The sequence below is a fragment of the Rhineura floridana genome, chromosome 6, assembly GCF_030035675.1.
Source record: "Rhineura floridana isolate rRhiFlo1 chromosome 6, rRhiFlo1.hap2, whole genome shotgun sequence".
NCBI lineage: Eukaryota > Metazoa > Chordata > Lepidosauria > Squamata > Rhineuridae > Rhineura > Rhineura floridana.
This window is the reverse complement of record NC_084485.1, coordinates 20850674-21127295: the sequence shown is the minus strand read 5'-3', so window position 1 is coordinate 21127295 and position 276622 is coordinate 20850674. Positions and strand designations below refer to the sequence as shown.

Here is a 276622-nt window from a genome sequence, read left to right as displayed (position 1 = left end):
TCCTGGGCCCAGTGCTCTTCCCCTTCCTCCTCCTCGTTGCTTCTCTCAGCAAGTGTGCAGTGGCAAAAGTGAGAACATGGAGCAGCATCCTCCATTGGCTTCGTTCTCTCCAACTGGGCAGCTGTGTTGATGGTGCTCAGAGAAAGAGGGCAGGAGAATGGATACTGGTGATGGCAGCAGCAAGAGGAGGTGGGTGGGCCCCAGTGGTGACTGGAGCCCACTAGACCTGGTAGGCTGCTATGGGAGGCGTAGTCAGTGAGGTCATGGCAGACAAATATTTTTTAAAGACAGTTTGCCACCAAGAAACTACTTTTGCCCCCACGCTAACAATAAAAAGGTGCAGCCAAGGCCACGAAGAAACCAAATTCTTCCACGATGCCAGCCAAATATTGTTGGTAGGACAATTTGCCAGCAAGTATCTCCTCATCCCCCGGTGCTGACAATAAAAAGGCCCAGTCTGCCCCATGAAGAAACCAGATTCTCCCCTCACCCCCCCCATTATGATGCCAGCCAAACATTTTTAGGGGCCCTTTGCCACCAAGAATCTCCTTTCCCATCTCTCCCTCCTACAATAGATAGGGTGCAGTCCGGCCTATGAAGAAACCAGATTCTTCCCCGATCCCCGTGCTAGCCAAACATGCTTTTAGGATAGTTTACCACTACTCCTCTCATTGAAATGTCTATATGGCATTGATGAACCCAGAAGTTGAACAATGAACTCACAGAGACATATTGCTGATTTCAAAGACTGGTAGGCAGGTTAGTCACCGAAAAGAAAAGAAAAATGTACTTGCTGCTGCTTTTACCTGGTACTTGCAAAAAGAAAGTAACTCAGCCTCAGAGAACAGCAACAAGCAGCTTGCATATGCATGCATCTGATTGGCTCAGATTGAAATGCATGCCGCTGAGCACTGGGGACATTTTCATAGTCCTGCCCTAATGCTCTGGAACTTCCAATGCATATCTGAGGGACTCCTGATTGGCTAAAAATTGCACGTTTATTTGTATAACTGCAAATTTAGAAATAACCACTATGATTTAGAAATACACTACAGTATATATTTTATCATAGTGGGGAAGAGAATGGCCAGGTGACCTGTGTGCCTTCTCAGTCCTTGTGATGTTCCTATATTAATGTATATATGGTAAGTGTTGGTTGTTTAGAAGATACATGGTAAGTGGAGTGAAAGAGGAAGGGGAGTGAATGGGCAGTAGAATGCTAGATGATTGGCTGAGTGTTTAAAATGGCTGAACATATAAAAGGAAGAGTGAGAGTGGAATCTGGGGGGTGGATGAGGTGAAACTGAGTGGGTTGCTTGGTGGGGTTTAGAGAGTTGTTTGCCAGGAGAGAGTGGAGAAGGAGGGGGGTGGAGTTCAGATTAGTATTGAGTAAAACCATATGCTTATGTGCCTTAAGAAGAAATCTTGTTAATCTTGTTAGCTTTGTTATCTTTAATAAATACTTAATTTGGTTTACCAAAGGCCTGATCCTTGGATGGGGTTTCACAGACCAGAAGGGAGGGTAAGGTAATGACCAAGGCTGAAGGGAAACTGTAACAAATGGTGGCAGCGGTGAAGAGAATAACAATACCAGTATTCAGAGTCTCTGGGAATACTAGTATTAGGACGTGACTGGTGGTTGCCTAGCTGGGAGATCTGTTGAGATCTGTGCTAGAGCGGGGAGAGAAACAATAAAAAAGGACAGTCCGGACTGGTGGAGTCCCTGGTGGTGCCTAGAGACAGGCAGTAACCACGAGCAGGTAGGAACCTGACAGGGAGAGCCAGGGAAGGACGCCTCACAGTCCTCTCTTTGGGTGCTAACAGTGGATGACGGGCAACTTCAAGACCCCTCCTATTCTCCTTTCTTAGGGTTCTTTTTCTCTAAACCAGACCTGGACCTAATGGCCTTCAGAGAGAGAACCGTGCTCTCTAAAGTAGGACATGGGGCCACCTTATCAGAAGTAAGTCCTGTTGATTTCAGTGGGGCTTTACACATGGGTAATTGGGTATAGGATTGCAGCCTTAAGACGGGAGATCCAGGCTCAGTACCACCCACAGTTTGTTTATCTGTTTTTAAGTTAATGGCAGGATGTGGGTGGGGGAAATGAGACTCCCCCTGGAAGCTGTTATTTGCTCCAAGAGGAAAAATAGAGATATCATATGAATGATGTCTACTTTTCCTTCTGGGGTTCTTCTGTGAGAAATCCCTAAACCCTACAACAGACCTACACTCTTGGGTTTCTTTAGGGGAGAAGAAAACAATCTAAACCAATTTTATGCATCCTCCCTTTTTATTCAGTTTTCTTAAATGCTGCATACAGAAGCAAAGCATAATCTAAGCAAATTTTAAAATCACCCATGAATTGCTGCTGGAAATGTGCCTTTCCCTCCTAAAAAGCCCCACTCCCATTAGCCAATACATACTTTTCATAGAACAAGTTATGAGATATTGCTACACCAGCTTCTCAATAATTCCAGGGTGCTTTGTGGCTGTTATTATTACATTCTCAGCAGAAAGTCTCCTGCACAGTGGCAGCTGTTCGTGGCTTTTCCTTCACTTCTGGAGATGTTATTCAAAATAAACCACTTTCCTGTTTCTGGCCACAAACATTTTGTTTGCAAATCTTGTTCTGCTCCCTCAAAAACAGCTGACCTCCCAGATAACTGAGAAATGATTCGGAGCCTTTGGAAAGATCCCTCAAAAAACAAAAGTGCTCGCAAAAGACATCCTTCCTGAGAGCTAAACATTACTTAAGAAAAAAAGAATATGTTAACAGTATTTATTGGCTGAAGCAAAGGATTGAGCAGTAAAATTTTGGAAGGCTGCTCAAGCTCCTGAAGTTACATTTTGGTTGAAAAAGTTTTAGTGGTCAGAAAGGATCCTGTACCCCATCATGTAGCTAGTAACATAGCTTCTGTAGTAAGATTGCACGGACTCATTATGCATTGACATGCATCGTATAACCAGCCCATGACGGATCAAGTTAGTGCATATGCCTGTCTACACCCATGAATTTGAACCCATGCAGAAACAAATTAGCTGTGCAAAGAACATCTTTAAAAAAATGTTTTCTGGAAAGCTTTAGGTTTACAGCAGGGCTGGAGAACTTGTGACCCTTCAGATGTTGCTGAACTTCCATCAGTGATCGAGGATGATGAGAGTTGTAGTTCAACAACATCTGGAGGGCCACAGGTCCCCCAACCCTGCTCTGCACTGCAGTAAGCAATAATTGAATATTTACAGCTCCTGTTTATCACATTCATGACGGGTAGAGCCAAAGAGCCAAATCAACATCAATAATAGAATAATTTTGGTTCCAGCATCAATAATAGAATAATTTTGTTACTCAGTTTAATCCTGTCTCTAACAAGGGAGGAGCTACTGATTTTCTATGGGTCTAGCCATGTAAGTTTCAGTTTTGATTTTGCAAAAACAATACAAGCCCAACAATATTTTGCTAAATCAACTTGTGGTTTGCTGGTTGTATGTAAGATCAACAACTTGGGATTGCAATTGCTCAGATCATAAGACTTAACAAATGGGGAGCTGCTTCCTCAAACGAAATGAACAAGACTGCTAACAGACCCATGAGCCCCATATACATATTGGACACAAAGCTCTGGTTTGGGACAACTGCTGGTTAACGCTAAATACAGATACTTGTTAACAACAGAGTAAATTTATTTTTGCAATTTATATGTAAAAGATCAGTGCATTATATGGGCACTGATTTATGTACATTGGCCACTATTTACAAGTTGCCTTTTATTTCCACATTGATACTGCCTTGATTATATTATATATTTTGTATTTCATTGAGTTTGGGCACTGATTTTTTACATATTTTTTGCCCATCTTTTTATTACTATATGAGAATACTTACAAGGATTTTATATAGATTGTTTATATACATATTAAATTTTTGATATTATTTTATAACAATGCATTCTATGTCTGTACCTTAACTTTGTTTTGAGCACTGTTTTTGCGTTAAGGTAGATTTTAACTTCACAGTTCTTGTTATAGGGGTAAGAAAGCCTGTTGCAGTCCTGATCTACATGGGGGAGCCCAGATCTGCAATTTGCAAGGCTCCCAGCTGCAGACCCGACAGCCCTGGTCTGAGTCAGGATCCCCAAGCAGTGTGGGTGGACAGGCAAAGAGCTAAAGCCCCATTACCCCCCCCATGCCAGAGTCCTGATCTGGATCAAGCCCTCACGCTGGCTATTTCTGCAAGAAAGTGTTATGTTTAGTTTGGCCCTCAGTTGGACTTGCTTGTCGAGCAAATATGCTTAGGATTACGTGGCACATAACCTAAACCTCTGGGGAATTTTCTGAATCAGAAATTAATAAAAGTGAGGTTTTCCTGTTGTTACTTTTTTTTCTTTCTTTTGAGTGACTTCCCCTCCCTCTACCTGCCCAGCCAAATTTGGCAATAATTCTCTTTCAAATATATTTCATCACAAACCAGAGCTTCTGACATGACCTTCTGGTGCTGTGTGTGTGTTTTAAAAAAAAGCAACCTTCAGATGCAATTACAAATTTGTCATAAAAAGGACTGGCTAGTGAATTGCAAACAGGCAACATCAGGGTATTAAACCACTCCACACTGTATGAAACCTGGCATTTAATCTATGGAAATTAACCTCCTTATTGGAATCCAACTGAGTACATAAATGTCACCAGCACTTTAAAATGCCACATGGTTGCCAAGGTCACAAGAGTGTAAGTAAATCTAGTGTATACCTTTGGGACAAGCATCAAGACAAACACTGCCATGTAATTGTTTGTTTGTTTGTGGATCATATTTAGAACTTTGAGCAAAGTTGTCGTTTTGTGTTTATATTTATATATGCTCAGTAATGTTCTTATAATTATTTATTTCTTCATTTACATGCATATTTGTATACCACTATTTCATTTCAAGAAACATCAAAGCAGTTTACAACAAACAGAAACCGTATAATAAAAACCATTAAGAATACAATAAAAACAAGGTCAATTGCCACAAAGAGACTTCTTAACTGCCTGCGCAAGCCTGGCGGAACAGAAAGGTTTTCATATTTATTTATAATCAACATATTTATTTACATCATGGCAAGATTTTCTGAATGCTTGGGGTGGGGGACGCAAAGGGACAGAGGAAAAAGTATCCTGTCCAACGCATTTCAAGCCCCTCAGATCCTTCAAGGAATTTGAAACACAAAAGTCCAATCTTTATTTCAATCTGAGTGCAGCACAAAGAAGGAGGAGGTGCTCCCCCCCCCAAAAAAAATCCTGGGGTTCTCTTTTTTTGCTGCACACTCTGAATACTTTGCCATAACAAAAAAAAAAGCAACAGAAGCAATAAAAGGTTAAAAACAAGAACAGGGAATGAAAGGCACTCTGAAATAAAAAGGTTGCCCCCGGCAGTTTGAAACCCATGCCTCCAAGCCACAGCCTATACCCTACCAATACTGTAGCACAGAAATAGCTCAGAACGGAATAGAACCAAATTTAAGATTGGAAAAATGAGAAAGTGAGAGACATTTGGTATCAGTTCCCAGCACCCTTAGGCAACTGCATCTCAGCAGACCCCAGTATTACTGATGTCTGTCCTGGGCCTCCTGCATTGAGCAGCCAGGAATATACTACGTCCAAGACGACAGGCAGCATGTCTCTGAAAATAAGTCACTGGGGAAACTAGTGTGACAAACAGGAATCTGGACTGGATGGGCCTTTGGTTTGGTCCAGCAGGGCTCTTCTTACATCTGTGTTTTTATGAGCTGCCATTTAAAATTTCCCAGAATTCCTTTGAAGTAGCACTGTTCTCAATATTGGTCACATCAGATCCTAAGGATGCAGTGCAGGTGGTTGATCAGGGGCTCCAGGCTGTAATGGGTTGGATGGGGGTGAACTGTTGGCTTACTAGGCCGTACTACCAATGTGTTTTTTCATCAAGTCTGAAATGTTTCAAGATGTATGGGAGAGGAGCTGTGTTATCAGCTATGCCTGGCCTGAGAGAGCAGACATCCAAGACCAGACAGGTTGTCATGGTAACGGGAGATAACAGCTGGGAAAGTTGTAACAGCCTGCTGTTGGTTCCTTCTTCTGCTGTCTGTGTCTTGTCTCTGAACTGAGAGCTTCTCCATGAAGGGGGGGAGAAACTCTACTTGTATCTATTCTCTTATGCCTTTGGCCGTAATGTCTTAGTAAAGACTCTTAAAACTTTATCAAGCCTCTGTGAAGTTTCTTGCTCAACTTAACTCCAAAGTAAAGTGTCATTTCACGCAACAACGCTCACACATCAACAGGGTTATGGGCCCAGATCCACAGCACGTTACACAGGAGTAAGTGGCTGGTCTGAACGGCAGACGGAGATCCAGAGGGCAGCTTGATTGATTGTGCCAGACAGAGGTGAGCAGAGATGGCTGCTGTAAACACGTCTGGAGGCTTGCCGATGGAACGACTTACGGAAAAGAATTATGGCAGTTGGAAGCCAAGGATGCGTGCTTTCCTAATAAAAGAGGATTTATGGGAAGCTATTGAAGGTACACCCCCTGCACCCCTTACAGCGGCCTGGGTACGGAATGATGAGAGGGCGCAGGCTTTTATTACTCTGGCTCTATCAGACTCTCAACTGCTACACATGAGAGATGTTACAAACGCCAAACAGATGTGGGACGTGTTGGAGGCCCTTCATGTGCAACAGACCGTGGGATCTAGATTGTGTTTGGCACAGAAGCTGTACCAGATGCGCTTCACGGGTGAGTGTGAAATGAGTGAGCATCTCACGGAATTCAGGCGCTTGTTTGCTGAGTTACAGGATCGTGGAGTCAAGCACTCTGTCCTTCAGAAGACCTATTTGATCCTGGCTTCACTCGATGGGAGTTGGAATAATTTTGTTATGGGAATTGAAGCCATGCCCGATGGGGGGCTCAATGTTGCGTTTATTGAGGAAAAGCTGAGCCAGGAATGGCAGCGGAGACAAGAGGCGAAGAAAAGTGCCGTGCCGAAGGAGGCTGTCGGAAGCAAGCAGGATTACAAGCAGGAGCAGCAGCGGCTAAAGGCTTGTTACGTCTGCGGAGCTCGTGGGCATCTCCAGAGAGACTGTGCAGTCAAGCGCAACTCCAGAGATGGAGGCTGGAAGCAGGGAAGTGTGAACTTTGTTTGTAAACAGAAGTCTCAAGATTTAGGACCTGTTAACTGGATTCTTGACAGTGGTGCGAGCCATATATTAATTACAGACAGGAGTTTGTTTTACACGTCTACAGATGAGCAGGACTTTGTTCAACTAGCGGATGGATCGCGGAAAAATGTGGAGGCTCGAGGACTGGTGAGATTTGATAAGCTTGGAATACTGTCAGATTGTTTGTTTGTACCAGAACTGTCTCATAACATGCTGTCTGTGAGAAAACTGACCAGTTGTGGGTTTTCAGTGTTGTTTGACAGAGACAAATGTTATGTAATGAGGGGAGATCAGGTGTGCTTGCAGGGAAGCCTGAATGATTCCCAGTTTGTAATAAAGAGCAGTCAAGCAGGGTGTGCTGTGTTAAACTCTGAGGCACAGACACATCAAGGCTGCGTCCATGAATGGCATCAGAGGCTGGGGCATGCAAACTTTGACACAATAAAGAAAACCCCAATGCATAGTGAAAACATGCATTTGAAAGACTGTGGGCAGTTAATGATGGATTGTGATGCTTGCCATAAAGCGAAAATGACAATTGCACCCATAAACCGGGAGGCTGAAAGGACCACATCAGCTCCCTATGAACTCATTCATGTTGATTTATCAGGGCCAATAAACACTTCACGAGGAGGTGCTAAGTTTTTTATGGTAGTGGTAGATGATTTTTCGAGATACACTCATCTTTATTTGCTCAAGCATAAAAGTGAAGCTGAGCAGAAGCTGAAACTGTTCATAAAGAGAATCGAAACTCAACATGGCACCACGGTGGGGGCTATACGCTCAGACCAGGGAGGGGAATTCACGAGCAAAGCATTGAGTGACTTCCTTGAGAGTAAGGGAATAAACCAGAATTTCACAGCTCCGTTTAGCCCGTTTTCCAACGGAACTGCTGAGAGAAAAAACAGGGTGCTTCAGGAAGCAATGAGAGCCATGTTAATGGATTCCAGTTTAGGGAATTCTTTCTGGGGAGAGGCAATCATGTATGCGAATTACATTCACAACAGGGTGTTACACAGTGCACTTGGAATGTCACCATATGAGAAACTCACTGGGAGAAAGCCGAAAGTGCAACACATTCAGAAATTTGGAGCTAGATGCTGGGTCCACATTCCACAGGGAAAAAGAAGGGGCAAACTTGCACCCAGAGCACAACAGGGATATGTTCTGGGGTTTCAGAATGCATATTTCAGAGTGTGGTTACCAGAAACACAGCAATTAATTCTGAGCAGAAGCATTAAAGTCTCAGAAAAGCCTTGGGATCAAAGGCAAACAGTCATTCTTACAGGATCAGCTGACACACAAGCACAAACACAAGCACAAACATTTAAACCAAACCTAGATGTGAAAGTGGAAGGCACACAAATTCCACTTAGGGATGCATTAAATGAACTCATTTGTGGGAAACGAAGATCAAAGAAACGCAAGGCTGAGGAAATGGAATGTCCTGCGCAGGCTGTACCAAGCACCAGCTCAAATGGGGGGGCTGAGAGAGCAGAAGCTCTAGTGCCTTTGAGACGTTCTGAGAGATCTAACATTGGAAAACCGCCAGAAAGATTTACGGTGGGATTAATAACCAGTCCAGGGATGCACGGAGAGGTTGAGATGGATCCTGAGACACTGTATCTGACTTGTGTTTAGCCGAAGTTTGATTGAATAAAGTTCTAGCTAAATGTACAGAGATGTTCTGAAATGTACTGAAATGTAAACTGAATCTGTATGATGCAATGTATTGTAGAAATGTATTATTGTTATTGTTATTGTTGTAATGGATTTACAGACATGATGAAAGGGGGAAATGTTGGCTTACTAGGCCGTACTACCAATGTGTTTTTTCATCAAGTCTGAAATGTTTCAAGATGTATGGGAGAGGAGCTGTGTTATCAGCTATGCCTGGCCTGAGACAGCAGACATCCAAGACCAGACAGGTTGTCATGGTAACGGGAGATAACAGCTGGGAAAGTTGTAACAGCCTGCTGTTGGTTCCTTCTTCTGCTGTCTGTGTCTTGTCTCTGAACTGAGAGCTTCTCCATGAAGGGGGGGAGAAACTCTACTTGTATCTATTCTCTTATGCCTTTGGCCGTAATGTCTTAGTAAAGACCCTTAAAACTTTATCAAGCCTCTGTGAAGTTTCTTGCTCAACTTAACTCCAAAGTAACGTGTTGTTTCACGCAACAACGCTCACACATCAACATGAACAAGCTGAAATTAAATCCGGACAAGACAGAAGTGTTGGTGGTGAGCAGAAATGCTAACCAGGATTGGGGTTGTTGGCCCACTCTGGATGGGGTTGCACTTCCCATGAAGGAGCGGGTCCACAGTCTAGGAGTCCTCCTGGATCCGGCCTTGCAGCTAGAAGATCAGGTAGCAGCGGTGGCCAGGGGGGCTTTCACTCAGCTGTGGCTGTTGCTCCAGCAGTCAGAGCTTGGAAATGTTACTTTTTTGAACTACAACTCCCATCAGCCCAATCCAGTGGTCATGCTGGCTGGGGCTGATGGGAGTTGTAGTTCAAAAACGTAACTTTTCCAAGCTGTGCTCCAGCTGCTGCCCTATATTGGACGGTCAGCTCTGATCATCCTCAACCATGGGTTAGTCACCTCACATTTGGATTACTGTAATTTGCTCTACGTGAGGCTACCTTTGAAAACTACTCAGAAGCTTCAGCTGGTTCAAAATGTTAACTAGAAAGAGCCGCTTTGAGCATATTACGCCTGTGCTAAAAAAGCTACATTGGCTCCCAGTTTGCTTCCAAGTACAATTCAAAGTGCTGGTTTTGACCTTTAAAGCCATAAACAGTTTGGGACAGGTACAGTAGGGCCCCGCTTATATGGCGGGTTCCGTTCCGGACCCCCGCCATAAAGCGGAACCCCATTGACTTTAATGGGCCGCATCACGCGAAAATGGTGCAAAACATTGCAAAAGGGGAAAAACTCTTTAAAATGGAAAACGAAAGCCGCCGTATCAGCGGAACACCTTAAAGCGGAATGCTGTAAAGCGGGGCCCTACTCTACCTGTCTACCCACCTCATTAGTCATGCCCATTGCACGAGAGCCAGTGAAGAGGTACTGTTGCAACTGCCTACTATATCTGAAGCCCGATTGGGGAATACTCGCAACAGAGCCTTCTCTGTTGTGGCTCCTAGGCTATGGAATGCCCTCCCTGTGGGGTAAGATCAGCCCCCTCTCTTCCCATTTTTAGACAGCTGCTAAAGACCCATTTTTTTATGAGAGCATGTGCTGAAATTTCTACCCTGAATGCCATTATAAGTTTTTAAGGATGTTATGGATTTGTTAATGTATGTTTTTGTATTTTATGTATACTGTGTATTGTTAAATCTGTGTAATCCACCTCAGGACCCGCATTCCAGGTGAGAGGCAGACAACAATTTTACTGTTATTGTTGTTGATGTTATTATATGCACAAAGCTATATTTTGTAGGCACAGAAGTTTCTGAATCATCTTCCAAGGCAGCCTCACATAAATAGAACACACTTCAGGAGCCCAGTCTAGAGATTTACAGAAGCATGGATTTTGGAAGCAACTGTCATTGCTGTAGTTTTGTCAACTTTCAGCCTCCGCTGATTACCACAATTGCAATCAGCCCATTCACAACCAACAAGGCTGAAAGGAGATTCATGGTACATGTGACATCCTAGGCTCGCTGGTGTTTGACAGGTATTGACTGTGATAAACACATAAACGTGTGGAGAGAGGAAGTACTCTTTGGGCGCAAAGGCTGGAATTACAGAAAATGATAATTCTGTATAATGGGGTAGGGGATTTCAGACCTGGGGGTATTTGGTAGTGCATCTGCTTTGTATGTAGAAGGTCCCTGGTTCAATCCCCAGCATCTCCAAGTAGGGTTGGGAATGGTCTCTGCCTGAAATACAGGATAGCCACTGCCAGTCTGTGTAGACAATACTGACCAATGGACTGACTCAGTATAAGGTAGCTTCCTATGTCCCTATGATTCAAGACTGCTGACGAGGACCAGCCGGTCAGCGCATATAACACCTGTTTTGGCCCGTTTGCACTGGCTACCTATTTGTTTCCGAGCCAGATTCAAGGTGCTGGTTTTGACCTATAAAGCCTTACACGGCGTGGGACCGCAATATCTTGTGGAACGCCTCTCCCGCTATGAACCTACCCGGTCACTTCGCTCAGCATCTAAGGCCCTCCTCTGGGTACCAACTCATCGAGAAGCCCGGAGGACAGTTACTCGATCTAGGGCCTTTTCTGTAGTGGCCCCCGAACTGTGGAATAGCCTCCCCGAAGAAGTATGCCTGGCGCCTACGCTCCTATCTTTCCGGCGCCAGGTTAAGACCTGGCTATGCTCCCAGGCATTTTAAGCGTTTATGTTATAATTCTAAATTTTTTTCCTTTTCTTTTGTTCCTGCTTGTGTTCATTGTTTGTAGGCTGATTTTATTGTGATTTTGTATTTTAACCTTTTGTACACCGCCCAGAGAGCCATTCGCTATGGGCGGTTTATAAATGAAATGAAACAAATAATAAAGAGGCAGCTGGACAGCCATCTGTCGGGAATGCTTTGATTTGGATTCCTGCAGTGTGCAGGGGGTTGAACTTGATGGTCTTACAGGCCCCTTCCAACTCTACTATTCTATGATTCTATCATTCTTGTACTTCTAGAAATTCATGTCAACATCTATGTAGCCAATGCCATCCTTTCACCTGGGGCGGCATTCAGACACGGAGATTATTGTGTTAGTTTTCCTAGTTGCAATGGTAGCACTTCTGTCCCGATTTCTAACATTCCTTTTACATTGCATAACCTGTTGCATTATGGAACTGTTTTTTTTTATCAATATATTGCCACATTACACTAAATTTCATTCATACCTGTGGACGTGACGTGACACAACAGTGGACATCATCTGTGACTGGCGGTGGTGTGTCCCATGAAAATGGCAGAAAAGAACTCAATGTCAGGATATCACTCCACATTTGGTCACATGAGTGGCAGTGGCATGTTCCATGAAAACTGGGGGGAAATTACAGCTCAAAACTCCTGTGATTTTCCTGATTAACAGGGTTACAAATGGATTTTTTCCAGAAACAAATAACACAGAAATGAGCGCTAAACTTGAGCTAGATTTCCAGAAGTTGAATTTACATCACATGAAACTTCAGATAAAATATGTTTTGGGGTGGGAAGGTAAGAAAATGTTAGGAAAATAAAATAAAGTGCTGTCTCAATACAGCCTAAGGGTAGAGACACACTTGTGGTTCTGCTGGCTTCAGTACATCTCCAGTAGGGCTGCCAGGTCAGAAGCATCCCAAACCCTGAGATTTCAGGTGTGGGCCCAAGTGATGTCACGGGCGGGCCCAAGTGCTGTCATTAAGCATGACACATTAAGCCTCAATCACAGTTGCTTAGAGCATACAATTCAAACAAAAACATTTCTCTGATTGGAAATTAAGAAATCTGAGCTAAAAGATAGAGCCTGGTAGGGAACATTTAATCAAGTTTACTTGCTTCTGGCAAGAAGGGTTTAAGTGCCCTCAGGCCAGCCCAGTCACCTGAAGGCCATTGTAGGAAGAAAGGAGCCTAGTGTCATGGAGATGTTAGATGCGACACTCAGGAGTAAAGATGGATCCCCCTGAAGGCTGCAATTTTAAACACACTTACTAAGGGACTAAGCCCCATAGAACTCAATATGACTTATTTCTGAATAGATATGGTTTGGATTGTGCTGTTGGTAAAACTTGACTAGGGATCCTCTGCAAAGATACCCATATCCAAGCAGGGTTAGCAACCCCCTGCCTGGAATGCCCTGCCCTTACCTTTTAACATGGCTACTCCAAACCGCTTTACAGATTTGACCCTTCACTTCAAAACAGGTTTGAGAAATGAGTAAGAGTAAGAAGATTCTCTACCCTTTCTGTCTACCCTGTGGACTGCTATAAACTCACTTTGACAGCCAACCCAATTCCAGTGAATAATAATTGAGAGAGGGAAAACACATATAGTTTGGTCTACCTTCACAAGCAGCAGCTTGGGAACAACAATTGCAGACACACTTCCCAGTAAGTGAATTCTCTTTTACCACTGTTGGCCAAGAAACAAACCATCACGCAACCAACAAGGTGCATCATCAGTGGGCTTAAGGAGGTTGAGCTGAGGGCATAGAACCACTGTTGTTGCTTCTATGGATGTAAGGGAGTGAGCTTATAGATAAATGAAATGCAAATAGAAAAAGAACAAAAGACAGTGATGATTTCCTAAATTTAATAGCATACCAACCACTACAAAATTCCTATGAGTAAGGCAGAACACTCAGAATCCCTCAACCAGTCAGGATTCCTAACCAAAAACAAAAACTAAAAAAATCCTGGCAGCCAGTCAGCCAAGGTCACAGAAATCCCCATACAGCACAACCTGACCTGGGGGCTGCAGTTAGTGCAGAATGCTGTGGCATGAATGCTGACATGAGTGAGACCCTATCAGCACATAATATCTCTGCTCTGAAATCAGCACTGGTTGCCTATTTGCTACCAGGCCAAGTTCAAGGTGTGCTTTCCATGTTACGGGTGCCACACAGTACTTGTTCTGCTCTTGTAAGAAATCAGTTCTTTAGTGTGGTAGCACCTATACTTTGGAACTACCTGCCTATTGACATTAGGCAGATGCCTTCATTGTACCTTCATTTAGCAGTGCTGAAAAAACATTTTTGTTTAGGCAAGTCTACCCAGGCATGTAGAAGCTATTGTGTTTTTTGTCTGTTTTTAACTCATTGTTGTTTTTATTATTTTGAATGTTTTTAAATACCTGTCTTTAACTGTTTTTGCCAATAATTTCATTGTTTTAATTCCTTCTGTAAACTGTTTTGAGGTTTTTTACAATGAAGTGGTATATAAATATTGTAAATAAAATACATAAATAAATTTTGGAGTCACTGTGGCCCTTGGGTCTCTTTCCACTTTTAGGAACAAAGGAATCTGGCTTATACCGACTCAGGCCATTTGGTACCATCTAGCTCAGTATTGATGACATGGACTAGCATTGGCTGTCCAGGATTCCAGGCAATACTCTTTTCTAGAAATTGAATTTTGGACCTTTGCGTGCAAAGCATATGCCATACCACTGAGCTACGCCCTTCCTCTGTTTTTTAAAAAAGTATCTTTTAAAATCTTTTTTTTCAATTCACTAATGAATGCACATCATACCTAGAGCAGATACACACCATTCATTTAAAGCACATTCAACACTCATTTGAAGCACATGAATCCCACTACAGAATTATGGGAACTGTAGTTTGTTAAAGGTGGTAGGAACTGTAACTGTGAGGTGGAAATTACACTTCCCAGGATTCTTTCGGGGAATCATGTTCTTTAAATGAAGAAATATTTATATAAGCATAATGTTTATTATTTACACAACCTGTAAAGATATTTGTAGTGCAATCCAATGTTTGTTTACTCAGAAGCAAGTCCCAATGTATTCAATGGGGCTTACTCAAACGGAAGTGTGCACAGAACTGCAATCTCAAGTGATAAGAAACTTTACTCACCCATCCGAAAATTCAGAATCATGCCACTTTAAGCTGTTTTGCAACTGTTTATACTTGTTTTATGGTTATTGGATTTTAAAGGGATTTATTTCTTAATGTGAGCTGCCTTGGTTTCCAATCACCAACCCTACATCACAGAGTTGCTGGGAAGACTCCATATATACACACACACGCTGGAGATGTAGAAATACATAGACCCCATATAATAATTTATTGTCAAAACCCATTGGTCATTGCAGAACATTTTTTTTAAAAAAAATACAATCAGTATTAGTTTCCTACATAATAAAAGCAGTGATACCTATGTAAGCCCTGCCTGCTTTAAAAATTAGGATTGGAGGGGGAGAGACAGATTTACAACACAGTTTACAACTGTTGAGCCCCAGCTCTCCCTCAAAGGGCAGGGAGGGGGAAGGCATGAGTTGCAGGTGCCTCAACTGGACCTTGGACCCTGATAACTTTAACAACTATAGGCCGGTAGCAAATGTTCCATTTCTGGGCAAGGTTCTAGAGCGCGTGGTCACTCGCCAACTCCAGGCTCTCTTGGATGAAACTGATTATCTGGATCCATTTCAATCTGGCTTTCGGCCGGGATTTGGTACAGAAACAGCCTTGGTTGCCCTGTATGATGACCTCTGTTGGGAGAAAGACAGAGGGAGTGTAACTCTGTTGGTTCTCCTTGATCTCTCGGCGGCTTTTGATACCATCGACCATGGTATCCTTCTGGGGCGACTCGCGGATTTAGGAGTTGGAGGCACTGCTTGGCGGTGGCTGTGCTCCTATCTTGGGAATCGTCTCCAGAAGGTGATGCTTGGGGAACATTACTCGAGTCCCTGGGTGCTCCAGTATGGGGTCCCGCAGGGCTCAGTTCTGTCCCCCATGCTTTTTAATATCTATATGAAGCCGCTGGGTGAGGTCATCAGGAGTTATGGAGTGCGTTTCCAGCAATATGCTGATGATACGCAGCTCTATTTCTCCTTTTCATCTTCTTCAGGTGAGGCTGTTGCTGTACTGAACCGCTGCCTGGCCGCGATAATGGACTGGATGAGAGCGAACAAACTAAAACTCAATCCTGACAAGACTGAGATGCTGTTAGTTGGAGGGCCCTCTGCTCAGATGGTTGATGTCAGACCTGCCCTAGATGGGGTTACACTCCCCCTAAAGGAACAGGTCCGTAGTTTGGGGATCTTATTAGATCCGCTTCTGTCACTTGAGGCTCAGGTAGCTTCGGTGGCACGAAATGCGTTTTACCAGCTTCGGCTGGTAGCCCAACTACGACCCTATCTGGACAGGGAGAACCTAGCCTCAGTTATTCATGCTCTGGTAACCTCTAGATTGGATTACTGTAATGCTCTCTACGTAGGGTTACCTTTGAAAATGATTCGGAAACTTCAGCTAGTGCAGAATGCTGCGGCCAGAGTTCTTACTGGGACGAAGAAATTCGATCACATAACACCTATTCTGGCCCAACTGCACTGGCTTCCAATATGTTTCCGGGCCAGATTCAAAGTGTTGGTCCTTACCTATAAAGCCCTTAACAGCACTGGACCGCAATATCTGATGGAACGCCTCTCTCGCTATGTTCCTACCCGTTCACTCCGCTCGACGTCTAAGGCCCTTCTCCAGGTCCCAACCCATACAGAGGCCTGGAGAACAGTAACAAGATCTAGGGCCTTTTCGGTGGTGGCCCCCGAATTATGGAATGCCCTCCCAGATGAGATACGCCTGGCGCCTTCCCTGTCATCTTTCCGGCGCCAGGTAAAAACCCACCTCTTCACCCAGGCATTTTAATGTATTTTATGCTTTTAATCTTACTTATTTTATTTCTAGTTTTCTTTTACTTTGTTTATATAATGTTTTATATTGTTTGCGCAATACACACTTGCTGTATTTTAAATATTGTGGTTTTATCATGTTGTACACCGCCCTGGGAGCTGCTAGCTATAGGGCGGTTTAGAAATGCAACTAAATAAAAATAAATAAAATAAAAAACTGCCCGAAGGCGTGGAAGATACAGCTGTTGTTGTGTCTACTCCAGACCTTGAGGCAGAGCGCAATTTAGTCACCCTGCCAATTCCCATGGATGACCCAGCCCCCCTTGGGGATGCTCAGCCTTCAAGCACCCCCATGGAGTCTTTGGGGGAGGATTCCGAGAGAACAGTAACTCCTTCTTCACCAAGCCATGAATTAGCAGTAACTTCCCCTTCGATTCGCAGTAACTTAGGGACGCCTGACGCTTCCCAGCCCTCTACTTCCTTGTCTGTTGATAAGGACCCTGTTTTGTCAGATAAGCCCGTGGAGGCTCACCCCCCTCACCGCGCTCCCGACGGCAGGAAAAGCATACCGGGGAGAGGGCGGGGGTGCGAAGGAGTGAGAGACTGCGCTCCAAGACTTTCCCTATTCAAGTCTGCTGCGTTTGAGGGGGGGCGTTGAGTCAACTTTCCTTTTACGTCGCAGAGCAGGACTAGAGAATAGTTAGGGATTTCTAGTGAATTATTGTAGGGTTTTCTATGAAGCGCACTTCTTTTGATGTTTCTGTTACTTTAATAAAACGAGATTTAATTGCACCCGTGTCTCAGTTTCGTGGTTCCAACTCTGGATGGGACAACAACACAAAGACTTGTCTATGTTCACGCAAAAGTCCCATTAATTTACAGCACAATGCTAACCACATCTACTCAAAAGTAAGTCCTATTGAATTCAATGGGGTTTTCTTCAGGTATGGGGGATTAGCATTGCAGCTTTACTCCCAGAAAAGCGAGTATTGGATTAAAGCTTCATATTGGGAAGGTTTTCAAAACGCTGCTCTGTTCAACAGCCCATGAAAATTTAAACTTGTTTGACTTCTGCACACAAGAGAGAGAAAAACTGAAAACTATATATACTTACTCAATTTATGAAACAACAGTTTTCAGGCCTGGCAATATGGTCTTGGCAGCTAACGTTTTGGTGTATATCTCAAGAACCAGGACCACCTAGAAACTTAATTTTTTAAAAAAATGAAAGCTGAGAATCTGGAGACTAAGGTGACTTATCTGGGGATCTGGAGAGGACCCAAAAAATCTGGAGTCTTCAGGCAAAAACCGGACACCTGGCAACCCTAGTCTCCAGCTGTTTTCTGAAGCTGGAGCCATAAGGCGCTAGTCAAATTCCACCCCTTTTAACTCCAAACCCTGAGGAAATGCAGCTCCAGTGCATTTCTCCATGAAATCAGAACTGTTTGGTAGATCAGTTTGTTGCCACTCCGTAGTGTGTCCAATGAAAACGCTTTGCTGTTGGTTGGGCAGAGACACTGACTGGCCCAGCACTTTGCTGTGGGAGGTCCTAAAAGGTCTGAGATTCCCAGCAAGGCAGATACATTTGAAACAAAGCCAAAGAAAAGCATAGCATAGTTTATTAATTGCAGGGCCATAGGCCAACACAATATACACAAGATATAATATTCGATACAAAAAATACAATGAATATACTTACATATGTATATGTATATATATGTGCAAAAAAAAGGAATAAGCTAAAAATGTTTATAACAGCAGGTCAGTAAATAACAATAATCATGTTCTTATATTATCATTTATTATATTCGTAGCATTTATGGAAGATGATTCTGCGATAAATTTAACTCTCAGTTTCTGAGCTATTAAAGCAAATAGAGCTACCTTACATGTTATTTGAAAATTTTGATCTGACATTAAAAAGACTATTTTTTCCTCATCCATAATCAACCCATCTGCATCCAACAATTCCTGCAAAAGGTGAAGCCTAAGATTGTAATATATTGGGCAATATAGCAAAATGTGCGGGAGATCTTCCTTCACATTTAAGTCGCATACACATTTTCTCAAATTCTTAGGAACGTTTGCTATTGAGCCCAGTCTGTCAGCATTAGGAAGAGTGAAAAATCGAAGTGCAGTGAATGCATGTCTTAAATTAATGTGAAGCGGGTGCAGAAGATATTGGGAACAAATAGGGTCCGTTTTAAATCTCCAATACCATGGGGCTGCATGAGAATTAAGTAAAGTAAGTCTGTCCAAATATTTACGGTTAAAAATCGTTTCTCGAAGCGTCTTATTTGAGCCTATAGTATAAAATTGCTGAGGAGTTAGGTGGTATCTGTGCAATAATTCTTCTATTTTGCTGCCCCAAATTTTGTTTGAGAAGGGGTGGCAAAAACAACATTTTAGTAATTCTTTACCTTGTATCGCGGTAAAGGTTCTCGCAAATCTCAGAAGAGCTAGGTGTATGTGGGCGCTGAGCGGAGGGATACCGATCTCCGCCCGAAGCATAGCTGCAGAAGTTCCAGGAGGGAGAAATAATAGGCGCCTAAGAAAGTTTGTCTGGTCTCTAGGGTTGTAATAGATGCACCTTCCCATCCCCAGACCGGTGCGCCATATATAACATGCGAAATTACTTTGGCCTCGAATATCTTTAAGGCTGGCAGAATCAGGTTGCCCCCGGGGGATCGGTAGAATTTTAAGATTGCCCCCACAGTTTTTATTGCTAGTTGCTTTATGGAGTAAAGGTGGTGTTTCCAGGAGAGGGTGTCTGAGAAGGTCACCCCCAGATACTTAAAGTTTCGGCACTGTTCTAGATTGTGATTTTCCAGACACCAGCGATGAATCACGGGTCTTTTGCCAAAAACCATAATTTTTGTTTTTCCATAATTTATATTCAATCTTTCTGTTTTGCAAAGAGCATGTAGGCTTTTTATCATCTTTCTCATGCCAATAGGGGCCAAAGAGAGCAAAACCATGTCGTCAGCATAGAATAATGTAGCTACCTTCCTTTGCCCGATAGAGGGAGGGAAGTATTGCTGATCTGAAAGATTTAGAATTATTTTATTTACGAACAGATTGAATAATAAGGGAGCTAATGGGCAACCCTGCTTGACACCCCTCTCTGCCACTATCGGGGGGGTCATGTTTCCCTGTTGGTCAATCCTGACCTGAGCATTAGTATCATTATATAAGGCTCTTATAAGAAATAATAGCCGTCGGTCAATTCCCATGTTAAATAGTTTGAACCATAAGGTATTTCTATCCACTGAATCGAATGCTGCAGCCAGGTCTACGAAAGCTGCATAAAGATGTTTTACTGGGCCCATAATATTCTTTTTTGCCAGAAAATATAATGTGAGACAATGGTCTATCGCTGAAGACCCTTTCCTGAATCCAATCTGTTCAGGGGATATGAGCTGGTTTTTTTCCGCCCACTGTTCTAGTTTCTGGAGAAGGAATTTACCGTACATCTTGGCTATCACATTTATTAAACTGATGGGACGATAACTGGACGGGTCAGTAGGATCGTTTTTTTTATAAATTGGAACGATGATGCTAGATCTCCATTCATCAGGGATAACACCAGTGTTGTTAATTCTGGTGAATAACCGTGCTAATAAAGGAGCCCACCAATCTGAGAAATATTTAAAAGTTTCAGGGGGTAAAAAATCTTCCCCTGGCGCTTTCCCAAGTTTCAACGATTGTATTAATGATGTAATATCCGCAGAAACTGGGGGCCAGTGATGAAGATTTCCAATATCCAAATCGAGAGTATTAATCTGGGAAGATGATATAGAGGAGTACAAATTGTGAAAGTGAGAATACCAAGTCATAATTGATATTTGGGGTAGTTTTTTCTGGTTTAACAAACCCATCCCCTGCTTAGCTATATTCCAGAATAGACGCTCTTGGTTTAAAGAGACCGCGTTGGCTAACTTCTGCCAACAAGAAACTGCAAAATCCAGTTTCTTTTGGCTCAACAGATTTTTATAAGCCGCCTTCATTGTTCTAAATATGAAAGTCTGGGTTTTGTCAGTATCCTGTTTAAGAGTTAGCCGAAGCTGAGCTCTAAGATTTCTTTTCGCTGATCTACATTCCAAGTCAAACCATTTGGGAGAAATTTGGGTCCTATTTATTGCCTCCACCTTCTGTGTCAGTATTGGTTTAAGTAAAGAGGCAATATTTTGGAAAGCTAGTATCGGGTCTAGAGCATCTTTTAATATTCACTGACGAATAGATTCAATAGGATGGCTCCAAAGACTATGCGTTAGCTGATCCCTCTTTTTTTCAGACCAGCAAACTCTTTTTAGTGGTCTGAATTTCACCTGGTGGGAAATTGAGGGTGCATTGGGCAGAGGATACAGCAGGATTAATTGCAAAGGAAAATGATCGCTCTCTGACCTACAAAGTACATTGAAATCGATAATATCAGGTAACAATGAATGAGATGTAATTATATAATCGATTACACTTGCCCCGAAAGAGGACCAGTAAGTGAACGAACCGGCAGAGTGGTCAGCTACGGAACCGTTTAAGATTTCCAATGCGTGTGATGCCACTAAGTCTAGCAAAAGAGAACCCTGTTTGTTTATTTTATGATCTTTTAGGTTTCGGTTTTCAAACTCATACTGACTGGAAGGGGCCCAATTGGAAGAATCAATATTATGTTGAGGAAAAGAGCAAAATGGCGTTCGGGTAAGACCTAAGCATTTGTTCGCTCGTTATTTTTTAATCTCTTAGTTCATTTTATCTCATTTTACCCAAAAGAAGGAATAAGTTTTAAGAAGAACTTTTAATAGGGAAGCCAGCTATCTGCTTTCTTTCAAGATTCAGTTTCTTAATGAGGAAAAGGCTGACGAGAGCCGTTAAGAGATATAACGTCAGCTATTTTTAGTGTTGTAACACAAGTGCTCAACAAAACTCCAAACTCCAAACATCAAGATATTATGGTGTTAACAAGGAGCCTAAGGAAAGCACTGGGGGTCTCCCCCCAGCCCCGGCCTTTGAGGACGAAACAGAAAGAAAAGCCTTCAGCCTTAGTCAGGGTCTTGGACCCCCCCTTCTCATATCTGCCCCCCCACAGAACTGTCCCTCATATCCCTTTTCCTGGGAAACTATCCCCAATCTTCCTCAACCTTGCACCCTCCAGGTGTTTTCAACTACAACACCCATCATTCCCAGCCAGTGTGGCCAATGGTCAGGGATGATGTAGTCTAAAACATCTGGAGGACATCAGGGGCACCATACATTTAAAACACTATTATACCACTTTAAGCAGCCCATGGCTTACCCCTAAGAACTCTGGGAACTGTAGTTTGTTAAGGGTGCACTGCTGAGAGTTGTTAAGAGGCCCCCATTCCCCTCACAAACCTACATTTCCCAGGCTTCCCTGGGAAAGGCGATTGATTGTTAAACCACAGAATTAAACTGGTCTAATAGTAATTCCCCTGGAAACTCACACAGAAGTCTGAGCAGCCCTCACTAAATTTCAGTTCCCAGGATTCTTTCGAGGAAGTGATGACAGTTAAACTGCTAAACATTTGTAGTATAGATATGCCCTTCATGGTTAACGGAATCAAATGCAACAAGGGCCCATAGGGGATTTTGTCAGATTTTATGTGTTGTATTTTACCTGTTGGTATTGTTCTATGTTTTCACCATGAACTGTAACCCTCTCCGGGACTGGAATAATAATAATAATAATAACGACAACAACAACAAAAATAAATGGCTGCTGAAAGTTCTCTTGAAAGTTCTCTCAAAACTGAGTAGAATTCCCCCCATTGATATTCAATCATATTGGCAATCAGCAGACCAAATTTTATCTTATTAGTTGAATAGATTATCATAGACTACATTCAGACAGCCACTTGTGGAAATCTAGTGAAATCTAGTTTAACACTTATTTCTCTGTTAATTGCTTCCAGAAAAAATCCATTTGCAACCCCATTAACCCAGAAAATCACAGTTTATTTTTCCCATTTTTTTCTTGGGATCACACCACTGGCCGCTAATGTAACAAATGATGGGGCAGAATTCCAGCATACAGAAGAGTGCATAAGCATAAAGGGGGGGTGACTTGTCTGATGATGTCAGCTAGTGTTGTGTCACACCACACCCACTGGTGTGAAAGAAATCTAGTGTGACATGGTGCTATACTGATTTTTTTTTAAAAAAACACAACACTGTTCCATAACGCAACTGGTACTGCACTATGAAAGAAACACTAGAAATCAGGGCAGAAGTACTAGCATTATAATCAGGAAAAATAGTGCAATAAACCCCACGTCTGAATGCATCCATATCTCTCACTCCCCTGTGATTTTTCAGGCTGTATCTATTTGCAGGTACAAGATTTAAAAAGTTCATAAGGAAACTTTTAGCCTAATCTTATGAACTTTTCCGCAACTACTGGTGCTGTTCCCCCAACTTCCAGGTGGCACAACCTTGCCTACTCTGAAGTCATCCCATAAAATTCAAATGGAGCACTTGGAGAAGTCTGTGTGGTTTAAAATGATGGTGGCAATTATCATTATAAGCCTAACAAATTTGGGGGAGGAAACATTCAATATGCTATCCCATCACTTGGTGAGAATTTTTGTGGTGTTAAAATATGCACAAACATAATTTTAGAATTTACACATGGACTAATTCAATTAGGAGCATATGGGGTTTGGATACATTTATTGTAACGTTGGGGGAACAATGTAGAATATAGATTAAATGAAAATCAAAACAATGGCTGTAGAAACTACACTCCTAGATATCCAATCTGTAAACAATTTATTTATATTATTAGAGCTTTAAAAGCTACTATCATCCAGATCCTCAAATTCTCTGACGTCCTGTTTATTCAGTTGGGTCTTACATCCATATGGTACAGTAAGGATCAGAACTTTGATTATTGAAATATTTCCTGTTTTTCTATATGACACCTAAGTCAGCTAACAAAATCAAAACAACCAAACTTCTGCTCACTTTCTGTTTGCAACATACCCTGAGATACATGTATTTACCCAGGGAAAGGCTGAGGGGAAACAATACAGACAACCAAATTTGTTGTGTATATGTGGCGTGTGAAAGTGAGAGGGACAAGGAAATGCATGTGCATCTGTTGCCTTTGTGTGTATGGTGAGTATATCTGCATGCTCTCTGTGTGTGCAAGAGAAAGTGCGGTTGGCCACTTTGTACATTTGCCCTGGTACCAGGGAATGTTCCCTGTTGTTATTAGACAACAGCATCTCTCTCTCTCTCTCTCGTGTGTGTGTGGGGGGGGTTGGGGGTGTGTGTGTGTGTGTGTGGTTGGAGGAGAAAAATCAATATTGTGTGATTGCTGCAAACCAGACCGGCAGGATATAGCACTGACTTCCAAAGGTAAGTATGGGGGGGGGGAATCAGCAATGGCTCTACTCTAATTTAAACTATGCCATGCCCCCACGGCAGACATTGTGTGCTATGCCACACAGCCCATGGTGGCCATTTTGTGAATGGTGCCCTTGGCACCTGTCTTAATTTTCAATTCTCTATAACTGAAAGTAATAAACATCAACTATAAAACATTACATATTTTGATTATTATTACGTATTTTGGATTTTTGTTATCAACTTTTTATTATTACAAATTCAGTAGAGAAGTGGGAGGGGTAGGCAGAAGAGGGGTGTGGCTATGTAGGGGCATGGCCCTTCTAAATCCTAAAATTGCTTCTGAATTTGCCACTAGACCACTGCAAATACTAGAAAACAACCAACAATCAATGACATCATCAGGATTCTCTGTAAAAAGGTTGTGTATGAAGGATAGCAATTCTAGGCTAAAGAGCTAGTGTATGGAATGCTTACATTTTATTAAGCATTTTTTAAAATTATATTTCATAACTTTCTAGAAGTCCATTATGCTACAAAGAAAAGTTGCAGGGCAACATCCACCAAGACAGTATTTAATGCACAACAGCGTTAACAAAGGCAAGTAAAATAAAGAAAGCATAACGCATAATGAATAAATAAAACTGTCCCCTAGTACCGAGAAGATTTATTTCTGTTGTTCTTATCAGATCTCATGAAGAACAACCACTATAGTGCTAAAAATGTATTAATAAAATACAGAAAGAATAGTAGTGCTCCAGTCTACATTCATTCCCTCTCTGGGGTACTAGAAACATAAGAAATCAAAGGGAGCCATATATTCAGGCTAGCACCAAAGGGCAGCCCGGTCAGACCCTGGCCAACAGCCCCTGTAACACCCCTCCTTAGGGTGGGAGGGTAGTGCTCCCATTCCTATCCTCTGCAGCATCAGCACCCGATCCTGCAGAGGATTGTGGAGAGGTTCTAGCCACCTCGCACAATACAGTCAGTGTGGGCTTCAATAAGCCCACCCACGCATTCCACCTACCTCTCCCGTCCCTGTGAATGCCTTGCACGCTGCGCACACATGCCTACCATCAACCAAGATGGCAGCAGGAGCTTCCCTAAGGGGCTGGCCCTCCTGCCGCTATCTTGGTTGATGGGGCACATATTCACAGGGATGGGAGAGGTAGGTGGTACATGTGGGCAGGCTTATTAGCCCTGTGCCGCCTGTATGGGGGGGTTGGGCTATGGTGCCTCAGGCCTGGGGCAGGCTGGTGCCCAAGGGCCCAGTTATGCTTGGCCCCAGCCTTGCATATACTAATAGCAAAGCTTGGGAAAGTTACTTTTTTAAAACTACAACTCCCATCAGCCCCAGCCAGCATGGCCACTGGATTGGGCTGATGGGAGTTGTAGTTCAAAAAAGTTAACTTTTCCAAGCTAATAGAAATGTCCTTGTGATGATCCCACAGCTGGCTCTACCTGTGATACTCACACCAGGGCCACCACCTGTCAGGATCTCGGTTTTTATTTGTTCTCTCACATGCTCTAGCACAGATCTCACAAGATCCCACTGCTAGGCAGCAGCACCAGCCACTCCCTGTAAACAATACTGCTAGAGACTTTGCCTTAGTCTCCCTATAGCTTATTGTTACTTTGTGTCTGGGTGCCCTTGCCGTCCACAACCCCCTTGTATCTTTGTCTATAAAGCATACAATCCTGGGTTGCTCTGGATACTTGACGATGTTACAATATCTCCCTTCACTGCTGCCACCATTTGTTTGATACTGTTTCCCTCCAGCCTTGGTAATTACCCTGCCCTCCCTTCTGGTCTGTGTATCCCCAGCCAAGGATCAGGCTTTTGGTAAACCAATAAAAGTATTTATTTGATAACACCAGGAAATAACAAGATTAATTTAGGAACGTTTAACAAGCGTATGGTTTCATATAGTGTCACTCTTATGTTTCCAGTTATATATATTCTGTCTAAATACCAGCCAAATATAATCCAAACCTCCCTCAGAACTCTGCCAATCACTCCTCTCAACAACTCTCCTCTCCCCAGAACCCAACTCCACTCCCTCTCCAACAACTCCCCCCGACTCAACTGTCATCCTCTCATTTATACCTTCAGCCATTCAAACACTCAGCCAATCATCATCCAACATTCTCCAGCATTCTAGCCCATGTACTCCCCCTCTCACTCAGTCACTTACCATATATGGCTTAATAAACCCGCACTTACCATATTTACAGTTATCAAACTATAGGGACATCACAGTCCTCCTTTTGACCTGAGCTCTTGCCACTTTTCATTGGTGAAAATGTTTCTTCCTTATCAAAAGATCCCAGGTTTTACAGTTCCAGTTCTCCAGCATAGGCATTTCAGCTTTACAAAATGGCAAAAACATCCTTGGCTGCTAAGAACAGAAACAATGTCCCTTCTTTTGCCTGGCAAAGCTCCACTAGCTTTGCAACTACAGTAGGGCCCCGCTTTACAGTGCTTTGCTTTACAGCATTCCGCTAATGCACCAGTTGTCAATTGCAGAAAGCTCTTACAGCGCTTGTTCCGCTTTTACTGCATTTTTTTGCTGTCGGGTGCCATTTTGGTCAATGTTGGTCAATGGGTTCAGCTTTACAGCAGTTTTTGCTTTACAGCGGGGGTCCGGAATGTAACCCACTGTATGAGTGGGGCCCTACTGTACCTAGATCACTTTTTGGAACTGACATAAGTTGGCCCTTTTCAAAACTTAGACCTTGGGCCCCTCCAGCCTGGAGTTTTATTGCAGGTGTATTCTGTTTTGACACAATAATAGTGGCAGGTATATTCTGCTTTATTGGTTGTTCTGTGTTGCTTCCCCAATGCTACTGCATTATTGCTGTCCAGAGGGGGCTATAGCATGACGAAAGTGGATCACAAATGAACCAGAACATTTGTGATATGAAAAATAATGAGATTTCAGCAGGAAGTTACAGGATATGCACTGATCAGAAATGAAGCAGTGTGACCAGCCCAAATCCTTTACAGGCACAAACAGTAGTGAAAGCAAGATTGTGTGTGATGATACCCCCCCTAAGCATCACAAGCACAAATGTAATAAAAAGGATGCCTGGATGGGGCCCTTCATTTCTCACTTCTCAGTTCAGACATCTTTGCTCATCCATCCCAATGGAAAAGGCCTAACCCAGCCTTTCCCAACCAGTGTGCCTCCAGATGTTGTTGGACCACAACTCCCATCTTCCTGACCATTGGCAATGCTGGCTGAGGCCGATGGGAGTTGTGGTCCAACAATATCTGGAGGCACACTGGTTGGGAAAGGCTGGCCTAACCCCTCTGGAAAGATCCAGATCGTTCTGCTCTCCCCTGAGAAGTCCTGATGTTATAGGATGGAGGTTACGGGACCCATCCAGTGGTTGCCAGAGAAAGACACTGCAGAAAGGTGAGATTAACATGCAAATTGGAGCTTGTGTGCCCTAAGATATTACTGAATTGAGCCAAAAGTGCTAGGACACACTAGAACACCAAACCTTCGAGGCTGATCGGACAAGAAATCCAAATAAATATATGAATGGACAAAATATTAAAATGTAGGTGGACACTGATGTGGAAACAAAGGAAACTTAGCTAATTAGGATTTTTTAATCATCAATGTTAAATTATAAGGATGCTATGTATAAGAAGTTAACTAGGAGCATCTAACAGTCTCAATGGTCCTTCACCCACGACATCAACCCAGTAAGTCACATCCACGCCACACATCTGAAGCACATTGCTCCCCAAAGAATCATTGGAACTGTAGTTTTCCCCCTCAGAGCTACAGATCCCAACACCCGTAAAAAACTACAGCTCCCAGGATTCTTTGGGGAAAGCCATGTACTTTAAATATATGGTGTGGATATGACCCTTGTGTGGCACACATATATACCAGTAAGTAGCATGCTGAATGGGAAAATTGCTTCCCTGATTAAGGTGGTGTGCAAACCTTTAATCATGTTCCACCCTTCCTAAATTAAGTGTGCTGCCATATAGATATATTTGGATATATATTCATCCTCCACCTAACACACATTATAAATGCAAGCTTCAAGAATGGTGAAGAAAGTGTGTTGGTGATATGTCAGGTGCTAGCCAATAGATGCCCATCACGGCCAGCTCTTGTCTAGTTTAAAATGAAACATACAATAAGAAACCTGTAGAATCAGGCTGTATTTTTTTCAGAGCTCTCCAGTGGACAGGAAAATGTGCAAATGTTTGGAAGGCAACAGGAGGGATAACAAACCATCTCTAGCACTCTTGAAAAGTTGCATGTATCTTCTCCCCATATTACTTTCCTCCTTTCCTTTAAACACCTGACAGTCCCTGCCTTTTGTCTTTCGCTGTGGCCTTTCTCCATTAAACTCTGTTGTGCTGTAGATTTGACACTCCATTGTGCTTGGAAACAGCTCTGTAGGTGAATAACAATATCTGCTTCAAACTCTTTTCGTTAGCTCATTCCACCAAGGAACTGAACTGTAAGTGGAGGAGAGATCGCAAAGGGAAGACTATATTATAACTAAGACTAGAAATCTTTCCACGGTGACAAAAGAAACTGCAAGAATTCTGCTGGCAGCTGTAAAATAAAACCCTGTGAAAAGGGAGGGGAAATTATTTGGGTCATACGAAGCAGAGCTAGTTTTGACATTCAGGTTTCAAGCTGATCACAAAGGACTAGAGCCTTCCTCTGTAGCGGACAGAATAGAGCTTTTCGCTTGCATGATTGGGGTATAACTGGTTGACAAATGTGGTACAGGAAGGAATTTCCCCCAGGTCAGAATGTCTGGGGAACCCAGTCACAGCAGGGAGTGTTTGCCTACTACCCCTGCAATTAGCGCGCAGCTCACTGGCTTGAGCAATAAATAATATTAATAATAAAATAATAATAATAAAATTTTATTTAGCAGACGCCCATCTGTCCGACTGAACGGACACTCTGGGCGACGTACAATATAAAATACAATATAAAATACAATCTCCTTATATACATAATCATCACATTATTAATGTCATAACATCTCATCTAAAGACCATCTTACGCTGATACAGTGTAAAACCTAACCCACCCCAGAGATCCCATAGGCCTGCCTGAAGAGCCAGGTCTTCAAGGCTCGGCGAAAAGTCAACAGGGAGGGGGCATGCCGAAGGTCAAAGGGAAGTAAGTTCCAGAGGGTGGGGGCCACGATCGAAAAGGCCCTCTCCCTGGTCCGCACCAACCTAGCTGTCTTAGTCGGTGGGACCGAGAGAAGGTCCTGTGAGGCTGATCTTGTTTGGCGGCATATTTGGTGATACTGGAGGCGCTCTTTCAGATAAACTGGGCCGGAACCGTATAGGGTTTTAAAGGTTAAAACCAACACCTTGAATTGGGCCCGGTATACAACTGGCAACCAGTGTAATTCAATCAACACTGGGGTGATATGATCGCGGCGGCGGGTCTGCTTTATTAAGCGTGCCGCCGCATTTTGTACCAGCTGAAGTTTCCAGACCGTCTTCAAGGGTAACCCCACGTAGAGCGCATTACAGTAGTCTAATCGAGAGGAGATCAGGGCATGTATCACTCGTGGGAGCAGATGTATGGGAAGATAGGGTCGCAGCCGCTGTACTAGATGAAGTTGGTACCAAGCTGCCCGGCTCACTGCAGAAACCTGAGCCTCCATAGACAGCTGGGAGTCCAAGATGACCCTGAGACTGTGGACCTGGTCCTTCAGGGGCAAACTCACCCCATTAAGTATCAGGTCAAAATCACCCAACTTTCCCTTGTCCCCCAGTAGTAATACCTCGGTCTTATCGGGGTTCAGCTTCAGCCTGTTCTCTCCCATCCATCCACTTACGGACTCCAGGCACTTGGACAAGGTATCCACAGCCAACTCTGGTGAAGATTTAAATGAGAGATAGAGCTGCGTGTCATCCGCATATTGGTGACACTGCAGCCCAAAACTCCTGATGATGGCTCCCAGCGGTTTCATATAAATGTTAAATAGCATGGGAGAGAGGATAGAACCCTGTGGCACACCACAGTTGAGGGGCCAAGGGTCTGAAACCTCATCCCCCAACACTACCCGTTGATATCTACCGGAGAGATAGGAACGGAACCACTGTAAAACAGTGCCTCCTATTCCCAATCCCTCCAGGCGACTCAACAGGATACCGTGGTTGACGGTATCGAAAGCCGCTGAGAGGTCCAGGAGGACGAGGAAGGTATGTTCTCCCCTATCCAACGCCCTCCTCATATCATCCACCAGAGCGACCAAGGCTGTTTCAGTTCCGTGTCCAGTCCTGAAGCCCGACTGGAAAGGATCTAAATAATCTGCTTCCTCCAAGTGTGTCTGTAGCTGCTTTGCCACCACACGCTCAATCACCCTGCCCAAGAACGGTAAATTGGAGACTAGGCGAAAGTTGTTTAAATCTTTGGGATCCAAGGAGGGCTTTTTCAGAATAGGTCTTATCTCTGCCTCCTTGAGGGCTAATGGCATTACACCCTCCTCCAAGGATGCATTTACCATTGCCTTGATCCCATTGCCCAGTCTCTCTTTACAGCTCATAACGAGCCATGAAGGGCAAGGATCAAGTAAGCAAGTGGTTGGTTTTACAGTAGAGAGCACCTTGTCCACTTCATCAGAGAGAAGAGGCTGAAACCGATCCCAGCAGACCGAATTGCAACTGGCCGCCTCTGGACCACTACTTGTAACCACGACATACGGAATCTTGTCCTTTAGGTGCTCAATTTTATCGGCAAAGTGTTTAACAAATGTGTCACAGGAGGCTTTTGATTGTTCCATAGGTTCCTGCGCTACTGTACCGACCAGGCTTCAGACCACTTGGAACAACCTCCTGGGACAACACTCTGCCGACGCAATAGAGGCAGCAAAGAATTGCCTCTTTGCTGCCTTTGTTGCCCGCTGGTAGGCCGCTATTGCCGCTCTAACCAGTGTCCGATCACCTTCAGTGCACGATTTCCGCCATCGGCGCTCTAGTCGTCTCACTTCCTGTCTCAGACTGCGTAACCGTGGTGTATACCAGGGTGCAGTCTGAGTTCTATTCAGGAGAAGAGGACGTTTTGGTGCCACCCGGTCTATTGCCCTAGTGATCTCCCTATTCCACTCCACAATCTGGGCTTGTTTGGCTGTGAACTGGAAACCTGCACTGCAAACTCAATCGCTTCCCCAGCCCTCAAGATTTGCATAGCTGTTACTAGGGATTCTAATATGAGAACCAAAACACAGCCATCCTTCAAAATGTGTACTTATCTGAATTTTGCGATGCAGTTCTCTGACCAACCAATTTTATTACAAAAAAATCATATATTGGGGGGAAATGTGTATAAAAATGAACATATTAGTGAAAGCAACATACAACAATGCATTATATTAGAAATCGCTTGCAAAAATGTACACATTAGTCAAAACTGTGTACAAAACTGCTTATTATGAGAAATTCACATTAAAATCAGGTGAATTGTTATGATTTTTGAAGAATCACAGATTGATGCAGAAATGTGGAGAACTGAATTTAAGACTGGAAAAAGGAGAAACTGACAATCCTTCAATCTCTAATCAGGGACCACCAGGATTGCACTAATGAGCAAGCCTCATTACAATTATAACCAACATTATCAGCAGCATGATGAATTTTATCAAAAGAATGGTCTTAAGAGCTGGGAGCTACGTAGTATTATTACTTGTACAGTGTAATCACTAGATGCTGGGGATAAATAAGGAAAGTCTGTGGCCTTCATTGCCATATGGATCCAGCTGGCCCAGACAGGAAAACAAAATGCTGAGCTGAAAGGAAACTTTGATCTGGTCTAGTAGAGCCCTTTTTGGAGACAGGCTGTAGCTCAGTGGTACAGCACATGCTTTGTGGGTAAAAGGTCCCAGGTTCAATCCCTGGCATCTCCGATTAAAAGAAAAAAAGCGGGGAGAGGATCAGGTAGTGGGTGATGCTTGAAGAGAGCTATTTTGAGTCTCCCAAACTGTCACCGTTTTGGGGTGGGGTTATTTATTATAGTTGTTGCTGTTATTTCAATCACATGCTGGCAAATTCAGGTTGTGCAATTAAAGCAGATTGGGAGGTCTTCTGCAACAAACTCGCTTCCCCAAGAGATTGGACTTTTTACTATAAGGAAAGTGATGGGGGGAAAGCACTGGAAAGTGTGGGATAACACTCGCTTCAATCCAGCATTGTCTAATCTCCCAGCAAACAAATGTGACTGATCGTTCATTAAATAGCTGACATCGTCTGACCTCCCTGCAAACAAATCAGCATGAACACTCAATAAACAGGTCATCTGGAAGCACCCAGAGTAAACAATACTGGGCTGTAAACTGTTATAAGGCAGCTTCCTATCTATGCTTTTTGTGACAATTCCTTCTGTAGCCTGCTCCTTTCAGCATGAGTCCTTTGGACAAGGAACAGAGACACTTTAATCTGCTCACTGCAAGATCATTGCCGGAGAGTACCATTTTCATCCAGACTGCCCTCCCCTCCTCCTTCTGGCTCTGCACCCTCTTCCATGCTCCCCTCTCTCCCATCCTGACGCACACTGGCAGTTCCTCCAGGCTACCATCTGACAACCAAATCCTCTCCCCCTGCTGAGAGAAAAAGCTGGGCAGCCTCATGCCTCAGCCTGACCTCAACCCAACAATGTCTTCCGCTTCTTTGTGTCTGCAAACACCCCTCCTCCTCCTCCTCTCCTCACCAATGTGAGAGACGGCTAATGCTTTCAGCTCTTCACCGGGGAACACAATGAACTCCACTGTGCCAGCTGAATCTCCTTCTCTCTCACTGGCGCAAGTCAGACACCACCGATGCATTCTCAGCCTTAAAAGCTAGCTCACAGTTAGATAAATAAATTCACTAATAGGCAAAAAACCTTGCGGTTTAAGAATGTACCTATAGCCCACAGCTACTTCTATCAAACTTTAAAAAGCAGGGAAATTGGGCAGCTATAGTGAATGCACCAGGGGAGCAGGAGACCTGAACTCCTCTCTGAGATATTGTACTGCCCTATAAATTGGTCAAAATGCAAACACCATTTGGGTTGGTCTTTCACAGTCCAATCCACTTCCTGTGTAGCTTGGAAGAATTTGGTAACATGTGCCTCTGAGCATATGGTGAGTGGTGGCAACACCTGCCATTTCCAAAGATAGAGAATTATATTTTTGTATGTTTGTTGCTGTTCTTCTTACTTTGCTTCTTTTCTGTGTTACTACTATTTGTACAAAGAATCTAAACTAGAACATTTTATTTTCCTCATTATTCATCCCAGAAATCTGTGTCAAATTTATTTTTATTAATTTCAAAGCCTTTTTAGTGGTCAGTGTCATATGATGGTGAAGACAGCCTTTTGTGTTTCAAATTGGAGGTTAATTTCTATTTCTATTTTGGGTGCATTAACAGTTGAATCTGAAACTGTAGTTTGATGTAAAATCAGACTAATTCTAATATGTTGCTACTTCAGCAGTGACTCCAGCTGTTGGGGAAAAGAGGATGCATGTTTTCAGCCTGCTATGTTTAAACCACTTCATTTAAGGCAAGGTAGGCACGGTCAATTAAAAACATAGAGCACACCTAGCATTTTGTTAGAATATATTTCACCTCCCACTGTTTTATCTTGTGCAAATTGACACACTCCTGAGGTCCACTGGAGACTATTCTGCAGAAGTCAGTGCCATTATTATGTTTGGAGTTTTTTTAGTTAAATTTTGCAAAGTGTGGCTGTACTTCACATATTTGCAGAAATAGAAACAAAAGAAAATGATTTCCTATAGGAAACTTCACTAAAATTGCAAAGGAAATCAGACATATTCAAAGTGACCATCTGAACTATATCAACTGTCTGAATAATGTTGCTTCCTCCCTGCTAAAACAAGATCAGCATAGCACATGTCTTCTTTCTGTTATTTGAGCTGATTGCAGGTGTTGCCACCACTCACCATATGCTCAGAGGGACGTTACCAAATTCTTCCAAGCTACACAGGAAGTGGATTGGACTGTGAAAGACCAACCCAAATGGTGTTTGCATTTTGACCAATTTATAGGGCAGTACAATATCTCAGAGAGGAGTTCAGGTCTCCTGTTCCCCTGGTGCATTCACTATAGCTGCCCAATTTCCCTGCTTTTTAAAGTTTGATAGAAATAGCTGTGGGCTATAGGTACATTCTTAAACCGCAAGGTTTTTTGCCTATTAGTGAATTTCCCTGCTTTTTAATCCGGGAGGTAAGAGATGGGATCCTGTGCAAATTAGCACCAGCAGTAACAGAAATAGTTCAGCAGTGTATTTTACATGTTATATTACCATCAAGAATGCCTTTACCTTTACAAGAGGGTCATGGCTTAGTGGCAGAGAACATGCTTTGCATGCAAAAGTCCCCACATTCAATACCCAGCATCTCCAATTAGGGCTGGGAGAGATCCTTATGTGAAATCTTGTCAGTCAATACTGAGCTAGGGATGTCTATTGTTATAGGAGAAGGCATTAAAAAGGATCTTATTCTCAACGTAGCAGCAAAAAAAGGAGGGGCATGGCTGTGACTATCATGAAGAGACCCTGCACTTTTTAATTTGCTACTGCACTACTGGTCACAAACAGAAAAACCACTTGGCCACCTCATTAGTGTAATATGGTATTACACTAACTGCAAATATTTGATGCCCCTGCAAATGTTTGATGAAGACCTTCTGTTCTCTGCAAAAGATGAAAATGAAAATGCCTCTTCCCTATGCACCAAAGGCTGTCACAAAAGTGGAAAGCAGTAGCCAACACAACACTAATTTCAGATGGGGGCTTCAACACAGGACTAATTTCAGATAGTGAGTGAGTGAAAGAGATTTAAGATTAAACAACCAAGAGCTAAATTCAAGATTAAAGTGTTAAAAACAAAGAGTCGCATCAAATCTCAAAATAACTACAGCAATGTTATGAGCACAGGTCAAACAGCCACACACACTTCAAACAAAAAGCATTTGAGCATTTGTCATTTATAAACCCATTTAAGGATTTATACCACCAGCATCAACCCAAACACAAGAAGCCTCTACTTTTCTCCCATGAGTGGGAAAGCAATGATCCCTCCACCCATTGCCGCCCTGGGCACCTTCTAGGAGGAATGGTGGGATATAAATTTAATAAATTAAAGAAATAAATCTGTTGCTACAGTCAATTTAAAAGTTCTTTTCAAAAAAGAAAAAGAAAAAACACAAAACCAAGAGACTGAACAACACTGGACTACACTTCAGGGTTGACATACACAACTCCCTCTCAGCCACCACCACCCAATATCTGTACAGCCATACTAGGCTACTTTGCAGGGTTGCTGTAACATGGCTGCTGTAACCTATTTATTTATTTATTTATTAAATTTATTAGTCTCCCATCTGGCTGGCTGTCCAGCCACTCTGGGCGATGTACAAAATAAAAACATACAAATACATTAAAACATTAAAAATCTCAACAATAATAATAAAACCTAACCCAACCTATGCATTATCCAGCACTATATCCACCCCTCCCCACTGCTCCACTATGCGTGTGTGCATGTGTGTGTGTGTGTGTGAGTGAGAGAGAGAGAGAGAGAGAGAGATTTAAGATACAAGAGCTAAATTCAGGATTAAAGTGTTACAAACAGTCTCATACAATCTCAAAATAACTACAACAATGTTATGAGCACAGGTCAAACAGCCACACACACTGCAAACAAAAAGTATTTGAGCTTTTGTCATTTATAAACCCATTTAAGGATAGGGGGTGGGGGTGGCAGGGCGATTGAGCCAGAGGAAAGAGACAGCGGGGGTGGGAACACACACACACATCACTGTCACTCACCTCCATTCTGCTGCTGTCTTCTCCATCATCCTTGCCCTGTGCCTTTCTCCCTCCACCATCCATTTTTCTCTTTCTCTCTCTCCTAACTGTCTGGCTGTCCATTTCCTCCCTCGTGCTTCCTTACACAGAGCACGGGGGAAGAGCAACGCTGACCAGAAGGCCAGTGTGAGTCACATGTAGGGCTGATTATTCCAATTCCACAAATCCGGGCAGGCTGATTTGCATATTATGCAAATTATAAATTAGTTGCATAATTTGCATAGTATGCAAATAATGTCCTGATTAGGCAAATTAATCATATTAAAAGTTGCATTGTCCAGTTTTGTTTTGTGCCTAGCAATTACCACCAAAAACTGGGGGAGGATTTGAAGGTTTAAAAAAATCCTTCATTTTCAAACTTAAATGCCTATTATGGAACATTTATTTATCCACTGTTAAAAACGGAGTTCAGGGCAGCTTACAAACATAAAAACAATAAAAATGCACAATCAATGTAAAAACAATAAAAACATAAACATAAAACAAGTCAACGCAGCACTATAAAAATCATACAACTTTTAACGCAAATAGAAATCAAGATTTCAATATAATCAGCTCTGTCAATCATCTTATCTAAAGGGAGCATGTCTGAGCATGTAAGAAGTGTCTTTAGTACACCGATTCTCACATATCCGATCAGAGAGAGGGGAAATGGAGCCTTCTATGATAAAGGCTAGAACGTGATGGAGACCTGGGTGATGGCACCTTTTTTAAAAAAGAAAATAAAAATGCAGTGAATTCTAGAGACCTGGCAAGCTGTGGTAGCATTAGACAGGGTAGCTGTTCCATTCCTTAAGGGGGGGAAGGTTACACCTCCCACTGCACTGAATATATGCATAGAGAGAGGGAGCACTGTGACGCCCTTCCCTGGCTCTCCCTGTCAGGTTCCCACCTGCTTGTGGCTACTGCCTTTCACTAGGCACCACCAGGGACACCACCAGGGACACCACCAGTCCGGACCGTCCTTTATATGGTTTCTCACTCCGCTCTAGCACAGATCTCACTAGATCCCACTGCTAGGCAACACCACCAGTCACGTCCTGTAACCAATACTCCCAGAGCCTTTGCCTGAGTCTCTCTCTAGCTGGTTACTTTTGCGACTGAGTGCTTATGCTGTTCCCAACCCCCTTGTATCTTTATATAAAAAGCATACAACTCTGGGTTGCTCTGGATACTTGACTTGTTACAATTCCTCCCTTCACCGCTGCCACCATTAGATACTGCTTCTGTTAAGCCTTGGTAATTACCTTGCCCTCCCTTCTGGTCTGTATATTCCCCAGCCAAGGATCAGGCCTTTGGTAAACCAAATAAGTATTTATTTACTAATAACAGGAAATAACAAGATTACTTTAGGAATGTTTCACAAGCGTATGGTTTCATATATATATCCTCTTTAAATATCAGCCAAATCCAATCCAAACTTCCCTCAGAACTCTGCCAACCCACTCAACAACCTCTCTCTCTCAACTCTCTAACTCTCTCTGACTCTCCCCCTCCAACCGACCCTCCTTCATCACTCACAAACCCCCATTTATACCTTCAGCTAGCCAGCCACTCGGCCAATCATCATCCAGCACACTTCAGCTTCTCACTCATGTACTCCCCCTTTCTCTCTCAGTCAATTACCATACATCACCCAATAGACCCGCACTTACCATATTTACAGATGCTAACTTACAGGAACATCACAAGCACCTCTGTGTGTATGTATATATATACACATGCGTGTAGGTATACGTGCACACAAACACACACATATCCATCCCTGGGGAGATGGAAGTAGGGTGATCTTTGGTGGAGAGATGCCTGACAGTCATTTTGAAGAAGGGTATGTATCAAAAAATACTTTTTAGCCTTTTCTGAATTGCTGAACAGAGGCTCTGTCACGCAACAGGGTGAGTGAGGCTGCATTCCAATGCAACTTTACTTAGGAGTAACCACCATTTAACAAGGTGGGTACAGGGCTGAAAAATGCAAACGCTAGTATCACTGCCTTTTCTACAGAGAGGTTTGCTTTTATATCTTGTATCTGTTCACGGGAGGGAGTGTTTAGTGGAATCAAACCCTTTTATTCCACCCTCCATGATGACAGGCAGACCCTCCCATTGCATTCACCACTTAAGACACATATCCTGAGAAACAGGCAACTGAGATGAAAGCTGCTTCTCCTTGCTGACGCAACCAGAAAGTGTATGGGTAAGGGGTGGAGCAGCTGCATGTGTTGATCAAGTGGGCATGTGCAGTTTTCTAACCTGCTAGATTCTGCAGATGCAGCACGCAAGCAGACTAAAATTCTTCATTTTTCCAGGACAACTGTGGTGTCTCTCATTGGCTAAGAACAATGGAAGGCGGGAATTAGGGTTGCCAGGTCAGAAGCATCCCAAACCCTGAAATTTCAGGGGTGGGCCAGAGGAGGTACTCCTGAGTGATGTCAGGGGGTGCGCCTGAGTGATGTCACAGGGATGGGCCCTAGTGCTGCCATTAAGCATGATACATTAAACATCAATCACAGTTGTGTAGAGCATACAATGAAAAAAAATTTTTTTCTGATTGAAAATTAAGACAGAAATCTTAGCTAAAATATGAAGCCCAGGTAGGGAACATTTAATCTAGCCCATTTGCTTTCAGCAAGAAGGGTTTAAGTGCCCCCAGGCCAGCCACCAGAAAGCCATTGTAGGAAGAAAGGAGCCCAGTGTTGTGGAGATGTTAGATGGGAACACTCAGGAGTAAAGATGGATGTCCCCAAAGGCAGCAATTCTAAACACACTTACTAATGGACTAAGCACCACAGAACTCAACAAGACTTACTTCTGAGTAGATATAGTATGGATTGTGATGTTGGTAAACCTTGACTATGGATCCTCTGCAAAGACATCCATATCCAAACAGGGTTGGCAACCCCCTGCCTGCAGTGCCCTGCCCGTATCTTTTAACATGGCTGCTCCAAACTTCTTAACAGATTTGACCCTTCAGGAAGGTCTGAGAAATGAGTAAGAGTAAGAAGGTTCTCTACCCTTTCTGTCTACCCTGTGGACTGCTATAAACTCACTTTGACAGCCAACCCAGTTCCAGTGAGCAATAATGGACAGAGAGAAAACACACATGGTTTGGTCTACTTTCATAAGCAGCAGCTTGGGAACAACAGTTGCAGCCACACTTCCAAACATATGAATTCTCTTTTACCACTATTGGGCAAACTATCATGCAACCAACAAGGTGCATCACCAGTGGCTTTAATGGGGTTGTCTTGAGCACATGGAACCACTGCTGTTGCTTCTATGGCTGTAACAGAGTGAGGTTAAAGATAAGTGAAATGCAAATAGAAAAAACAACAACACAAAAGCCAGTAACACTTTCCTAAATGCAATACCATACCAACCACAACAAGATTCCTATGAATAAGGCAGAAAACTCCACATCCCACAACCAGTCAGGATTCATAACCAAAAACCCAAACTAAAAAAATCCTAGCAGCCAGTCAGCCAAGGTCACAGAAATCCCCATGCAGCACAACCTGACCTGGGGACTTCAGTTAATGCAGAATGCTGCAGCACGATTGCTGACATGAGTGAGATCCTATCAGCACATTACACCTCTGCTCTGCAATCGGCATTGGTTGCTGATTTGCTACCAGGCCAAATTCAAGCTGTGCTTTCCATGTTATGGGTGCCACATAGTACTTGTTCTGCCCTTGTAAGAAATCAGTCCTGTAAAGTGGCAGCACCTATGCTTTGGAACTCCTTGCCTATTGACATTAGGCAGACAGACGCCTCTTTTCAGCACCTGCTAAAATCAGTTTTCTTGAGGCAAGCCTCTCCAGGCATGTAGAAGCTATTGTGTTTTTAAAACTGTTTTTAACTCATTGTTGGTTTTATTATTTTGAACTTTTTAAAATATCTGTCCTTAACAATTTTGCCAATAATTTTATTGTTTTAAGTCTTTCTGTAAACACCTTTGAGATTTTTTACACTAAAGCGGTATATAAATGTTGCAAATAAAAATACATCAATAAATGTTGGAGTCACTGTGGCCCTTGAGTCTCTTCTCACTTTTAGGAACCAAGGAATCTGCCTTATACTGACTCAGGCCATTTTGTACCATCTAACTCAGTAATTATGACATGGACTAGCATTGGTTCTCCAGGATTCCAGGCAATAGTCTTTTCCAGGAATTGAATTTTGGACCTTGTATGCAAAGCATATGCCCTAACAATGAGCTACAACCCTCCCCCTGTAGCCCTGTTTAAAAAAGTATCTTTTAAAAAATTTCTTTGCAATTCACTCTTGAATGCACATCATACGTACAACATTTATTTATAGCACATTCAACACCCATTTGAAGCACATGAATCCCACCACAGAATCATGGGAATTTTCATTTGTTAAGGGTGGTGAGAACTATAACTGTGAGGGGGAAACTACACTTCCCAGGATTCTTTAGGCGAAGTCATGGGCTTTAAATGTGAGTTGGATGTGCTTTAAATGTGTTGATCTACTTAATCAACTTTGCCTGCATGTAAATCGTTTTAATTAATTTTTCAAAATGGAAATGAGCTATAAAGTATACTGGGTGACCATGTGCTACTCACCATCTCTCAGCCTATCCTCCCCTCAAGATGAAAACAACAGAGTACCATAACCACCCCACGGAAGAAGGGCACACTTAAAATGTAGAGAAAAAATCATCTACAACCATAGTGTGAAATCAAATACTTATTGGGATGCAGTATGAAGAAATATTTATATAAACATGACTATCAAATATGTTTATTAATTACACAATCTGTAAAGATATTTATAGTGCAATCCAATGTTTGTTTACTCAGAAGCAAGTCCCAATGTATTCAATGGGGCTTACTAAACTGGGAAGTGTGCAGAGAACTACAGCCTCAAGTGATAAGGAACTTGTTCTTTCAACAAGCCTTTTAAGCTGAGACCTTATCCCAGTCTGAGTCTGTGTTGGAATTGCTTTTTTAAGCCTTTTCTTTTTTTAAAAAAATATTTTTAAAGCTTTTTAAAAATGTTTTCAAAGATGTTTTAATAGATTTTAAAGTCTGTTTTTTATGAAGTTTTAAAGTGCTTTTAGTACTTTTGTTTCCCGTCCTGGGCTCCTACTGGGAGGAAGGGCAGGATATAAATCAAATAATAAATAAACTTCATTCACCCAACCCAAAATTCAGAATCATGCCTCTTTAGGCTGTTTTCCAACTGTTTATTCTTGCTTTTTGGTTATTGGATTTTAAAGGGATTTATTTCTTGTTGTGAGTTGTCTTGGTTTCCAATCACCAACCCAATCACAGAGTTGTTAGAAAGACTACGCGCACACACTGCAGATGTATAAATACATACAGCCCATATAATACTTTATTGTTAAACCACTTGGTCATTGCAAAAAATCAGTATTAATTTTAAACAAATCAGTATTAGTTTCCTACACAATAAAAAACTGTAATACCTAAGTAAGCCCTGCCTAATTGCTTTAAAACAGGACTGGAGAAGAACAGAAAGAAAGTCCTTCCCCCATTTTTAACTCTTTCCCACTCACCTCCCATCTGCTGCTGCTTTCTCCCTTCATTTTCGGCCATTTTCACTCTCTCTCTTGCTTAATCACACAGAGCAAGCTCAGCAGAAGGCCAGTGTGAGTCACATGTCTGTTGCCCACCAATCACAGGAGCGGACTTCCCCTGCTTCCTCCAAGTAACTGGAAGGGGAGGGGGAGGAAGAGTAAAACCAAAGAAGACTTTCTTCTTTCAGTGCATGCGGTACGTTATAACCCACTCTAAGGCATTCAGATGAAGTACAGTGTTTGGGGCAAGCTCGGGCAATTGATTAGGGATACCTTAGAGTCATCTCTGAGTTGTAATCAAGGACAACAGATTATGTCAATTTCAAGGGGAAAAAGTCCAAACGGCTTCTAGTTTTTTTTCCTCCCGTTTTTCACTTTAACCTGTGGATTCTCCGTGGGGGGGTTGTGTATCACCAAGAAAACTTCCAGAGTTGTAGAGCAAGCGATTCTGAATCCAACAGTATAAGCCTTGTAAGTTTTTGTTTTGAATTGGGACTATACAAAGCACCAGAAAGAGGTGTGGGGGGGTATTTTCATTTAACATGGTAGAACGCGAAAAATCCCTACTGACTATAGTATACAGCCACTCTCGTGGCTGTATAATAAGTGAAAGCAAGTAGTGAAAGTGCTGCATTTCTGCCTGGAAAAAATAAAAGCATTCCCTATTGTGCTTTGTGGCATAGTTAAGCCTGTTCTTCTCAACGTAGGCCTCATTCAGGAAAAAGGGACTACACCAGAAGGGTAAACCTTCCTAACATCCCTAAATCCTGTGGCCAGGGACCACCTTCCATTCTCCACATCTCCACAGTCAATTCATAGTGATTATCAAGGTATGTTGGCACTTCCAGACTGTCACTATTTTTTGGTGGGATTCAATCACATCCCCACAAATTCAGGTTGCGCAATCAAACCTGATTTGACGCTCCTGTACAACAAACCTGCTTCCTCAAAAGTTTGGACTTTTTATCAAGAAAGTGATGGGAAAAGGCACTGGAAAGTGTGGGCTAACAATTGACCCAACATCTTCTAACCAATCAGAATGAATGCTCAATAAATTGTATTGCAAAGTGCTCTATGTGGGGCTGCCCTTGAAGACAACATGGGAACTTCAATTGGTCCAAAATGCAGTGGCCATATTACTATCTGGGGTTGTTCATAGAACTCACCTAACCCCTGTTCTAAAACCGTTGCACTGGTTGCCACCACATTCGCTACAGACTCCGGTATTAAGATCAGCAGAGAGGTAACTCTCTTGGTAGTTCTGCCACCCTCAGAAGTTCAGGTAGTGGTGGTCCGGGAGAGGGCACTCTCTCTGGCAGGCCCTAAACTGTGGAATTCCCTCCCCCCAGGGGTGCATCTGGCAAATGCTGAAGATGCACCTCTTTACCCTGGCCTTTAACACCTGAGATGTATGTTTTCAGGACCCACCCTAATCCTGTGACCCTAATTTGTTTGAACTGTTTTCACACCAAATTTTAAACTGCTGTAATCCACCCTGGGACCTGCTGGTGAAGGGTGGGTAATAAATTTAACAACAACAAAAACAATCGCCGCCTCCACCTCCTGGCAAATGAAAGCTCAACAAACGCTTTGTATGGAAGTGATCATGGTAACTTGCGATGTAATCACATGAGGCAGGGGCACTCTCATAAAACCAGATGAGTGCTAGAGATTGAGGCAAATACCTGCAGGGATTTTATTCTTGAATGGAGCGCCACTATTGTTCAGTATAAACTAAGCTCTTGCTTGTAGCTAGCATGGTTTAACCTAATTCACACCTATTCCATTTTTAAGATGATTATGAACTACAGGCTTGGGTTTTTCCTCAAGACAGATGACATTTTTGTTCTTCCCCAGCCCTTTTAAGCTTTGCAGTTTGCTTTGCTCTGCTCAAGTCAACAGCCAGTCTGAAGAAAAAGATTGGAAAACATAATGACTCACTACTTTGTGACATTTCAGTTCAGGGGAGGCTAACTTAAAGTTCAGTTATGCCTTCCCAAAAGCCCCCACCAATTTTGGTGGCAGCAAAAAGAAAAAAATAGACCAAATGCTGGGCAATAAACCCTCCTCTTCAGCTGATTTGCTCGGATCAGCTGAGGAGAGGGAGCTGTATGCTTGACCTACAAAGGGCTGGTGCCGCTACTCTATTATTTATTTATTAGATTTATATCTCGCCCTTCCTCCCAGTAGGAGCCTATAAGGCCTACACTACAGAGGTAATGTTTACATCCATTGTTCCACCCACGTTTGTCTTTGACCAGAAAGGAATGTGGCCCTTGGGCTGAAAAGGGTTCCCCAACCAATACTAGGGTTGCCAGGTCAGAAGCATCCCAAAACCTGAGATGTCACAGGGTGGGCCCTAGTGATGTCATGGTGTGGGCCCTAATGATGTCATAGGGCGGGCCCTAGTGACATCATTAAGCATGATACATTAAGTATCAACCACAGTTGCTTGGAGCATATAATTCAAACAAAAAAATGAATACCTTTCCTGTCCAAAACACTTTCTCTCTACTTCTGTGCAAGAACCCAGTAAATTCTTTGCAAACCTCAAGAGATGGAAACAGGGATATTGGAAGGGAGGTGTGGAGACAGAGAGAGAGAGAGGCAGAAAAGAAAAGCTATTGCAAGAATGAGTTTTGGTTAATTTCGTGAAGTGTGTGTGTATGTGCATTTACTGCAAGACTTCTCCACTCTAGGCTGTTTTTTGCCCTACTTTTGAGCTGCAGCGTTGGCATCTAGAATGCCCATGCCGTGCATCCAAGACCTCATAGCTGGCAGTCTGCTGGTCAAAGATTCTTCCTTCATGGTCAGCCCACCTCTGGGGAGACCATCCTGGAAAGAGATAATCAAAACAGCCTTTTAAGGATCCTACCCGTGCTGGGGTGGGGGGAGAAAGTATGTCTTCTCTCCAAAACAATCCCAAGCCCCAACCAGGGGCTTCCACTGAAAAAGTTTGGGGTTACCCTGAATTGTTCATTTAAAGAAATCCCTCAAAGGGTGGGGGGAGCCCCAGGATTCCTCCAAATGCAAAGAAACCAAGGTCCAGCTTCTATGCCATGAAACCATCTGCTCTGCTGTTTGCCCACAGCAACAGATGCTCAGAAGTACAATGACCCTCCACAGGCAAGTTTATGGAGAGAAGTGGTTGGTGGGGTCTATCGGCCAGGGTTTAGCCCTGAACCTTGTGGCAGTTGCCACCTCTTGGCCCTGGAATACGGAAGGCAATACCAGAATGCATTTGGCCATGTGCAGAGAGTCAGAGTCTCTCTCTCTCTCTCTCTCTCTCTCTCTCTCTCTCTCTCTCTCTCTCTCTCCCTCTCTCTCTCTCCACACACACACACACACACACACACACACACACAATTTCTGAGCAAGTCTTAACTACATCCAGCCCCAACTGAGAGACTCAAAGGGGGGGAAAGAAACAGAAATGGGGCTTCCCAGCCAACACACTTTCTCTTCCAGAGGTTTATCCCTGATGCCCATTTGTCCCCAGCAGAAGAGAAGTAGCCAAGGGCCACAGCCACAGCCTAGCATTCCCCCTCCTCAGGGTCACCCACCGCTCCAAGTCCCACCCATCAAAGAAGATGAAGTCCCCACCATGGATGCACTTGGCACAAGTCAGGTGGCGGCATGTGGTGTTGCAAAGCTGGCAACAATCCACAGCCACGCACAGGCCCTCAGCCCCAGACTCTGCCTTGGGGAGCTCTGCTCCCTCAATGGCAGCAGTGGCCATAATGTGGGGCCATCCTTGCTGCTGCTGGTGGTGGTGCCGCCACTGCACTGGGCCGGACCAACCACTGCCTCTGGAAGATGTCATGTTGCTGTTGGGCTAGCGGCACCCGGCGGTCACGTGGGACTTTGTTTTCAATCTGGGGTATGATGGGAAACGAAAAGGAACAAGGGAGGGCGGGGCTGAAAGAATGGTGATGATGCACTAGCGGGTGTGGCTGAGAGGGATTTAGTCTTACCCACATGTGTCTGGATGTATTCTCTATGGACTTGGGAGCAGGGGTTGCCTCTGGAATGTGCCAGAAAACTGGAGCTCCAGGAACAGAGGGGTGATCTGCCTGGAGATCCGGAGAGCACCCCCAAAAGCCAGAGGCTCTGGCCAAAAGCTGGAGTCTGGTAACCCTAACCAATACTCAGGGAATTGTAGTCTAGCAACATCGAGAAGGCCCCAGGGTCCCTATCTCCAGTCTACACTGAATGAGACTGTTCTAGAACATAAGGAGAGCCTTGCTGGACCAGTCCCATAGCCTATCTAGACCAACATTTTGTTTCCCAGCAACCTGGCCACCAACTAGATGCCTTTGGAAAACCCACAAGAAAGAAAATAGTCCTCTCTTGCTGTGCTTCTTCAGCAACAAACTTTCAGAGGCATGCTGCCTCCAATCTTGGAGGTAACATTTAGCTATTATAACTAACTAGGATTAGCTGCAAGAATTGAGCAAAAAAATTATGTAGTGGGTCCTCCATCATGATTGGCTGAACTGGCTCTTTTAGATTTAGCACCAAGTAGGGATTAAGAAGGCATTAGTTTTTGTTCTGCCTTGCATTTGTCACATGCAGTATGGTCTCCATTTCACTACCATTCATCTTCTGCTGGCCACTGTGGCAAAATTAGGTTAGTTACGTTGCCATTACATTAATCCATCCCGTTCATTTCAATGCAAACAAAACAATGCAAATGGAGAAAAATTACATATTGTTTGCAGACTGAAAGCAGCAACAATCGTGAATACCAGTCGTATTCACTGGATTGATTTCTGTTGTGGACATGGGATGAATAAACAAACACTGGCAATTTTTGACCCTGTTTTTGTTTTCTTTGGAATTCTCCAACGTCTCAAGCACCAAGTGCCTTCCAAGTAAGTAAATAAATAAACAAACCAGAACTTTATAAAGACCCATTTCCTCTTCACTGTAAATGACATCCATACAGTTTGAATCACAGGCCTTCTCCTTCTACCCCATCTATTACACTTGCCATATCTACAGGTCTCTGCAGATATGTTTCTATTTCAGCCATTCCCCCCCCCAAAGATAAGCCAAATAGAAAGTGCTACATCTTAATGACAAACGTTAGATGCCAGTCTATTTGATTAACATATGTTTCTGTAGTTGATTTCCCCCCCTAAATTACTTCCAGATCAGTTGTTTTTCCTCTCGTGTGTGTGTGTGTGTGTTTTGGAGGGTGGAAGGGTTGGGAAGGGGGTGGCCAAAACTTTTTTGACATGAAAACTAATGTGTCTTTTGCTGTGACCTTCCATCTGCAACTTTGAGTTCTCACCTCTCTCTCTCTCTCTCTGCTTTTCAGCAAATACAAATCCTTTCCAAGCACAGTGATTGGTCAAGAAGAGTTCCTGCTGACTCCTCTCCAAGTCTCCGGGGTTTCTGGAGCAAATATTCTTATGACACGTATTTAAATTTAGCACTAAGCATAGTGGAGGGTAGAGGTGGGAGACAGAGGAAAAATATGTAAAATGTCAGCATCTGACAGGCAGAAAATTAGAATTCATCCCCTTGGGAATGAAATGGACTTTTCTGCTTCTAGTCACTAACCATGACAAGGTTAACATTTTTCAGCATAATGACTAAGGACATTAAGTGTGCATGCAAATAAGGAATAAAATTACTATAGGGTACTTGCTTAGGTGTGTAACCACAGAGATGACAACAGAATCAGGGCTATGTCAATTCCAACAAGCAGGGACCATCTCTCATGGAGGAAACATGTTTAGAGTAGGAATTCTGAGCACCCTGATGATGTGCTCATCATGATCACTGAGCGTTGCTAAGTAAGAAACTCATATGTCTGGTCCACACAACTTCAAGAGCCAGCCTACACATTATGCTCACCATGTAAAAAGTATCCCACCTGTGTGTTCAGAATGTGATGGTTCCCTGATCAGGCTCCTCATCAGTCATCAAGGAAACCTGGAGGGATCAACGTTATACCCACAGAGGGAAAGGGGCCACTTCCAGAGGCATCTGGTTGGCCACTGTGAGAACACAAAGTTGGGCTAGATGGAACATTGGCCTAATCCAGCAGGGCCCTTCTTATGTTCTTAAGTTAACTGGCTTAGTCTACCGTTTAGCCTGACATTCTCAGTAAGCAAGATCGCCACGCTGTACATTTAAAGTGCATGGCTTTCCTCAAAGAAACCTGGGAACTATAGTTTACCCTCACAAAGCTACAATATCCAGCACCTTAACAAATGACAGTCCCCGGGATTCTTTGGAGGAAGCCATGTGCTTTAAATGTATGGTGTGGATGTGACCTACTAGCTGTAAGAAAGAGAACCAGTTTAAGTCTAGAGCTGACTACTTCTTTTCCTACCCTGTTATTTTTCTATGTACAGGAAGTTTTTTTGTATGTTTTTGTGGGGGCACTTTTACCTACTCGAGAAGAACAATCATTGCTGGAGTAAGCTAGGCTTGGCTGTTTTCCCCCAAAGCTTGTTACTATGCTACTTCTGCTGAATTTCTATGGAATGGATTCTGTTCCCTGTCACAGATTTCCAAACTGAGCATAAGGGGGCTGTCGTAGGCGTGGTCATTGCAATGTGCAAATTGGATTATTGTCCCACTTGAATGTGAGATACATCTGAGGAACCAGTTGTGTTGACGTCTGATGGATACAACTCAATGGCTGCATGCAGAGCAGGATCTACCATTTTTAGCTGACCTTTTAGCCAAGCCAAAAAAAAAAAAGGTAATTGCCAGATTCCTCTCTGAGGGAGGATGCCTAATGGATAGAGGCGCCTTAAGCCAGTTGTATCATAGGCCCTATAGAGAACTCCTGGCAAAGTGAGCAAAAGGAGGAGGAGGACTGGGATCCTGGGGAAGGCCTTAGTGGTCTGCAGGGGGAGGGGGCTGAAACCAGAGAAGACTTCAGTAGTCTGGTCAGTGACAACCCCACCTCCCAAGCCACCAGAGGCTGTTGAAGAGACAGGGTTAGCTGATGAGCCTCCTCCAACCATGCCTCCCAAGTGTGTCAGCCCTCCTAAGCAGCTCCTGGCTCCACCTCCAGGGAGGGAGGAACAGGTGGTGAGACCAGAAGAGGGAACTGGGGAAGAACTGGCCAATGTGTCTCCTCCCCTGCTATGAAGGACATGCTGGTGGTTGCACAGGTGCGAACAAACTGAGGTTGCTCCTCTGACTATGCAATGGAGCACCTGCTTGCTTGCTGAGTCCCGATCTGAGAGACAGTTCCTGTGCAAGTAGTGAGCCCACCCCAATGCTATTTAAGTGGTCCCAGGGGGCGTGTCAGGTAGCTGCAATAACATCTTTGCTTGCGAAGCCATGCCTAGTAATCACTTGTAATGTCACACAGACCCATCTTACCTGTAAGCTGATTTATGAACTGGAGGTAAATTTTGCATTAAACACAATGGAGAAAAGCACACCAGTGATTTTGAGTCTGATTCCAATGGGGTAGGCCGGAACAGTCTGTCACAGCCACAACCTTCTCCACCTGATGGTGATGACAGATGGAAACAGCCACCATGGCAGGGGGACCTCAATCAGATGCTGCAGAATGTGCTCAGAGAGATCCAGACCCTTTTGTTGCGCTGTGTAGTTTGTGTGCTTAATTTCATTTAAAGCAACACCACAGCAGCAGAGTAACAGCAGATGTTGAAATGCGAGTGTGCCAGCGGGTGTGTGCATTTGCATAAGAAAGAAAGCTTTTACCCTGCATCAGCATCTCTGAGCCTGGAGACTTAGTAAAATAAGAAAAGCTACTTTATTTATAGAAATACACAGTAGATAGAAAAGCATACCTAGTTCTAACTAACTAACTAAGTTGGAGGCGTAACGCCCAGGTGCGGGAGTTAGCCCCATGCTAGGAGAGAGCAGAGACAAAGGGATGTCTCCTCTCTCCTGGACAGTCAGAGAAGGAAGGAATGGAAACGGCAGAAGGAGGAGGGGCAGGTAGGCTTCCCTAAAGATGTAACTCTCTAGCGACAGAAGGAAGTCAATCAGAGCATCACAGGTAAACAAGCCTATCCATCTGGAGGACCCTAGCTCTATCTCCCTTCTGGAGCACAAACAAAAGAACAAAACAGGAGTTGCTCTTGCCCCACTTCCAACACCTTTGACTCGAGAACCAGATCCTGAGGAACCAGGTTGCCCAGCTTAACTGTGAATGCCCTGCAGGCTGGACCCAACTCAGTGCAGCCAGTGCCAGCCCTGCACTCCAAGATTGGGATTTCCGGGTAAATACAACAGGAACTGTGAGCAATTCCCAACATTCATTGCTCAATGTTATCTCTATGTTAAAGTGCAGGTGGCAAACTTCCCAACTAACAATCTGAAAGTAGAGTTTGTGATCAGTCTATTGTAAGGAGAGGTGGCAAGATGGGTGATGCCCCTGCTTTTGAGGAACAATCCTATGTTGGGACAGTATGATAATTTTGTAGCTGCTATGGCCAAGATCTTCCAAAGGTGACAGTTACTTGCAAGCTCAGAGCTACGGGCCAAGTAAAGGACTCAGGACTTATATCAATGCCTTTCACATCCTGATGCAGGACATGGATTAGAATGACTCAGCTTTCATGTACCAGTATCAGAAAAGCTTCAGTGATTAGATCCTAGATGAGTTGGCATGAGTCCTGACCCCCTAACACCTGATTAGAATTTATATAGCTTTGCCTGCAAATCGAGAACAGACCCAAAGACCATGGAATGGAAAGGAAGGCAATTCCCCCTCATGCACTTCCCCTCTAGTATGGAAAACTCAGCTCAGTTGGAGGTGGAGCCTATGCAGATCGGTGCCATGCAGCTGTGGCTGATAGAGGAGGAGAAAGAGAAGCATTGTAAGAGTATGCTATGCTTGTACTGTGGTAAGGCTGGGCACTGCATATAACCCTGCCCCACCAAGTCTAAGAAGCCTCTGGTGCAGGAAAACTCCAAATCCCAGCTCTCCTAGAGGTCCAAGAGCTGGGATCGATCATGACTGAGGGACCTCCTGATACCCCAACCCCACCTACACTGGTGTTTCACCTGCCCATTCATCTGAGCTTGCCTTCGGGGCAGATCATTTGGGTGCAGGTGATGGTAGATTCTGGAGTTTCCAGCAACTTTATGGACTTGGACTTCACCACTCAACATGGCATACCAATACAGCTGCTAGGCACACACTGGCCGTGGACCATGGATGGATGGTCTTTGGCTTCTAGGGCCATGACCAGGCCATGGTGATGGTGACTGTCAACATGCCTGAACACCATGAGTGGATGGCCTTTTATCTCATGGGCCTAGGGATGATCTGACTGGCACAGCATGACCCAATGATTTGGTGAACTTGGTTAAGTTTCAGATCAAGTAGTGCCAACACAATGATAGTGCCATTGACTTGATACCTGGGGCGGAGATTCCCTTGGGCCACACCTATTCCCTATTTGAAGCAGAGCTGGCAGTGCTGTGGGAGTTCATAGACATCAATCTCAAGCAGGGCTTCATCTGACCCTCCATGTCCTAGCAGGGGCACCTCTGTGTTTGTGAGGAAGTCACACAAGTAGTGTCCCTGCAATGATTACTGAGAGATGAACCAGATCACTATCCCAAACCACTGCGTGGACTTGTCAGGGGGTGAGCGATTCTGGCTGAGTCCCAGGCGGGAGAGGGATATGTGCATAGCGGAGAGGGTTCCTGTAGGGAGGGAGGGAAGCCACAATATTAAGAGGCTAGGCGGCAGATGCCGGAAAGGTGTGAGGGGCAGGCCAGGCCAGCTTCGGGGAACGAGGGATAGATGCATAATATCCATCCCCTGTTCCGGGCCTGCTCAACACCAGAAGAAAACTGGGGGATGTACAGCTCCAACCAATCTTCGACTGCTGTTGTGTAATGCCAGGTCTGTGGTACAGAAAACATCCCTCATCCATGACATGATCATGGATGAGAACGCAGACCTGATGTGCATTACGGAGACCTGGCTGGATGAGGCCTCAGCTCCTGTACTTGAGGCCATGTGTCCAGCCGGTTTCCAGTACACGCAGCAGCTGAGGATTGGTAGGCGGGGAGGGGGAGTGGCTGTCATCTATCGGGGGTCCTTGCTCTTTGCCAGACCCCCCCTCCACGAGACCAAGTTTGTTGACTGCATGTACTGGAGGTTGGGCCCAAAGGGCAGTTTAGGGATTCTGCTTGTGTACCGCCCACCCCGCAGCACAGCAGACTCTCTGGCCGAGGTGCTCGAGGTGGTCTCTGGTGTACGAATGCTCTCCCCCAACCTATTAGTTTTGGGGGATTTCAATGTGCACGCCGAGACCGTCCTCACTGGAGCCCCTCGGGATTTCATGGAAACCATGACTTCCTTGGAACTGCACCTTAGTAATTCTGGGCCCACCCATGTAGCCGGTCATGCTCTCGACCTTGTATTTGCCTCAGGAGGGGGAGGAAGTGATCTGAAAATGGGAGCTGTTTCTTCGAACCTCGTGTCATGGTCAGATCACTATCTGGTGAACATGGACCTTTCATTGCCGCACACCCTCTGCAGGGGACAGGGACCTATTAGAATGGTCTGCCCCAGACGCCTGATGGAGCCAAAAGGATTCCTGAATGCGCTGGGAGATTTGGAGCTATCTGAAGGTCGCCCGGTCGAAACCCTGGTGACAGAGTGGAATAGGGGGATCACCGGGGCAATAGACCGGGTGGCTCCGAAACGTCCTCTCCTCCTGAATAGAACTCAGATGGCACCCTGGTATACACCACATTTGTGGGGTCTGAGGCAGGAGGTGAGACGACTAGAACGCCGGTGGCGGAAATCTCACTCCGAAAACGATCGGACACTGGTTAGAGCAGCAATAGCGGCCTACCAAGTGGCAACAAAGGCAGCAAAGAGGGATTTCTTTGCTGCCTCTATTGCATCCGCAGAGGGTTGTCCCAGGAGGTTGTTCCAAGTGGTCCGAAGCCTGGTCGGTCCAGTTGCGCAGGAACCCATGGAACACTCTAAATCCTCCTGTGACGCATTTGCAAAACACTTTGCCGATAAAATTGATCGCCTGAAGAGCATGATTCCGTACGCCGTGGATATAGGAAGCGGGCCAGAGACAGCCAGTTGCATTCCGGTCCGGTGGGATCGGTTTCAGCCTCTTCCCTCTGAGGAAGTGGACAAGGTGCTCTCTACTGTGAGACCGACCACCTGTTTGTTTGATCCTTGCCCCACGTGGCTCATTTTGGGCTGCAAAGAGAGACTGAGCGAAGGGATCAAGGCGGTGGTAAATGCTTCCTTGGAAGAGGGTGCACTGCCATCTGCCCTCAAGGAGGCGGTAATAAAGCCCATCTTGAAAAAGTCCTCCTTGGATCCCCAAGAATTGAACAACTTTTGCCCAGTCTCCAATTTACCGTTTTTGGGCAAGGTGATCGAACGAGTGGTGGCCAAACAGTTACAGACACACTTGGATGAAGCAGATTATTTAGATCCTTTCCAATCGGGCTTCAGGACTGGACATGGAACTGAAACAGCCTTGGTCGCTCTGGTGGATGATTTGAGGAGGGCGCTGGATAGGGGAGAACACTCATTCCTCGTCCTCCTGGATCTCTCAGCGGCTTTCGATACCGTTGACCACGGTATCCTCTTGGATCGCCTGGAGGGAATGGGAATAGGGGGCACTGTTTTACGGTGGTTCCGTTCCTATCTCTCTGACAGGCACCAACGGGTGGCATTGGGAGATGAGGTTTCAGACCCTTGGCCTCTTAATTGTGGTGTGCCACAGGGTTCTATCCTCTCTCCCATGCTGTTTAACATCTATGTAAAGCTGCTGGGGGCCATCATCAGGAGATCTGAGTTGCAGTGCCACCAATATGCGGATGACACTCAGCTCTATCTCTCATTTAAGTCCTCACCGGAGTTGGCTGTGGATACTATTTCCAAGTGCCTGGAGTCCGTAAGTGAATGGATGGGAGGTAACAGGCTGAAACTAAATCCCGACAAGACCGAGGTACTGCTTGTGGGAGACAAGAGAAGGCTAGGAGATATTGACCTGGTGTTGAATGGGGTAAGATTGCCCCTGAAGGACCAGGTTCGCAGCCTCGGGGTCATTTTTGACTCCCAGCTGTCCATGGAGGCTCAGGTTTCGGCAGTGAGCCGGGCAGCTTGGTATCAATTACATCTGATACAGAGGCTGCGACCCTACCTTCCTGTCCATCTGCTCCCACGAGTAGTACATGCCCTGGTCTCCTCTCGCTTAGACTACTGTAATGCGCTCTACATTGGGCTACCCTTGAAGACGGTCAGGAAATTACAGCTGGTACAGAATGCGGCGGCACGGTTGCTTAAGGACAGCCGCCACCGTGATCATATCACCCCAGTGCTAGAAGATCTGCACTGGTTACCAGTTGTTTACCGAGCCCAATTCAAGGTGTTGGTGTTAACCTTTAAAGCCCTACACGGTTTCGGTCCAGTTTATCTAATGGAACGCCTCCAGCATCACCAAATAGGCCGCCTGACGAGATCAGCCTCACAAGACCTTCTCTCGGTCCCACCAGTTAGAACAGCTAGGCTGGTGCGGACCAGAGAGAGGGCATTCTCGATTGTGGCTCCCACCCTCTGGAACTCTCTGCCATATGATCTTCGGCATACCCCCTCCCTGGTAGGTTTCCACCAAAGATTGAAAACTTGGCTGTTTCAGTGGGCATATAGGATTCCTGGGTAATTTTAGTTTTATAGCGTACAGATGTGGGTGGGTTTGATAATTAAAGACTGATGTTATAATTGTATTTATATGTGTATTTAATTTTATGTATGCCACCTAGAGTGGCCGTTCATTCGGCCAGATAGGCGGCCTAAAAATAAAATTTTATTATTATTATTATTATTATTACCCCCTACCCTTCATCAACTACTCTTGGCCAAGATCTTCACCAAACTGGACTGGAGGGGAGGCCTACAACCTCATCTGGTCAGATGGTTATGAGTGGAAAACAGCCTTCAAGTCAAGGTATGGGCATTTTGGACACATTCTCATGGGGTTGGCCAATGCTACAGATGTATTCCAGCATTTTATGAATAAATCAGTTTGTGATTGTGTATTTCAATGACATACTCATATGGTCAGATTCCCCCTAACAACACGAGTTTCACGTCTGGGTAGTCCTACAAATACTGAGAGAGCACCACCTGTATGCCAAGCTGGAGAAGTACAGCTTTGACTTAACCACCCTCAACTTTTGGGGGAACTGTATCTTGCTCCCAGGGGACAAGATGGATCCAGAAAAGGTGATCTATGTGTTCTCCTGCCAACTACTCAAACCCAAGAAGGAATTTCAGCATTTTCTAGTGTTTGCCCATTACTACCCCCAGTTCATTGCCGTCTACTCCAAACTGACTGCCCCCCCCATAGATTTTCTGAAAGGTCCCATTTTCTAGACAGAGGCCACCCAACAGGCCTTCAACCACCTCAAGGTCTTGTTCATCTCCAAGCCCATTCTCCAGCATGCTGATCCTCACCTGCCTTTCATGGTGAAAATGGATGCCTCGAACGTAGCTCTGGGTCCTCCACCACCACACCAGCTGGACTAGAATTAGAGTTGACCGTGCTGCATTTTACCATCCTGAAGATCACAAACAAATCTGATGGGTTTAAAAACTTTTGCTTTTCTTTGTAATTATGTTCTATAACAGAACATGCCTATTTAAGGACCAGTGGTGCCTTAGGAACATAAGGAGCTTCCCTATGCCAGATAGTCTATCTAGCTCCGTATTCTACACTGACTGGCCACAGCTCTCCAGGCTTTTAGACAGAATCTTTCCTAATTTTACCTGGTGACTTAACCTGGGAGGACCTTCTGCATGCAAGGCAGAACAACCCTGTAGCAAAAGTAGTGCCGCTGTGCCTCAATACAGTTCAGGAGCTTATGAGTTAGACATGCTCACCTGCAGTGCAGGCTGAGTGGGCATCTGGTATGCAGCCAACTCAAGGCCAAATGCAAAATGGAGTTGGCAGGGCAAACCACATCCAAAAAGCAGCAGGCATCTGGAATAGTTTTAGAGCAGGAGCTTGTGGCCCTCCAAGATGTTATTGGACACCAACTCCCACCAGCCACAACCAGCATGGCCAACGGTCAGGGACGATGGAAGCTGTAGCACAGCAACATCTGAACAACATCCCTGCCTTAAGGCAAACAAAGCTAAAGGTGACCTAATGGAATCCTCATGGAATTTCTGTCTGTATCCAGAGTTGACGTATTGCGTATTGAGAAGCTACTGCAGTTTAGCCTTGTGTGCTACCAATGAAGATGACATGGATGTGTTTGCCAAGCTGGCTGCGTGTTTTGGTACTTTCCAGATCCTTTGAGGTTGTGGCCAGTCTGCAAAGGAGGTTGGGATAGGAGAGAACTGGCAGAGCGTGGTGAGGATCTGCTTTTCAGCCCATTCTAACCCTCTCCTTCCCAAGGTGAAAGAACCAGGACACCTGCAACAGCTCATGAATCATACACAGATGCAGAGAGTTATAAGCACCCTCTTTATTACTCATCACTTCCCTCAGTCTTCATCCCTACCTGAAAACTAAGGTCAGCCACATAAACATGAGCACCACTGAGAGCCAAGACCAAGGTGGTGGAATAAAGTGCATGGCCAAAGCAGAGAGGGCTGTTTCTTCTGTGAGAAGCTAAGACTCCAGTCAAGTTGTTTATTTATTTCCCCCTCTCACAAAACATCAGGGTGGTGTACAACAACATAAAAACACTGAAAAACAATACAAGGGCATCATGAAAATGACTGGCTACTCAAGAGACATTGTCAACAGCTGTATAGTCTTGTCGGCACAAGAAAATCTTCAAGAGACACTGGAAAATAAAAGATGAGGATGCCTGGCAAATCTCTGCTGAAAGAGTATTCCACATCTTGGCAAAAGCAACACTAAATGCCCAACTTCTAGTTGAGGCCAGTCAGGCCTCTATAACACAGGAGATAAATAACAGCACTCCTCTAGATGATGTCAGTGATCAGGCTGGGATATAAGGGCTCAGGTGGTCCTCAGTATCCTGATGCCCTTGCAAACTGGGGGAGGTGGAGATGTTGGGCCATGTTCTGCTGTATTGTTCTTTCTACCGAGATCTACGACACATCCTTATCACCCCGATACTATAAAGAATATCCCTGGGCTCTGATGCAAGTTATGTTCATTATCTGCTGGCAAATCAGTACCCGCAGGTCACAACTAAGGTGGCCAGTTTCTGTGCCGCCTCTATTGTATGTAGGAGGAGGCTACTGTGTACATTTTAACTTGGTTTTATGTTTTTACATATTGACATTTGTGACATTTGTGTCGTAGTTTTAAATTTGCTATTTGTCGCGCCAGATATAATATTACGCTGTTGCATGTTATTCCTGTATCTGCTGGTCTTTGACCGAAATAAATATTTTGCTTACTTACTTACCCAAGGTATCCTGGACGCAAGTAGTTCAGTGCCTTGAACCTGGCCCAGTAGCATGTGGGCAACCAGTGCCGATGTTTTAGCAGAGGTGTCACATGTTGTTGGTTGTCTGCTCCCATCAGCAGTCTAGCTGCTGCATTCTGCACCAGCTAGAGCTTCTGGACCTAGCCCAAGGGCAGCCCTACATAGAATGCATTGTAGTAATCCAGTCTTGTGGTTACCAATGCATGGACTGCAGTGACCAAGTTATTGCAATGCAGATATGGCTCTAGCCGGTCAAAGTCAAAGCTGATAAAAGGCACTTCCAACCACAGATGTCTCTTGAACCTCTAATGACAAAGATGTATCCAGGAGTATTCCCAAGCTATGTACCTGCTCCTTTATAGAAGTGCAACACCAACCCAGATCTTCTGGACATGGGAATCACCTACCTACAGAACCTCCATCTTCCCAGGATTCAAACTCAGTTGATTGGCCCTCATCCAGTCCACCACTGCATGAAGACACTGGTCCAGGGCTTGCACAGTCTCTCCTGATACAGATGTTATGGAGGAGTAGAGCTGCGTGTCATCAGCATACTGGTGGCACCGTGCTCCAAAACTCCTGACTGTTCATATAGATTCATACATATGTTATATAGCATTGGAGACAAAACAGTGCCCTGCGGAACCCTATAGCACAAGTGCCAGGAAGTCTAAGAGTATTCTCCCAATGCTAATCTCTGGACTCAATCATGCAGGTAAGAACAGAACCTGCTGTAATACAGTGCCTCTAATACCCATCCCACCCAGTTGATCCAGGAGGATACCATGGTCAATGGTATCAAAAGCTGCTGAGAGACTGAGTAATAGTAACGGAGTCACACTCCCCCTGTCCCTCTCCCGATACAGGTCATCCATCAGGAAGACTAAGGCTGATTCAGTCCCAGAACCAGGCCCAAACCCAGATTGAGAGGGATCCAGATAACCAGTGTCATCCAGGAGCCATTTCCAGCTGCTCCACCAACACCCTCTCCATCACCTCCCTCCCCCCAATGGTGTATTAGTAATTGGTTGGTAGTTGTCACCAACTAACAACCAAGAGAGATAGACAGAGAGAGACTGTGAACATTAGGCATCAGGTAGATTGTTATAACATAATTTGGAGTAAGTGGATAAAAGAGTAAGAGTCTACTATGGTATAGAACTGGGCCCTTCCCAGGTAAGAGACATGAGATGAATATTTGATGGTGCAGTGGGTGTGGGGCATGAGCCCATTGGTGCTTCAGATATGGGTAGAGTCTCTTATATGGGGGTGCTTGGCAGCAATTCTTTGCATGAATGAGAGCGCGAATGGCTTGCAGTGAAATGGTTGGTTGATAAAGAGAAAGGATGATTAGTGAACAACAGTAAAGCCTAGTGGAATGGATAGTGAGATCCGGTGAGTGGTTCTATAAATAGAATGTTTCATGTTGAGTTAGGAATCTATATTATGCTCCCTTGTAATGCTCTCCGAGTTTATTTATACTGGTATTGTTTTCATGGAAACTTTTTATGTATGTGGTCTTTTTTATCTAAATCATTTGACACTGAGAGAGAGAGAGAGAGAGAGAGAGAGAGAGAGAGAGAGAGAGAGAGAGATTTTTTGGTGAGGCATGAGGTGCTGGTACTCATATCTTGATAAAAGTGACATTGATGCCAACACAAAATGGCTGCAATGGGCAGCAAAAAAAAAGATTTGCAGTGTCAGTGACTACTGTCACAAAAAACCCCGTATATATATATTAGTGTGGCCAGGTCAGATGCATCCCAAACCCTGAAATTTCAGGGGCAGGCCCTAGTGATGTCATGCTGGAGCGCCCTAGTGATGTCATTAAGCATGATACATTAAAGCATCAACCACAGTAGCTTGGAACATACCGCTCAAACAAACAAAAAATTTTCTGATTGGAAATTAAGATAGAAATCTTAGTTAAATGAGGAGGTTTCCAGGTCCAGCTGAAGTGATGGAATCATTCCCTCTCATCTGTTTAGAAAGCCTGGGTAAGGAACATTTAATCTAGCTTACTTGCTTCTGGCAAGAAGAGTTTTAAGTGCCTTTAGGACAGGCCAGTCACCAGAAGGCCATTGTAGGAAGAAAGGAGCCTGTTGTGGAGATGCTAGATGGGAGCACTCAGGAGTAAAGATGGATGCCCCTGAAGGCTGCAATTCTAAACACACTAAGGGACTAAGCCCCATAGAACTGGACTTACTTCTGAGTAGATATTGTTGATTGTGCTGTTGGTAAATTTCGACTAGGGATTCTCTGCAATGATATCCATATCAAAGGAGGCTTGGCAACCCCCTGCCTGGAATGTCCTGTCTGACGTTTAGTGTGGCTGATCCAAACATCTTTACAGACCTGACCCTTCACTGCAGAGAGAGGCTTGAGAAATGAGTAAGAGTTAAGTAGATTCTCTACCCTTTCCTGCATACTCTGTGGGCTGCTATAAACTCACTGTGACAGCAAACTCAATTCCAGTGAGCAATAACTGACAGAGAGAAAACACACATGGTTTGGTCTACCTTCACAGGCAGCAGCTTGGGAACAACAACTGAAACCACACTTCCCAGTATGTGAATTCTGTTGTACCACTATTGGGCAAGAAACAAACCACCATACAAATAACAAGGGTGGGTTTCAGGGGGTTGAACTGACCACATGGAACCACTGTTGTTGCTTCTATGGATGTAAGGGAGTAAGGTTAGAGGTAAATGAAATGCAAATGGAAAAAGAAGAACAAAAGATAGTGATGTTTTCCTAAATGCAATACCATACCAACCACAAGATCCTATGAGTAAGATAGAAAACTCAGCATCCCACAACCAGTCAGGGTTCTTAACCGAAACTAAAAAATCCTGGCAGCCAGTCAGCCAAGGTCACAGAAATCCTCATACAGCACAACCTGACGCAGGGCTGCAGTTAGTGCAGAATGCTGTGGCACGATTGCTGCCTAGAGTGAGACCCTGTCAGTACATAATACCTCTGCTCTGAAATCTGCGCTGGTTGGTGATTTGCTACCAGGCCAAGTTCAAGGTGTGCTTTCCATGTTATGGTTTCCACATAGTACTTGTTCTGCTCTTGTAAGGAATTGATCCTTTAGTGTGGCAGTATCTACACTTTGGAACTCCCTGCTTATTTATATTAGGCAGAAACTTCATTGTATTCATTTTGGCACCTGCTAGAAACATTTTTGTTTAGGCAAGTCTACCCAGGGGCATGTAAAAGCTATTGTATTTTTTGTCTGTTTTTAACTCATTGTTGGTTTTATTATTTTGAATGTTTTTAAATACCTCTTTAACTGTTTTTGCCAATAATTTCATTAATTCCTTCTATAAACTGCTTTGAGGTTTTTTATAATAAAGTGGTATATAAATGTTGTAAATAAAATACATAAATAAATTTTAGAGTCACTGTGGCCCTTGGGTCTCTTTCCACTTTTAGAAACAAAGGAATCTGCCTTATACTGACTCAGGCCATTTGGTACCATCTAGCTCAGTACTGATGACATGGACTAGCATTGGCTCTCCAGGATTCCAGGCAATAGTCTTTTCCAGAGATTGAATTTTGGACCTTTGTATGCAAAGCATATGCCCTACCACTGAACTACAGCCCTGTCTTAAAAAGTGTTGTTTAAAATTGTTTTTTTCAATTCACTAATCAATGCACAGCATTCTAGGGCACATCCACACATACATTTAAAGCACATTCAACATACATTTGAAGCACATGAATCCCATCACAGAATCACGAGAACTGTAGTTTCTTAAGGGGGGTGGGAACTATAACTGTGAGGTGGAAACTACACTACCCAGAATTCTTTGGGGGAAGTCATGCACTTTAAATGCGAGTTGGATGTGTATTATGTCGATCTGCATTACTTCATAAACTTTGCCTGCATATAAATCATTTTAATTACAATTTAAAATGGAAATAAGCTACAGAGTTGACTGGGTGACAATGGGCTACGCACCATCTCTCAGCCTAATCTGCTCCTCAGGGTGAAAACAACAGAGGGGAACCATGACCAGCCCAAGGAAGAAGGGCACACTTAAAATGTAGAGGAAATAATAATTTGCAACCATAGTGTGAAATCTGATACATATCACGACATAGCATGAAGAAATATTTATATAAATATGAATGTCAAAGATCTTTATTTAGACAACCTGTAAAGATATTTATAGTGCAATCCTATGCATGTTTACTTAGAAGCAAATCCCAATGTATTCAATGGGGCTTACTCCAACAGGGAAGCATGCACATGACTGCAATTCAGTGATAGGGAACTTCACTCACCCAATCCAAAATTCAAAATCATGCCACTTTAAAGTATTTTGCAACTGTTTTATACTTGTTTTATGGTTATTGGATTTTAAAAGGCTTTATTTCTTGCTGTGATCTGCCTTGGTTTCCAACCCTACCTCACAGGGTTGTTGGAAAGATTCCATATACACACACACTGAATATGTAAAAATACATACACTCCATACAATAGTTTATTATCAAAACCAGTTGGCCTTTGGAGAACTTTTTTTTAAAGTATTTGTTTCCTGCCAAATAAAAGCAGTGATACCTAAGTAAGCCCTGCCTAACTGCTTAAAAAAAAGATTGCAGGGGGAGAGAAAGATTTATAACACAATCCTTTTCTATGTTCACTCAAAAGTCCCATTGATTTTCAGCACAATCTTAACCATGTATACTCAAGAGTAAGTCCTACTGAATTCAATGGGGTTAACTCCCAGGCATGTGGAATTAACATTGCAGTTTTACTCCCAGAAAAGCTTTATGTTGAGAAGATTTTGAAAACAGGTTATGAATAAGACAAACAAACTGCCCTCTTCAACAGTCCAGTAAAATTTAAACTTGTTTGACTCCTTGATTAGAAAAGTATAACACTGCAGCATGTACACTTTTTAAAACTTCTGTTCTAAAATTATTTGAAAGATAAAATATATAATATGCCATTTTTGCAAGTAATTAAAAAACCCTGCATGTACACTTTTATATCTACCAAGATCCTGCTGTGATCTTCTGTTGTAGTGCAATCCTATGCATGTTTACTCAGAAGCAAGTCCCAATCCTGTACAGAGAAAGTACTCTTTATGCTGCTAAAAGCTATATATTTACTGAATTCCTGATGTGAGACAAGCAGGAAAAGGAAGCTGTTCTCAGAACCTGAAATGAGGTTTAGCTATTGCTATTGTCAATCAGAACCCTGACTTCACTTATTGGCCAGAAACCTGAAACAGCAGGGATTAGAGCAGCTGGTACTATCAGAAGTTGCGGGGGGTGGGGGTGGCGGCTGACATTTTGGTTTATATCTTTTAAACCAGACCACCTAGAAGCTGAAATTTTTTTTAATGAAAGCTAAGAGTCCAAAGATTAAGGAGAGTCACCCAGAAAGGACCCCCCAAAACTGGAGACTCTGGGGGAAAAACAGATACCTGGCAACCCTAATTACATATATACACACACACACATACACACACACGTATATATATATATATATCTTCAAGATCTCCAGACAGTAAGTGGTCTATAAATGGACATGATGATGATACATCCTTACACATGCAGATTTGTACAATAGCTTACAAATGTTACTTGTGAGTGTTATTCTGTATTTTAAGCTCATTTTGCAAATTCAAACTGCTGTACACCATCTTGAGGCCTTCAAGTAGAAAAGCAATAGGAGTATGAGGAACCTGAGGCTTGAGGGCCAAATGAGGCCCTCCAGCTCACAGGGCTCCACCACCAGCTACCACTCATTAACTACTTCTAGCCCTCCTCAAGTGCCTTTGCCTGGCTAGAACAGGTCCTTTATCTTTGATAATGCCTCTTCCTTGTCTGGATGGAGAGATGCATGTAAGGCTGTGGGGGTAGAAACACCCAAATTTTGCATGGCTGGAATGTGGCCTACTGTACAAAGGTAAGAGTCACATCCATTGCTCTGTTCCCTGGTGCCACTGTCCAGCCCACCAGTGCCATAAAGGCTCTGAAAGGTTCCTCATGAGGGAATGTGGCCTTTGGGTTGAAAAACATTGCGCAGCCCTGCAGTAAATAAATCTCAGGCATTAAAAAAAATAGTGTGTTAGTTCACCTTCATCTCTTGCCTCTGCCTTTCTCAGTAGTCCCCTTTACTGTTAAATTTTGGAATGTAAGATCCTCAGCACAAGGACCTGGTCTTTTTATTTATTGGCATGTTGCTCTGTAGTGCCACATACACTGATGGTGCAATGTGCTCTCATTGTCAGCGGTCTAGTTTATTCTCCTCCGACATGACAGGTAAGCGCGTCCGTGAGGAGGATTCAGCCAGGCACGCAGTGTCTGGAAGGAGCCACAAATCCTTCACCTGCTTCTAGGCGCCCCTACAGTACAGATTAAATAACAGTCTAGACAATTGCAGGAGAAGTTGCTCCTAGAAATGCCTCCTGTGTATTTTCTTCTTGATATGCAAGTATGCAGCAAGCAGCAAACTCTGGCATCTGTTAGGAACACGTTGCAAATGACCACAATTAGACAAGGGCATTTTGGGTTTTTTAAAAAAACAAGGGGGTGCACAAAGCAGAGGCAGCACAAGGAAGAGTTTTCAGCACGCTATACACAAGGAGAGCTCTGCTGGATCAGGGCAAATGCCTATCTAGTCCAGCATCCCTTCACAGTGGCTCACCGGATGCCTATGGGAAGCCTGCAAGCAGGTCATTGAACGGAACAGCACTCTCCTTTTGGGCTCCTCAGCAACTGGTGAATGGGGTATGCCACACTGGTGAATGCCACACACACAGAGATACATCTGATCATTCTGATGTATGAAAAGGAGGGCTGCCTCCATTGTGGAAAAATAGGGGTGACTGCCCCAGGGTGCAAGCTTTAGGGAGACACACACCTGATGCTGGTGACTACATGTAGCAGGCTAGCTGTCAGACCAGCTCTGCCACCTCCTACCCATCCGATGAGGCTCTTTGCCTCCTTCCTCCCTAGAGGAAGGTAAGGAGGGAGGGAGGGAGGTCTCACCAGCACTGCAACTTAACCCAGGGGGCAGAAGCCACTGACTCTAAAACAGGCACAAAACAGCAACAAACAATGAAACTGGGAAGATGAAGGTAATAGGGACCCCACACCTCACTAGGGATATCCCTGGTGAAAAGCATTGTGTTCAAAGAAGGAGGCTTGCACAGGCTGCGTGCACAGCTTGAGACTCCTTGAGCCTTTCCACCCCCTTTGGGCATGACAATCCTGTGTCGCAAGTCAAACACAGAAGTGACCCTGCTTTCATCTGGCTGCGTGGAATTGTCATGTCTGCAGCCAGCCTTCAGTATCACAGGTGGTCTTCGGAGTATTCCTCATCTCAGGAGAAATCTAAAACCAGCTTGCAGTTTACTAGTTGATGTCTGATCCTTGAGCACCCTCTACTGGGTAATGTTAAAATGACATCCCAGTTGCTCAGCCAACAATGGGTATTCAAAATGAAAATTTGTCTTTAATGGTGAAATATTTTAATTGTGGGAGGCCTTTGTATTTATAAAGCAGTGAACCTCTGAGACCATAACTGAACAGTTTGTGGATTGACACAGAGTGTGTTCTGAAGGGCACATGATGCAATGGCCTTGCTGAAGGTAATCAGGTATGGTCATGTGTGGGTGGAAGACCACCTGGAAAACTTTCGCACAACACCTTGGCGCTCCGTGCATGAACCATGGGATATAAAATAAAATTATGGAATCTCCTTCAGTTGCCCAGAGGTTGAGCATGTGCTTTGTATGCAAAAGGTCCCAGGTTCAATCCCTGGCATCACCAAGTAGGGCTGAAGAGAACCCAGCCTGAAATCCTGGCCAGCTGCTGCTAGTCAGTGCAGACAATACTGAACTATATATACTAATGGTCTGACTCAGCATAAGGCAGCTTCCTATGTACCAAAAAAGTTGAAAGCTTCATTCTCTCCCCAAATTACGTTTCAAAAAAATGTCTCCCCCTAGGTGTGTTTAATATATGTATATTTAGCAAACTATTAACAGTTAAATTACCTCTATTCTTGATCAGAAATAAAACCTTGGAATGGGCTGAACTCCTGAGAACATTAAGCTGCTTCAGCCCCACTGAAGTCAATTAGTGCAAACATAGATATGTCTACTCAGTCCACTTAAGTTAAACAGGGTACCCCACTCATTACCTCCACACACACACACACACACAGTTTGAGAAGGAACCCTTTATAAGCATTCTTTGAGTACAATTCTGCAGCCAGCTGTGGATCCACCTGATAGTTGTTAAGCAGAATATCATGGGGCACTTCGTCAAAAGCTTTGCTGAAGTCAAGATATATTATGTCCACAGTATTACCACAGTCTACCAGGGAGGTTAGTTGATCCTCTAGTTCAGCCTTTCCCAACCAGTGTGCCTCCAGATGTTGTTGGACTACAACTCCCATCTTCTTGACCACTGGCAATGTTGAGGCTGATGGGAGTTATGGTCCAACAACATCTGGAGGCACACTGGTTGAGAAAGGCTGCTCTAGTTGCTTCCTCCACTTTCTATAGGAGAAAGTTATCTCCAACACAAGTCAGGAATTTCTTGGAGGGGCTGTTGCTGAACTACAACTCCCATCAGCCCCAGCAAGCATGGCCAATGGCCAAGGATGATGGGAACTGTAGTAAATGTGGCAAGTAGGTAAATAAAGAAAATTCTGCCTGCTCCCTGCCCGTAATAAAATCCAAGACTGAATTACTGCAGGGGACTCTGTATGAGGCTTCTCTTGGGCTTAGTCGAGAAGCTGCAGTGAATGCAGAATGCTGTCAACACCGTATAACATCTCTGCTGCGGAAATTACACTAGTTGCCAATACGCTACCAGGCACAAGTTTAGGTTTTGCTTTTATCCTTTTAAAGCCCAAAACTACTTGGGACCAGGTTACCTAAGGGAGCACCTCACCCCATATATTCCTGCCTAGCAACTGCACTCCTCAGATGAGGCATGCACGTAACCCAGAGGTGTGCATAGCATGTACTAGAAACCAGACTTTTGGTGTTGCAGCTTCAGCCCTCTGGAACCAGTTACCAGCTGAAATTGGACAAGAACCTAGCACCTTGATATTTAGGTGGCTACCAAAGGCAGTTTTGTTTAAGAAGGTTTTCCCCACTGTGTGACCCAGTCATTTTATGGAATATGAATCACACAACTCTAGACGTTGTTTTATTGCTTTTGCTTTACTTCTACAATCCTTTGTACTTTATCTTATGGTACTTCGCTTTTGTAGCTTTTTGTTGTGAACCATTTTATACGTGTAAATCTGCAACTTTTACACACGCACACACACAGGGATTCAAGTCTCGTACAGCAACTGCGTTTGAGGACAGTGTTAATGCATGGAAGCAACCATCGTTTACACAGTTCTTTTTTTTAAAAAAAAAACCCATTTGAAGACTGTAGAGCTCAACTGTGTTTCTGAGAGAAACACTCAGTTATGCTCATGCCAGGGGCTTCTCAGCAAGTGATCTAGCCCCTTCGCTGGATCTTACACTTGGAATCACGTTTCCACTTTCTCATCCAGTTTGGGCTTGGTGGAGAGTTGAGCATGTCTACCTGTTCGCATCTTCCACTGGTGTCGGAAGAGCCGGCGCTCACTTTCCTTTTGCCCCCACTGGCGAGCAAGGTGTATAGCATTACATCCATCATTGTCCTCATCATTAATCCTGGCCCCATAGTTAAGAAGAACATCTATGCAGTCACCCTGGCCCGAGGTGACAGCAACATGGAGGGCTGTTCGACCCAGTGGAGTTTTACGTGTCAGGTCAGCACCTGGAGAGAGAAAAAGAAACACAAGGCACCCTTGGAATCCAATCGGCAGAGTTTAACATTTCAAAAAGCTTATCAATGACAATAAACCCTTTAACCCGCTAATACAATAAACTCTTTAGTGCAGCCAATCTCAGTGGGACTCACTGGCAGTGCCAATCAGTTGATTGGCGCTGACAGCAACCCCCCTTAGCTGCAATAGGGATTCACTGATAGGGAGACCCTTAGTACAGACAATCCCAGTAGGGCTGGCTGTCAGTGCTGATCAGCTAATTAGCACTGTCAGCCAGCACCACTTGCAAAGAAATTATCGGGAGCTCACTTTGACCTCCTGATTCTTCCTTTGTAGTCATGTTCCTATCTGTCCCACATGTGATGTCACACAGAATGTCAGATGGTGCAAGGGGGCACAGTTTGGGGAAAAATGGCCTCATGGGTCACATTGGGACTCATGTCAGGACTCATTAGGCCCACAGGCTGGATGCTCCCCACCCTTGTTTTAATGCTTCAATCATCCTTTCAAGCCAGGATCATCTGCAGATAATTATGTCTCTGTCTATTGATCTACATATTTATTTATCACATTTACATCAGACCTTTCCTCCAAGGAGCTCAAGGTGGTGTACAAACATGGTTCACTCCCTCCCAATGTCATCCTCACAACAACCCCATGAAGTAGGTTAGGCTGAGAGACATCGACTGGCCCAAAGTCACCCACTGAGCTTCAAGGCCAAATGGGGATTTGAACCCTGATCACCCAACTCCCAGCCCCATGCTCTAACCACTACACCACAGTCTTGCCCGCACATGCAACAGAATGAAGAGAAAACCATATGGCAAAGCTCTGAGGTGGATGGAATACATTTACAGCGCAGCACATTCTGTTCACCTCAGGACTTTACCACATCATGACTGTCACTTCAGAGCGTGTGGTGGGGATAACTTTTTGCAAATGCTTATCCTACCTTATATGAAAAATTCACCACAAGTAAAAACCGGCACCACAGGGTATCGGCTGAGCTTGAGCCTTTCCTCCTGATGTGCTTTTTTTTTTTTTTTAACTTCAGGAAGGTTTTTTTTTAAAAAAAATGGGGAGTGTTACCTACCTATAATCCAAAGTGGTGCACAATACATGCTACCGCCTCAAAACTCTATGACCTCATTCTGTTGCACATGTAGGACTTGCTGGGGGAGCTCGTTGTGAGTGCAACTCTTTGAAAGAAACAAACCTAAAGCCTTCTTGGACCCTTGGAACTCACTGTGCAGTTCTTTGGCCCCTAGCCTAAATGTAGTGAAAACGTTGGTCTTCAAAGGAGAACCACATGTGCAGAATACAGAGAGGCACATAAACGTGGTGTTTTCTCATGCTGTATTCTCAATGAAGTGGGTGGGTAGGAGCTTGCATGCACCTTTCATACATTGCAAAGTGTTGCACCATTATGGGTAAGAGTAACTGTTTTAGACTAAGGCCTACTGTTGCCGAGTGGATCTCCTGGACGCAATATGCCTAGACAGCTAAAAGGGCCCCTTCTGGTTTTAGGAACACTACCATTTTGAAGCAGGAATTCCACTGTTTCCACGTGGCCCCTGCGCACTGTAACAAATAAAGCCACAAATGTTCGGTGTGCTAACCAGTCACTCTTCTCTGCTGGTCCCAGGAGCTCTGAATGGGCCGTGCTAAACATGGAAGTCTTTGTAGCTCCTACAACATGCATCTGGCAATGGAAGACATAAAATATTACACAAGTATTGACTCATTATTTAAACAGACTCAGAGGAAGCCTATTACATGGTGAGAGTGAATCCCAAGCTGTTGGAAAAGCAGGAGAAGCTGGCCAACATTTCTCCTGTTTATCTAGTCAGGAGGTTTTGCAGCATCGCATTCCAGTTGGTTTTTGGACTTCACAGCGAGATTTGTCACTGTGTGAGGACTGAGTCAATTTGGGAAGGGCAATGCAGAAAGTAAGCCAATTTAGTTGAAATGTTAATTTCCTTCCCACATGCATGTTGATCAATAGACAAACAGAAGGCTGCTGAACATAAATGTAATCACTGTAGGCTGGATAGTTTTAGGGATATTGTTAGGTGACAGTATTTATTCATTTAGAGTCCAAAGTTCCCATGGAAGGTTATATAAACCTTTCACACTGGTATTTGACAACTCAGTGATCTCATTCTTCGTTGGTGTTCCCTCCCAAGAGTGATGTAGCGGAGCAGAAATGGGCAGGGATGCAGCTCCATCATATATTTCACAGCAGGGATGATGATACCATATCCTGGGCCAGTCCTCAGCATGCCAAACAAACAAGCGTTGTTTGCTCAGAGAGAAACCCACCCAATAAGCTCAGAAGAGGGAGAGGCCAGTGCTAAGGGTTAAACTGTCACTTTTATTTTGAACAATTCCAAAGCACTTTTATTATGACCAATCAAATTGGCACAAAACAGTGAGCAAGCTTTTGAGTCTACCAGAACTCCTCAGCAGCTGGATGTTCAAGAAAAGTGGGAAGGGGGGGAGAAAGCTGCTTTAGTATGGATGCCTTAATGCCTGCACTGGACAAAAATGCTTTTTTGTTGGATAGTCTTAGATGGGGTCAGCAGTGGCTCATGAGGGGGGTGTCTGTGTGCATGTGTGTGCGTGTGTGTGCATGCAAGCGAGTAGCAGCAAGGTTGGGGGAACTCTGGGTTGGCAGCAGTGAAGGGCCTCCAGTGATGATCTCAAAGTACAGGCAGGCACATACTGAGACAAGTGATCCTGAAGGACTTTAAAGGTAAAAACCACTACCCCAAGTTCAGAAATAGCCCAATAATGCCTGATCCCAGTTAACAGTCTAAACTAACTACAGTTTCTGAACTGTGTTCAGAGGCTGCCCCACAAAAACACATTAAAGTACTCCAGGGCAGGGGTAGCCAATGTGGTGCCCTCCAGATGCTGCTGGACTGCACTGTGTATTGCCTTCAAGTCGATTCCGACTTATGGCGACCCTATGAATAGGGTTTTCATGAGGCTGAGAGGCAATGACTGGCCCAAGGTCACCCAGTGAGCTTCATGGCTATGTGGGGATTCGAATCCTGGTCTCCCAGGTCGTAGTCCAACACCTTAACCACTACACCACACTGGCTGGACTACAATCCCATAATCTCTGACCATTGGCTTTGCTGGCTGGGGGCTGATGGGAATTGTAGCTTCACAATATCTGGAGGGCACCATGCTGGCTACCCCTGCAGTACCCTAACCTCTAACTCTTCATCCAGACATGGACCCATCTGGCAAACCAGCCTAAGCTGGCAAAAAGCATTCCCTGTGCCCCTGAGGAAACCTGGGCTCCAAGTGACAGAGGCGACTCAGTAACTACCCAATTTCGCAAGACTGGGAGACCTAAACTGCTTTATCTCAAGAATGCCTTTTCCCATATGAACTTGCTGGCCATTCATGATCTTCTTCAGAGGCACCCATTTTCAGAGGTTAGATGAGTGGTTACTGGAAAAATAGCCTGCCCTCATTCCCTATACATGTTCACCCACCACTTTTGTTATCCATCCTGCTTTCTCATGGCTTTTAAAATCCACTGGCTTTATCAGATTTTATTTGGGATATGGTTGTCATTTCTACTTTGTATATATATGTGATAGTCCTGCTCAGAGTAGACTCGTTGAAGTTAATAGGCACAACCAAGTTGAATGTTTTTAATTATTTTTAGAATGCTTTCTGTTGTTGTTTTAAAATGTTTTGTAGTAAATGTGCTTGCGACTCTGGACTCCTTTGGGAAGAAGGGCGGGATATAAATTGAATTAACAATTAATACATAACAACTTAGGTTTATTAATTCCAATGGGTCTACTCTGAGTAGGACTTACTTGAATACAACCCATTGCCTGCTGCTATTATAATGGTCCTTTAAAAAAGTTATATATTTTGTCATGTTATGATTGTGGTAACTCAATTTATAGATAATTTTGTGAAAGGTAATTTGTAAAATTTTCAAATAAAAAGAAACACATAGCTGGTAAGCTGCATTCAGCTTGATGACCTGCAAGCTACACAGACCTGGTTCATATAAGTTAAAGCAAACCATGTAATGCCAGTTTTGACTTCACGCAGTAAGCAAAACAGTGACCCGATCAATATGATGGGGCATGAATAAAGATTTTCTTCTTTGTACATCAGATAAAATCAAGAGTGAGGGTAGGAAGTTAAAGAAATCTCACTACTCATAAGAAGCCAGACTGCTGCCTCATGCAAATAAGTCCAGCACTAAAGTAATATGTTTAGATCATTATCCTCCCAACACCCACAGGTTTGTTGGTTGCCCTGTCAGCCAGCTCTCAAACCTCCGGATGCTGCTGCTAAATGCCAGATCGGTGCATAATAAGATCTCCCTCATTCATGATTTAATTGTGGATGGGGCAGCAGATCTGACATGTATAACCGAGACCTGGGTGGGTGAGCAGGGGGGAGTCAGTCTCTCCCAGCTATGCCCACCAGGGTACCTGGTTCAGCATCAGGGTAGACCTGAGGGTCGGGGAGGGGGGTTGCTGTGGTCTATAGGAGCTCCATCTTCCTCTGCAAGCACCCTGTCCATGTGACTACTGGTCTGGAGTGTTTGCACCTTGTGTTGGGTCAGCGGGACAGACTGGGGATTCTGTTGGTGTACCGCCCACCCTGCTGCCCAACAGACTCCCTAGCTGAGCTGACAGAGGTGGTCTCGGGTGTACTGTTGAGATCCTCCAGACTGTTGGTTCTGGGGGATGTCAACATCCATGCCGAGGCCACCTTATCCAGGGCGGCTCAGGATTGCATGGTTTCCATAACAACCATGGGACTGTCCCAACATGCCATTGGCCCAACACGTGTGGCAGAGCATACACTAGACTTGGTTTTTGCAACTGGACATGGAGATGGTGATCTGAATGTGGGGGGCCTTACATCAGTCCCTCTGTCATGGACAGATCACCGCTTGCTGAAGTTTAGACTTACAATGGCTTTTCCCCTCTGCAAGGGTGGGGGACCTATTAAGCTGGTCCGTCCCCAGAGACTAATGGATCCGAATGGTTTCCAAAGGGTTCTGGGGAGTTTTCCAGCTGATAGGGCTGGCGCTTCTGTCGAAACCCTGGTTGAACTGTGGAATACAGAAATGACCTGGGCGGTTGACATGATTGCTCCTGAGTGCCCTCTCCTACCCCAGAGCTGAGAGCGATGAAACAATATAGGAGATGGCTTGAGTACAGATGGAGGCGAACTCCTGGTGGATGCAAGTATACACTGGTAAGTGCCTATGGTAAGCTGTATTTAGGGGCAGCGAGGGCAGCAAAAAACCAGTATTTTGGTGCCACTATCAAATCATCACTCTGCCACCCAGCAGAGTTCTTCAGAATTGTCCGGGGGCTATTACACGCTGGCCCCAGGGACATGGTAGAACCATCTGAGGCCCACTGTAATGAATTTGCTAGGCACTTCCAGGATAAAATCTTTAGCATCTGCCAGGATTTAGACTCCAGTGTTATAGCAGGTGAATCAAGCGAGGTATCCAGAGCACAGCCTTGTCCTGATTTCTTGGATGAGTTTCACTTGGTGCAGCTTGAGGACGTTGACAAGGTGCTTGGACAGGTTCGTGCAACCACTTCTGTGCTGGATCCTTGCCCTTCTTGGCTAATAAAAGCTAGCAGGAATGGAACAGCCGGCTGGGCCAGGGAAGTGATTAATGCCTCTCTGCGAGAGGGGGTGGTCCCTGGCTGCCTGAAAGAGGTGGTAGTGAGGCCACTCCTGAAGAGGCCCTCCGTGGACCCAGAAAATCTTAATAACTCTAGGCCGATAGCAAATGTTCCATTCCTGGGCAAGGTCCTGGAACGAGTGATTGCAGGCCAGCTCCAGACACTCTTGGATGAGACCGATTATCTGGATCCATTTCAGTCGGGTTTCAGGCCTGGTTTTGGCACAGAAACAGCCTTGGTTGCCCTGTATGATGACCTCTGTCGGAAGAGAGACAGGGGGAGTGTGACTCTGTTGATTCTCCTTGAACTCTCAGCGGCTTTCGATACCATCGACCATGGTATCCTTCTGGGATGACTGGCTGAGTTGGGAGTGGGAGGGACTGCATGGTGATGGTTCCGCTCCTACTTGGCAGGTCGGCTCCAGAACGTGGTGCTTGGGGAACATTGCTCAGCACCCTGGACTCTCCAGTATGGGGTTCCGCAGGGGTCAGTTCTATCCCCCATGCTGTTCAACATCTACGTGAAACCGTCAGATGCTGTCATCCGGAGCTTTGGAGTGTGTTGCCATCAATATGCTGATGACATACAGCTCTATTTCTCCTTTTCATCTTCTTCAGGTGAGGCTGTCAATGTGCTGAACCGGTGCCTGGTTGTGACAATGGACTGGATGAGGGCTGATAAACTGAGGCTCAATCCAGACAAGACTGAGATGCTGCTAGTGGGTGGTTCTTCTGACCGGATTGTGGATGTCCAACCTGTCCTGGATGGAGTTGCACTCCCCCTGAAGGAGCAGGTTCATAGCTTGGGGGTTCTCCTAGAACCAGCTCTGTCACTTGAGGCTCAGGTAGCCTCGGTGGCATAGAGTGCCTTCTACCAACTTTGGTTGGTGGCCCAGCTACGCCCCTATCTGGACAAGGATAACCTGGCTTCAGTTGTCCATGCTCTGGTAACCTCCAAGTTAGATTACTGCAATGTGCTGTATGTTGGGCTGCCTTTGAAGGCGGTTTGGAAGCTGCAGCTTGTGCAAAATGCGGTGGCCAGATTGGTAACAGGGACCAGAGGGTTCGAACACATAAAACTGATTCTGGCCCGCTTGCATTGGCTGCCTGTATGTTTCCGAGCTCGATTCAAGGTGCTGGTTTTAACCTATAAAGCCTTACATGACTTAGGACCACAATACCTGATGGATCGCCTCTCCCGACATGAACCCACCCGTACACTACACTCAACATCTAAGGCCCTCCTCGGGTGCCTACTCAAAGGGAAGCTGGGAGTGTGGCAACAAGGGAGAGGGCCTTCTCAGTGGTGGCCCCCAAATTATGGAATGACCTTTCTGATGAGGTGCGCCTCATCAGATGCGCCTCATCAGATACCTCAAAAGATAACACTGTTATCTTTTCGGCACCAGGTCAAGACTTTCCTCTTCTCCCAGGCATTTTAGCATGTGTTTTTAAATTGTTTTTTTTAAATTTAAATTGTGTTTTTAAATTGTTTTCTGTGTTTTAAAATTTGTATATTTGTTTTTATTGCTTTTAATTGCTGTAAACCACCCAGAGAGCTTTGGCTATGGGGCGGTATATAAATGTAATAAATAAATAAATATTATGTGTATGCTTTTAAATGAATTAATCAATTAGTAGCTTTAACAAAGTGCCACATAATTATAGAGTTTTCTCTGTTTCTACTAAGCACCTTGTGATTTTGAGATCTAGTGCTGTATCCAGGCTGTACTTTTGAATAGGACAGAGTGTCATGGCCCCTTTGGAGGACTCGTCAGACGAGGACGACTCGGGAGTAACAGCCACAGACCCAGAAGGAGAAGCAGAGGAAACTCCTGAGAATGCTGCTCCTACTCCCCCTCAGCTGGAGAGCATCCAAGACCCAGGTGAAGCCCTTCAGCCGGAATCAGGCAGTGACCAGGAGACTCCCCTCCTACCTGCAGAGCAAAGATGACAGAAAGTCAGGCAGCAGAGGGGCCAGCCTGTCCGTTTAAGGCCGGCACGCTTGCAGAAGCCAGAGGGGTGATTGTTCCCACCTGTCTGCAGAGGTGTTCTTTAAAAGACAGACCCTGGCTTCAGTGTGTTGCTAACTGCAACATCAGGTGTCTTCCTATCCCCTGAACCTTGACTTGGACTGATCTCTTGGCAAACTAGACCCAGACCTTCACTGACGTCTCTTTTGGATTTCTGGCTTGGCACGTAAGCCCCTGCCCTTATCTTGCTTCCTCCTTGCTAGCCTGGCAGATTTATAGCCAAGCTGCCGGCTGAGGACTTACGGCCTTGCAATTACCAAGGAATCATCTGCCTGTACCCCCACAGACACTGCTGTCTCACTGAAAAGCTGACACAGAGGCTGTATGTCCAAACACATGTACATCCTCTGCCCTTTGATAACACAGTAAAAAATTAAGCAGAGAGAGAGAAAGAGAGAGAGTACAGTATATGATATGCAAAAGGCCACTGACCTTGGGACAACATTAACTATTCCTCTCCTAATATTGAAATACTAATTTCGTAAGACACACTCCCAGATCACCCACTGCAATTTTGATAAAAGGAATCCCCCAGTTTACAAAAACAAAGCAGACCAACCTTTTTGTTGTTCCCTTTTGCAGCAGTAGCCACCAAACGCCCCCAAGCGTCCTGTGACCAGATTCTCATGGTGAGGGTTCCTCCAGGAATAATGTCATTATTCTTAAATGTAGAGCAGTCAGTCAGATCCACTGTACAAGGAAGCAAGAAAACTAGGAGGTTGGGAGGAAAAGGATGATGGTGGTCAAGATGTGAAGAAGAGCGTTGAAAGACCTTTTGCCTTGATGAAGATTATCTTTTTGGGAAAGGGAGCAAACAGTCCATGGGAAGGTATTAGGGTGACTTCAAAGGCCCAATTACATTTAACACACATATGTTCAGAGCTTGGAAAAGTTACTTTTTTTGAACTACAACTCCCATCAGCCCCAGCCAGCATGGCCACTGGATTGGGCTGATGGGAGTTGTAGTTCAAAAAAGTAACTTTTCCAAGCTCTGCATATGTTGTGGTGTGAACGTGGAGTTTCTCCCTCCCCTTACACACCAGAGTAATTTCCTATTAAGTGTACAGGGGTGGCCTTCCATGCCAGTCCTACTAGAGCAGACACATTGAAATAAATAGTCATGATTTAGGTTTGTTAATTCCAGTAGGTCTTCTCTGAGCAGGACTTACTCAAATACAACCCTATGCTTCCACAAAGCAGTCACTTACCCGCCAGTCCTGGATTTGGACCCATCTGTAAGCTGTCCAGGATAATGTGGTTATCCCACAGAAAAGCAATAGATAATTTTTAAAGTTAAAATACTGAAGCAACCAATATCTGTGCAAGTGACGAGAAAAGGAAGAATGCTGACTGACACTAGAGTGGTCTACCTCAGAGTGTTGAACTAGGCTCTGGGACACCAGGTTTAGAATCCCCACTCAGCCACATAGCTCACTGGGTGTCTTTGGGCCAGTCATCTCTTGGTCTAACCTACTTCACAGGGTTGTTTTGTGAGGTTAAAATGGGAGGAAAAGAACAAGGGTCAACTTCAGCTTCTCGGAGGAAAGGTGGAATATAAATGCCAAAATAAATAAATAAGCGTTTTAAAACTAGAATTCTCTGCCTCTGTCTGGTCAAACTGTAAAGCAGTCCATGCCAAGAGAGTCTCTGCTGGAATAGCCCATTCTTTCTGGGATTGTTTTGGATGTTGATCACATACTTTCAAGTCAATTTTCAGATCCGTAAGGCTTGAAACCTTTGTATTCTTTTAATGGCAACTGAGATGCTCAATATATGCAAATTCTGTCTCATATCCCAATATCTCCCCCTGTGTTTCATGTGTTTCTACCCATGTACAATTAAGCTTTATCAAAAGGGATGGATTAAGGAAGGTAGGGCTGCAATATTGGATCAACTACCAAGTTGGGGTGTATAATATTGAAAAATAAGTAAAATAAGTTTCACAAACACCCTCCAAATTCATTTTTAACAAAAATTAAAAGCAAACAGCCAAGGACAGCTCTTAAGGAACTAAACATAAAATCCTTCATGTATGAGAACAAAAATGCTTTTTGGGCATAATCGGTTATCTAGTAAAAGTCACGAAGATTCCAACATTCATATAACATATGAAAAAACTATGCTGATTCTCAGCTAAATTTGCCAAAAACAATGAAATAATTTTTTTTCTTGAACAAAATTTTTATACTGCTTGAATGAAAAGACCTCTTAATTGGTTTACAAAAATAATTAAAATTATCCATAAAACAGTTAAAAACAAGTAATTAAAACAGCTACTAACTAAAAAGAATAAAACAGATCAACATCTACATGTCTGGAAAGGCTTGCCTAAACAGAAACATTTTAAGCAGGGGCCAAAAGGAATACAGCAAAGGCGCCTGCCTGATGTCAACAGGCAGGGAGTTCCAAAGAGTAGGTGCTGCCACATGAAAAGAATGATTTCTTACAAATGTGGAATGAGTATTATGTGGCACCTGTAACAGTGTGTGTTCCACAGAACAAAGTGTTCGAGTGGGCACATATGGTGTAAGGAGGTCTCATAAGTAATCACCCAATGCTACTGTCTGGATTTGGTTCTGTAGGCAGGACTGGAATCACCATAACACAGTGCCCCAATTCCACGGAGCTGTCCAGGAGGATACTGTGGTCAATGGTATCAAAAGCCACAGGGAGATCAAGAAGCAGGAACAAGGTCACCCTCGCCCTGCTCTCTATAGAGGTCATCCAAAGAGCAACCAAGGCTGACCCAGTTCCACAGCCAGGCCTGAACCCAGATTGGAACAGATCTAGATAAACCGTGTCATCCAAGGATGCCTGCAGCTGCTGCACCACTATACCACCTTCCCCAAGAAGGGGGTATTTGCAGCTGGTCGATGATTATTCCAATCCAAGGGATCGAGGGCCAGTTTCTTTAGGAGTGGCCTCACCACCGCCTGTTTCAAGGCCACAGGGATCACCCCCCCCCCCAACAATGAAGCATCAACCACACTCTGGATCCAACCAGTCACCACCCCCCGCCAGATTAATAGGTAGAAGGGACAGGGGACAAGAGGGCACAAGGTTGGAAGTGTAGCTTCCTGCACCTTGTCCATATCAGCTGAATTGCATAAGATGAAACTGATCCCACAACAGGTAGAATTCTAGAATAGAGTTAGAAGGGCCTATAAGGCCATTGAGCCCAACCCCTTGCTCAATGCAGGAATCCAAATTAAAGCATACCCTACAGGTGGCTGTCCAGCTGCCCCTTGAATGCCTCCAGGGTTGGAGAGCCCACCACCTTCCTAGGTAAGTGGTTCCATTGTTGTAGCCCTCTAACAGTTAGGAGGCTTTTCCTGATGTTCAGCCGAAATCTGGCTTCCTGCAACTTGAGTCCATTATTCCATTTCCCACACTCTGGGACGATCGAGAAGAGATCCTGGCCCTCCTCTGTGTAACAATCTTTCAAGTACTTGAAGAGTACTATCATATCTCCCCTCAGTCTCCTCTTCTCAAGGCTAAACATCGCCGACTCCAGCACTGAATACTTCATCTGAAACTGCAACAGCAGCAGAGTCAAGGTCACTCCAAAGTCGAGCAACTTTATCCTCAAAGTGCATAGCCCGTTGGTCACAGCCGGTCCTCAAATGCTCCAGAGACCCCTCCCCCACAGTTAGAGTCAGTAACCTCCCAACTGTTTGCAATAACGCTGCTAGCGGGGACTAGAGGATGCAATGCAAGCTGTGAAGTAAAGCTTTCTTCGCAGCCCACACTGCCACATGGTAGGCATGATTGTGTGCATGAACCAGTGTTCAGCTGGCTTCGGAGCAAGACCTGAGACACTTGTGCTCTAATCTTCATCCAGCTTGCTTCATAGCCTAAAGCTCCCCAAGATACCAAGGAGCCATTCAGGCTCCACAATGCCATAGAAGATGCTCAGAAGCAATTGTGTCAGCCCTCACTTTCAGCTCGCCATTCCATAGTGAGACCAGGGCTTTGACAGGATCGTCATCTTTCTCTGCCAGCAAATCCCCCAGAGCTTTGAGGAACACTATCAGGTTCCATCAGTCTCTGAGGGCGGGCCGTCCAAATGGGGCCACCACACTTAGTGTTGTTACCTACAAGATGGTTAAAAACTGGTACTAAGGATTATTAATTCAGATTCATGGAGGCAGAAAAAAAATGCTTAAAAGTATATGAGTACTGCCTGCACAAATCTCAGAAAACAGAAAGCTATGACTAAGATTTTCAGTGGTTAAGGATGGGGCCTCAGCATCCTTGCTCCTCTGAACCAGAATAACGCAAAAGCATAAAAATTGTGGAATTGTGCTAAATCAAATTATGTGTATTTGCATGATTTATACAGGTTGCAAAATCCAGTTGTCCTTAGCACAGAATTTGGATTGCTTGAGTCCAGAATTTTATTTTCATGAGTTCATAAAGCCCAGGTTGTAGATTCCTCTATGACTTGTAGTCAGGATAATATAGCCATAAATATTACAATATTGGAAGCTGGCAATAAAAAGGTAACAGTCAATACAGAATCACCCTTCTTGGTGTATAACTCTTTAAGCCATCCGCTTTTGGATGCAAACTACCAAGTTAGCTGGCTTGACTCTGAAAGGATGATGATTTTCCTGTAACATTTTTGCAGATTGTACAAAAGGGACCTCACCTTCATCGAGATATTGGAGGCGTTGGAAATTCACAGGGATCCCAACCAAGAGTTCCAGTCGGCTCTTCAGATTTCTCATGGTTAACTCACGATAACAGTCATACACTGTATATATCTCATCAGTTTCAGCCACATACAACTTGACACTGAAAGGTCGGGACTGCGGAGATGAAAACGCCCCAGAACGTAATGACCGCTGCCGTAAGATGGTGGCACGAGAGGTCCCCACTCTGATCTGGGAAACTACATTCAGTTGCTTTTTTTTCTTGTTCAGCATCCTGTGAACAAGACCACTCAGATTGTTGCCATCTGAACCTCTGGGACACCAAAGCAATGATGTCATGACACAGGAACAATGCACAGCTGGCAAATCATCAGAGCACAGCCAGTGTGATGTCATGTTGCAGCTATGACACACCTTTGAAAACTTGTTACTGTAAATCCGTAAAGATACTGGACAGAGTCATACCTAGGCTGAACTGCAGTTCACCCAGACCTCCTACCCTTCATCCTGTATGTTGTTGGGATATATAAGACATCATGGATTTTTGAACGCAGTCCTGTTAAATGGCTGAGAAGAATGTGCTGTTATGGTGCAAGTCAGTCAACAAAAAGAAAAACTGTTTGGGAAAACAGTCACTGGATTTATTGAGATAAATATGAATGGAAAATTACATCGCTTCTTTGAGAAAATCAGCGGCACTTCCAGAGTGTCTCCATCTGTTTTGGGTCCTGAACATCACCTTTTACAGACACACAACTGCCACTTGGGCAGGATTCCAGGAGGCACCAAATTTATAACCACAAAGAGCAGATAACTGCAGGTTTGATTTTGATTTTGACTAGTGTGTTTGGATTACAAGTGCCCAGTATTTCAGTATTGCATCACATATGTTATTCATGTTGCTTATCCAAAAGTGTTTTAAGGTGAAATCCTTGCAACCTTTGTGTATTTGCTCACTGTGAGTCTTTCCAATTTTATTTTTTACATAATTTAAAACAGAGTGTGTAAATATGCTAATTCATTGCGTATGTCCCCTCCCACTCTTCCCGAGAGTTATCTATAAGGTGCTGTCATCTAGTCATGCATAAATTATATTAGGGACCAATTGAAGAACAGCTGCTGCCCACTTTTCAATCATTTCAGTGATATTTATACAGAAGCTACAAACAAAGCCACTGTGAAATGAATGGAGGTTGTGACAATTCAGTTCTTTGCTACTCATGCCTATTTCTAATAACAAAATGAATTCAAAAACACAAAATCTTAGGGTGGGAGATGTCAAGGTGGGGAAGGTGAGCGGGGAAGGGGGATTCGAACAGAACTGTCTTTAATTCCCTCTCCTCAAGCACATGCATCTAGATTTTTAAACACTTAAAAAAAACTTAACAAAAATGCCATTTTAAAAATGAACTAAACTCCTGGATTTAGAAAAAGGTGCTGATTTTTTTAATAAAAATTTTGATTTATTGCTTCTGCAAAATTAAGTTTATTAACTTACTCATGCATAAGTGATACTACCTAAACAATACATTCATAAAAACTACCCCAACTTTCTAAAGACTCATGAATGTTTAGGATATTTAGTAGACTAGTGTAGCAAAGGGTACCTATCAATCTAAATCTAACAACATGGCAGCTAAAACTGGATTATTTTAATGTCCAAACAGACTATATACAATTCTTTTCAAATATTTCTATATACACTCAAAAAAAAAAAAAAGATCAGTGCTGAAAATTTTTTTAATGACCTGCAATGGTCAATAAAAACAAAAACTGGTTAGAACAATTTTAGAAAAATTTGAAACATTAAAAAACACTTGTATGTTAGCATTAGAAAAAGATATTAAAACTACAAAAAATGACATTTTTGCTGAGAAATTGCAGTCATAAAAAATCATTTGCATTGAAGAGGCATTTTGTTTTAAACTTACTAAAACATTTAAGTGTAGAACCACCTTGCAGAATTCACAGAGTTTAAACGTTTTGTACTGAAATAGCAAGGACACATTTCTAGATTCTTTCTAAAAGCATTTTAGGATCTTGTAAAGGAGATAACGTTACTATAAACGCTAAACACTGTATTGCAATCTGGAGCACAATCTTTCATAAGATTATGCCCAGAATTTGGCAGGCAATTGTGGCAAATTAAACCATTTTTAAAAAACTGAGGAAACATATCAGGAAACAAGCTCACAATTCAGAAAATACAACCACATAATGGAACAAAGATATTTGAGAGACCAAAGTTATGGCCTATCTAGATACCATACAAATGCTAAATGGAATATATTTGCTTGGTGCTAAATGAGATTTTTGTTTCTCTATAACACATTCCACCTTAGTCAAAGGTGACAGTGTTTCCTGTGAGGTTTTCTGCATTTAAACTCCTGACAGCACAATCTTAAGTCTTGTCTACTTGGAAGTAATTATCATGTAGTTCAGTGGGGCTTACTTCCAAGCTGAATGCGTGCATAATTGTGCTGCAAGGCTTGCATATTCAAGTAAAGAAACTTGGATACTGTTTCATAACTGTTAAGACTGTACTGCAGAACATTTCTATTTGTGGCCAAATCACAAATAAACATTTGATTCCAGCAGCGATCACTCCCCTGAATAAACCCTGATGAACACCTATGTCATATACATAATTTGCTTCTGTACATACAGTTTAATCTGGGTTTCTGGACTCTGTAGCCTCTAGAGATGTTGTGTTTATCATGTATTTACAGATTTATGTTTTCATGGTATCCAGAGATCGAACTCATGGGAACGATCCTGCAACTAGGAACACAATGTGAATCAGCCCTCAATGCAGTGGGTTTCATTAATTTTCCAAGACTGTTGCATGTAATGTTGTATACAATTACACTGATCCTCCTCTTTCCCCCTTTCTCTTTTATATTTTCAGTGATTTATATCCAGTCCAAGGCAATAGTTACACTGTGTTACTCTAATCATATTTTGCAACATTAACCAGAATAGTGGGGATCCAGAGAGATCTGTGGACACATGCAACACGATTCCACACACAGAAAGAGGTTTATTGGGTTTCTCTTCTGGTAGTTGGTCCCCACACCAAATAGGATATGCTGCTCGAGAGAGTCCCCCAACCTTCAGAATGAGATTTTTGAGGATGCAGTTGGAACGAGGTGGCTACAAAGCCTCCATGTGGGCAGATAAGGTCATGCACAGCTCTGTGTATCCAACCCAAAAACGTCAACAGGCTGGACACCACATGTTGTACTGAAATTTCCACTGACCTTCAGAAATAGAACAATTCTCATTTTCCAGAGTACAGAAACCCAGATTCTCAGAGCTCTGAACTTTCAACTCACATAAAAAGCGAAAGAGTTTCTGTGTTCATATCCTTACCTTCATTTTACATCTCCCAAGGAGAATGTGTATTTCTCAGACCGTAACAGACTTTACAGAACCTTCCAGCATTGAAGGCCTAACAATCTATAACCACAAGCCTCAAACCACTTACCTTGAAGTAGGCCCAACAAAAATACAAGAACTACTTCAGACTTAGTTGTTTGAGAACTGCAGCTTACATTAATATATATAACTCTAGCAGAAAGTTAATTGCAAGAAAGAAAATCCACCACTATAAAGTTCTACACACTCACGCACAAACTAAAAATGCTACAGTTCATGAAGTAAAGCCCTCTGTTGTCTTAAAAATGTCACCACCTACTGAGGGGGAAAATAAAAATTTACTTTTGCTCTAACAAAAGCTGTATTTTTTTTAAACAAGTTACAGATATGGATTCAAGTTTTCTGAATTCTTTGCCAACTTTCAGGACCTCATATGTACACTTTGAATGAAATGATTTAATAAAATGCCTAACCATTAACAATTTACAACAAAATGGCTGAGTGTCCACAGTTTTTATGTTTACTATGTAGCTCTGTGAGCCCACTCTGAATTGGTAGTCACACAATTAATTGCCTTCCCTTTTCTTGGAGTCAGCATATTTAGAAAAGCATATTTCCGTTACTTGGGATGATGCTGAAGCTGTGAAAGCGTGCAATTTCACACAAGCAACTACATACAATGCTTTTTGTAGAGATGAGTGTTTCCACCCACATTCTTGAAAGAAAAAAACAAAAATGGGACGATTAGTGGGTATTCTATATCAGTTTGTAGATAAAAGTTCAAGATGTTCCTCATTTAAATGACAGAATTAATACACAAGCCCTTTTCTCTTGGGTTGCATTGGTTGCTCGATGCAGTCTTCTCCCAGGTTAGTTGCCAAAGCAGGAACCTGTTAGCTGAGTAATCGTTTCATGGTCCACACAGACAAATGAAGTTAATTTTGTTTCTCAAGTGCAGTAATGTGCATGTTATTGTGTTTTGGTTTGACGGTGGCGAAAAAGGAAACATCCTGGTCCCTGTCCGCCTGCAGAACTAGGACAGTCTCTTCAACGGCTTCAAGGTGAGGGTTGCCAACGCTTCTAAAGTATACTAGAATATGGGAGTGAAAGAGAACAGTTCAACCTGAGCTACATTCTTTTAACACTTAGCTATTCATTTATTATTTTTCCAAAAAATTTATATCCCACTCTCTGACCCAGATGGGCTCACAAGGCGGTTTACAATAAATTTAAGGAACAATAAAACACGTAGTATAAAAATACAGGAACCAATAAAAAGGAGAAACAAAAAACTAAAATTAAAGGTGCCAACCTGTACTTGTCTACTCAGAAGCAAGTACCACCAAGTAAGTAGATATAAGATTGCAGCCTAAAAGACTTTGCAGCAGAAAAACAGAAACTCAATACTGAAACAAAAATAAAAACAATTTACTGCTTGCTGAAAGGCCTTTAAGGAAGGAGCCAAACGGGCCCCTCAGAGGAGAGAGTTTCATAATCTAGGTCCACAACCAAAACAATGCTGGGCTAGGATGGGAAGGGGAACCCATGTTCAACAAAATCCCCATTCTGCCATGAGGTTCACTGGGTGACCATGAGCCAGTCACAATGTGTCTGGCCCAACTGTCTCAGAGAGCTGTGAGGACCAAGTTGGATAAAACCATGTACACTGCCCTGAGCTCCATGAAGGAAAGATGGTAAATACAGGAGCAGCTGGAACCATGTAGAAATGCTGCAGACTTGCCCTTCACTTACTGGGAAGGGATGGGGTGGGATGGGGTGGCGCCAACATCAGGGTTGCATGGGCACACCAACAGAGCCAATCTGACGCTCCCATAAGTGCATCTGCAGAGTCTTAATCTCCCCCCCCTTGCGTAAGCAGTATGTTGGGAGGGCAGCTCCATCACTCTGTGCCTGGCTCTCCAGGAAAAGTTGTTGTTATGTGCCTCTAAGTCGACTATGACTTATGGTGACCTTATGAATCAGCAACCTCCAAGAGCATCTGTCATGCACCACCCTGTTCAGATCTTGTAAGTTCAAGGAAATAAATTTAATTAATTAATTAATTAATTAATTCCCACCCTGCCTTGGGTCTCAGTCAAACAAGCATTTGACGTCACCAAGACATAGAGTAGGGCTTCCAGTGACAAACTCAGTGGTATTTAGATCATTTTAATTTAAAAAATTAATGACATGACTGGTAACTGGTCAGCCAAGTCTGGTAACTGGTAAATATTTTAAAACAAACAGATGAGAGAAGAGGGTAGGAGAAAACAGACCATTTTCAGAAGAGGGAAGCAGGAAGTGGGTTCCCCCAAGGATCTAAATTGGAAGCTGGTGCTATTTAACTTATTCATAAACAACTGGGAGTTATGGATGAGTGAGTTTGTGGATGGCTCTAAATTTTTTAGGATGTTGAAATCTGAAGCAGACTATAAAGAAATGCAAAAGATTTCTGCAAACTGGGTGAATGAGCAACCAAGGCAAATGAGGTTCACTACTAAGTAAATGAAAAGTGATGCACATTAAGGCAAAAAATTCTAACTAGACATATACACTGATGAGGTCTGAACTGGCAGCAATTAGCCAGAAAAGAGACAATGGGGTTGTGGTGGATAGCAGAATGAAAACTAAGTATGATGCAACAATGAAAAAGGTTTTATCATGCTAGGAATTATGAGAAGGGTTAAAAACAAAACAGTCAGCATTATAATGCCTTTTTATAAATCTATGGTGTTACTGCACTGAGAACATGTTATACACTTCTAGTTGTCCCATCGCAAATAGCATATCAAAGCTGGAAAAGGTGCAGAAAGGGACAATCAAAATGATCAAAGAGATGGAGCATCTTCTTTATGAGAAAAGGCTAAAGCATCCCCTGTCCCCCACCGTTAGACAAAAGAGACACAACAGAGGCTTCAAGAATAATGCATGAAGAAATAGTGGTCTGAAAGACCTTTCTCATAATACTGGAAATCGGGGTAACCCAATGAAATTGACTGACAGGAGATTGAAGACAGACAAAATAATAACTTCATTAATTAATGTACAGTATTCATTGCCACAAGATCTTATCATGGCTACTGATGGCTTTAAAAAGGGGGTATGAGGCAAAATCATGGACACTAGCCTTGTTGGCAACTATTAGCCATGTCAGTTAAATAGCGCTTTCATGTTCAGAAGCAAAATGCCACTTGCTGGGGAGCAACAGTGGGAGAAGCCTGTTGTCTCCAGCAAGCCCACAAGCAAGACATGGAGGGATCTGCTTGGGAAACAGGACTAGACTAGATGCGCTTTTGGTCTGACAGAGTAGGGTTCTCATTATGTTCTTATCTCAATTTGCACTGAGCTTTCAGAGATACCAGAAGCAGCAAGTCCAACTGACTCACTCAAATACCAAAACTGAACAGAAGATGCATGTGTGCAGTCAGTACCAATCTCTACAAAGGATTTCGTTCAAAAAGAATGAACGATGAACATCCTCAAGATTTACCTTGATTTATATAAACAATATCCTTTTAATCAGAACTAAGTAGTGCTGGACAGCACGACTTCATCACTCACTATACTAGAGAATGGTTTATGTGTTAAAGGAATTATGATACCTTTCTCCAACAATGTTTGCTTCAGAGCTTTAGCAAGCAGAACCCTGACATTTGGCACAGGATCAGAAGCCAGACTTAGAAGGCTGGGTAACAGGTGTTCAACAAAATGGTCAACAGGCATGCATTCCTCTTCAACCACTGCCTGTGTGGACAAAAAAGAGAAACCAAGCACACGTAGATAGCACAACACCAAGCATATTTTCCAATAGAAATAATAATCAAGAGATGGAATAGTAGATACAGTAGTTTTTGTGTTATTTTTCTACCTCTGAAGAGCAACATTGGGGCTCAAATGCATCTGGTTTTTATTAGGGCTGTGCTCCGTATTTGGCTGAAGGCCGAGCTGTATCGGGTCTCTTTGCAGGCTTTTGGACCTTAGCTGAGTCGGGTTCAGATAGCCCAGCATCGCTATGGGTCAGGTACATCAGCCCACAGTGATCCAGGAGTTTCAGAGGGTGGGGCATAGTGCAGGAAGAAGAGAACTTGTAGAGCATGCAGGATATGGTGGTGGCAGAGGGAGTGTAAGAGTGTGGCAAGAAAGAGATAAGGCACCAAGGACAGAGCTAGGCTGCGGCACAGATGGGGGGGGTGCCAGCAGACCAAGAGAGAGAAGAGGTGCCCTCCTGTCAGGCGGCAGCTGCGATCCTTCTTCTTCCTCATCCTTATCTTGGTTCTCCTTAGAGGCTGCCCTGTCCCGCCATGGTCCTCAGCGCCAGCAATTCCCATCAGGCACTGTGCTGGATTGGCTAAACCGCCATCGTTGCAGTGGTGACTTTTGACTCATTGGCTCTCCCTCACCTGATTTCTTTAAGTCCAGGGGGGGAGGAAAGATGTAGCATCATACTTTTAATTGAACATTTTTTAACCCTACTCCCAAATAAGGGGTAGATCCAGGGTGGGTAGTCCCATTTTGGGGGCAGGCCAGACTGACCCTCCTAGGGGCCCACAGATCAGGGCCACGGGGTGGATTGGGAGGGCTATGCTCAGCCCTAGTTTTAATATACTTTTATATTTACTATTATTTGTATATTGCAAGTATTTATGACTGATACATACTATATAGTATAGTATAGTATAGTATAGTATAGTATAGTATAGTACAGTACAGTACAGTACAGTACAGTACAGTACAGTATAGTGGTAAGCGGCGGTAACGCAGCCAAAGCTCTGCTCAAAGCTGGAGTTCGATTCCAACGGAAGGAGGAAGTCGAATCTCCGGTAAAAGGGGTCGAGGTCCACTCAGCCTTCCATCCATCCGTGGTTGGTAAAATGAGTACCCGGCATATGCTGGGGGGTAAAGAAAGGCCGGGGAAGGAACTGGCAATCCCACCCCATATATACGGTCTGCCTAGTAAACGTTGCAAGATGTCACCTTAAGAGTCGGAAACGACTTGCACTATAAGTGCGGGGACACCTTTACCTTTAGTATAGTATAGTACGTACACACACACACCCCAGTACTAGGCATATTCTGTTTATTTGCTATACTGATTTTAAAACTCTTTCCTTGGCTTTCCTTTTGTTTGCAGAATCAAATATTGTATTTGCCATGAACTAAGCAGGTGCCCTTAGGCAAGCCACAGATTTTCTCAGCCTCCATCTGCAGTATGGGGATAATAATAATCTATTTTACAGGATTAAGAAAAAGGGATTGTGAGGAGCTCCAAAAGGATGTCTCCAAAATGGATGAATAAGCAGTAAATGGCAAATGCAATTCAGTGTAAGAAGTGTAAAGTGATGCACATTGGAGCAAAAAACAAAAACACCACCCTCACTTCACATATACACTAATGGGGTCTGCACTGGCGGTGACTGACCAGGAAAGAGATCTTGGGGTCATGGTGGACAGCTTGCAGGAAATGTTGACTCAGCGTGTGGCAGCTGTGAAAAAGGTGAACTCTATGTAAGGGGTCATTCAGAAAAGGATTAATAATAATGCTGCCAATATCACACAGCTGTTTTATGGTGCGATCACACTTTCAATACTGCAAACAGTTCTAGTCTCCTAACCTCAAAAAGGATATCGGAAAAGCTGGAAAAAGTTCAGAAAAGGGCAACCAAAATGATCAAGGATTTGATCAAGGGTTTGGAGCAACTCCCCTATGAGAAAGGTATCGATGTTTGGGGCTTCTTGGTTTAAGAAAAAAAAGGTAAGTAAGATGGGCATGCTAGAGGTGTATAAAATTATACATGGTGCGGAGTAAGTACACAGAGATAGGTTTTTCTGTTTCTCTGACAATACTAGAATGCAGGGTCATCCAATGAAGCTGAATGTTGGAAGATTTGAGGACAAAAGAAAGTGCTTTTTCACATAGTGCAATAGTTAAACTATGGAATTTGCTATCACTAACAGCCACCAATATGGATGTCTTTAAAAAGGGTTAGATAAATTCATACAGGATAAAGCTATCAGTGGCTACGAGCCATGAGGGCTGTGCACTACCTCCAGTAGCAGTGTGCCTCTGAATGCCAGTTGCTGGAGACCATAAGTGTGCATGTGGTCTTCCCTTAGGAATCTGGCTTGCTACTGTGAGAATAGGATGCTGGACTACATAGGCCTTTGGGCTGATACAGCAGGCCTCTTATGTTCTTATGACTACATGAAGGTAATGTATTTGAAGCACTTGGAACACTTCAAAGTCTATTTGAATGCAAGATATTCATCATCATCCTTCTCCAAGGAGGCAAATCAGCTTTGGTGGTGGTACAGTTTTAAGCAGCAATGTAGGCTCACTGTGACATCAGAGCACCTAAGTGAATAGCATGAAAAGAGGTGAGGAAGTGGAGAAGAGGAAAAAAATGATGATGTGGAAGTGGGGATAGGATGGCAGGACCACTACTGGGAGGTCCCAACAACACTTCTACCCCATGGATGTGAGAAGCCTTCAGCTAGTTATAAATGTGTTCCCACTCAGCTTCTCAGCCACAAATCTTACCCCCTCTGAAATTTACTTCCATGCTCTGGACAGGAGCCTTTTAAACTAAATCCCTGACCATTATAACAAGCCAACAGTGTCTTAGTATTTATCTACTAGAGACTTTGCCCCAGTGCACTTTGCACACCAACTGCCCCCCACATAGAGGGACTACCAACCTCCTCCTCCAGGGATTCCTAAACATGCACACACACGCAAGCACGCACGCAAGAACGCACACAGGGACTCCCAATTCCCCCAGGACTCCCAAACAGAAATACACAGAGAGATTCCCAAACACACACACACACACACACCCAGGTAAGTTCCAAAATGTACATCCTGCCCCACCCCCAGGCAACTCCCAAAATGTACATCCCCCTCAACCCCCAAAAGCCCCCCCCAGGCACTTGCCACCACCTTGTTTAGGCAGCTTTCTGGCCTCCCCTCCCCCGCTTCATCCACTTACTTGCCTCCTGCACTGTCGTTGCCACCCGCTCGCCCACCCCCTTGCCTGCTCACTCCCCTGCCTCGCTTGCCTGTTATCCTGCCGCTACGCCACATCTCCATGTGTCAGCTTACAAAAATATTATATAGTTACAAATAGGCATAGATTTAGACTAAGAAGACAGAAGATTCCTTATCCCATTACATGAATTCAAAGCTATGCATGTTCCTCCTGTAAATGTTGATGACATAAATTCATTATACACCCCATTCTTATTCCACACAGGTCAGATTAGCTTACGTATGATTCCCAGGTAGTCCAGCACCTTACACATCCTGCTTAGCTTACACAATATAACTGTGCCAGACTATTCACACCCCAGTAATGTAAGGGGGGGAAAAGAAAATCCCACCTGGCAGATGAAGGCAAATGCTTGTCTTCCAACCCACTTGGAACAATGCCGGAATCTCACAATCAACTCATTAATGAAATTTAAACCCAGAGAGTTTGCACTGTTTGCATAAAATTTATGTAATATTGCCACAACCTGCAAAAATGTCAGAGGAAAGAATCAGGCAGTTGGTAATAACAAGTTAAGGTAACATTAGTGGCACAACAAATAACTGAACGCCTTACAGATTTGTCCTTTAATAGCCATTGTTTTGGTGCAGGTATGGAAAACCTTTTTTGGCTTGGTGGGTGAGATTTTTGTCTCTCACACCCTCGCAGACCAACTTTGACAGGTTGGTGGGAACACCCACCTATCAATCAGTTCATGTCATAATGATGTCAGGTGATTGGCAGGTAGGTTGCCTGTAGGGGTGGGTAGAAGATACTGCCCAAGCAGGACTGTACTCCCCATGCATCAGCTGATGCATCAAGAGTTGAATCTTACTTTCTGCAGAGTTCAGGTGCAACAGTGAGTTCCAGCAGGAACTCACTGGTGTGCCTGAACCAAGCAGGATTGAGCTCCCCACACATCACCTGAGGCACGAGGAGTTCAGTCCTCCTTTCTACAGTTGTCTCTACCTGTCCCACACCTGACATCACATATGACATGAGGTGTGGGACAGGTGGGCGTGGCTTAAGGAAAATGGTTTACAGGGCAAATAGGGGGGCCTAAAAGGCCAACTTTGGCCCACATACTGGAGATTCCCCACCTGTTTTAGTGCTGTTTTAGTGGAGGAAAACAGCCCTCTCGCTGACCCTAGTTTCAAAATGGTCAGGACTAGTTTCCTGACCTCAGGCACATATATATTTACTAAGCTAATAAATACCAAGAAGGATCCGAATTCCAGGTTTCCCCAAAGAGTAATCCGATCATCTATTCCATGGTACCATTCAGACAGGATTTATGACACCCTCTGATTTCACAGAGATGAGGAGTAGATTTCCCAAAAACAGGAATTCACACTAAATATCTTACAGGAGACATCAGGCTTATCTGCAAAGTTGATCTGGCAAAACCAAACCCTAACTTTACATTTCAAAGAAGTCCTTTGTTCTCTGGTTGGTCACATAGGAACCCCCCCCCCCAGCTTACATGCTGAGCCCAAAACTAGAGACTTTGCCAGGGCAAAAGTAGCAGCACACCTTGGCTTCAACAAACTTCTGACCTCATCACTCCCTAAAATCATCTCAACATGCAGCTTGAGGCAGGGAAAGAATAAGAATGATGTGCTTGGCCATGGGGAGAAAAGAGGGAGACTGTCTCTCACCAAGCATGCAATCCTGTAACGCTCTTCAGGAAAGGTATACCTCTATTTAATTTTTTTTTTCTTTCGCTGATGTGAGTCTATACATTTGCAGTCTTGAACATGATTAAGTGAAGGGTCTCTCCTTGGTTTCTTAGTTTTAAGGTATAAATAACCATGCTAGGTAGATACTGCCGGTATTCTTACTGTAAATAAAACTCTATATTTTTCCTGTGTCTGCTTTCAATAAACCAACCCTTACTTTACATTTTCTGTGTGTTTTCTTGGGGTTGTGTGGGTGGATTTAGACAAGCTAGAGTGATGTGCAGGCTTTAATTCCAGGAAAGGTTCTGCAGCACTCTCAATGGGAGTCTGAGTACACACACATTAGAGGGTTCAGTCATACATGGGTAACAACTGCATTCAAAATTACGACAGCAAGAGGAAGGGAACTGGTTCCAAATACGTTAAAGTAAACCACATATAACGTACATGAGAAATGTAGACATAGGAAAAGTAAAACAGCCTACCAATTTGAAGGAGATCCACCTGACTTCAGAAACTTTATCTGAACAGAGTGTTAGTGCAATATGCCTTAAGTAGTCATACACATCATTGGGATTATAGAGCTCTAGTATCAAAATGAGTTGCCTAAAATAAAAGAAAAATAATTATTTACGACACTGCCTTGTTGGTCCTCTTACTGAAAATTAACTTTGTTCTGGCTAATTTTGGAGAAGGGATTTTCATGAATGCAAAGCCTTGGAAGTTTCTTCCTTTGTTTCATCAGCATATGATGACATATTATTAAGGATTTGCTTGTGCAATGGAGCCTAGTCCTGATAAATTATCATCTTAGGCAAAAACAACAACAAAAAACCCACAAGTGATCAAACCTAGAATCTACTTCATACATATTGAGTGCTCCATCCTTTAGCTGTAATACTTTCTGATTAACTTTTGCTTTGCTTAATGTATGATGAATTTGGCGATTGAGCCTCTCTCTTTGTAGAAGAATGAGAGTAAGAGAGAGAGTCAGGCCGGGGGAGGACTACTTAAGTGTAAGTCACTTTGGAGTTTGAGATACAGAGGTAAAAGAGAGGTACCAAGTGGAGCATAACTTTTTTTATTTGATTTAATATTTGTATGTCACTTTTCCTGCAACCAAGTTGAGCCCAAAGTGGCTCACAACAATAATAAAGCATTAACAAATAAAAACAGCACTTCCTAATACAAAAAGAAATATCCAGTAAAGATACAATAAGAACAATAAAGAATCAGAACAATAAGGGTACAATACATACAATAAATGAATCAATACAATATAAATAAAAAACGAATGAATGAAAATAGGACTGTTGCTTGTTCAAATGCAAACAGTATTTTAGGGAATTGTTTTTAATCAATTTATCACTCTACAGTTTTTAAACAATGAAACATTTTTCTGTACCATATTTTATTAAACTTGCAGCTCTGTTAAACATTGTAGAAGTCCTACTGGTTTTGGTCCAGTTTATCTAAAGGAACGCCTTCAGCATCACCAGATAGGCCGCCAAACGAGATCAGCCTCCCACAACCTTCTCTCGGTCCCACCAGTCAAAACAGCTAAGCTGGTGCGGACCAGAGAGAGGGCATTTTCAATTGTGGCCCCCGCCCTCTGGAACTCTCTGCCTTATGATCTCCGCCATGCCCCGTCCCTGACAGGCTTCCGCCGAGAACTGAAAACATGGTTTTTTAGGCAGGCATTCGAGACCTCTGTCTAATTTAGTTTAAATTTTTGTATGATGGGGGTAGGTTTGGATTGAGTATACTTATTGTTGTTTTGTATTATATGTTATATTTTACTCTATGTTATATTTTAGTCTATGTACGCCGCCTAGAGTGGCCGTTAATTCGGCCAGATAGGCGGCCTAGAAATAAAATTTTATTATTTTATTATTATTATTATTATTACATGCATGAGCAAGACTTCCTAGCAAATACAACTGTGATAAATTCTTATTTATTAAAGCAACAACTGTGAGAAATTCTTAGATATTAAAGCAATTTGGTGAAACAAGGATCCAGCAAAGCTTCTAGCAATAAAAGGACAGTAGTTTATCAATCAGAGCAGATTCCAGTTCTCCCTCTCTAGACCCATGACACAGATTCTCCTCATTCAACAGGTGGCTTCAGATCACTAGCAATGCATGGCAATTATAATCCACACCTTGTGTGGTATCCAATAAATATGTCCCATCAGTGCAAAGATTTCTACTTGCACAAAGGGACTCCCCATGCCCTCCCCAAATCTGGTTCTGGGGGTTAGGGTAACTCCTAGAGCAAATTTAGGGGATGAGCAGGGGGAGGAGAGGGGGCAGTCCCATGGCACAAGCTGAAATCCTTATACTGACAGGACCATGGCTTAGTGCTACTTTGGAGACACACCTATGGGTGCATCCACACGGGAAAGGCAATAATCATGACTGGCCACATCCTGAAACCACTGTTGCCACACCCTCATTACCTTATACCTATGTGGTACTGGAGGGCCAGTATATATGGCTGCTCGAAATTCTCTTTTACAGAATCATACAGGTGATCCATCTAGCTCTGCACTCTCTACTCTGACCAACAGCAGATCTCCAAAATCTAAGGCAGAGGTCCTTTCTATCCCTAGCATTCAAGATTTTTATACTACTACTGCTGTTTAATTGTATGAACATAGAAACATAGGAACCTGCTTTATAGTGCATTAGTACCATCTAGCTCAGCACTGACTGTCAGCAACTCTCCAGGATTTCAGGCTGGGATCTCTCCCACCCCTATCTGGAGATTCCAAGGACTGAACCTGGGACCTTCTGCATGTTAAGCAGATGCTCTGCCACTGAGCGATGGCCCTTGCTCTACAATTAATAGTATCATTAACGATGCAGATTTTATATTGCCTTAAATATTTGTAAGCCATCCTAAGCACTATACTATAGGATGGCAGGATATAAATCAAGCTAATAAATAAACTGGAGATACTGGCGACTCAACATGAAACTTTTAGCATGCAAAGCATGTGCTCTTGCCACTGAGCTTGCCTCAGATCATAAATAGAGCTGCTTTACACCAAAGTTAGACCAGTGACTATCTGAGCCCTGTACTGCCCACTGTATCTGGCAGTAACCCATAAAGACCTCAGGAAGAGACCCTTCCCAACCATGCCTCCCAAGATCCTTTTAACAGAAGCTGCTGGGGCTTTGTCTTGTGGAAGCCACATGTGCACCTTCCCAAAATAGGATGAAGTCACACCTCCTGTTTCCCACTGCCTTTCCCTTTCCCATTGAGCACCTTTGCCCACTTGGCTAGTTACTACAACCTAACAGCATCATCCTATCCCTATGGATCTGTTAAATTCCAAATACCTTTAAAAACCCTAAGCCTCTGTCCTCAGCATGTGACAAAACCATGGGAAACCATTGTTTTTTTATTGTTTTGTTCTTGATATGTTTTGTTCTTGCTATGGAAGCCCCTTTGAGGTCACCTGGTGATGAAAAGTAGCATACAAATATACTAAATAAATAAATAACTCTGGTGCCACCAAACTAGAATTATCAAAATAAATTACGTCAGCAAACAAAAGGGTACAAATTGGGTAAATTGTGTAGTATGTACACTTGGCCATGGAAATGAAAATCGAAATGGATTGCCTTCAAGTCGATTCCGACTTATGGTGACCCTATGAATAGGGTTTCATGGTAAGCGGTATTCAGAGGGGGTTTACCATTGCCTTCCTCTGAGGCTGAGAGGCAGTGATTGGCCCAAGGTCACCTAGTAAGCTTCATGGCTATGTGGGGATTCGAACCCTGGTCTCCCAGGACGTAGTCCAACACCTTAACCACTACACCACACTGGCTCTCAACCTCACGCGAACACACCACACATCAGTAGGTATTGCTAACCCTATATTGCAGATAGGGGGCAGAAGGTGAGAGAATAACGGGTTGCTTACAGCCACTTTGGAGCTCATGGCTGAGGTGAGATTTGAACCAGGTCTTCTCAATTGACACTCTCAGCCAAATGTAAATGCAGACACAACTTCCAGAAGGGGAAAAATGTCTTATTAGCATTTTGTGATGCTTCAGAAATATTGGATTACTCAGGATAAATTAGAACACGAATGATAGTATGACATTTTTGTTAATGTACTGTTGTTCTGTAACTGAAGAATCTTGAAAACAAGTAATTATCTTTAGAAAAAGAGTAAGATCTTTTGATAAAACAGAGCATTTAGAAAGCAAAGTACAAACTAATCTAACAGCTGTCTTTCTAGACACATTATATTTTGGAATCCACACAAAAAATATTTAGAGCCACAATAAGAAACACCTACAGATGTGATCAGAAATGATTGTACTGAAATTACAAGGTTGCCCACTAGATGTCAGAATTATTACACCAGAATGATCTTCTGCATAGTTCTTGCTATAGTTCAAGGACAATTACAAACTATTAAATAACAAGCACTGGACTATGACCTGGCAGACCAGGGTTTGAATACCCACACAGCCATGAAGCTCACTGGGTGACCTTGGGGCAGTCACTGCCTCTCAGCCTCAGAGGAAGGCAATGGTAAACCCCCTCTGAATACCGCTTACTATGAAAACCCTATTTATAGGGTTGCCATAAGTTGGGATTGACTTGAAGGCGGTCCATTTCCATTTTCACTGTACATACAAAACTGAAACAAGTTTTACTTACTCTGCAAGTTCATAACGAAATCGCCAATTCCTGCTGTTATCTGTAACCACAAATTCTTGCAACTGGTAAAGGTACTCTCGTCTTTTGTCAGCATGAAGCAACTACAAAAAAACAAAAAAAGAATGATTCCTCACAACTGAACCTATTTATTTCCAAAGGTGCTTGAAGACTAGTACGTGGTCTTCAATATTAATTGAGCTCACACTGGTGAAGCATTAAACATTTCTTTCCTAAGAACAACTTATTTATTTAAAATATTTCCATCCCGCCCTTCTACCCTATAATAGGGCACTCAGGGTGGCTTATAACAAAATCAAACACATACATAATAAAATTGTACACAGTAAAAATTACAAAAACATTAAAATGAATTAAAGTACATAAAATACTATATATATGCATGTAATTGTGATTAACAAAACAGAGGTTTTTATTGTAATACCAAAACATTTCGGCTTCCGCCTTCATCAGCTGCTAACATACAAATGGTGGTTAGGAATGCGTTTTACCAACTTCGGTTGGTAGCCCAGCTACATCCCTATTTGAGTAAAGAGGACCTTACATCAGTGGTACATGCTCTGGTAACCTCACGTTTGGATTACTGTAATGTGCTTTACGTAGGGCTGCCTTTGAAGACAGTTCGGAAGCTACAACTAGTGCAAAATGCGGCGGCCAGATTGCTGACAAGGACCAAGCGGTCCGAGCATATAACACCTGTTCTGGCCAGCTTGCACTGGTTGCCAATATGTTTCCGGGCTAGATTCAAAGTGTTGGTATTAACCTATAAAGCCTTATACGGTGCGGGACCACGATACCTTGCGGAACGCCTCTTCCGATATGAACCGGCCCGTGCACTACGTTCTGCTACGAAGGCCCTCCTCTGGGTTCCAACTCACAGGGAGGCCCAGAGGGTGATGACAAGATCTAGGGCCTTCTCAGTGGTGGCCCCCAAACCATGGAACAGTCTCCCCGAGGAAGTACGCCTGGCGCCGACTCTGCTCTCCTTCCGGCGCCAGGTCAAAACCTTCCTATTCTCTGAAGCATTTTAAGTTACACTGATTTACTTTTTAAAATGTTTATTGTATTGGATTGATGATTGTATTTTAGTATTATTTTGTTATTCGTTGTATTTTTATGCTATTTTATGTTCACCGCCCAGAGAGCTATCGCTAGTCGGGCGGTATATAAATTTAATAAATAAATAAATAAATAAATAAATAAATGCTGTTACCAAGGTGGCAGTTATAGAGCTTTGAGGATGGAATGCTCAGAGGGGATTCATTGGCAGAAGCTAAGTGATGCTGGTACTGTCGTCCAGGTTCAGGCCATGTGGTGCCAATGCGTCCAGAGAGTATATCCAAAAGTTCTGCCACCTTGGTAACAGCATTTATATGTTAGCAGCTGATGAAGGCGGAAGCCAAAAGTTTTGGTATAACAATAAAAACCTCTGTTTTGTTAATCACAATTACGTGCATATATTTTTAGGTAATAATATAAAATAATTAATATAAAAATAATATAAAAATTAAAATAGAAGGCTAAAATCAGTTCAGGCTCTATCTCATTCAGACTAAATGCCAGTCTGGCTAGAGTGCTGAATCAGGACTGGGGAAACCTGGACTTGAGTCCCTACTCAGCCACAAAGCTTGGGTTCATCGGCTCAGTCATAACAGGCCCGCTTCACGATTAAACCACAGTGAGACTCAGACGTGTGAACTCCCACAGTTTGTTGTTTTTAACTGTTTTAATAATGTGCTTTAAAATTGTTGTGACCCGCCCTGGACCTCTGTGTGAAGGACACATAATAAGTCATTTAATAATAATAATAATAATAATAATAATAATGGTCCAGTTTGCTCTCAAACAAGCCAGTCTTTTGATATAATAGAAAATTGGAATTTCCTTAAAATAAGAAGTTTAAGCTTCCAATCTCCTCGTCTGGTGCATGAAAGGAGAAGATAGGGGAAGGGGAACAGACGAAATGGTCACGCAGCAGGAAACCATGGTTTCCCAGTATGTCTGAACCAGACCTCAACCTAACCTATCTCAACAGGGCTTGTAGGAAAAATGGGGAGGGAAAGAACAAAGTATACTGCCCTGAAGCATGTTTGCTGTTCTAGTGGAAGGGCAGGACAAAACTGTAATACAGAAATAAATATCAGTACTGTCTTCCTTCTGCCAATGAAAGGACAGAGCAAAAATCAAGTATTCAATTTCATTTACTTTCAAGATTCTAATAGCCAAAACATTTACAGATATCCCAATTAGGAAGCAGATCCTGATCATATCAGCCAGTATATTAGTGGCTTGCTCATGCAGTGTGTTAACAACTTTAAACACTAGTTTAAATATTATAATCCCCATGTGGAGGTTCTCAAAACCATTCACCTGTGTCAGCATAGCATAATATTTAAAAGCAAGGCCTCTAAACTATCTACACACCAGAGTAACCTTTGTATTAGATATAGAGACAGCACAGTGGAGGCAGCTGTTGCGTAAGTTTGGGCTGGTATACAGACTAAGAGGCTTTCAAACATAGGCCAATATCCAAAGTAAGTCATATTCAGAGAAGACCCATTGAAATCAATTTACTTATTTCAATAGGTTTTCTCTAAGTATGATTAATATTGGTTAATCATTCATTATTTTCAGATGGTGCTGGAGATGGTAAAAATGTTTATAAACTAGTCCTCAATTGTTTCTCTTTTTAAAAAATTAAAATCTGATAACTCCATTCAGTTCTTATATCTATTTTTGTCACTTCTTCAAGCACATGAAGCAATACAAAACAATGTGAATATGGGCCTCACCCCACACTAGATTGCATCCAATGCTGCATAAGCAGACTTCTAGTCACACAACAGGACCACTTTCCTTGCCACCCTCCTGCAGCCCCTTATGTGCTCCCTAAATCTGCTGCAGAGGAATCCCCTCCCTCTGGAGCAGGCTTTGAGGGTACAGACAGATGCAGCTTTTGATGTAGCATAAAGTTACTTTTCACAAATGAAACAAAAAAAATACCATGTGTGAACCTTTCCACGTGCTTCTCTAGACCAAGGCCATGCCTCTAAGGACAAAAAAATTGCTAAAACAGAGCAAATGTGAAAAACTTAGCTCCTTCTACCTTAAGAAAGTCATAAAGATGTTTAAGGATTCCAATGCGCACTTCATCCAGATCTTTTAAGAAGCCATTGAAAATAGGCACTAGATCTGCTGCCGTTAGCTGATCTCCCAAAATAACAGCCAGCTCGTGAATAGAGAAAGCAAGTGTCCGACGCACTTTCCACTGTAAGCAATTAACATAAATTGAAAACAAAACTGAATACTTCTGAGCAAATGTAGCAAAGTATTAAAGAGCTATCCAACAAAGAGGGCTATCAGACAGAGCACTGGCTTAACCAACCAAACAAGGCATCTTATCCAGTCCTCCAAATTGCCTGGGTTCATTGCTCCAGATCCTAACTTCATTTTGGTTGTTGACCTGAGTAGGGTCCAGGAGGAGGCCAGGATTAACTTTCTGCACACAATGGCCTATAATGACTTACTGCCTCCCCCTAGAGATAGTATGGCACTTTCCACAAAGATAATAAAAAGCTACGTTTTCTAGGATGTTTTGTGGGAAACATAACTTCTTACTCAATCCACAGCATATAGTTATACTCCTGTAGAATCCTTTGCAAACCTTTCACCTGAAGGTTGAAACAGTTAGAGCCCCGACTACCACCAACATTACATCTGCTAAGAATGTCATTTCTTGTCTTGAGGAGAATTTGAGAGGAAGGGGAGTGGGACATACATAGCAAGATTAATTAAATTAAATACACAATAACCTGAATCATACAGACATTGCAGGCCAATTAGGTTTCAGTTTATTTTAAGCTACTCAGAGTTCATAAAAATAATGTCCAATTTATTTTCTAAGTATAAAATGAGCTTGCAATGCGTATATGTTGCTATTGGCTAGGCAAGATGCCATCCTGATGGCCTGAAGCTGAAATGGTTAAAACAACCCATACTCAATTTATGGGCCAGTGAGGAAAGCAAGCACTTTATGGAATTACTGATCTCTGAGCAGGGATTTTCTGTGCTGATAGGGTCTCATTCCTGTCAGGAAACTTGCTGCAGCCTTCTGCACTAACTGCAGTTTCTGAGTCAAATGCAAGGAAATCCCCACATATATTAGGGGGAAGTGCACATAAAAATGAATATATTCGTGAAAATGACATTCAAAAATGCACTATATTAAGAGAAATAGCTTGCAAAAATGTGGACATGAGTCAAAACTGCATACAAAATTGTGTACGTTAGGAGAAATTTGCATTAAAATGTTGAAGAATTTTCAAGGTTTATGTCTTTTGAAGCTTTTCCTTCCCCCAATCAGCATAGTTAACAGGAACTTTGGGGGCTCTATTAGACTAGTACAAATGAACTTGTGCCAAGTACCTCATACTCGTCCCACATCTGTCATGTACATCTGTAAAACATGTAGCGTTAAGTGCTCCTTGTCTGCTATGGACTTTACCTGTACATCCGATGCCAAGGTCTCATATGTGTCTTTCAAGCAATGCCAATTCTGCCTACCCAGTGTTAAAGCCACACCAGGAAGACTGTATGCACAGTGCTTTGCAATTTCAGTATCAACCGTCTGTGCTCGAGCAGGGTCCGTCATAGATAAGTACTGGTCCAATAAAGGCTGAGGTATGATATCCTGAAGACAAAACAAAAAATAGTAAATTATTGATAATAATAAATTAAACAAGAGAGAATATATCAGCACTGAAAGACATCTGTTCTAGTATAGCATTCCATCTTCCCCCTCCAGATGGCAACTGCAGAATGGAAATGAGCCAGTACAGAACAGCAACAGATATAAAATACACAATAGGCCAAACTTCATCAGTTCTGTCATGGGGAATAGTTTGCTTCTTCAAGTTCTCATCCTTACAGGCCAACTGTCACGCCACTCCACCAAGCCCAACAAACTATTAGACACACACCCCACAAGGTTTGGGCTCACACTGAGTTATAAAGTAGAATTGGGGATAACCGTTTGTGTATGTTAATAAATGAGATAGATAGATTTGGTATCTCAAAATTTAGTTATTTTAATTGTAATTAAGCAAATTATACCCAGAATACAACCCAATATAGGGTCTAGTCAGATGTTACTGTCTCAGGTTGGTAAATGAGCTACACATTTCTTTTCCCACGTAGAAAGTAACTTTTGTCCAAGTGAAATGCCATGTCTATTTTTTTTCTCACCTGTGTATCCAGGGATAAAATCCCAAGCTAAGGGAGATCTCAGAAAAGATGAATGTCCTATTCAGCTGGGACAGGTGTTATTTTCTACCCGATGAAAGAGGGCAGGGAAGAAAGTGGGGCATGAGTGCATGTCCAAGAATGATCTACACTCACTGCCAAGTTTAGAAATTAATGTCTGATCTGTCAAAACCAAAATACTAATGCTTGTTTCTGGACAATGGTCTAAATAAAATATTTTATTTATGGAAGGTGAACTTCCTTATTCCATATTAAGAAATATTTGAAACAACCTGTAATTTTGATTTATCTTCTTCATGAGGTGAATCATTCTTTTCTGTCTGTAAAGCTTTGTGGGCCCCACTGTGTTGCTCTTCTGAGTCCTGTAAAAATGCACATTATGTATTTATGAAAAAACTAAACAATATCTGGAATATTGCATGAAAATGCAATACAACTCAGTGAGCATCTCTGTAAGAACTGTATTCATGTTATAGTTGTAAAGAATGTAAACTAAGTTACACTAAGCTGTACAAAGACATAATATACAAAGAAAAGGTGCTACATCTATATGAGAGTTCATAGTCTCTATAACTGCCATGGGGCTGTCTCAGTTTTGGCCCAACACAAAGCGTGGGACATGCACTTGGTTGCCTCAGGGTGTGAGAGGAGTAATCTGGAGACAGGGGCAGTTGGGATAACCCTGTTATCATGGTCAGACCATTTCCTAGTGAGGGTTGGTCTCACAGCAGCAGTTCCTCCCTGCAGGGGTGAGGGAGGGATCCATGGTCGGCACCTAGTCGGCACCTGGAGGCTTATGGAATCCAATGGGATTCTTGAATGCTCTGGGAGATTTTCTAACAGAGCTGGCAGTTTCATCAAGGCCCTAGTCTCGCTGTGGAATGGCAAGATGCAACTGCCCATCAATATGAGCAGTAGCAGTATTCCAAGTGGTGTGAAGGTTACTAAGATCTAACCTACAAAATGGGATGTTATATTCTTTGAAAGCCTGCTGTGACAGACTTGCTAGGCACTTTGAGGATAAAATCACTTACCTCTGCAAAGACTTAAGATGCCATTGTTACAATGTCTTCTGACGAGGCATCCAATACACCGCCTAGTCTGTTTTTGTGAGATCAGTTTCAGCTTCTGAGGCCTGATGATGCGAACATGGTGCTTGCAAGTGATTTGACCAACCATGTGCCCTCTCAATCCTGCCAATCGTGTCTCATTTGAGGTAGCCAGGGAGACATGACCAGGTGGGTCCAAGGTGTGGGTGAATCCACCACTGCATGAGAGAGTGTTGCTGCCACCTTAAGAGAGTAGTGCAATCTCTCCTTTAAAAAAAAAACCACCCTGGACACAGGTATATGACAACTATCACCAGGTCACATATATGCCCATTTTAAGCAAGGTGCTTGAGAAGGTGGCGGTGGCTCAGCTCCAGGCAGCTATTTAGACCACAAATGAGGACCTGTGGCCATCCATATGTTGCTGGACTCCAACTCCCATCATCCCCATGACCAAAGGTTAGGGATGATGAGTTGCAGTCCAACAATATCTGGAGGTTCCCCATTCCGACCTAGACCCATTTCAATCTGGATTCAGGCCTAGTTTGGGGACTGAGTCAGCCCTGGTCACCCTGAAGGATGACTTATCAGGATAGGGACAGGGGCAGTACAACCCTGTTACTCTTCCTTGATCTCTCAGCAGCTTTTGATACCATTAATACCATGGTATCCTCTTGGACCAGCTCTGAGAGTTGGAGACAGTTTTGCAGTGGTTCAGCTCTTACTTATGAGCCTGTTTCAGAGAGTGGCACTGAGTGGGCTATACTATCTCTCTAACACTTCCCCCTGCCTGTATCTGTTAATTATCAATACATTTTTAATCACAGCAGTTCTGGTTACCTTCAGATGTGCTGTTCTATACTTACAATATAATGATTCTACATATAACAAACATTGACAAAGTAGTCCAATTTTTGCTTTAGGAAAACCAATTCACCAAAGTATGTTTTATTTGCTTTGGCACATATTGCAGAGAATCCCAAGCTTCATTTATTCTTCTCCCCATCCACCACCTTGTTACTACTTTTACAATTTCCTACTTTCTGCTGAAGGTGCTATTCTCAGTGGCCAGTCAGTAATTCGCAAACTCCCTTCTCCTGGGGATTTGCCAGTCTAAGCATTTATTTGAAGCACTGCAAGACATTGGTATTATGGCTGGGTTATAAGGGCTGGGATGAAGTCAATACTGGCTTGTGTTTAGACAAACATATAGCCATAATTTAGTGAAATCTGTAGTCACATTTGGCTGCTATTTTAAATTTAAGCCCAGTGCCCCACATTTTCAGGGTGGCAGGCTAAAAGTCAAAATAAATAAATAGAAGCCTTCAGTGGTAAAAAAAAATAACTGACAAGCAGAGGTTGATGTCCTGAAAAAAAAATTTTTTTAAACCATGATTGAACTTACCATAATTGTTTTCACAGTTGGACTGGATGGGTTAATTGCCTCACCCTGGCTTGGCAAAGATGACAAGGAGCACTCATTCACTGAATTGGGATCAAAGTCCAAACTAGGTGCATCTTCTGGGTAGGTACCATTAACTTCTTCATTCTGCTTGATCTCATAGTCACCAACAGAATCAAGATGAGCAGCTCTAAGTGCAGCAGACAGTACTTGAACCTGAGCTGATAAGATGGAACAAGTCCCATTAACTTTGCTTTCATGCATTTACAATTCCTAAAACCTATGTCAGAAAAACTCTCTCAAAAGGAGCAGAACAAAGCTATGAAAAATGAGTAATGAAATACAGTAAGTACTGCAAAAGCTTTAACATTCACATATTATTTCATAGCTCTTAGCCCAGATGGCTTGAAATGGGATTAGATCTATCCTTTGTGAATTTCTTTATCAATGACTATTAGCCCTGATGTCTATATGGGAACACCAGATTCAGATGAACTTTTTAAAAAAGTGATAACTCAATTACAGATTAATAAAGTGTGGGAATTTTAAGACTGCAATCTCATAAACACTTTCTTGAATTAAAAAAATACTTCTAGGATTGCACTACTTCACGTAGGATTCTGGGTTTTGTATGAGGTACACAAATCACCACATAGACAATAATACAGAAATTAAAAGTTCAGAGATGCAGAGAAGAGCAACTGTACAATTTCTAGTACGGGAGTTCCTTAAACCTTTTTACTGCTCCTAATTATATATTACTACTTTTAGCTTTCTTGCCATCTACTCTCACTTCTTATGTTTCTTATGTCTCATTCACTATATCACCCTATGTTATCGTATATACCCCAAGCTTAGATCTTGATTTTACATATGGATATTATTACACAAGATTAGTATGTTTGGTTCTGGCTTGTTAATCTACTAGAAGGAGGGTGACTAAGGCAGCAATCCTAGAACACTACTGTCCTACTGAAAACAGCGAGACTGCATTTCAATCCTGCTTTTATTCCGGTTCACACAACCAGTCACAGATCTAGTTTTTGTAGACAAACTACACCAGAATCCATTGTACTGGTCAAATCCAGAGTTGACACTGGGAAACATGAGTCCTAAAAAAAATCATCAGTCACCAGCTCTTTTTATTTCTAAGGCTATAATCCACTCATACATGCAATAGTAAACAGAAAAAGCAGCAGCTGAGGGCTCCAGTTAAGGATGTGCTTTGGCAGCCCAAGTGCCAACGTGGCTACATTCCTTCCAGCCATGCCAACTCAAGTAGTAAAATAATAATAATAATAATAATAATAATAATAATAATAATAATACTTTTATTTATTAAGTGCCTTCCACATATCTCAAGGCAATCTACAAAATGCAGTAAAAACCACCTAAAACAAAGTTTAATACACAGAAATTAGCAGCAGATTAAAAACAATACCAAGTAGATGCCCATGGCAGAGACCTAATCATCCAGCTGGGAAGGCTTGTCAGAGCAAAAATGTCTTCAGTTGTTTTCAGAAAGTATACATAGTGGGCACCTGCTGTATGTCAACAGGAATGCTGTTCCACAGAACAGGGGCAGACATGCTAAAAGCCCTGCTCCAGGTTACTATGGAGTGGGTTTCTGAGCTCTTTGGATCTTGAAGGAAAAGCTCCTCCGTAAACTGCAGGGACCTATGCTTTTTAGAACAACAAAATGTTTTTTATAAAATACTGCTGAAGACAGACAAACATCACATCCAATTTGTTAAATACAGAGCAATGTATTTCAGAGTTTACAGTAGTTAAAGGGAACCACATGCAATCTATGAGAGAATGATTCTTCATTATAGTAAAGCAACTGTGAGGAACATGATGGACTGAGCAGGATCCTTTGAACAGGGGTCTAGGAACACAAGAGTAGTGTAAACATGGTTAATGCAGAATCTTACCTTGAACATCTGGGTCGTCCATGTGCTCCTGCAAACTTTTCAGAACTTTTTTGATTTCACTGCTGGCAACACAGTTATTACAAAGAACTTCTGACGCCAAGCAGTTTTCTTCATGTATCTCAGTTTTGCACTGAAGCAGTTCTAGATCCTGACTTATATCAGGGAGAGGAGGACGCCAATATAAGAAAGTATTAAACACATCCTCTGCTGATTGGACCCTTGAGTTCACTTCCTGATAATTGTTGATTGGACATTCTTTAACATCCTTAGTCACATAAGGATCAACATTGTCACTCAGAGTCAATATAGTTTGATCTACTCCAAAGTTAACATATATGACTGAACTTCCTTCTCGTGCGTCCAAATTTGAATTCTCAGAACAAGATGTGTAGCTAGCAGTCCCCTCCGTCAGTGATTCCAATTTATTTTCCACTGGCTCCTCTGAACTAACAACATAAGTAGCATTAGCAAAATGGGGAAAAAATCATAGCAACTGTTTTTATTTAAACATAGTATCTTAGATAATACTCCAACTGCAATAATTGTAACCTCTCTTTTGGATCTTGCTTTCAAATATGCTTCATAAAATCAGCTAAAGTTAGCTTCAGATGACCTAAGCATCTCTGGGTGATTCATTCATTACTTGCACCTCAGGATTTTAGCTTGGGTGAGATTGGGAATTGGCCACGGGTTCAAGCTCATTTGATCAGGAAGGTCCCATGTTCAACTAAAAGCTTGGGCTCCCTCTTGTTACTTCTTCTAACATTTTGGGGAGTGGGGTGGTGTTGGGATAGAACAAACAATGACTACTAATGTTCTGGATAGAATTGTGATGACAGTATAAATGAACAGCCCCGAAACGTGGACCTATTGTTGGAAATTATCCTGCTGTCACAAATTGCCTTTAGAAAGTCTTTGGTTCTCACTGTGTTCCTAAATCTGATGAACCGTTTCTGAGGATGCATACAGTTGCATTTAAGAGATGCTAGAGATAACAACAAACAGTTTAGGGGTTTCTTTTTAGCTGCTTCTCCCTACTTATATTCAACATGAAGAATTGTACAGGAAAGAGCAACAGCATTCAGAAGCAAACAAGGGCTACACCCGTCCGGTACCAAACTGCAGAAACTCTGCATTTGGATCACATTTCCTTATGATTTTCAGAGTGGTAGCTGTTTTAGTTTTTTGTAGGAGAAAGTGAGGATTGTATCCCACTAAGTTTAGTCAGAGTAGACCCACTGAAATAAATGGGCCTAAGTTAGTAATTCCCACGAATATAGTGGGTATTCTCTGAGTATGATTAGCGCTAGATACAACCCAAAGAGGCTTGTGGCAGCTTAAAGAATGACAAATTTTATTATGGTATATAAGCTTTTGTAGATAACAGTCCATTTCATCAGATTTTTTAATGCAATAGCCAGCTGTCTCTTCTCCCAATACTTTCATGAGTTCCCTTATTTCAAGGCACAATGTGCATGATTGTACTTCAGCACAATCTGAGCTGATATTAGGGTATGCAAATATAATATCTGAAACTACTAGCTTTTATCAGAATGACAATACATCCTTGTATATTTTGAAGACTATGATTATCTACATAGCTGGTGGAAGTCCTATCTCCCTTTATTATAAGAACTTAAAAATATGAATTGCATTGATATTCTTGGACTGGGATAGCCTAGTAACCTCAGGGCTTTATTATTGCAATATGCTCTATGTGGGGCTACCCTTGCGCCTGGTGCAGAAGCTCCAGCTGGTGTAAAATGCTGTAGTTAGACTGTTGATGGGGACAGACTATCGCCAGCACATAACTCCAGTGCATAATAGCTTGCACTGTTACTAGGACAGGACCTTGTATTAACTAGCAAGGCCCTTACCAACTTGAGTCCAGGATCCCTTAAGGACCACCTGATCCCTTATATATTGGCCTGATCACTGAGATCTTTGAAGGAGTCTCTGTTGGTGGTCCCCCATGGCTCAGATGCATGGCTTGTAACAACTAAAAGCCATGCTTTCAGTGCAGTGAGCCCAAGCCTGTGGAACTCCCTCCCAACTGAGATTAGACAGACACCCTTCTTGTTGAACATCAGGCTTATAACTAAAACTTCCTTGTTCCAACAGGCATTTTAAGATAATGTTTGGTTTTATGACGATTGTATTGTATTATTATTTTATATATGGCTTGTTATTATGTACACTGCTCAAAATGCAAATGATTAAGTAGTATGTAAATATTTAAAATAAACTAATATTGCAAACTTCAAGATTAAAATCTTTGATTTGCAAAACTTGTAAAAGAGAGCCCACTAATAGGGTTTTATTTTGTCTTTGTTGTTTTGCCAATTTTTGTCTTGGGCCAAAGAATGAAGTTCAAGGTTCAAGTCACCTAGTTCACACATAATATTAAGCCATAGTTAAAAACAAAATGTGATTTAATGTGAATGCACAGTGCACTGCTCTATATTGCTGAAAGATTTCTGCTCTACTGCTTCCAGGCTGTAGACAAAGTAAGCCACAGTCTGGCGTGTTGTGACATCCAAACCCAACCTCATGGTTTGCTTTGCAAACCACAAGTGGTAACCATAGTTTGTTCTTCGCTTAATGCTCACAGTTTGTTTTTTTGGGGAAAACCTACATTTCAGGCATCATGACAAGCCAGACCCTTGTTTTGTTTCCTAGCAGGAGCAGAGGAGAAGCGCAGTGAGAACTTTTCAGCAGCATGCCTAAGCATGCTGCATGTTCATATGAAGGCACAGTTTATTTTTGACTATGAATTATTATGACATGCAAACCAGACCATAACCTTTAAAGCCAAATCACTGTACCTGGATGGTATGATGCTTGCATTGTTGTCTGTTAGACATGGACTGGAAGGCCGGATACTAAGTGTTCCATCCTCCCGAATATAAAGACCAGCACTGGATGGGTTTGCAAAAGTAGAAATAAATGGCCCAAGGGACTGGAAAGCAGCTTGACGAACCTACAGTATTGGAAAAGTAAGAAGGGTTGGTCGGTTCAATATCAATTCTTCTCAGAATGAAGCATTCACAAGACACAGAACACTTTGCTACTCTGATATGATTCAAAATAAGACGATCAACTCTGACTGGGGCATTTAATGCATATTATTTAAACTAATCAGGTAAAGGAAAGACATTGGGGCACAGGTATTTAGTTTATAATAATAATAAATTTATAATAATAAATTTTATTTCTAGGCCGCCTATCTGGCCGCACAAGCGGCCACTCTAGGCGGCGTACAAGATCAAGTAAAATACAACATACAAACTACATAAAAACCCAAGAACTACAATATAAAACGAAACCGAACCCACCCATAGCTAAAACCAATAAAATTAGGCTACCCCAGGGATCTTGTAGGCCTGCCTGAATAGCCAGGTTTTCAAGGCTTGGCGAAAACTTGGCAGGGAGGGGGCATGGCGAAGATCATAAGGGAGAGAGTTCCAGAGGGTGGGGGCCACGATTGAAAATGCCCTCTCTCTGGTCTGCACCAGTCTAGCTGTTTTGACTGGTGGGACCAAGAGAAGGTCTTGAGTGGCTGATCTAGTCAGGCGGCATATTTGTTGATGCTGGAGGCGTTCCTTCAGATAAGCTGGGCCGAGACCGTATAGGGCTTTAAAGGTTAGTACCAACACCTTGAATTGGGCCCGGTAAACAACTGGTAACCAGTGTAGATCTTGTAACACCGGAGTGATGTGATCGCGGCGACGGCTGTTTGTAATCAAACGTGCCGCCGCATTCTGTACCAGCTGCAGTTTCCGGACCATTTTCAAGGGTAACCCAACGTAGAGCGCATTACAGTAGTCTAAGCGAGAGGAGACTAGGGCATGTACTACCCGTGGGAGAAGATGGACAGGCAGATAGGGTCGCAGCCTCTGTATTAGATGTAATTGAAACCAAGCTGCCCGGCTCACTGCCAAAACCTGAGCCTCCATGGACAGCTGGGAATCAAGGATGACCCCGAGGCTGCGGACCTGGTCCTTCAGGGGCAGTTTTACCCCATTGAGCACCAGGTCTAAAGCTCCTAATCTTTTCCTGTCTCCCACGAGCAGTACCTCGGTCTTGTCAGGGTTTAGCTTCAGCCTATTTCCTCCCATCCATTCACTTACTGACTCCAGGCACTTGGAAATGGTCTCCACAGCCAACTCTGGCGAGGACTTAAATGAGAGATAGAGCTGGGTGTCATCCGCATATTGGTGGCACCGCAGCCCACATCTCCTGATGATGGCTCCCAGCGGCTTTACATAGATGTTGAATAGCATGGGGGCAAGGATAGAACCCTGTGGCACACCACAATTGAGAGGCCAAGGGTCCGAGACCTTATCCCCCAATGCCACCCGTTGATGTCTGTCTGAGAGATAGGAACAGAACCACCGTAGAACAGTGCCCCCTATTCCCATTCTCTCCAGACGATCTAAAAGGATACCGTGGTCGACGGTATCGAAAGCCGCTGAGAGATCCAGGAGGACGAGGAATGCATGTTCTCCTTTATCCAACGCCCTCCTTAAATCATCCACCATAGCGACCAAAGCTGTTTCAGTTCCATGACCAGTCCTGAAGCCAGACTGTAATGGATCCAGATAATCTGCTTCATCCAAGTGTGTCTTTAACTGTTCGGCCACCACCCGCTCAATGACATTGCCCAAGAATGGAAGATTAGAAACTGGGCGAAAGTTTAAAATTATTTCTGCAACAACAGAAGCAAAGTATAATTTCAGTGCAAGAATGAGTCAAGCTTCTTGTTTTATGGAATTGGAGCAATGTCAGATTTTAAACAGCTAGCTATAAGCCATCAATTATCTTCATGAGAATTCAAGCACACGTGATTTTGAATTATACAAGCAATTTACTAGGAGGTGGGGGAAATCAACTTCTGAAACACGGTAGGTGATTGGTGCTGCTGAGCTCCCTGGATTAAGTCCACATACTCTTCCAAACAGGTGGTCTGTTGTGCTTTCAAAGCTAACAACCAACCATCAGTTTGGCACTGCATGCACAATCCCAGTCCAACAGGAGGAAATGCACATGCGTCCTCAGATGTTGGCAACCACACATATAGCATTTATTTACATGTCTAGGATCCAATCAAGAAAGAGATCTCTACGGGACTGTAATCACTAAATCAGGGTCCTAGAATTCATATCAACACTTCAAGAACGACATTTCATTCCTCTAATGTTAAAAAGGAGGCCAAACCAGAAAAAAGTCAAGTACACTGTTATGCTTTGGTTCAGGACAAAAAAAGGGGGGTAGAATCAGTATGCCCCCTCTAGGATGCACACTGTAATGTGGTGAGGGGGGTTGAGAGTGTTGAAGAAGCTGGGAGCAATGCCGTCAGGAGGCTAGACTCCTAGCAGGGGCACCCAAGGCAGAATGGTCAAAGCTGAGACACCAGACAAAGATGCATCCAAACTCAGAGGAAGGCAATGGTAAACCACCTCTGAATACCTCTTACCACGAAAACCCTATGAACAGAGTATCCAAAATGCAACACAACATAGTGCTGGATAGATGCTATTGGAGGTCGCTGATTCATAGGGTCGCCATAAGTCATAATTGACTTGAAGGCACATAACAACAATAAGAATCAGTATGAGACATATTGCTACTTGTGTTTTAAGGGAATATGGATCCTTGAGGTAACTAACAGAGTTTGAAAAGGACAGAAAAACCCACAACTTTTGAGCAAACTGTATTATTATGCATCTAGATTTAACCAAATAGACATATAAAAATAATTGGGATAGAGAAATGAGACAAAATATTCTAAACGAAGCATGGATCTGCAACATATACCACAACAGACTCTCCACAAACATGAAAGACAGGTTTTATAAACTAATTTTCTGCTGGTATTTTAACACCAGTACCACTTAAGTCAAGTATACAGTAGAGCAGCTAATATCTGTTGGAGATGCAGCATAGCAAATACTGACATGCTTCATATTTTCTGGTCTTGTAATAAAATAAAAACATTTTGGATAACCATAATAAATGAGATAAAACCCATAACAGGATATGATTCGCCAGGTGATCCACTGGTTATATACTGTTTGGATAAGATGTGGTCTTATCAGTGGACATGGAACTGGTAATTCACTTGCTAACAGCTGCTCACAGAGCCGTATGTTGTAACTGGAAAAAAGATGTTATCCTTGCATTAAAGGATCAGATAATATGAGTTTGGGAAATTTCCCACATGCAAAATATTACTAATATTATATGATTAAGGGAGGGAAAGAAAATCAGATAAATGGATGGTATTGAACTAAATAATAGCACTAAAACAAGGATCAATACTAGTGCAACAGGACTTTCCCCCCTCTCCTCCCCCCATGTGCCCCCTAAATCTGTTCTGGGATTTCCCCAACCCATCGGAGCAGTTTTGGGGATGATTGGGGGGGGGGGAGGGAAGCCTTGTGTGCAGTGCTAATACTTGAGCTAGTACTATTATTTAGTTGAACACCACCCAATCTTTTCACTGAAAAGTGCAGTAGCTTTGTAATGTTCTGGTTTCATAAGGCTCAAGAAAATGTCCAACCACATGTACTACTTGAAACACTTTAAATATCTATATATTTCTATATTCAAAATTATATTTTTCTTTATGTGTGCGTATATACTTTCTGAATATTTATTATGTAACTCTTTTCATATGAAAAAATAATTTTTAAAAAAACAGTGGATCACCATGAAGTCTTAGGTTGAACACATCACAAAATTTGCCACACCACTTACAACTAACTGTGGGCTCACCACAACTGTTCATAAATGCACATTTATACACACCCAGAAAAACTCTTCACACAAACACAAATTCATTTGACTCTTAGTATAAGAGAATTAAAAGTAATTTAGTTTGTAAGACAAAGGGACTTAATAAACAAACCTCAAGAACTGTCAATACCCTTGGAAAATCTAAGGAATAGATGACATCATCATCATCATCTAAATAGCACCATCAAAGTGCATGACATTTTACAAAGTATAAACCACACAAGCCCCTGCCCCAAACAAGTAATAATCTAAAATTAAACACACAAAAGACAACAGAGAAAGGAGGCAGCGGCAGAGGTGAACAAGGGAAGAATATTTGCTTATTATTGTTACATCTACTTAGGTTTAATTACGATAGGATATGGACACTAAGGGGATATGCCGAAGACTTTACAGAAGAGATGCATTTTGGAATGGATTAAGTTTAAGTAAGTTGTTCTATCAGGCCCATGAACATTTACAACAGAAGGAGCTTCTCTACGGAAGTGAAAGAAGAAATATCATCAATATGCAATCATGAAGACTGGATTCACGTCAGCTTTTACAGTTGAATATTTGATTATGATAGTTTAAAACATTTCCATAATGAGCTATCAGAAACAGAGCTTTAATTATTTGCAAATAAGTAGCTGAGAGGAGACAATCACATAAAACATTCTATAATTGTCACTTGTCAGTCATTTGTTAAAAGACAGACAAAGTACAACTGCAATTTAAGATGGACTAATCTATTCTCTACTTACCCATCTGCAAGGGTCACTGATGAGACTAATGAAGAGGGGAGACAGCTTGCTCCTCCGAACTTCAGGTGAAATGGTGTAGGAGACAGCCATAAAGCATTCAGCACATGCTTTCCGCATACCCCAAACACTATCAGAGCACAGCTCAAAAAACTTTGGAATCTGCAAAAATAAAGTGAAGACATACCTGATTAAACAGTTCTAAAATAGCATTTTATTGATTTGCACTGCAGCTCTCAACACATTTATTTGGAAGAGATTTGCTTCCAAATAATTATTTTTGAGGACTAGAGTAAGGGTTCCTCTTCTGAAAATGCTATTTGGCTAGCAGTTTATAGCAAACAAGTACAAATGATCTCAAGTGACTTATTAACAATTAAACTAAAGCATCCATGTTGATTTCAGTGACATTTTGACTAGATATTGCATGCACTTCTGCTTCTAAATATTTACTCATGTCATAGAAGAAAGCTAAATTGCCGAAGACTGTCAATCTGATTTATTTCAATCTGTGGTGAGAAGTTGACAGCAGGGTCAGATAACTTTAAAAATATTAATGTCCTTTCAGCAAGTTTTAAAGAAGAAATGCTAAAGTTGAAGGATTACCCTTGCAAAATAAAGTTATCAATAGCAGCCACCACCATAGCTATCTAAAGATTAAGCACAATGGCAATTTTAGCTTGAGGGAGAAATCTGACACATGGATGAATTTGAGACTTTAGTTTTACAAGTCTCTGGAAAAAGAGAGCCAAAGAAACAAAGCTGCTAGCATGGGGACAAAACAGTCTTCTTGTTACAGTACTCCTATAAACACTTCCATATATTTTTTTTAAAAAATGCCATTTATGTAGTTTCAGCCACCACATACCCGCCCAGTGTCTTATATTCACAGACCACATTCTATGTGTCCTGTGGTGCATCTGAGAGTGTTGTTCCAAGGATGCTTTCCAGGGTGGCCAGAGATGGTGCACATGACACACTTCATCAAAAGAAAACATGCATCTCTGCATTCTTTCTCTTTTCCTTAGGCTGAACCCTGTTCTGTGTTACCACACATACTCCCCTGGTCACAGCATGTATCCAAGGAGTACCTCCTCCCTCACTCAAGCACTAACTGCCAGACAGAGGGAATGAAACACGTTCATCCCTATGGCATGACACAAGCTCATTCCTTTTGTAATAGTTGAAGTCATGGATTATGCAGAGGGCAGACTGAACTAGCAGCACTTCCATGGGGGCCCACGTCCTTTCTGGGCCATGATCATATTCCTGTTTGTACTGTAAATATGGAGCACTGCAAATACTAGTTTTTCAGTTTTGCCATGCCCTCAAAAATTAATCAAATAATTTAATCTGATTACTCTTTGAGGGCATGGCAAAATTGAAAGTCCTGACCTGTACTTGCTGAACCATGTATATTTAAAAGTGTCTTTCCCAACCACTCTTCACAGATCTTACACTCAGGGTCTCCTGCTCTTATTTCTCTGTTGTCTCCTCACTGCTTTTCTCAAGTTCTCAAGACCAATCTGTAACCCACATTGTCTTGATAACTTTCTGCTGGATTGTACTTAATTTTTCCTTGACTTTCTTTGCCAACAGAAGTCAAAGACAATCTTATTTTAGCTCTGGCAAACTCCAAAGCAAATATCTGTTTTTACTAAGCATTTAAAAACGTTTGAGTTTTTTTTAATGACGCTTTCTAAAAAAAAAATGGGGGGCACAAAAATCTCGGGGGTGGGCAGACACCAGATACAGCTCATGGACCACACATTAGTCATCCCTGTTTTAAGGGATGGAAGGAGAAAACTCTATATGATTCTGAGATCGTCAGCTGTTTTCCTTTACTCTCTTAACTAAAATTGAGGTGCTAAATATATATATATATGTAGCATGGGTACCCCAGGAATACGCTATCTTGTATTTTCTTTGAATAACTTCAATACTAAGCTGTAATTGCATTTGCCAGCCAAGGGAACTTTTTTCTGGGCTATTAAAATTAAGAGTCAAAAAGACATGTAAGAATAATAATCTCTTGTTAACAGTGGACTCTATTATTCATCACAGGGAGAAATAGGAATTGTTCAGCTGTACCAAGCTGTATCTTGGAGGGATAGGGTAACCCAATACATAGGCTTCAGCAGCAGATGGTGTGGTGGAGTGGAGGCGTTTACCTAACCACCCAGAAGGTGAATCGCAGCTGCTTACAGAGAGGAGGAGGGGCAAGGTGGCAGCAAAATAGGTGTGGTGCAAATTCACTGGCTGATCTGATCCCAGTAAGCCACAACGACTTACCTGCTGGGAGGTCAGGCAAGTGCTTCACCATGCCGTTCGTTACCGATAGGCTTCCCTTCTCCAAAAGGCCTCCCCTTTCATTTCAGTGGAATAAATAAATAGTTATACACTGCTTTTCATATAACTACCAAAGCAGTGTAGAGCAATAAAATAAACTATTAGAACTGCATAAGTATACAACAACAGGATAACTGAACAAAAAAAATCAGTGTCCAATAAAAGATTGGATAAATAAATACTGCTCGGGTAAACAAGGATGTTTTTAACTGCCAGTGGAAACATGCCACCAAAGGTGCACGCCATTATCTTGTGGAATGGGGATAAAGAGAGACTGTTCCACAATATAGGACCCACTACAGAGAATGCCCTTTTCCTGGCAGCTATTAGATGGACCAATGCAAACTGTGGAACCCAAAAGAGACGTTCCCCTGAAGAACCTAGTGCATTTTAGTGCTTCTCTGCTTATTTTTGACATGAAATGCCAGTAGTCTGTATTAAATCTAGGCTGACATTGTTCTATTATACGGTCTCTGTTGTAAGGAAGTTTTCGCTGTCTTCTATTGTTGATTTTACTTATATATTGTATTTTTAATACTGTTTTATTTGTATTGTTGATGGTCAGCTGTATACATTAAATAATGTAACTCCAAGACTTCTGATTTGTGAGTCCCAAACAATAACATACCAAATTCTTTTCTGTGGCTTCTTGCCCAACAGCATTGCAAATGTCACCAAAGTTTGCTGCACAAACCTAAAGGAAGAGAAACAATTGTTTGCTTTTAAACATCAATTCCGATTTCCTACTCTGTAAGCCTTTGTTTACACTGATCTAATTACAGTTCTTCACAGTTTGTTTCTGCACTTGTATCAGACATATAGTACCTTGATGTCTATAATATCAACCAAAAAATATAGTTGATGGTTTGTTTACTACCTGCATCCTTTGTTAACCTTACCAATTGTATAAAAGTCTGACAGAGCTGCTATTTGAATATTTTAATCCACACTAACAGCTGCTCAACACATTTCAAGCAGAACGTGCGGTAAGCAGGAAAAGACTGAGAGAAAGGAAATATAGGCAGGATTTAAAATGTAGGGAAGAAGCCAGACCATAAATCACATGGTCTTTGATGTCTGCATACTAATGCCCAAAGCATGAGAAACAAATAGGACAAACTTGAACTCTTAATACAGGAGGATAAATATGACGTGATAGGTATAACTGAAACCTGGTGGGATGACTTCCATGACAAATACAGCAACTGAAGGATATAACTTGTTCCAAAAGAACAGAAGGCATAGGAAGGGAGGCAGAGTCACACTTTATGTTAAAAATATATATATCCCTGCACAGAAATACAGGAGGATGAGCTTGGTAGACCCACTGAGAGTATCTGGATTAAAATCAACGGGGCAAGGAATAAAAGGAACATGGTGGTTGGAGTCTACTGCCCACCACCCAATTAAGGAGAAGGTGAGGATAAAACTTTTGAAAGGCAAATTGCCAATGTGTCAAGAAGGCATGATATAGTAGTAATGGGGAACTTCAATTACCCCAGTATCTGCTGGGAGACAACCCTTCCAAGAACACAGCCCCTTCCAAAAATTCAACTTGTGTTGGCGACAGCTTTCTCCTACAGAAAGTGGAGGAAGGAACTAGAGGATCAGCTATCGTCGACTTGATTAAGAGATGACGTAGTGGATGAAGTGGTAGTTAAGGGAATTCTGGGGGAAAGTGACTATGTTATACGTGAGTTCTTGATCTTAAAGGAAGCAAATGCTGGGAGTAGCTACACGTGTACCCTGGACTTCAGTAAAGCCAATTTTAATAAACTCAGAACAATGATAAGTAAGGTCCAACGGCCAGTGACCCTAATAAGAAAAGGAGTCCAAGATGGGTGGGCGTTTCTAAAAATGGAAATTCTAAAGGCACAATTGTGAACAATTCCAACAAGGAAAAAAAAGGTGGAAGACAGCAGAAAAGGCGAATGTGGCTTCACAGAAAGCTTAGAGATGACCTGAAAACAAAAAAGGATACATTTAGGAAGGGGAGGGAAGGCCAGGCCATGAAGGAAGAGTACAGATAGGTAGCGTGAAACTGCAGGGGTGGCATCAGGAAGGCTAAAGCTGAGAATGAGCTGAGGTTAGCAAAGAATGCTAAAAACAATGAAAAGCTTTCTTCAGGTGCATCCATAGTAAACAACAGAGAAAAAAACAGCTACTCTATGAGGATGGCAAAATTATAACAGATGACAAAGAAAAGGCAGAAGTGCTCAATTCCTACTTTGGCTCAGGCCTCTCCCAAAAAAAGGGTCTATTATCCTCCTGGCAAACATGATGTTCAAGATGAAGGGGCAGGATTGCAGCTTGAGATTGATAGACAAATAGTCAAGGAATACTTAATTACGGTGAATGAGTTCAAATCTCCAGAGCCCGATGAACTGCATTCCAGAGTACTGAAGAAACTAGCGGAAGAACTCTCAGAACTACTGTCTATTACTATTGAAAAAAAGTGGAGGATGGGTGAAGTGCTGGATCACTGAAAGAAGGCTAATGTTGTCCCTATCTTCAGAAAGGAGGAACCTGGGAACTACAGACCAGTCAGTCTGACATCAATCCCAGGGAAAATTCCAGAAATTATAAAGCAGTCAATCTGTAAGCACCTTGAAAACAATACAACAATTACTAGAAGCCAATAAGGATTTGTCAAGAACAAATCCTGCCAGACGGCAAAGCTTTTGACAAAGCGCCCCATGATATTCTGATTAACAACCTTGCTAAATATGGCCTAGATGGAACAACAATCAGCTGGATCCACAGCTGGCTACAGAATCGTACTCAAAGGTGCTTATAAAGGGTTCCTTCTCAAACTGGGAGGAGGTAACGAGTGGGGTACTGCAGGACGTGGTCCTCAGCCCAGTGCTCTTCAACATTTTTATTAATGACTTGGATGAGGAGGTGCAGGGAATGCTGATCAAATCTGCAACTGGAAGGGATAGCTAATACAAAAACAAAATTCAAAGTGCTCTTGATAGGGTGGATCATTTGGCTGAAAACAACAGAATGCAATTTAACAGGGATAAGTACAAAGTTCTACACTTAGGAAAAAGAAGCCAAATGCACAGCTATAAGATGAGAGATAGTTGACTCAGCAATATTACATGTGAGAAGGATCTTGGAATTGTTGTTGATCTCAAGCTGAATATGAGCCAACAGTGCGATGTGGCTGCAAAAAAAGACAAATGATATTTTGGACTGCATTAACAAAAGTATAGTTTCCTTTTTTTTTTTTTTTCAATAATTTTTATTGACAAAAGTATAGTTTCCAAATCACATGAAGTACTAGTTCCCCTGTATTCAGGACTGATTAGGCCTCATCTTGAGTACTGCATCCTGTTCTGGACACCACACTTTAAGAAGATTGCAGACAAACTGGAATAGGTTCAGAGGAGAGCAACAAGATGATCAGGGGACTGGAGACAAAGCCCTAGCAAGAGAGACTGAAAGAACTGGCCATGTGTAGCTTTAAGAAGAGAAGACTGAGGGGAGATATGTAGTACTTTAGAGGTGCTACACAGGAAGCCATATTTCAGCTGAACATCAGGAAAAATTTCCTAACTGTTAGAGAAGTATGACAATGAGACAACTGGATGCTTTAAGTTGGATTTCTGCATTGAGCAGAAGGTTGGACTCGATGGCCCTTCCAACTCTACTATTCTGATTCCATGATCATCAACTCTACCACCCTTAATCAAGAAAGCACTCAAGTACATTATAAACTTTAAGTATGTTTCCAAATGCTTTGCTAAAGCATGGACTATAATTGACTTAAGTTGGTGCCATTTGCCACCTACACTCCAGCCATATTATCAACACAGGGTGTCAACTCAAGTTTTAAGACATGCTTGTTTGGCCCATATACAACAAATGAAAGGTTGCATTTTAATGGTACAGTACTTACAGGTCAAGATAATTTAACTCCAAAATTTTAGCAGGTAAATTCCAATGTATATGGATAAATAAGTCTCAAACAACAAGCACTAACCTTCCGTACTTGAAAGAGTTTCCCATCACCACAGAGCTCACAGAATCGGGGAAGCAGAAACCGTTCAACAGTAGATTTGTTCACCATAGAAGCCATTTTGCAGATTATCTGTTACAGGAAAAATATGTCAGTTCTTTCTCTCCATTTAAAGTTCTCCTAGCAGTTCTGTTAAAAATTATGAAAGAAGATGCAACTTGCTTATATGAACTTCATATGGCTTAGAAATAAAGAAATATCAGGTGAAATTTATTTGGTTAAAGCAATTTTACCCCTTTCTTTGTAATTTTTTTTTTAAAAAAACTCCCAGAGCAGCTTACAAATATCAGTAGTAAGTCAGTCCCTGCCGTCAGACTTACAATCTAAAAGGCATGACACATAAGGAAAGATCATAGGTATTTATTTATTATTTGATTTATATCCTGCCATTCCTCCCAGCAGGAACTCAGGGTGGCAAACAGAAGCACTAAAAACACTTTAAAATATAATAGAAACAGACTTTAAAATACATTAAAACAAAACATCTTTTAAAACATTTTTTTTAAAAGCTTCCAAGACATATTTTTTTTTAAAAAAAAAAGTTTAAAAAAGGTATAGAGAAGGGGGGAAAAGCAAACTTAGGCACTAGTTCTTCGTTACAGAGGTTTTGTAACAAAGAGGTGGAGTGGAAAGAGTTCAAAAAGAAAAGGAGCCAGATTTTGCTAGTCTGAGTTGACCAATGAAGAGACCCGGAAGTCCCATCTCTTCCTCTGCTACAGACAGATGGAATGGCTGCTGCTAAATGACAGCTGAGGCAGGTGACAGAACCTGCTATCTCCTAGAGTTGGAATCACATAAGAGTTAATCCCTGTTCAAGGGTGCGGAAGTACTCCCAACAGCCCTAACCCCATTATCCCCAAACCTGCCTTTCCCATGTTGAGTGGGAAGTTCTGAAAAAGGCTGAATATGCTTAGAAGCCTGCTTGCGATTGGAGGGTGATACCCCACCAAAGGAGCCTGCAGAATGGAGAACTCCAATGTACCCCAACTGGTCTGTCTGATCCTTGGTTTTAAACACTTCTATGTTCACCAATGGATCTCAAGAACAGAGATGGCAACAACACCTGCACTGAAGCTCAGACCCAATGGAACAGCACTCGCCTAGCAGGCTTATCTTAAGAGGGAACAGGATCAAGGGCTCACTGGTGCACCAGGAAAAGTTTTGGCAGCTAACTACAAAGACACGTAATTTCTACCTGGAGGTCATTAATGCAACAACTCCATGGACCAGTCATTAGTTTTAGCAGACTCCTGAATAGCTCCCTTGCTGAGCAATACTTGGCTCTCTGACTTTGTTTAACCTTTTCTATCTGACAGCTTCCCTACTTATCAGTGCTTTTCCAAATCTTCATGGCATCTCACTAGTTCATGACCACTTCCCTGCCTTGTCCAGAAGACAGGAAACAAACAGTACAAAGCCTGTGTTACTTATGCCATAATGGCAGGAATAAGACCCTGTGTAAATTTTATGTAATCATTTTTGGGGTTTCTGCTGGCGACTACTGATGGGGATAACTTCTACCTGCATTCCATTTGGAGAGCTGCATTGGGGCATTCCTCAGTGGAGCTCCCCTTACAATGGATGTCAGGAGAACTAGGTTCCGCCTCATCCAAATTCCCTCCAGCGTGGCAGAATGAGGGATTAGATTGCACTGTCACAAATATATACAACTTGACTTTTATTTTGTAATTCCTCCAATTTCAGCAAGATTTATACACCTTTTAGATAATAGCCCTCTACTTTTTAGAGATCCCTTTATTTAGTTATAAGATTTCTATTCCACCATTCTATTAAAATAAAAATATTCTCATGGTTGGATACAACAAAACAATTAAAAATATATAAATATACAAAATATAAGAAAAACAGCAGAAACAGGTGTTAAGACAAAACCCTAAAATACAGCAGCACAAATAAAACCATAATCAAGAAATGATCACACATTTCTCAAGAGATGTTAATTTCCGATAAATTATCGGCCAATATCTTTACTGAATAATGACTATAAAATTTTTACAATGATTTTGGCTGAAAGAATGAAAATAATATTGCAACAATTTATTCAGGAAGATCAAGCGGGGTTTTTACCTAAAAGACAATTACGTGATAACGTCAGGAATGTTTTGAATGTGTTGGAATATCTAGAACAACGAAATGACATACAAGCTGCTTTGATTTTCTTGGATGCTGAGAAAGCATTTGATAATTTGAATTGGAAATTTATGTTTAAGGTTCTAGAGCAAATGGACTTTGGAGATAATTTTATAAAATGGATCAGATCGATTTATACATCACAGAAGGCACAGATAATTATCAATGGGGATTTAACGGACTTATGTGAAATACAAAAGGGTACAAGACAGGGATGTCCATTGTCCCCCCTTCTATTTATTCTGGTTTTAGAAGTGCTGCTTAGAGACATAAGGCAAGACAAAAGGATTTCGGGAATAAAGATAAAAAAAGAGGAATATAAATTGAGAGCATTTGCTGATGACTTGATAATTGTATTAGAAAATCCCTTGGAAGGAATCAAAGTATTGATGGATAAATTAGAAGAATTTGGACCATTAGCAGGATTTAAGATCAATAATCAAAAAACGAAGATGTTGGTGAAAAATTTATCTTTAAGAGATCAAAAAGAGTTAATGGAGAAGATAGATTTTAAAATAGAAGAAAAGGTGAAATATTTAGGTATCATTATGACAAATAAAAATTCAAAGTTGTTTCATAATAATTATGAAAAACTACGGACAGAGATTAAGAAAGATTTGTTAAGATGGGATAAATTACAGTTGTCATTAATGGGTAGAATATCTGTAATAAAAATGAATGTATTGCCGAGAATGATGTTTCTATTTCAAACAATACCTGTCATATCCTCTGATCTACCTTTCAAACAATGGCAAAAAGATATTTCTAAATTTGTTTGGCAGGGGAAAAAACCAAGAGTTAAATTTAAATTATTACAAGACGCCAAAGAAAGAGGAGGGCTGGGATTACCAAATTTGAGACTTTATTTTGCTGCTTGTTGCTTAGTCTGGATAAAGGAATGGATTCTATTGAGGAATAAAAGATTATTGGATTTGGAGGGTCACAACCTGAAGTGGGGATGGCATGGATATCTATGGTATGATAAAGTAAAAGTTAATGTGGATTTTAATAATCATTTTATAAGACGTCCTTTGTGGAATATATGGAATAAATACAAAACAAGTTTTTTTTCGAAAATACCACTATGTGTTTCAAGTCAAGAAGCATTTTATAGAAGAGAAATGGCTGGAAAAGAGAAATGGTTAACTTACCAAGAACTATTAGAAAATGTGCATGGTGAATATATAATGAAAGAGAGAGAACAACTAATAAAGGAAGGATATAGTTCACAATGGTTTGCCTATTTACAATTGTTAGAAAGATTTAAAATGGACAAGAAAATGTATGGGTTTGAAATAAATAAATCTGATTTTGAAATAGGTTTGTGTACAAATGATGAATGCATAATTGCAAAAATGTATAAATTTTTATTAAAAATGGACATGGAAGAAGAACAAGTAAAAGAGTGTATGGTTAAGTGGGCAAAAAATTTTGGTTATAATATACAAATGGATCAATGGGAAAATATGTGGAAAAAAGGTTTGAAATTTACATTATGCTATAATCTTAAAGAAAATTTTTATAAAATGATGTATCGTTGGTATATGACTCCAGAAAAGTAGGCAAAAATGTATAGTAATGTTTCTAATGTATGTTGGAAATGTAAACAACAAGAAGGATCTTTTTATCATATGTGGTGGTTGTGTAAACAGGCAAAATTATTTTGGGCACAGATAGGTAGGATGATGCAAAAAATCTTAAAGATAAATATTCAGTCAAAACCAGAATTTTTTTTATTGGGTTTTATGGATAAACAAATGGAAAAGAAATATGGAAGAATAATATTATATATGATCACGGCAGCAAGATTACTATATGCACAAAAGTGGAAAATGGAATCGATACCAACAATGGAAGAATGGCTATTGAAATTAATGGACTTAGTTGAGATGGACAAATTGACATGTCTTATTAGAGAAAAAACGACAGATACATTTCTTAAGGAATGGAAGCCTCTTTTGGACTTTTTGTTGAAAGAAAAAAACGAAATGATGATAATGGGATTTGACGATTAATTAAGATAGACTTTGGAAAAAAGTGAATTTCGTATGTTTTAGGAGACAGGTTTGATATATATTATATACTTATAGCTGATCTGTAACAAATCGGAAGTCAAGTTTTTCTTTTTATTTTATTTTTTCTGTTGTATTGTTTCTGTTGTATTTGTATTTGTTTTTATAAAAATTTGAATAATAAAAAAATTATTATTAAAAAAAAAGAGATGTTAATTTCCAAGTGTCACTATCCTCACCTAAATCCAGCTTGGACTTTATGTGCACGTATCTGTAGAGTTAGACAAGAAACTTTGTGCTATGTGTGGTTCTTGACTTCAGCCAGCAGTGGGCTGATGCACCAAAGTGGCCCTGTGCTCAGAACACTGGCACCAGTGCTGATCATCTGTTAGTGGGGAACAGAGGTCTGGATTCTGCCAAGCAAATGACTGACAGCATCACCGATGATCTGACCAGGACTATGCAGTATCACATTATAAAACACATAAATAGAATAAATTGTCATTATGTTTCACCAGCCGAATACACAGATTGCAAGGATACTTCTGTGGATTGGCATTTTCATCATCTTCCAACCCCTGAATCCATTTATACTCCCTCTGCTCCACCTATCTGGAAGGGAAGTTTGGAACCTGACCTGTGGAACTGCACTAACTGTGGATTCCAGTGGATGACCTCTGAGGTTTTAGAGGTGAGTGTCTCAGGCACTGGCACAGAAGGTGCCATCTCTTGAGCAACCTCCTGCCTGCGTGCCTCATCCACAGAGTTAACTGCCAAGGGTCAAAAGAGACTGGCACACACAGACCCCAACATATCTCTAATCATGTTGTACCTTTGTGCGGATTGTAATTATAAGCTGCTTTGAACCATTTTTGTTGAAAAGCAGGGTATAAATCTAACACACAACACTGCTAGCCCTGAACATTCAGTGCATGCTTCCCCACCACAAAAACCTCCCATTTCTCAAAGAGGAATGCCTAAGAATTTCTCAATATCTTTGATTTTAACACCTTCACACAAAGCAGAATTAGTTTTTTGCCCCACCTTAAGAATTCGAAAGCAGTACACTGCAAGTCCCTACCATATATCCCAACAGTCTTGTAAAATTATTAAATTGCCAGTACCACAAAGGTTCATTCAAATATTCCAAGAACTAGGCTCCAAAACATTTGTGGGTTTAAAAAACAAAAGTCATAAGGACATAAGAAGAGCCTGCTGGATCAGGCCAGTGGCCCATCTCCTCCAGCATCCTGTTCTCATAGTGGCCAACCACATGCCCATGGGAAGCCTCAAGCAGGACCTGAGTGCAAGAGCACTCTCCCCTCCTGCAGCTTCTGCCAACTGGTTTTCAGACATATACCTCCTCTGATTACGCTGGCAGAGCACAGCCATCATGGCTAGAAGTAATTGATAGCCTTATCCTCCATGAATTTGTCTAATCCTCTTTTAAAACCATCCAAGTTGTGGCCCTCACTGCCTCTTGTGGAAGCAAATTCCACAGATTAACTACGTGCTGTGAGAAGAAATACTTTCTTTTGTCTGTCCTCCATCTTCCAAGTCCTTCTTCAGTTTCATTGAATGCCCACATGTTCTAGTGAGAAAGGGAGAAAAACTTTTCTCTGTCCACTTTCTCTATGCCAATATGTTTACAGATATTTTAAAAGTATATAGCTATTAAAAATCAAACCTTACTACTCAAATGGTTCAGTTTTTGTACAGAATGTCAAGTAAGGATTTACAGAATATTATCCAATTCTGACTTTAATGGAATTGTCAGCCCATGAAAAACACATCTGGCATTCAGATGTTACTTTGGACATTGGCCTAAGCAACTCTCAAGCAAGAAATTTTAGTCTAGCTGGTAAAGTCATTTTATGGGTGAAGCGTCAGACAGCTATGCTAAAATGGAATTACAAACGTTCACATTTCTTTGAGACACAACTGAATTCTTGCAAATGACCTGAAGAACTCAAGACACTTGGGAATTAAAAGATTTAAATATTTTATATTTCACTATAAAAAGTTAACATGAAGCAATGAAGTATTTTCTATAGATGTCTAGACATCATGCCGAGACCAACATAGCTTTAAGATACTGAAGTTATGAAAAGTTGTCAAATATGTTAATGCTGGAGCTTTTGGCACATTGAGGTCAAATGGGACTATGTATTAATTACTTGGAAGGATTGCATTTTCTTTCCAGAGTTTAATTCTTTTAGCAGCTGGGAAATAAAACAAGACTTGCTCTGTATTCAGACCTTTCTCCCAAATAGTTATACTACTGGTCCATTGTGCATTTAAATTAATTGGGATATAGCAATTTTGATGTCCAACAGAGCAACCCAAAAGGGTTTTCTATGTTAAATGGGACTACACAGCAAAGACTTTGGAGCCAAGGAGAAACAGCTTAACATACTCAATTATTGTTAAATTTCTGGAAACCAATAACAACTGAAAAAACGAGTAATTACGCAGATACAGAGTTATTATGTAAAGGTGTCTGTGGGTTGTCAGTACATATTATGTTCTAATTTAAGAACATACTGGGATTTAATAAATGTGACATCCTGTGTCAATGCACTTTCAGAACAGCTGTGTTTTGTTGACACCGCTCCAGGATTTTTCTTTTTTTATAGAAAGGAGATGAGATCGGGGGGGGGGGAGTTTGAGTTCAAGCCACTACAGACTCAATAGTTGTGTTGGCACATCACTGTAAGCCATAAACTACGGGCTCTGCTCCACTCCTCCTGGCATGCAATGGAAGGAAACAAACCATGGTCCCTGGCTTAGTGTTAAATAGAAACACTATCAGAGCAATCCTACCTATACGGAGATGGCAGATACCCCTATTTAAAACTCTGTTCAGGAGTGAGGCTACTGCTAGGTGAGGTGGCCTAAGCCTAGAAGAGGGAAAGCAAGTCTTTCAAACCGAGTTTGACTTACAGCACCCTCTTTGCTGGTGTAAGTTCTGCCGGGTTGCCAGATCATGCGACTGAGCTGAAAGAAATTTCGATTAGGTGTAAGGCTCCCCGTTCTGTCCTTTTTAGGGGAACTTCCACCTGAGCCAGGATGAGAGACTTACGCCAGCATATCTCCAACTGAGCTGGGTTTGTGGATTTATGCTGGCATAGTCCCAACTGAGCCAGAGATCAACCAGATCCTAAACCACTCATCCTGGTGGATCTTGGGTTTGATTGTCCCCTAAATTTCTGGTTTATTTCAATCCCAACAAACTATGATCTGTAACCAATGTTTGTTCTTGGCTTATGAATGGTAGTTTGTTGGGAGCAAAACAACCCAAAAAACCTGGTTCAGATGTAACACTAAGCCAAGGATTGTTTCTTCACAACACAAGATAGGAGGAGCGAAGTGGGCACAATTTCACTCATGCAAGGTAAGCTGTGTTTTATGGCTTATCATTATTTGTGAACATGGCCCATGACTCCAGATCAGCAATCCCAATGGTGGATCATGATTTACTTGTAGATTACAAAAGATTTATGAGAGTGACATAGCAGGGGGCAAGCAACTTGTGCTGAAAGTAACATACGAAAATCGAGTTGACTGGTGACTTCTAATCAGAAAGAAAGATTGATAGATTCTTCGAAGAGACAAATTTTAATGAATGGGTTCTTTTAATAAGCAATATGGAGGGCAAAGAAAGGAGCTCTTCAGCAGTGGCCCCTCAGTTGTGGAACGCCCTTTAGACCAGTGGTTCCCAACCTGGGGGCCATGACCCCCATGGGGGCCGCAAGGTGGGGGCCTTGAACAATAAAGAAATGAATTATTTATTAATTTTTTAACAAAAGTTTTCACTCCCTGGACGCTGTCTGCTCCCCACTGCCGACGACACCTCCCCCTTGCTCCAAACGAGAGGGGTGGACTTTTGCTGAAGTGCCAGAGCGTCTTTCAGGCACATCGAGGGTGGACGATGAAGGAGGCTGAGGGTGGAGGTACCAGGAAGAAGAGGGGATTGCTATCACCAGCTCCCGTCTCCTCACACTACCGCTACTGACGACACCCTTGCTCAGAACAAGAGGGCTTTTCTTGAAGCAAAAAGAAGCAAGGCTGCAAGGAAAGGCTGCTTTCCCCCTTCCTTCTTGGCAGCCAGCCTGCCTGCCTTTCCTGGCTCCTGCTTCGTTGCCATCTCCTTTTAAAAATTATTATTATTTGCAAGGCCACCCAGATCTTGCCTTTGCCCCCCCCTTTCTTTCACCTGCATTCCGCCCCCCCAAGCTTTCTTTCCAAGATTCTACAGCAGTTGAGGGTTTCACCCCTCCCACATGCCTAAATACATGCTCGCCTACAGATGCTTGCAGGAGGGGCAGGTGTGTTTATGTACGTGCATGCACTGATCTGTTTTCTGTTCCACTCTCATTCCCCAACTGCACGCTAACCAAGTCATCTGTTCTGATGATCATCCCAAGGCATGAAAGCACTAATTCCCCTCCTCAATTTATCCATCCTTTTGTCTTCACAATCTAGCATCCCCACCACTGTTGCTTCTATTATTATTATTATTGTTGTTGTTGTTATTGTTGTTGTTGTTATTGTTGTTGTTGTTATTGTTGTTGTTGTTAAAAAGCTCAGCAGGTTAACTGAGGCTGGGGTCCATATACTGCAGCTGAAATGTACTTATTTATTTAATTATTATTGCATTTATGTCTCATCTTTCCTGCTCAAGGAGGTCCACATGGTTCCCCCCTCTTTCCATTTTATCCTTACGCCAACCCTGTGAGATAGGTCAGGTTGTGTTTGGTCCAAGGTCACCCTGTGGTCTTCATGGCTGGGTGGGGATTTGAACCTGGATCCTAGTCCAACACTGTAACCCACTGGTATTGGGAGATAGGACTGTATATCTTCAGACTGTGTGTGTGTGAGGGGGATACCAATTTGATTGGACCTTTGCATTAAGAGAAGAAAAACACACCTCCCTGTTGCAGGGAGCTTTTTTATGGAAAGGGATATTTGGAGATGTGATCTTTGCCATGGACCAATTTTTCAATTAAAAGAGACTAAAGCTACAATCGGGGGGGGGGGTCACAAATTTTTTTGACCTTACAAAGGGGATCCTGTATTCATAAAGGTTGGGAACCACTGCCCTCAACTTTTTAAACCTTGTGGTTTGTTTTTAAAGCTACATTTCTCTGTCAAAAGTAATTTTCATTCCCTATGGAACACCTGCACAGGAGCTCCTCACATGACCTAAATGCTAAACAGGAAGCATGAGAAGTCTCTCATACTCAGAAAAGTCCAACGCAATGCACAGGTTCTCATAAAAGTGCCAGTTTTTCTCTTCTCTGATATTCACCTTAGAATTTCTCATTTGCAGTGTAGACAGGTTGGAAGCCAACAGGGACTGAGCCTGGTCATGTGGCATATACTGACGGAATGCACCAGCAAGCACCTCCACTATGCTCACCCATCCTCTTCATTGTATCTCCACTTAAAAAACAAATTTAAAACTAGACCACTAGGAAGACCACATTACAGAATGTAACAAGCCAGTAACAAAGGCAGCATTAAATCTGGAAAGCATTCAGTTATTACGCTTTGTACAATAAGTTAAGACAGTAGATATATAATTTAGCTCACTATTACCAATTTAGAAGAATTCCCAAATAAAAAAAGTGCTACTTACATTTACAGCCTCCACTTTGTATTCATCGTCACTATCGGCAGCAGAGAGATCTAACAGAATTGGACACACTTTGTTTTCAATATCATATTGACCAACGAGACCTTGTTCCAGCAGTATCAACAGGGAATCCTGGCTTGCTTTTCTAACCTACCAATGTACAAAGGAGAAAATGAAAACCGCTAAGAAAGAATTTCCCCCCAATATATAAGAAGTGTGAAAGTGGTAGCACCCTAAAATCAGACAAACCAATTCATGTCCTTCCACATTTCATTAACTTATAATTCTGTAATTTTTTTTAAAAAAGTATGATTCTAGAGGCACTGAAAAGAGGTTTATGGAGCTTGACTAATGAGATGAACAGAATCATATGTTGCTCATCTCAGACTCACTGAATACATGTGAGCATCTGTGTTACATTGGAGAACAACCAAGGCTTCAGTCCAAAGTTTTGAGATTCCTATGCACTCGTAAAGTTCCAAGCATGCCTTCATGCATTTCAGTGGCAGGGCAGGTCTAGGTACAGGCTTGTAATTAGCTGCTTGCTTGATCATCTGTGGCAAGAAATAATCAAACAGAGAAATTCTGTACATGGGAAGAGATCACATTTTTTTTCAGAAGGGGGAAGGCCTGATGTTCCAACAAATCATTAAAAATGATTGTGAAACTGGTCATTAACTTTCTTGTGGACCAGTAACTTTTGTAGATTAATTATAAAGCTGTACATGTGCCACTGCCTCTGAAGAGATCAGGGAAGCCTTATGTGCACAGAAATTCCATCATACACTGGAACTGCTAAAGCAGGCTTTATGCTAGCTGGAAAGGTTGCTCATTATACTCTTCACACATACTCAATTGGATATGTTAACTTGGCAATGTTCAGAACTTGCTCATATAAACAGTTATACAATGATAACCTTCTAACTCACTTCTGTCTTAGATTAGTACACATCAGAGGTACAAGTGATACCCTATATTGAGTAAGAGCTGTTGACATGTCACCATTTAATTTTAAGACAGTAGCATTGTTATTATCTTGGGTAGGTGATATTCAAGAGTGTAGATGATATTAGCAAGACTGTAGGGCTAAAACTGCAATTTCCTCACCAATCTATATAGGAGTTATTAATTCATGATGGAACAAACAAAAATCAGTCCACCCCAGAACTATCTCATGTACTCCATTGATATAAACAAGCCTTTTAATCACATCTACAGAAGCAACTGCTATCTGAGAATGAATTCCAACTTCCTAATATGTTTAATACTGTGCCAGTTGCATTGGCTGCCTATTTGTTTCTGGACTGTCTAAAGTGGTTGCTTTGACCTTTACATCCCTGAATAGTTTGGGACTAGATTATTTGAAGGATCCATATGAAGCTGCCCCATATGGAACTGCCCGAGTCCCAAGATTGGCCATGGAGGCCTTGCTTCTGGGCTGCCATCAAGACCAAACGGACTGGCAGGTATCAATCACAGGGCCTCATCTCTTTAGAACTATCTCCCTAAAGTAGTATGGATGGCCTCTTCAGTATTTACCTTTAAGCAGACACTGAAAACTGTTTTTGCACTGCTTAGCATTTTATTGATTTTTTTAATGCAAGCTGGTATGTTGGCTGCTGCTGTTTGTATGAATTAGTTTTGACTGGTTTACTTTGGAATGTATTTTAAATACTGTATATGTTATTGTTTTCTAATTTTAAAAACTGTCTTGGGAGGATTTGTACACTGAAAGGGGGTATAAACCTACTAAAAATAAAGAAAAAGTCTATTAGAATTAATTTCAAAAAAACACCATTTTAAAATAGATTGGCTATTGAAAACTACAGCTCTTCCCACTGACTGCATTCAGCTTGAATGCTGTATCCACGGTTAGTATTATGGGAATGAGCCACAGCTAGCATGCTCTCCTCCCATGACACAAATGTGAGGAGTTTCGAAGGTTTAGCTTTTGTTTTTTATTAACTGCAGTTTAGTGTATTATCCTAACCCTAAACTGTGGCTCAACTATAGAAACAAGTCAGCTTCATAAACTATGATTTGAAGTTGTTTCAACAAACCATAGTTAAGATTAATCACAGCTTGTCCGGGTTTGGATGTCACAATAAACTGTGGTTAATCTAAAACTAAAGCTAAAGTTTCCAAACTCCTTCTCATAGCCATGCTGGAGGAGGACAGGGGAGTGAATAATCCAAGGCTCTCCGCAGCTTGTTCTTGTAATGCTAAATCATGGTTTAGCACTACACCTGAACAAGTCCATTCTCTCCAATGGAAGTTCTTGATACTAAAGTGAACTATTCTTTCAGCCCAGAAATCTTTACCTGGTTATTTGGATCTGTGAGATATCTCACCATAATGGGCATAAGATATTCAGAAAAGGCTGTGGAAAAGTTTGGCCTACTATCCTGTAGGAAAATGGCAATGGGGGGTATCTGCTCCACTAGTTCTGTCCGTACAGTAGGCTCTGGGGATTTAAAAAACAAAACAGGGTTAGTTGATTTGAAGGCTGTAAACACATGCATTGAATGAACAAAATTTAATGTTGTAAAACTTTAAGCAGCAACTTCTTTTAGAATATAGCAACTTCTATATAAGCAGCACAATCTTTTGGAATTACAGCATTTAATAGTGTCACAGAGCAATAAATTCATTTTAGCGAAGTCATCTAGACCACATACTTCGCATGCAGAAGTTCTCAGGTTCAATCCTGCTATCTTCCAGAAGGGCTGAGAAAGTCTCTTGTCTGAAACTCCAGACAGCCACTGCCAGTCATGTTGATGATGCTGAGCTAGATGGACCATGCATTCTGTTATATACAGTAATATCTCAAGAAAGGAGAGTGTAGAAATTGGAACTCTCACCTGTATCTTCAGCCAGCCGGACCACTATCGCCATTACTGTCAAGTAATCTTCTTCATTATGACTGAAATCTCGAAAGACATCAAGTAGACCTCTGGCAATGATTTGCCTGTAAAGACAACATTTATTTATTTATTAAAAATAAAGTATATGTAATCCAAAGTCTGTGAGGAAGATAAAACAGCAGAATCTGATCAACTGAAGGTGAAGGTAAATGACTAACATCAGATTACTTTCTGTATATGTACAATGTAATGCAACATAATGCAGCTTGGAGATTAATACAACTTAGGCCACAATGTTCATTGTTCAGCAAAATATGAAGACATGTCATATGGCTGTACTAAGTAGAATCTATAAGTCACTAATAGGCTCTTAGAAAACTAGCACTACAGCTTCTCCTTGACATATTAGTTTTCTGTGTGGAAGACCATGTGGGAGTGCCCTGAAAGATGTTTGATGCCCTCCCTGCACCTACAAAACAGTCCTGCAGAGCAGCATTGCCTTATTCTGCTGCTAGTACAGCTAGGTCCTGAGGAAGTTGGCTTCGGGTGCGATTTCGTTATTTTCATGCAGTTAGTTATTTCTCTTTACAATGGGCTGATCTACATTCACTAATAGGCAAAAACCTTGCGGTTAAAGAACGTACCTATAGCCAACAGATATTTCTATCAAACTTTAAAAAGCAGGGAAATTGGGCAGCTTTAGTGAATGCACCAGGGGAGCAGGAGACCTGATCTCCTCTCTGAGATGTACTGCCCTACAAATTTGTAAAAATGCAAGGACAATCCACAGTCCAATCCACTTCCTGTGTAGCGGAAGAATTTGGTAATGTGCCTCTGAGCATATTTATTTGTTTGTTTATTTATTTATTACATTTATATACTGCCCCATAGCCGAAGCTCTCTGGGCGGTTTACATCAATTAAAAACAATAAAAACAAATATACAAATTTTAAAACACAAAAAACAATTTAAAACACAATTTAAAAAAAATTAAAAACAATTAAAAAACATATGGTGAATGGGGGCAACACCTGCCATCTCCAAAGATGGAAAATTACATTTTTGTATGTTTGCGTTCTTCTTACTTTGGTTCTTTCCTGTGTTACTATTGTTTCTACAGAGAATCTAATCTAGAAAAGTTTATTTCCCTCAACATTCATCCTTGAAACCTGTACCAAATTTATTTTTATTAATTTCAAAGCCATTTTATTGGTCAATGTCATATGATGGTGAAGACAGCCTTTTGTGTTTCAGATTGGAGGTTATGTTCTATTTCTATTTTGGGTGCATTAACAGTTGAATCTGAAACTGCAGTTTGATGTAAAATCAAAGTGATTACAATATGTTGCTACTTGACTCTAGCTGTTGGAAAAAACAAACTTGGCCTACCCAAGATGCATGTTTTCAACCTGCTATGTTTAAACCACTACACTTAAGAAAAGGTGGCATGGTCATTTAAAAACACAGAGCACACCTAGAATTTTGCTAGAATATATTTCATCTCCCACTGTTCTATCTTGTGCAAACGGAGACACTCCTCATGTTCACTGGAAATTACTCTGCAGAATAGTCAGCGCCATTATTCCACAATTGTTTTTGGAGCTTTTTTTTAGTGTTGCTAAGTGTTGCTGTACTTCACATATTCACAGAAACAGAAGAAAATGATTTACTAAAGGAAACTTCACTAAAATTACAAAGAAAATCAAACATATTTACAGTGACTATTTGTACTATATCAACTGTTTTAATATTGTTGATTCCTCCCTGCTAAAACAAGATCAGCACATGTCTTGTTTCTGTTATTTGGGCTGATTGCAGGTGTTGACACCACTCACCATATGCTCAGAGGCACGTTACCAAATTCTTCCAAGCTACACAGGAAGTGGATTGGACTGTGAAAGACCAACCCAAATTGTCCTTACATTTTGACAAATTTGTAGGGCAGCACAATATCTCAGAGAGGAGGTCAGGTCTCCTGCTCCCATGGTGCATTCACCATAGTTGCCCAATTTCCTTGCTTTTTAAAGTTTGACAGAAATATCGGTGGGCTATAGGTACGTTCTGAAGCCGTAAGGTTTTTTGCCTATTAATGAATTTCTCTGCTTTTTACTCCGGGAGTTAAGAAATGGGATCCTGTGCAAGTTTGCTGAGAACGGATTGATCATTTCCATGCTTATTGAGTTCACTAAGATTTACTCCCCTGCAATCATGCTTAAGATAGGTGAAACTGACTACAGGGGATGGGGAGGGGAAGATGGGAGCGGACGGCAGCATGCAGGAGGGGGAGGAGAGAGGCAGGTTTGATCATTTGCATGTTTATTGAATTCAGTGGGATTTACTCCCGTGCAATCATGCTTACATAACTGACCACGGGGAGGAAGGCCTAGAGTGGGCAAGAGAGGAGGAAGAAGGAAGAAGTGAGGAGGAAGGGAGAGGAGAAGGAGAGGAAAGGCAGGTCTGATCATTTGCATGCTTATTCAGTGGGATCTACTCCCATGCAATCATGGTTAGGATAGATAAAACTGGCCATGGGAGGGGGAGGAAAGGGAAGGGAGAATACAGGGAAGAAGGAAGGGGGAGCAGAAGGAGGGGGACAGGGAAGGAGGGGATTGGAAGGAGAGGAGGGAGGGGCAAAAGAAGTGGGATGGAAGGGGCAAAAGGGAGGTGATGGGAGGGAGGGAGGGGAGGGCAGATTTGATCACTTGCATGCTTATTGAGTTCACTGGGATTTACTCCCATGCAATCATACTTAGGATAGGAAAAACTGACCATGGGGAAAGGAAAGGGGGAGGGTGAAGGAGAGGAGAAGGAGGGGATTGGAAGGGGATGGGAAAGGGAGGGGTGAAGGAGGTGGGAAGGGCAAAAGGGAGGGAATAGGAAGGAGGAGGAAGGGAGGGCAGGTTTGATCATTTGTATGCTTTTTGAGTTCAGTGGAACTTACCTTTGTGCAATCATGCTTAGGATAGGTGAAACTGACCTGGGGAAGGGGCAGAGAGGAGGAGGGCAGGAAGGGGAGGAGGAGGAAGGGGAGGGGGAGTAAGAGGAAGGGGAGGGAGAGTAAGAGGAAGGGGAAGGAGAGTAAGAGGAAGGGGAAGGAGAGTAAGAGGAAGGGGAGGGGGAGGAGATTGGATGGGTGGGCACTGGGCAGAAGGGAAGCCCCTTTCCTTTCTAAAAGGAAAATACTGTGAACAGTATCATTCTTTTTCAGGGTTTCCCCCACCTTTTTATTCTACAGCAGGCACATGTAGCCTCCTGCCCAAATTTAAACCAAAGCTGTCCCTGGCCACATCCACACCAGACCTTTATTTCACTTTAGATAGTCATGACTACTCCCAAAGAATCCTGGGAAGTGTAGTTAGTGAAGGGTGCTGAGAGTTGCTAGGAGATGCCCTGTTCCCCTCACAGAGCTTCAATCAGAGTGGCTGACTGTTAAACCACTCTGGCCACTGGAGCTCTGTCAGAGGAACAGGAGCCTACTTTCAGCACCCTTCACAAACTAGACTTCCCAGGAGTCTCTGGGGGAAGCCAGGACTGTCTCAAGTGAAATAAAGGTCTGGTGCCAGTGTGGCCCTCTGATTAAGCAAGCCTAAACAGCTATGAGTCTGACTTTTAGAACACTGACAGTTGGTTCTTACTGAGCATGTCCGGCTTTATCATTGAGTTCAATGCTAAATTCCTTAAATTAATTAAAAAGCAGCCAGTCATTTTTTAAAAACTTTTAAACTGCAGAAGATGAAGGTCAGAGTATGGGGCAAGGTCAGTAATAGGATTACAGCTACTCTGTGAACATGGTTGATTTTTAATTAATTTCAACAAATTACGAGAACTCTGACAGAAAGAAGTCCAACAGGGGTCGTTTTTTCTCTCTCTCTCTCTTTATAATTTGTACTCTCAATTGTCTCTGACTGTTTGTGTATTGCCATGAAAATTTAGAGGGTTGTTAAGCAAGCATTTCTGAGTTCAGGAGTATATGTTTTGTAAGGCTTTGTTTTGAAATGAGCTTATGGGAAGCATGAGAATGGCATGGCTATATAATTAAGAGACATGAGAGTCCCCTCAATCAAGCCCATCATAACTTCAGATCATACAGCCATAATATTTGCGGATAACATCAGCCTACTGGTAAAGAGCAAGATACAGGGAAGCAGCTATAAAGAGGAAATGAGAGGGAAGAAAAGTAAATCAGATTGGGGATTGGGCGGGGGGAAAATAACCTCATGACAACTGTGGCAGAATCCTGCTATCTCATTCTAATCATCTGGAGAGAAAGACTAAATACATGTTATTTTACATTTTTAATATTATATTGTATTAAAATATCTGTGTTTAAAATCTATAATAAATATATTACCTGTACTGAACATCTATGAAAAGAAGAGAAAAATTCACATGACAACATTAACATATTTGTATTGTTACCTGTTAAATATATTATCACTAAATGCATATTTTTCCAGACGTGCAAGTGGAGCCAAGTTATCCTGTTCTGGAATGTCCAAGAATGCAGTTATCCTCATGCTATCACAATCTGGTCCATAGTCTTCAAACCCAACTTGAAGGAAAGAAAAGTAGCATATTATCAAGGGGGGGGAGAATCCTCAGCACCAAAGATGCCTAATGGTGAAATCTTGAGCCTTTAAAACTAACCCACATAAAATAAAATTTCACAGGCTTTGGCAGTTCTTAAAGCCAAAACCAATGAAATTTTTGATAAAACGTTTGAGGAAATTCACATAACTAACTCTGGTACAGAGAAGGACTGAAATGAACTTGGGGACAAAGGGGCCAACACACAATCCTACAATTTACAAGTCTGTATTTAAGAGGATTCTATAAAGTCATACAGTTGGGAAAAGTGTCTGATGAGGCACTAACAGACATACACATTTTCAGTTACTAATATATCGATACATCAGGACACTAAGCTACCTTATTCCGTTTGTTTATGTCTTTATTTGGACCAGACATATCCAGAACCTATTGATGCACAGTGCCTCACAAATCAGATTTTCAGTATAATAATTAGTTAACATACTAATTACATAGCTTTTTTATTGCTCATAGTAGTTCACACACTATCATAGCAATCCTTACAACAATATTGTAAGGAAGGGCACTACTTTTATCTCTATATTGCAGATGGGGTCTAGAGATAATCATTTCCATAAGGCTACCTAATAAATTCCTAACTAAAGTGATCAAGGAATTTCTGAGATCACATTTTCAGCACCTACTGTAATTATATACATAAAGTTCTCACTCACTCACAGACCTCTCTATCTGACCTATATATTTCTGTCTGAGAAACTCCCCTCAGGCATATTTATTTATGCCCACAGAAGCTTACAGAAAGATACAAGCAAAATAATAAATCAGTAAAAAAATGAAAACATAAAACATATCAAACACATAATTTCAAAATCCACAATGAAGACAGTAAGATAGAACCTGTATAAAATAAATGTTCACCTAAGTGCCAGAAAAGAGGAAGCCTGATGGCTCTCATCAGGAAGGCATGCCAAAGTTTTGGTGCCAATACTGAAAAGGCCCTGTTCTTTACACCACCCAAACAGAGGTTAGTAAAGGGACAGATAACAAGGCATCTCAGGCTGACCTCAAGGTTCAGACAGGTACACATGGGGGTTGTCAAATGAAATGTTTCAGACTGACATATTTAGCAGTAAGTTTCTGTTTGCTGCTCTCCATTATTTAAATTCTTAACCCCTGACCTCCTACAGAACTTACATTTGCTTATCATAATTACATGAGAAGCTTTCACAAAGGCAAATGCCATGGTTTTTGCTTTGATTTAGGAGAAAAGAAGGGAAAACAGTCAGTTGAAGTATGGAGGGGACCTCTGCTTCTAGTGATATTATGAAACATAAAACGAAGTGGGACTTACTTCAGAGTAATACAAAAAAAATACCCATTGCAATAGGCAATACTAGCTAATTATACTTTGTTAACTATGCAGTAAATAAGGTGCTTATCTAGTCAGCTGGTCCCCTTTTGTGAATGAAAAGCTAGCTCCAGATGCAGATGTACCAGCTAATGCATTCCACTGTATTTCACTATATTTCCCTAGCCAGAGGTACCTACTATACTGCCGAAATGTATGCATGGTGCATTTGTGCATGCATTCTCTCTTGCATGGCAGAAATACAAGAACACTCTGATGCAATAGAAAGGTTTGAGTTCTTAAAATATTTGTTAGGTGATATACAAAGCCTGCAATTAGTTACAAAATGTAGTAATGAACTGTTTAAATATAGCTTTTAAGTTAGTTCTAGAAACACAGCCTTAGAAATATAAAATATTTCATATACCCACATCATGCTTAATTAGCTACACAATTATTGCCTAGAAACTAACCTAAGAAACTAGAAACCAATTTTACCCAATCCCAGTTCTTGTCCTAAATAGGAGCCAACAGGATGGGTGGACCATCCACTTAGGATGGGGTGACTAAGAGATCTGAAAGCCACATGTGTTGTATGTGAGGGAAGCCAAGAGAATGACTAGGGATAGGTATGATATAGCCACTCAAACATGGTAAGAAATGACAAGACCATGAGTCACCCTTCTCACACCAGGCATGAAGTGGAAAAGCTAGTGGTCAAAATTATGAAGGAAAAGCAGAGGATTTGTCAAAATGTCTCAGGACAAAGGAGAGGAACGCAGGAGCTAAGCATCTCTGCTAAGTTTGTTGGCAAAATTGCTGACAAAGGCGGACAGCTACTTTAGATGTTATCTCTCCTTAAAAAAGAGAGTGGAGAAATCCAGGGTTGGGGGAGAGAAATGGCGTATGTGACATTTGAAAAACTGGAGTCTGATTTACAAATCCTGCAGAACTGACTTGGCTTCCCCTCCCCACCTTCAGTAATGAAGGCTTGCCAAAACTCCCTCCATGCATCTAGAGGCAGCCCCTCTCCAGGCAGAGAAAGCAAATGCAACCAGCTATACAGCACTCTGTTAACAACAGCACAGCAATGTGGCAATTGTGCCTGCATTCTCACTCTTGCTCTCTCAGCTGGCAGAGAAACAACACCTAGTAAAGGAAATGCTGAAGAGGGTAAACATAGCAGAATACTCTGGCTGCTGTCTTTGCAGTCAGTTTTCCTATCCTTGCAGAAAATCAGAGTCTGATAACACCCAGGCTAGGGGCTTTAAGCCTGAAGGAGGGAGGGACCTGTTAAAGAAGCTAGAAGACCAATAGCAGGGTGCAGAGTAATTCAGGGGAGTGGAACAGACACAAGACTGCAGTCTGAATGGTTATGTGTAAGGCTGCACTACTTGCCCCTTAAAGATTGGTAAGCACAGAATAGCATCTAATATGGCCCCAAGAACAAGGAAAGAGAGAAGACCTACAAGAAAAGATATTTTCACATGTATATCCCACCTTTCAGCCCCTCACAGCCAAATTAACACTATTTGTGTACAAAAAGAAAAGACAAAAACGGTAATTATTGGTAAGAACCTTGAGACAAATCCTTTTTTGCCAAGGGCCTAAGCATTAAACCAGAGGTGAGAAAAGTTTTCAGCTTGAAAGCCACAGCCCCTTCTAGATAATCTTCCAGGGGCCACATGCCAGTAGTGAACAGGGTCAGAAGAAAAAGTGGGAACAACTAAAGTTAATTTTACCTTTGTACAGTAGGCTGATTTCTACAAACATTTTATTCTCTATCCTCTGTCCAGACAAGCATTATCATAGTTCAAAGACACATTCTAGCCAGGCAAAAAACACTCAAGGAGGGTGCACAATAGGGTCAGTGACAGTTGTGGTCTGGGGAGAAGAAGTGTGGCCGGGGAGGGATGTGATGTCTTGAGGGCCACATTCAGCCCCAGGCCTGAGGTTCCTAATTCCTGCTTTAAGCAATATTGACACTGCAGTCCTATACATGTCTACTCAGGAATAAGTCCCATTAAATTCAAAGGGACTTATTCCCAAATAAGTAGGCCTAGTATTAAGAAAGGGAATTAAAACAATTTTTGTTACTAATACAGTATCTGAGACAGCAACTAGGAATTATGCACGAAAAGGCAGAAGCTCCAAGGAGAGAGAAGGGTACAATATTGCCTGTGTCAATCCCATGTACTACAATATTGACCGCCATTTAGTTGAAATACAACCAAGCCGCAGGTAAGAGGTCAGAAGTATAGAGGGGGAGAGAGAAATAAAATTAACCCAATGGAAGTAGTAGTTGCAGCAGCAGGTGAGCGGGCAAGCAGGGAATAAGGGAAGGTGTGCTCATACCAACAAAATCTTTTCTGTCTTTGAATACTGGTCTCTAATAACTGTCAACACTAGTCTCGGTTTTATTTGCCCTTCACTACAAGGGTGGGTTACAACAATATAAATAATCAAGATTGTAAGTTTTAACTTATTTACATCAGAAAAATATCAACTATTGGAAAATTGTAATCACAGCCCGACTCATTCTACCTCTTTACCCTTTTTCTAAAATGAATCAATGCAACCTATTTAAAATACTGACTGGATGGTGGCAATATTTATTATATAGTCACAAGAGTCCTATAGTCCTGAACTCAGAAACATTTGCATAACAACCCTCTACGTTTTCATGCCAATACACAAAACACTCAAGAGAGAATTGAGAGTTCACAGTCTAAACAAGAGTAAAAGAATCCAGACCTCTGTTGGACTTCTTTCTGTCTGTGGTCTCACAATTTGTTGAAATTAATTAAAAATCTGCCATGTTCAAAGAGTACCTGCAATCCTATTACTCACCTTGCCTCATACTCTTACCTTCATCTTTTGCAGTTTAAAAATTTGAAAAATGCATTGCTGATTTTTATTAATTTAAGAAAATTTACATTGGTGTCTACGATAGTGCAGGCACGCTCAGTAAGAACCAACTATCAGTGTTCTAAAAGCTAGACTAACAGCTGTTTGGCTACTCAGGGGGGCACACCCATGTCAGACATTTATTCCAAATAGTCCTGGCTTCTCCCAAAGAATTCTGGGAAGTGTAGTTTATGAGGGTGCTGAGAGTTGTTAGGAGACTCCTATTCCTGACAGAGCTCCAGTGGCCAGAGTGGTTGAACACTCCGCCCCTCTTCCCAGAGAATTCTGCTGACTGCAGTTCTTTGAGGAGAATATAGCAACTCCTAACAACTCTCAGCACCCTTCACAAACTACACATCCCAGGATTCTTTGGGGGAAGCCACAACTGTTTAAAGTGGAATAAATGTCTCATGCAGATGTGGCCAGGGACAGCTTTGGTATAAATTTGGGTGGGAGACTACATGTGTCTGCTGTAGAAAAAAAAGGGGAAGACCATAAAAAATAGTGATACTGCTAACAATGTTTTCTTTTTGGAAAGGAAAGGGGCTTTCCTTCTGCCCAGTGCCCACCCACCCAGACTGTAAACACACTAGTCACCAGATCAAAGTGTTTCCATTAGCCACACCTGGAGGGGGAACGGTTTGATCTGCTGATCAGCTTCAAAATCTCTTTGAAGCTGACTTTTTTTAAAAAAATGCACTCAAGCTGCTCCAACCAGGTTATACAATAAAAAGGGGCAGGGTTTGACTAGGTTGTGTGGCCGTTTTCAGAAAAGAGAGGTGGAGATGCTCTGGAACAGGCAGAATAGTGAGTGTGTTTCTCCTTCAATCTCCTCCCCCTCTTCCCTCCTCCTTCCTCCCTATCCCTAGCCTTCCTCCCCTCTTCCTCCTTCAGGTCAGTTTCATCTATCCTAAGCATGATTGCACAGGAGTAAATCCCACTGAACTCAATATGCATGTAAATGATAAAACCTGTCCTCACCCTCCTGCTCCTCCCCTCCCTCTCCTTCTCCCCTCCCCCTCTCTTCCTCCTCCCTTCCCTACTCCAGCCAGCCATCCCCCCTCCCCACTTCTCCTCCCCCCATGGTCAGTTTCATCTATCTTAAGCATGGTTGCAGGCAAGTAAATCCCACTGAACTCAATAAGCATGCAAATGATCAAACCTCCCTTTCCCTTCCCCTCCCCCCTAAATAAATATAAATAAATAAAATTTGACACAGATTTGTGGGATGAATGAGTGAAATATAATTTTCTAGGTTAGATTCTTTGTAGAAACTGTAGTAACAGAGGAAAGAAGCAAAGTAAGAAGAACACCAATAAAAATACAAACAAATGTAATTATCAATCTTTGGAGATGCAGTCCTGATTACAGGTGTTGTGCCCCTGAGCATAAGGTCAGTGGTAGCATGTTACCAAATTCTTCCAAGCTACACAGGAAATGGATTGGACTGTAAAAGACCAACCCATATTGTGTTTGCATTTTGAAAAATTTGTAAGGCAGTACAATATCTCAGAGAGGTCAGGTCTCCTGCTCCCCTGGTACATTCACTATAACTGCCAAATTTCCCTGCTTTTTAAAGTTTGATAGAAATATCTGTTGGCTATAAACTGCAAGGTTTATTGCATATTAAATATGACAGATATGACAGATAAACAGGCATTCTACAATAAGACACGAGAACAAAGTAAAAACTGCATTACATTATGTGCTCTATTGGGATGAAAGATCTTTCATGTTGCAATCCTACACAGGCATACCCTGCTTAACGTCGCTTCACTTAACGTCGCCTGGCTATAACGTACATGCTCTATACGCCACAATACCCCGCTTAATGTGTGCGTGCTTTGCAATTACGGACACTTAATGGCATGATGCTGCTGCCATCTAGTGGCGATTTCTGTGAAGTACATGCATAGATAATTGCTTCACTTTAAGTACATTTTCACTTTACATACACGCTCCGGTCCCATTGCATATGTTAAAGCGGGGTATGCCTGTACAGACTTATCTCAGAGTAAGCCCCACTGAACCCAGTGGGACTTACTTCAGGGTAACTATGCATATGATTGCACCCTATGACATCTTTTTCAGAGATATCTGGAACTTGTAAGAGAGTAAGTTTATTTTCATATATTCAGAAGTAAATGTGTAATCTAGACCACTGCACAAAGAAGAGAACCATAACTGTGATCAAGAAATGCAAATCCTTGCATTGAACCAGTGGAGGGCCCTTAATTAGTGTAAGTGGGGCACTATCCACCCTATAACCCCGCCCCCAAGGAACAATCTAATCCCTTTTCTGTTCCTTCCGTTCATATTATATATATTACCTCATTTAAAGACATTCCTCTGTCCAACTCCTGTGCTGGCCAATCATCTTCGGATAGCACAGCCAATCACAATAATCCCCATGGTCCTACCCCTGTCTCCAGGGGTGAAAAATGTTTTTAAATAATAAAATTCCAGTAGGAGTTGCTTTGGGAGAGTAGGGGATCTCTCTGAACCTCCATTTTGATTTTATTTTCTTTGGAATAAACTACCAATCAGGAGTCCCTCAGGAATGCATTGAAAGTTCCATAATATTAGGGCAGGACTATGAAGAACCTCCCCAACCACTCAGAGGCATGCAATTCAATCTGAACCATTCACATGCATGACTTTGCAAGCTGCTTGTGACTCTTGTCTGAGGCTGATTTGCTTTTTCCTTCTTTTGCAAACACCAGGTTGAAGAAGCAGCAAGCACAACCTTTTTTTCTTTTCTGCAGCTGGCCAGCTTACTAGTCTTTGAAATCATCAATGTATCTGTTCATAGTTCAACTTATATCTATACTTAAATTTCAATTTCAGTTAGAGGGGTGGTAGCAAATTATCCCAAAAACACGTTTGGCTGGCAGGGATCTGGTTTCTTTATGTTTGACACAGTACACCCAATCATGTCTGACCAAAGCAGAATAGAGAGGTACCATCACTTCTCATAACCTAGGCAGTATAGTTCTTTTGATACAGCCTAGTACTAAAACCACATTTTTTTACATGTACTGCTGTCAGCCAGATGTCACTCCTCCTGTAATTGTGCATCTGATTTTGCTTAGCTCAATGCAGAAATTTTATCTCTATTGAATTAATTGATTGATTGATTGATATCCCACCTTCCAGTAGGAGCCCAGGGCGGCAAACATTATGTTAGTTTTGTCCCAGAAGATTATCTTGAATCCTCTTTATCTTCTAAAGTATTAGCCATCTCCCACTCCATTTGATGCTATCTGCAAATTTGAACAGCATCCCCTCTAATCCTTTTCCCAAGTAATTTATAAACACAGGAAGCTGCCTTAAACTGAGTCAGATTCACTGGTGCATGTAGCACAGTGCTGTCTACACTGACTGGCAGTGGCTCTCCAGGGTTTCTGGACAGGGAGTTACACCCAGCCGTACCTAAAGATGCCAGGGATAGAACCTGCATGCAAGGCAGATGCTCTATCCACCAAGCTATGGCCTCTCCCCAAATTAAGATGCTGGACAACACTGGACCCAGGACAGAAAGAAGTGTGACCCTACTTGTCACTTCTCTCCAGGTTGATGAGAAGCCTTTGAGCACTCTTTGGGTACAGTTCTGAACTAGCTGCAAATCCATCTAACTGTAGAATCATCTAGGCCACATTTTACCAGCTTGCCAACAAGAGTATTGCATAGGACTTTGTTGAACACCTTGCTGAAATCAAGATATATTTCATCCATAGCATTCCTCTTGTCTCTTAAGCTAGTAACTATCAAAAAAAGAGAAGATTAACCGGTTAGTTTGACACTGACACCTGGAAAGTTTCTAGAATGGATTATTAAGCAGTCAGTCTGTTAGCATTTAGAAATGGATGCTGTGATTACAAAATGCTAGCATAGGTTTCTCAGGAACAATTATTGACAGACTAACCTTAATTGTTCCTGAGAAACCTATGCTAGCACTTTGTAATCACAGCATCCATTTCTAAATGCTAACAGACCGACTGCTTAATAATCCATTCTAGAAACTTTCCAGGTGTCAGTGTCAAACTAACCGGTCAGCAGTTGCTTGGATCCTTCGCACGCTCCTCACTGAAGATGAGGGCATTTGTCTGCCTTCAATCTCATGGCACTTCACCTGTTCTCCAAGAATTACCAAAAACTATAGACAGAGGCTATGAGATTACATATGGAAGTTCCTTTAGTGCCTAGTAGATAGTTACAAACTAATGTTACAAACAAATGTTAGGTTCTTTTTAGCACTTTGACTGTGATGGCTGCAGTTCATTGCAGTCATGTTTTTGACTGTAACTAAGGGATATAAATGTTATTGAAACAAACAGGAGCCAGGATTTCTACTATTTTTACTTTTCAAGTCACAAGACTCCTATGAAAATAGCTAGAGTTGGCAGCTTCTCAGTTGTAAATAATGTTATTATAAACGGTAACAAGAAGAATTAAAAAATGATTTCACATTCAAGTTCTCCTTCCAAATGAATAAGCACTGGCAATTTTGGACAGAAGAACAAAAACAGAGACACTAAAATTAAGGAGAACATAACTTACAGCACAATCAGAGTTTTCCAGAACACTTCATCAGGCTAGATGATAAAACAGAGTACTGAGGGTGCTGGGAGGCGGAAAAGTTGGCGGATGTTGAAACCATGGAGCCTGCTTCTGGTCACTATCTGAAAATACTAAAGCAAGCCACTGAACAGCAAGATCCTAAACTGAAAAGGGTTTTATACCATGAAGATGGGACTTTATTTTCAGAGAGAACATTCCCTCTAGCTGCTAGATAAAGCTATTCAATTTGTCTTCTATTGACTTTTTACCTAGCACACCACCTAAATTAATTTTCACTTTTGCTAACATAACTGCCAAATTTATCTTGATTCCCATTTTCCAACTGTATGTTTTGTCCAAGGATGGTGCTAGATCTGAGTAACAGCCAGATTCGGCAATCCCAGATATGAGGGATCGGGCCTTGTTATGCTTCTTGTTCCAAGCAGATATCTGCCTAGCACTTAAAAAGTCTCATTTGAATGTTGGCTACGCCCTCCCCCATTCCATCTTCACACCAGATGCAGACTCCATGGCTTCAACATCAGCTGATTTTTTTTTCTCTCCCAACATTGCTCTGCTTGCCATCTTGCCTAATGCAAATTGAACAAGAGAACTCAAAAACATACAAGCTATCTTGTGATATTTTGGTTGGCCTAATAAAAGTATTGTCTTAACATGGATTTTGGAATAAGCCCCACTGAGTTTAATGGAACTTGTTCCCAGGCAAATGGAAATACATTTGTAGCCTTATGCACCTTTACTAGAGAGTAAGACCCATGGAGTAGATATGTTTATAAAGTTTATAGAACTGTTCTTAAAAAAACCTATCTCCAACTAAATTTGCAGTAAAGTCTTATATTGCTGTTACACTACTAGAATGTCGTTCATCCAGTAGATTTTAGCTTGGTGTTCTGTCATTTTGTTTTAGTATATATTTTGTACTGATTTTAATGTAACCTGCTCTGGGATTGTCTTGGCAATGAAGACCGGATAAGAAATATTTTAAACAAGTAAACAGTGAAATTTCACTTAAAGAGACAAATCAGCTAAAAAACCTGGAAAATTTCTGACAGAAGGCAAACAAATTTTGATACAGCTAATGAAACTTCTCAGGACATTTGGAATCCCTATGACTGAATGTTTCTTATCTCACTAGGAACAGTTTCATGTTAAATGAAATGCACCCACTGGAAAATCTAATATCAGTTCCAAGTGTAGAATTCTTAAAAAACATCATTAAAGAGACAGCAGTAGGGCAGAGATGCTTAATCTTTTTTTATTATAAATCAACTAAGAACAAGACCCAATTTATCAGGTAGCAGACTTTTAAAAGCCCTATTTATTATTAATCATAATAATACAAGTGTTTATAAAAAGTTCACATAGCATGCACCACCTTAAAAGACACATTTCCCTTTCCTCTCACATAGGAGGGAATGCCTGCTTGGATACATGCATACATCACCTAAAACCAAAGACAGCATATTTCTTGCTTCAGAACTGGAGAAGAGAAGACTGAGGGGAGATATGATAGCACTCTTCTAGTACATGAAAGGTTGTCACATAGAGGAGGGCCGCGATCTCTTCTCAATCGTCCCAGAGTGCAGGACACAGAATAATGGGCTCAAGTTGCAGGAAGCCAGATTTCGACTGGACATCAGGAAAAACTTCCTGTTAGAGCCATACGACAATGGAACCAATTACCTAGAGAGGTAGTGGGCTCTCCAACACTGGATGCATTCAAGAGGCAGCTGGACAGCCATCTGTCGGAAATGCTTTGATTTGGATTCCTGCGTTGAGCCAGGGGGTTGGACTTGATGGCCTTATAGGCCCCTTCCAACTCTACTATTCTATGTTTTTATCCTATACAAATTCAACTGATGGAGTAATGACTATATCATCTAAAACTCATATGATTAAGCTATTAACATTTTCTTAATGGTATGATAGCACATATAGCATAAGACTTAAAATAACTGTTTCTCTCCCCGCCCAACAAGTAATGGGTCCTTATCAAATGCAGCATTCTTCATACACTCTTACTGAAACTCATTGTAAGAGGTAGCCACAATACTTTTCTTAGTGTAAAGTTTGTGGTGGAAGAAAATCAAGCGGAATTGTAATTAAATCTCAAGGGGATTACACATACAGACCCTACACAAATGAAGCCATTATTATATTGTGGTTGCCAAAGGGCAAGGGCAGTAAGCAGAAATGTAAAACAAAGCTCTCTGCAAGACTATGGACTTTGAATGGAAATCTTCTAATGCAACTGAAATTCTGTCTTTTGAAAGCACCCAGACATAAAAAGCATGAACGTTACAATGAAATAATTAAGGGTCATAAGTCATTCCAACAAGTTTGTTTCCAAAACTACACATCAAGAGTTAAGTAACTACCCTCAAGTAGAAACCATGACCTTTATTATTTATCATATTTGAATTTAGTCTTCAAAGGAGTTCAGGGTTGAATACATGGGACTTTCAATATTTTATCCTCACAGCAACCCTGTGAGGTACACTTAGATGAAATTATTTGTCTAAGGCCATACATTAAGGTTCATAGCTGAGTTGAAATTTGCCATCATGTCTCCCCAGTAACATAAGAGAACTGCTCACTGTATGGCTTTTCTCCATAATGTATACATTTTCATACCAAAGCTACACATTTTTGGCTGCAACTGACTAAGAGACTATCCTTGTGAAAAGGGCACTGCATGTGGTGACCAGCTCCCAACTTTACAGTTGTCACATGGAGCTATCATGTAAGAATCAGCCCTAAGAATGCATTTTCACACGTTTTAGTCTAATTTGGGTGCTTTAATTAATGTTGGAAATGCTCCTAGTCCTGGAGAGTTTGCAGATGACCAGCATTTGTTACCTCTGCTGAATTTCAGCACTAAGAAGGCAATATGGATAGTTTCTCATAGGAGCCAATTAGTCCTGTTAAGGAAGGCAATATTATCCATAAGACAGCACAACAATCCCAAATACTAGTCATTTCTGCATGAAAGTCAAGTGCAAATGGAAAAAAAGTGAGCTAGCTAGTGCTGAATGAATAGATGCAGCAATACAAAATTTAGAGTTATGGGCAAATGTATCCTTGAATCAGGTCTACTGATCTACCTTGGTATTCAGTGCAAAATTCAAAACTATACATTGCCCAAATCATTGTGCATATTAATAAAACTAATTAAAGTTTCTACAAAATACAATTAATGCAAACCTAGTGTAGTAAAAGGGGTCGAGGTCCACTCAGCCTTCCATCCATCCGTGGTCAATAAAATGAGTACCTGGCATATGCTGGGGGGTAAAGAAAGGCCGGGGAAGGAACTGGCAATCCCACTCCATATATCTGCCTAGTAAATGTCACAAGATGTCACCCTAAGAGTCGGAAATGACTCACACTATAAGTGCGGGGACACCTTTACCTATTTGTTCCATCAAATGGCAGTTGTTGCTAGATGCTTGCTTTTAAAGGATTTACTACCGCATGAATTGTTTTTGCCAAGCATTTTACAAAGCAAACATAACCAAGTGTGATTGTAGCTTTTGTTTTTTAGAATACACTAATGATGTCACTCATTTGGCATACAATAACTTGACACTGATCTGAATGAACGGGTTTTTTCCCCTTCTATACTCCAAATTTCAAACAGAAATCTTTATCTGACCACCACCCTCCATCATACAGACCAAATACTCTTAAGATTTTTTATACAGAATGCTTAAAGACTTTCTGCACTATTTGTTTCAATGAAATTCCTTAAAAAAAAAAAAAGCAACCCTTCACTGCTTAAGAAGCCATTAAAGGGGGGGGGAGACTTCATCTCCTCCCCCACCAAGATTTCACTATGTCTTAATGAGTATATATTTTTAAATCCTTATGATACAGCAAAAAATCTGCATCTGCACCAAGTGGTTAAAACAAAACAAAGCATGATCTTACAAGGAAAATACGACTTGACAGTCTACCTGACAGAACTGTTACATTGTCGATGGCAACGTGGTCCGTACCCAAACGCTTGCTTTCCGGTAATGAATTTAAGAACACAGTATTCAAGCCACCATCGAACCAAAGCTTCCACTTTTAAAATGAAGGGTTCCCCCCCCCTAAAAATAACAAATTCCCTGAACTCTGGAAGGGGCGGGGAAGGGCAGCAATCATCATCTTGACAACCCTCTTCCCTGCACTCATAATCTTGGGGAGGACGGGAGAGAGAAAATGAGGGAATTTAAAAGGAAGATAAAGATATATATAGTGGGGAGGCGGCCAGCGGTTTCATTACTACTTTTTTTTTCAAAAAAAAATTGAAAACAGTTACTCACAATCATCTAAGTCATCCTGCAAATCCACAAAATACAAAGGGATCCCTACAAACAAAAACAAAAGAGAAAGAGAGAAAGAGAGATGGAGAAAGAGAGAGAAGACACGGGGGGTTGGTGTTGTTTTCCCCCCACAAGATTCTTTTTGGAGAGGAGTCGGATTTTTTTATATATACACACATATATATTAATAAAATATCAACAACGACAAATAAGAGCGCCAACACGCAAAGGTTACGCCACGCTTAAGCACCTTCTCATATTAAGGATATACGACCAAAAAAATTTGAAAGCTCGCGTTGCGGAGAAAGACACACGCAGCAAATCCACAGGAGAAGCGAAAGCCACTTACCAGCCATTTTGAAATGGTCATTGGTGGGGAGCAGAAAAGAGGAGGAGGAGATTTGGGCTCGGAGAAGAGAGCCAGGAGGAGGAGCTGCCTGCGCTCCCTGACCCTCCGCTGAACCCCACGCCCCCCGCAAAACCCCACGCCGACAATAAATCCAGTTAAACAGCAGCTCCCCTTCCTTGGGAATCTCCTCAGCCTTTGCGTTTCCTTTTGAGAAAGGGCAACGACTGATGATAATAAAAGAGGGGGAGAGAAAGCCCCAATTCAGCGTCTTTCCCCCACACCCCTTCCCTCGTTGTGTCACTGAAAGGGGTGGAGAGGTTCAGTCAGGTGACTGTCAATGGGCCGTCCAAGATGGCGCCCGGGTTGTGGAGTCTGAGGAGGAGGAAGAGGAGGATTTACCTGTAACTAGGAGCTGAGGGGGGAAAGAGGAGGAGAGCAAGGAAGAGGGAGGTGTGGGGTTTGGAGGAGGAGGAGGGAGGTCGTGTCTTTTCCTAGGCCTTCTTTGGAGATTTGCTGAAGGGCAAAACTAAAGGAAAGGGAGGCGACGGCCCTTCAATGTGTGCCTTTTTCCAGGGAGAGGCTATGGTGTGGCTGGACTGCGCCTGTGGCTCTTAAAAGCAGCCGCTTCTCTTTCGCTAGCCATGGCTCTGAGGGAACTCAAAGTTTGTCTGCTCGGGGTAAGTAATGGGCGCGGGAGGGAGGGAGTTCGGAGTAAAAAGTAGACACGCACACACATGGAAACAGTGGGTTTGAAATTTTGGCCTTTTTTTCCTTCTTGGAGGAGAAAGGGGTGTTTTTCCCCTTTCCACCATCCACTCCTACTTTCCTTAAGGAGCTTTCAAAAATGTGGTTTCTCTGTCTTTCTACACCAGCATGCCTCAACATGTACTTATGGGGTAGTGGGAGATGCGACTGTCGCCCTCCCCCAAGGGAATACCGTCGAGCTGGGTTAAGATTTACACCCCGATCCTTCGCATGCTTTCTTAAAAGTTAATCTAGCTGTGTTCAGTGAAGGTTATTCCTAGTCCAGGCTCGTATGCATAGGATTGTAACTTTAAATTGGTCGGAATTGTGTTATTGCTCTTCCTGTTCTGATGTGATGCTACTCGTGTACAGCTGCTTGTAGTCCATGGCAATGCATGTTTACTCAGAAATAAGGCCAGAGTTCCTCAGTGGGAGGTCCTCGAACAATCCTATGAATAAGTAAGCATACATAGGATTGCAATGTTGTTATGTATGTTTTCCTGCTAATGAGAAGTATTTTGCTATTTGTTATGCATACTGTTGCTCCAGTACCATCGTTGCTGGATGGACCCAACACCTACACGTTTATGAGTACCAAGGGACTTTTTCATTTTTAATGTAACTTGACTTTTGAAATCTAGGAGCACGAGTTTTCAAAAAAGCCTATAAGCATTCAGAAACAGACTATGTTGATGTCTTTTAAAGACTTGTATGAAGAATAAGCCAGATCCATTACTGTAAAAGAGAGAACATTCACCAGTGTGACAGATACTACCAACCACAGAATGAATTTAAGGAAAAAGATTAGTAGATGCTATTTTCATTTCACCAACCCTCTTTCCTCCTTCACATAACAAAACAAACCCTATTTTAAAGAGAAAATTGCTTTTTAGGAAGGAAAATATAGTTTGAGTCAATGTTTAAAAAAAAATTGTGAGAATAGAAAACTGTCAAACTCTCGGTTCCATCCTTCTTTTGAGAGAAAAGAGTATTTTACAGTGTAATCCTATGCGTGTCTACTCAGAAATAAGCCCAACTGAGTTTGATGGGATTTACTCCCTGGTAAGAACATACAAGATTAGATGCTTAAATAGTGGTACATCCATCTATATATGTATATTCGAATGCTAACTGCAGAATCTCCAGCTACCCAAAACTTAACAATGTGCAAAGAGCCAGCTGGATCAAGTCAATTGCCCATCTAGTCCAGCATCCTATTCTTACAAAGGCCAGCCAGATTACTCCAATGGGAAGCCTGCAAGCAGGACCTAAGCACGACAGCACTCTCTCCTATGGTTTCCAGCAACTGGTATTCAGAAACATACTGCCTCTTACTGACCATGGAAGGAGAGCATAGACATAATGGCTTGTGAACCATTTCTAAAATTACTAAGCAGTTTGAATGTTTAGACTCCCTTTCGGGTTTTATCACATGAAGGCTGGCCACAAGACTTAAGCCACTTCCTCTAAAGGTATGCCATTGTTCTCAATGAAACCATATATAGCATGTGCATTGGATTCATAGTGGCAGAAATAGGTGGCTGTGGTGTTTTGAACCATAGACTCTTGACCAGTTGAATGTTTTGCCCTTTGTTGTGTTTCTTCTTGGACATATCTATCTGTTCTGTTCATAGCTGCTTAATATTCTTCCAGGTATATTACTGGAAGCGTGTACAGCCTTTCATTAAATAGGGTGGGGCTGTATGAGTAAGAAGTATTACAAACACAGTCTAACTAGTTTAGCACCATTTAGTTTAAGTTGTTTACTATGCAAATCCTAGAGTTGAGAATGAGAGCTTTTCGTAAGCAGTACCTGCACATGCAAATGTTGCCATACTATAGTGCATTCCGTGACAGCATAGAAGCATCACAGCATTCTCCAACGTTTTAAAGTGCTATAATGCTTGGAATTGAACATTAGTGAGTATTGCATCCACATACAAAGTGTTGTTCAGCCTTGCATAGTCACTTGGGAGTAAGTCCCGGTGATGTCAATGAGACTTTCCCTGATGTAGCTGCAGTTAAGATTGCATTTTCCCTACCATTGTCTCATAATATACAGGTGGACATTTTTGTTAAAACAAAGTATACAATGGTAAACCTAAAATGTTGAGGACAAGTCAATTGAGATATGAGTTCTTTATCTCACAAAACATTTCTGTGATGCAGTGCTAACTCCTTAATTTGTGCTGCTGGAAGGTGTTAGGATGTGTTGGATAGAGTGCTGCCACTGAGGCCCCTGCTGCATAGGAAGCGACCACAAGCAGTAGCCTACAGAAAGCCCAGAAATGCCTGCTACAACTTCTTGGGATTGGTTTCAGTTGATGTGGCCTGATGATGTGGACAAGGTGCTTGTGATGATGTGGACAAGGTGCTTGTGATGATGTGGCCAGCAATATGCCCTCTCAACCTTGTCCTTCTTTGCTTATTAAAGCTTGCTGAGGGGGGTTGACCGAGTGGATCCATGGTGTGGTCAACACATCAATGCGGGAGGGAGTGCTTCCAGCTGCCCTGAAAGAGGTGGTGATCTGTCCGCTCCTGAAAAACCCAACCTGGACCCATTGGTTTGTGACAACTACTCCCGGTCACAAATACCCCCTTTTCATAGAAGGTGATTGAGAGGGTTGTGGCACAGCAATTGCCAATACTCTTGGATGAAACAGATTATCTTGACCCATTGCAGTCTGGGTTCAACTGTTTATGGGACTGAATCGGCCTTGGTTGCCCTGATGGATGACCTTTATTGGGAGAAGGACGGGAGAGTGTGACCCTGTTACTCTTACTTGATCTCTCAGCAGCTTTTGATATGGGCCAACTTGGTGAGATGGGTATCGCGATAGAGGCACTGTTTTACAGTGGTTCTGATCCTATTTCCAGGGTCATTTTCATAGAATAACATTGGGCAGGTGTGCTGTGGAGTGCCGCAGGGTACCATTTTATCAGCTATGGGATGGTGGTTCCCAAGTTCGGATAATTGGTCAGTTGCCTGCTTTGGATGGGGTTGTACTCCCTCTGAAAGAGCAGGTTCGTAGTCTGGGGGTGCTCCTGGATCCATCTTTGTTGCTAGAGGCCCAAGTGACCTCAGTGCCTAAGAGTGTCTTTTACCAGCTTCGGTTAGAAAGACAGCTGTGGCCGTTTCTGGGCCGGGATAGCCTGACCACTGTTGTCCATGCACTGGTAACCTTCAGGCTGGATGACTGTAACGCACTCTATGTGGGGCTATACCTGCAGCTGGTGCAAAATGTGGCAGCGAGACTGGTCAGGGTATTGCCAGCATGTCACCCTACTGCTGAAAGAATTACACTGGCTACCTATTAGCCAGGGCTGTGGAGTCGGAGTCTGAAGCAATTTTGAGTCAGAGTCGGTAGAAATGTACCGGCTCCGGCTTCAAAATAAAATTAATATTTTAATATTAATATTTTAACATAAATCAATATACATTTGACATTTATGAAGGAGTCGGAGTCGGACAGTGGAAAAATAGACGAGTCAGAGTCGAAGGTTTGACGTATCGACTCCACAGCCCTGCTATTAGCTACCGGGCTAAGTTTAAAGTTTTGGTGTACAAAGCCCTATACAGCTCGGGACCAGAATACCTGAAAAACCATCTTACCCCTTATCTACCCAGTCAATCACTGCGCTCTGCAGGTGAAGGCCTCCTATAGATACCATCTGATCAGGAGGTCCGTTCCACACAAGATAGGAAACAGACCTTTAGTGTAGTGGCACCTACCCTTTGGAATTCCCTCCCCTTAAATATCACCTACTGAAGACCTTCCTCTTTCAACAAACCTTTTAAGTAGAGACTTTATCCCAGTCTGCGTCTGTGTTGGAATTGCTTTTTAATATGTTTTAAAGCTTTTTTAAAAAAAAGTTTTAAAAGATGTTTTGTTCTAATAAGTTTTTAAGTATGTTTTGTTTTAAAGTTTGTTTTTATGATGTTTTAGAGTAGTTTTAGTGCTTTTGTTTGCTGCCCTGGAGTCCTACTGGGAGGAAGGGCAGGATATAAATCAAATAAGTAAATAAATGGAGCTAGGGCTTTGGATCCATTGAATGCAAAGCTCCACAGATCCCAGAAGGGGCCAGATCCTTAGCTGTGCCACCCTAGGGCTGGGGCAGCAAAAATAAAACAAAAACTGCTCCACTTTGCTACAGGCCGTGGGTTGGGTTTGCTCTGTTAATCTAGGTACGTTCAATGGTTAACATACATTTCCCCCTTCCATGCTTCTCCACTGGTAAAAAAAGTGTGTAAAATAATTTTTCCCTGTTAATAGATATTTCATACTCTATTTAAGCTTATAAAAAGCTGAAAAGGCACTGTCTGTTTAGTCAAGTAAAAAGGAAACAAGGGAAGAGATGACTGTATTATCTAAACTTCTTTAGCAAGGTTAACATGGGTAAATTCAAGTGGGGTAGCTGTCTGTTACAGCAAAAAAAAAGTTGTATGACGCTTAACAGATTTATATGGAAGTTAGCCATCCTTGTCCCAGAGCACTTGTAAGCATCTAGTTTTATCAGTGGCCCACTTGAGAAAGGTGGGGGGGACTTTCTGGCAAGATCTGTTGCCAGTAGTTGTCATTGTGATGTTCCTATATTAATGTATATATGGTAGGTGTTGTTGTTTTAGAAGATACATGGTAAGTGGAGTGAAAGAGGAGGGGGAGTGAATGGGCAGTAGAATGCGAGATGATTGGCTGAGTGTTTAAAATGGCTGAATGTATAAAAGGAAGAGTGAGAGTGGAATCGGGGGGGAGAAGAGAACTGAGTGGGTTGGTTGGTGGGGTTTAGAGAGTTGTTTGCCAGGAGGGAGGTGGAGTTCGGATTAGTATTGAGTAAAACCATATGCTTATGTGCCTTAAGAAGAAATCTTGTTAATCTTGTTAGCTTTGTTATCTTTAATAAATACTTAATTTGGTTTACCAAAGGCCTGATCCTTGGCTGGGGTTTCACAGACCAGAAGGGAGGGTAAGGTAATGACCAAGGCTGAAGGGGAACTGTAACAAATGGTGGCAGCGGTGAAGAGAATAACAATACCAGTATTCAGAGTCTCTGGGAATACTAGTATTGGGACTTTACTGGTGGTTGCCTAGCAGGGGGATCTGTTGAGATCTGTGCTAGAGCGGGGAGAGAAACCATAAGAGAGAGCGGTCTGGACTGGTGGAGTCCCTGGTGGTGCCTAGAGACAGGCAGTAACCACGAGCAGGTAGGAACCTGACAGGGAGAGCCAAGGAAGGACGCATCACAGTCATCTCTCCATACTACTTTTTACCTAGGTTGGAAGTAGGAGGCCAGGCAGCTCTTTTCACGTGGCTGTATTTTCCCCAGAGGTTGCCATTTGCTGATTCCATTTGCTGATTTGCTGATCTGAGACTGGCACAGCTGGAATTCAAAGTTGGGTGGGAAGATCTTTTGCCTGAAAGTCAACAATACTTGAAGGTTTTATTTCACTCGGATATAAGTAATAATTTGGGTTGTACTTATTTTTCTTTTTTCACATTACCTCCAAAGCATAGATTTGGGAGTTGGAAGTTGGGGGTAATGCTTGGCAGTGGCTCCGCTCCTACTTGGTGGGTCGTCAACAGAAGGTAGTGCTTGGGGAACACTGCTCAATACCCTGGACTCTCCATTGTGGAGTCCCACAGGGATCGGTACTGTCCCCCATGCTTTTCAACATCTATATGAAGCCGCTGGGTGCAGTCATCAGGAGTTTTGGAGTGCGTTGTCACCAGTACGCTGATGACACGCAACTCTATTTCTCCTTTTCACCTTCCTCAGGTGAGGCTGTTAACGTACTAAACCGTTGCCTGGCCGCGATAATGGATTGGATGGGAGCTAACAGACTGAAACTTAATCCAGACAAGACCGAGACACTGTTAGTGAGTGCCTTCTCTGCCCAGATGGTGGATGTTCACCCTGTTCTGGACGGGGTTACACTCCCCTTGAAAGAACAGGTTCGTAGCTTGGGAGTTCTTATCGACTCTTCCTTGTCTCTTGAGGCTCAGGTAGCCTCAGTGGCAGGGAATGCTTTCTACCATCTCCGATTGGTAGCCCAGCTACGTCCCTATCTGGACAGTGACGACCTCGCCTCAGTCGTTCATGCTCTGGTAACTTCTAGATTGGACTACTGCAATGCGCTCTACGTTGGGCTGCCCTTGAAGACAGTTCGGAAACTACAGTTAGTCCAGAATGCAGCGGCCAGATTGTTGACGCGGACAAGAAGGTCCGCTCATATTACACCCGTTCTGGCTCGTCTGCACTGGCTTCCTATTTGTTTCCGGGCTAAATTCAAAGTGCTGGTTTTGACCTATAAAGCCTTACACGGCATGGGACCGCAATACCTGGTGGAGTGCCTCTCCCAATATGAAACTACCCGTACACTGCGCTCAACATCTAAGGCCCTCCTCCGAGTACCATCCCATCGAGAAGCTCGGAGGGTGGTGACTAGAAATAGGGCCTTTTCGGTTGTGGCTCCCGAACTATGGAATGGTCTCCCCGATGAGGTGCGCCTGGCGCCGACGCTGCTATCTTTTCGGCGCCAGGTGAAAACCTTTTTATATTCCCAGGTATTTTAATGCGTATTATTATATGTATTGTTGTATTTTGCTACTGTTTGATTATTTTTGTTTACCTTTGTTGGTTTGATTCTATTGTTTTATTGTATTTATATATTCCTGATTGCTTTATTTTATGTACACCGCCCAGAGAGCCCTTGGGCTTAGGGCGGTATATAAATTAAATAAAATAAATAAATAAATAAATTTCACCCAAGCTACACCCTCTGTTGAGCACATTGATCTGGAGGATTTGGATTAATATAGGGAGCGTCTGTGGAGCTATGTAATCTGCAGGCACATTACAGTCCTATGATATGTTGGAAGTAAATATTTGACCTTCTTTATTCTAATAAAACTACATGTTCTAATACTCCATAGTTTAGGAGAGGAAAATAACTCTAGCGGCTACTACCTTAAAACATGAGATTGAGCTCTAGATGATTTCCTATACGTGTTTCAATCATAAAAATTATTTTGGTTTTAAACATAATTTTTTCTTGTTCTAATATTTTTGTTGCAATATTAACATTGAGGGGAGAAACAATTTTATCAAAATTTAGGATTTTACTGCAATTGCCATAAAAATTGGTTATTACTATTGCCTAATTTTTTTTCCAAATTATCTTAAAATTGTGTGGGGGTTTTTCTTTCAGGACACTGGAGTGGGGAAATCGAGCATTGTATGGCGCTTTGTAGAAGATAGCTTTGATCCCAACATCAATCCAACAATTGGGTGAGAAACTGAAAAAATAACAAGCTATGGAGATCCATCAGTAAACATCTGATCTTTGATATAGAAACATTTCGCATACCAGTATTAATGTGGGTGTAAAAGCAAAAATACATGTAAACTGTGAGTTGCTTTACAAATAAGCAGGAAACTACAGGTGGGCCCTGCTTATACGGCGGGTTCCGTTCCGGACCCCCGCTGTAAAGCGGAAATCGCCGTAAAGCGGAACCCCATTGACGACAATGGGGTGCATTGCGCCAAAATGATTTCAAAATGGCGCGTGATGGAAAAAAACCACCGCAAAAGCGGAACAAGCGCCTTAATGCGGGGACTTTCCCTAATTGAAAGCCGCCGCATTAGCGAAGTGCTGTAAAGCGAAGCGCTGTAAAGCGGGGCCCTACTGTAGAAGTCAAGAACACTAGTGCTGACATAGCGCTGGCTCCCTTTTGGCCACAGTTCAGAGATCAGGAGATGTCTGTTCCCTTCTACCTTACCTGCAATTGAAGAAAATGTCAGCACTGGGCTTAACTAGCATTTCTGTTCAACCAGGGTTTCAAGCTGTATTGTTAACATGGATTTCATAGGGAGCTCTTGTTAACATTAACATGAGCTCAGTTGGGAATCTACATTTCCCTTAATGTTCACTGTAATGAGTAGAGTGGGTGGAAGGAGATGATCGGCTTCTGATTTCCCAACTACAACTAAATGGGAGCAAGTGTTTTGTCTGCATTGGTCCTCAGTGTTTGACCTGCTGAATTGTATTAAAGAAGTGTAATTATTCACATACTTCATAATTTATAAACTTTTATATGGAAAATAAGCAATACATTTTAATAAATTGGAGAGCTTCATTTACAGATCCATGAGCAGAACTGTAAATTCCTGTCCAGTGGTTGTCATGGTTGTGAAACATTGCATGGACAACACTTTCCACAATTCTATATATAGGAGCTTATGGTTCTCCAGAGAAAGAAACTGGAAGCACAAAATGCTAGGTCAGAATTGCTCACTATAGAAACAAGTAATGATTATAACTAATTTTAATTTTTGGGGTGTGCTGGATGCTCAGTCTTCTTTTGCTGTAACCTGGATACTAAAAGCTGTAAAGAAGGTTTAATTACTCATATTTACTCTTCCAGAACACAATAAATTCTGTACTGATTTTCAGCAGACTAAAGGCCAATAGAAGCCAATGCTTCTTCTCTTGAAGCAAACTTAATACTGTCACTCCTAGGAACATTCCCTCATCTGGGAGCAAGGACCCACATCAAATGCAGAATCAAACCTTATCCTCTTCAGCTGATTGACAGGTGGGCGTGATTTGGGGGAAAGTGGCCTCTGGTGCAAATTGGCCCACTGGCTAGAGGTTCTTCACCCCTAATGTACCATCTGATTGCAGGGAGGGAGTGCTCATCCTAAACCAGTGCCTGGAGGGCATACAATCCATACAAGACAATCCATACAAGACAGAAGTACTGCTGGTCAAGGGAAAAACTGCACCAGAGATGGGTTGCAACCTGTTCTGGATGTGGTTGCAGTCCCCTTGAAGGAGCAGGTCTGCAGTTTGGGAGTCCTCCTGGATCCTGCCCTGCTGCTTGAATATCAGGTGGCTGCGGTAGCCAGGAGTGCTTATGGCCAACTCACTGGTCTACCAGGTGTGTCCGTTCCTGTAGGCAGTTGACTTGGCCACAGTGACACATGCATTGGTGATATTGAGGCTTGATTACTGTAACTCACTCTATGTGGGAATGCCTTTGAAAACGGTTCGGAAATTACAGTTGGTTCAAACTGCAGCAGCCAGAATGTTAACTGGAGCAGAGCGCAGGGAGTATATCACCCCTGTGCTTTATGGACTCCACTGGCTCCCAGTTTGCTTCCGGGCCCAATTCAAAGTGCTGGTTCTGACCTTTAAAGCCCTAAACGGCCTTGGACCATTGTACCTGAGGAACCACTTATGCCCATATGTACCTGCCCGGGATTTAAGATCATTTGCCTGGTCTCCTGTGCATGCCTGGAGTGAAAGACCTTAGACTGACAGGCACGTGGGAGAGAGCTTTTTCAGCTGTGGCCCCTAAGCTTTAGAACACCCTACCCCAAGAAGTCCACTCTGCTCCCTCCCTGATGGTTTTCCAGAGACTTCTGAAAATGATCTTGTTCCAGAGAGCCTTTGGGAGGGTCTGAAGGTAGAGCCTGACACTGATTTTATGCCTTCTGCGTTAAATTTTACCCTTGTAGTCCCCTTTAGTACCACTCCCTATATATATGTGTATGTGTATGTGTGTATTGTATTTTATGTATTTTAATTGTATTTTATGTATTTTAATTTGTTTTAATGTTTTTGTGATTTGATTGTTTACAATTTTATTATGTACGTGTTTGATTTTGTTTTTGTAAGCCGCCCTGAGTGCCCTATTATAGGGTAGAAGGGCGGGATAGAAATAGTTTAAATAAGTAAATAATGTGGACTAGTATTCTGACCCAGAAACAGGTAAACACAGTTTGTTGTTGTTGTTGTTGTTGCACTTAACCACTGCAGGTAAAACATGTAGAATACTAGCAAAAATTCCTGGTAAGAAAAGATACCGTGCCCATAGAATTGGACTTTTGGAAAGGGGTTCTATTTTATCTTTACTTGCACTGGTGCAAGCTACTCAGCTTTTTGTGGCTCATTTGAGGTATGAACCTTGCCACTTGAAGATCATATTTATAAGGTAACTAGTATAGCAGGCTGTGTGGCAAGACTGCTGCTGGTGGCTCAGCACAAGCTGGAAGGTAGACTTTCCCACAGACCACTTGAAAATTCATGATGATCTTGGTGTACCACAATGATTTGTCTGCCTGTTGTAGCACTTGTAATGTGTTGTGCTACATGCTATTTGATTTTTGATTGTAGTTTATTGTTTCTTTTGTTTCTTATATTGTGTTTTACTGTATGACAACTTGCATTCCATAGAATTCAAATTGTAATACAATAAAATACGAGAAATAAAGGAAGCAATAAAAATACAATTAAAAATTAATATGAATATTTAATGCGCACATGCAGCAGACCACCTGGATGAAGCTTGTAGACCGGTGGTGGTCCACAGACTACAGTTTGGAAACCCCTGATCTATGACATAGACTGTAGGCACTGCCAGACTACGACCAAGATGTTTGCTCTGTGGCAGCCTGGCAGTGGTTGGGTGTTTTATTTTGTTCTCTCTACTTACAAATCATAGTGGTGGCAACTTGGCAGTGCATGGCTGGCAAAATGCAACATGGGAAGCAAAGTGCTTCTGGAATCTCAGAAAGCCAGATATAAAACTAGACCATCTGGAGAAGAGATATCCTTTTTCATAGTATAGCCTTTCCCTTTGTCTGATTTACTTCTTGTGGTTGTGGGGTGGGGGGAGTGGAAGCTAAAACGTGCCACAGGAAGGAGGACATTCTTTCTTGCTAGCGTAGCCTGGTCTTTTCATCTTTCTCTAGTGCAGCCTAGTCCCTTCATTTTTAAACTAGGTTTTTCTCCCTGCGTTCCTTGGCATGATCTTTCACATGCTGAGAAGAAGGCACCCTGCTTCTGCAGGTATAGTTCATCTAGACATGCTTGCCTCCACGGCAACTGAACCACACTTAGTTCATATGGAAAACCTGCTAAGGTGAAAGCAGGAAGTATATAAGCATTTTTCTTAATTGCTTACGAAAATTGATCTAGTGTGATGCATGTTTATCCAAGTTCAGTTTTAATATTAACATGCAGCATTCAGAAACAAACGTCATGAGATTGTCTGTTTGCACGGATAACAGTTTAATGTAACACATAAGCCTGTAAAAATATTTTTGGCTTATTAAACAATTTGAGAGCATTGGGGAAACTATTTTGCACAAAGCATTGTTTTTCAAAAGACAAAGAGCTTATGGCTTTATCTGCTACCTTGCATGCTTCTACATTTTAGATAGAAGAAATAACTGCTAAAAAGGCTTTATAGTCCAAATGTTAAAATAGCATCTGCTTTTTAATTTCATTTTGCTTAAGATAAAGGGCTTTTTTAATGTTACCTTAGAGTATTTTATTCGCAACATATCGTTGTTGAGTGGCATCGATGTAAAATAAGAGGTGGCGCAAGCACTAAACACATTCTTTGGTGTTCACCAGCAAAATAATGTGGATAAAATGGGTTATTGTTCAATGTAAACTTAGGTTTTTTAACTTATTTTTTGCGACAAGGAATTAGGTCATATTAAATGCCATTGTAGTCTCTCTCTCTCTCTCTCCCTCTCCCTCCCTCCCTCCTTACCCCCCTGGTGTGTGTGTTGGGGGGGGGGTGTAACTATTAATACAGCAAGAGGCTACCATAATTTCAAGGACTCTTCCTAATGCAGATGATATGCTACATTTCCTTCATACAGTGGTATGGAGTTTGGATGTGCCTTTCTTCAGGCTTATCCATGCTTGCAATTTTACAGAGGAAATACAGTGAGAACCAGAAGTAAGCGTGTGTGCATATTTGTAACTATACGTGTGATTACAGTGACTCCCAAGAGTTGTACAGCAGTTGCAGTAACAGCTGTAATTTCATGTTCAGATATGTGCATGTTCTCATCACACAGTTTTTTTTATTTCTCACATGACTTATAGGCATACACAAGACCATGGGGGGAAATTAGCAGCACCACTGGAAGTATATGCTGGCCCTTAGGTGGTTTTTACAGTTGGGAGAAGATTCAGCATTTGCTTACGCTTTCTTGGCTTATAGTGAGAGACAAATATATATAACTTGGAGTTATCCATAATTAAGTGCTCTGATATTTTTCCCTATAGTTAGCTTGTTGTTTTTTCTTACAACAGCCCTGTGTGATTCTCAGTTTGCAGTTGGAGAAATGGGGAGACCATCTAGCAATTCCATTTCTGAAAAGGGAGTTTGATCCAGGTCCATTTCCAACAATACTCACTGCACCATGTTGGCTAATTATAATTAATATTGTAATGGATTGAGTAATTAGGTCTCAGTTGTCATAGATATGCAGAACCTGAATCATGTAGAATCGCAACTTTCCGTTTCATCCATTTTGTAAAAAAATATATAGCCAGTTTATTAAGTCAAAAAATGTTTTTAAGTGCCTTCAGGACTGTAAACTATCCTGAGCAGATCTCTTTTAATCAAGAATGGAGTTCAAGGCAGTGTGTGTTCTCGATCTGATGACATCAGTGACTTCAAAAGGCTACAGTGAAGCTATTTTGACTTGAGACTCATTTCATTTCACATATTACTCATTTAGATCAGCATAGGTAGATTTGTGTAGAAAAAGGTTGCCTCTCTAAACTTGAAGCCACTTAGTTGTACAGTTTAGGCTATTGATCTTGACTCCTGTAGGATGATTGCCCACCTTGATCATGTACATAAACTATTTTAGATTTCATAAAATGAATCCAGAGAATAACCATGTTGGTTTGATTAATGACAAACAAAATTAGCTATCCTCTTTTTTAGTATTGTATTGGTCGGCTCATAAATGCAACCTTGTATTAGAGTTTGGACTAATACAGTTTTTAATCTTTTTCTTACCGGGCAAAAAGAGAGCTTCATTTTGCTAGTATACAGGGGATATAGAAGGGTTTCTACAGCTTTGTGCACCATGTGCAGTGCTTGAATAGGGTTGGGGGGAGGTAGGAAGACCCTTAATGAAATCCACATGCTTCAATCCATGACTTCCCCAATTCTAGCCAAATCATGCCTCCATAGGCTTCTAAAAACGGCAACCAATGTAAAATTTAAGGGGACTACAGTGTCTCTTCCCCCCCCCCAATTATTTGATCACTGACAATGAGGTTGAATTTTGAGTTTGCAGGTATTCACTTCCCTCTGCAGTTTGGGTCATGCTATTGTAGAAACCAAATTGATTTTGTTTTCATCAGTGATCCAAAAGAGAGTAGTCTAGCTATCTTCTTACATTAGCTGCCCTAAGGTACAATTGGATTGTTGTTGCTAGAATCATTTTCCTGCCCTTTTCTTTTCCAGATAAAGAAAAGATAAAAATGCAAATCTTATTTCTTTCATGTTTAAAATGACATTAATAGATATGTCTGGCCAGTGAGTGAGGGTTGTGCATATCTGGATTCTGTGCAATGCTATGTATACAGGAACCTGATCTTTAGTGTTTATAGATAGGAAGAGTTATAATTTTTGGTGGTGGTGTTTTTTCATTTGGGCATTCAATATTTTTCAGAGCATCTTTTATGACCAAGACAGTGCAGTATCAGAATGAGCTGCATAAATTCCTAATATGGGATACAGCTGGGCAAGAACGAGTAAGTAGATAACCCATTGCTTTTTATTTGTAAAGAGGTATGGTGAAACCTTTCTGTTCATAACCAAAACACATATGGCTATATCTTTCCCCCTAGTTAAAAGCATGTTCATAATGCCATTCTTAATGTGCCATAGTCGCTTATAGGTGACCATGTTTAATCTGTGATAATAATTGTCTACTTTGAAATTTCTTATTCTTGTTTCTCTGATTACCCAAACTGTGAAATAATATATTGAGATAAAGAATGGGGTCATACATTTTATCTTCGTGGATTTACATTTGTCTACGTCTTATGAAATTTGAAATATAAAATTTATTCTAATGTTTCCATGGATTAAAATCTTCTGTTTATAATTCTCAGCATGGCTGGTTTCTCAGATCAGAAAGCTGGCGATGGATTGCTTGAGATTTGACATGCATACTGTAATGTACAGAAAAAGGCGATGGGCAGCAGCTGTCCCTTTAACATGTAATTAGTGGTTTATGTTCCTGTGGTGGAGGGTCCCACATTAAACTAACTTTGCAAGCTGCTCCTCTGACTTAAATAACGGTATAAATGTGTTTAATTTGTTTTAGCTTTGACAAGACAGCTTGAAAGTAATATAGGATGTATATTTCTGCCATGGGAACTTGAATGAGCTGCATTTCATGCTTTGTCATTTGTAATATTGTTGGTAGAACTTTTAATTTTCACTGAAGTATTCCATTTATGAATAGTCTAAACCTGGCACAGGGACTTGGAATAACTGTGCTTGGAAATTTGAAGTGGACCTCTTTTAAAGCTCAAGGGCAATTGTTGGGGGCAAGGAGAAGACTCTCAGTTTAGTTTTGATTGGGCTGGAAAGCAGAAAAGGAACTTTCTCTCTGCCACCAATCATGTCCAGCTAAAGATCTGCCAAACCATGACCCCAGTCCTAAACTGTCCTGCTTTGAGGCATCCTGTCTTGTTAGTATGCATTACCTCTTAAGTTTTTTTTCTTTGTATATCTACAACTCTAGTCAGCTATTAGCTTTCTTAGGAACGTATACTGAGAAAGAGCATTGGTCCATCTAGCTCAGTATTACCCACACTCTCCACTGGCTGGCAGAAGACCTGGGGTTCAGACGAAAGTCTACCTGGAGATGACTCTGGGACCTTCTGCATGCAAGGCAGATGCTCTACCACAGAGCTAGATCCTTTCCCAATTTTTTTAAAGTTAGCTTTGTGATCAATTGGCATAAAAGGCCAAGGCCTCAGCTGCTTTCTCTTCCTGCAGAGGCCTGTACTGAAGGCCTCTTTCCACACATATGGAGTTTTCTGTGTCTCATATGTGCCTGCACCTGCATGCGCACACACATGTATCTCTACATACCTACCTTGCCTCTGTTTGGCAACTGTAGGGGCAGTCCTCAGGGATCCATATTTGATCCAGTAGCCTACAAGTGATAATCCCTGTCTCACATGGTGGTCTGTCCAGAACAGAGCTTGGAAAAGTTACTTTTTTGAACTACAACTCCCATCAGCCCCAGCCAGCATGGCCACTGGATTGGGCTGGTGGAAGTTGTAGTTCAAAAAAAGTAACTTTTCCAAGCTCTGGTCCAGAATAAGAATTAGAATCTGGAACATCTACATGAAACCGTTGGGTGCGATCATCCGGAGCTTTGGAGTGCGTTGCCATCAGTATGCTGATGACACGCAGCTCTATTTCTCCTTTTCATCTTCTTCAGGTGAGGCTGTCAATGTGCTGAACCGGTGCCTGGCTGCGACAATGGACTGGATGAGGGCTAATAAACTGAGACTCAATCCAGACAAGACTGAGATGCTGTTAGTGGGTGGTTCTTCTGACCAGATGGTGGATGTCCAACCTGTCCTGGATGGGGTTGCACTCCCCCTGAAGGAGCAGGTTTGTAGCTTGGGGGTTCTCCTAGAATCATCTCTGTCACTTGAGGCTCTGGTAGCCTCAGTGGCACGGAGTGCCTTCTACCAACTTTGGTTGGTGGCCTAACTACGTCCCTATCTGGACAGGGATAACCTGGCTTCAGTTGTCCATGCTCTGGTAACCTCCAAATTAGATTACTGCAATGCACTCTATGTGGGGCTGCCTTTGAAGATGGTTTGGAAACTGCAGCTTGTGCAAAATGCAGCAGCCAGATTGGTAACAGGGACCAGATGGTCCAAACATATAAAACCGATTCTGGCCCGCTTGCACTGGCTGCCTTTATGTTTCTGAGCTCGATTCAAGGTGCTGGTTTTGACCTATAAAGCCTTACATGGCTTGGGACCACAATACCTGATGGAACGCCTCTCCCGATACGAACCCACCCGTACGCTATGTTGAAGATCAAAGGCCCTCCTCCGGGTGCCTACTCCAAGGGAAGCTCGGAGAATGGCAACAAGGGAGAGGGCCTTCTCAGTGGTGGCCCCCAAATTATGGAATGATGTACTTGACGAGGTGTGCCTGGCGCCAACACTGTTATCTTTTCGGCACCAGGTCAAGACTTTCCTCTTCTCCCAGGCATTTTAGCATGTGTCTTATATTGTTTTAAATTTTTAAATTGTTTTTCAAAAAGATGTATTTTAAATTGTATTTGTTTTTAGTTACTGTAAACTGCCCAGAGAGCTTCGGCTATGGGGCGGTATACAAGTATAATAAATAAATAAAATAAATAAATAAATAAGAATTAGTCTTTCCAGCTTTCTACCTTGTACTCACAGATCCCTTCCACCTAGAGAACTTCACTAGGACACAGTTAAGAGTGTTGCCTCTCTCAAAAGCTAAACAGATATCTGTTCCTGAGATAAAGTGTCTACTTTCTTCTGAGGTGTTAACAGATACTGAGTGGCTTCCTTGAGACTGTTTTAAGGAATCAAATATTTGGTAGGTAGGCAGGGGATTTTCATTTAGTACTGGGACAGTCTTCAATTTTGTTTTTTATCTCTTTAATAGAAGAACATAGGCTTCAGGAATCTATTTTATATAAAACCATCTACATGTGACTGATAACTCGTTCTTTGAGTTTGTGTAGTACTTTTCAAGAGAGGAAAAAGCAGGATCCTCTTTTCTATTTTTACTCTCGGAGTAAAACTTGCAACTTTTGCAATGGAAATAACATGATGCTTTGTCAGTACTGTGTCTCAGCACTGTGGTCTTCTCCCTCTATGCTACAACATGGTATTATGCAGAAGAGTAGGTTGCATGGCTTTTTAGGGTAGAGGGTGACAGGACACAGCCTCTGCCTACTTTTCTAGCTGAGGACCAAAGTTCTGACCAGCATGAATCCACCTTCAGGAGAGGGCAGAGACAAGGGGCCTCACAATTAATCCACATAATTTCTCTCTTGAGTTATTTTGCTGTGGCTTTTGAGTTAATTCCTCCATCAGCTTTCCTGCATCTTTCTGCATTTCTGACTAGTCTGTCTTTGATGAAAATTTGACTTTATTGAATGTTTTAATTATTTTTGAAAATAATTGCTGTCATTTCCCACCCACTGTAATTCCCTTCAAACAAGAATATTCTCTTTCTCCAAGTAAAGCAGACATATCAGAATTGGATGTCTGTCTCTCCTGCTGTGAAACACCTGTGGCCTAGTATTCCCAGGCTCCTCCTCTCAGTGATGTTTAGCTGCAGAGATGTAATAAATTCTGTCTGGAAGGACAAAAGTGCTCATTAATTGCTTATGCAAATTAATGTTTTGTGTAGTTTGGCTGCTATGTGACTTTCATAAAATAGTTCTTTTTGACTGAAGCTAGTTTCCTTGACAAATGATTAAGATTTTTTTTAAGTATCATGTAGTACAGACAGTAAACCTGTGATTTAATATGCTGTATTCCCCACTTGCTGTTGTAAGCCACCAGTATATCAGCCAGTGCTTCTGTTAGTCACCAGACTTGCACTAGGTTTGAAATATGTCTTTAGTCATGAAATCTTTTCTCCCTCTTCCTGTCAATGCAGCATCAATTTAAACAATGTGTTATAGAGCTTGTTTTCCTGAAGTTCAGATTTACCAGAACACAAAGGGAAGAGCAGATTAATATTTTTCCATGTGTCAGTTAATTTGATATGCAGTTTCCCTAATTAATTTTGATAGCTTTATGCTCTTTATGGATATGAGCTTTATGCTCATAACATTTTATGGATATTGTTTATTACTAGTGAAATGCCCATTCCGAGGATGGGCAGAATATGTGTTAAGGGAGGGCTTGTATTAGGAATGGAGAGCAGATTTTGACTGCATCTGTGCCCCTGCATTCAACACTCTTCTTTTCTTTGGAGGGGGTGGCTTACAAAAGCTTATAGTGTAATAAGCAACATTTGTAGCTGTGGTTGTGAATGTTATAGAGAGGACCAGGGACAGGCATTTGGGCCTTTATTTGGCTATAGGAGTGCCATTCTGTGTCTCACTAGGATCAATCACTGAGCCCTGATGCGTTATCTTGTACTTCTTCTTTTGTGTTCTCCATCTACAGGTAGTCTGCACACTTGCTGAGCTCAAATTACAAATGGCTTACCAAATGAACAACATGGACACTTGCCACATGAGCTTTCATAACAATGAAAGCTTAGGCTGTCTTTCATGAGTCTGATGAATGCTCTCATTTACAAATACCACTGCTATAACCAATTAGTTTTTAAGGTGTCAAAATGGTCTTTGAAGCTTACACATAGCTTATACACAATCTGTACACAAACTCTTAAAGACTAGAGAGATTTATAAAAGGAAGAAAGCCAGCTGTTCATACAACTCTAGTGACCAATTTCTTCATGGCTCCTCTCCTTCAGCTGAGAGTAATCCATAAATGTTTGTTGAAAAACATGCTGCTGAGATGCCATTTCAGTATTTATGGTAGAGTATACCAAGAGGTTTGCGGTGGGTGGATGCAAGCACAGCTCATTGCTATGCTTTTGGATACTCCCAAGTTAAAAAAGAGGATATATTAAGAGCATTTTTAAGGCTTGCAAAATAACTGGCGAGATCTTGAGAAATAATCATGTGATCTGAAAGACAGGAGGGGGGGAAACTCCTTTCTTGAAATGGCACCCAACCTTTGATCCTGGGTTCTTAACTTTCAAGTAAATGGCCCTGCTCACTATCCTTGTATTATTTAACTTTAAAATCTTCGCTAGTATAAAGTATTCATGTTTTGTTTAAATAGGGCATAACTGTGTATGACACGAGAAAAAGATCTACTCCTTGTCACGTCTCTACACACCTTCCTTGGTATATGAATGTTGAGGTGTCTTTTATGGCTCAGTTATATGACATAGTGAGTAGAGCACAGGTGGGCAACCTTTTATTGCTGAGGTCCACATGCAGCAGTGAACATGCTCTCGGGGGCTACATGTGAGCAGGTCTGACCGGCATTGGTGGTGAGGAAGATTCTTATATTTTGCGCATGCACACGCATACTTCCTACTCCCACCCACACTCTTCTCCACTGCCCAATTGATCTGTCATCAGCTGAGCTGCATCATGAGTATAATGTGCAAAAGACTGCTTTGCCCATGCTTCTGTTAGCAGCATAAGTGCTGGGGGGCACTGTTTAAAGGTCCCCTCCCCAGAACTCTAGGTTACTGAAAAATCCTAACCACATGCCGCTAAGTGATCTTTCCCCACTACATAAGGCTGTGGGTTGCCCATCTGTTGTGTTAGTGTTCAGCTACAATCAGAGGGATCTGGGTTCAGATACACTCCTGGCCTTGAAGCTCACAAAGTGACCATGAGCCAGTCAGTCACTTTCTCTCTCAGCCTACTCAAGGTTGTCGTGAAGATACAATAGGAGGGGGACCCATGCATACTACCTTTCTTGGAGGAAGGATGAGACAAAAATGTGATAAATAAAATTCTTTCAATAGAAGGCATTTGTATCCTTTGTCACAGACCTAAATTATTTTTTTCCTGCATGATTTTTAATGACACACAAACCATTTTTACATAAGTCGTCTCTTTACAGTTTCGTGCTCTAGCACCAATGTACTACCGAGGTTCTGCAGCAGCTATTATAGTCTATGACATCACAAAAGAGGTAACTGAAGGAAATTTGCAAAAAAAAAAAAATTATTTATTGCCAATACTTTCATGTTTACTAATTCCATCACATCCATTTTAGGAAACATTTTCAACATTAAAGAACTGGGTGAAAGAACTTCGACAGCATGGCCCTCCCAACATTGTTGTTGCTATTGCTGGAAATAAGTGTGATCTTAATGATGTAAGGTAAATTAAACCACATGTTATCCAACTGTAGGTATCTATTTTTAATAACACTCTGCGAATATAGTCACTCTTTGCAGTTAGCAGTTTCCAGAAATGTTTTGAGACTCTTGGGTTTTATAATCTGTAGACTATTGAACCAGGTGCATTCTCAGGATTTTTAAAGTCCAGTAGGGAAGGAGGATGGCTTACAACAGAAGATCTACTCTTGCTGCCTGTGGCTAGGAGATGGAAGGAGGTGCTGTATGGACTGCATCTAGAATGAACAAGCGGAGCAGGGGGTGGGACAGGAGTCCTGCATCAGATGAACACCTGCTGGAAGAGGGAAGCTGAAGAACAAGCTGCCTAAAGCAGTAGCTCTAGGTGGATATAGCTGGGTGAGGAGAGAATGTTAGAAGGTGGACAAGAAACTGATGACATGGGGCTGCCTTTGAATATCTAGAGGTTAACTATAACAATGTAAAGCTTATATTGGAGAGCTTGGTTGTGAGGCACAGTGTAATCCGAGTGGTTGCAGTGTTTCTAACAGTTCTCTCTAGCCTCTGAACTCCAGTGATAGTTCAATAATGTTAGGAACAAAGTTTATGCTCTAGGTGGGTGTGTTATTGAGTGGAAAGTGTTAATGGAAGTTGTGCCCAACACTGCTCTCAGATCTAGACTTTGGTTATATTGGAATCAGTGATTCTTCCTTCAGTTCAAGCCCTATGGACGGTGGAGCTAAGAGGCAGGATACTTCTTGCTGTCTTGCTTCTGATTACACTGGGACACTGTAAACAACTATAACTATAAAACTGGAAATTAAATGAAAACCCATTACTCTCCAAATAAAGGTGTTCAGGAATTAGGTAAGTGGTCTGTTCTAGATGAGGTCGCATTCCCTTAGAAGGAGGGTGTGCATGGTCTGGGAGCACTCCTTGATCCATCATTGCCCAGATGATGTCAGTGGCATTGAGTGCCTTTTTCCAGCTCTGGCTGGTGAGCCAGCTATAGCTGTTTCTGGACCTTGCTACAATAATCCATGCACTGGTAACTTTCCAAGAAAATTACTGTAATGCCCTCTATTTGGGGTTACCCTTGAAGATGGCATCCAGTGCAAAGCTCGGCTACTAGAGTGTTGAGTGGTGCATCTAATCAAAACCATATAACACTGGTTTTGTAAGATCTGCACTGGATGTTTGTATGTTACCAAGTCACATACAGAGTATTAATGCTAACCTATAAAGCCCTAAACAACTTGGGGCCAAAAAACATGGAAGGAGCACTTCTCCCTATACCAGTCTTCCTGGTACCCAAGATCTGCAGAGGAGGCCTTCGGGAAGTCCCATCACTAGCAGTGGCTCTTTGTGCAGTGACTTGGGATAAGGCCTTTTGCCACCCTGGCTATGAAATTCCCTTCCCTGAGAGAGATATCTGGCACCACTGTTGTGTGGATTTTGGTGCCAGCTGAAAATGTACCCCTTCAGCCATCCTTTTGTGGGTGGCTGATTTGTGTTGCCAGCTATAATTGAGGAATGCTTGCTGTATATTGATTTTGATCTGGTTTTAACTTCTTATACCGTTCTTATAGTTTTAATGTATAATTAGGTATGTTTGCAAGCTACTCTGGATCACATGTGATAAAGAGCATTATAAATAATAAAAACAAATAACTAATGCACTCAATTAAGCATGGAATGTGGGGTTCATTATAGAATTCATCCTAAGAGTCTTGGCTTTATTTTCTTTTAAGATTCTAGTCCTTAAGCCTACTAAGAGAGACATTTCCCATACTTTCAAGTCTGTTAGGTTACAGTCCTGCACACACCTACCTGGGAGTGAGCTCAGTTGAAATAAATGAGACTTATTTCTGAGAAGACTTGTATAGTGCATTGTTTTAGTAGCCACATAAGTGAATGAACAAGAGTTCAAGTGGTGAGGGTGGTCTTCATATATCTTTGTCTGTTCCCATGACTAGGAAAAGCAGAATAAGTTGTGCATAACAGGCTTAATACAGGTCATTTGACTTTTATGGGGGATTATGCACAATTTGGCTTACCTTGTCCCAGAGTTATTTATTTTGGTGCACATGTCACATAGCCCTACAAGAAGCCTTTATAACAAAGATAATTAATGTAGGAAGATCTTTCCTACTTCCAACAATTCCAGGAAACTGCACAGGAAATCACAATGTGACTTGTCCTGGATGTGAAATAGCTGCCTCTGCCCTTGGGAACACACACCTTCTGAAGTTAATATTTTGACCTTTTATGAATTCAGAAAAGGCTACTTCTTGGAAAATGTGTGGTTTGTGAATAATGCCAAAGAGGAAGAGATCCATTGATCAAAAGAAAATAAATAAAAGCAGCCACAGATAAGTCTACTGGAAAGGAATGAAAAATGCTGAGTGAATGTATTAAATTTGTATCCCACTTCATATTCCCTCTAATTATCTTTGTTATTTCTGTTTTATCAGCATTGCCCAAAATCTCTTCCGCAACATTAAAATAATTATTTCCTTGGACTTCTAAGTGTCTGATATATGATATGATATGCTAATGAAGGAGAATCCCACCCTTATGTAGTCTCTTTTGGCTCATCCATTAGAAAGTTTCCTTGACATGCATTAACAAAAAATGTTAATGTCCTTTGACCAGTAGTAACTCTTCAGTGAGAGCCAAAAGGCTGAGCTTGGTACTGTATACAGTGACAAAGCACACCCTCTTTGTAGCTTATTTCTATCCCTTCAGTGGGAACCAGTAGAAAATATAGAGGGCTTGTTATAATTGATAATGTTATTAAAAGCAGGCCTTGTCAGCAAATCTTTGGTTATATTAGCATGTCTCCCAAGTATAGTGTCTTAAGCAGGGTTTAGATAGATTGCTGCAACAGGTTTTAATGCTGCATTGAATTGTACCTACTTTTTCTTTCCTGAAAATTGGTATGGCTTTTTTATAGTGTGATATATGCCATGTCATTGCCTGTACATTGATCTGTAATGAATCATCCTTGAATAAAAAGATTAATCTACTCTTTCTCTTTTCTTTTCCTTAGAGAAGTCATGGAAAAAGATGCTAAAGACTATGCAGATTCCATCCATGCAGTATTTGTAGAGACCAGTGCAAAAAATGCAATAAACATAAATGAACTGTTTATAGAAATTAGTAAGTATCAACTCAGTGGGATTTATCTTGCTGATCCCCATTATCAACAAGAAACTTGACAATTACCTTGACTCAAAATTCTACTGGTTGTAGATGACTCTATATTTGTCACCATTTGATAGGAGCTCAAACTGCAACATGATCTCTTTCAGGTCATGTTAGAGCTTCTGCATGATTGGGTGTTAACCTTCTACATCCTTCTGTTGTGCATGATGGATCAATGGCAAGAAGTTCACCAATGTTAAAAATAAAATGACCTCTAAAATTTGTTCATTAGATAACAGAGATTACCAAAAGGAGAGAAGTCTAAAATTCATAGAAGAATACTTTAACAGTTTAATGTAGTGTGTGGTTCTGGATGTTTTCTTAATCCTTCAACATATAGACCAGGTTAGACTAGAATATTTCCACGTTGTCATGGCTGGAAAATATAGTAAGAAAAGGTTTAATTTAGTTATCACGGTTAACATCCTTGAATTAGTCTATCTCCCATGAATGTCTAAACATGTTTAAGTATCTGAGTATGTGTCACCACTTGGGGTAATAAATTCAATGTCAGTTTTGTGTTTGTCCCTCTTGAACCTACTGCCAGTCAGTTTTACTGGATAACCGTGTGTCTGGAGTAATGATTGTGTGATTAATGTTTCTGTATCTCCTTTCGATACTATTAATCATTTTAATAGAAGTAAGAGGATTATGCTCTGAAAATTCTTATGGTGCATCGATAAACCATGCCACAGTTAAATCCTCTGTGACGTTTGTGTTTTTCCAAACAAAAAGTGTGGCCAGTAACCATTGATTGTACAGATTAAAAGATGCATTTTAAATAGCTGAAATAATAACTGCAGAATTATCCATTGGTTCTCTTTACTTAGTTCAGAAAGTACACAAAGTTAGGGCAGCATCCAGTGATGCCCACCCACTTGCACAACAGAAATCTCCTTGTGCAACAGGGCTTCTGTTTTTTCTTCCCACCCTCCATTGATTCTGATTAGAGTGGTTTAATGCCAAAGCAAAAATGAACAATCTCACACTTCTTCTATAAACTCCATCTTTTGTAAGAAATTAATTTCAAAACTGCTTGCAAATGGTTTTGTGCCTGTCACTATTTAGCATCATAATTACCAAATTTATTTCAAGGGGTTATAGCTTTCATAGTCTTTTAGATAGTGATGAAGTATGTCTACTCATAAGGCTAAACAGTAAGGGACTCTGGGGAATATGGAAAGGTGTTTCCTATGTATTTTTTTTAACACTTGTTCTGCCTTTTTGCTCTCTGTAGGTCGTAGAATTCCATCAACTGATACCAGCCCCCCATCTAGTGGTAAGGGATTCAAACTTAGAAGACAGCCTTCAGTGACAAAACGCAGCTGTTGTTGACTGATACTATCGTATACCATACTAACTTTTATAAAGTATTTGGCCTTGGAAGTTGAGGGTTGATTTTGGGTATATCTTTTTGGTATTGGATTCCTATTTGCCTGATATTCATAAACCCTGAAATGGGCCAGTTCTGGCATACTTACATGCACTGAGGAGACTGCAGTCGTCCTGCTTTCAGACTGTTTCCTTGCATACAACGTATGGACTATCTCTTGTACTCAAAAGGGAATTCACCTTCAGTTTCTGCTTTAGCCTCATGAGAAACTCCAAAATATGGATTGTAAGACTTAATATTTCATAGTTTTTGTAAACAACACTTTGCCAGGTTTTTGTAAAGGGGGAAGGGAAACAAGCACTTTGTGGATTTTGGTGGGAGTGGACAAGCCCTGTGGATAGAATGTCAGCTCTGATCTTAATGCAGTTCTGCACTCTTCATCATTGTTGCTATAAGCCTTACTATTTTCATTGTCGCTTCTCCAAAGTACAGAATGAACAGCCAATTAATAGGCAGCTGCAAAAATAATGAAACTGATAACAATGACCAAATCAACCCATCCAGTCCCCAATCTTAATTGCACTTTTATTATTTACTGATGATATTGAAAATGTGTTCAAGAAAGAAGGGGAAAGCTTAGACAATCTTGCTTTTATATACTTAATTACTCTAGAAGTAAATAGATGAACTTCTTAGAAACCTTTTCAGTAGGCTTCTCATTAAAAATTCTAGATAAAAATTGACCAGAATAAACTTGATCACAACTGGCAGGCATCAGTTGCTGTCGGTCATTTTAGAACAAGCATGTTGGATAGGGGGCACTTCTAACTGCTTAGCATGAGCAAGTTTTTATACTCTCTTATTTATGAGACTAATGCTTAAAGTATTATAAATTATGTAAGTGCCATAAGTGATCTGTTCATTCCAGTCCCTAGCCCATGGTAGGGTAGGAGAGTCCTAAGGTCAGAATTGCTGTGGACGCCACCTTATGTTCATCATCTGTCATCTTCTAGTACAGTACAGTACCAGAATACATTTCCCTCTCTCTCCAGTAGAGGCTGCTGTTAGTACAGTTTGAGGTTTGTTTATGGAATAAATTACCTCTGCATGATAAAACAAACAGAGATCCAAAGCCAAGTTGTATAGGGCAGCGTAGATCGCTGCCTCCTTACTCTTGGGCCTGTCCTAAAGATTAACTCTTTTTAAATCTAGTTTTTAAGCAGATTAGCTTTTAGCTTTGTATTGTGTTTTCATTTTATATTAAACTATAAATTAATCTTGCCCTATTATACTACTATTTCTCATTATTTATTTTCGTTGCAGCCTGCCAGTGCAAAGGTGTGTGTGCGTTTCCCCCTTAAGAATATAACCACTTCATAAACTCATAATGTGTAAAACAAACCGTAAGGCTTTGATTTTTGATGCTTGTAGAGATGTCGGTGGCAGCTTGCTCCCAAGTCATAGCATAGCATTTTACCATCTTAAGTAAGTTTTTTCAGCTGAGAAGGAGATTTCAGAAGGCTGCATAGGAAATGAACCAACTTGTACTTCAAAATCCTAGATCATATTATTTGGACAATCCTTAACACAACTGAACTGTAGTTAACTGGTGCAGTTAGAATTATTCTGAACAGGCTAACTTTAATGTTTAAAGCATGAGTGACTCTTCTCGAAAGAGTTCAAAGTTCTAAAGTTTATCTTGCATCACTATGCACAGTGCTAACAAATATTAATTTGCATGTAATGTCATAACAAATCTCCCAGTAAAAGCTCTTGTTTTCAGAAATCCAACTTGGAGAATGGCCTTATTCTTATACAACAATATATATGTTAATGCTCAAATCTACGGCACATTCCATTTTTATTTCAAAAATCAATTGACCATAATTTGTAGCTAGGTGCAAAGAGCTGTGTGCAGCCAAAAAAGAAGCATTCGGGATTAGGCACAACAACAATACTAATGTCGTGTTGCAGCCTGGGGCAGATTGCCATCACAAGTTGACCCAGGGTGTCTTGCTCGCACAGTAGCCTGGATTACCTAAAGTTCTGGCAAAGCTAATATTACCAGTGGAGTCATTGTGTATACAAGCCTATTGTGTAGCACAAACTGGAGTAAAAGGAAGTATGGCAGGGATGTAATGGTGACAACTTTGCTACAGAGCATTTTCAAGGCAGTTTAGCTAGTACCGTCTAGCAAAGTCAGAACAACCTCATGACTCCTTTTTGAAGAGCCGTATTGGACTTCAACAGAGACCTCAGAGTTCCCTTCTCTGATAGCAACCTCCTGTACTGCCTTCAAGTTGATCTGACTTATGGCGGCCCTATGAATAGGGTTTTCATGAGGCTGTATGGGAATCTACCCTTGAAACTCTGAACTATTTCTGGGACCTCATTCAATATAGTGAAGGGAGTTCTGTTGAGGAGGGGAGAGCAAAAATCTCTGGCACGTACATGCAGGCCCTGGTAAGTTCTTAAAGGAACTCTTTAGATTCCAGTTAGTGTGCTTAATAGTAGATGTTATGAAAGTGCAGTTGATTCGCAGGTTGCCTCTGTATTTGCATTATTAGGACAAACCATTCCATCCCAGTGCAATTATATATAAATATAGGATCAGAGTGCCAGTGCCTAGTTGTAGATAGGCTTGTCCAGACTGGCTCATGCATTTCCCTTCTGCCCTCCAGTTGTAGATACGCTTGTTCATTCCTTTGTCCATGATTAAGCACTTTTCTGTGCTTAACTGCTTTGTCAAAGTAAGTTTTGTGCAAAGAAAAAGATGTCGTCAAGCAGTAAGCTTCTTTGGGGAATATTACACACATTTATAGCAGTCTGCTTTATCTCTGCACAGTGAAAACGTCACACGACGGTCCTGTAGTATGGTTTTCACAGTTCACAGTTCACTGGTGTTATTGTGATGCCAAATAGTCACCTTCTTTCAATTATGTATAATTAGTTTTTTGCTTTACTGTGTGTGGAAAGAATACCTATACATGTATTCATTAGCATAGTTTTAAGATGTTACTATATCCTTGTCTTCTGTTACCACACGGTTATGCAGTGTAACACTTCAGCTCACAAGCTGTTAGTTTTGGCAGCATTGCAAAGCATCTCCCTATCTAAGCTGTCAGGTACATTGCCAGTATATTAACCTGCCTTAGAGTTCACTGGGTGTATTTAATTGAATACTTGCATTAAGATCACTTAAATACTGGGCAAAGGGCTTGTCTGCAGTGCATCGCTGCTGTCTCCTTAATCTCAAATTATGTGAAATAATAGATGTTTGAGCTTCAGCATTTGGTCTGTAAACGGGGGGGGGGTTAGCCCTTCAGATATTGTGCTTAAATCTGTCTCTGATTTGAAAACAGCTCAAATTATACTACTTTATTTAGCTATTAGGATGAAATGTATGCCAACAAAAATCTTGTCTTAATTCTTTCTCATAGTGATTGTCCTGTGTGGGCAGTGTTGTTATCTTTGTGCCCTCCTTGTGTGGTTAATGTTCTCTTATTCATCACATGTTGCAGTAGATCTGTATTGTGAAATGGCACAAGTCTTGTGAGAGCTTAAACAAAAAAAGCATCTGCTAGAGTGGCATTCCTGCTCTTACAACCCATCCCATAGGACAATCCAATTACCGCAACATAAGACACCCAGCCAAAAGGATAAATAAGCTGTAAATAAGATGTAGGAGACTGGAAATGAAGGCATGTAAATCAATATGAAACCATAAATACCCAGCTGAAGACGACTATTTGGAAAGAAGTCAGGAATTTGTTTTCTGTCTGAGACTGATGCTATGAGCTTCAAAAATACCCCTGCAGAGTGCAGATCATTTTAAACAGAGCATCCCTATGTATGCCTTCTCAGAAGCAAGTCCCATTGAATTCAATGGGACTTACAGGTAAGTGTGTATAGGGTTGCCTTAAGGGTGCATGCAAAACCTCCAGGTTTTCTGTGAATGAATAAAGTAACAGTCCCTAGCAATAGTTGGGAGTATTTCCACCTTCATGCAAAATTATCTTTTAGACACTGCAGCAATATCAGAACTTGTAGATTCATCTTGGGAGCTTATTGCTTAATAGAGCATCTAAAACATTCTAGCCACTGTACCTAACTTTAAACAGCCACATCCCCTAAAATGGGTTCAAAAAAGAATGGAGGGCAGAAGGGAAACGCACGAGCTTGTTGCAAATAGAAGTCCAAGTGCTAAGGTCATTTATTGTATTTTATTTTTTGCTGGAAATAATTGTTTTGTTTGGGATTTGAAAGAGCAACCCCTGAGACATATGGAAAAATGCCTCTCATTCCTATAAATTGAATACAAAAATATGTAGTGAATGAAATCAAGGGCAGAATCCATTTTTAGAAGGTTCATTCTGAATATTCTTAGGAACAGAATTGCCTGTGGGAGCCTGGCCCTGTCAGATCTTCTAGGCTCCTTTCCTGAATATTTTGCTTATACTTTTTAAAAAAAATCTAGACCTTTACATGTAGAGAGATGTAAAACATGCAGAAAAAATATTCTATCCAACTGCTTGGTAAGGCTGCTCCCACTTTCCAGTATTCTGGGCAGCAAATACAAAAAGACAAGGATTATTGACGAGCACTGGCATTTGTTTTTAATGTTAAAATGTGTTTTTATTTTTAATATTTTAAGTAAGTCTTCACCAACCAGGTGTCCTCCCTACAACTACATCTACAACTCCTATCAGCACTGAGACTGATGGAGGTTGTAGTCCAAAACATCGGAAGGGCACCAGGTTGGTGAAGGCTGCATTAGACTATACTATAGAGTGGGCTATCTTGTGGCCTTAATTCCACACTAAAATTATTGAGAGAAATGCTGAATTACTATTTTTTGTTGGTAACCCAAATGATCACATGCCCTGTGGGTGAAGATTGAAAGCTCTGGAACTTCACAAAAGTGCTACTAATTCTCTCTCATGATGATAATACAAGTGTTTATGAACAGGGTGGTTCATGACAGATGCTCTTGGAGGTCACTGATTCATAGGGTCGCCATAAGTCATAATTGACTTGAAGGCACATAACAAAGAAATGCCTAAACATTGCGTGTAGAAGACAAACTTAAAATGGTACAGTCCTTTTCCACATGGGGATTGCATCTCACCATCTTGGGGATTCCTGTAGGACTTGACAGAGGCTGCTTACGCACCAAAACCCCACACAGAACAGCTGTGTACAAGGCGGTCTGGGGAATGGTAGTCAGTGCACATCTCTGATATCCTTATCAAGCCATACTCTGCCGCTCAGTCAAGTTGCACAGATTCCCGAGCTTTTTTTATGTGATACCTCAGGAACACTGACATCTTTTCATATGTCACAGATGATGTTTCAAACCCCACCACCTACAAAAATACACATTTCTGGCATATACATTTTCCCTACCTGACATAAATTATGCATTCAATATTGGATCAGAAGTAGGCTGTGAGAATCCTTCTAGATGGCATTTCATTCATTAGACATGTTGTCAACACAGTGCAAGTTTGTTGCATGGCCTCTGCTTGCCAGGATTTTAGCCTCGCTGCTTCTTGAACAGGGGCAAATATAATGGATTATGTGGCTACCGGCAGGATGGTGCTTAAGGGTATTGTTCTTTGTTCAGCCACTTCAAGAACTTGGATGAAGAGTGGCCTGGCTGTTTTATAGAGGACTAAATGAGTTTTTAAATTGTTTTATCCACTTCTGATCTTTCAAAATGGAAATGGACTGCCTTCAAGTCAATTCTGACTTATGGCGACCCAATGAATAGGGTGTTCATGGTAAGCGGTATTCAGAGGTGGTTTACCATTGCCTCCCTCTGAGGCTGAGAAGCAGTGACTGACCCAAGGTCACCCAGTGAGCTTCATGGTTGTGTGGGGATTTGAAGCCTGGTCTCCCAAGTCGTAGTCCAACACTCTAACCACTACACCACACTGGCTGTCTGATCTTTTGGTGTGATCATTCTGAACAGGAAGAATTTTAAATGAGGCATTTCCTGGTGCCAGAGTTTGGTGTCATGAGGACTGGTTAGTGTGTACAACTGTTGTGCTTGATCTGATCCTCTAGTCCACTTAGTGGTGATTAGCACAGTCCCCATCTGACCTGAAGGGATCAGATGCACATATTACTCTCTGTTTCACAACAATTCCATTTAGAAGCATCTCAAGCATGACTCATTCTTCTGGTATAATTCAGATTAATGCTCAACCCTTAAGATGTTTCTGAATTCCTTCTGTCAAGCTACTGGGTTAATTCAAATTTAAAAAAAATTGCACCCATATAGATGCTTAATTGTTTGATTTTTTGGGGTCCTTATCTGCAGGGTTGATCCAGTGTTGTATAGAGCTAGCAACTCCAAGCATGATCCAGGAGCTCTTCTATTAGTCCAGGTGTAGGGAAGTTTTGGCCCTCCAGATATTGCTGCACTACATCTCCCATCAGCCCTGGCCCTTGGCCATGCTTGCTAGGGCTGATGGAAGCTGTAGATTAGGAAAATCAGGAGGGCCAAAGCTTCCCTGCACCTGAACTAATAGAAGAGCTCCTGGATCGTGCCTGGAGTTGCTTCTGACAAATAATCCTTGTTACAGATGCCATTTTTTTCTTGCATCCTTAGTGGCAATACAATATGTATAAACATCTGTCTTATATGGAGTCGGACCTTTTAGCCCATCAAGCCCAGTACAGGCAACTCTGATGCTCAAGCCCCCAGACAAAACTCTTGCCTAGCCCTGATAGCCCTAATTCAAGTCTTGAACCTGAGGCTTTCTCATGTGCTCAGATATTAAGAATGGTTTTCCTGAACTTTTTTTCTAAAATATTGTCCCCAGTTGTTACCAGGGAGAGCAGAAGATTCGAACCCACAAGTATAAACCAAGCACAACTGCCGGGTGTAAATGTTGTGATTTTAGGTTGTTTTAACTGTCTTTAATGATGTATTTTAACACTGTTGTGACCTGCCCTGGGACCTCTGGGTGAAGAGCAGGTAATACATTTAAATCATAACTAAACAATATGCCATTAAGAGCAGGAAAAAAGTAAAAAACAAGAATATGGTTTTGCCTAACTTGGCTGCTATTTTGTTTCCTTAACTCCCATGCCACCACCGTTTTATCAGTGTTCAGCTGATGCAATGGGATGAGATGCTGGATTGGCACACTCATTATAGTAGAAGTTTAGTTCCTTAAAATAGGTAGGAATACCAAATGTCAATTCCCATTGGGGTTTTTGTCCTTTTTGAAGTGCTGAAAATGTTTACAAGATAAATGTCCCACCTCCTTTTCAAGCTGTCCACTGAAGGCTTTTCATGATGATGTGTCATCGGTGTTAAGGATTGATGTGAGCTCCACAGGCCATTGCCCACCACCCATACCTAATGCAGTGGAGGTTTGCCTGGCCCTCCTAAGATCAAAGAACTCCACCCCTTTTTCAGGGCTGCCTTTTGGCTGTGCCCTGTGGGCCTTCATTGTTGGTTTGATTCCTGTTTGTTTAAGGAACTGGGAAGCAGCATATTGAAGATGCTTACTCTGCCTTTCCCTACCAACTGGATGAGATGGTAAGTCTGGAGGCAAGAGAGCCCTTGCCAAAAACTAGAAGACTGATTGATCTATTTGGGGCTTTTACAACCAAGGTAAAGAGTGCCCTAACTTGGAATAAAGTGTCATATTGATTGCAATGGTGAAAACTGAAATTGTCAATGGATAGGTTTTTTTGGATAGTGTACATCCTGTGTAATGCTTATTGAGGAGAGAGGGCTTATTTTTAGCATCTTAGATCAGCAAGTCTTCCTCTAGATGGTCTTGTGGGAATCGCTGATTTACAGCAGGCATGCTGCCATTTGAACTGCATAACCTGCCACTCCTTGTCTGCAGTTTTACTTTATAAATAACAAGCGTGGCTAAACAAAATTTGGGAAATATCCCAACAAATAATATGTCAAGTAGCTGGTTTTTGTCCGGTCACTTTAAAAAGGCATCTTCCTTGCATAATGTTATTGTGTAATGTCAAGCTCTCCTTGCATGTTCTTAGAAACTTCCAAAATTTGACCATAATTCACTTTCTTGCTTGGGAGTCAGAGATGAGCACTAAATAAATGCCTGCAATTGGTTTTTCTCCTCTGAAATCGCCAATAGGATGTTTTCATTCTCTCTCTCTCTTCCTTAATCCATATATAACTATATTCAATTTCTCATAAAACCATGCATCCGGAACCAAGCTATTTAAAAGCTCAGCACAAAAAACTCTGGAGAAAACATAATATTGATGTTCAGATCTCATTCCTACCTGCATATTTCTGACTAAATGGCAAAAACACTGTTGTGTGTAGAAGTGTAGCTGGAGAGATGAGGAAAGCACAATCTGATCAAGCCTCTTTTATAGTTCTTTGGTAGAGCCTACGTTTTGCAAGCTGAAGACTTCAGATAACAAAATGATCAGATAAAGTGATAAACCTTTTTCTTGCCTGAGACCCTGGAGAGCTGCTGCCGGCCAGAGTAGACAGTACTGAGCTGGATGGACAGTCAACCTGATAAAAAGCAGCTTCCTGTGCTCCTGCTAGATTATTGCTCCACCTAGCCTCAGGATGAGGAACTTGTGGACATGCAAATGTGGTTGGTCTACAATTCCCATTGTTGACCAATGGCCATACTGGCTAAGGCTGATGGGAGTGCAATCCAAAAACATCTGGCGGGCTACAGATTCCCCATAGCCCATTGTTATCTACTGCAACTGGCAGCTGTCCAAAATCTCAAGCAGAGGCCTTTCCCAAGCCCTGAGAGATTTCCAATGATCCTTTAAGTAGAGGTGCCAGGGACTTGACTCTGGACTTGGCATGCAAGGCATGTATGTGCTCTACCAATGAGCTATGGACCCACACACACACACTTAGCTTAATGGCCACATGTTAGGAAGCCATGATTGGTTGTAGCTCCTGAGCATGCGTACACATGTTAATTTAGACATGACACACTGTGTGCTTATTACTAGTTAATTCCTACATGGAAGTGCTAAGGGGAAGGGATGTTGTATCATGCCCTAGCATGCAATGCTTTCCTCGGATTTGACAAGCAAAAGGCTATCACCACCACATTTTCTGTTGTCTTGATTGTGGGGTATGTGTGTCTCCCATTCCAAACTTTACTGTTTCAAATTAGGCCTATTTTGGACACATGGGCTTCAGTTGTCCAATGATGAAACCTGGCTGTAGCAGATATAACCTTTAAGATAGTGTAGAATAAATTAGTTCAGTTTTTCCTTTTTAGTAGGAGACAGAAGTGAAGGAATTTTAATACATTGTTTTCTGCATCCCTGGACAGCTTCATTAATAATGTTAAGGGCACTTCCAAATGGAAAGGTTTGCAAGGGTCAGGAATGCTGAACTGCTAGTCCAAATGACAATCCGGGGGACATTGATATGGATAGTGCTATACAAATGGGGGGGGCTGGAATGTAGGGGAGGTCTTATCCAATTGTATATTTCATTTTTCTGGTACTGCTTCTTGCTGTTCCAGTTCAGCACCCAGTTGTGCAATAATCAACGTGAGAAGTTGCTATCTGGGCATAATTTTGGAAATTTGACCTACCTAATTAATGGAAGCAGTGACAAGGCTATCTCTTCTCTAGAAGCACTTGATCTGGCAGAAATGTATTTCTAAATTAAGATAGTTGATGTAATCAGCTGGGCTCAAAACCGTGCCTTTCTACATTGTATATTTTCACTCAGAATAAATGGAAACTTGCATTAAGGGCACTTTAGTCAACAGATCCCAACTTGCATGCCTTACGGTCAAACTAGACATGAAGTTAGATATCTATAATGTGCAGGTTTCTAAAAATGCAAACTGCATTAACGGGGCTGATAATTATCGGAATTGCAGCAGGTGTGGAAGAAGAGTTTTACCCTTTCCTCCCCTGCTATGGTCCTGAAGAAAATTGCTTCTCTGAAGCTAGTAGTTTCATTGGGGGAAAAGTTGCCCTCAAGCAAATACTGCACGCACACTCGCTACGCATACATATATGCACACACTCACTCAGATGCTATTTTCAATTTTTTTAAAGCTTGAATGTTAAATGCAAAGATATTTAAAGTCAAGTCTAGTTTTGCCCTTTTGACCATTAAGCCTGAGATTATTTGTCCAGCATTTGGGCAGGTGGTTTGCTAGGATACTACAGCTGTTGATATACTGGTACAAAAAGCTTGTTTTGTTTTGGCTGACTTACCTTCCAGGAAGCTGTGTAGTGAGGGCAAGGGAATTGATCACATCTTTCCTTCCCATTCTCAACTCCCATGTTTCAGACCACATGTGATTACAGTAATACCTCAGTTAACAAATTCTCCAGGAAAGAGGCTCTTTTTAACAAAGTCCTTTTTGGGGGTAGGGGGGTGGGCGCACACCCTGACATAGTCAGAATGTGTCTGCTTGTGTACTGGATTGCAGCGGCTGCAGACAGCCCTCTCACACTTGGCTGGAATGGCGCTCCTTGCCAGGTGGTGCAGGCGCCTCCACTGTAAACAGTGCTCTGGATGCCCTGGAAGCACTGCTTACTGCAGACGCATCTGCTCGAGTGTAGGGGAGGATACAGAGGGAGAGAGGGTGGTGGCGGCAGCAGCCCCTTGCCTGCCTGCTCGAGTGTATGGAGAACTGTGCTCAAAGCTTTAGATTGCTATAGCTATATGCTATATGATAAAAAAAGGCAAGGCAAGCATCCCTCAATGCCTTTTGGAAGAAAGCTTCAAGTGGTCTGTATGCAAAGCTTATCTGACCAAGTTGTTTCATTTCAGACATGCATATTGTTCATTTTGAATAAAAAGTTTGTTGAAACATGTTGAACTGCTCTTCTTTTTTGTGGTGTGGGAACTTATCCCTATTCTTTCTATGTTATTCCTACCTCTGGTACCAAAGTTTCTCTTAAAGAAATAATGTCCAGAAATGCATGTACTTTGTTAACTGAGGTATTATTGTATCTGTCAAGCTCACTCCTATCTCTGGCCAGCTCAGTGGTTCAACATGGAGTGTTATAAACATTTAAGTGGTCTGTGTGCTAAGTAGGCATGGCAAAAACACAAACCTCTTTGCTTAAAAAGAGAACAAGTGGCTATGGTCTTTGTCCCTATCACCGCTGTAGTTTTGAGGCATAAAAGTAACCACATCAAAAAGTAACCACATTAAAGTACTCTGGTTTTTTTTTTCAATTTTACCTTGTTGTTCTTATGTGCCTTCAAGTCGATTTTGACTTATGGTGACCCTATGAATCAGTGACCTCCAATAGAATCTGTTATAAACCACCCTGTTCAGTTCTTGTAATTTCAGGTCTGAGGCTTCCTTTATGGAATCAATCCATCTCTTGTTTGGCCTACCTCTTTTTCTCCTCCCTTCTGTTTTTCCCAGCATTATTGTCTTTTCTAGTGAATCGTATCTTCTCATATGTCCAAAGTATGATAACCTCAGTTTCATGATTTTAACTTCTAGTGATAGTTCTGGATAATTTGTTCTGACACCCAATTATTTGTCTTTTTCACAGTCCATGGTATCCACAAAGCTCTCCTCCAACACCACATTTCAAATGACTTGATTTTTCTCTTATCCACTTTTTTCACTGTCCAACTTTCACATCCATACATAGAGATCAGGAATACCATGGTCTGAATGATCCTGACTTTAGTGTTCAGTGATACATCTTTGCATTTGAGGACGTTTTCTAGTTCTCTCATAGTTGTCCTCCCCAAGTCCTAGCCTTCTTCTGATTTCTTGACTATTGTCTCCATTTTGGTATTGATAATCCTTGACAAGTTCAATGTCCTCGTTGTCAACTTCAAAGTTATATAAATCTTCTGTTGTCATTACTTTAGTCTTGACGTTCAGCTATAGTCCTGCTTTTGTTCTTTCCTCTGTAACTTTCATTATAATTTAACTTTAAAGTTAAATTTTATCTTAAACAGCTCTAAAAGCAATCCTTTAAATTTGATGCTGCAAACCTTGCCGCCTTCCCCTAAAAAAAAAATAAAAAATGAAATGGTGCCCCTGCTCTGCCAACCTGAAATTGAAGAAACAGCATATGGGGTTATATTCACTGTAGCGCTAAGCAGATCATTCTGTCAGTGCAAGGATTTCTTATTGCGCAGTGGAGCAATCTCCTCTTCCTGCACGCTCCCTAAATCTGTTGTGGGTGTTCCCCAGCCCTCCAGAGCTAATTTGAGAATGGTGCTGGCGGAGAAATCCCCTTCCACTAGCACAAAAATGAAGTTAAATACTGCCTGAAGTATGCAAACTTGACTAGGGTCATAAGAGTAATGCTCCATGTGTAAGTGGTGTCGTGCAAACTGGATTGGGGTCCAGTTGGGGAGTTATACAGATAAAGGTATTGAGATTTGGAAGGTGATACTGGGGAGCTCTTTAAAAGGATCTACTGTTTTTAAAAGAGCTTCACTAGCAACATGGATGAAAGACATTTATCAGGTTAACATGTGATACAAAGAAGGGAGGGACTCCCCACTTCATAGACGATAAGCCAAAACTGCAAAATTACTTTCAGAGTTGGGCAAGCAGTATCAAAATGGAATTGCAGAAGGGTAGATGCATGGAGAAATCAAATATGAAATTGGGGATAAATATGCAGGCAACCGTGCAGGCTTTTAGTGAACAAATATCAGTTGTCCAGTGTAATGCTGTAATAAGAGAGAATGGTACCATTTTAGATTGCATTAATGAATGGCTGAAAAATTCAGAAAGTGCTTGATCCAATCTATTTGGTGTTGGCTCTAATCTTACCTGCCTTAAGTTCCATGTTCAGTTCTGAGTATTGCAGTTTAGGAAGAAAAGTTAAGATGGAAAGGAATTCAGAAGAAAGTTATGAAGATAAGTGTTCTAGAAGATAAAATGCATGAAGGGAACTGGGTATACTTAGAGAAGATTAAGGAAGTGGGTAAGGGAATGTGTAGACAATTCTCAAAACTGAAAATGGCACCAGGAAAAGGAGAAGCAATTGTTGATCCATTCCATAGAAGTTAAGCAAGGGGCGATTGTGTTTAAACTTTCCTGAAATGTTAAGCATGAGACGGTGACATTTTAATATGTACTACAGTGTGTGTTTATAGCTGCAATGGCTTGGGAGTGCCTTTTGCTCCCTGTGCTGAGCTTGGGGAGCAGATGACAGGACAAAGTAGGAGAAGCAGGCAGGAGTGCAGATCCAATGTTATTCCATAGCCTTCCAGTCCTTCTGCTCCTATCTTCTGCAAACCTGCTAGCCACCCATTATTTGGCAAATGAGACTTTTTAAAATCTAAGCCTAACTGCTGTGTGTGGGCACATAACAGTGTGCAGAGAGGGAATGCTGTGAGCCAGATCCAAAGACTCGGTGAGCTGGGAGTCTTCTGAACTATAAGGTCAGTTCAGCAATGGAATTGATTGCAGGGTGAGCCAGTTGAAATGTCAGCCTTGAAAGTGTTCCTGAGAAGAATATTGTATTGTAAGATGCTTTGGGTACAGCAAGAATGGGGAGACTTTTTCAGCCTGAGGGCCACATTCCCTGCTGAGCAACCTTCTGGGGGCCACATGCCAGTGATGGGCAAGGCCAGAGGCAAAGGTGGGCAGAGCAATACCTTTTGCATTTGTACAGGAGGCTAGTTTCGACACAGACTCACACACCTCTCTCTATCCTCCAACCAGTCAAGCAGCATGCATCATGGTATCACATTCCAGGCAAAAACATTAAAGGAGGGAGCAAAGCAGGGCTGGTAAGGGATGTGGCATAGGGAAAGTCCCAAGGGCCAGATAAAATTGTCTGGAGGACCTCATTTGGTACCCAGATCTGAGGTTTGCACCATAGTCCCCTCCCACTCCTATCTTAAGTTTTCAGCTATGCACAAATTAAGCAGTTTTTAATGTTGTTGCTTTACCCTTTTTTAAAAAATGCATTCAACTGCAGAAAGCATTTTAGCACTCCTAAACTTTTGAAGGATCATACGTCACTGGGCTTGTCTCCTATGTAAACTCCACTGAAATTAGTATAAGGTTCGAGTGTTAAAGAGATCATCTGGGAGTAAATGTCTGCAAAGATGAGCCCTAAACGTGAACAGAGCTAAACTCTGTTAGCTAAACTCCAGATTCATTTTGGTGAGATTTGCACAGGTACCATTGCCATGGATTGTACCTATTATTTCTTTTCATGAAATGTAGCCTGATACAGAACTGGTAAAATGTTAATCTTTATTTGCCAAACGTATGATAGTCCGAAAACTTGACTTTTTAAAAATTGTTCTTGGGCTGGTCCTGAGATTATGTGAAAAGTGTATCTGTATTGTTGGTTTGTTAAGACTAATATTGTGAGGTTTCTAAGCTTAAATCTCATGGTATTTGTAGGGTTATTGCTCATTCCTTTTTGTAGTTATAATTTTGTTAAGGAGTCCTTGATTTAGCATAGTAAATGGCCTTGTTTCAGCTTAAACAAATGTATTCTTTTTTAAAAAAAATGTTTAAATACACAAATATATCTAGCTGTTCCAAATCAAAATGATTCTAATAAATATCAAAGGATACCATTTAATGGAGGAAAAAATCAGTTATTTGACCACTGCACCTATGAACCATACCTGTTTGTCATTTGAGCTATTTCCAGTGAACAAATGTACCCTTACAGCATAACACGCTAATCACAAGCTGGATGTATTGTGCAAAACGAAGGTGTAAATGATTTAATAAAAATTCTGTTTGCAACACGTGCTACTTTAATTTCTGTGTTTTCCTTTGTTCTTCAGGCATTCAGAAACTGTTTCCAAACTTTCCATTTTCACAACTGCATGCATGAATCTTTGCATTTCCAGTGTATATAAACTGAATTTAAAAGATCCATAGACTAGTATCGCATCTTATATTTAAAACTACTTTCTTCTGCCTTCTGTCTTGCATTTACATTCTCAAGCACTACAGAGACACTGGTGTTTAGCGTTCACATTAACAATCTTAATTGGACATTTTCTCAGGCTTGTCCACACATCTGGGGCAATGAGCAGGCCAGGTATTGTGCCATTCACAAGACAGGAGGGCAGGATATAAATTCAATAATAGATTTAGATTTATTTATTTAGATTAGATTTAGATGTTAATCTACACTATAAACTACCTGCTGAAGGAGGTCACTTAGTGAAGCAGAACAGGTATCTAAAAAGTCTGTGAATAGGATCTCCAGTTGTTGTCTTTAACAGTGGCTGCAGCGAGTTCCAAATCTGATCAGAACTGAGGGTGCAAGGAGTTGGGTTTAACCCTCCATTCTGTTTTCCCAATGTAAATTACAAACACCCCCATTTGTCTCATTTGGAGGCTGGGGAAGAGAAAAAAGGTATCTTATTCTGTTATGTCAACATCTTTTTCGGCTTCTGTCTCCATGCCTTGACAGCTGCATTTGAGATACAATACCATGCCCTAAAATAAAATGGTCAATCTAAACTTACCAGTTCTGGAAATCAAAGATTTTAGCTCTGTTTGAGCAAGTGGGAAAATCCAAGCCTCAGCAAGACTGAACTGTTTGGTCTTGCTTTTATTAGCATTAAGAGTGGTAATTCAAACTAATTTGATGAGATGTTGGTATTAAATGGGCTTTGCACCCCATTGGTACCTGCCTTTTAGGATGTGGTGCTCCAAGAAACTGAACAAAATTACCTGTAAAAATATATTATTTGCTTTATCCTATGGTAAGCTTCCGTGCAACAAAAACTAAAATTGGAAGGTGGCAATTTCTGTGACTGATGACTTGATCATGGTAGACTTCGTAATACATCTCAGGTGCCAAAGTTTAGTATCTTGGTCTTCTGTCATTAAGCACTTTTCAAAGATTTAATATTTAATTCTGGAGGAATACAAAGGTAGATCCCTTCCCTTCCCCTTTCAGAAATAGGACAACAAAACTATCATTCTTGTGCATTCTAGAAAAACAACACAGCTCTATAAATACTTTGCAAAAAGTAAATCTTTACACTAATTTAAGGGCATTGCATCTTCTAACTGAAATGGACTTTAAAGCATCACCTTAATATCTGCACAGTTTCGTTGTAACTTTGTTTTAACAGGTATACAACGCCTCACCCTTTCAGTCTGAAACCAGATGAAGCAGTATGAAGATGTCATTCACACGTGGTCAGTCTGAAAAAATATGATGCTTTATGGCTGGTGCCAGCAAAAGTGTACTTTGCAGCCAAGCATTTCAGAATGCTGGGTTCGCACTGTGATTAACTTGATTTTAAAGGCCTACAACCTCCTCCATTTTCTTTGAAGTGTCTACACTGACATAGCACCATGTGGGATATACAGAGTACACCCAATTCTACATCACTTATTGAGGAAAATGTAACAATCTGAGCAGTTTTAGAAAGTACATAGCAGTTTTAACTTGATCAAAACATAGTTCTTCTGGCCTAGAGATGATAGAACACAAATGTTTGAGATTACAATTCTAAGTTTGCTTGCTAGAGAGTAAGCCCATTAGGACTGACTATGAACATAGACTTAACAGCTTCCTATCTAGCTGAATAGTGGCACTAGCTCTCCAGCATTTCAGGCAGAAGTCCCTATTAGAGATGTGAATGCTGGGAGGGGAAGGGGGTTCCTGTTTTTCTGAACCTTTACATCTCTAGTCTCTCCCTGGAGAGGCTGTGCATTGAGCCAGGATCCTTTTGCAGTTTCTGAGAAAATGTTTGGATCACACTGTGTAAGTATTTGCTGATTTAAGAGACTGCAAAGAGTTTTTAATTATTAGTACTTTTTTCTAGTACTTTTTATCTAGTACTTTTCTTTTTAGTAAAGCTTTTTTTTAATTACCTGAAGGAAATTGGGAACAAAATGCTTGTTACTATCATCCTGTAAAACAGTGTGTTGTGTATATTGAACTGGAGCTCCCACTAACCAGGATCTGGTACTTCACATAGTTCACTACCATGGCCATATTTCTACTGTAAGCCTTGCAGTCTGAACTGTGCTCCTCATGGCTGCAATACAAACTGATAGGTAGCACAATTCAAACCCTGGCCAGGTAGCACTGGGGTGTAATTTGCATCATAGCTGTCAAGATCACTGGGTCCCAAAACCCTGAAAACACAGCTCTTGTAAGGCACCCTTAGTTGCCAATCTTACAAGAGATGGAAAATAACAGAAACAACCCTTTAAGGTATCACCACTGCCACCACACCTGTCCACCAGTTTGGGCCAGGCAAAACCCAAACCTTCAGTTAAATGGATGTTCCTGGGATTCAACAAGGGCAAGAGCTTAAAGACAGACTCTCTGCTTCTTGGATCCCCAAATGCAACAGACTATTCAGTAGCAATAGCGAAAAGGCCAGGGTGCTGGTTTAGTACCCAAAGCTTACCTGAAAGAATGCACACAAATAAATGTAAGGTAGCTTAATTAAAAGTGGCTAATTCAGAATAACATAACTCAGAATAACAACATAACCCTGAACATTCATAAACATTAGTAGCAAAACACCAGCATTGAGAATTATAAAGACAATTTTAAAAAGCCTAGCAAACTAAGCTTAGCTCTAACATACAAACTAGCATAGCTTAGGAAGAAGGACCCTACCAGGAACAGCATAACACATCAGATGCAACATCAGGGAAGGTGTGGGGACAAAAATATGATGCAGAAGCTAGCTTTGTATAGGAAAAAAAGCATAGCAACTGGATGGAAGCCCCAGGGCCATTCTGAGAGCCCCTGGGATGGACCTTTCTAGAGGCTTCCTGGCCATAGCGCGTGTGCAGTTCCACAACCAGCTAGCCTTCTCAGTTAACCAGCTTCAGCTGTGGTCTTGAGCACAGCTTGCAGAAGCAGCATAGATGACTGCAGCATAAGCTTATTTCTTTGCTGAAGCAAGCAGATGCTTCCCAGCAATAAGATCTTTACCCATAATTCAAAATAGTAGAGCCATGTGTTTAGGCCAAAAACAGGATTTCTTTACAACAGGGACCTAGGAAGCTGCCTTATACTGAGTCAGACCATTGGTTCATCTAGCTCAGTATTGTCTACACTGACTGGCAGCAGCTCTCCAGGATTTTAGGCAGTAGTCCTGCCCAGCCCTATCTGGAGATGCTGAGGATTGGACCTTCTGTGTACGCGGCAGATGCTCTTCCACTGAGCTATATCCCTTCCCTACATCCCTGCTATGCTGGCCAGGGAAGCAGGAAAACACTCTGCCAGCTTATAGTTGGCACAAAATGTGGATCCATATCAGGTCCCATGTAATCAAGCGACTGTAATGGGGCCAGCTCAGGATTTGGGCTGGCTCAGCTCTACCGCTCAGAACGCCTCATTTGGGGGCTTTCCATGGGCTACTGCAGATGATACTCCCCCAGCTCATGTTCAGCAAGTAGAATGGAGGGTTACCTCCACCCAATTCCTCCCCCCAGGGTGGCAGAAGTCAGCTGCCCCCCAATATCAGTCTGGCTCCATCAAGCCTTATAAAGACTCCAGTGCAGGGTCTTCCATTTGAGCAGTTCATCTTACTGGAGAGGACCCCACCTAAGTCAGCACTGGCTCCCTTTTGACCTTTTTCGGCTATTATCAAAGGTGCTATGGATTTTGAAGAAGCACAAGTACACGGCGAAAGGGACGACGAGCTAAGCGGAAGGCACATCAAGCAAATCCTCATCGCGACCGTCTTCCATCTGGAAACCTATGTCCTCACTGTGGGAGGCTGTGAGGATCCAGAATTGGCCTCCACAGTCACTTACGGACCCACCGTTAAAGACCTTATCTTGGAAGACAATCTTACTTGGTCGCGAGGGATCGCCAATGAATGAATGACCTAAGTCAGCACTTGTTCCCTTCTGAACCTCCTCCTCCTCCTTGCCCTGGCATTATTCTACTAGCGTCTGGCCCTTCTGAACGTCAGCGGCTACTTTTTGGAACTTGTCAAGGTAGGCAGTTCTGGTCTTTGCCTACTGCTTGTGGAATTAGAGCTTGCTCTGCCCTAAACGGTGTTATTTACTTCACGCCTGAGAGTCAGTTCCTCCTGGATCCCAAGTCCCCAAACCAGAGCAATTGAGAGTTACATTGGTCCGTGACTGGAATGGGGTAATCTCACCAAAAATTGATAGGCTTTCTGAAAAAAATATCAAAGAGACACAAGGTAAATTACCGAAGATTTGTTTTGAACTCATGGAACATCTAGAATTGGTGGATACCTGGAGATATATAAATGATAATGCAAAGGAATTTACTTATTTTTCAGAAAGACATAAAACATTTTCGAGGATTGATATGATTTGGATGTCAAAAATTTTAGCGAAGGATATTTTTAAAATGGATATATTACCAAAAACTTTTTCGGACCATAATCCTGTGATATTAACTTTAAAAAAAAAAAATCTTGGATTTAGATGGAGACTAAATGAATCTTTATTACAGAATGATAAAGTAGTACAAGAATGTAAGAAGAAATTAAAGGAGTTCTTTGAATATAATTTACATAAAGGAACAAGTGAAAATATTGTTTGGGATACAAGTAAGGCATTTATGAGGGGATACTTTATTAAATGTAATTCTGAATTAAAAAAAAAGAAACAACAGAAAATGCAATTAATTTTGGAAGAAATAAAACAAAAAGAGGAAGAATTGAAAAAGAATCCAGCTAAAGTTTCTATTGTAAATCAAATTAAAATGTTACAGAAGCAAGTATCAATGTTGACAGTTAGAGAAATTGAAAGGAAATTAAATTTTGCTAAACAAAGGACTTTTGAATTTGCAAATAAACCTGGGAAATGGTTAGCATATAAATTAAGAAAAGAACGTCAAAAAAATATTATTTTAAAGATACAAGAAGGAGATGAGACGCTGACAGACAATGTAAAAATTAAAAAGATTTTTCATCAATATTACTCAACATTGTATAAGTGTCAAGAAATTCCATCTGAAAAAATAGAAGAGTATTTATTTAAACAGAATTTGCCTAAAATTACAGATTTTCAGAGACAAGTTATTAATGGCCCTATTACGTCAAGAGAGATATCTGAAGCTATAAATAAAATTAAATTAGGAAAGGCACCAGGACCAGATGGGCTATCTGCAATGTATTATAAATGTTTGGAGGAAGAACTCCTGCTACCTTTACAGTCTACAATGAATTCTATTTTGCAAGAGGGAAAGATACCGGATAGTTGGAAAAATGCTAATATAACATTAATACCTAAAGAGGACCAAGATTTAACTAAAACAAAAAATTATCGGCCAATATCTCTACTGAACAATGACTATAAAATTTTTACAATGATTTTGGCTGAAAGATTGAAAATAATATTGCAACAATTTATTCAGGAAGATCAATCAGGGTTTTTACCTAAAAGACAATTACGTGACAACGTCAGGAATGTTTTGAATGTGTTGGAATATTTAGAACAACGAAATGATAAACAAGCAGCTCTGATTTTTTTAGATGCTGAAAAAGCATTTGATAATTTGAATTGGAAATTTATGTTCCAGGTTTTGGAGCAAATGGACTTTGGAGACAACTTTATAAAATGGATTAGATCGATTTATACATCACAGAAGGCCCAGATAATTGTTAATGGAGACTTAACGGACTCATGTGAAATACAAAAGGGTACAAGACAGGGATGTCCATTATCTCCCCTTTTATTTATTTTGGTTTTAGAAGTGTTGCTTAGAGATATAAGGCAAGATAAAAGGATTTCGGGATTAAAAATAAAAAAAGAAGAATATAAATTGAGAGCATTTGCTGATGATTTGATAATTGTACTAGAAAACCCTTTGGAAGGAATTCATATACTGATGGACAAATTAAAAGAATTTGGACCTTTAGCAGGATTTAAGATCAACAATCAAAAAACAAAGATGTTGGTGAAAAATTTAACTTTAAGGGAACAGAAAGAGTTAATGGACAAGACAGATTTTACAATAGAAAAAAAGTTGAAATATCTAGGCATCATCATGACAAATAAAAACTCAAAGTTGTTTCACAATAATTACGAAAAATTATGGACAGAGATTAAGAAAGACTTGCTAAGATGGGATAAACTACAACTGTCATTAATGGGTAGAATATCTGTGATAAAAATGAATGTACTACCGAGAATGATGTTTTTGTTTCAAACAATACCTGTAATATCCTCTGATTTACCTTTTAAACAATGGCAAAAAGATATTTCTAAATTTGTATGGCAAGGAAAAAAACCAAGAGTTAAATTTAAATTACTTCAAGACGCTAAAGAAAGAGGAGGACTGGGATTACCAAATTTGAGACTTTATTTTGCTGCCTGCTGTTTAGTCTGGATAAAGGAATGGATCTTATTGAGGAATAAAAGACTATTGGATTTGGAGGGCCACAATCTGAAGTGGGGATGGCATGGATATCTATGGTATGACAAAGTAAAAGTAAATGTAGACTTTAATAATCATTTTATAAGACGTCCTCTGTTGAAAATATGGAATAGATACAAACCAAGGTTTTATTCGAAAATACCATTATGTGTCTCAAGTCAAGAAGCTTTTTATAGAAGAGAAATGTCTGGAAAAGAGAAATGGTTAACTTATCAAGAATTATTAGAAAATGTACATGGAGAATACATAATGAAAGAGAGAGAACAATTGATAAAGGAAGGATATAGTTTTCATTGGTTTGCCTATTTACAATTGTTAGAAAGATATAAAATGGACAAGAAAATGTATGGGTTTGAAATAAATAAATCTGATTTTGAAATAGGTTTGTGTACAAATGATGAAAACATAATTGCAAAAATGTATAAACTTTTATTGAAAATGGATATGGAGGAAGAACAAGTAAAAGAGTGCATGGTAAAGTGGGCAAAAAATTTTGGTCATAACATACAAATGGATCAATGGGAAAATATGTGGAAAAAAGGCTTGAAATTTACATTATGTTATAATCTTAAAGAAAATTTTTATAAAATGATGTACCGTTGGTACATGACTCCAGAAAAGCTGTCAAAAATGTATAGTAATGTCTCTAATGTTTGTTGGAAATGTAAACAACAAGAAGGATCTTTTTATCATATGTGGTGGTCATGTAAAAAGGCGAAATTATTTTGGGCACAGATAGGTAGGAAGATGCAAAAAATTCTAAAGATAAATATTCGGTCAAAACCAGAATTTTTTTTATTGGGTTTTATGGATAAACAAATAGAAAAGAAATATGGAAGAATAATATTATATATGATTACGGCAGCAAGATTATTATATGCACAAAAGTGGAAAATGGAATCAACACCAACAATGGAAGAATGGTTATTGAAATTAATGGACTTAGTAGAAATGGATAAATTGACATGTTTACTTAGAGAAAAATCGACAGATACATTTCTTAAGGAATGGAAACCTCTCTTAGACTTTTTGTTGAAAGATCAAAATAAAATGATGATACTGGGATTTGACGATTAATTAAGACAGCCTATGGAGAAAAGGGACTCTGTATGTATACATTAAGGGACAGGTTTGATGTATATTATATACTTATAGCTGATCTGCGACAAATCGGAAGTCAACTATTTTATTTTCATTTTTTTGTTGATGTATTGTTATGTCTTTTTGACTTTGTTTTGTTTGTTTTTGGAAAAATTTGAATAAAAATTATTAAAAAAAAAAAAAGAGAGTTACATTGGTCCATAGAATGATACTCCTGAGCAGGCCGTAGTATATGCCCCATATATGCCCCAGAGCTTGGAAGTAATTATTAACAAAAAAACAAATTACTTGTAATTCATTACTTTTTTGAGGAACAAGTGGGTAATTCCTTTACATTTTGATTGTAATAGAATAAGGAATAATTTTATTACTTTTGAGGAGTAATTGTAATGTTTCCAGCATTACGTTTGGGCATTACTGGGAGGGGGGGGATGGAAAATGGAAATGGACTGCTCAGGGCCACATTATGACTTTCATGGGCCCTAGGCACTTTTGCCTTCGTGGGCCCCTTCCTCCATAATAATATCAATATTAAAAATTATTTTTGATATAACTTTAAATACTTTAACATTTTATTTTTTTTCTGTTTTAGGCAAAATTTAATAGATTTTCATGGGCCCTAAAATTTCCTTTTTTTCTGATGTGAGAAAAAATTAAAATATTTTATTTGACCCTAAAAGTTCATTTTTTTCCTTCTGATTTTAAAAGAAATTAAAACATTTTTGTGGGCCCCTAAAAGTATTGTGGGCCCTAGGCAGTGTGCCTACTGTGCCTAATGGATAAGTTGGCCCTGGGACTGCCTTCAAGTCGATCCCGGCTTATGGCGACCCTATGAATAGGGTTTTCATGGTAAGAGGTATTTAGAGGGGGTTTACCATTGCCTCCCTCTGAGACTGAGGCAGTGACTCGCCCAACATCACCCAGTGAGCTTCATGGCTGTGTGGGGATTCAAACCCTGGTATCCCAGGTAATAGTCCAGCACCTTAACCACTATACCACACTGGCTCTGGGGTGAGAGCGGGGGAAGTCTTCTGCTCCTCTGATTCATGGATGAAAATCTTGTGCCTCAACTGGGCTTCTGTGCAGCATCGCTCTTCCCTCGTGCTCTGTGGGTGGGTAGGAGGCGACAAGGGAGGGGGTGGAGAGTGAGATGGGGTGGAGAGTGAGACGGGGTGGAGTGGAGAAAACAATTGTTTAAAAAAATGGACAGTGGTGGAGAATGATGGAGTGGAGGGAGAAAGGAGATGGTGGGCAAGAACATGGATAAAGGAGAAGGAAGCAACAGCAGAATGGAGATAACGTGCGTGCGTGCGTGCGTGCGTGCACTTGGCACACAAAGAGGCCTCCACTGCCCTCCCTGGCTACTTTGCTGCATTTGCAGTGTTTTAACTTTTTTGCATCTCAGGGGAAAATGTTTGCTTGGGTGAGTATCCCTTAGTTGGTGGCAGGGCAGGGTCTGGGAGGTGGTTAAGCAAGAGAGATTATGCTTGCTGTCTGAAAGTGGGGGGGGGGGTTGCACATGGTTTGATGTGCACAGATCTGAGCGGTGGCCTCTACCTCCCTCCCCACCTCCCTTACCAGCAGAGAGCACCACTGCTATCTTATGGATAAAAAGAATTATTCTACTACCTCTGTATGTGTGTGTTTATTTTTAATGTTGTTTTAGGCAACTTGGAGTGCAGCAGCCGAGGCCAGCACCTTGTAGGCACCCTAGGGTTTTTTAAAGTAACTTAAGTGCAATTGTAGTGATTACTTTTGGGTAATGGTAAAGTAATCAATTCTTTTCAGAACAATTGTAATTGTTATGGTAATTTATTCCTTTCTGGTCCCATGTAATTGTAATTTATTCCTTTTTAAAAGTAATCTTCCAAGCTCTGATGTGCCCCCCTGACCGCTTCTGTCTGCAGCACTGGCACTGTTACAGGTGCCACATGACATAATGCTTGTGCCACGCTTGCAAGAAATTGTTCTTTTAGTGTGGTGGAACCTACACTTTGGAACTCCCTGCCTATTGACATCAGGCGTCTTTGCTGTACTTAAAACATTTCTGTTTACCAAGGCATGTAGACGTTGATGTGTTTTAATCTCTTTTCATTTATTGCTGTTTAAATAGTATTTTCATCACTTGTTTTACCTGTTTTTTGATAATTTTAATGTTTTTTGTAAACTGCTCAAAGGTTTTCTTACAATCAAGCCATATATAAATTTTGTTAGTTTTTTTTAAAAAAAATTAAGTCAGAAACACAGATATCAGATCTTCCACTGGAACCTCTAAACATGTAAGCCAGGATACCGTCTCACCCCTATCCTTGATCAAGCCTCTCAAGACAGTACTTTCTCTAAAGTTATAATAAACACACCCAGCTTTCAAAGAGCTGAGATATGCGGGTGGGGTCCAGCTGAGAAGATATGCTGAGTGTGAGATCTGTTTTTTTAATTTTTAAAAAACAGCATTCAGGAATCTCAAATCACAACAAAATATCCCCATACTGGGTTTTTTAAGCCCATCTCATGCAGGATTAAAGCCTTTAACTGTGACCCAAAAATCTTCAACAGGCAGAGAAGAACTTTAAAATAAAATACACAAAACACACAATTTTACAAATTGATGTGCAAGTCCTTTGAGTGTATTTTGTACCCAGTTAGCTGCACAGAACAATTTTTCTGGAAGTAGCTTGATTTTTGCTTGTGCAAACTTCATACATAAGGGGGGGAAACCAACTGCTTTAGTTTGTAGCTCATCATAATAGGGAAATTATTTGAACCAAAGACACTAGTTGAATTCCCAGGATAATAGCCATAAACCACTGGTGGCTGGCAAGATACAAGGCCATTGGGTGATTGTCTCTGTTCCTACAGAATGCTTCATATTTGATTTGAAGCAGAGGTAGCCAACATGGTGCCTTCCATATATTGCAGGAGTAAAATTCTCATCATCCTGGACTGATGGCCTTGATGGCCGGGACTGATGAGAGCTGGAGTCCAGCAACTTCTGGAAGACACCACAGTGGCCACCCCCGATGTAAAGGCTGCACTTAAGCGACAAGTATACAAACCTCCCAGGTAGATATAGATTGATTTTTCAGCCCTGTATTCAAAGTCCTAAGAGCCTACACCCTTGACAGTCATTGATAATAGAGTGATCTGAGGACACAAATATCAATATAACAGACCTCAAAGCATTAACTAGCCACCATTATTCCAGAAGAGTGGATTTCTGATTATCACAACCATATAGAAGTTGGATAATGGAACGGACCAAGGAATTTCAGAAGAAAATCACCCTGTGCTTTATAGATTACAGCAAAGCCTTTGACTGTGTAGATCATGAAAAACTATGGAATGCATTAAAAGAAATGGGGGTGCAACAAGCATCTGACTGTCCTGATGCGCAATCTATACTCTGGACAAGAGGCTACTGTAAGGACAGAATATGGAGAAACCCAATGGTTCCCAATAGGAAAGGGTATGAGACAGGGGTGTATTTTATCACCCTATTTGTTTAATCTATATGCAGAACATATCATATGGGAAGCAGGATTGGACCAAGATGAAGGAGGTGTGAAAATTGGAGGACGAATATCAATAATTTAAGATATGCAGATGATACCATACTACTAGCCGAAACCAGGAATGATTTGAAACGAATGCTGATGAAAGTTAAAGAGGAAAGCACAAAAGCAGGACTACAGCTGAACGTCAAAAAGACTAAAGTAATGACAACAGAAGATTTATGCAACTTTACCGTTGACAATGAGGACATTGAACTTGTCAGGGATTATCAATACCTTGGCACAGTCATTAACCAAAATGGAGACATTACTCAAGAAATCAGAAGAAGGCTAGGACTGGGGAGGGCAGCTGTGAGAGAACTAGAAAAGGTCCTCAAATGCAAAGATGTATCACTGAACACTAAAGTCAGGATCTTTCAGACCATGGTATTCGCAATCTCTATGTATGGATGTGAAAGTTGGACAGCAAAAAAGCGGGTAAGAGAAAAATCAACTCATTTAAGAACATAAGAAGAGCCTGCTGGATCAGGCCAGTGGCCCATCTAGTCCAGCATCCTGTTCTCACAGTGGCCAACCAGGTGCCTGGGGGAAGCCCGCAAGCAGGACCCGAGTGCAAGAACACTCTCCCCTCCTGAGGCTTCCGGCAACTGGTTTTCAGAAGCATGCTGCCTCTGACTAGGGTGGCAGAGCACAGCCATCACAGCTAGTAGCCATTGATAGCCCTGTCCTCCATGAATTTGTCTAATCTTCTTTTAAAGCCATCCAAGCTGGTGGCCATTACTGCATCTTGTGGGAGCAAATTCCATAGTTTAACTATGCGCTGAGTAAAGAAGTACTTCCTTTTGTCTGTCCTGAATCTTCCAACATTCAGCTTCTTTGAATGTCCACGAGTTCTAGTATTATGAGAGAGGGAGAAGAACTTTTCTCTATCCACTTTCTCAATGCCATGCATAATTTTATACACTTCTATCATGTCTCCTCTGACCCGCCTTTTCTCTAAACTAAAAAGCCCCAAATGCTGCAACCTTTCCTCGTAAGGGAGTCGCTCCATCCCCTTGATCATTCTGGTTGCCCTCTTCTGAACCTTTTCCAACTCTATAATATCCTTTTTGAGATGAGGCGACCAGAACTGTACGCAGTATTCCAAATGCGGCTGCACCATAGATTTATACAACGGCATTATGATATCGGCTGTTTTATTTTCAATACCTTTCCTAATTATCGCTAGCATGGAATTTGCCTTTTTCACAGCTGCCGCACACTGGGTCGACATTTTCATCGTGCTGTCCACTACAACCCCGAGGTCTCTCTCCTGGTCGGTCACCACCAGTTCAGACCCCATGAGCGTATATGTGAAATTAAGTTTTTTTGCTCCAATATGCATAATTTTACACTTGTTTATATTGAATTGCATTTGCCATTTTTCTGCCCATTCACTCAGCTTGGAGAGGTCTTTTTGGAGCTCTTCGCAATCCCTTTTTGTTTTAACAACCCTGAACAATTTAGTGTCATCAGCAAACTTGGCCACTTCACTGCTCACTCCTAATTCTAGGTCATTAATGAACAAGTTGAAAAGTACAGGTCCCAATACCGATCCTTGAGGGACTCCACTTTCTATAGCCCTCCATTGGGAGAACTGTCCGTTTATTCCTATGCTTTCTGCTTCTTAACCAATTCCTTATCCACAAGAGGACCTCTCCTCTTATTCCATGACTGCTAAGCTTCCTCAGAAGCCTTTGGTGAGGTACCTTGTCAAACGCTTTTTGAAAGTCTAAGTACACTATGTCCACTGGATCACCTCTATCTATATGCTTGTTGACACTCTCCAAGAATTCTAATAGGTTACTGAGACAGGACTTTCCCTTGCAGAAGCCATGCTGGCTCTGCTTCAGCAAGGCTTGTTCTTCTATGTGCTTAGTTAATCTAGCTTTAATAATACTTTCTACCAGTTTTCCAGGGACAGAAGTTAAGCTAACTGGCCTGTAATTTCCGGGATCCCCTCTGGATCCCTTTTTGAAGATTGGCGTTACATTTGCCACTTTCCAGTCCTCAGGCACGGAGGAGGACCCAAGGGACAAGTTACATATTTTAGTTAGCAGATCAGCAATTTCACATTTGAGTTCTTTGAGAACTCTCGGGTGGATGCCATCCGGGCCCGGTGATTTGTCAGTTTTTATATTGTCCATTAAGCTTAGAACTTCCTCTCTCGTTACCACTATTTGTCTCAGTTCCTCAGAATCCCTTCCTGCAAATGTTAGTTCAGGTTCAGGGATCTGCCCTATATCTTCCACTGTGAAGACAGATGCAAAGAATTCATTTAGCTTCTCTGCAATCTCCTTATCGTTCTTTAGTACACCTTTGACTCCCTTATCATCCAAGGGTCCAATCGTCTCCTTAGATGGTCTCCTGCTTTGAATGTATTTATAGAATTTTTTGTTGTTGGTTTTTATGTTCTTAGCAATGTGCTCCTCAAATTCTTTTTTAGCATCCCTTATTGTCTTCTTGCATTTCTTTTGCCAGAGTTTGTGTTCTTTTTTATTTTCTTCATTCGGACAAGTCTTCCATTTTTTGAAGGAAGACTTTTTGCCTCTAAGAGCTTCCTTGACTTTGCTCATTAACCATGCTGGCATCTTCTTGGCCCTGGCAGTACCTTTTCTGATCTGCGGTATGCACTCCAGTTGAGCTTCTAATATAGTGTTTTTAAACAACTTCCAAGCATTTTCGAGTGATGTGACCCTCTGGACTTTGTTTTTCAGCTTTCTTTTTACCAATCCCCTCATTTTTGTGAAGTTTCCTCTTTTGAAGTCAAATGTGACCGTGTTGGATTTTCTTGGCAATTGGCCAGTTACATGTATGTTTAATTTAATAGCACTGTGGTCACTGCTCCCAATCGGTTCAACAACACTTACATCTCGCACCAGGTCCCGGTCCCCACTGAGGATTAAGTCCAGGGTTGCCGTCCCTCTGGTCGGTTCCATGACCAACTGGTCTAGGGAATAGTCATTTAGAATATCTAGAAACTTTGCTTCTTTGTCATGACTGGAACACATATGCGGCCAGTCTATGTCCGGGTAGTTGAAGTCACCCATTACTACCACATTTCCTAGTTTGGATGCTTCCTCAATTTCATATCTCATCTCAAGGTCTCCCTGAGCATTTTGATCAGGGGGACGATAGATCGTTCCCAGTATTAAGTCCCTCGTGGGGCATGGTATCACCACCCACAACGATTCTGTGGAGGAGTCTGCCTCTTTTGGGGTTTCAAGCTTGCTGGATTCAATGCCTTCTTTCACGTATAGAGCGACTCCGCCACCAATACGTCCTTCCCTGTCCTTCCGATATAGTTTATATCCAGGGATAACCGTATCCCACTGGTTTTCTCCATTCCACCAGGTCTCCATTATGCTCACTATATCAATGCTCTCCTCTAAGACCAAGCACTCCAGTTCTCCCATCTTGGTTCGCAGGCTCCTAGCATTAGCGTACAGGCACTTGTAAGCAGTGTCTCTCTTCAAGTGTCTTTGGCACTTGTGGTTAGGCCTGTGGTAATTTTGCTCTTCTGAATTTATATCCTGTGCCCCTGCTCTCACAATGCCTACTTCTAGGCCTACCCCTTTTAAAATTTCATCATTTCTTTGGTTTTTATCCCAGGGGGGAGGTTTATTCCAAACCGGACCTTTCTCAGCTCCTGTCGGGTTTCCCCCCTCAGTCAGTTTAAAAGCTGCTCTGCCACCTTTTTAATTTTAAGTGCCAGCAGTCTGGTTCCATTCTGGTTCAAGTGGAGCCCGTCCCTTTTGTACAGGCCCGGCTTGTCCCAAAATGTTCCCCAGTGCCTAACAAATCCAAACCCTTCCACCCGACACCATCGTCTCATCCACGCATTGAGACTGCGAAGCTGGGCCTGTCTAGCTGGTCCTGCGCGTGGAACCGGTAGCATTTCAGAGAAAGCCACCTTGGAGGTCCTGGCTTTCAGCATCCTACCTAGCAACCTAAATTTTGCTTCCAGGACCTCACGGCTGCATTTCCCCATGTCGTTGGTGCCAACGTGCACCATGACCACTGACTCCTCCCCAGCACTGTCTACCAAACTATCTAAACAACGGGCGATATCCGCAACCTTCGCACCAGGCAGGCAAAACACCTTGCGGTCTACACGCCCATCACACACCCCACTGTCTATGTTCCTAATGATCGAATCACCCACTACAAGGATTCCTCTGGAGATATATCCTCGGCACGAGAGGATAGCTGCTCATCCCCCAAGGAATGGGTCCCTTCTAAGGGATTGTTTCCCTCTTCCTCAGCTGGATGCTCTCCTTCCCCGAGACCATCGTTGTCCATGATAGCAGGAGAGCTATCATTGTTGGAGTGGGACACAGCTATAACGTCCCTGAAGGCCTCCTCCACACACCTCTCTGCCTCTCTCAGCTTTTCCAGGTCCGCCACCTTGGCCTCAAGGAAATGAAGTCGTTCCTGGAGAGCCAGGAGCTCATTGCACCGAGAGCACACCCACAACTTCTGTCCAACAGGCAGATAGTCGTACATGCTGCAGGCGGTGCAAAACACTGGAAAGCCCCCACACCCCTGCTGGCTTCTTACCTGCATAGTTTTGTTTAAGGTTTATTACGTCAATGGGTTGGAGACTACGGTTTAGTTGAGGTCAGGGAACAGACGGGCAGAGTGGAGGGCCCTGGCCTCCTCGCCCTGCTGCCGAACTCGCCCTGCTGCCGAACTCGCCCTGCTGCCGAACTCGCCCTGCTGCCGAACTCGCCCTGCTGCCGAACTCGCCCTGCTGCCGAACTCGCCCTGCTGCCGAACTCGCCCTGCTGCCGAACTCGCCCTGCTGCCGAACTCGCCCTGCTGCCGAACTCGCCCTGCTGCCGAACTCGCCCTGCTGCCTAACTCGCCCTGCTGCCTAACTCGCCCTGCTGCCTAACTCGCCCTGCTGCCTAACTCGCCCTGCTGCCTAACTCGCCTTGACGCTTTGTCAGCTGGGGCCTTGATGCTTCATCAGCTGGGGCTCCCTCGCTAGGGTGCTCTGACTTTATATGTGTGGCTGATTCCTCCCAGCTACTGCTGCCAGCCAATGATGTGTTACTTGAGGCTGATGGCTATCAGCTGGGGCTTAACTCTTTAGTATTCTCTCAGGCTTCCTTCCTGAGCGAGGGGCGGGGCTGTTTAAGCTTTTGGCTGCTTTTAATCTCAGCAAGGGGCTGCGCCTTCCAGGCAAGTCTTTTGTGTTTGTTGTTTTCCCACCTAGAACAGCCTGACCTTTCTTTAACCTAGGGAAACAGAGCTTGTGGTTGTGTTTCAGGAAGGCTGAAGCTTTTAGCAAGGACTGAGCTGACTCTCTCCCTGTATGTATCGGTGGAGTTTCCTTTCCCCCTTCTCTCTGACTGGAATTTAGCCTTGTTTACAGTGTCCCCTGAAGCTTTCCTGCTAGGGTGGTGCTGAAAACTAGCTTTCTATACGCTTCCTTCTCCTAGGATCTGTCTCCTAAGATATAGGTTCTTTCAGGATTTGGCTCCTAGCTCAGGGTGACCTTGGGCTGCCCTTATTAGTTATTGCTCTGAGCTGTTTTACTTCAATTAAATAATGGAATAAATGGGAGCTACTTACCCTCTTTTCGCTCTGCTGCTTAACTCGCCTTGACGCTTTGTCAGCTGGGGCCTTGACGCTTCGTCAGCTGGGGCTCCCTCTAGCTCGTGGATGTGGTGTTGAAGGAGAGCTTTGCAGATACCATAGACTGCGAAAAAGACAAATGATTGGGTGTTAGAAAAATTAAACCAGAACTGTCACTAGAAGCTAAAATGATGAAACTGAGGTTATCATACTTTGGACACATAATGGGAAGACATAATTCAGTAGAAAATACAATAATGCTGGGGAAAACAGAAGAGAGTAGAAAAAGAGGAAAGCCAAACAAGAGATGGATTGATTCCATAAGGGAAGCCGCAGACCTGAACTTACAAGTTCTGAACAGGGTGGTTCATGACAGATGCTCTTGGAGGTCACTGATTTATAGGGTTGCCATAAGTTGTAATTGACTTGAAGGCACATAACAACAACACCTCCTAATAAAATTGATGGTAATATTCACGCCTGTGGAGGTGGTTGATACATCTAGTAATATATTAGTCTTGGGGTGGGAGCATTAAGTTTTGTGAGGCCTAACTACCACACACCAACATATCTACTCCTCTGTAATTTGTTGGGAATCTGCTAAGTCCAGATCAGCAGCACTGTCTGTGCAAGTGAGAACAATAAAGTGGCAAGATCTTTGGTTTCTTTTGGCTGGCGGGCAATGTGTTCTTGAATTGAACTCAATACATTATAAAAGCAAAGCCAAAAGTCGACAATAGTAACTGAGGTGGAAGAATTATATACTTTGTGGTTTACAGTCTTGTACAATTTTTCTTGGGGCATATCTATATTACAAACCTGAACCTGTTTAACTGGCTTAGCTTCTCCAAAAGTATCATAGGAACTGCTGCTTAGTGAGAATATCAGTAAGATTTCTTGAGTCCCTCTACTCCCACCTGAGAATTATAGTTCTCAAGTTTCCTTGGGGAGGGGGAATGCCTGTTAAAACACCTTAGATCTATGACAGAACCGGGGATCCTGAAGCCCAAGGGTTACATATAGCCCTCCAGGCCTCTCCATCTGCCCTTGCTCCATACTTTCCTTGGGTACTTTTGGCTGGTGGGAATATGTTCTTCAATTGCGATAATGCCTCCTGCTTGCCACGACGGAGAGTTCAGCCACATTCATGCCATACATTTATTCCACTATTAGCCCACTTTAAACAATCATGGTTTTCCCCAAAGAATGCTGGGAACTGTAGTTTGTGAAGGGTGCTGAGAGTTGCTAGGAAACCCCTCACAGAGCTACAATATCCAGAGTTCTCTGGGAAGAGGGACTGACTCTTCAACCACTCTGACAATTATAGTTCTGTGAGGAGAACACAAGACTCCTAACAAATCTCAACACTCTTAACAAACGACAGTTCTCAAGATTCTTTGTGGAAAGCCATGACTATTTGAAGCTGAATAATCATGGAATAAATACATGGTGTGAATGTGGCCTTGGTGGTGCGGTGGGATGCACAGAAACCTGACTGCATGGCTGGATTTTATTATTTATTTAAATTATATCCCACCCTTCCTCCCAGTAGGAGCCCAATAGTACAAGTGCAAATCACATCCTTTGTTCCCACACACACTTCTCCGTCTTCACTCCCACTTTTACCTCTGGCTCTGCCCATCACTGGCACGTGGCCCTTGGAAAGTTGTTCACAAAGGAATGTGGCCCCCCAACTTACACATCCATACATAGAAATCGGGAATACCATGGTCTGAATGATCCTGACTTTAGCGTTCAGTGATACATCTTTGCATCTGAGGACCTTTTCTAGTTCTCTCATACCTGCCCTCCCCAGTCCTAGCTGCCTTCTGATTTCTTGACTATTGTCTCCATTTTTGTTAATGACTGTGCCAAGGTATTGATGATCCTTGACAAGTTCAATGTCCTCATTGTCAACTTTAAAGTTACATAAATTTTCTATTGTCATTACTTTAGTCTTTTTGACATTCAGCTGTAGTTCTGCTTTTGTGCTTTCCTCTTTAACTTTCATCAGCATTCGTTTCAAATCATTACTGGTTTCTGCTAAGAGTATGGTATCGTCTGCATATCTTAAATTATTGACATTTCTCCCTCCAATTTTCACACTTCCTTCCTCTTGGTCCATTCCCCATTCCGTATGATATGTTCTGCATACAGATTAAACAAATAGGATGATAAAATACACCCCTGTCTCCCAGGGTATCTCAAGCCTTTCCTGTGACAGCCTTTGCGAACTCTTCAGTTTTTTTCAGGGAAACTGTTTGACCTTCCCACAGTGATTTTTATATCAAGCTCCTGTACACAGAGAGCACTTGCTAGGTCACAGCATCACACAAGTGTATTTATAATTTCAAAGGCCATCATCATCATAACAACAACAACAATTAAAAATCTCTGTGAAGGAGGGGAAAAAAATTGAAACAGGAAATTTCTGGGCCATGGGGTTGGGCACTGATGAATAACATAGCACTTACATAGCCTATGAAACCACTGTTTTAATTCTGCTTCCAGCCAATTACAGAAAGAGAATCCTTCAGCCGCGCTTAAATGACCTCAATGTAGAAGCAAATTGAAGTACTTTTAAGATCAGTAGCTGTTTTTATATATCATATTGCACTAGGAAATTAAATTGTGATGTAGACCTTGGGTGGATGCCCAAGGGCGTTGGTTAAATGCCCAGGATTATCTAGTGTGGGATGCGCAACATAATGTTGCAGTGTATCCCCACTCCAGAAGCATAGTGCTTTGGTTGTGGGTTTCAGACACTCTAGTACAGGAGCCTGTAGTTCTCCTAACCAGGTGTGTGTTCAGAAGTAGGAAATGGATAAAGGACACATTTCTCTTCCCCCAGGACATTCTCCTGCTGTGCTATAAAGCCCCAGAAGGCTTCTAGACCCAGCCTGAGGATTTTATAGTTTAACATTATGGGTAGGTGGTGGAGAGGAATCCCATTCTTGAGTGCAGGAAAGGGAAAAGGTGTCCTTTTTCCTCTCCTCCTGAAGCATTATTGTGTGTGTGTGAGAGAGAAACTTGTCAGCACACATCCCCCAACCCTAATCCACCGCTTCAGGTTGCTTACTAAAAACCAGGTGTGGGGAATCTGAGATTCAGGAGCCAAATGCAGCCTTTCAGCCTTCTTTATCTAACCCGGGATCTCCCCCAACCACCCCACTGTAGTACTGTCTCAGTAACACTTTATAGGTGTTTTTAAAGTATTTGTATTTTAATTTAGACTCATGCTTCTGCATACCTAGGGACTTTCGCCTGAGAATATAGAAACAACTGCCTTAATTTTGTTGGTGGCCGTTTCACTTCCAAGCTGACAGGCATGTAAACTCCAGAGTTTGCTGTTAGAGGAAATTATACTGTAATTAACCACAGCAGCAATTGACAATTATTTAAAAACAAGGAAACCTAAATCATTCTAAGAATCTGATTTGCACCCTTTCCTCTGCAAAACCAGACAGGAAAATAAATGGGTGAGATACAGCTGCCATGAGATGGAAGAAAATATATTACATTCTTGCTGATTAGAATAGGAGCATGGTGTCTCATTGCAAATAGTATTTTCTATTTCATTTAATAAACTGATTTAAGGCTCCAGTTTAAAACGGGTTCTACTAACCAAGGCCCACAACTTCAAAGGTTTGGGAAGACAGGACTAAACTGGATGCATACATTGATTACATGACTAATCATGATTAGTATGAACAAACCCCACCAGCGGCTAGATCTATTTGGTTTTCATAATTTTTTCTTGTTTTTTCTTTGTTATTTATTTATTTATTTATTTTATTACATTTTTAGACCGCCCTATAGCAATAAGCTCCCAGGGCGGTGTACAGCATAATAAAACAGGTTAAAATACAAGTGGATGTAAATACAATACACAATAAAACATAATTACAAATTTTCAATTTTAAATTCAAATTTTAACATTCAAAATGTTACTAATAAATTATGTGTCAAATTATATAATTTATATTCTATGTCACTCCATACTATTCTATTCTGATTACTGATTTAATTTGTGAAATATTTCTGTAATATTACAAATTCATGTTACTCTGTATCCTCATTGATCCCGGGGTCCCACCAGGGTGGGCAGAGGCAGAAGTTGGGCGGAGCACCCTATGTGACCCTGCCTTTCGCCCAGTAAGTTCAATTCCAGCCCTGCAAAAATCCAGACGCTTCTTCACACACACACACACCCGGCAAACAAGAGGCACGCTCGTAGTTCAAGGGCATATTCCAGGCAGGCAAAAGCACTCAAAGCGGGCGTGGAGCACAGCGTCAGGGGTGTGTGGCCTTGGTAGAAGTCCCAAGGGCTCCGAGGCCTGCAAGGCCACATTAGGCCTCTGGGCCTGAGCTTCCCCACCTCACTGCTTTGCCAAAAGAACAAACCTGTAGAACTGAGGGTCAAATCCTGAGACCTGCGAGCCAATATGCAACAATTAGGCAAGCGAGATCTTTTATCATTTCGGAAAATCAAAATCCTGCAATCCTACACTCGTGTACTCCTATTGAGCATCACCCGGCTGCTTACTCCCGAGTCACCGCACCTATCCCCCTTTTCCCTCCTCGTTCCCCCTCCCCTCGCGACGCCTTGCGTCCTCCTCGTCCCTTTAAGCCCTGCCCAGCGTGACGCGCGCAGTTTCTCTCGCCGGCCCGAGCGGTGGGTTTGCTGCTGCTGCTGCTGCCGCCGCCGCCGCCGCCTTCCCGCGCCGGCTGGAGACGTCAGCTTGCACCTTCCCTTTTGCCCTCCCCTTCCCATTGCTGCATCGTCCTCCCCGCCTCCTTGCCCGGGAGGGGAAGCGGAGGCAAGAGTGTGCGTGTTGGGTGCGCGCCGGCTTATTCCCTCGCCGTGCGACAGCCTCCGGTGGGTGCCGTCGCGATTCTCACTCCACCTTCCTTCGCCCTAGAACCGGAGCCGCCGCCGCCGCATCCTCCTCCTCCCTCCGCGGTTATTTTTCTTTCGAGGCTCTTCTAAGGACGGAGCTTCATCAAACCAGCCGCGGGCGCGTCCCCGGTGTGCGTCTGTCCCCCCTCCTTCCATATAGAGAGATTCTTTTTCGCTCTTTTCTCTGCATCCCTGCCTGGTGCCGCCGCCAAGGAGGAGGAGCAGCGACAGCAGCAGTAACAGAAACATGGCGAAAGCCGAGCAGGTCCTGACTCTGGAACCGCAGCACGAACTCAAATTCAAAGGTAAGGAGGGCGCAGGAGGGGGGTGGCCGCGGCCAACGCCTCACGAGCCCCTTTCCCCTCGACCGCCACCCTCCCCTTTTGTTTCCCCCTTTAATGCATAGATATTTTGAAGAAAAGCGGCCGGTGCGTCTTGCGACGCGCTCTGCTGCAGCCTCTTTGCTTTCCAGAAAGGGCTCGGCTCCAGCGGCAGCCATTTTCCGCGGGCCGCCGAGGTTGGGCCGCGGCCGCGGTGAGCTGTCCGTCCGTCTGTCTAAAATGTCCTTCGTCGTAAAGGGAGCCGCGCTGTCCCTTCTCCCCGTCCCCAGTCCGCCGCCTTCTCGCCGCTGCTGCTGCGCAGTCCTCCTTTACTCGGGGCGGGGATGGGAGAGGGGCTCTCTGGAGTAAGGGAAGGCGGAGGCTTTTTTGCATTTGCTTGGGCCTTTTCGGGCCCTGGCGCTGCTGTTCCGCTTCGATCCTTGGGTGGGTGGACGGGAGAGAGGAATCTTCCCAGGCTCAACCTTTCAAGGTGGCGCCCCCTCCCTTGATTCGGTGCCACGGGGACAGCCCGTAGTTCGGTGCATCCCGAATGGATGTCTTGTCTTAATTTCGAAGCCTCCGCGCAGCATTGGGGCGCCTCTTAATTCTTAACGTTTGGGGTGGGTGGATAGGGGGCTTACAAGCCCTCGTTTAGGGGGACGTGACGGAAGGGCTGGTTAGTATTTTTGCAGAAGGGGATAGAACAGAATATCTCCTAAAACGGATCAGTGTCGCTGTTTATAAGGAAAAACGAACTAAGTAAATGCAATTATGCTGTCGCACAATGCTGTGGTAGTGGAGTCAGCCAATGAGGTTGACCCCTTGGTTGGTAAGCGCCCTCTGTGTTTTAAGATATTTTTTTAAAAAAGCAACAACAAATAATGGTTTATATTTTCTCATGGTTGTACCGTTGCTGGCTAGTACTTGGCGAATTGATCAACCAGGTCCCAGTTATTACTTAGAAATACCTAGTTAGTATGCTTAAGATTTGCAGCATTTTGAGTGTTAGTCAAATAAGAGCTGCAAAACAGGTAAGGTGATACCTTACCAGATTATATGTTGTGGTGTGTTATCTCTTGCAGAAGTAACTTAATACAGTATGTTAAGGGTTTACAGTGCAATCCTAGGCATGCTTACTCATGCAGAAGTCACTCCGTGTCCAGTAACTCCTAGGCTTGTGGTATTAATTGTTGATCCTCCAAGGAGGTGAAGAAAATAAGCTTAGCTGAAAGACTATTGGAATTTTTATCTTGCTAGGTTTGACTAGGTTTGTCTTGCTAGGTTAGAGGAAGGCAATGGTAAACCCCCTCTGAATACCACTTACCATGAAAACCCTATTCATAGGGTCACCATAAGTCGGAAACAACTTGAAGGCAGTCCAGGTTTGACTCATGTTGCTTTTATTCCCTGCAGCAGTCTTATGGAAATGGACTGCCTTCAAGTCGATCCTAACTTATGGCTACCCTATGAATAGGGTTTTCATGGTAAGCGGTATTCAGAGGGGGTTTACCATTGCCTCCCTCTGAGGCTAGTCCTCCCCACCTGGCTAGGACCTGCTCAGCTTGCCACAGCTGCACAAGCCAGCCCCTTCCTTGTCCGCAACTGCCAGCTGGGGGGCAACTGGCCTCCTTGGGACTATGCTGCTTGTCAACGGTTGCACAGGTGGCAGGGCACGTAACCCCTGAGCCACTCCCTGTGGGGGTGATCTTTAGCTGGCCCTTGACACCCAGGAGACACAAGCAGGGATTTGAACTCACAGACTCTGGACTCCCAGCCAGGCTCTCCTCCTGTTTCAGCAATCTTATAGGTGTCTGAAAACTGCCAGAATTTACATATGTAGAACATGTGAAACAGGTTTCATTTTATATTGCAATATTTAGGACCTTTGGGCCAGTGTGTGACAGTATCTTGCCATCTCTTTTTTTTCTTTGGTTTTCATGTTAAGGCAAAAACACCTGCTAGTCTCATAGCTAAAGAGGCCTTTTAATGCACTCAACTGATTCAGGTTTTTATATTGGGTTTATACTTTAGAAATCAAACACTGAAGATGTTTGGATAGGACTGCTGGTAATACAGTATTGTGAGATTAGATGACAGCAACCAGCAGGTTTACATATCGTGCGTGGATTAGAAATGTTTCTGCTTGCAGTGGTGTTGTCGGTACTCTGCTACCAAACTTTACCTCCGGTTTTAAGGCTCCACACTTACTTATGAGTAAGACCCAATTAAGTCTATGCATTTTAGGATTACAGTACGTCTAATTCAGTTCTTTTGCACTTTTGAATAAACATGTCTATTTGATGGTGCAGTAAGACACATATTTGGAAACGGGGCTAATTGTTTTGTCTAATTGCCTAATACACAAATTTTAAGATAGCAGCATTGGTTTCCTTACAGGAAAGGACTTGCCATTTAACTATACTGAATGCTGCACTCCAGTTATAAACATGTGGATAAAATATCAACTGTACTGAACCATGTGAGGCTGCAGCCATTAATATATCTGAGGAATGTTAAAACACTGATTTAATAATGGACTAGGCCAGAGTAAAAAGAGGTGGAAGGCGTGGTTTTTAGTCCAAACTAGATCTTGCTTCATTAAATATGGTGTGTGCTTATATGCATACTTGTATATGCATAGCTGTCAAGTATATGTGAGAGAACTGTTGGTGCAAGATGAAATTCAAAATACTGACCTTGGAGACAACATCCGTATATGACGCATTAATCAATCTAAGTAGACAAGGTTCAGTCATAAGGGGCCCGCAAGACCAAAGATGGGTGTAGGCACACTCGATAATTCTGGGTTAGAGCTTAATTTTCATGTGATGGTATGATTGCCTGTAATGATACAGCCACCCTATATCACTATTAAGGCCTGAATAAATTGAGTGAAACTGGCAAATGAACTCCAACCCTAAGCTCTATCCACCCCCACTTTTTTTCATTGATCTTGACATCGGAAAAAGCAAACACATAGTTTACTTCAAGCAAAACACCCAACTCAGTTGATAACCTAGGAGGCTACATCAACACAATTATGCAGATATATTTTGTTAGATTTGCGCCTACACTTTCAGTTCAACAGTGGTAGACGCATGGCATGGGTGTAGTCTAGAGTGCACGATGACTTCCCTAGGTAAGCATGCTTAGGATTGTTGCATCTATTTGAGGCAGATGTTATCGGTGCTGGAGCAGATACTTCTGCCCTAATTGCCAAATAGTGCCATGAATAAATAATAGAGGAGGAGAAGGGCTTGGGACTCCAAGGCAGTAAGAGCTGGAAAAGTGCTTCAGGATTCTCAGGTGACATCACCAAATGTGTAGGTGCCTGGATGGCTAGCACCTTGGATTATTCAGGCATTGCTTGGACAGGAATTAAGAATGCAAAAGACAGGATTGGGATTTTTTTTGGAGCTGAGAAGGAGCTCCTTGCAGGGAGGAAGGGTGTGCAGCTCAGTGGTAGAGCACATGCTCCGCGTGTTTAAGGTCCCTGGCATCTCCAGGTAGAGGTGGAAGAATCCTGTGGCTGGAACCATGGAGATCTGCTGCCAGTTAGTGTAGATAGAGGGTTCCCAAACTGTGGTCTGTGGACCATCAGTGGTCCATGAACTTCATTTAGGTAGTCCACAGCACGTCCACATGAAATATTCATACTGGTTTTAATTGTATTTTTTATTGCTGCTTTTATTTCTCATATTGTATTTTATTTATTTATTGTACTTATATACTGCCCCATAGCTGAAGCTCTCTGGGCGGTTTACAGTATTGTACTAAAACTTGAATTTTATGGAATACAAATTAAAATACCATGAAATACAATCTAAGAAATGAAAGAAGCAGTACAAACACAATTAAAAATCATACAGCATCTAGCACAGCACATTACATACAATTGCTATTATAGGCAGAAAAATCATTAAGTGGTCCATCAAGACCCTCAAAAATGTTCAAGTGGGCTAAGGGGGGGGAAAGTTGGGGAACCACTGGTGTAGACAGTACTAAGTTATAGGGCAGTGACTCAGTATAAAGAATCTTCCTGTGTTTGTCTCTTGGTGCTTTTTAATGCTTTATATTGTCAGCTTTAAGGCCAGAAGTTGTACTTTCAGGCACTGGGTCCTGCATTGCAAGATGCTCTCTAAATAGTAGTGCAGAAAATGGATGGACTTTATTTAAAAAATGCATATACTGCTTAATATACTTTATTAATATTTATTAATATATTCCTTCCGGCGCCAGGTCAAAACCTTCCTATTCTCTGAAGCATTTTAAGTTACACTGATTTACTTTTTAAAATGTTTATTGTATTGGATTGATGATTGTATTTTAGTATTATTTTGTTATTCATTGTATTTTTATGCTATTTTATGTTCACCGCCCAGAGAGCTATTGCTAGTCGGGCGGTATATAAATTTAATAAATAAATAAAATAAAATAAATAATATAAAGAAGAAAACCCTTAAGTGGCTTGCATAAAATGTAATAAACATCCATATAAATGCATATAAAATGCAACAAAAATTTTTTTTAAGAACAGTGCACACAAAAAAAACCAGAGTGCAGGAAGGCTTGGATAAATGTGTGTATTTAAGAAGCATTTAAAACAGATTACTGTGTCTGCATCTCAAACCAGCCAAGGGAAGGCATTCCAACCAAGTCTGGGTGCCACCACAGAGAGAGCCTGCTTCTGTGCTTTCACCAAGTGACGATCTGCTGGAACTTGCATGCATATGCCTGTGGTGCACATAGAGTGAAGTACAGCAAGTATCAATAGCAGCCTTTAAAGAAAACAGTCTCTTGCAAATTTGGAGCCTCCTGACTTGTTCTTGAGGTCAGCAGTTATGTTAACAGAAGCAGGCTCATTTTCTCTGGTGGCTCAAGTTAATAGTTCCATAGAGAAGTACAGTGTCCTGTGAATAGGGTTGCCAGTTTCTTCTTTCTGCTTCCCCGTTCCTATGCTTTTTAATAGTTTACATGCAGAAGATTAAGCAGGTGAAAAGCTTTCCTGACATGGAAGTTAAATGACAGAACAGCTTCATCTAGTCCTGGGGGTGAAGAACATCAGGCCCTCCAGAAGTTGTTGGACAACATCTCCCATCATCCTTGACTGCGCCGTGATAGCTGTGGCTGATGGGATTTGGAGTGAACAACATCTGGAGACTCATAATATGTTTCCCATCCCTGATCTAGTGAATTTCATTGTGTCACAGTGCAGTTCTAACCACATCTGTTCAGTGGGGCTTACTCCCAGGTAAGAGGATATGATTGCAGCCTCAGGCTGCCCCTAAAAGCATGCGGGTAGGATTGGTATTTAAAAAAAGTTGGCAGCTGTACCTGTGTGTGACATAGGCTTTCAAAGAGCTTATTTGCTTCCCAACCTTTGGCGATAAATAATTGCTTCTAGGTGATATGTCATAGAAGTGTTTGTAAATTGGAAGATAATTGGCTTTCTGCCACCCTGGTGATGTACTACAAACTGGAATGCAACCACTGGTATGTTTGGACTAGTTATAGAAGGGCTATTAGCTCTTCCTGCAAATGAATGCATAGCTACTAGTGTTTCTCAAGCTGGAGGGGGTGGTGAGGCCAGAATTTTCCTGCTTGGGCAGACTGGAGTGGTTATTACTTTGAGACCATCTGAGTTCTGCGCGTTCAAATGAGCACTCAGTTTGTACTCTTGCTTCTCTTCTTCTGGACTGTAGGAGACATCCATATTCTAGGCGAGGTGCGGAGCCTTATCATTCGCTTGGAAGAACTGGGCAGGGAAAGTATATCACAAAACTATTTGTGTTAGTGTTGGTTAATATGAAGTGTACCTTGTTAAAGAATAATGCATCATGGATAGCAGTTCCAAGTTCACTGGGCTCTCATCCACCCTGAAAAATGGAGAAGATTGCTGGGTATCCTAAGATGCTTTTTTATTATGGAAAGGTGTGCTCTTTCTTGAAAATCATCATGTTCTCTCATAACCAGAGTTTAATTGAAAGCTAAAACTCCCTGACTGAGAAAGCCACATTCTGTAAGATCACTGGGAGTACAATAAATTATGTAAATAACATTTGACTGATTGGAGATTGCATGAGAGGAGAGATGGGAAATGGAGGAGAACATCTAGCACAGCCTTTGATTCTCTGGTACATCTTCAAGTGGGGTTGCTCATAGGCTTTGACTGGAATTGGAAGAAGGTTGGACTGTGGAATTGTGTTTGCTTGTTTATATTAGCTGCCATATGAGAAGTTGTACTATTTCTCTTTTCTACTTTCCATTGAAATTGGCAGCTACGTGCAGGGTTGATTTGATCTAAATCATGATTTAAATCACTTCTCTGAAGGACTCAATTTTAATGATTTCAATCACTAGTGAGGAAGATTCTATTTAATCATAATTTTTAGTAGACGTACATTATTGCTTAATATAACCTCAATACAGATTCAGAAGAAGGCAGGTACATACTAACGAATTATTCTGAATTGTTTTCAGATTAATTTTCATCAAAAAATGAGGTAATTGGTCATTTTAGTACTAAAACAGAATGAACTTGTGAAGTCATTGAGGAGATGAACAAGCTCCAGCTATTTAATTAATCATGATATTTTTTATGTGCCAGAATCACCACCACCAAACAGGATTTTAAATTGTACTAATAAGATTGTTTTCTTCTGCAACAACAACATTAACAAAATGTGCACATGGAGTTTTGAATGGTTAACTATTTCAGTTCTGAGATAAATATAAAGTTCTTAAAAAAGTAAAGTTTAGGCAACTTCAACCAAGTCAGCATGAGAAACTTAAAATATTGGGTGGTACAGTTAACTCAATCTTCTTTTTCACCTTTGTCTTGCTTGCTCATTGTCTGGAAAAGAAATACAAGCCTCCCTGCTTTTTCAGTTCCCAAACTATTTCTCAGTTTAGAATGAATTAGTCCATCTGCAGAAGAGGCTACTACTGTTAAGAGCTGGGTTACCACCTTGTTCAGATCTGCTCCATATCCCCAACTTCTCTATTTATTGACCTTCTCTCTCTTTGCAGAGAGAGAGAGAGAGCTTCATGTACACCACCTGCAGAATAAGGCTGATCATCTCCATAAACTGCTGTTAACATATTTATAGAATATAATTAGAAATTGTATAATTAGTATTCATGATCGTATCTTTGACCTAGGCTCTTTTTTACTAATTGTTTTAAGAAAACGTTGAAATCCGATTTGGGTCTTTTTTACTAATAGCTTTAAGAAAATTTTGAAATCTGATTTAAATTTTAAAAAGTATGATTTCAATAAAATCTATTTTTATTTATTTTTTTAAATCGTTGATTTTTATCAACTCTAACTACATGCCTTTCTTCTTCACCAGAGTAAGCATTCTACTGTCTGATTCCAGGACCAGAGGTCATACCATACATACGTACAGTGGAGTTGGAAGAACTTTTTTTGAGGATATAAGTTTATGTGAAGATAAATATAGCATAAACACAAACAATATAATAGCAGTATCAGAAAAAAATAAGAGTGTTAAGTAAATGGATGGATGGACAAATAAAATATATCCTGATACACAGCCAGAGAAAACATACAGATTACTTCAGCAAATATTTCACAGTAGCACTGTGTATGAACTTACATTTTCTTGCACCTTCTTACTCCAGTTCATAAGAAAAGCACCTTAAATTGAAAATCAGGGGGATCATTCCGGGAGGGCTAGAGTTTCCTCGACTGCTAATTCTGATGAACAGCTATCGCAGCAGTATTGGATCCTCTTCCTATGGTTGTAGACAAAACGTACTCCAAACGGAATCAGACAGGCAGTAAACATAGATCTCTGGTAAGGCTATTTTTATTCCATTTTATTCCATGAACATAAACAAAGTCTTCTACTGAGTCAGACCATTGGTCCACTTAGTTACACTTTCCAGGATTTCAGATGGGTCTATCCCAACTATAATTGGAGGTGCTGGGAAGCTGGGATCTTCTGTGTACAAACAATTGCTATGGCATTCACATAGATCTGCCTTTACTTGCCAGCACTACTTCATTTGATAGGCATCTTGTATATGCTCTGTGCAGTTTGGGGTGAGCTTTGTTTTCTTCATTTAATGGCATGCTGTTTTCCTACTAAAAGCATGTTAACTTCAATAGTTTGCATCAGAGATACATTCTGTTGGGTTGTAGCTACATCAGAACCTGAATTTTCCCCACTGAGAGAAGTTTATTCAGCAGATACTAGTAATGGCAATACTTATGGCTGCAGATACCTATGAGTGGATATATTGACCTTTGTGTACTCTGTCTCACCTTCTCCTGTGCAGGAAAATGGCTGCTCCGTATAACTCAGTGCTTTCAAAAAAGAGGGGAAACTCTTTTAACATTCATCCTGGGATTTTTGTCTTGCCAACAACCTCTATTTTTTCCCCCCAAATCAAGAATAATGTTTCAGAAATAATTTCAGCAGTGCTGGTTCCAAGCTATCACTTGTCACTGAGAGGAGAATGAAAACTACTTGTTGCTCAACATTTCTGCTTTGCAGAGACGGTGAGCTTACCTCTGTCCACCTCTGTTATGTCATCAATTTCACAAAGCAAAACGTGGCTAAACTTTCCTGGGTGAAGGAAAATAAGCCAAAGACTTGAGCATTATATTGTTAGCAGAGTAATCATAGCACATGTTGTTTTTTAACCCCAGTGTCAAAAGACACTAACCACTCAGGGTGACCAGGAAAAAAATTGTCTTCCACTTTGTATCTTAAGAAAAACCAAGTGGTAAAGCTTTTCCTCATTTATAACATTTCAGGCTGCAGGTAGGAGATTGCATGCTGGAATGCTCCCTCATGTGAATGCTGTAGATAATGAATCAGCCTCACCTTCTCTCTGGTATTGCTATTTCCAGAGTTATTTCATGGGGAGAGTACAGCATTCAAACATGTAAACTCCCTAGCCACAGCCCAAAGTGTTATAGTCCCAGAAAAGCTTTACCGCTTGATTCTCCTGAAGGTATATAATGGCCCTCAGTTTGTATACAAAGCATTTAATTAAAAATTAAGGGCAGTATTTGGCTATTCACAGCATTTAATTAAAGAGTAAGGGTTGTATTCAACATAGCTCTAAGCAGATTGTTCTGTCAGTGCAAGGATTTCTCTTTGTGCAATGAAATAATTTCCCCCTCTCCTTCCCCCACATGCCCCCTAAATCTGTTCTGGGGATTCCCCAACCCTCCAGAGCAGATTTGTGGAATGGCATGGGAGCCATGTAGGATAAGAAGAGGGCAGAAATCCAATTGCTGTAGCACAGGTTTTTTGTTAAATACCTGGATTGATTCTATAAAGGAAGCCACAGACCTGAACTTACAAGATTTGAACAGGGTGGGTTATAACAGATGCTATTGGAGGTCGCTGATTCATAGGGTCACCATAAAATCGACTTGAAGGCACATAACAACAAACCATCCCAAGGGTGGTGTCTTACTCAGAGTAGACCCGTTGAAAAGTAGTAGTAGTCAGGACTACTCAGAGTACAACTTAGTCAGAGACCACCCTGATTTTATGAAGAGCATTTAATACAGGAATACCCCGCTATACGGACCTTCACTTTATGGACACTCGCGAGTATGGACATACTTACAGTAGCACCATTCCCTTGTTTACATACTTCGCTTGGCAAGAACGGACGCTTAACCTTTGGTTGTGGCCTTTCGGTGGGGGGTGGAAAGAGACGCGACCGTGAATCAGCTGGGAGGCGCGGCAGCGCAGCAGCAGAGGCTTTAGCACGGGGCTTTGAGGCTCCGCGTGAAGGAGAGGTGGCACAGTGGCGGTGCAAGTGAAAAAAGGTAGTGCTTCACTTTAAGTACATTTTCGGTTTACGTGCTCATTCTGAATCCATTGCATACGTTAATGCGGGGTATTCCTGTAAAAGTTGGAACTCTGTTTACAGTTATAGTTTCCTCTGGAGCAGTTTGATAATTGTTGTTATTGAGTACATGGAAAGGTGCTTTACAAACATGTTCCTGCTCCAAGGGGCTAACATCCTAGAAAAATGTGGTATCATCCAGATGTTCTTGAGCTACAACTTGTATCATCCCAGACCATTGGCCCTGCTGCACATGGCTGATAGGAGTTGTAGTCCGACATCATCTTGAGGGTACTACCTCTGATCTAGAAATTGATATACTGGAGATAACACAGGAAAGAGAAAGAAATGCAGGCATGGGTAAAAGGAGAAGAGTACTTTATTCCAGGTACACTTACTTGGCCTTGGTTCCAGTAGCACAGCCTTCCCCAACCGGGTCTCCAGATGCTTTGACTACAGCGTCTATCTGGTATGACCATATGGTGCTGGGGCTTATGGGGACATGGCTGTGTTGGCTGGGACAAATGGGCATTGTAGCCCAAAGCATCTGGAAGCACCATGTTGGGGAAGGCTGCAGTAAGGTATAGAGATTAGGGGGTTGTGTCAAAGGAAAGGCTTCATGGAAAAACACAGCATACTTGGACCATAGGACCCTACGGTGTTCTTCCATATTAAGATGAGGGGTTGGACGATGGCCTTATAGGCCCCTTCCAACTCTACTATTCTATGATTCTAAGATCCATAATTAAATGAAACGTTTCTAGAAAATAGTGGTGTTCTGTAGTACACAGCTATTCCATTTGATAACTCAGTCTTTAGGAGATCTTACTGATGTGATTGCATTTTAGTACAGATGATAGAGAGAACATTGCAAGCAAGACAAAGATCCAGTGGAGCAAAACATGCAGAAAATATCACCTAAACAGCCAGCTCTGATTTGTCTTAACAAAATGTAAACAAATATGTGGTACCTGGATTTCAAAGGGGCTTGAGGGGAAAAAACATGCTTCAAAAGCTCCCATGTTCCATTCTCTTTTATAGTAGTAGATTTGCCGTTCTCTTAAATGACTGATTCATTGTTTACCTGTTACAGGCAGTTCCCTTAAAAAAAATATTGAACAAAAACACTTTCATCTATTTGTCTGAAATTTGGCAGGCTTCAACTGCCCAGAAGGGTTACTGTGCCTGCAGCGTTTGACCAGTTCTGTCATCGTCACCAACAACAAATTGTTACAACTATTTGTTGATTTCCCAATGATAGTCAAGAAGAAGGCTCTAAGCATCTGATTTTCTGAAGCAAGATTCTGTTTCAGACCCAAGTTGAAGCAAGTGGTCTCCAAAGCAGGCAAATTGGTGCCATTGCTGAATCACCAAATCAGAGTCTGAAACTAATCTTTCCGTTGCTGTATACCTCTAACACTTACTAAGGGTTAAGTTCCACTGAACTCAATAGGTCTTTGCTTCTGAGTAAACATGAAAACGGTACATTCAGAGAAGTCAGTACAAACATGAATATTCAGCATTTTTGCTATGTTTACAATGTAACTCTCTTCTCTGCTTGTGTTTTTTGCATGCAGTGTGTTTGTGTTTCAGTTGTTTAGGACACACTATTGGGAGGTGTGCAAACTGGTGAAAGTTTGTGAGAAGGCAATTGGCCAAAGCATGAAAGTGTCTTGCTTCTGTACATCTTGGTGGGTGCAGTGAGCTGTTTGTTGCTTCAGTTGGTAACTCATCAGTATACATTGCATTTTGTTAGTAAGTTTTGATAAGTAATTTTAATTAGTACTTTCAGCTGTTGAAGAGCACAGTGTTAAGTCACTGAAGAATACAGCGGCCACCTTGGTTTAATATTTGTGCTAGAATATTGTGCAGTAGCAGTGGTTAAATTTAGATCACAGTTGAGCTTTCCAGGTGTATCGGCTGCTTATTGATAAATCACTCTGAGGCCCTTTCTTTTGCTAGAGAGCAAGGTGAATTATAAATAATATTAAACAGAAAAAAATAGGCAACCAGAAATCTACAACTACTCATCCACTTTCATTTTTCTTGTAATAATTACTCCTGTCTCTAGTTAGGTTATTTATATGCCTCTTTTCCACAGTAAAACTGTGCCCAAAGCAGCTCACAGGCCACATTATCAAAATACCTGTGTTTTGATAAAAGGTTGTTACAGAACATATCAATACATAAAAGTAAGACACAATCAACAGTTCAGTAAACATAGGATGAAATCAGGATTGGAATAAAATACTACATTCAGTGATGGAAAAGTAAATTGCAGTGAGATAATACATTCAGTAGCATGTCACAAGTATGTTATGTATTGCATAACATGTAAATTCACTAATACATAACAAAGCAACTGGCAGTCTTTCTGTTGTCACTTCTGCACAAGGTATCTGCCATCAAGATTTTATTCAGGAAGTTTCTTCATTTTACTCTTGTGTTCAGGGAGTTCCCATTTCCTTGCTCTTTTCCCTGTAATGGGGAAGAGCAAATGCTTTGCGTGCAGAAGGTCAAAGATTGAATCTCACTCCAGGTAAGGCTGGGAATGGCTGCTGCCTGAAACTCTGGAGAGTTTTTGCCAATTGGTTTTGGCAGTATTGAGCTGGATGGCCCAGTGATGTGACTTGGTACAAGGCAGCTTCCAGTGCTCAAACCTGTGCTCATTCCTGATCTCTCCCCAGATGAAACACCAAGGGTAAAGTATTCATTTATTTAAAAGCATTTATAAGCTGCTTAATATTTTAAATTCTCTGGTTTGTATTTAACGAAATCTTGCTCAGAGTAAACCCATTGAAATTAATGAACCCAGATTAGCCGTGTCTATTAACTTCAGTGGGTCTGCTATGAGTAGGACTAGCATTGAATATCACCATCTTCTGAACATGTTCATCATGGGAAGCTTTCAGGTTGTTTTTCTAAAAGTACTCATTTACGCTTTGGCAAAAAACGTAGGTTTTGCTCATGCATAAGTGTTTTGTCAGAAATTGCCGGTAGGTAACTTGCTTGCCAATTGGAGCTGCATCTTTGGTTGCCTGGTGTGTTCAAAATGGCCTCTGGCAGGAAATCTGTATTCTTCCCAAGTTGGGGTTTTTCTGGTGACGATCTGCAAACATATTTTGGGTGTTTATTTCCACTTTGTGCTGAATTTTGCCCACATATGACTGGGTCTTTAGCCCTAAATCTGTCAGACCCAGGGAGCCCTGTTTATATGTTTTGATAGAAAATAATTGAAGTTGTGTGTGCACAGGCACATCGAGTGTGGCACTACATAGCGTGGCAACGAAGCTCCACCAAACAATAACCTAATGTTAAGCTGGATAGCTCGGCTGGAGGGAGTTATTTGTCCCTTTTTCTGGATCGTGGTTGGCTTACTTGACCATTTTATTTTTGGTAGCTTTTGCATTTTTGTGTTAAATGAAAGCAGGAGTGGGCTCAGAAGTTACCCACCTGTGGGGCGTGAGTATATAGAGTTTGTGTGTGTGTTGTGGCTATTTTTTGGCAAGGGAAAAAAATATGTAACTGCGTTTTGTCTGCTTTAGCGAGTGATGCCGTTTGAGTTGATTTTGTCTGTGGTTCTGTATCTACTTCGGCACCCCAAGATCCACTTTCCAAAGCCAGATGCACAATAAGTGCTCTGGGTGTGGAATGAGATGCAAAATAGTGGTTGAATGAGGAGAATCGATGCCATATGCTGGGATGAGCTCTTGGGCAGGAACATCTGAGTTACAACAGGTTGGGGTTTTTAACAGCCTAACTTAGGTTGGCACACAGGAGCATGTTAGGAATTGGAAACTTTCACACCTCCTGCAAACCATCCAGCAATCACATCTACCTTTTGCCCACCCATGATCCACATCTTGGGGTAAAATGTCCAAAGAGCCAGAGAGTGCAGTTTATTTCCTCTGTAATAATCTTGTCTCCTTCCAGTGGTGCTGTTCTAAAATAGAGTTTTGCCTACTGCAGCATCACCCGCTTCTCATTTAATTTGGTTGGATCTCTGTCCCATCTAATGTAAAGGTTGGGGGTACGATGTGCTAGTACAGTCCATGGGTGCCAACTGTAACGTCAGGAGCCTGCCTTTTAAAGACTGCGTCTCATGGGCAGCAGACTAGGAAAATTGCAATTTGTTCTCTCACCAACTGTTTCTTCCAGCTACCTGGTGTTGACAAGAGCCCTTCTGTTGCTAAGCAAGAATATTCAAAATCAAATATATATCGTCAAATCAAGGGGTTGTCACAAAAATGATTGCATTTTGAAAACATAATACATACTAGCTTTTTGTCTGTTAGCCTCAGCGTTTTTAAAGACACACTTGTCTGAGTAAGCAAATTGTAGTTTTCATCCTTCAGAAGTTAGATTGTATAGTGGAATCTTAAGTCTGGGTTCAGACAATAGGTCTATAGTATGGTTGATAAGGGCTGCTCAGTTGACAGTCGCTATCCCATTGCATACATGGTGCACTCTGCTAGAGTCACATGGATCATTCCCTGATAATGAAGGCAATGGGACTGGCCTTTGTGCGGTCACTTTGAGTCCTATATATGTTCCCAGGAGCACACATCTTTTGTATAACAAGAATTTGCTGAAGGATTCTAATGCTGGTGCCATACATGAGACTCAGTTTTAACCTTCTTAAAAACAGTGACACACTAACAGTGTGTCCCTGGTTACAGATTAGTTTTATTATGGAGGAGGGGAAAAGCTGAATGTGGAATACTATAAAGACATTCTTCATAATTTCCAGATTTTTCAAGGTTTAGGAACCTGAGTGTGCCAGCTTTCTGAGATCAGAGAACTTTTATAGTAACATCTGAAACGCCTTTCAAAGAGGTGTTTATGGTGGAAACAACTGTGCAGTTCTAGGTATTTAGAACAGACTAGCAACACAGAAGAAGGCAGAGTGGCACATGCATGTAAATTACTCGGGGGAGCCTCTTCTATTTCCCACTTGAGAAAGATTTTTTGGTGGCTGCTAAATTCCCCTCCGCAGTGTCTGAATTTTTTCAGAAGGTAGTGTCAGCAGCGGTAACGAGCTCCAGTCACCTGTGAGTTAGCCATTGAATTACCTGATTATTTTTTACTGATTCAATTCCACAGCATATCTCCGGGTTTATGTGAATTATGCATTTCCACTGTTGTAGTGTGCAAGTGCATCCTGAGAATCTTGGCTTTCTTCTACTTTGTAAAAGGAAGGAGCTAGTGTCTAGACCTCATGGTTCCTGTGGATAGGCTTGAAAGTGTTCAGGCAACAGCTAATGACACCTTAGAAACATATGGCAGTCTGAAATAGCATTTCTGGCAATTGGAAGTAGAGCGTGGGTGCTCCATCTATCTCTCATTTACCCTGTAAATACATGTATTCTACCTCCACTGAACGTATGGAGATTGGAAAATTTGTGAAAGGTTACAGAATCTGGCTTTTACTGGTACAGATTTTGGTTCTTTGGCAGGGAGTTCTCTTCTGTGGGTGTGCATGCAGAGCATGTGCAGTCTCAAATATATTTTATGCACAACTGAAGTCTGCTGCATATAGATATGCATATGGATACAGAAGGAGAGAGACTCCCACCCAATATACCGTATATTCCGGCGTATAAGATGACTTTTTAACCCTGGAAAATCTTCTCCAAAGTCAGGGGTCGTCTTATACGCCGGGTGTCGTCTTATTAGGGTTGCCATATTGCCCGGATAGCCGGGTTTTACCCGGATTCTAAGCATGCCACCCGGCGCCCGGCTAGCCCCTTAGGTGGCCCGGATTCTCAGCTTTCATTTAAAAAAAAAATTAAGTTTCTAGGTGGTGCGATTCTCGAGATATATATAAAAACGTCAGGCATCCCCCCCCCCCCGGTTAAATCTTTTTTTAAACTACTGTATAGCACTTCGTAGCTTTAACCCCGCCCGTTCAGGATTTCAGCCAATCAGTGAAGTGTTTGTTTGGTGGCAGTGTCTGCAAAACTTCATTGCGAGGCCAGAAAATGGTGGTTTCCCCTCCTGTTTATCTGAAAATCTCATAAATTGGGTAGGTATATACATTTCAATTTTTCCCCCTGTTGTGTGTAGGAGTCAGATCCTGGGCAGTGTTTTGAAAACCTTCCCAATAGTTGCTTTTGGGGGTAAAAACAGTGCTAATCCCATATGTCCAGAGTAAATCCTATTGAATTCAGTAGGAATTACTTTTGAGTAGACATGGTTATGAATGTGCTGAAAATCAATGGGACTTTGGAGTGAATGTAAAAAAGAATTGTGTTTGTGTTCTCTTTCTGCCCCCCCCCCCAGTCCTATTTTAAAGCAAGTAGGCAGGGCTTACTTAGGTATTGCAGTTTTTATTCTGTAGGAAACTAATACTGATTTTTTAAAAACTAATGCTGATTTTTCTGCAATGACCAATTGGTTTGACAATAAACTATTATATGGGCTGTATGTATTTATACATCTGCAGTGTGTGCGTGTGTGTATGGAGTCTTTCCAACACCCCTGTGAGGTAGGGTTGGAAACCAAGCCAGCTCACAACAAGAAATAAAGCCATTTAAAATCCAATAACCATAAAAACAAATATAAACAGTTGCAAAACAGTGTAAAGTGGCATGATTCAGAATTTTGGGTTGTGTGAATGAAGTTGCTTATCACTTGAGGTTGCATTTCTGTCCCTGTTTGAGTAAGCCCCATTGAATACGCTGGGACTTGCTTCTGAATAAATAAATTTAGGATTGCACTATAAATATCTTTACAGTTTGTGTAAATAATAAATATATTTGATAGTTATGCTTATATAAATATTTCTTCATTTATCATATTTTTGGTTTTTGGTTAGGAATCCTGACTGGTTGTGAGATGCTTAGTTTTTTGCCTTATAGGAATCTTGTTGTGGTTGGTATGGTATTACATTTAGGAAAGTGTTACTGCCTTCTGTATTTTTTTTTCCTATTTGCATTTCACTTATCTTTAACCTCACTCCGTTACAGCCATAGAAGCAACAGCAGCATATGCAGGATAATTAACTCCCATTAATGATAAGAACAAGAATTTATAATTATTATTTCAATTAAAACAAGAGGCTTATCAATACTTTGAAGAGGACCAGATATTTATTTTCTTTCTGAGCCCAGGACTGGGGGGGGGGGGGAGCAGGAGAGTAGTCGATAAGACAGACATCCTGGCATTGATAATCGAATTAGCAAGGTATGTGTGGGGTTGTTGTACACTTCCAGGCTCAGTTTCATTTTGAGTATGGAGGTGGAACCTGTGTAGATGTGGTTATCAAAGGGAGAACAAATTTTGAGTTAAGCAAAGCTTTGCTTTTATAAAACCTAAGAAACATACAGTACTTTGAATGTCTGAGTGCCTGCACCAGTGGAATACTGGAGGAACTTGTAAAACTTGCTGCAACAGTATTTAGAACTGAGCATGTGGTGTGAAAGACTCCTTTTCCTAACATTTTGGCTTGTTTTTCTCTGATTGTGTATTTTTATTGTTTTTACTATATTTGTAAGCTGTGCTGAGCTCTGTTTTTAACAGCAAAAGGGCAGGATATAAATTCTCTTAATCAATCAATAAATACTCCATAGTGTTGGAAACTAGAGTCTAGGCATTTAATGTTGCTTTTAAAAAAAAGATTTCTCACATCTTTCCCCAGTTTTTGGTGGTAATTCCTAGGCACAAAAACAAAACAACTGGACAATCCAAATATTAATGTTTATAAGTGACAGTTTTCCTGCTAAGTACCTGCATGTCATAAGCAGGGGTAGTCTTATACGGCGAGTATATCCCAAACTCTATATTTTAACTGGAAAAGTTGGGGGTCGTCTTATACGCCCAGTCGTCTTATACGCCGGAATATACGGTATGTGAAATTTACCAAATAAGTTTGCATATTCAGTTTCTTAACAATGAAGACATAACTTTTAAATTTGGTTGTTAAGGGGTCTGTGTGGGAACAGAAAGGGATACACACTGCTAATATATGGTACATAGACCAAGCCCCATCCTTGCAACTGTCCCAGCACCAAGCAGACTCTAGCTTAGGTTGTCTGCCACAACCTGAATTGGGGACGATTGTCTGCCATCTACCCACCTGCCTTACCACATGCTTGGACAATGAAATTGGTTCCAAAGGAGGAAGTATCTTAATGCAAGGCACCACCATTAGTTTACATTTCACTAGTGCTGATTACAGCTTGCAAGAATATTTTATCACTCGTGCAGAGGTAGTAGCATGCACTTAAGGGCAATGTTTCCTCAGTAGTGGTCTGCTAATGGTAACTACACAGCACAGTTGCTTAAAACTTCTAATGAAGCTACAATTAACATGAAATCTTGATGGTAAACTGCTGACCAACCATTTGCAGGGATGCATATCTGATCATGCTGTGATCGCCTTCGTTGCTCATGTCCAGGTGCGCCATAATCTGTGATGCTTGTGCCTCCCATGCCGCAAGATGGCTGACCATGCTGTAGTGCAGTGTTTAAGAACTAGGGAGCCACCTAATGAATGTTCTTGTGTCAGCAGTAAAGTGTGAAGAATCCTCAAACCAGAATAGTAGTGCAAAGGCTTTTTTATGTATTCTGAAAGTGTTTATTAGGGCTTGATAAAATCCTGCATATTCCAGTCTGAAGTTTGTTCCCATGTAGAAGGCATTGGCATTCATAAAATGCTTTGCGTGTGTCACCATCTGTTTGTGAGGGAGTAGGTAACATGCAAGCAGTGACCCACCTCCTGACAAGGCCCCCTAGGAGCAGGTGGGCACCAGTACTCCAGCACCTGCTCTTGCTCTGTTTGTGTGTGTGTGTTCTTTAGTGTTACTACTCAGCATTGATCTGAAGACACAAGATGTATCTTGATGAAGCTAGGCAAGTTTCGTTCTCCCATCCAGTGCATGGCCAGGAGACCATCTGGTTTGGCATGTATACCTCCCTGAGTTCCTGGGAGGACATATAAGATAGAAATTTAATGTACACGTAAATGCTGGCTTTAGCCTCTAAAGTGTTTAACATTTTCTGCCAGTGGTGGGGTGGTTTTAAGTGCTGCCAATACGCCAAGAGATAGGTCAGATCTATACAAGGCTTCCTGCACAGGTGTTCTTGGTGGAACTCTTTCCTGCAAGACTTTGCAAAGCCCTGCTGTCTTGTACTTAATAATTAAGGCTGCAGTCCTAACCCAATTACCTGGACGTAAGTCCCATTGGATGCAATAGGATTTACTTCAGAGTAGAGATGGTTTGGAATGCTCTAAGTAGCTTGTCTGCTGCTGTTTATAGCGATTATCTTGTTAAAATTGACTGTAAATTTTATTGTTAACTTTGTTCTTTGCTTTGAAAAGGTGGCATGTATGCAGTGTAAACAAATTGAATATTATGGGATGCATCAAACTGCCTTTTGATTGACAGTACTGAGCTGATGGTGTAGAAAGAAGGCTTAAATTGTGCCTCCTTTCACCATAAAATGTAATTATATATTTTTGAAGACTTCATTTCCATGAAATGACTAGAAACACAGTAAATTAGGGCAACAAAAGCCATTTATTTTGAGACGCACACACTTTTCATTTATCCATAAAGTAGGATATCCAAGTGTGGGACATTTTGCTGGGGGGGGTGTAATTGAAGTTGGGAAGGGCAGAATCTCTCCTTATCCCTGAAAAATGTTAGAGGGTTGAATGACGCTGCTGTCCCCTTCACAAATACCTGAAGAAGCACCTGCTTCTGTATTTACTGGCCTGTTCCTTAACACCATTTGCCATGTCCCTTCTCCATGTACCTCCTTAGGGATGCAGAGAAAATTTAGAAAGGAGAGGTCTTTTTGGCAATAGCACCCTAGTTATGGAATGCCCTCCCCAAAGAGGCTTGCCTGGCACCAGCATTGCTGTCATTTAGACACCAAACAAAAACACTTAGGCATTTAACAGATTTAATAGAGCAAATGTTTAAAAAGGTTTTATCTGTTTTATGTGCAAGGTATGGTGTATATCACCAGTCATCAGTCTGATATGAAAATGGATTAAATTTGTGTTAGATAAATAAACTATAATAGACAAAGGTTGTGCATATTCCTGAGCAACAGTCTCTGCAGATGAGGACACTGCACAGCCTTGGTTTGGGTGGAGGAGTGGAATTTCAGCACAAAGCAAGCATTAGCTTAATCACCATAAAAGGGTGCTAGTCAGAAAGACTTGGGATCTTCCCACCCATTCGTTTCTGGTGAAGGGGACCTACCCTGTCACCAAAAGTGAGGGAAGTGGGTTTCTGAGGGCAAGTCTTGCGGTGCATGATGCTGGGAGTCCAAACTACTCCACCACCCCCTAAACGCCCACCAAAAAAGGATCCTTTGGTCAGTGGAGTGGAGTGCCTCCTTCATTGCCAAAATGGGGGGGGGATTGGGTTTTGGAGCTTCCTCTGGGAACACCCTTCCCCCCCCCCTGTGAATTTTCATAGGTTCTCACTTTTATCTAGTGGCTTTTTGGAGATGGGTTGGGGGGACGTACTAAGTCTGAGTTATGTGGGGAGTAACTTATGAGTAAGTGTGCATGATCTTGCTGCTATAGCCTGTTAATCTCATCTGTTAGATGAGTCATCTGTCATCGGCTATGTGTTCAAACCTATATTGGACAAACAGTTTTCATCAAGCACTGCATAAAAAAAAAATCTGGCAGAGTTCAAGTTGTATTTTGCTTCCTTCAGTGGATTGCCTTTCTGAATACATTGTACGGATCAAAACAATCCAGACTTCTCCCCAAGATGGGTGCCATCCCATTTGGGTGGCTTGCTGCCCTTTCAGCTTTTGTGCTGGGAACGAATAATAAGCAGCCAGAGATGCTAGTGGTTAGTAAACAGAAACCCCCTTTATTGCTTTCCCTGCTTCTGTACAGGGCTGTCTTTGAGCGCTTGTGTCAAATAAAGTTGTGTACGCAACCAGAACTGTTAAAATCATTATACTGAACAATGCTTTTTTTTTCTTGCAAAGAGAGAATGGTACAATACATGTCTGCAACCATCCTTGTGTTCTCTGCTTATTTTCTTTCCCCTCCCCCTTTAAAAGCTATTTTCTGTGGTCTTCACATAGGGAAGGGCCATAGCTCAGCGGCAGAGCATCTGCTTTGCATGCAGAAGGTCCCAAGTTCAACACCCAGCATCTCCAAGTGGGGCTGGGAGAAACCCCTGCCTGAAACCTTGGACAGCTGCTGCCAGTAAGTGCAGACAGCACTGAGCTAGATGGACCAATTCTGTCTCAACTCTGTATAAGGCAGCTTCCTGTGTTCCACTTATGTGGGGCTGTTGCAGGTACACATGTAGATCTTGTAGATTTAAGTGGGAATGTATTGTTGGTTCCTAGTAAAAGAATGAACATCAAATCATTTTGAGTGTGGGTCTTATAGCCAGGGACCCAAAACAGTTGTCTGGCCTTGTTAGCTTGCTCTTGTACATGGAGAAAAATTTGGGATCAGGCATTGTTAGTTCTCTACTCTGAGCCAGGTTCTGGTGACCTTCCAAAGCCAGCAAGAGAGGTTCTTATCTGAGGGTCTCCGGAGCCTGTGACTTCGCCAACACATTCTTCTTGCATGCAGGGTGGACTGAGTCTTCCTAGCATGGTAAGGACCTCCCCACCCCCTCTCCTCCACCTCCCAAAATCTGCAATGAAGAGAGAACCGGGCAGGTGAAATCATGGTTGCTTCTGGCTACCTGCATTGCTTAACCCTTGCTCACTGCCTTCGAGGGTAGCAACATGAGAACGGGCCTTCTGTGGAACACTCTCCCCAGCGGAGGCACACCTGACACCATCATTATCTATCTTAGGTGCCAGGCAAAAACATGTCTGTTCTCCCAGGCATTTGGCTCTTAATTTTGGAGGGTTTTTGGAGCCTCCTTTGTGGGGGTGAGTGGGTTGTTCCACTGCCTTTTATATTTCCATCATTTGTGTTCAGGTTGAACATAGGTCTCTGGTCTGGAAAGGTTGAAGACTCTCCCTCTAGCAGAATGTGAGAAGGAACTTAGAAGGAACTCTAGGCCTTGCTGGCCAATTGAACAACAGTACAAAGGAAGCCAGGGGGGGGGGGAAGAGGCAGCTTTCGCAGTGATGAGGCCGAAGAGACTCCATGAGATCACCTGCTTTAGTGCAAGTGTGAGGAAGCTGTGGCCCTCCAGACGTAGCTGAACTACAGCTTCTGTCAGCCCCAGCAAGCTTGGCTAATGGCCAGGGATCATGGGAGTTGTAGTTCTGCGACGTCTGGAGGGCTAAGGGCTCCCCACACCTGCTTTATCACGTCTTTCTGTGGAGGAGGAGTCCTCATTTAGTAAAGCCAGCAGGACACATGCTACATAACTCTGAAGTGGACAAAAATAACATTGGGCCCAGTGAGGCTTGCCCAATGCTGCATGCCTAATGGAGATGGAGACTTGCTTACCTGACCATAATGTTTTAGTTAAGTGGTCAAGCACACTAGATATGTTTGGAAGATGTTACCACGTCAGGCGTGTAAATATCCATTTCCGTGGCCGTTGCCAACTAGTAGGAATGTGGGGCAGGGCTGAGAAAAGGTTTTCTTAAACAGAAAATACTCCTCCTTCCTTCCCCCCTTTTCAGGCCATTGATTTATCAAGGAGGTTTGGAGGGTGGCAGCAAGGATGAGGCCCTTTTCAGCTATTGCCCCCGCTCCCATTTATGGAACCATCTGCCCAGAGAGGCTTGCCTGGCACCAACTGTGAAATAATTTCAGTGCCTAGCAAACACTGTTTCGTATCATCAGCCATGTGAGTGTTAGGTGCTGTTTTGGATGGAGTTAGTTTTACGGATTTGTTATTGTTATTATTTATACCCCGCTTTTTGGCCAAAGGCCCTCAAGGCGGCTTACAAAGAAAAATAAACACAAGTATAAAAATACATCACTGAAAACAATACAATTTACAAAAATTAAACTAAATAACAAATAACATTATTAAGGAAAGAAAAGTGTTGATCTTCCTCCAGTCCATTCTTATTTCTCATGAGCAAGGCAAGGTAACAGAGGAAGTTCTCAGTATCCCTGGGTGCTTGCTGGCTCCTGAAAATCCGTGCTCGCATTTCTCAACTATGTGATACTCATGCCAGTGGACAGGTATACATGTGAATTGTAGTATGTTTTATTGTGTTCACCAGAATGAAGTGTCTTATTTTGTGCTAAATCTGATGTGTTTTGTATCTGAGATGTGCTTTTCTTATATAGCGCATTGACTTGTGATTAATGTCTAATAATATCACAAAGGACTAACTCAGTTTTGCAGGTATGCCAGCTCATAACTACTGTCCTTTGCCAGCCTTGTGCCCTCCCAAGTGTTTTAGATTACAAATCCCATCAATTCCAGGGGGACAAGACTGTGCAGGCTGGGGCTAGTGGCAGTTGAAATCCACTGAGGATGGATGTCTGAGCCTATTATCTGGAGGTCAGGCTGTCTCTTGTGCCTTAAACTCTGAAGCTATGAACAGATTGTGGAATCTAATGCTATATTAAATATCTTGAAACTTCTGGAACTTGCTGCGGGACATTGGGCTGTATTTTTAAGTGTTTGAACCTCTTTGTTTTAGTGCACACATTTGCCTTTTTCATTGTTCAGAGATCTCTCTGTGAATAATACGGAGTAGGGAGTTCCACCCTTTCTGGTTTAAAACTAAGCAGTGTCTTACAGAACTGTTGGCTGTCCAAAATTTGGGCAAACGATCCTGGAAGTTACAACATCATGCCTTTGAAATTTGCATCCTTTCCTGCTTCTTCAGACTTGGGTGGGGGGTCCTTTTCTGTAAAAGCTGCTGCTAAGGCTTCTGGCTGAGATACTATAACCCATTATTTCTGCTTTCCCCTCCAAGCAGGTTTGCAGAAAATGAATGGGTGCTAGAGACATTTCTACCACTGTACAGATAGGCCCCCTACCCAATTCTGCCCCAGCTCTTATGCATAAATACGGTTCCTCCATGGAACTACATGTATATTCCGTGCACAAATAGGACAACCCACTTGGGGAATCCAGTTCTAAAAATGTTAATCCTGTTTTAAAATCAAAACAGATGAAACTGAAACCTAAGCAAGTAGGAGTATTGAAGCTTGTGCATACTAGTTGTGTGGGTGGCTATTTGTGTGTGTTTGTTCTGTTGTTGTTGAAACCCACTCATCTCTGTGCTTGTCCCAAAGTCTGCTAGTAGCCAAAATAGATCGGGCAATAATTCTTATTTGATAAATAATATTGGTAGAATTATATTGGTTGGTTGCCATTTTGAGTTGCACTTAACACTTTGCTATGAGGGTTTGCTTCTGCCTCTGACAGGTGAGAGACCGCTCCTCACCTTTTTATTATGTCTTTAGAATTGTGAGGCCAAATGGATAGGATAGAGATATGAATGCCTGGAAAAATTCTGGGGGGAGACAGGAATGGCTTGTGGAGGTATGGGGTATGGAAAAAATCGGTTTTTCCGACAACAGTTTTTCCCCATCCCCCCCCCCCTGTTTTTCCAGGCCTTCACATCTCTAGGTAGCAGTCCCTTAAGATGGGCACCAGGTACATCAGGATCTGCTGGTAAATCTCTGATTTGCAGTAGATGTGCAAGATTTCCAGATTCTCAGGTTTTAACGAAAAACAATTGCAAAAACAAAAAGGCTTCTAAATTAGGTTGCTGATGTGTAGAAAGTTGTGGGGCAGAGAGATCCAGAGTGGATGCTTGTGTAACTGGACTGAGAACTCAGTTCTGTTACTAAAAACTAATTACAAGGCTGTCTGTGTGCAAAGAGCCGCTCTTTGGCACCTGCCTCCAGTTGGTGGACCTGGGAGTTCTAATAAAAACAAAGTAGATTCTTTGAGCCTGAATTCTGCCCACTCTGCAGAACTGTGAGCTGACAAAACGTGTTTTGTTGAGGGTGGGGTGGGTTTTTTTGTATGTAGAAAAGTCTCTTGGTATTTCTATTGTATTCTTGCAAAGAAGAGTCTTTAAGTTGGGGCAAAGGCAGAGTTGGGTGGGACACTTCCTCCTAAGCAGAGGCTGTGTACCAAACAGGCTTCAGTGGAATGGATTAATCCATCCAGGGTAAATAAGCTATAGAACAATGCACAGCATTCTAAATTTGGCACCTGCACCTTTTAATTATGTTCAGTTTTTTTTTAATGTTTCCCTTTCCTGTTTGAATGTAAAAATTGTGGCTTAAGTTTTTCATTATGGTTTCATTACATGCACTGTTTCCTTGCTTTTGACTGGAAATAACTCTCCTCTTTTTCCCCTCTCCTCTATGATTCACTCTGTAAAAAAAAAAAGCCTTTGCAACACAATTCCTGTGTTCCAAGTGAAAGTGGTTTGACTGCTTTTTGTGCACTCTTATGGTATAGGTCAGTCTTCACCAACCTGTGCTGTGCTGGTTGGGGCTGATGGGTGTTATTGTCCAAAATGACAGGAGGGCACGAGCTTGGCAAAGGCAAGTATAGCTGCGTGGCTTGTAGAGTGGACCATGTGTTCAGACAGACCTGATTCCTGTACTGTCTGACCCAGGTAGCAGCTCCATAGCACTCTCCCCATGCAGCTTATGGTAACGTGAACATGACCAGCATGACAAGTAATGGTGTGATCTGGGGTTCCCAAACTGGCCGCCCCAGGCTCCTACTGGGAGGAAGGGCAGGATATAAATCTAATAAATATTTTTTTAAAAAAAAATTAAGGTGGTCCACGGCATCCATAGGAAATATTCATATTGATTTTTAATTATATTTAGTGCTGCTTTTATTTTTTATATTGTATTTTTCCTGTATTAGAATTTTAATTCTATGGAATGTAAATTGTCACAGTATAAAATATAAAAGAAGCAATAGAAAAACAATTTAAAATCATACAGCATCTAGCACAGCACGTTACAGTTTGCTACAACAGGCAGAAAAATCATTAAGTAGTTGCCAAGACAATCAGCAATTTTCAGGTGGTCCATGGGGCAAAAACAGTTTGGAAACCACTGTCATGGACTGTGTGGGCGTAGGATCTAACTCAGAATGGTATGAAGCAACCATAGCACGCCAGGTACTGTGTAACATGCATGAAAGAAAAAGGTATAGCTGGCATTTGGAATCCTTGAAATCTTAAGAGGCAAATATTTAAGGCATGGGGGTGCTATTTTCTGTGTGCAGTGTCAAGATTTTCATTTTTCCAAGGAACATTTTTCAACAAAGACCTTCCAGAAACAGCAATTTTGCACATACTTCTGGCTTTCCATTCCACAACATTCTTAGGATAAAATTATACTGATGTTGGCTTGATTACAAACGTCTGCAGAGATAAAGAATGTCGACTAAATCTTACAGTTACACATACAGCTTTAGAAATCCTTGTCTTAGCAAGATTCCTTGTTGTGTATATAGTTAAGTATTCTCTCCCACCCTACCCCACAGGTTATTTTCTCCTGTTTAAAAATCATGGATACAAAAGCCTATGCTGGCTAGGTGGACAACTGTATCAAAACTGCCAAGAGCTGTATTCAATGATGGAAGAAAGAACAAAAAGTTGCATCCCCTTTGCATGGGGGGTCACTTCTGACATGTATAATACCCTCCCTGCAATACACTGTGGAGAGTTGTTGCTACTGGAAAGAGTCAGAGCCTCTGTCGCAGATGCTTAAATCCCATTAGTATTAGTATAAGCTGATGGGAGTTGTAGTTCTAACCATCCCAAAGGGATCAGGTTCGGGGAGGAAGGGGGGAATATAAATCGTTGTTGTTATGTATAATAATAATAATTATTATTATTAATAATAATAATAATTATTATTATTATTATTATTATTATTATTAATAATAATAACAACAATAATAATAATAAAGGTTGACAGAGTCTGGTCTGTAGCAAGACAAACCAAAAGGGAGACAGATTACCTAGAATTGTTACTTGTATCTTATTCTTAACGTGTGTTGTGATAAATACCGTCTGTCCCGACTGGTCTGTTAGCTTGTTGTTGTTATGTGCCTCCAAGTCGACTATTATTTTAAAGGAAATCAAGTGCCATATCACACTGACTTACCTGCCACAAAAAAAATGTATATTCTAGGGATCCGTTCTTCACTTCACGGTCGCTGGAGTTCACTTCTGCCTTGATATTCAAGGGCAGCCTTTCCCAACCTTTGGGTCCTCAGATGTTGCTGGACCACAATTTCCATCGTTCCTGACCATTGGCCATGCTAGCTGGGGTTGGATGGGAGTTGTAGTCCAACAGCATCTGGGGACCCAAAAGTTGGGAAAGGCTGTTCTAGGGTGCATGCCTGCTTCAACCATGAGATAGCTCCCCTTTGACTGCATTTCAGGGGAAGATGAATAGTGGTGAGCAATCGATCTTTTAGGGAAGCTTTTCTGTCATTAATTATTTTAAAACTGAGACACCTTGAGAGTTCTCTGAAAACACAGTTTGGAAACACTGCACAAGAGTAAGGGGTTCCGAGGTTTATGATCTTAGAACAGTTCCTTAAACGTTTTAAAAACTTGCTGAACTTCCTTTACTTTGTAGCCTCCCCCTTACAAGCCAAAACTTAGAACTTGTTCCACTCTTGAGCATCGTTGCATGGGCACTGCTGCTATATGCAAGGATCTGTGGATATGGAGTACTTAACTTCAAAATGGAGTGTGGTAAAATTCCTCATAACAATATAATAGGGCATATATATATATGAAGTATATTTTGTGATATTTATGTTTTTGCTATTGACCACATCCTAGCTGATAGCTAGTTCCCCCTCTCACCATTATGAATTCCTCATGACTAACCTGTAGTGCATTATGTTCTTTTCAAACAACTTACTTGTGCTTAAACTACATTTGCCCCTCAAGAATTCTGGGAACTGTAGTTTAACCCCTTCAGATGTACATTTCCCAGAACCTTTTACAGTTCCCAGAATTCTTTGGGTGGGGAGGATTTGCTTTAAATGGATGGCATGTACACAGCCTTACACTCAATGCAAGAGGCTTGTGTAAAGTGGTAGTAATGGCTCTTTCCTTAGAGGAAGGAACAAATTCCTCCTGTGGAACTTGTTTTCTGGAATTATTTGGGCCTTTAGATAAGAATGTATAGAATCACAATGTTTCTCATGGAGAAACGTAACATGTCTGTCTTTTGTTTTTGATGTATATATTTGTATCTGGAAGGAGGCAATTCAGCTGTCTTGTGCAATTTGATTTTCATTGCTAGGGATGGTGGGATTGCATTCATGCGGCATATGGTGCTTCCAGTTCTTGACCACACATGCAGCCCAGGCCACTGTATCCCATTACAAGCCCTGAGGATTACAGTTTTCATTAAGTATATGCTTCTGCCTATCACTGATACTGTTCTGTTCTGGCTGGAACATTTTTTTCTGTTTTTATAATTTTATATTATTGTAACTTGCCCTGAGACCTTATGGTGAAGAAGGCCAGGTCAATTTTTATTCATAAATAAATAAAATGAATTATTTCAAAGAATAAGGTCAGTGGTTGTGGGACAAAAGGCTTTGTGGTGAGTTTTATGTGCGCTGCGTAGCTGTTAAAACTACCTAGCCTCATGTCAGTGCTGTAAGTTAAAGAACATAAGGCCTGCCTTGATGGGCAAGACTAAAAAAAAATGTTGTCGGCCAAATGCTTCTGGGAATGTCACAAGCAAGGAAGAACCCAACAGCCTGCATTAATTTCCAGCCTAGAGGATACTCCCTCAGTCTAAACCATTTTAAACTATTGACTATTGACGCATCTTGTGGTAGCGAGTTCCATATGTCAGTGAAGCATTGCGTGAACTGTTTTTCGTTTGTCTTGGTTCTTCTGCAGATCACTTTCATAAGGTGCCTCTCCCAACTTCTGGTGTTATATGAGAGGAGAATACTAGCTCTTTCCCAACTACTCATCATTTTATAAACCTCTGCCATTTGCTTCTTTGCAGCGTTTTAAAAGGGAAGGAAGAATGCTTTGTTTAGGTTGTTCCCTTGGGGAATTATTAATTTCTTCAATGAAGCACATCCAGCTATAAATATGCTCTGACTTTTTAATACACTATTTAGTGGCCACACTCAAAATTCTACAGTGATAGGGGAAAGAATGAATTGTGAATTTATTTTATTCTTTTTTTTATTTATTTAAATGAGCATTCAGTGGCCTGGCATAAATTTTGTGTATCCCATAAACGGACACATTTTTAAAAAATTAAAAATATATTGGGATAGAAGAGAAGTCATAAAATATAAACTGAAGACAGACGTTGTACCAGAAATGTCTGTAGTTTCCTTCAGCTATGGACCAGAGAAGTCATTAACTCCTGACCTTTCATCCCTACCCATAATAGCAACATCCCATTTAGAAACTTTAGAATTTGCAAGCTGGGTTGTAATATAGTTTACTAGGGGGCTATTTATAACTGGTGCTAACAAGGTCGTGCATACCCTACTATTTAAAGTTGGAAACCTAATATGTCTAACACTGTCCTAGAAAACATTTTCTGGAGAGCTACACAAATGGAATAAAGTGCTGGTGCTGCACAGTAAAAAGCAAGACCCGTGTGCCAGGAAGTTATGGGTTCAAATGTCAACTTATATGAATTCACTGGGTGATGCTAGGCATGCCACTGTGTATTGATCGGCGTCATCCCCATTTTGCAGTTTGGGAGGGGGTCAGCAACTCGGGACCTGCAACAAAATGCTGCAGTGTGGAGTCACTCAATTTCATCTCTCCACACACCCCTCATGGTTTTTCTTCCCTCCAGCTGTGTCAACCAGCCTTCCATACCTACTTTGAATACTTGCTTATTGGTCTCTTTGTTCCCTTTCCCCTGCTTTTGGGTTTTCTGTTTAAAAAAAAAAATAGTTCTGCATTTTTGCAGTTGGTGCTATTTTGGCTACAAAACCAACATCGCTAAACAGCCACAACATCAGAAATAGAAGGAGTTATACTTGGTTTGCCTGTTGAGAAACACCTCTGTGTCTCTCATGGAACCCCAGCACATTGTATTCTAGGACATGTTCTAAGGGACAAACTGCACTATCAGGCCTGTTTACCTCCACTGTTCTTCCTCATTAAAACTGGCTGTTACCTAGATCCCAACCAGCATTCACCTGCATGGTGATAGTGATGATTACTTTGCCTGCTTGGAACACAGCATGTAAGCCACTGAGCTAATATGCTGGAGGAGAAGTTCTAGCTCAATCTATGCTTTGCCAGGCTAGTTTTATACTTGCAGGGAATTTTTCTACCATTTTTAATTAAAGCAGCCCTACAGGTATTTTGGCCACCACAAAGCTAACTTTGGTTGATGAAAGCCTATCCGCTCAAGAGTTGATGTACGTGTTTGGGGGGGGGAAGGGGTGCAGATTTTGTAGGCAATCACACTAATGAATACTCTCTAATGGCAAAAGCTAGCCTATCACGGGAAAGGAGGTGTCAGCCTTCACCCTGACATGCTGATTTTCTACATGCAGGTGATTGATTTTGTCTTCCACTGAGGGAAAAGAGCAGTCATACAGATCCCTGAAATAGCTCAGCTACAGCAAGTCAGAACTGCATGATGATTCTGAATGTGCAGCAAAAGTATTTACCTGCAACTGGCAAGGACGGTTGTCAAGCAGAAACTAGGTATGATTAGATGGATAGAGTTTAAACTTCGATCAGGGAGAGGCAGGTTCAAATCCCCACTCAGTCATGAAGTTTACTATGTGATCTTGAGCTGGTCACTGGTTCTCAACCTAACCTTGGAGATGGATCATAGGGGTCGATGGACAATGTCCTGAGCCATTAGCAGAAGAGTAGGAGGATATAGTTTGAGCCCCTCTGCATGTTATCATAGGTACACACATCTGTGTGAATAGGAGAGCTGAGATACTTTCTGAACGGTCCAGAAAATATTTTGAAGTTGCCTTTGTTCTGTTTCACAGGCCCCTTCACAGACGTTGTTACCACGAATCTGAAACTTGGCAACCCTACAGACAGAAATGTGTGTTTCAAAGTGAAGACTACAGCACCACGCAGGTACTGCGTAAGGCCCAACAGTGGGATTATAGATGCAGGAACATCAATTAATGTGTCTGGTAAGTTGTTCTGACATAACAAGCCTACATTGTGAGGAACGTGATGGTTTTTATTTTAAGAAGCCCATTTATTTCCCAAATATCAAATAAAGAAAGAAAGCGATGTTAGATGAACTAAATAAAGCTTCGATTTGTATCATTTATTTCCATTTCATTTCTAAAGCAATTCATAAATTAAAAAAATGAAATCTTTTAAGCAAGCAATCTGTTATGGATCATTATCCCATAAACTTTTTTATTAATTTATAACAAATGTTTTAAAATATAAATACTATACAAAATCAGTAATGAATAAAAGGTAAGGAGCGCTCAATAGTGAATACACAAAATCGTGAACACACAAAGCTGCCTTATAGTCAGGCTGCTGTTCGCTCAGACTGGCAGTGGCTATTTGGTGTCTCAGGCAGAGGTCTCTATATTGTCTGCTTCCTGATCCTCTTAAACTAGAGAAACCAAAAATTGAACCTGGGACCTTCAGCATGGAAAGCACATACTCTGCCACTAATTCTTGGAGAACATCTCAGAAAACTTTGGGGTAAGATAAGTTGATGTACTGGGCTTGTAAACAGTTGAGTTGCATGGAACAAAATAGAATATTATGTAGCTCTTCAAAACTCCAATTGACCCAGTGGCCTGCTTTGCACATAGCACTAAGCCATGGTTTGTGGATTTAACCGTGAATTATTCCACAGATGATTGATCAGACAAACAAACCATGACCTGTTCCTCCAAAGTTTGTTTTGTTTCGCACCTGTTCTTGTCTCACGCGTTTGTAGCCTGGGGACCATCTTGAGTGGAGTAGCCAAACAAAACCATGCTTAAGGAAGGATGTTGGACTCTCAAGCAATGCCCAGCCATAGTTAAAACAAACTAATGTTTGTAAACCAACAACAAACCATGGCTTCAGATCATATTTGTATTAAAATAATAGTATGCGATTGTGCATGAATAGTTGTGAGTAGGTGAATTTATGTGTGTTCATTACGCATTACTCAAAGCATTATCCTGCCAATGTTAAGCATCTGTAGCTGCAGTCCTGTACCTAACTGAATGGGGAGAAACCCCCATTGAACGTAGTGGGACTTGCTTCTCTGTAGACATGTATAGGATTGAAACCTTAATCCCACTGATTTGAGTGGGGAATTAAACACATGCTTAAATTAATCTCATTGATTTTAGTGGGATTTAAAAGTGCTTCATTTTGGCAGGATTGTGCTCCTAGTTTAATTCAGACATGTTTCATCTCGTAATCATCAGCTGATTTCAAGGGCAGCTTGTAGAATAGCAAAAAGTATAGTTATGACCTTGTATCATGCTAGTCTGCAGACTTCAAATGCTTAATAGAATAGATGGTCATAATAAATAATTGGTTAATGACTGCTTTAATGAAACAATTAGCTTTGTACTGTTTGGCTACACTTCCAAAATTGCTACTAGTTCACTGATGTTCAAAGACCTCATTACGACTGGAGCCTCATTTTGTACTGTACAAACCTAGTTCTTTGTGCACTTTGCTACATATATTCCAAACAAATGCATGCAAAGTCTGGATTAGAAAATGTGTGTTGAGTCTTTCTTTTCAACTGTGGGTACTACTCTGGAGGACTGCAAAGAGGCTATTCAGCTTTAAAACTGTAAAACTCCTTAATATCCAGTGTGTAAACCTATAAAGCATCCAGATGGTAAACTGAATTCTCTAACTAGCTCTGTGTGTTTGTCTCCTGGGAAATGCACCAGTCAGGAGGCATTGGCTATCAGTGTGTTATAACCACCATTAATCCTTGTTGGCTGTTCCTGTATTGAAAGGGAAGGCTTCATCTGAATATTTGTTTAAACCTGGCTGATAGCTGCAGTGTGAACATCACTGGCAAATAACAGCTGGTTTTGGCCAGAGAAAACATAAATGTCGTATATAAGATTGTACTAGCGGGCATATTTATGAAATTTACTGAGCAGTCCTATGCATGTTTACCCAGAAATAAGATCCGTTCTGTTTTGTGGGCCTGTTCCCACGGAAGCATACATAGGATTGGAACCTCAAAAGCATTAAATGCCTTATTTTGTAGAATGGTGTCTTAAGTCATTCTGAGACGAGAAGTGAAAAGATTGACCCAGAGGGAAGTGCCTGGTCAGAAGAATAGCAGGTGCTTATAATGACTCCCAGCTAGATCAAAAGTCACCAGAAGGAGGCAAGCAGCAATTCACAAGCAGCATATGCTCCTCTCGTAATGATGGTAACCTCCTCTAGATGCAAAAATGCATCTTGGATTTGCGTGTTAGATACGGCTCCAGTAGACACAGAAATGATCACTCTAATGCAGGAGATGGTTTTGGCATGAAAATCCTCATACTACACATTTTGGATAAGACCTTGTCTTGAAACCCATTTCAGTCATTCCAAAAGAGACTCCCCCCCATAGGATGTTTTCTAAATGTTCCTCCAAATTTCTAATTTTTCCATTGGAAGAATTATGGCAGGGGAAGACAATATGGGAGGGAGGAGATGGGGGAAACACACACATACCTGAATTTTTCCAGGCCTTTATCTCTCCACTTCAGGGATAGGAAACCTGTGGCCCTCCTACAGCTCCCACCATCCCTGACCATTCACCGTGTTGGTTGGGACTGATGTGAGTTGGAGGCGAGCAACATCTGGAAGGCTGCTGGTTCCCCACCCCTGTTCTGCTTCTGTGCCCAGTTCCAAAATGACTGTGTGTCTCTGCTTAGTGGAGGGACAGAGTTGCAGAACCTCATAAAAAAACTTCAACAGACCAAACGTTTATGATCTGCTTCCCAGGGACAGTAAAGTGGGTTTCCCAGAAAATTCTGAATGGGAAGAGCGTTCTAGAAATTTTCCTTTGCAGATCAGGGTAATTTGCCTTAGAATAAGTTGTGATGCCCTAGTGATCTAATTTAACTTGTTTATTTTATAAAGCAAAAAACTGTTAAACTGCCAAGCTTGCCAGAGACCGTATTTGCAATTGACATCCATTCCCAGAAAAGCAAAGAGCTGGACCATCTTCTGTCCTACATCGTGGCCCAGGGGTAAATGCCTCTGGCCCTCCAGCAAGCAGGTAGCCTAGAGCTCTTGTCTACTGTAGTTTGAGAATCAGGACATTACAGTAGATTTCACCAGATTTGAGTATACGTGGTTGCGGCACCATTTTAAACAAAAATTCCTGGGCAAAACACCATGATGAAAACTGGTGGTGATGCTTGCCCTGACTGAGGCTTTCTGTGAGCAAACTGCCAGAATTTTAAATTAACCTCCTTTTAAGATAAGAGGATTTTTCAAAGTGGCCAACTTGTCTTTCCTTTGAGGAGGGAAATGGTAAAAACAAAATGGCACTGGTGATATCGAAGGGCCAGATCGGGGGTGGCTCCCTCCAGGCCTCTCCCTCTAGCCATCAGGCCTCTCCCTAGGCCACATCTCTCTCCAGCCCTGCTTTGCACCTTCCTTGAGCATTTTCACTGCCTGGAATGTGCCCTTGAACTCTGACAATGCTTCTTGCTTGTCTGGTTGGAGATAGAGAGAGGCGTGTCAGTTAGTGTCAAAACTAGCCTCCTGTACAAAGGTGATAGATACTGCTCTGCCCACGTTTGCCTGTGGCCCTGCCCATCACTGCAATGTGGCCCCGAGAAGAAGATGGGCCTTCGTTTGCACATGGAGTAATGGAAGAAGACCCGAAGTCCTGAGGAACCAGCATTTCAAGTCTCTTGTACTGTTTTGCACATGGGAGCTTTTAATTCTGCCACGAGTAAAAGTGGAGGGCTTATATGCTTTGCTTTTCACAGAATGATTCAATATGTAATTGTTAGGCAGCTGAATGTCTCTAATGCACTTAGGGTCCATTTGCAGGACTAAAGCTAGAGGATGGGATGCTAATCAGTGCAGTTTAAACCAAGCGAAGGACAGCTATACTCCTCAAATCTAGCAAGACAATTTCCATCTGCTGCCAGTGTTCACTGTTTAATTCTGCTTCACAGCTTCCATATTTCCTGCCTGTGCTGTATCTTTAAGCAACTTGTTTCTAATTTCCTTGTGAGCATGTTGTCTTAATTTTGTACACAGCTTTCTAAAAAGCATGCTTTCATTCTTTAATACTTGTTTAGTTTTTGTCTTGTGCAACCTCCAGGGTCTTGTAGCTAAGGCCATAAAATAAACTTGGAATGATAACGTATCTAAATAAAAGCTCTTCCGGCCTTCCCTTCTCTCAGCTGAACCAGGGCCACTAGGAGCCTGTCCAGAAGACCCCGCCCCCCTTTAATAATACTGTAGGAATTTGCTTGGGGTCTGGTGAGACTCCAAGGGAAGGGAATTCCATAACTGTAGAGAAGCTATCAAGAATGCCTCTGTGCATTCCTTCACCGCATGGATGTAGGACAGAAGTGGAACAGGCAACAATGCTGTCAATAGTGTTGAGTCTGTCACAATGGGACAGAGGATCGTATCTATTACATATCTCCCTATAGATAACGGTAAAGGCAGACTCCAAGGAGAGTTCTGTTTTTATTACAGGACCAGGACTAGAGATGTATCGAAGAGCTTATGTATGCAGTGAGAGAGACTCCTGCCTCCTCAGAGGAGCTGCTGCAATTATCACTCCCAGTTGCTTAATCTTGGGTAAATAAATAGGAAGAGGGCCATGGGACAGTTAATGGCTTCAGATCCAGGATTAAAGTGGAAACCATTACCAGGCCTAACCATAGTTTTTATTTATTACACTTATATCCCACCCTTCCTCCAAAGTTAGCAACCTTGCTAATGTAATGGTTTGCTGTGGTTAAATTTAGCATGGAAATACCTGTTTCTGAAAGCCTGGCGGTGAGTGAGGAAAAGAATATATTTGTCCCATGGCCTGTTTGCGGTTGAGTGTTTAGCATGTGAAGACGGGGGTGGGGGGAGAGAGAGAGAGAGTGAGTATGTTGAATGGCTGAAACCAAAATGCATATTATTGTCAAGTTGTCTATTTGTAATACAACTGGCAAATCAAATATTGTACCTTCATGATTATCCAGGCCGTTACATTGAGACTTTGTTGTTGTAATGCCCAGCAGCTGTAAGCGATTTTTCTGTGTTAATAGTTTTAATGTGTGTTTATGCTCTTTTTAAGTGTTGATTTGCTTTGCTTTGTTTCATTGAAGGACTATTCAGAAGTGTAATAAAAGTTAGCCATGAATAGGAGAAAGTAAGCCTTGGATCCTCCATAGTGACTCATTATGGGGCTTTTGTGTATGTGGCTGATCTTCTAAATTACATCCTCATTGCAAACTAAAGTTCACACTCGGGTTCCTTAGCACTGGTACAATTAGCAAGCAGTGGCAGAAATTGTGCAATAAATTCAGATGGTACAGCTAGGAATGCACTTCACTCTTAGTTCCCCTTTCTTCACTCTAGCAAAGCTATCCTTCACTGAAAGGCAAATTGCCCAAGAGAAAATTTCTATCTATGGGACTTTGGAGTCCATCACATGCATGCACATCAGTTCCTTAGAAAATTGCTTTACAGCACTGTCAGCACATCCCTGCATGTTCTTGTGATTTGTTAAAGAATTGCTTAACTCAGCCCTTTTCTCTTTTCACAGTGTTTCAGTGTTCTGCTCTTGTTATAATTGTCTCTTCTCAAGTTCCTCTGATGTAGTGGCAAGGAAGGGTGGGGCCTTAACCAGACTCGGAAGTATTTGACAAAAATGTTAAAATAATGGGCAGAGCTGCTTGGTCAGTAATGGCTTTAATGGGATGCTCTGCCTCCTAGAGTGGGGCAGGAAGCCATGGATTCCAGAATAAAGGAACACAAGTGGAACCTGCAATAAAATACTGCAGTGTGGAGTGCTCCTGTTCAGGATGCCAGTCAGCCATGCTCTTTTTTTCAGGGTACTCCATTCCATCCTATCCCCTCCAGTCCAATAACATTTTAATTTATTTAAAATATTTCTATCCCGCCCTTCTATCCTATAAGAGGGTGTCTTACAATAAAATCGCACACATGCATAATAAAATTATACGCAATAAAGAACACAAAAACATTAAAGTAAATTAAAATACATGAAATACAATATATATACACTTACACATATATATACCTATATATACATGCAGAGAGAGAGAGATTAAAAAGGTAAAAAGTTAAAATAAAGAGTGTAAAAACAGTCTCAGGCTCTCTGGAACAAGATGGTTTTCAAAAGTCTCTGGAAAACCATCAGGGAGGGAGCAGGGCGGGAGTCTTGGGGTAGGGTATTCCAAAGTTGGGGGCCACAGCTGAAAAGGCTCTCTCCCTCATGCCTGTCAGTCTAACATCTTTCATTCCAGGCATGCAGAGGAGACGCGAGGCAGATGATCTTAAATCCCGGACAGGTACATATGGGCATAAGCGGTCCCTCAGGTACACTGGTCCAAGGCTGTTTAGGGCTTTAAAGATCAAAACCAGCACTTTGAATTGGGCCTGGGAACAAATTGAGAACCAGTGGAGTCGATAAAGCACAGGGGTAATATGCTCTCTGTGCTGTGGGATAGCTTTATCAGATTCTCAAAGGGGTCTGTAACCCAAAAATGGTTAAGAACCACTGCTTTAGTGGATCACAAGCTGAACATGAGCTAGCAATGTGATGTGCTTCTTTAGCAATCTCAAGATGTGTTAGCCGAAGCAGTGTCCAGATCACAAGAAATCTTAGCACGTGTTTTATTCTGTGCTGGCCGGGCCATATCTGGAGTACAAGGAAATTGACAAAACTGGAGCTTGTACAGAGAATGGCAACCACCATGGTTAAATATCTGGAAACAAAGTTCTCTGAGGAACAGCTGAAAGAGCTGAGCATGTTTAGCCCGGAGAAGAGAAGATGAAGGGGAGACATGAGAATAGTGTTGGAAGTATCTGAGTGGCTGTCAAGCAGAAGATGGGAGCTGATTTGTTGCTCCAGATGACAAAATAGCAATGGAGTAGAATTTCAGCTTAACATTAGGAGAAACCTTTTGGTGACAAGAGCTGTTCAACAGCGGAAAAGGAGGTGGCAGTCTTGATCACGGGGGTTGTTCAAGCAGAAGCTAGATAGCCATCTGTTAGGGATGCTCTCGTTGGGTCCTGCATTGAAGAAAGGGTTGCACGAAATTACCTTAAAGTTCCCTTCCAACTCTGTGATTCTGTACTACTTGTCACACCAAATTTTTACAGACTGAACAGGCAGCTTGTGGCCTAAATGGACCTCAGGGAGCACTAGTGAAGAATTAATTACTCTGGATAGAAAGTACAGCACATAGGCAGAAAGTAAAAAAAACCCAAAAACTTGCCCATTTTATTTGTTACAGCTCCATAAATACCAGAAACTTCATTCAGGCTTTCTGTAAACCCAGAACTTGTAACAGCCTTGACGTCTACATTTTAATGGACAGCCCCCTTTTTCTCTCCTCTAATAAAATTTTGTTCCACAAGATTGTACAGGATAAACCACAGTTTATCAGGGCTGGGTGGGTAGATTGCTTGCTTCAGATTCTCCAGTCTAGTGAGCCTGTAACTAGGATGTAAGCAAATATAAGGGGTTTACCTTACAGTTCATTTAGCCCGTTGTTGACTCTTTGGATTGTTGACTCTTTGGATCTTCTGTCTTCAAGGATTTTTTGAACTTTCCTACTTGAGTAGTGTTGATTAGATGATGGCCTCATATATGTAGAAGTAAATCAAAAGTATAGCTTGGATTCTTGTTATTAAGTCTTTGTGCCTCATTTGGGTCAGGTGTGGGACCAGCTTACAAATTTTATGCTCAAAAGAATGCACTTTGCGATTGAATTGGTCCTTGCTTTTCAGTCATGCTTTTCTTCCCCACGTTATGAAGATTATGATAAAATTGCAGAGAGAAAGGTATAATGCAAACTCCTATGTGTGAGAGAGTTATTTCCCCACTTCTACAAGAAGATTGTTTGGTCTGTCTTTTATTTCAAGCCAGGTGCGCTGCACTTGGAGGAACAAGTTTAGTTGTGCTCTAAGTTGGTCTGTAACAATGCTATACGGGTGTTGACATGTCAGTAGCTGATGCACAAAAAAAGTGAAGGGAGGGATATTCTGTTCTAGTACTACCTTTCCTGCCTACAGAAAGAGAATATTGTGTTGCATAGATGGCAATGTTAGGCAGTAGTATTTTTTTTTGGAAACACATTTGAATATATTGAATATCCCACGTTTGGTGGGTCTTTCATTGTAAATGCAATGCAGTCCGATTGACCTTAGGGGATCTTGCCTGCTGCATCTGGGCTGAGTGAGAATGTGCCTCCCAAGTGATAATGCAAACTGCTATATGCATAAAATGCCCATCTGGTATCCAGAAGTGGCATATTTTGGCCCTGTGTGGTGCTAAACTGCACTCCTTTTAGATTCCTAAATGACATAGGACTGCCTCTTTCCACATGAGCCTGTTTGAAAATTATCTGTCTTCATTGGATATCCTCCAATGGACATCCTCCTCAGAGTCCCTTCCTCTGTCTGAATGTTGGCAGGTGGTAACTTTAGGGGTGGGTTAGGTTAGGCTAGCTTTATTAAATTTGTACTTTGCTTCCCACGCGTGAAGTCCTGAAGTGATTTTAAATTGCAACTAGAAAAATATAATATGACATAACATTATTAAGAAACAGTGCAATCATATCATTAGTGCTGCCCAAATGCCTGGGAAAACAGATGTGCCAAAATGATAAGCTTGTCACCAGGTGAGCCTTCTTGGGAAAAGTGTTTCATAAAGGGGCAGCTGCTACAGAGAATGGCCTTTTCAGGCTGTGGCACCCTGTATGCAGAATATTCTCCCCGGGGTGACTCACCAGGTACAGAACCTCATCTTCTTTCAAGTGTTGGGTGACTACTTGTTTGTTCTTCCAGCACATCAGCTATCTGGTTTAACTGACAGTGGTTAGTGATTTTAGTGGCTCTGGTGCTTTGATTAAATTGAAGGGCAGTAGATAAATGTTAGACCCTTTTTAATCTGCCTATTTATGTATAGCTTAGGACGTTGCTACAGCTGCAAAATGTGACGCCGCCTCCTTTGTCTGCTTTGCATAGTCAGCACGTAACAGAGGCCAAGGAAAGCCACCTCCAAGCACTATCTACTGGACAAGGTGTCTGAGGAGAGCACCTAAGTTCTTAAGTTGTGCCCCTGCTTATTGTCATCATTGCTAAAGGTGCATGTTGGGACCACATGCTGTACCCTGGCCATCTCATGCTTGAAGTACCATGCAAGCCCAGAGGTGCACTTTGGGATCCCCTGTGAAATTGCAAACCTTGTAGGAAGCAGCTCATGCTTCCAAAAGCCAGGAATCCAACAGAGATGTCTTTGGGTGGGTGGGAATGATAGCCCTGCTGCTTGAAGCTGGGTCTGCCGCACACCAGTGGTGCACAGCCTTTGCTCTGCAGAGTGCCTTTCTTCTCCCCAAACCTTCTTCCCTGCTGAGATTCCCAACAAGCTACACCTCTTTTCGTTTGACATGGTAATCTATTGAACTTTGCCAATAACAAGAAAGAGGGAAATGCAACAGGGTTCTCTTCCCATCATAGGTTCATTAGGGTAGAGCAGTGTTTCTCAAACTTTCAACATGCGCGTACCCCTTTTGAGACATTGATTTTACCGGCGTACCCAGGTTTCACAAAAATAATTGGGAGAGGGGTAAGGTATTATAACACATTCGTAATTCCTATAATTTTATATGAAATGTTTGTAAAAAAATAAATACAAAGTAAGTAATAAACATTTTAATAATAGAAATAATATTTATATAACAAAATATATATTCAAAAATATAGAAATAATTCATATACTAATAATTAAAATAACTATTATTCAAACAAAAAAAACCAATCTGGAAATAAAGAGTAATACTTTTTTGGTATTAAAATTGTCAATACAAAACAACTGTTTAATGAGAGGGATGGAACTGCTTGTGACCAGATATTAGTGTGGCGATATCCAGTTCGCTATTTGTGATCTTAAGACGAAGATGGAGCTCCACATCAATAATTCGGTTTCGTTTTTTGTTTTGATGTTCGCAAGCGTAGAGAATCCTACCTCACACAAATACGATGTGGGGAAGGGGAGAAGATACTTAACGGCTTTATTCAATAGAGCTGAATATTCAGAACTAATGCTTAACCAAAATGAAGTCAGTTCTTTTTGTTCAAATTTTGCTTTCAGAAAACCATCTGAAGTCAGCTCCAAGAACTGTTCTTGTTCTGCATTTGAGAGAAATCACAAGCCTGGCTCCCCTTATTGGCTACAATCGTGAAAGGGCAGGATTAGAGGCCAGAGCTTGGAAAAGTTATTTTTTTGAGCTATAACTCCCATCAGCCCAATCCAGTGGCCATGCTGGCTGGGGCTGATGGGAGCTGTAGTTTAAAATAACTTTTCCAAGCTCTGGCTAAAAGCTGCTATACAGATCGGTTAAAAAACAGATTAAACAGTCGCCGGGGGGGGTGATGTTTTGGTGTATATCTCGGGAACCAGACAACCTAGAAACTTAGTTGTTGTTTTTTTAATTGAAGCTGAGAGTCCAGAGATTAAGGTAAATTAGCTGGAGACCTGGAGGGGACCCCCCAAAACCGGAAACTGCAGCCGAAAATCACGCAGCATGCAGCGGGTTTACAGAGGCAGCATTTGCCTGGGCTGGAGGTTTGAATCTCCCGCTCTTTGGCTGCAGAGCCATTTTTCCCCCATCCTGCCTGGGAAGCCACTCAGGCACACAGCCCAAGAGCAGGCAGGGGATTCAAACCTCCTGCCTAAAATTCACATCTGATGAGCAGGCAGGATGGGGGGGAAAACCGCTCTGCAGCCAAAGAGCGGGAGATTCCCCAAGAGGGAAGTGGCTGGCAAGATGGCCGCTGCAGGGCTGAAGACAGAGAAAAAAACCCGCTTCCCGGTGTGAACATTTTTGTAGTCGAGCATATGCATAAATATCTTTGTGGTGCCATCTGTCTGTTTGTAGAAGCTTTTTTTGGTGGCCAAAGTCATTGCAAGGGAGTCCGAGTCTTATGAGAAACCGGAGGGGTGCACGAAAAGACAAGGAATGTATTGAGAGCGAAAGAGACTACATGTTGAATAACATCGGGATAAACCACTGTTATTATATTGATCTTCCCTCACATGATTGTGTGAGAAACTGGAGAAATTACAAGAACTGTATTTTCTCTTAAAAGAACACACGCACACGTTTTTGCTGCTAAAACCCAATGATAAAGTACAAAAAAAAACTATTTGGCCGCATACCCCTTGAAACCCTTTTGCGTACCACACTTTGGGAAACACTGGGGTAGAGGGAGAAGAGGGCCAGGTAATTTGGAGCAGGAGTTGGATGACCTGCTCACATTTGTTTACATGCCATTTGGTATACACGAGACTCTGGCGCAAGGTACAATGAGTGAGCTGTCAATATGTGATCTGCAGGAAGTGGGGAAAAAGCATGCTGACCTGTAGAGTATCGCAGAGTTTGGTCAGATGTCTTGCTGCGTCATGCTTGCTCCAAGTCTGTAGCTTTAGCTTTGAAAAGGGTGAATGTCTTGTGTTCTTAAAACATTTGGGAGCTTAAAAAAATTAACAACCCTTTGCTTACTAGAATGTGGTCTGCTGCTCTTAGCAACAATTTAGTCTGAGGACCCTCCTTCACACAGTAGCACAGACTTGGCTTTATTTCCTTCACAGCTTTGGCCGTGACTTTTCTTTGCTGCATTACCGCATATTCTTTCTACATAACAAAACACTACACTGCTGTAGAAAATGATGGCCTGGTTCATACGACACAATAAGTGAAACTGTGTCTTACTGGGACCATACAACCATGTGGACTCTGAGCAAGTGATGAGAGAGATGAACCATGATCCCAGGATTGGACAGCATGCCAAGCCATAGTTTGGTGTGCGTACGGGACCAGTGTCAGTTACTAATTTTGCAGACTTCTCCAGAGGCTTTTCTTTTACCGTTTTGGGTATTATGTACAATTCCCTTAGCAGCAGTTTATACCAAATGCCTCGTATTTTGAGAACTGATGGGACAGGTAGTGGATGATTTATTGACAACTGTAACTGCCTTTTGCACTGACTGAGACTTTAAACAGAAATAACACACAAACCTGTAGGCAGGGTTGCATTTTACTGGAAAGACTTTCTGATATTTGGGAGGCAGATGATTTTACTGGGAACCTCAGTGTTAACACCATCAGATGTAATTTTCTGTGAAAACGTGTAACTGGAAATGAAGATTAAACCAATATTTGTAAGAAGGAAAAGAAATAATATAAAGCAGTTGATATGTAGAAGATGAGAAATTCAAGAAAATTAAGGTGGCCTCCAGATGTTGCTGAACTACAACTCCCATTATCCCTGGCCACGCTGACTGGGACTCATGGGAGTTGTAGTTCAGCAACATCTGGAGGGCCGCAGCTTAGCCACCCCAGGAAATTACAAGTAGGTAGGAACATTTTACTGGAAAGACTTTGGCTCTTGTTAGTATGAACTCTAAGCACATGTGTTCACCCATTTTTCCTTGGTGCAGACACATGAAGGCCCCTTTCTCATCAGTGCATGGCTGCAAGGGAGGAATGGCCAGCAGGTATGTTGGGGTGTGTGCGTGCAGCCAGAAGGCAAGTTCCCATTATTTCCACATGCATTCATTGAAGAGAAGAGATTTGTTTGAATAGCCTTGCAACAAATTGTGAATGTCATTATGTGAGTGCTGTGGCAAGCCTTGGATTTGTGCACTCTTCCCTCCATGGAAGAGGGGAGGACACTAGGCCCGGGAGAGAACCCAGTCTGAAATCATGGAAAGCCTCTGCCAGTTAGTGTGCACGATACTGAGCTAGTGGACCAGTGGTCTAACTCTGTATAAGGCAGCTTCCTATGTTCCTAAGCTTGGCACATTCCAATCGATTCTGGGCATTTTCTAGGATGCTTACACATTTCAGGCAGACCTCTTGCCCTGAATGAATGGACAGGCCACTGTGAACCACCCAAGATTCCTATATTACAGGTAAAGACATAGCCATTCTTCCCTAGCAGCCATACATTAATGTGTCTACACCAAGGAAAAATGGTGTACTATGTGCTTAGAGAAGCATTTCGGGAATGCTTCTCCATCAGTATTGGTCCTCTCTTTGAGAAGTCCGTGATAGGCCTTTGAATTCTACCATGATTCTGTGCCTTTAATTGGTTTCTCAGAATAATATTTGGGCTTACTTCATTTATTTAGTACATTTATGTCCTGCCTTCCTTCATAGAACTCAAGGTGGCATACATGGGGTTCTTAGATGGCTTTCCATCCAGCAGATACTGACCAGACTCAGACCTGCTTAGCTTCAGCAAGGTGGTGGCATAATCTGCCCTCAGCCCATGTCCTGGTCTGAAAAACCTTCTAGAAAAATGGTGTGTGTAAGCTTCTGAAATCGTGGAACTCATTGCTAGATGGGTGCTCATTTCTGTTGAAGTGGCTACACTTGTATTTTGTACAAGGCTTCTGGAGCAAACTCATCCTACTTTAGTAACCTGTTAATAGCCATTGCATTATATCTGTTTGATCTATTTAACAGGTATATAGGTTTGTCATTTTAACTGGCACTGATAATAGGCAGAATGCCTTTAAATTGAAAAATATGTGCCAGACCCACTGCAGTTCAGTTCTGTCCATTTCTGTGACACATAACAAGCTTTGCATGACTCACCCATGCCACATCTGCTGGTGGTGGCTCTGTATGGACTTGTTCTGTTATGATGGTGCAGCAGCCTAGGCTGGCTTATGATACTGGCAGAGTTACCAATGTTGGGATGGTTCCAGGGCATTGTCATTGAGAAAGCTTCTTGAGCGTAGAATTCCCCAAGTCTTAAGCATTTCCACAGGAATGCATAACTTGATTTCTCCTAAGTATCATGCTTTGGAGTATGCCTTTGTCACCTTAGGTGGCATTTAATTGAGATTACCCCAAGAAATATATTCCTACATAAAATAATTGTAATTTTATATTCATTTTCTTCTCCCATTCAGCAGTCATATCAAAACCCTTTCATTGCACAAGTCTTCATAACTATGTAGCTTGTGGGTACCAAAAGCTCAAATGCTTTATTTGCGCAACTCAGATTAAGCTTCAGAAATGAATGTTTTGATGCTGTAGGGAGTAGCTGTTTGTGGCAGCAAATGCTGTAGTTCTAATATAACCATTTTTCTTTTCAGTGATGCTACAGCCTTTTGATTATGACCCTAATGAGAAAAGTAAACACAAGTTCATGGTTCAGTCGATGTTTGCACCCCCCGATACTTCAGACATGGAAGCAGTAGTGAGTATTGAAAAAATGGCTTATTAAGGCACTGAGTTTTTCTTCTATGCGAATAACATTGCAGAAAGTTTTCTAAAGTGCACGGCATAACAGTAGGACAGGTTGGTCATACTAATATAAAGCGTGGTGGTGGTTAGAAAGGTAGTGGAACAATCTCCAGGACGAACTAAAACAGTTGATTCTAACACTTAAGCTGGCAGTCTTGGCAAGAGTGCAAACTCCTCAAGAGGAAGAAGTCTGCCTGCTTTCTTAGCCACTTTATGAGACAAGTTGGAAAAAAGGACTGGGTGAACAACTTGAGCAGGCATATGAATCAGCTGGAGGGATTTGTTGGTAATGATGTGGGACCCACACTGTCTTTGCATAGCAAAAGCGCAGTAATGTTCCTCCCATGTCTAGAATAGTCTTACAGCATAATGTAGGAATGATGTGGATATGCATCCTCTGCAGAAGAAGGTAGTGTTGGTTGAGACACTAGAAAGTTAAGGGTGCCCTATTCATATTTGGATATAGATCTGTCGTTCTGAAATCTTTTTTTCCCATGGACCACTTGAAAACTGCTGAGGATCTTGATTTTCTGCCTGTTGTAGCCATTGTAATGCACTATGCTAGGTTATGTATGATTTTTAATTGTATTTTATTGCTTCTTTTATTTCTTATATTGTATTACAGTTTTCATTCCATAGAATTAATATTGTAATACAATGAAATGGAAATGGACTGCCTTCAAGTCAATTCCAACTTGTGGCGACCCTATGAATAGGGTTTTCATGGTAAGGGGTATTCAGAGGGGGTTTACCATTGCCTTCCTCTGAGGCTGAGAGGCAGTGACTGGCCCAAGGTCACCCAGGGAGCTTCATGGCTGTGTGGGGATTCGAACCCTGGTCTCCCAGGTCGTAGTCCAACACTCTAACCACTACGCTGCACTGGCTTTCTACACAATAAAATACAATATAAGAAATAAAAGAAGCAATAAAAATACAATTAAAATCATTATGATTTTAATGTGGACGTGCCACGGACCACCTTAATGAAGTTTGCGAGCTACCATGGAACACAGTTGAAGAACCTCTGGTGCAGATAGTGGGTTTTGCATCTGTTCCTAGAGTTGGATGGTGTCCCTGTAAAAGTTCAGATTAATCTTGTCCAGCGACAAGGTATAAGAGTTGAGTGTCAATCATGTATTTTGTTTGTATTTATTTATTATGTAATTACAAGTTATATATCGACACTCTATAAAACACTAAAACATCTATTAAAATAATAGCAGCAGGAAAACAGTATAAATATAAAAACAAGCCACAAAGTATAAGAGTTTTAAACCAGCTGCTGTTAAATGAAAAAAAGCTAAAACCATTGGATCGGTTATCTAAATAACATGCCTTTTTGAGCCTAGCTCGTAGCATATTATGTAGCATTGAAAGATATTTACCTCTTGCTTACGGTGCTGACCATGAACTCTGAATGAACATTGCTTATGATAGTCCACAGACTTGAACACCCATTGTCGCAAGCGGAATTTTGTAAAACTGTTGCCGTAGCCCTAATAACCCTCTTGCACACTGTTCACAACTGAAAATGTCAGCAATACCTGTTTTTTAATTGTACACTTGCTGTCTTGAGGAAGTGTACATGCCACCTCTGTGAGAGGAGGAGGAGGAGGAGGATCCCAGTGACTTAGATTTTTAAAATATTTTGCCCTCTCTAGAAGCAAGCAGCCCTGCTGTTCACAGCACGTAATTGCTTCTGAGGCGCCTTGTGTGCAACCCACAGCTAAGCATGATTGTCAGAACACGTTGGCTTGGCTAATAGCAGTCCCACTGCATTTTTGCTCTTTGGCATACTCATCTTATAGGAAACAGAATGTTATGTAAACAGAACTAACCGGGGCAGTTTGTCTGACGACAACCAGGAGCACACGGTGTGACTGTGCTATCGGATTGCTGCTGGTTTGCAAAATATGCCAAGCCAAAATCTGTAGTAGCCGGACATAAGTCCCTCCCCACCCCTTAGTGCACCGGCATTTCCCAAGTGAAAGGGGGGCATGCAGATGACGGCAAGAGCCTTCAGGCAGTAATGTCTGATACCACCCCTGGCCCTGTTTTCCTGCTGCAGAGTAGGAAAGGGCAGGGTGGGTGGGTTGCCACTTTGGCACTGTGTTGCTAAGGCTATTCAGATGTCATGCCCACACAGCTGCCAAAGAAAACCCAGCCTTTCTCCAGACTTTGAAGCTGGGGAGATGGTGGCATCCCTGCACAATTGCCCAGATAATCCCTGCCCATCTCTGCCACTTCCAAGTTGGAAGGAAGGCTGACCGCTCATTGTATTCAACAGAGGGTGGCATCACACTCGTCAAGACAGGGAGGTTCTTTGGAACCTGTGACTGGCTCCTCTGAAACTGTGTCAGGTGCTCTTCAGAATACTAGAATACCAGTTTTTACAGATGTGTAATTTGGCCCACTTTGCCTCAAAGGTTCAGGCAGGTGCATGTTTATCAGAGAGAGATAAAATAACTGTCTTACAGTATATAGTGGTGGGGAATCTCTGGCCCGCAGGCCAATTTTGGCCTGCCAGGGGGTCAGGTTTGGCCCATGAGGCCATTTTCCCCAAACCACACCCATCGTCTGATGTCACTGATGATGTCATCTGATGGGCAGGGTTAATTCCTTTGTGGCTGTTCCCATTGAGGAACAGGCTAAGACAAAGTCATAGCCCTGCTAAAGTGAACTTTTTTCTTCCATTTTAGCAGGGTTTTCAATGCAAACCCTCAAGAAGGAGTTTGCCTCAAAAGCCCTGCTAAAAGAGGGGGGGGGAATTGGTTTTGGCAGCACTTTGCACCGGATGTTGTTGTTGTTGTCATTTATTACCCACCTTTTATCCAAAGGTCTCAGGGTGGGTTACGACAATTTTAAAATACAGCATTAACAACAATGAAAAGAAACCTAAAGTCACAAAATACGGTGGGTCCTAAAAATATACGTCACAGGTGTCAAAGTCCAGGGTTAAGAGGTGTATCTTCAGCATTTGCCTAAAACTGTACAATGAAGCTGCCAGAGGCACCTTGGTGGGGAGGGAATTTCACAGCTTAGGGGCTGCCACAGAGAATGCCCTCTCCTGGATCACCCACACGAGCTTCCAAGGGTGACGGGACTATCAAAAGGGCCCCATCTGCTGATCTCAGCACCCAAGAGCGTCTGTAAGGAAGGAGGTGGTCTTTCATATATTTGGGACTTAAGTCATTTAGGGCTTCCAATACTAGTGTGAACATCTTTAACTAAACATGGAAACGAACTGGTAACGAGTGCAACTGTTTTAAAACTGGGTATACGAGATCCAAAGGGAACCCCAGCCAGTAATCTGGCTGCTACATTTTGAACCAGTTGAAGTTTCCGAATCATCCTCAAGAGCAGCCCCACTGAGAGTGCATTGCAATAATTCTGTCTGGAAATTAGCAGAGCAGGGAGTACTGTGGCCAAGTCATCACCAGCCAGTGGTGGAAAAAGACACTCCTAGCCACCGAGGCCACCTGAGCCTCCAGTGACTAATGTTAGATCCAGGAGTACCCCTAAGCCGCAGACCTGCTTCTTCAAGGGGTGAGCAACCCCATCCAGAACAGGCCATCTCCCCACCTCCCAGACATGATACATTATGACATTGGGATCTGGCCTGTGGCACCAAAAGGGTTTGCCACTCTTGACATAAAATATGAAATATACCAAGGCAAAATAATCCATTATCCTCTGAAATACTGAGGTTTTATGTTGCTTCTAGAAGGTGCCTGGGACATTGGTGAGACATTAGGAAAACAAACCGTTCTGAAGAAACCATGAATAACACTTTTAAAATCATTTTTTTCTTCAATTCTATGTGTTTTAGTGGAAAGAAGCAAAGTCAGAGGAACTCATGGATTCAAAACTTAGATGTATGTTTGAGCTGCCAGCAGAAAACGATAAACCCGTGAGTAGTTTCATTTTATGTACTTGATACAGCTCCTCTTTATAAACTAAAGGTAGTGTTTGTGACTGAAATCTCTGTCTCTTAGATGAGCTGTAAGTTCCAAGGCCCAAATATCAGTCTGGTTTATTTCAAGAGGCAGCTGGACAGCCATCTTTCAGAAATGCTTTGATTTGGATTCCTGCAATGAGCAGGGGGTTGGACTAGATGGCCTTATAGGCCCCTTCCAACTACTATTCTATGATTCTATGATTTAGAAACTGTCTTAATGAACGGCTGTGCTTGCATCCTCTGCTGTTTTTTGAAGCACTTGCGTTAAAAGCAAACAAATCTGCTGCCCAATTAAGCAGGGGCACCTTTATAGTCAATTGATAATCTAACCTATAATCTAATTGATTAAACATCTCAGCTTTAATGTAAATAAAGCTGAGGTTCTCCCAATATCATGTTCCCTGCTTTTATTGTACTTGTACAGAATCATTTTATAGGCAGATCCTTCATAAAACTGCACCGGTACTATACATAGGATTCTGAATTAAAATTCTTTAGATATGATATGATTTCTGTTGTGCTTTCTGGCCCTTGCTTTACAGAATACCCCATACATGCCTACCCTCCTGGATTTGCATACATGTGCCCTTATCCCACATATAAAAGACAGACTTAATTAAGGAAATGGCTCTGGTCCTGTATCTATGTAAAAGGTGAAGCGTGGCATATTACTGCTTTGTTTCCAGGGTTGTTTTTTCCCCCTTTTAATTCATAAAAGTTGTAATGGCAAGAGACTAGGTAACAAAGAGTAGTTTTGCCATTGTTCTTGGTATGCCACATTGTGATTTAATTCCCACGTCAGACAAGAAATAGCGCATTCCACAAGTTGGAGCAGAAGAGTGTATAAGGACACCTCCAGGATTTTACTGATTTTACTGATCCTGGATTTTACTCCAGGATATGTAGGACACCTCTAGGATCTTACTGAGTTGTTCACAATGAATTGGTATGATTAGAGAGCTCCAGCTGAATGTTTTTAAAACTGGTTTGAAAAATGGCTTCTCTCTTGATGTTCCTTCCTGCACTTTGTAAACACAGAAGCAGTGGTTGCACTGACCCATGCCAATGTTAGAATCTGATTCCAAGACAGCCTAGAGTTTCAGCCGGTGTTTAGGCCCAGCTTATGTGATCACACAACACTTGGTGATTCACAGCCTGTTCAGAGTTGATTCAGTTCCACTAGTACTGTCCAGCATGGCAGGGGGAGACGGTGGCAAGGTATGCTAGCTTGAGAGAAAGTCAGACTGAACCCTTTCATCCCTGTCAACGATTTGAGATGTGTACCTGGGCACTTGCAGCTTTGCTTTCTGACTTCCTTCCCCTGCCATGAGCACTGATTACCCCTGCACCTGGTCTGGTACTCAGGTTTTTCTAACCCTCTTTAATCTCAGCTGCCCCTCACACTTCTTGAACTATGGCAGTGAATGTGCAACTCTTAATTTTGCAAAACGGGTGCTCGCATCTAAACTAGCACAAGGCAGCCATGTAGAACTTGGACCCATGTGTTCTATGATGTGAAAAATATTGACCGTGTCTCTGTGTCTGTGTCTTTACACCCTCCCATCCTGCCAATCTGGAGATAAGGGAGCAGGAATTGGGACCGTGGGATTTGTTGATAGCATGGAATGGGTTCTGGCTCTCAGGGACTGATGGGAGTTGTAGTCTAGAACGTCTGGAGTGCACCAGATTAGGGAAGGTTGACTCAAATTGTTTGCCTGATGCTGTAAATACAGTGGAAAGGAAGGATGCAAACCTTTTTTATATAAAAATAACATTTTTCCTTTTTTTTTTCTCAACAGCATGATGTAGAAATAAATAAAATTATATCCACAGCTGCAACAAAGACAGAATCTTCTGTAATGTCGAAATCTTTAAGTTCTTCTTTGGATGACAGTGAAGTTAAGAAAGTAATGGACGAATGTAAGAGGCTTCAATTAGAAGTTCAGAGGTTACGAGAGGAGAATAAACAATTTAAGGTAAGTTATTGACATTTAAGGTAAAGTTAATTTAAGGTACTTTACCTTAAATATGTATCGCTAACTTTCTGCATAGGTTTGCTTTTATTCAACATTTAATTACAGATGTAATGTATTTCAAGCTGGTTCACACATCACTCCAAGCCTTAGTTTGTTTTAAATCATTAATTGTGTTGTGATGCTTCCTCTCTCCCCCCCCCCCCATGTAGAAACAAGACATGGTATAGCTTGTGTCATTTGAACCACACTGTGGATTGTTCGCTTCCAACAAACCATGAGTAGTATGCTGGAAATAAACTAAAGTTCGTTGTTCTTGGCTTACTTCTGGCTCACAAACCATGACCTGGGTTCACACAATAAGCCATAATATGCCTTGTTAGTGCTGGGGGCAGGGAGCCATTCTTGGGGAGGGCAGGCAGGAGGAACATTCACAATTAAACCATGGTTTAAAATGAACGATGGCTTAGCATGACGTGCCAACCAGCTCTTTGGTTTGGCAAGATACATGAAAGTGTGTTGATGGTACCTTTAAGACCTGTCTTCTTCCACATGAAATTGCCTGGGTTCTTTCTCAAGAGGTCTGTCTTCTGATTTCCCCACCTTTGGAGGCATCGGGAGTTTTGATGATCTTTCCAGCTGTAGCCCCTGACTTTGGAATACTATCCTCAGAGATGTTGACCTCGCACTGGGTCTGTCTTTTGGGGGCTGAGTGAAGACCATTTAGTTCTTTCTGGTTTGCTTTTTAAACTGACCTAACACTGATCTGTTTGTCTTGGCTGTCCTTGTGGTGGTGTTGTATTTTAAGTGATTATTAGCCACTCTGAGAGCCTTTCGGTCAAAGAGCAAGATATAAATTGTTTAAGTGAACAGATGAATTTGGTTAATGCCAATTAGGGGCAGAAATGGACTAGAAGCCTGTTCAGATGGCAAAATAGTAGCATAATATGATTGTTATCAGCCAGTCCAAGATAAGAACCTTGCTGCTTTATATTGGGCTACCTGAATTTTCAGGACCATTTTCAAAGGCAGCCATACATATCATGCAGTGCAGTAGCCCAAACAGCATGAATAGCTGTTGTAGGAAGGTTAGCGCTGTCCAGATTAGGGTCACATCAGGCTCATACAGATAGAAATGGCAGCTGAAACATACATGCCTGGCTACTGTTGAGATCGTAATTCCTAGATGCTTTTATCAAAGTTATAGAAGGTCTAGCACAAATGCAGTGTTGCAGGGGTGGAGGTTAACCACGGTTAAGCAGTCAGGAACAGGTTTTAGGATCGTGTGCTGCCTCTTCCCATTGCTTCCATTGTGGCCCAAATTTCTCATGCCTGGCCTGCCTGTGGTTCCTTGTTGTGTTGATGCTGGCATCAACAGAGCTACACTGACTATGGTTCCTGCTCAATTCTGCATCTGAAATTAGCTTGAAAAATCAGTTTTTGGATCCCAGGTTTAGCAGGAGCCCTGGTTACATTTAAGCGTGTTGCTGGCCCAGCAATGGTAACTTTAAGCTTGGAAACGTGTGATCTTGCTCCTTATTACTGAAGCTGGGCTTCTCGCGCACACATTGTTGCATGTTTTTTTAAATAACTTCACAAATTATCCTTGCTGCAGGAAGAAGATGGACTGCGGATGAGGAAGGCACCCCAGACAAACCACCCGAGCTTTGCTTCAGCAACTGTTGCGAAGGAGGAGGGGCTCAGCGCTAGACTACTTGCACTGGTGGTTTTGTTCTTTATTGTTGGCGTAATTATAGGGAAAATCGCCTTGTAGAGGCAGCATGCTGGGGCTTGTAAATTGGATTGATGGATCTGCCATATCATTGGGATTAAATTTATTCATAAGAAATGTTTAAAAAAAAGTGTATGACATCTCACAGGTCTTGCCTTTTAAATTTTTACCCCTGCACAAATATAACATTAACATAACATAATCTTCTAGAAAGGTCGAAATGAACAAGGAGTGAGCAGGAGAAAAGAGATGAATTACATCTTGATTGTGAGCAATGAGGAAGAAATCATGTATTTAACACTATAATGGTGCATTGTTGTTTTTAAAAAAGTTAACTTTAAACAATTCTTGGACTTTTGTATGAATTACTGGACCTCTCTTCTTTGGAGGAAAAAAAATTTCCTCCATTGAAGGAGTTGATCGTTTTGGTTATTTAGAGGTTGGATTTAGGCAAGTGAGGTTGATGGTCTTTCTGTAAAATATGCTAACCCACCATTCCTCCTCCTAAATTTTAACAGACTTGGGTCTAAGCACAGCTGATGATTCACCCTGAGCTCTCCAAGTGTGGTCCTGCCTTTCTCAGTAATTCACAGGAGCTGTGAATCACTGACTGTGTTGCTGAGGAGGATCAGAGCTCCAGGAGGAAAGGGTAAGGACTCAGAGCAGGTTCATGATCCTGAAAGGAGCCAGCAGCAGTAGGGCTACTGAACAGATGGTGTTTTTCTGCAGTTGGTCCCAGCAAGTCTGTATAGAGAAAGGGTGCACCAAAAGCTTTTGGAGCTGTCCTAGGAGGCTAGGGAAGGAGAAATGGAACGCGAGAAGTCACCCGCAAGCTTTTTGTTTTTTTAGTCAAGTAGCGAAGAGACGTAATTGCCAGTGATGGTTTGGAAACATAAGGAACCCACTTCCTAGTTTTGGGAAGTGGACATGATACACCACCGAAAGCGCTCCAAGTTTAACTGTGGGTGCGGCTCCCTTTTAGCCAGGCTTTGTTGGAAAAAGGAGCATCACATTGAGCCGTTGCATTGTGCACCCTCCCTTCCTCTCCTGCTCTTAGTCTGGTTAGATCAAATAGTTTCTTCCTGTCCATCTGTGTTCTAATCCAGATGGCACCATGTTAAACGGGGACCATGCACTTCTTGCCTCCTTATCCGTTGCATCCATCTTCTGTTTGTCAGCAAACTCCTGCAGGCTTAGCCACATACTACATTGTGTGTATGTGTGTCTTGTTTCTTGCACAACCTTATATTTCACTCTTTAACCATTTTACCTTCTCATGAAGCTTTTGCAGATCAGGTTTCTGTCCTGAACTAGATGAAAGGCTGTCAGGGGTTTGGTCTTCTGGACCTGAGAAGGAACGGGTCCTGTTTTCGTGTGCCTATCAGTAGCACAGCTTAGTTTAGTCTCTGCTGCATTCTCCATCTCTCCTCTCAACAGCCCAGCTAGGGAGAGAAATAAATTTGCTCCCTCTTTGCCCTTCAGTTGTTTAGTGCTGCCTTTTTTTAAAAAAATGGTGCTGCATCCAAAGAAGCAGCGTCTCTTGGACTGCGACTGACTGCAAAAAGGCAGAAAGATCTGGGGACACATGCATAGAAGAACTTGTGGGCAAAAGTCATGATTCTAGGCAACCTAGTTGTCTTATGTGTGGAATGACAGGTGTAGACAACCCTTCCCCAACCAGATTCCCTCTAGTTGACCCTGGGTTCTAGCTCTCATCATCCCTGACCACTGGCCATACTGGTTGGGGCTGATGGGAGTTGGGAGTCCAACAGCATCTGGAACACGCCAGGTTAGGGCAGGCTGGTTTAGACACACAGCATCCAGATGTATCTCCCTATCTTCCAGCTTAACTGATTATCAGGATACTTAATCAATGAAAAGCTGAGAGGAACTGAATGCAGTCCCATTGAACAATTAAAAAATGCCACTAGGCAGTCGTCTGTGTGTGACAGGTTGCACGGGATGCGGGTCAATGCCTTGCTGTTCTAAAAGGGGACCAAGCTACTACTTGCTGTTGGTTCATGTAGCTGAGTTAAACTCCATATATCCAGACGTTTAATGCATATTTAACTTATGTAATGTACATCTCATGTTTTCTTTATCATCACAGAAGTTTGACTACTGTTATAAATGGTTAAGAAAGAAAAAGGCACCTGTTCAAAGTTGGTGAATAGGACTAATTTTTCCTTTTGTTGCTGTAGTAATGATGGATTCTTCTGCCTCCTAACGCTTTGGGCACTACATAATTCTCGGTTTCGATCACCTAAACATTGGGGGAAACAGCAGACAGGAAAATTGTTTTTGTATATAAAAATAAGTCTATGTAGGGGAAAAATTAGTAGGAATTAGTTCTATGCTGTTAAAAAAAAAAAAGACCAATCCTGTTTGACTATGTAGCATCTTTAAAAAAATCAAATAAATCTACCCCCAAATGAATGGAGTTTTGTCCTTGTTTGATTACTTCTGTTTGTGTTGCAGCCCTGCCAAAGGCAATTGTTATTGACGACATTTAGTTGCCTAGGACTGATACCAGTTCTAACTTAATTTTATTCTCACACACATAACATAAAGCAGCTGATTAAGAGTATGACTTTGTCTTTTCTGAAGAGGTGTGCTATGCACGGGTAGACTTAGACAATTTTCTTGTCTACAGAAGTCAATTGGCATTTAAACTATGGATGAACAGCACTGAGTTGCTACAAGCAGCAACTCAACTGCTTGAAAATAGAACTCTGACTCATTGGGAGTCTGCCTTCTTAAGAACGCTTCCATTGTTTGAATCAACAGATTTAGTTGCTACCTACAGCCATTGCATCCTTCATCTTTTGGGAGTTCACTATGCAGTCCTCTGTACCTATGCTGCCTTTAAACATTACAAGAATGATGTGGGAAGTGCAATTTTCTATAGGTTCATGCTGTCACGACCACACTAGTAATGTTTAAAGGTCCACAAAGTTGTGGAACCGAGGCCATGAGATTAACCCACAGAAAAGCACCTCACACAATGTACCTCTAGCATTCTAAAGGGCAACTATGTGGCTACAAGTTTTGTACATTATCGTGAGTGCCATGGAAGCAACCACAAGATGGCATCCACACAGCTCCTGCTAATATATATAGACTCCGATTACTCTGCCTCACCGTGTTTGAAGAAGCTTGGCACACGGTGGGGATGGATGGCCTGCTTGCCTTAATTAGTTGCAGAAGGTTTATTCCTGCTTGGACTCATTTTACAGTTACATTTTTGTGACACTGCATGTTGCTTTGCACAGATCATCTTGTTGAAGAAAAAGTGGTTTTAATAAATTTTTTAAGTAGGAGTGAATAATACAGCCATCTAATTGAGAGTTGCAAGGTGTGCCAGAAAGTAACATATGGAACCACAAGCTGAGATGACAAACGTACTATATAGCCTGTGCACTCTTAATTTGTGAGTTATTATCAGGACTGTGTGAACTTGGCCCCGAAAGAAAGTAAATTCTGCTGCAAGAAATCCCAGAATTTGATGCAAGCTTCAACAGCTATGTTTTTGCATACCTCAATGAGCAGTCTGTTGGTGGATGGAGCTATCATGCTTTGTGCTTATGACCATCGGCTCAGGCAACCAGTTTACTCATGAGCACAGCAGGATCTGGAAAACTGGCTGACTGTTTAATGGTGGTTGTTTGTATTGGGCCTTGAATGGTGGCGGGCAGCTCAGGTGAGTGCTACCCAAATAATCACCTGAACAAAATGGAAGGTGGGATGTAAGTACAGCTGCCTGGAAAGGAAGCAAACTTGTTTTCCCATCTAGTTGCAACTGCAACCTTTCTGATGGTGCTGTCCAAGGCAAGTAAACTACCGTCTGTTAACTGCAACTTGAAGGGCCATTGCTCAGTGGTAGAGCATCTGTTTTGCATGCAGAAGGTCCCAGGTTCAATCCCCAGCAACTCTGGGAATGCCTGCCGTCTGGAATCCTGGGGCGCTGCTTTCAGTTGTTGTATACAGTACTTGATCTAGATTCTAGATGGACCAATAGTCTTGACTCTGTGTGCGGCAGTTTCCCAACTTGTAAAAAAGTGTGACCCATGTTTTGTCACATCCATTGTTCTCGATCATTGTATTTCTTGGGTGACTAGAGGGCAGGGTTCTTGTGCTTCTAAGAGTTGCCAAGATAGCTTTCAGCAATCTGGTAGCAGCATGACCATGCTGTCTGGGGCTGATGGGAGTTGTAGAGCAAAACATCTGTAGGGTACCAGGTTGGCGCAGGTGCTAAGATAATGAACGTTTGGCAGGATAGATTATCATGTAGAAGTAGGAAAACTCAGCTGAACTTCCTTCTGTACAGCCGTTAAAGGCAAAAGAGCACGCCCTTGTTCTTGCTATTATTTTTGTTTACAAAATTATGCCACTGATAAGATAGGAAGGGAAAGACCCACTTGTGTGCTCTGCTATCAGCTGAAGACCAGTGCTCTTGTCATTTCTATCACAATAATTTTTTACAAGCTTCCATGAATATCACTTCCATATTGGGAGTTTTATAGGTAGGTTAATGTCAAATTCCACTGTTGGATTATTTTAGAAGCAAGCAAGAGTTCTTGTCACCGCCTACATGATTTTTAAGGCTTAATTTATATAGGCTGCAGTCCTGAAGTTGCCACTATATCTTACTACAGTACTAGAAATTATGCACATACAACTACAGGATTTGCAGCCCCAAGAAGATTTCTTGTAGCCCTCAAATCCTTTTTCCTTCACTTTGAATAAAGTTTTGTTAGCTCTTTATTTTGAAGCAGTATTTTTTTTTTCCTATTGAAATAACGTTGGGGTTATAAGCTATCACTTCTGAGTTTTTTCCCCTCTTTATATGGCCAAGTTCAGGGTGGACAGAAGGTAGATCAGGATTCACTGCTAGATCTCTAGTTGAAGTACATCAGCAAGGATTTTTGAGTCCAAATTGTTTAACAATGGCCACAACAGTGACCCCCCCCCAAAAAAATTACTACTGAAATGAAGATGGGGTGTGGGGTGATATTCTGGGTGTGCATGAGTACAGGGCAAAAGGAACAAACGAGCTAAGCGGAAGGCACATCAAGCAAATCCTCATTGTGACCATCTTCTGTCTGGAAACCTATGTCCTCACTGTGGGAGGCTGTGTGGATCCAGAACTGGCCTCCACAGTCACTTACGGACCAACCGTTAAAGACCTTACCCTGGAAGACAATCTTACTCGGCCACGAGGGATCGCCAATGATGAATGATATGTGGAATGACAGATCTGTTCAGTTCTGGCACTTGGGGCAAATGACGGGGCTCAGATTTCTTTAATTGTAAGTGTGTGTCTCTGGTATCTAGTTCTGTTTAGATTTTGGTGTTCTAGTTTTTTTTTAAAAAAGCAGCTCCTGCAAGCTCCAAGTCTGTGTTCCCCTGAAGGAATTGCTTAAAACTGATTTCCAAAACTAAATTGTTTTGCTTCCTCCTGTGTGTTAGTTAAATCCTAGTTTATTTTTTAAAATCAACTCAGGATTTCCACTCATTTCTCTTGGGGAACAGGGGGCTCTGTTTCATAACATTTAAGAATTGTATGAGTTTTGTTTACACCATTTTCTGTTTAAGGAGTATTTTATGGATTTTATTTTTCAGAGCAGTTAACCCACTCCAAGGACTGCTTTATGCTTCAATCAAAACTGTTACGCATTTATGACCTACTACTGTTTCAGAAAGGAAAATGAAACAAAGTAAAAAATGTATGCATTTATTTTGGGTGAAAAAAATAGGGAAGATGGATTACATCCATCTGGGGTCTGTTTACAGACTGAACACACATGGTGGAGCTCATGTTTCTGTGATAGTACCAAATTTGCTGGGGGGGGGGTGTTATCCTTTGGACACTGAGCTGCACCCGAGCCCTAGGCATTGATTGTCTAAACATTTTGGGTTGTATTCAACTTAGCACTAAGTTGCTGGTTCCATGAGCGCAAGGATTTCTCCTAGCTCAATGGAACGTTCTCTCCCCTTCTCCCCCCCCCCGGGCACCCCCTAAATCTGTTCTGGGTGCTCCCCCAACCCTCTGGAGCAGATTTGGGGACAGCGTGAGGTGCATGTACTCTAGAAATGTGAAGGCCTGGGGGGGGAATGGAAAAATTGGGAGGGAAAAAAGTTGTTTTTTCTGAAAAATGGAAAAAACGAAATGGAACGTTCTGTTTTAGCATGATGAATAAATTGTTTCATTAAATCTTGGTGTCCCGCCTCCTTTTTCTCAGTTCTTTTTATGGGAATGGATGCTTTATTTCTGCTTGACACTGTGGAGGACTAGTGGAGACATAAATAATTTTCTTTATTATTAATGTTGATGGTTTCTTCTGGTTTTTTTAAATTGTTTTTTGCCTGCTCCTCATAAACTACAACTGGTATAGCACAGTAAGGAGGAGACCCTGGCTGGGAGTCCAGAGTCTGTGAATCCCTGCTCGTGTCTCCTGGGTGTCAAGGGCCAGCTAAAGATCACCCCCACAGGGAGTGGCTCAGGGGTTACGTGCCCTGCCACCTGTGCAGCCGTGGGCAAGCAGCATAGTCCCAAGGAGCCCAGTTGCCCCCCAGCTGGCAGTTGCGGACAAGGAAGGGGCTGGCTTGTGCAGCTGTGGCAAGCTGAGCAGGCCCTAGCCAGCCGGGGAGGACTAGCTTCAGAGGGAGGCAATGGTAAACCCCCTCTGAATACCACTTACCATGAAAACCCTATTCATAGGGTCGCCAGAAGGTGGGATTGACTTGAAGGCAATCAATTTCCATTTCCTCATAAACTGGCAAAACGAAAGAGGTTCCTTACAGTTTAGGTGTTTCTTATAGTTCAGGATCTTGTAGATCCATTTGTTACAGCAACAAAAAAGAAGTAAAAATTTACCGTACCTGGGACTGCCTTCAAGTCGATTCCAACTTATGGCAACCCTATGAATAGGGTTTTCATGGTAAATGGTATTCAGAGGTGGTTTACCATTGCCTTCCTCTGAGGCTGAGAGGCAGTGACTGGCCCAAGGTCACCCAGTGAGCTTCATGGCTGTGTGGGGATTTGAACCTTGGGTCTCCCAGGTTGTAGTCCAACACTCTAACCACTACACCACACTGGCTCTCTAAAAAAGTAAATTTAATTTGTAATAATTGTTTGAATAAAATGTATTTTAATATACCAAATGTGATAATTTTATGCCAACCCAACTTGTACATAATTACATTTGGTGTTCCTGAAGTAACAAAGTGACTTTCAATCTGTAAAAAGTGCTAATATTGCATTTTTCAATTTTTCAAAAAAAATGTTTTTTTCCATGGCTTCAAAATTTCTGGAAATTTTACATCTCTAAACTGCAATGGAACCCCATAGGAATAACCTGTACAAGGCTGTTGCCCAGGAGCTCTGATTAACCTGTACAGAATAGGCAGGGTTTTCCCTTTAAATCTTCAAACCTATTAATTCCAGCAGCAGAACTTCCATTCATATTGGATTTGGCCAGGCCTTCTCAATAGCGGTGTGCCTGGGGGTAACATGGCCATGTTTGCAATACATTTAAATCATCTTTCACCAAGCTGTGGCCCTCTAGATGTCTTGGACTACACCTCCCATCAGCCTCAGCTAACACAGCTGGGGTGAAGGCTGATTTAAAAGCAGGATTAGTGGCTCTGGTTTTTATTGTTATTGGTTATTATATCTTACACTGTTGTGACCCTAGCCCAAGATCACTACTGATGTGGGGCAAGATAGGCATTCAGTAAAATACATCAAAGAAATAAGCACATTCTTAAATGCCAAGTTACATGGAATGAGGAGGCACCTCTTAACCAACGTTGGTGTTGCCAACTACCAAGAGCGTGCAAAGCTGAGCAGCGAGAATAAACTTTTGCTGGAGAAGTGGAACTTTGAACTCGATGAACATGTAAAGGAGCCAGTGGGAAACCTTCTGATGGCCATATTGACATGGTGGGTTGTCAATTAGAGGCTGTCTGCAGGCAGAGGCGAAACCCAGACCAGTGGGTAGGAGCAGAACCAAAAGTGGACCAGGCTACCTTTTTCCTGCCCAGCCCAGTGTGCTGCCAGAAGAGGAACAAATTGCTTTTGCCAAAAATCTGATTGCTTGCAGAGGGCTTTTTACAAGGTCATATCTGCACTATACATTTAAATGAGTATCACCACTTCCCCCAAATAACCCTGAGAACTGTAGTTCCATTCTGTGGTTCCAACTGTCCATTAGCTCCCGGGCCAAGTTCAAGGTTCTGGTTCGAGTGTACAAAGCCCTATGCAGCTCGGGACCAGGATACCTGAAAGACCCTCTTGCCCCTTATATACCCAGTCAATCACTGTGCTCTGCAGGTGAGGGCCTCCTGCAGATAAGCATCTTAGGAGGTCCATTCTGCACAACATAGGAAATGGACCTTTAGTGTGGAGGCACCTACCCTGTGGAATTCCCTTCCCATGTGTTTTCTTTTTGGCGCCTACTGAAGACCTTTCAACAAGCCTTTTAAGTAGAGACCCTTATCCCAAGCTACATCTGTGTTGGAATTGCTTTTTAAGATGGTTTTTAAAGCTGTTTTGTAAAAAGATGTTTTTAAGATGTTTTGTTTTAATATATTTTAAAGTTTTTCTTTCTTTTTTTGAAGATGTTTTAGAGTGCTTTTAATGTTTTTGTTTGGCACCCTGGGCTGCTTCTTAGAGGAAGGGCGGGATATAAATTTAATTGATTAAATAATAATGTTTTCCCTTACAGTGACACAGTTCCCAGAGCTCTCTGAGAAGAGGGATTGTTAAACATTGTGAGAACCGTAACTCTGTGAGGGGAATTGGGGTCTCCTAGCAACTCTTAGCACCCTTGACAAACTATACTTCCCAGGATTCTTTGGGGAGAAGCCATGATTGTTTAAAGTGGTATGACAATTTGGGCTGTGCTCCATATTCAACCAAGGTCCGGGCCCAATCAGGTCTCTTTGGATGCATCTAGGCCTCAGCAGGGTTGGACTGAGAACACCAGATCTCTACAGGTCAGGTACGGCAGCCCAGAGTGAATTAGGGCTTAGGGCGAATAAGAGGCAGGAGTGTACAGGAAGAAAGATACACTTGGAAAAGGTGGCACCTCTTTGCGGGAGAAGGTAAGTGCCTTCCTTTCCCACCCAACCTGTCATCCTTCCTGCCAGGCCTTCTCAAGCCCCATGTGCCAAATCCCATTTGCCAAATCCCATTTGCGAGTGTTTTCCCTGCAAGCCGGGAAGCCGCTCACAAAGGAACAACACTTGGCAGCAGGGTATCCTTTTTTGAACTACAACTCCTATTAGCCCCAGCAAGCATGGCCACTGGGTTGGGCTGATGGGAGTTGTAGTTCAAAAAAGTAACTTTTCCAAGCTCTACCTCTTCCTTACCTGCTGATAAGCAGGATTTATCTTGTGCAATGCCAGTTGCTGCTTGTTCGCAGGTGGCCTCCCTGCATGCAGAGAAGCTGCTATCAAAGCAGTAGCAACCAGCAATGCTCAAGATGGAATTGTCCTCCTTACCAGCTGGCAAGCAAAATAATTCCATCCTGCACTGGTTGCACTCACCAGCTCTCAGTGGGGTGGGAGGGGGAAAGAGATGTAGCATCTTCTTCCCCTGCCCAACCATTATTTTTAAAAAGCCCTTGCCTCCCCCCACCCGATTAGCTTTGGGAATAGATCCAGGGTGGGGCAGATGGTCCCTTCTTTGAGACAGGGCACAGCCCTAATGATCAATTGCTTCAAATGGGTAGTGCAGATGGAGCCTTACTTTTTTGCTAATAGTTCTAACACATTTTGGCTTTTCCCTACTCCTGTTCTTCTGGGCTCCCCCCGTCCATGTGAAGTTAGGGCGTAGCTCCCCCACACCCGATAGAAAGTTATCTTCCAGTGAATTCACATAGTCCAATCTGATCAGTGTTGTCGTCTTCCCCAGGTGGGGACTTTGCAATGTCTCAAGAAGAAATTGCTTGCAGTCCTGCTACCTGACACTTTTTCAACAGAAGATGGCCAAGATCAGAACTTGGATCCTCTGTATGCAATACATATGCTCCACACCACCGAGGAATGTCCCCTCCACTTATTTTTTACTCCAATTACCTAAAATAGATTTTCAAGTTTACCCAGCCATACTTAAACAGGGAATGGTATTCACTTAAATAATAGTGCTACCGCAAGGATTACTGCCAGTGCAGTGGGACTTTCCCCAAGTCCTGCCCCCATGTCCTGTACCTCATGCTGTCCCCACACCTGCTCTAGAGGGTTGGGGAAAACCCCAGAACAGGTTTAGGAGGTGCATAGTGGAAGGAAGAGGTGGAGAATATTTCATTGTGTAAGGAGAAATTCTTGCACTAGGTGCTTGGACAGGTACGTGCAACCACTTCGGTACTAGATCCTTGCCCCTCTTGGCTAATAAAAACTGGCAAGGAGGGAACAGTTGGCTGGGCCAGGGAAGTGATAAATGCCTCCTTGCGAGAGGGAGTGGTCCCTGGCTGTCTGAAGGAGGCAGCAGTGAGACCACTCCTGAAAAAGCCTTCCCTGGACCCAGAGGATTTCAGCAGCTACAGACCAGTGGCAAATGTTCCATATCTCGGCAAGATCTTGGAACGAGTGGTTGCTGACCAGCTCCAGGCGCTATTGGATGAAACCGATTATCTAGATCCATTTCAATCGGGTTTCAGGCCCGGTTTCGGCACTGAGACGGCCTTGGTCGCCCTGTTTGATGATCTATGTCGGGAAAGAGACAGAGGGAGTGTAACTCTGTTGATTCTCCTTGATCTCTCAGCGGCTTTTGATACCATCGACCATGGTATCCTTCTGGAGAGGCTTGCGGAGTTGGGAGTTGGAGGCACTGCGTGGCAGTGGTTCCACTCCTACTTGGCAGGCCGTCTCCAGAAGATAGTGCTTGGGGAACATTGCTCGACACCGTGGGTACTCCAATGTGGGGTCCCGCAGGGTTGTTTTGTCTCCCATGCTTTTTAACATCTATATGAAGCCGTTGGGTGCGGTCATCAGGAGTTTTGGAGTGCGTTGTCACCAGTACGCTGATGACACACAGCTCTACTTCTCCTTTTCATCTTCCTCAGGTGAGGCGGTCAATGTGCTGAACCGTTGCCTGGACGCGACAATGGACTGGATGAGAACTAACAAACTGAGACTCAATCCTGATAAGACTGAGATGCTGTTGGTGGATGGTTTTTCCAATCAGATGGTGGATACATATCCTGTCCTGGATGGGGTTACACTCCCCCTAAAGGAACAGGTTTGTAGTCTGGGAGTCGTTCTAGACTCTTCCCTGTCACTTGAGGCTCATGTAGCCTCGGTGGCACGGAATGCGTTCTACCAACTTCGATTGGTAGCCCAGCTACGTCCCTACCTGAGTAAGGAGGATCTTACATCAGTAGTACATGCTCTGGTAACCTCACGTTTGGATTACTGTAATGCGCTCTACGTAGGGCTACCTCTGAAGACGGTTCGGAAGCTACAGCTGGTGCAAAATGCAGCGGCCAGACTGCTAACAAGAACGAAGCGGTCTGACCATATAACACCTGTTTTGGCCCGCTTGCACTGGCTTCCAATACGCTTCCGGGCCAAATTCAAAGTGTTGGTATTAACCTATAAAGCCTTATACGGCGCGGGTCTTCGATATCTGTCGGAACACCTCTCCCGCTATGAACCGGCTCGTACACTACGGTCTGCTACGAAGGCCCTCCTCTGGGTCCCGACTCATAGGGAGGCCCGGAGGGCAGTGACAAGATCAAAGGCCTTCTCAGTGGTGGCCCCCGAACTATGGAATAGTCTCCCCGAGGAGGTTCGCCTGGCACCGACACTATCATCCTTTCGGCACCAGGTTAAAACCTTTCTCTATTCTGAGGCATTTTAATTTTTTGTTAATGATTGTAATGTTTGTAATTTGATTTTAGCCTTTGCTGTTTTTAGATTGTGAAATTTGATTTTAGACTGATGTTTTTGTATTATATTGTATTTTATTGTATCTATGTTCACCGCCCAGAGAGCTATTGCTAGTCGGGCGGTATATAAGTTTTAAA

At 42.0% G+C, this 276622-nt stretch overlaps 3 protein-coding genes across 12 annotated transcripts; 1 reads left to right on the top strand and 2 right to left on the bottom strand.

The window, feature by feature from the left end:
* Nucleotides 1-65854: 65854 nt before the first annotated feature.
* ANKRD60 (ankyrin repeat domain 60) lies at nt 65855-79146 on the bottom strand. The gene is made up of 4 exons (XM_061630264.1): nt 78870-79146; nt 74778-74908; nt 68027-68192; nt 65855-66480 (listed from the first exon to the last, which is right to left on the bottom strand). Exons 1-4 carry the CDS (start codon nt 79144-79146, stop codon nt 66209-66211), a joined length of 846 nt encoding a protein of 281 aa, XP_061486248.1. The 3' UTR covers nt 65855-66208.
* A 1453-nt stretch (nt 79147-80599) lies between these two features.
* LOC133387101 (serine/threonine-protein phosphatase 4 regulatory subunit 1-like) lies at nt 80600-150447 on the bottom strand. 6 transcript variants are annotated; one of them, XM_061631164.1, is made up of 20 exons: nt 149923-150231; nt 149574-149618; nt 136299-136431; nt 131877-131983; nt 131337-131479; nt 129019-129165; nt 119179-119286; nt 115819-115884; nt 112845-113003; nt 108129-108283; nt 105304-105749; nt 103373-103590; nt 101191-101280; nt 100161-100346; nt 98763-98924; nt 95639-95739; nt 91441-91561; nt 89629-89763; nt 85854-85995; nt 80600-83341 (listed from the first exon to the last, which is right to left on the bottom strand). In XM_061631164.1, the coding sequence occupies exons 1-20, from the start codon at nt 149927-149929 to the stop codon at nt 83187-83189; spliced, it is 2826 nt and encodes a 941-aa protein (XP_061487148.1). In that variant the 5' UTR covers nt 149930-150231; the 3' UTR covers nt 80600-83186. The 6 variants fall into 6 exon arrangements, with proteins under 6 accessions (XP_061487148.1, XP_061487152.1, XP_061487151.1 ...); XM_061631168.1 differs by lacking the exons at nt 149574-149618; nt 149923-150231 and adding an exon at nt 150322-150447; XM_061631167.1 differs by lacking the exon at nt 101191-101280 and having other exon boundaries at nt 149923-150232.
* Nucleotides 149950-267026, top strand: RAB22A (RAB22A, member RAS oncogene family). Of its 5 annotated transcripts, XM_061631171.1 has the most exons (12): nt 150367-150599; nt 157874-157953; nt 164161-164242; nt 170177-170248; nt 170333-170439; nt 173467-173576; nt 174859-174900; nt 242444-242596; nt 256777-256880; nt 260757-260837; nt 262685-262861; nt 264474-267026. In XM_061631171.1, the coding sequence occupies exons 1-12, from the start codon at nt 150564-150566 to the stop codon at nt 264630-264632; spliced, it is 1203 nt and encodes a 400-aa protein (XP_061487155.1). In that variant the 5' UTR covers nt 150367-150563; the 3' UTR covers nt 264633-267026. The 5 variants fall into 5 exon arrangements, with proteins under 5 accessions (XP_061487159.1, XP_061487155.1, XP_061487156.1 ...); XM_061631172.1 differs by lacking the exon at nt 170177-170248 and having other exon boundaries at nt 150368-150599; XM_061631175.1 differs by lacking the exons at nt 242444-242596; nt 256777-256880; nt 260757-260837; nt 262685-262861; nt 264474-267026 and adding an exon at nt 241991-242014 and having other exon boundaries at nt 149950-150599.
* Nucleotides 267027-276622: the final 9596 nt, after the last annotated feature.

Excerpts from the sequence above, each read along its gene's own strand:
- ANKRD60 (XM_061630264.1), bottom strand. The coding sequence starts at position 79,146 with ATGCTGAACAAGAAAAAAAAGCAACTGAATGTAGTTTCCCAGATCAGA. Across the intron at positions 74,909-78,869 it reads CCTCCAATATCTCGATGAAG|TGGATCTGACTGACTGCTCT; the intron begins GTGAGGTCCCTT and ends TTCCTTGTACAG. Across the intron at positions 68,193-74,777 it reads CAAAAGGGAACAACAAAAAG|ATGCATGTTGTAGGAGCTAC; the intron begins GTTGGTCTGCTT and ends TTCCATTGCCAG.
- LOC133387101 (XM_061631164.1), bottom strand. Across the intron at positions 98,925-100,160 it reads CCTTGGCATCGGATGTACAG|TGGAAAGTGCGTCGGACACT; the intron begins GTAAAGTCCATA and ends AATTGCTTACAG. Across the intron at positions 91,562-95,638 it reads TTTCGTTATGAACTTGCAGA|GCAACTCATTTTGATACTAG; the intron begins GTAAGTAAAACT and ends CTTTTATTTTAG.
- RAB22A (XM_061631171.1), top strand. The coding sequence starts at position 150,564 with ATGGCTCTGAGGGAACTCAAAGTTTGTCTGCTCGGG. Across the intron at positions 170,440-173,466 it reads TGTGATCTTAATGATGTAAG|AGAAGTCATGGAAAAAGATG; the intron begins GTAAATTAAACC and ends TCTTTTCCTTAG. Across the intron at positions 174,901-242,443 it reads TACCAGCCCCCCATCTAGTG|GCCCCTTCACAGACGTTGTT; the intron begins GTAAGGGATTCA and ends TCTGTTTCACAG.